This window comes from Oncorhynchus nerka, linkage group LG1 (genome assembly GCF_034236695.1).
Source record: "Oncorhynchus nerka isolate Pitt River linkage group LG1, Oner_Uvic_2.0, whole genome shotgun sequence".
NCBI classification, from domain to species: domain Eukaryota; kingdom Metazoa; phylum Chordata; class Actinopteri; order Salmoniformes; family Salmonidae; genus Oncorhynchus; species Oncorhynchus nerka.
This window is the reverse complement of record NC_088396.1, coordinates 56,995,749-57,284,106: the sequence shown is the minus strand read 5'-3', so window position 1 is coordinate 57,284,106 and position 288,358 is coordinate 56,995,749. Positions and strand designations below refer to the sequence as shown.

The window sequence follows — 288,358 nt, the reverse complement described above, 5'->3', positions numbered from 1 at the left end:
TCTGTGTCATGTTTCCCCTACATAGTGTTACTCTGTGTCATGTTTCCTCTACATAGTGTTATACTGTGTCATGTTTCCCCTACATAGTGTTACTGTGTCATGTTTCCCCTACATAGTGTTACTCTGTGTCATGTTTCCCTACATAGTGTTACTCTGTGTCATGTTTCCCCTACATAGTGTTACTCTGTGTCATGTTTCCTCTACATAGTGTTATACTGTGTCATGTTTCCCCTACATAGTGTTACTGTGTCATGTTTCCCCTACATAGTGTTACTCTGTGTCATGTTTCCCCTACATAGTGTTACTCTGTGTCATGTTTCCTCTACATAGTGTTACTCTGTGTCATGTTTCCTCTACATAGTGTTACTCTGTCATGTTTCCTCTACATAGTGTTACTCTGTGTCATGTTTCCCCTACATAGTGTTACTCTGTGTCATGTTTCCCCTACATAGTGTTACTCTGTGTCATGTTTCCTCTACATAGTGTTACTCTGTGTCATGTTTCCTCTACATAGTGTTACTGTGTCATGTTTCCCCTACATAGTGTTACTCTGTGTCATGTTTCCCCTACATAGTGTTACTCTGTGTCATGTTTCCTCTACATAGTGTTACTCTGTGTCATGTTTCCCCTACATAGTGTTACTCTGTGTCATGTTTCCTCTACATAGTGTTACTCTGTGTCATGTTTCCCCTACATAGTGTTACTCTGTGTCATGTTTCCTCTACATCGTGTTACTCTGTGTCATGTTTCCTCTACATAGTGTTACTCTATGTCATGTTTCCTCTACATAGTGTTACTCTATGTCATGTTTCCCCTACATAGTGTTACTCTGTGTCATGTTTCCCCTACATAGTGTTACTCTGTGTCATGTTTCCTCTACAGAGTGTTACTGTGTCATGTTTCCTCTACAGAGTGTTACTGTGTCATGTTTCCCCTACATAGTGTTACTCTGTGTCATGTTTCCTCTACATAGTGTTACTCTGTGTCATGTTTCCTCTACATAGTGTTACTCTGTGTCATGTTTCCCCTACATAGTGTTATACTGTGTCATGTTTCCCCTACATAGTGTTACTCTGTGTCATGTTTCCCCTACATAGTGTTACTCTGTGTCATGTTTCCCCTACATAGTGTTACTCTGTGTCATGTTTCCCCTACATAGTGTTACTCTGTGTCATGTTTCCTCTACAGAGGTCAGAAGTAGTGGGCTATGGGCCCTGGTCTAAAGTAGTGCACTACACAGGGAATAGGGCCCTGGTCTAAAGTAGTGCACTACACAGGGAATAGGGCCCTGGTCTAAAGTAGTGCACTACACAGGGAATAGGGCCCTGGTCTAAAGTAGTGCACTACACAGGGAATAGGGCCCTGGTCTAAAGTAGTGCACTACACAGGGAATAGGGCCCTGGTCTAAAGTAGTGCACTACACAGGGAATAGGGCCCTGGTCTAAAGTAGTGCACTACACAGGGAATAGGGCCCTGGTCTAAAGTAGTGCACTACACAGGGAATAGGGCCCTGGTCTAAAGTAGTGCACTACACAGGGAATAAGGTATCATTTGGGACACAACCACAGAATCAGACAATCTCATCATCAACACAACACAAAGTGGTTCTCTCTCACCCTGACTTAGGCTGAATATCCAGGTAGTCCCTCTGGTGTGTCCAGGGAACAAAACGCACACAGGTACCTCTCTCCATGTTCTCCATACCAGACTTTATTATCCTCTGATCCAAATCACCTGCGGAGGGAAACACATCCAAGAATAAGACTGAGAAGGAAAAGAAGTTCAATCAGTCAACTAAATATTACTGTGATTGTTTTCCACCAGCCCATATAGTAGATATACAGGTGAAGTCGGGAAGTTTACATACACCTTAGCCGAATACATTTATACTCAGTTTTTACATTTAATCCTAGTAACAATCCCCTGTCTTAGGTCAGTCAGGATCACCACTTTATTTTATTAATGTGAAATGTCAGAATAATAGTAGAGAGAATGATTTATTTCAGCTTTTATTTCTTTCATCACATTCCCAGTGGGTCAGAAGTTTACATACACTCAATTAGTATTTGGTAGCGTTGCCTTTAAATTTTTTAACTTGGGTCAAACGTTTCGGGTATTACATTTACATTACATTTAAGTCATTTAGCAGACGCTCTTATCCAGAGCAACTTACAAATTGGTGCGTTCACCTTATGACATCCAGTGGAACTGCCACTTTACAATAGTGCATCTAAATCTTTTAAGGGGGGGGGTGAGAAGGATTACTTTATCCTATCCTAGGTATTCCTTAAAGAGGTGGGGTTTCAGGTGTCTCCGGAAGGTGGTGATTGACTCCGCTGTCCTGGCGTCGTGAGGGAGTTTGTTCCACCATTGGGGGGCCAGAGCAGCGAACAGTTTTGACTGGGCTGAGCGGGAACTGTACTTCCTCAGTGGTAGGGAGGCGAGCAGGCCAGAGGTGGATGAACGCAGTGCCCTTGTTTGGGTGTAGGGCCTGATCAGAGCCTGGAGGTACTGAGGTGCCGTTCCCCTCACAGCTCCGTAGGCAAGCACCATGGTCTTGTAGCGGATGCGAGCTTCAACTGGAAGCCAGTGGAGAGAGCGGAGGAGCGGGGTGACGTGAGAGAACTTGGGAAGGTTGAACACCAGACGGGCTGCGGCGTTCTGGATGAGCTGTAGGGGTTTAATGGCACAGGCAGGGAGCCCAGCCAACAGCGAGTTGCAGTAATCCAGACGGGAGATGACAAGTGCCTGGATTAGGACCTGCGCCGCTTCCTGTGTGAGGCAGGGTCGTACTCTGCGGATGTTGTAGAGCATGAACCTACAGGAACGGGCCACCGCCTTGATGTTATTTGAGAACGACAGGGTGTTGTCCAGGATCACGCCAAGGTTCTTAGCGCTCTGGGAGGAGGACACAATGGAGTTGTCAACCGTGATGGCGAGATCATGGAACGGGCAGTCCTTCCCCGGGAGGAAGAGCAGCTCCGTCTTGGTTCAGCTTGAGGTGATGATCCGTCATCCACACTGATATGTCTGCCAGACATGCAGAGATGCGATTCGCCACCTGGTCGTCAGAAGGGGGAAAGGAGAAGATTAATTGTGTGTCGTCTGCATAGCAATGATAGGAGAGACCATGTGAGGTTATGACAGAGCCAAGTGACTTGGTGTATAGCGAGAATAGGAGAGGGCCTAGAACAGAGCCCTGGGGGACACCAGTGGTGAGAGGACGTGGTGAGGAGACAGATTCTCGCCACGCCACCTGGTAGGAGCGACCTGTCAGGTTGGACGCAATCCAAGCGTGGGCCGCGCCGGAGATGCCCAACTCGGAGAGGGTGGAGAGGAGGATCTGATGGCTCACAGTATCGAAGGCAGCCGATAGGTCTAGAAGGATGAGAGCAGAGGAGAGAGAGTTAGCTTTAGCAGTGCGGAGCGCCTCCGTGATACAGAGAAGAGCAGTCTCAGTTGAATGACTAGTCTTGAAACCTGACTGATTTGGATCAAGAAGGTCATTCTGAGAGAGATAGCGGGAGAGCTGGCCAAGGACGGCACGTTCAAGAGTTTTGGAGAGAAAAGAAAGAAGGATACTGGTCTGTAGTTGTTGACATCGGAGGGATCGAGTGTAGGTTTTTTCAGAAGGGGTGCAACTCTCGCTCTCTTGAAGACGGAAGGGACGTAGCCAGCGGTCAGGGATGAGTTGATGAGCGAGGTGAGGTAAGGGAGAAGGTCTCCGGAAATGGTCTGGAGAAGAGAGGAGGGGATAGGGTCAAGCGGGCAGGTTGTTGGGCGGCCGGCCGTCACAAGACGCGAGATTTCATCTGGAGAGAGAGGGAGAAAGAGGTCAGAGCACAGGGTAGGGCAGTGTGAGCAGAACCAGCGGTGTCGTTTGACTTAGCAAACGAGGATCGGATGTCGTCGACCTTCTTTTCAAAATGGTTGACGAAGTCATCTGCAGAGAGGGATGAGGGGGAGGAGGATTCAGGAGGGAGGAGAAGGTGGCAAAGAGCTTCCTAGGGTTAGAGGCAGATGCTTGGAATTTAGAGTGGTAGAAAGTGGCTTTAGCAGCAGAGACAGAAGAGGAAAATGTAGAGAGGAGGGAGTGAAAGGATGCCAGGTCCGCAGGGAGGCGAATTTTCCTCCATTTCCGCTCGGCTGCCCGGAGCCCTGTTCTGTGAGCTCGCAATGAGTCGTCGAGCCACGGAGCGGGAGGGGAGGACCGAGCCGGCCTGGAGGATAGGGGACATAGAGAGTCAAAGGATGCAGAAAGGGAGGAGAGGAGGGTTGAGGAGGCAGAATCAGGAGATAGGTTGGAGAAGGTTTGAGCAGAGGGAAGAGATGATAGGATGGAAGAGGAGAGAGTAGCGGGGGAGAGAGAGCGAAGGTTGGGACGGCGCGATACCATCCGAGTAGGGGGCAGTGTGGGAAGTGTTGGATGAGAGCGAGAGGGAAAAGGATACAAGGTAGTGGTTGGAGACTTGGAGGGGAGTTGCAATGAGGTTAGTGGAAGAACAGCATCTAGTAAAGATGAGGTCGAGCGTATTGCCTGCCTTGTGAGTAGGGGGGGGAGGTGAGAGGGTGAGGTCAAAAGAGGAGAGGAGTGGAAAGAAGGAGGCAGAGAGGAATGAGTCAAAGGTAGACGTGGGGAGGTTAAAGTCGCCCAGAACTGTGAGAGGTGAGCCGTCCTCAGGAAAGGAGCTTATCAAGGCATCAAGCTCATTGATGAACTCTCCGAGGGAACCTGGAGGGCGATAAATGATAAGGATGTTAAGCTTGAAAAGGCTGGTAACTGTGACAGCATGGAATTCAAAGGAGGCGATAGACAGATGGGTAAGGGAGAAAGAGAGAATGACCACTTGGGAGAGATGAGGATCCCGGTGCCACCACCCCGCTGACCAGAAGCTCTCGGGTGTGCGAGAACACGTGGGCGGACGAAGAGAGAGCAGTAGGAGTAGCAGTGTTATCTGTGGTGATCCATGTTTCCGTCAGTGCCAAGAAGTCGAGGGACTGGAGGGAGACATAGGCTGAGATGAACTCTGCCTTGTTGGCCGCAGATCGGCAGTTCCAGAGGCTACCGAAACCTGGAACTCCACGTGGGTCGTGCGCGCTGGGACCACCAGATTAGGTGGCGCGGCCACGCCGGTGTGGAGCGTTTGTATGGTCTGTGCAGAGAGGAGAGAACAGGGATAGACAGACACATAGTTGACAGGCTACAGAAGAGGCTACGCTAATTCAAAGGAGATTGGAATGACAAGTGGACTACACGTCTCGAATGTTCAGAAAGTTAAGCTTACGTAGCAAGAATCTTATTGACTAAAATGATTAAAATGATACAGTACTGCTGAAGTAGGCTAGCTGGCAGTGGCTGCGTTGTTGACTTTGTAGGCTAGCTGGCAGTGGCTGCGTTGTTGACACTACACTAATCAAGTCGTTCCGTTGGGTGTGATAGTTTCGACAGTGCTGCTATTCGGGGGCTAGCTGGCTAGCTAGCAGTGTTGATTACGTTACGTTGCGTTAAAAGAACGACAATAGCTGGCTAGCTAACCTAGAAAATCGCTCTAGCCTTCCACAAGCTTCCCACAATAAGTTGGGTGGGACAAATGAGACAAATTTCATCCAACTTATTGTGGGAAGCTTGTGGAAGGCTACCCGAAACGTTTGACCCAAGTTAAACTATTTAAAGGCAACGCTACCAAATACTAATTGAGTGTATGTAAACTTCCGATTTTAACCGTATATATACACAACATATTAGTGGAAAGGTACAGGACCAACGACCCATATCTGAAACCCTGCTGGTAACTTACTGTAGTCCAAGGACAGCCTGTATGAGATGTAGACCCATATCTGAAACCCTGCTGGTAACTTACTGTAGTCCAATGACAGCCTATATGAGATGTAGACCCATATCGGAAACCCTGATGGTAACTTACTGTAGTCCAATGACAGCCTGTATGCGATGTAGACATGTCCGTCCACCGACTTGGACCACAGACAACTGCGTGCGAAACAGACCTTGGAGCGCCTCCCGGTAGTCACAGCGATATCTCCATCCCTGAAACTAGTGCCGTCTGGAACCTGGGCAGCTGAGGATGGCAGAGACACAACAAGGGTACATAGGAGCATAAAGGTGTTTTATCCATAAAGGTGTTTTATCCAGAAATGTGTTTTATCCATTAAGGTGTTTTATCCATTAAGGTGTTTTATCCAGAAAGGTGTTTTATCCAGAAAGGTGTTTTATCCATTAAGGTGTTTTATCCAGAAAGGTGTTTTATCCAGAAAGGTGTTTTATCCAGAAAGGTGTTTTATCCATTAAGGTGTTTTATCCAAAAAGGTGTTTTATCCATTAAGGTGTTTTATCCAGAAAGGTGTTTTATCCAGAAAGGTGTTTTATCCAGAAAGGTGTTTTATCCATAAAGGTGTTTTATCCAGAAAGGTGTTTTATCCAGAAAGGTGTTTTATCCAGAAAGGTGTTTTATCCATATTTTAGAATCCATTTTAGAATAAGGCTGTAACGTAACAAAATGTGGAAAAAGTCAAGGGGTCTGAATACTTTCCGAAGGCACTTTAAGACAGGAGAATTACACCAGATAAGACGACATAATTACACCAGATGGGACAGACTGACCCCAGCCCCCCCGGCACACAGAGTATTATTGATACTGGAGGCTGAGATGGGGGGGGGTTAAGGGGACACTGTGGCCCCGGCCAACCAGGCAGGATATAACCCCACCCACTTTGCCAAAGCACAGTCCGCACACCACTAGCTGGATATCAACAGACCACCATCTGACTACCCTGAGACAAGCCTGAGTATAGCCCAGGAAGATCTCCTCCACCGCACAAGCCTGAGGGGGCGCAAAACTGGACAAGAAGGTAACGTGACTTAAATACAATATTGCGAAAATATACGTGTCGCACCCCTCCTAGGGACGACATGGAAGAGCACCAGTAAGTCAGTGACTCAGCCCCTGTAATAGGGTCAGAGGCAGAGAATCCCAGTGGAGAGAGGGGAACCAGCCAGGCAGAGACAGCAAGGGCGGTTCGTTACTCCAGTGCCTTGCCATTCACCTTCACACCCCTGGGCCAGACTACACTCAATCATAGGACTTACTGAAGAGATGAGTCTTCAGTAAAGACTTAAAGGTTGAGACAGAGTCTGCGTCTCTCACATGGATAGGCAGACCATTCCAAACAAATGGAGCGCTATAGGAGAAAGCCCTGCCTCCAGCTGTTTGCTTAGAAATTCTAGGGACAATTAGGAGGCCTGCGTCTTGTGACCGTAGCGTACGTGTAGGTATGTACGGCAGGACCAAATCGGAGAGACAGGTAGGAGCAAGCCCATGTAATGCTTTGTAGGTTAGCAGTAAAACCTTTAAATCAGCCCTAGCCTTAACAGGAAACCAGTGTAGGGAGGCTTAGCACTGGAGTAATATGATCAAATGTTTTGATTCTAGTCAGGATTCTAGCAGTCGTGTTTAGCACTAACTGAAGTTTATTTAGTGCTTTATCCGGGTAGCCAGAAAGTAGAGCATTGAAGTAGTCTAACGTAGAAGTAACAAAAGCATGGATTCAAGCTGTCCTTGAAACAGTCTTGATATGTTCGACAAAAGAGAGATCAGGGTCCAGAGTAACCCCGAGGTCCTTCACTTATTTGAGACGACTGTACAACCATCAAGATTAATTGTCAGATCCAACAGAAGATCTCTTTGTTTCTTGGGACCTAGAACATCTCTGTTTGTCCTTATGTATAAAACACAGGCTTCCAGGCCGTTTTTGGGCTTCAACATGTTTCATTGAAATGTACAGCTGTGTGTCGTCCGCATAGCAGTGACATTGTGTTTCCGAATGACATCCCCAAGAGCTAAAATATACAGTGAAAACAATAGTGGTCCTAAAACAGAACCTTGAGGAACACCGAAACCTAACATTGATTCGTCAGAGGACAAACCATCCCCCGAGACGAACTGATATCTTTCCCACAGATAAGATCTAAACCAGGCCAGAACTTGTCCGTGTAGACCAGTTAGGGTTTCCAATCTCTCCAGAAGAATGTGGTGATCGATGGTATCAAAAAGCAGCACTAAGGTCTAGGAGGACGAGGACAGATGTAGAGCCTCGGTCTGATGCCACTAAAAGATCATTTACCACCTTCACAAGTGCAGTCTCAGTGCTATGATGGGGTCTAAAACCAGACTGAAGCGTTTCGTATACATTTGTCTTCAGGAACAGCTTTTTCAAAACATTTTGAAAGAATTAGATAGAGGCCAATATTTTTTATTTTTTTTATTTTTTATTGGTCAAGTGTTGGCTTTTTCAAGAGAGGCTTTATTACTGTCACTTTCAGTGAGTTTGGTACACATCCAGAGGATAGGAAGCAGTTTAGTATGTTCAACATAGGAGGGCCAAGCACAGGAAGCAGCTCTTTCAGTAGTTGGAATAGGGTCCAGTGGGCCATTACTGTTTTTTGTGAATGTGTCAAGAGATACAGGATTAAAGACTGCAGTGTCTCCATTGATCCTGGGTCCTGGCAGTTCTGTGCAGACTCAGGACCACTGGACCACTGAGTTGTGGAGAAATACTCTGATTCAGGCAGGGTAACATCACTAGGGAGGATGCAAACAGGCCAAACAAAATCATCAAGAAGACTGGATCTACCATCGGCACCAACCAGGACAAACTAGAGCCCATGCTGGATAAATTGGTCCTCAGAAAGATTAGAACTATAGAGGCCAACATTAGCCACAGTACCTGGAGCATCACAGTGATATAGCCACCACTAGCCACAGTACCTGGAGCATCACAGTGATATAACCACCACTAGACACAGTACCTGGAGCATCACAGTGATATAACCAACACTAGTCACAGTACCTGGAGCATCACAGTGATATAACCACCACTAGCCACCTCCTCCACAGTACCTGGAGCATCACAGTGATATAACCACCACTAGCCAGCCCCTCCACAGTACCTGGAGCATCACAGAGATATAACCACCACTAGCCACAGTACCTGGAGCATCACAGTGATATAACCAACACTAGCCACAGTACCTGGAGCATCACAGTGATATAACCACCACTAGCCACCTCATCCACAGTACCTGGAGCATCACAGTGATATAACCACCACTAGCCACAGTACCTGGAGCATCACAGTGATATAACCACCACTAGTCACCTCCTCCACAGTACCTGGAGCATCACAGTGATATAACCAACACTAGCCAGCCCCTCCACAGTACCTGGAGCATCACAGTGATATAACCACCACTAGCCACCTCCTCCACAGTACCTGGAGAATCACAGTGATATAACCACCACTAGTTACAGTACCTGGAGCATCACAGTGATATAACCACCACTAGCCACCTCCTCCACAGTACCTGGAGCATCACAGTGATATAACCACCACTAGCCACCTCCTCCACAGTACCTGGAGCATCACAGTGATATAACCACCACTAGTTACAGTACCTGGAGCATCGCAGTGATATAACCACCACTAGCCACAGTACCTGGAGCATCACAGTGATATAACCACCACTAGCCACAGTACCTGGAGCATCACAGTGATATAACCACCACTAGTTACAGTACCTGGAGCATCGCAGTGATATAACCACCACTAGCCACAGTACCTGGAGCATCACAGTGATATAACCACCACTAGTCACAGTACCTGGAGCATCACAGTGATATAACCACCACTATAACCACAGTACCTGGACATCACAGTGATATAACCACCACTAGTACCTGGAGCATCACAGTGATATAACCAACACTAGCCACACAGTACCTGGAGCATCACAGTGATATAACCACCACTAGTCACAGTACCTGGAGCATCACAGTGATATAACCACCACTAGCCACCTCCTCCACAGTACCTGGAGCATCACAGTGATATAACCACCACTAGCCACAGTACCTGGAGCATCACAGTGATATAACCAACACTAGCCACCTCCTCCACAGTACCTGGAGCATCACAGTGATATAACCACCACTAGTCACAGTACCTGGAGCATCACAGTGATATAACCAACACTAGCCAGCCCCTCCACAGTACCTGGAGCATCACAGTGATATAACCACCACTAGCCACCTCCTCCACAGTACCTGGAGCATCACAGTGATATAACCACCACTAGCCACAGTACCTGGAGCATCACAGTGATATAACCAACACTAGCCACAGTACCTGGAGCATCACAGTGATATAACCAACACTAGTCACAGTACCTGGAGCATCACAGTGATATAACCACCACTCCACCTCCTCCACAGTACCTGGAGCATCACACCACCACTAGTCCACAGTACCTGGAGCATCACAGTGATATAACCACCACTAGCCACAGTACCTGGAGCTCCAGTGATATAACCAACACTACAGTACCTGGAGCATCACAGTGATATAACCACCACTAGCCACCTCCTCCACAGTACCTGGAGCATCACAGTGATATAACCACCACTAGCCACAGTACCTGGAGCAGCATATAACCACACTAGCCACAGTGAGCATCACAGTGATAAACCACCACTAGTCACCTCCTCCACAGTACCTGGAGCATCACAGTGATATAACCAACACTAGCCAGCCCCTCCACAGTACCTGGAGCATCACAGTGATATAACCACCACTAGCCACCTCCTCCACAGTACCTGGAGCATCACAGTGATATAACCACCACTAGTTACAGTACCTGGAGCATCACAGTGATATAACCACCACTAGCCACCTCCTCCACAGTACCTGGAGCATCACAGTGATATAACCACCACTAGCCACCTCCTCCACAGTACCTGGAGCATCACAGTGATATAACCACCACTAGTTACAGTACCTGGAGCATCGCAGTGATATAACCACCACTGACCTGGAGCATCACAGTGATATAACCACCACTAGTACCAGCATCACAGTGATATAACCACCACTAGTTACAGTACCTGGAGCATCGCAGTGATATAACCACCACTAGCCACAGTACCTGGAGCATCACAGTGATATAACCACCACTAGTCACAGTACCTGGAGCATCACAGTGATATAACCACCACTAGCCACCTCCTCCACAGTACCTGGAGCATCACAGTGATATAACCACCACTAGCCACAGTACCTGGAGCATCACAGTGATATAACCAACACTAGCCACCTCCTCCACAGTACCTGGAGCATCACAGTGATATAACCACCACTAGCTTCCTCCTCCACAGTACCTGGAGCATCACAGTGATATAACCAGCACTAGCCACCTCCTCCACAGTACCTGGAGCATCACAGTGATATAACCAACACTAGCCACAGTACCTGGAGCATCACAGTGATATAACCAACACTAGCCACCTCCTCCACAGTACCTGGAGCATCACAGTGATATAACCACCACTAGTCACAGTACCTGGAGCATCACAGTGATATAACCACCACTAGCCACAGTACCTGGAGCATCACAGTGATATAACCACCACACTAGGAGCATCACAGTGATATAACCACCACTCCACAGTACCTGGAGCATCACAGTGATATAACCACCACTGGAGCATCGCAGTATATAACCACCACTAGCCACAGTACCTGGAGCATCACAGTGATTTCACCACCATAACCACACAGTGATATAACCACAGTACCTGGAGCATCACAGTGATATAACCACCACTAGCCACCTGGAGCATCACAGTGATATAACCACAGCCACCTACCTGGAGCATCACAGTGATATACCTGGAGCATCACCACCAGCCACCTCCTCCACAGTACCTGGAGCATCACAGTGATATAACCACCACTAGCCACCACTAGCCAGCCCCTCCACAGTACCTGGAGCATCACAGTGATATAACCACCACTAGCCACAGTACCTGGAGCATCACAGTGATATAACCACCACTAGACACAGTACCTGGAGCATCACAGTGATATAACCACCACTAGCCACCTCCTCTACAGTACCTGGAGCATCACAGTGATATAACCACCACTAGCCACCTCCTCCACAGTACCTGGAGCATCACAGTGATATAACCACCACTAGCCAGCCCCTCCACAGTACCTGGAGCATCACAGTGATATAACCACCACTAGCCACCTCCTCTACAGTACCTGGAGCATCACAGTGATATAACCACCACTAGCCACCTCCTCCACAGTACCTGGAGCATCACAGTGATATAACCACCACTAGTCACAGTACCTGGAGCATCACAGTGATATAACCACCACTAGCCACAGTACCAGGAGCATCACAGTGATATAACCACCACTAGCCAGCCCCTCCACAGTACCTGGAGCATCACAGTGATATAACCACCACTAGCCACAGTACCTGGAGCATCACAGTGATATAACCACCACTAGACACAGTACCTGGAGCATCACAGTGATATAACCACCACTAGCCACCTCCTCTACAGTACCTGGAGCATCACAGTGATATAACCACCACTAGCCACCTCCTCCACAGTACCTGGAGCATCACAGTGATATAACCACCACTAGCCAGCCCCTCCACAGTACCTGGAGCATCACAGTGATATAACCACCACTAGCCACAGTACCAGGAGCATCACAGTGATATAACCAACACTAGCCGGCCCCTCCACAGTACCTGGAGCATCACAGTGATATAACCACCAGACACAGTACCTGACAGTGATATAACCACCACTAGTCACAGTACCTGGAATCACAGTGATATAACCACCACTAGTCACAGTACCTGGAGCATCACAGTGATAGTCACAGTACCTGGAACTAGACACCACTAGTGATATAACCACACTAGTACAGTACCTGGAGCATCACAGTGATATAACCACCACTAGTCACAGTACCTGGAGCATCACAGTGATATAACCACCACTAGTCACAGTACCTGGAGCATCACAGTGATATAACCAACACTAGCCAGCCCCTCCAGTACCTGGAGAATCACAGTGATATAACCACCACTAGTCACAGTACCTGGAGCATCACAGTGATATAACCACCACTAGTCACCTCCTCCACAGTACCTGGAGCATCACAGTGATATAACCACCACTAGCCAGCCCCTCCACAGTACCTGGAGAATCACAGTGATATAACCACCACTAGTCACAGTACCTGGAGCATCACAGTGATATAACCACCACTAGTCACAGTACCTGGAGCATCACAGTGATATAACCACCACTAGTCACAGTACCTGGAGCATCACAGTGATATAACCACCACTAGCCCTCCACAGTACCTGGAGCATCACAGTGATATAACCAACACTAGCCACAGTACCTGGAGCATCACAGTGATATAACCACCACTAGTCACAGTACCTGGAGCATCACAGTGATATAACCACCACTAGCCACCTCCTCCACAGTACCTGGAGCATCACAGTGATATAACCAACACTAGCCACAGTACCTGGAGCATCACAGTGATATAACCACCACTAGCCACAGTACCTGGAGCATCACAGTGATATAACCAACACTAGCCACAGTACCTGGAGCATCACAGTGATATAACCACCAATAGCCACCTCCTCCACAGTACCTGGAGCATCACAGTGATATAACCACCAATAGCCACCTCCTCCACAGTACCTGGAGCATCACAGTGATATAACCAACACTAGTTACAGTACCTGGAGCATCACAGTGATATAACCACCACTAGTTACAGTACCTGGAGCATCACAGTGATATAACCACCACTAGTCACAGTACCTGGAGCATCACAGTGATATAACCACCACTAGTCACAGTACCTGGAGCATCACAGTGATATAACCACCACTAGTCACAGTACCTGGAGCATCACAGTGATATAACCACCACTAGTCACAGTACCTGGAGCATCACAGTGATATAACCACCACTAGCCACCTCCTCCACAGTACCTGGAGCATCGCAGTGCGATGGCAGACTGATTTATTTTACCCAGGGCCAAAATAGAACGTTTGTGCATATCTGCAGATCCTTCTCACCATTTAAAAAAAACTCCATTGATGATATGCTGCTTGTAATGTCTGTGTGTCCTTGTTGTGTTTTATGGTATATTACTGATAATGTACATGACCAAAAGTATGTGGACACCTGCTTGTCGAACATCTCATTTCAAAATCATGGGTATTAATATGGAGTGGGTCCCCCCCTTTGCTGCTATAACAGCCCCCACTCTTCTGGGAAGGCTTTCCACTAGATGTTGGAACATTGCTGCTATAACAGCCTCCACTCTTCTGGGAAGGCTTTCCACCAGATGTAGGAACATTTCTGAGGGGACTTGCTTCCATTCAGCCACCAGAGCATTAGTGAAGTCAGACACAGTGACTACAATGTTACTATTTTATTTTCTTTCCACAGATTTTTGTCCAAATAAAATGTCCGGGGTGAAACTAAGATTATTGGCAGACCGCAACCAACTAACAGGTGCATACACCGCCCCCTACTGTACTGGAGTGTGAGGCCGGTCACGACCTATCTATATTCTCTTAATAACTGACCCCAAAATTTAAGAAACAATTATAATAAAAAATGTACTCTTCACTAAGGAACCTGGGAGGCGCTCCCTGAACATTTCTCTTAAAGTCCTGGAGATTCAATGCTCCACAAAGTCCACCTCCTTCACTGTAACCTTCTCCTTCATTTCTCCACTGCCATCTTATTTTCACTGCCTCCACATAGGAGACCTGCTGGATGGCCCTGATCCACTGTAACCTCCATCCGGACACGGCACTCTGGGATTCCCATCACAATTACAACAACATACTTCATCTGACTCTTCAACTAATACATATTTATTCCTTCAACAAACACTTGCCAGGTGTCCAAACCTTTTGTAACACTGCAGCGGCTTCTGTACATATCGTCGCTCTGCATATCTCACGTAATACAAGTTTTACATTGGGAGAACCATTTCATCAAACAGTAAAACTCCTTCTTTCCGTGGATCATTGAATTCAATCGACGCGCGTCTACCCGAATGTTATCCTTAAAACCACACAGCCTCTATGTCCTACGAGACACCAGAGATGACACCTTTAACCGGAGATGACACCTTTAACCGGAGATGACACCTTTAACCGGAGATGACACCTTTAACCGGAGATGACACCTTTAACCGGAGATGACACCTTTAACCGGTGCCCCAATCTGAAAACCACAGCGTTCCACATCATACGTCGCCGTCGAGCCACAGAGCGTTCTCTTGTTATGCTTTTGACAAAATCAGCATCATTCTGCTCCGGGTCACTCTAACCGATTCCACTTTCCCCAGTTCGTCCTTCACCATATTCGAGACCGCAAACAGGTCACCCCCAAAAAAACATCCTTGTTTGTGAATCACACTCCAACTACAAACTGCTGTTCATTTCCAACTTTCCAGTCCCCATCGTCCCCTCATTCTCACCAAATGTAAATCGCACAATGCTTCCCCCAATGCTTCCCCCAATGCTTCCCCCAATGCTTCCCCCAATGCCCAATGCCCAATGCTTCCCCAATGCCCAATGCTTCCCCCAATGCCCAATGCTTCCCCCAATGCTTCCCCCAATGCTTCCCCCAATGCTTCCCCCAATGCTTCCCCCAATGCTTCCCCCAATGCTTCTCCAAAATAGGAGCTCTAGAAAGATTCTAGATTTTTCCAACTTCCTCCTCATTTCTGGTTGTTAAATACAGAGTTCGATTGAAATAGTTATTAAGAGTGAAACGTTTGGCAGGAAGCAGCAACAAACAGCACAGTAGTACGGAGACCACGCGGAAGTGAAACGTTTGGCAGGAAGCCAAGTAGCAACAAACAGCACAGTAGTACGGAGACCACGCGGAAGTGAAACGTTTGGCAGGAAGCAGCAACAAACAGCACAGTAGTACGGAGACCACGCGGAAGTGAAACGTTTGGCAGGAAGCCAAGCAGCAACAAACAGCACAGTAGTACGGAGACCACGCGGAAGTGAAACGTTTGGCAGGAAGCCAAGCAGCAACAAACAGCACAGTAGTACGGAGACCACGCGGAAGTGAAACGTTTGGCAGGAAGCAGCAACAAACAGCACAGTAGCCGGAGACCACGCGGAAGTGAAACGTTTGGCAGGAAGCAAACAAACAGCACAGTAGTACGGAGACCACGCGAAGTGAAACGCTTGGCAGGAAGCCAAGTAGCAACAAACAGCACAGTAGTACTGAGACCACGCGAAAAACGTTTGGCAGGAAGCCAAGCAGCAACAAACAGCACAGTAGTACGGAGACCACGCGGAAGTGAAACGTTTGGCAGGAAGCCAAGCAGCAACAAACAGCACAGTAGTACGGAGACCACGCGGAAGTGAAACATTTGGCAGGAAGCAAGCAGCAACAAACAGCACAGTAGTACGGAGACCACGCGGAAGTGAAACGTTTGGCAGGAAGCAGCAACAAACAGCACACAGCCACAAGTGAAACGTTTGGCACGGAGACAACAAACAGCACAGTAGTAAGACCACGCGGAAGTGAAACGTTTGGCAGGAAGCAGGCACAGTAGAGAGCCGTTTGGCAGGAAGCCAAAGCAACAAACAGCACAGTAGTACGGAGACCACGCGAAGTGAAACGTTTGGCAGGAAGCCAAGCAGCAACAAACAGCACAGTAGTGAAACGCGGAAGTGAAACGTTTGGCAGGAAGCCAAGCAGCAAACAGCACAGTAGTACGGAGACCACGCGGAAGTGAAACGCTTTGGCAGGAAGCCAAGCAGCAACAAACAGCACAGTAGTACGGAGACCACGCGGAAGTGAAACGTTTGGCAGGAAGCAGCAACAAACAGCACAGTAGTACGGAGACCACGCGAAGTGAAACGCTTGGCAGGAAGCCAAGCAGCAACAAACAGCACAGTAGTACGGAGACCACGCTGAAGTGAAACGCTTGGCAGGAAGCAGCAACAAACAGCACAGTAGTACGGAGACCACGCTGAAGAAACGTTTGGCAGGAAGCCAAGCAGCAACAAACAGCACAGTAGTACGGAGACCACGCGGAAGTGAAACGCTTGGCAGGAAGCAGCAACAAACAGCACAGTAGTACGGAGACCACGCGGAAAAACGTTTGGCAGGAAGCCAAGCAGCAACAAACAGCACAGTAGTACGGAGACCACGCGAAGTGAAACGTTTGGCAGGAAGCCAAGTAGCAACAAACAGCACAGTAGTACGGAGACCACGCCGGAAGTGAAACGCTTGGCAGGAAGCAGCAACAAACAGCACAGTAGTACGGAGACCACGCGGAAGTGAAACGTTTGGCAGGAAGCAGCAACAAACAGCACAGTAGTACGGAGACCACGCGGAAGTGAAACGTTTGGCAGGAAGCCAAGTAGCAACAAACAGCACAGTAGTACGGAGACCACGCGGAAGTGAAACGTTTGGCAGGAAGCCAAGCAGCAACAAACAGCACAGTAGTACGGAGACCACGCGGAAGTGAAACGTTTGGCAGGAAGCCAAGTAGCAACAAACAGCACAGTAGTACGGAGACCACGCGGAAGTGAAACGTTTGGCAGGAAGCCAAGCAGCAACAAACAGCACAGTAGTACGGAGACCACGCGGAAGTGAAACGTTTGGCAGGAAGCAGCAACAAACAGCACAGTAGTACGGAGACCACGCGGAAGTGAAACGTTTGGCAGGAAGTAGCAACAAACAGCACAGTAGTACGGAGACCACGCGGAAGTGAAACGTTTGGCAGGAAGCCAAGTAGCAACAAACAGCACAGTAGTACGGAGACCACGCGGAAGTGAAACGTTTGGCAGGAAGCCAAGTAGCAACAAACAGCACAGTAGTACGGAGACCAAGCGGAAGTGAAACGTTTGGCAGGAAGCCAAGTAGCAACAAACAGCACAGTAGTACGGAGACCACGCGGAAGTGAAACGTTTGGCAGGAAGCAGCAACAAACAGCACAGTAGTACGGAGACCACGCGGAAGTGAAACGTTTGGCAGGAAGCCAAGCAGCAACAAACAGCACAGTAGTACGGAGACCACGCGAAGTGAAACGCTTGGCAGGAAGCAGCAACAAACAGCACAGTAGTACGGAGACCACGCGGAAGTGAAACGTTTGGCAGGAAGCAGCAACAAACAGCACAGTAGTACGGAGACCACGCGGAAGTGAAACGTTTGGCAGGAAGCAGCAACAAACAGCACAGTAGTACGGAGACCACGCGGAAGTGAAACGTTTGGCAGGAAGCCAAGTAGCAACAAACAGCACAGTAGTACGGAGACCACGCGGAAGTGAAACGTTTGGCAGGAAGCCAAGTAGCAACAAACAGCACAGTAGTACGGAGACCACGCGGAAGTGAAACGTTTGGCAGGAAGCCAAGCAGCAACAAACAGCACAGTAGTACGGAGACCACGCGGAAGTGAAACGTTTGGCAGGAAGCAGCAACAAACAGCACAGTAGTACGGAGACCACGCGGAAGTGAAACGTTTGGCAGGAAGCAGCAACAAACAGCACAGTAGTACGGAGACCACGCGGAAGTGAAACGTTTGGCAGGAAGCAGCAACAAACAGCACAGTAGTACGGAGACCACGCGGAAGTGAAACGTTTGGCAGGAAGCCAAGTAGCAACAAACAGCACAGTAGAAGACCACGCGGAAGTGAAACGTTTGGCAGGAAGCCAAGTAGCAACAAACAGCACAGTAGTACGGAGACCACGCGGAAGTGAAACGTTTGGCAGGAAGCCAAGTAGCAACAAACAGCACAGTAGTACGGAGACCACGCCGAAGTGAAACGTTTGGCAGGAAGCCAAGCAGCAACAAACAGCACAGTAGTACGGAGACCACGCTGGAAGTGAAACGTTTGGCAGGAAGCAGCAACAAACAGCACAGTAGTACGGAGACCACGCGGAAGTGAAACGTTTGGCAGGAAGCCAAGTAGCAACAAACAGCACAGTAGTACGGAGACCACGCGGAAGTGAAACGTTTGGCAGGAAGCCAAGTAGCAACAAACAGCACAGTAGTACGGAGACCACGCGGAAGTGAAACGTTTGGCAGGAAGCCAAGTAGCAACAAACAGCACAGTAGTACGGAGACCACGCGGAAGTGAAACGTTTGGCAGGAAGCCAAGTAGCAACAAACAGCACAGTAGTACGGAGACCACGCGGAAGTGAAACGTTTGGCAGGAAGCAGCAACAAACAGCACAGTAGTACGGAGACCACGCGGAAGTGCGTTGTGTCACCAGTCATGTGATTAGTCCACTGAGACAGGCGTGAATCAGAGAACTGCTCTGATTCACACTTGTTTTTGCCTAGTGTAGACCTATAGCAAAAGATGAAGGGTTTTCTTACCTTGGAACTCATTGGCCTCTATGATTTGATCCATCGCTGTCATCTCACTGCGTATAATGTGATCATCTGAAACATAAAATATGTTAATCCTGGTATTGTTGTACTATGAAATGTTGCGTAATATGTTTGTTGTTTACCTGAATAACTTTTAGGGAACCTTTTGGAGCTCACTGAGGTACTCTACAAAATAGAGAGAAATATAATTTTCCTTTTTATAAAAAAGTCTACATTTAACAGTTTGGGTACAACAGGTTTAACTTGCACTTGTGTTTACCTGAGCAGGTATGGCCCAGGTACAACAGGTGTAAACCACCATGGACAGCAGGGAAGACACAGTCAAGTCCATCATGGGAATCAGGAAATGTCGGAGTACTGCTGGCATCAGCCTTATATACAGCAGCTTCTTGGGATGACTCTAGAAAGTATCCATTATAGTGTTTAACAACCTAATTGTAGAGCCTTCAACCTGTTCTTTAACATAACTACAGGTATTCCTGTTCGGGGCATGGTGGGATACACCTCGCAAACATCAACATCATTCAGCACTGTAGCGTCATGTCTGTCGACATCATGATAATGACTCCAGCTTTGGAGTGTTCTATTTAACCAACAAGGCCAGAGGGGGTGTGGTATATGACCAATATACCACGGCTAAGGGCTGGAGTGGCTGGATACAGCCCTCAGCCGTGGTATATTGACCATATACCACAAATCCCAGAGAAATATTATTGCTATGCTAAACTGGTTACTATAGTAATTAGAGCTGTAAACAAGTCCTTTTGTGTCATACCCGTGGTATATTGTCTCATATACTGTACTACAGCTTTCGCCCAATCAACATCCAGGGCTCGAACGACCCGGTTTATAATATGCATTAGGTGATAATTAGCTGAAATTAGATGTTTGTATTGGTGCTGCAGTGGAAACATTCTTTGGTTTGTTCTTCACAACACAGAGGTGTGTTCTTTACAACACAGAGGTTTGTTCTTCACAACACAGAGGTTTGTTCTTCACAACACAGAGGTCTGTCCTTTACAATGTAAATGTAAATGTACAACACAGAGGTCTGTTCTTTACAACACAGAGGTCTGTTCTTTACAACACAGAGGTCTGTTCTTTACAACACAGAGGTCTGTTCTTCACAACACAGAGGTCTGTTCTTCACAACACAGAGGTCTGTTCTTCACAACACAGAGGTCTGTTCTTCACAACACAGAGGTCTGCTCTTCACAACACAGAGGTTTGTTCTTCACAACACAGAGGTTTGTCCTTTACAACACAGAGGTTTGTCCTTTACAACACAGAGGTTTGTCCTTTACAACACAGAGGTTTGTCCTTTACAACACAGAGGTCTGTTCTTCATAACACAGAGGTCTGTTCTTCACAACACAGAGGTCTGTTCTTCACAACACAGAGGTCTGTTCTTCACAACACAGAGGTCTGTTCTTCACAACACAGAGGTCTGTTCTTCACAACACAGAGGTCTGTTCTTCACAACACAGAGGTCTGTTCTTCACAACACAGAGGTCTGTTCTTCAAACACAGAGGTCTGTTCTTCACAACACAGAGGTCTGTTCTTCATAACACAGAGGTCTGTTCTTCACAACACAGAGGTCTGTTCTTCACAACACAGAGGTCTGTTCTTCACAACACAGAGGTCTGTTCTCTGTTCTTCACAACACAGAGGTCTGTCCTTTACAACACAGAGGTGTGTTCTTCACAACACAGAGGTTTGTCTTTACAACACAGAGGTCTGTTCTTCACAACACAGAGGTCTGTTCTTCACAACACAGAGGTCTGTTCTTCACAACACAGAGGTCTGTTCTCTGTTCTTCACAACACAGAGGTTTGTCCTTACAACACAGAGGTGTGTTCTTCACAACACAGAGGTTTGTCTTTACAACACAGAGGTCTGTTCTTCACAACACAGAGGTCTGTTCTTCACAACACAGAGGTCTGTTCTTCACAACACAGAGGTGTGTCCTTTACAACACAGAGGTCTGTTCTTTACAACACAGAGGTCTGTTCTTCACAACACAGAGGTCTGTTCTTCACAACACAGAGGTCTGTTCTTCACAACACAGAGGTCTGTTCTTCACAACACAGAGGTCTGTTCTTCAGAGGTGTGTCCTTTACAACACAGAGGTTTGTCCTTTACAACACAGAGGTTTGTCCTTTACAACACAGAGGTCTGTTCTTCATAACACAGAGGTCTGTTCTTCACAACACAGAGGTCTGTTCTTCACAACACAGAGGTCTGTTCTTCACAACACAGAGGTCTGTTCTCTGTTCTTCACAACACAGAGGTCTGTCCTTTACAACACAGAGGTGTGTTCTTCACAACACAGAGGTTTGTCCTTTACAACACAGAGGTCTGTTCTTCATAACACAGAGGTCTGTTCTTCACAACACAGAGGTCTGTTCTTCACAACACAGAGGTCTGTTCTTCACAACACAGAGGTCTGTTCTTCACAACACAGAGGTCTGTTCTTCACAACACAGAGGTCTGTTCTTCACAACACAGAGGTCTGTTCTTCACAACACAGAGGTGTGTCCTTTACAACACAGAGGTTTGTCCTTTACAACACAGAGGTTTGTCCTTTACAACACAGAGGTCTGTTCTTCATAACACAGAGGTCTGTTCTTCACAACACAGAGGTCTGTTCTTCACAACACAGAGGTCTGTTCTTCACAACACAGAGGTCTGTTCTTCACAACACAGAGGACTGTTCTTCACAACACAGAGGTCTGTTCTTCACAACACAGAGGTGTGTCCTTTACAACACAGAGGTTTGTCCTTTACAACACAGAGGTCTGTTCTTTACAACACAGAGGTCTGTTCTTCACAACACAGAGGTCTGTTCTTCACAACACAGAGGTTTGTCCTTTACAACACAGAGGTCTGTTCTTCACAACACAGAGATCTGTCCTTTACAACACAGAGGTCTGTTCTTCACAACACAGAGATCTGTTCTTCACAACACAGAGGTCTGTTCTTCACAACACAGAGGTCTGTTCTTCACAACACAGAGGTCTGTCCTTTACAACACAGAGGTCTGTTCTTTACAACACAGAGGTCTGTTCTTTAGGGAGGTCTGTTCTTCATAACACAGAGGTCTGTTCTTCACAACACAGAGGTCTGTTCTTTACAACACAGAGGTCTGTCCTTCACAACACAGAGGTCTGTTCTTCACAACACAGAGGTCTGTTCTTCACAACACAGAGGTCTGTCCTTTACAACACAGAGGTCTGTCCTTTACAACACAGAGGTTTGTTCTTCACAACACAGAGGTTTGTCCTTTACAACACAGAGGTTTGTCCTTTACAACACAGAGGTTTGTCCTTTACAACACAGAGGTCTGTTCTTCACAACACAGAGGTCTGTTCTTCACAACACAGAGGTCTGTCCTCATAAACACAGAGGTTTGTCCTTCACAACACAGAGGTCTGTTCTTCACAACACAGAGGTCTGTCCTGTGTTCTTCACAACACATAGGTCTGTTCTTCACAACACAGAGGTCTGTCCTTCACAACACATAGAGAGTCTGTTCTTCACAACACAGAGGTCTGTCCTTTACAACACAGAGGTCTGTTCTTTACAACACAGAGGTTTGTCCTTTACAACACAGAGGTCTGTTCTTCACAACACAGAGGTCTGTTCTTCACAACACAGAGGTTTGGGTTTTACAACACAGAGGTCTGTTCTTCACAACACAGAGGTCTGTCCTTCACAACACAGAGGTCTGTTCTTCACAACACAGAGGTTTGTCCTTTACAACACAGAGGTCTGTTCTTTACAACACAGAGGTCTGTTCTTCACAACACAGAGATCTGTCCTTCACAACACAGAGGTTTGTCCTTATAACACAGAGGTCTGTTCTTCACAACACAGAGGTCTGTTCTTCACAAACACAGAGGTCTGTTCTTCACAACACAGAGGTTTGTCTTTATAACACAGAGGTCTGTTCTTCACAACACAGAGGTCTGTTCTTCATAACAACACAGAGGTTTGTTCTTCACAACACAGAGGTTTGTTCTTCACAACACAGAGGTTTGTCCTTTACAACACAGAGGTCTGTTTTACAACACAGAGGTCTGTTCTTCACAACACAGAGATCTGTCCTTTACAACACAGAGGTTGTCCTTTAGAGGTCTGTTCTTCACAACACAGAGGTCTGTTCTCTGTATTCACAACACAGAGGTCTGTCCTCACAACACAGAGGTCTGTCTTTCACAACACAGAGGTTTGTTCTTCATAACACAGAGGTCTGTTCTTCACAACACAGATGTTTGTTCTTCACAACACAGAGGTTTGTCCTTTACAACACAGAGGTTTGTCCTTATACAGAGGTCTGTTCTTCACAACACAACACAGAGGTCTGTTCTTCACAACACAGAGGTTTGTCCTTTAGGAGGTCTGTTCTTCATAACACAGAGGTCTGTTCTTCACAACACAGAGGTCTGTTCTTCAGAGGTTTGTCCTTTACAACACAGAGGTCTGTTCTTCAGAGGTCTGTTCTTTCACAACACAGAGGTCTGTTCTTCAGAACACAGAGTTTGTTCTTCACAACACAGAGGTTTGTTCTTCACAACACAGAGGTCTGTTCTTCACAACACAGAGGTCTGTTCTTCAGAGGTCTGTTCTTCACAACACAGAGGTCTGTCCTTCACAACACATAGGTCTGTTCTTCACAACACAGAGGTCTGTTCTTCACAACACAGAGGTCTGTCCTTTACAACACAGAGGTCTGTTCTTTAGGAGGTTTGTCCTTTATTACACAGAGGTCTGTTCTTCACAACACAGAGGTCTGTTCTTCACAACACAGAGGTTTGGGTTTTACAACACAGAGGTCTGTTCTTCACAACACAGAGGTCTGTCCTTCACAACACAGAGGTCTGTTCTTCACAACACAGAGGTTTGTCCTTTACAACACAGAGGTCTGTTCTTTACAACACAGAGGTCTGTTCTTCACAACACAGAGATCTGTCCTTCACAACACAGAGGTTTGTCCTTTACAACACAGAGGTCTGTTCTTCACAACACAGAGGTCTGTTCTTCACAACACAGAGGTCTGTTCTTCACAACACAGAGGTTTGTCCTTTACAACACAGAGGTCTGTTCTTCACAACACAGAGGTCTGTTCTTCACAACACAGAGGTTTGTTCTTCACAACACAGAGGTTTGTTCTTCACAACACAGAGGTTTGTCCTTTACAACACAGAGGTCTGTTCTTTACAACACAGAGGTCTGTTCTTCACAACACAGAGATCTGTCCTTTACAACACAGAGGTTTGTCCTTTACAACACAGAGGTCTGTTCTTCACAACACAGAGGTCTGTTCTCTGTTCTTCACAACACAGAGGTCTGTCCTTTACAACACAGAGGTCTGTCTTTCACAACACAGAGGTTTGTTCTTCACAACACAGAGGTTTGTCCTTTACAACACAGAGGTCTGTCCTTTACAACACAGAGGTTTGTTCTTTACAACACAGAGGTCTGTTCTTCACAACACAGATGTTTGTTCTTCACAACACAGAGGTTTGTCCTTTACAACACAGAGGTTTGTCCTTTACAACACAGAGGTCTGTTCTTCACAACACAACACAGAGGTCTGTTCTTCACAACACAGAGGTTTGTCCTTTACAACACAGAGGTCTGTTCTTCAGGAGGTCTGTTCTTCATTACACAGAGGTCTGTTCTTCACAACACAGAGGTTTGTCCTTTACAACACAGAGGTCTGTTCTTCACAACACAGAGGTCTGTTCTTCACAACACAGAGGTCTGTTCTTCACAACACAGAGGTTTGTTCTTCACAACACAGAGGTTTGTTCTTCACAACACAGAGGTCTGTTCTTCACAACACAGAGGTCTGTTCTTCACAACACAGAGGTCTGTTCTTCACAACACAGAGGTCTGTCCTTCACAACACAGAGGTTTGTTCTTCACAACACAGAGGTCTGTTCTTCACAACACAGAGGTCTGTTCTTTACAACACAGAGGTTGCTACTATCGTGTTCGTTGTCACTTTGTCACTTTGTTCTTTCAGACTCAATTCCTCCTGACCTGTCAACAACAGGATGCAACAACCAATCATATCGCCAATATATTGTAGAGTTGTAGACTAGTCTAGGGAGGCTCATTATATTGTAGACTAGTCTAGGGAGGCTCATTATATTGTAGAGTTGTAGACTAGTCTAGGGAGGCTCATTATATTGTAGACTAGTCTAGGGAGGCTCATTATATTGTAGAGTTGTAGACTAGTCTAGGGAGGCTCATTATATTGTAGAGTTGTAGACTAGTCTAGGGAGGCTCATTATATTGTAGAGTTGTAGACTAGTCTAGGGAGGCTCATTATATTGTAGAGTTGTAGACTAGTCTAGGGAGGATCACTGTATTGCCCCTAAACAAGATCATTAGGTGAGCTATTTTAACCTTGTGTCTCATGGCTTCAATGTTCTTTCATGCGCAATGACGCACCATGGCCTCCACTTATATTGAAAGGTGGTGCAGCTGTGAATGATGTTATGTTTGGTAAGATCAGTAGTTAGCATATTGCAGATCTGGACAAACAATCCACCGACCTCTATGATTGGTGGATAGAGGACAGGATAGGCTAGACATGCAAACCTATATGTTATTAAGTCCTATATGTTATTAAGTCCTATATGTTATTCAGTTCACCACACCGTGCATTTGAGACAGCTAAGCTCTAAAATAGAACTTGGTTTCATTTGATGTAAATCCTGCCTCTAATGGTTATCTGAAAGATGAACGAGGAGAGATTAATCAGAGATAAGTAACTAGGAACTCAGAGAGCATCATTTTGGGGTCATATGAATTTTACATTTGAACTACTCAGCCATTTTGAAAGCCATGTGCCCTGACCTAGCTACCTGCTAGTGAATGCATTCTACATGGGAGCACTTGCGACAGCATAGCCATAGGTTATTGAGCAGACCAGAAACATAATACAATTTAAAATATGATATTCTGTTCTTTTGAAATACAATGAATTGTTTTTTTGTTTGTTTGATGCTAACAGAATAATACACATTCCTTGGTGATGGTGTAGAACACTTGAATTATGGTTGAATTTACAAAATATTTTAATATATTCACAGATTGTACTTTTATTTGTGAGTTAACGTTCAATATACGCACGGATCGTGGTAGAATAAATATACAGATCTACCTCAGTAAAGCACTCGGAAATGTGATCTGTCAACAAGTAGATACAGTGAGGGGTACAAATACACAGTAATAAATCATAGCAGCAGTGATAGTAGTGAGTGTGTGTGTGTGTGTAAACTGCAGGCTAAAGTTAAATCCTGTATCGTAATCGCTCCTCTTTCACCCCAGCTGACAAACTAACCCTGATTCAGATGACCATCCTACCCATGCTAGATTATGGAGACACAATTTATAGATCGGCAGGTGATGGTGCTCTCGAGCAGGTAGATGTTCTTTACCATTCGGCCATCAGATTTGCCACCAATGCTCCTTATAGGACACATCACTGCACTCTATACTCCTCAGTAAACTGGTCATCTCTGTATACCTGTCGCCTATTTATAAAACCCTCTTAGGCCTCACTCCCCCCTATCTGAGATACCTACTGCAGCCCTCATCCTCCACATACAACACCTGTTCACTCCCCCCTATCTGAGATATCTACTGCAGCCCTCATCCTCCACATACAACACCTGTTCACTCCCCCTATCTGAGATACCTTCTGCAGCCCTCATCCTCCACATACAACACCTGTTCTCTCCCCCCTATCTGAGATATCTACTGCAGCCCTCATCCTCGACATACAACACCTGTTCTCTCCCCCCTATCTGAGATACCTTCTGCAGCCCTCATCCTCCACATACAACACCTGTTCACTCCCCCTATCTGAGATACCTTCTGCAGCCCTCATCCTCCACATACAACACCTGTTCACTCCCCCTATCTGAGATACCTTCTGCAGCCCTCATCCTCCACATACAACACCTGTTCACTCCCCCCTATCTGAGATACCTTCTGCAGCCCTCATCCTCCACATACAACACCTGTTCACTCCCCCCTATCTGAGATACCTACTGCAGCCCTCATCCTCCACATACAACACCTGTTCACTCCCCCCTATCTGAGATACCTACTGCAGCCCTCATCCTCCACATACAACACCTGTTCTCTCCCCCCTATCTGAGATACCTACTGCAGCCCTCATCCTCCACATACAACACCTGTTCTGCCAGTCACATCCTGTTAAAGGTCCCCAAAGCACAGACATCCCTGGGTCGCTCCTCTTTTCAGTTCGCTGCAGCTAGCGACTGGAACCAGCTGCAACAAACACTCAAACTGGACAGTTTTATCTCCATCTCTTCCTTCTTCCGTCTTCATTCAAAGACTCAATCATGGACACTTACTGACAGTTGTGGCCTTGCCCTTTGTGCTGTTGTCTGTGACCAATAATGTTTGTACCATGTTTTGTACTGCTACCATGTTGTGCTGCTGCTAGGTTGCTAGGTTGTGTTGCTACCATGCTGTGTTGTCATGTTGTGTTGCTACCATGTTGTGTTGCTACCATGCTGTGTTGTCATGTTGTGTTGCTACCATGCTGTGTTGTCATGTTGTGTTGCTACCATGCTGTGTTGTCATGTTGTGTTGCTACCATGCTGTGTTGTCATGTTGTGTTGCTACCATGCTGTGTTGTCATGTTGTGTTGCTACCATGCTGTGTTGTCATGTTGTGTTGCTACCATGCTGTGTTGTCATGTTGTGTTGCTGCCATGCTGTGTTGTCATGTTGTGTTGCTGCCATGTTGTGTGTTGCTACCATGCTGTGTTGTCATGTTGTGTTGCTACCATGTTGTTGTCATGTTGTGTTGCTACCATGCTGTGTTGTCATGTTGTGTTGCTACCATGCTGTGTTGTCATGTTGTGTTGCTGCCATGTTATGGTCATGTTGTGTTGCTACCATGTGTTGCTACCGTGTTGTTGTCATGTTGTGTTGCTACCGTGTTGTTGTCATGTTGTGTTGCTACCATGTTGTTGTCATGCTGTGTTGCTGCCATGTTGTTGTCATGTTGTGGTGCTGCCATGTTGTTGTCATGTTGTGGTGCTGCCATGTTGTTGTCATGTTGTGTTGTGATGCTGCCATGCTGTGTTGCTGCCATGTTGTTGCCATGTTGTGTTGCTACCATGTTGTTGTCATGTTGTGTTGTTGTCATGTTGTGTTGCTGCCATGTTGTTGCCATGTTGTGTTGCTACCATGTTGTTGTCATGTTGTGTTGCTACCATGTTGTTGTCATGTTGTGTTGCTACCATGTTGTGTTGCTACCATGTTGTTGTCATGTTGTGTTGCTGCCATGTTGTGTTGCTACCATGCCATGTTGTCATGTTGTGTTACTGCCATGTTGTGTTGCTACCATGCCATGTTGTTGTCATGTTGTGTTGCTACTGCCATGTTGTGTTGCTACCATGCCATGTTGTTGTCATGTTGTGTTTCTACTGCCATGTTGTGTTGCTGCCATGCTATGTTGTTGTCTTGGGTCTCTATGTAGTGTTGTGTTGTCTCTCTTGTCCGTGATGTGTGTTTTGTCCTATATTTTTAATTATGTTTTAATCCCAGCCCCCGTCCCCGCAGGAGGCCTTTTGGTAGACCGTCATTGTAAATATAAAATGGTTCTTAACTTGCCTAGTTAAATGAATAAATCCAATCCAAATACAAGGATAGTCTTTTAGCGCCCCGTACAGGTCATGTTAAGGATGTGCAGAATGGGCAGAGTTCCAGGTGGATTTAATATTCAAGACAGTCGCCTGACTCCACACTGAAGACGGCTCGAAAACACAAACCATCACAAATATGAGTTTCTCTGACCTGACTTCACCCTTCGACGTTTCTTCCATGAGCGAAGAACATCTCGAGGTAAAGGAGTCGACGTTCTTCCAGTGGTGGCCGATGCTTCTGAGCAAACCTGACAAACGTCAACAGATATTAGACCAGAGTTAATTGAACCATTTATTTCCGAAATATTCTAGAGTTTGGTTGAACAACTTCAAGATGCCGTCGGTAATGTGAACGAGGAACTGAACATGACTAAAGAAGAGCGAGAGGCTGTGGACAAGGACGTGAAAAGACGGTAAGTAAGTCCGCAATGTTTGACCGGTAGCCCAGTTATCACCTGTGAAGTTAATGCTCCTACTCGCTTTCCAACCAAGGTGGTTCATTTCAAGACCCGAAGTCAAATAAAAACTGATTTAGGCCCTATTGTTCAAAGCAAAACAACGCCTTTCACATCTTCACTTTTATGAGTTGAGGGTAAGTTTTTATAGGTAGGACAAATAACGAGGATTTGAACATGGCCTCCTGTTATTTGGTCTGATTTCTGCAGCTGGTTTAACCCAAAACATCACGCCTGGTTTCTTTCGATGGAAACCTTCCCCTGATGAAGCTCTGAACGCACTGGTTCTAGTACTTTCTATAAGACATAACTGATACGCTGAAAGCACAACTATAGATGACTTACATACTCCTATTATTGGATTTATTTCGCCCGCTCTAGAGCTTAAACAATTAAACCTATTAACACGAAACCAATTTCCAAATGTCCAGCTGCCCCAACTTGGATTTGCTTGAGAAAATATTTTTGATACCATTTATACTTTTTGAACTAAAAACAATATTTAAATGAGCTCACGACGCATTTCAATGGCAAAAAAAAAGGCCCATAGACTTGAATGGTGAAGACATGTAGACCATCTCCTACACCGTTTAAGCTATCAACACCAAACCTACTACTATAACCAGTCTACTACTGTAGACACTACCACTACTATAACCAGTCACTACCACTACCCGATGTTGAGCTGTCCAGACTGGCCCATTACTACTGTAGACACTACCACTACTATAACCAGTCAACACCAAACCCGATGTTGAGCTGTCCAGACTGGCCCATTACTACTGTAGACACTACCACTACTATAACCAGTCACTACCAAACCTGTTGAGCTGGGGCGGCAGGGTAGCCTAGTGGTTAGAACGTTGGGCTAATAACCGGGAAGGTTGCAAGTTCAAATCCCCGAGCTGACTGTCGTTCTGCCCCTGAACAGGCAGTTAACCCACTGTTCCTAGGCCGTCATTGAAAATAAGAATTTGTTCTTAACTGACTTGCCTGGTTAAATAAAGGTACAAAAAAATTATATAAAATAAAAAAATTCTCAAAGCCGCTGTTCACTTTAGCACCTAAAAACCATCCCCTTTCAATCCAGTCGATATTCCTCACTGTCACATGAGGGGGTCACAGTCACCCCACGGGTGATTTGAGGCGGTCACAGTCACCCCACGGGTGATTTGAGGCGGTCACAGTCACCCCACGGGTGATTTGACTCACCCCACGGGTGATTTGACTGTCACATGAGGGGGTCACAGTCACCCCACGGGTGATTTGAGGTGGTCACAGTCACCCCACGGGTGATTTGAAGGGGTCACAGTCACCCCACGGGTGATTTGAGGGGGTCACAGTCACCCCACGGGTGATTTGAGGCGGTCACAGTCACCCCACGGGTGATTTGACTGACATGAGGGGGTCAGTCACCCCACGGGTGATTTGACTGTGACATGAGGGGGTCAGTCACCCCACGGGTGATTTGACTGTGACATGAGGGGGTCAGTCACCCCACTGGTGATTTGACTGTGACATGAGGGGGTCAGTCACCCCACGGGTGATTTGAGGCGGTCACAGTCACCCCACGGGTGATTTGACTGTGACATGAGGGGGTCAGTCACCCCACGGATGATTTGAGGGGGTCAGTCACCCCACGGGTGATTTGACTGTGACATGAGGGGGTCAGTCACCCCACGGGTGATTTGAAGGGGTCAGTCACCCCACGGGTGATTTGACTGTGACATGAGGGGGTCAGTCACCCCACGGGTGATTTGACTGTCACATGAGGGTACGCTCCTTTGAATTTCATCAAGTTGACATTCAGTGATCCGTGGGAACCTAGACTTCTTCCCTCCGTTTTCTGGTTCCACAGCAAATCAATGGGTGTTGATGGTACTACCAACATCAGATGTCGCCCTCCCTCCCCAGACAAGCTGAAGATACCTCTCCCCACTTTTAAATGTTTTAAATTTAATTTTTTACCTTTTATTTAACTATGCAAGTCAGTGAGCTAACTACCTGTTCAGGGGCAGAACGACAGTCAGCTCGGGGATTTGAACTTGCAACCTTCCGGCAGAACGACAGATTTGTACCTTGTCAGCTCGGGGGTTTGAACTCGCAACCTTAAAGTTACTAGTCCACTACGCTACCCTGCCGCCCCAGTAGGGCATGAGCCAGATTCATGCAATGCCCTATCACTGCGGGGCCAATGGGTTTAGTCTCTGCCTTAGGAGTAATGGTTAAAGAGCTTTGATGCGTTTAGTCTCCGCCTTAGGAGTAATGGTTAAAGAGCTTTGATGGGTTTAGTCTCCGCCTTAGGAGTAATGGTTAAAGAGCTTTGATGGGTTTAGTCTCCGCCTTAGGAGTAATGGTTAAAGAGCTTTGATGGGTTTAGTCTCCGCCTTAGGAGTAATGGTTAAAGAGCTTTGATGGGTTTAGTCTCCGCCTTAGGAGTAATGGTTAAAGAGCTTTGATGGGTTTAGTCTCCGCCTTAGGAGTAATGGTTAAAGAGCTTTGATGGGTTTAGTCTCCGCCTTAGGAGTAATGGTTAAAGAGCTTTGAATTGTCACTACAGTATGTTGACGGTCCCTAACGTGAGGAAAACAACAGGTGAATATCCGTCGACTATCCAACCTGAATCTGTCTTTACCTCGGTTAATTGTTTTCTGGAAATGTGAAGTGTTCCCAGGATCCCGCATGTTAGTTGGATACGTTTTTATCTGAATTTATTTCTGTAGGCAAACGGGAGGTTGTGTCACTTAGCACATGTGTTTGTAGGGAGTAGTCCGAATGCAACTGAGTAAATAGTACAAATGGGAAAACTAGAGTCAAAGCAGAAAAATACACTTACCAAGACAACAAATGTCTTGATTTAAATCAGCTTGAAAATCTATGACAAGAGTTGAAAATGGCTGTCTATCAATAATCGACAACCAACTTGAAAGAGCTTGAAGAATTTTTAAAACAAGACAATTAAAAAAAATATATATATATATATAATAATCTGGACAAAATTAGGCAGACACAAAGCACATTACGTCATAGTTTTACGTTTAAAGAAAATAATCTGTTAGAGTACTCAATTACTCACGCCCAGGACCATCCCTATTGTGGTTCCCAATGTGTAGCACTGAAGACCTGAACCGGAGGATGGTGATGGCGACGCAGACAGGAGGAGTGGGTGAGGCCCTGTTGGAGCTGGAGCAACTGAGGCTGAGGAGGGCTGAGCTGGTCCAGCAACTGGAGGGGATTAATAGGTCATCTTATGTTTATTGACATTTTAAAGGATGGATATAAGCGTAATAGATGTATTTATTATTTTTACCAAGAAAGACCCTTGAGGTAAGACACCTGTGATTGAGGTTGTTTTTAGAGAGTGTTCACTGTCTGATGAAGGTGTGTGACTGTCAGGGAAAATGGAGGGTTAGTTTCTTTAACAAGTAAATATTTTATTTTTTTTTAAAAGTCAATGAAAACCTATTTTGTCCTCAGGTCACAGGGTAAAGGATCAAAGAAGAAACTGAAGGATTTAGATCAAATGGATAAGGTGGCGGAGTCTCTAGCAGAGAAGGAGAAGAGTTTGAACCTCCAGTGTCTGGCGATAAGGAAGTCTCTAGCAGAGATCCAGTCTCGCTGCCTAGAAGGTACAGTAACAGTGGCTTGATGCACAACTATACTGTATGATGGAAATGTAATGAGTTAGTGAGAAAGAGATGGTCTGTGACTCACTGACACAGGAATAAGGCAACCTCAAGAGTTTTACACAATAGAGAAGTTTATTTCCAGAGGGAAGGGAAAGGGGGGATACCTAGTCAGTTGTACAACAGAAAGGGAAAGGGGGGATACCTAGTCAGTTGTACAACAGAAAGGGAAAGGGGGGATACCTAGTCAGTTGTACAACAGAAAGGGAAAGGGGGGATACCTAGTCAGTTGAAGGCCTTCAACTGAAATGTGTCTTTCCCATTTAACCAAACCCCTCTGAATCAGAGAGGTGTGTCTTCCCCATTTAACCAAACCCCTCTGAATCAGAGAGGTGTGTCTTCCCCATTTAACCCAACCCCTCTGAATCAGAGAGGTGTGTCTTCCCCATTTAACCCAACCCCTCTGAATCAGAGAGGTGTGTCTTCCCCATTTAACCCAACCCCTCTGAATCAGAGAGGTGTGTCTTCCCCATTTAACCCAACCCCTCTGAATCAGAGAGGTGTGTCTTCCCCATTTAACCCAACCCCTCTGAATCAGAGAGGTGTGTCTTCCCCATTTAACCCAACCCCTCTGAATCAGAGAGGTGTGTCTTCCCCATTTAACCCAACCCCTCTGAATCAGAGAGGTGTGTCTTCCCCATTCTTTAACCCAACCCCTCTGAATCAGAGAGGTGTGTCTTCCCCATTTAACCCAACCCCTCTGAATCAGAGAGGTGTGTCTTCCCCATTTAACCCAACCCCTCTGAATCAGAGAGGTGTGTCTTCCCCATTTAACCCAACCCCTCTGAATCAGAGAGGTGTCTTCCCTGTTAACCCAACCCTCTGAATCAGAGAGGTGTGTCTTCCCCATTTAACCCAACCCCTCTGAATCAGAGAGGTGTGTCTTCCCCATTTAACCCAACCCCTCTGAATCAGAGAGGTGTGTCTTCCCCATTTAACCCAACCCCTCTGAATCAGAGAGGTGTGTCTTCCCCATTTAACCCAACCCCTCTGAGTCAGAGAGGTGTGTCTTCCCCATTTAACCCAACCCCTCTGAGTCAGAGAGGTGCGGGGAGCTGCCTTAATCGACACCGAGGACATATGAGATGGATGTGGTTCTGTACAAAGAGATATGAGATATCATTTAAATATGTTATCACAATAATAGGGACTGTAAAAGGAGATGGTGACAAAACCACTACGATCAACTAATAGACACAGTGGCCTCCATCATTCTTAAATGGAAGAAGTTTGGAACCACCAAGACTCTTCCTTGAGCAATCGGGGAGGTGACCAAGAACCTGAGTCACTCTGACAGAGCTCCATAGTTCCTCTGTGGAGATGGGAGAAGCTTCCAGGACAACCATCTCTGCAGCACTCCACCAATCATGCCTTTATGGTAGAGTGGCCAGACGGACGCCACTCCTCAGTAAAAGGCACATGAAGACTTTCAGACCATGAGAAACAAGATTCTCTCGTCTGATGAAACCGACTCTATTGGCCTGAATGCCAAGTGTCACATCTGGAGGGAACCTGGCACCATCCCTACGATGAAACATGGTGGTGACCGAATAGTGTTGTGGGAATGTTTTTAGGAGACTAGTCAGGATCGAGGGAAAGATGAACGGAGCAAAGTACAAAGAGACACATCACTAAAATTGGCACACCGACAGTGTGGTAAAGAAGGTGCAGGAGTGCCTCTTCAACCTCAGGAGGTTAAAGAAATTTGTCTTTGCCTCTAAGACAATCACAATCTTCTACAGATGCACAATTGAGAGCATCCTGTCGTGCTGTATCACCGCCTGGTACGGCAACTGCTCCGCCCTCAACCGTAAGGCTCTCCAAAGGGTAGTGAGGTCTGCACAACGCATCACCGGGGGCAAACTACCTGCCCTCCAGGACACCTACACCACCCGATTGTTACAGGAAGGCCATAAAGATCATTAAGGACATCAACCACCCGAACCACTGCCTGTTCACCCCGCTATCATCCAGAAGGCGAGGTCAGTACAGGTGCATCAAAGCTGGGACCGAGAGACTGAAAAACAGCTTCTATCTCAAAGCCATCAGACTGTTAAATAGTCATCACTAGCCGGCTACCACCCGGTTCCTCAACCCTGCACATTAGAGGCTGCTGCCCTATGTACATAGACTTGGACTCACTGGCCACTTAATCATGGAACACTGGTCACTTTAATAATGGAACACTGGTCACTTTAATAATGGAACACTGGTCACTTTAATAATGGAACACTGGTCACTTTAATCATGGAACACTGGTCACTTTAATAACGGAACACTGGTCACTTTAATAATGGAACACTGGTCACTTTAATAATGGAACACTGGCCACTTTAATAATGGAACACTGGCCACTTTAATAATGGAACACTGGCCACTTTAATCATGGAACACTGGCCACTTTAATAATGGAACACTGGCCACTTTAATCATGGAACACTGGTCACTTTAATCATGGAACACTGGTCACTTTAATCATGGAACACTGGTCACTTTAATCATGGAACACTGGTCACTTTAATCATGGAACACTGGTCACTTTAATCATGGAACACTGGTCACTTTAATCATGGAACACTGGTCACTTTAATCATGGAACACTGGTCACTTTAATCATGGAACACTGGTCACTTTAATCATGGAACACTGGCCACTTTAATAATGGAACACTGGCCACTTTAATCATGGAACACTGGTCACTTTAATCATGGAACACTGGTCACTTTAATCATGGAACACTGGTCACTTTAATCATGGAACACTGGCCACTTTAATAATGGAACACTGGTCACTTTAATAATGGAACACTGGCCACTTTAATAATGGAACACTGGTCACTTTAATCATGGAACACTGGTCACTTTAATAACGGAACACTGGTCACTTTAATCACGGAACACTGGCCACTTTAATCACGGAACACTGGCCACTTTAATCACGGAACACTGGCCACTTTAATCACGGAACACTGGCCACTTTAATAACGGAACACTGGTCACTTTAATCATGGAACACTGGTCACTTTAATAATGGAACACTGGTCACTTTAATCATGGAACACTGGCCACTTTAATCATGGAACACTGGCCACTTTAATAATGGAACACTGGTCACTTTAATAATGGAACACTGGTCACTTTAATCATGGAACACTGGTCACTTTAATCATGGAACACTGGTCACTTTAATCATGGAACACTGGTCACTTTAATCATGGAACACTGGCCACTTTAATAATGGAACACTGGTCACTTTAATAATGGAACACTGGTCACTTTAATCATGGAACACTGGTCACTTTAATCATGGAACACTGGTCACTTTAATAATGGAACACTGGTCACTTTAATCATGGAACACTGGTCACTTTAATCATGGAACACTGGTCACTTTAATCATGGAACACTGGTCACTTTAATCATGGAACACTGGCCACTTTAATCATGGAACACTGGTCACTTTAATAATGGAACACTAGTCACTTTAATCATGGAACACTGGTCACTTTAATAATGGAACACTAGTCACTTTAATAATGGAACACTAGTCACTTTAATCATGGAACACTGGTCACTTTAATCATGGAACACTGGTCACTTTAATAATGGAACACTGGTCACTTTAATAACGGAACACTGGTCACTTTAATCATGGAACACTAGTCACTTTAATAATGGAACACTAGTCACTTTAATCATGGAACACTGGTCACTTTAATAATGGAACACTGGTCACTTTAATAACGGAACACTGGTCACTTTAATCATGGAACACTGGTCACTTTAATAACGGAACACTGGTCACTTTAATAACGGAACACTGGTCACTTTAATAATGGAACACTAGTCACTTTAATCATGGAACACTGGTCACTTTAATCATGGAACACTGGTCACTTTAATAATGGAACACTGGTCACTTTAATAATGGAACACTAGTCACTTTAATCATGGAACACTGGTCACTTTAATCATGGAACACTGGTCACTTTAATAATGGAACACTAGTCACTAATAATGGAACACTGGCCACTTTAATCATGGAACACTGGTCACTTTAATAATGGAACACTGGTCACTTTAATAACGGAACACTGGTCACTTTAATAACGGAACACTGGTCACTTTAATCATGGAACACTGGTCACTTTAATCATGGAACACTGGTCACTTTAATCATGGAACACTGGTCACTTTAATCATGGAACACTGGTCACTTTAATCATGGAACACTGGTCACTTTAATCATGGAACACTGGTCACTTTAATCATGGAACACTGGTCACTTTAATAACGGAACACTGGTCACTTTAATAACGGAACACTGGTCACTTTAATCATGGAACACTGGTCACTTTAATCATGGAACACTGGTCACTTTAATCATGGAACACTGGTCACTTTAATAACGGAACACTGGTCACTTTAATAACGGAACACTGGTCACTTTAATCATGGAACACTGGTCACTTTAATAATGGAACACTGGTCACTTTAATCATGGAACACTGGTCACTTTAATCATGGAACACTGGTCACTTTAATAATGGAACACTGGTCACTTTAATAATGGAACACTGGTCACTTTAATAACGGAACACTGGTCACTTTAATAATGGAACACTGGTCACTTTAATCATGGAACACTGGTCACTTTAATCATGGAACACTGGTCACTTTAATAATGGAACACTGGTCCCTTTAATCATGGAACACTGGTCACTTTAATAATGGAACACTTAATCACTTTAATCATGGAACACTGGTCACTTTAATAATGGAACACTGGTCCCTTTAATCATGGAACACTGGTCACTTTAATCATGGAACACTGGTCCCTTTAATAACGGAACACTGGTCACTTTAATAATGGAACACTGGCCACTTTAATCATATGTGTGTATATACTGTAGTCAGTGCCACTCTGACATTGCTCGTCCTAAAATTTAAATATTTCTTAATTCTATTTTTACTTTTCGATCTGTGTGTATTGTTGAGAATTGTTAGATATTACTGCACTGTTGGATCTAGAAACACAAACATTTAGTTAGATATTACTGCACTGTTGGATCTAGAAACACAAACATTTAGTTAGATATTACTGCACTGTTGGAGCTAGAAACACAAACATTTAGTTAGATATTACTGCACTGTTGGAGCTAGAAACACAATCATTTAGTTAGATATTACTGCACTGTTGGAGCTAGAAACACAATCATTTAGTTAGATATTACTGTTGGAGCTAGAAACACAATCATTTAGTTAGATACTACTGTTGGAGCTAGGAACACAATCATTTAGTTAGATATTACTGCACTGTTGGAGCTAGAAACACAAGCATTTAGTTAGATATTACTGCACTGTTGGAACTAGGAACACAAGCATTTAGTTAGATACTACTGTTGGAGCTAGGAACACAATCATTTAGTTAGATACTACTGCACTGTTGGAGTTAGGAACACAAGCATTTAGTTAGATACTACTGCACTGTTGGATCTAGGAACACAAGCATTTAGTTAGATACTACTGCACTGTTGGAGCTAGGCACACAAGCATTTAGTTAGATACTACTGCACTGTTGGAGCTAGGAACACAAGCATTTAGTTAGATACTACTGCACTGTTGGAGCTAGGCACACAAGCATTTAGTTAGATACTACTGCACTGTTGGAGCTAGGAACACAAGCATTTAGTTAGATATTACTGTTGGAGCTAGGAACACAAGCATTTAGTTAGATACTACTGCACTGTTGGATCTAGGAACACAAGCATTTAGTTAGATACTACTGCACTGTTGGAGCTAGGCACACAAGCATTTAGTTAGATACTACTGCACTGTTGGAGCTAGGAACACAAGCATTTAGTTAGATACTACTGCACTGTTGGAGCTAGGCACACAAGCATTTAGTTAGATACTACTGCACTGTTGGAGCTAGGAACACAAGCATTTAGTTAGATACTACTGCACTGTTGGAGCTAGAAACACAATCATTTAGTTAGATACTACTGTTGGAGCTAGGAACACAATCATTTAGTTAGATATTACTGCACTGTTGGAACTAGGAACACAAGCATTTAGTTAGATATTACTGTTGGATCTAGGAACACAAGCATTTAGTTAGATACTACTGTTGGAGCTAGGAACACAATCATTTAGTTAGATATTACTGCACTGTTGGAGCTAGAAACACAATAATTTAGTTAGATACTACTGCACTGTTGGAGTTAGGAACACAAGCATTTAGTTAGATACTACTGCACTGTTGGAGTTAGGAACACAAGCATTTAGTTAGATACTACTGCACTGTTGGAGCTAGGAACACAAGCATTTAGTTAGATATTACTGTTGGAGCTAGAAACACAAGCATTTAGTTAGATACTACTGCACTGTTGGAGCTAGGCACACAAGCATTTAGTTAGATACTACTGCACTGTTGGAGCTAGGAACACAAGCATTTAGTTAGATACTACTGCACTGTTGGAGCTGGGAACACAAGCATTTAGTTAGATACTACTGCACTGTTGGATCTAGGAACACAAACATTTAGTTAGATACTACTGCACTGTTGGAGCTGGGAACACAAGCATTTAGTTAGATACTACTACACTGTTGGAGCTAGGAACACAAGCATTTAGTTAGATACTACTGCACTGTTGGAGCTAGGAACACAAGCATTTAGTTAGATACTACTGCACTGTTGGAGCTAGGAACACAAGCATTTAGTTAGATATTACTGCACTGTTGGAGCTAGAAACACAAGCATTTAGTTAGATATTACTGTTGGAGCTAGGAACACAAGCATTTAGTTAGATACTACTGCACTGTTGGATCTAGGAACACAAGCATTTAGTTAGATACTACTGCACTGTTGGATCTAGGAACACAAGCATTTAGTTAGATACTACTGACCTGTTGGAGCTAGGAACACAAGCATTTAGTTAGATACTACTGACCTGTTGGAGCTAGGAACACAAGCATTTAGTTAGATACTACTGCACTGTTGGAGCTAGGAACACAAGCATTTATTTAGATATTACTGTTGGAGCTAGAAACACAAGCATTTAGTTAGATATTACTGCACTGTTGGAGCTAGAAACACAAGCATTTAGTTAGATATTACTGCACTGTTGGAGCTAGGAACACAAGCATTTAGTTAGATACTACTGCACTGTTGGAGCTAGGAACACAAGCATTTAGTTAGATATTACTGCACTGTTGGAGCTAGGAACACAAACATTTAGTTAGATACTACTGCACTGTTGGAGCTAGGCACACAAGCATTTAGTTAGATACTACTGCACTGTTGGAGCTAGGAACACAAGCATTTAGTTAGATATTACTGCACTGTTGGATCTAGGAACACAAGCATTTAGTTAGATACTACTGCACTGTTGGAGCTAGGAACACAAGCATTTAGTTAGATATTACTACACTGTTGGAGCTAGGAACACAAGCATTTAGTTAGATACTACTGCACTGTTGGAGCTAGGCACACAAGCATTTAGTTAGATACTACTGCACTGTTGGAGCTAGGAACACAAGCATTTAGTTAGATATTACTGTTGGAGCTAGGAACACAAGCATTTAGTTAGATACTACTGCACTGTTGGAGCTGGGAACACAAGCATTTAGTTAGATACTACTGCACTGTTGGAGCTGGGAACACAATCATTTAGTTAGATATTACTGTTGGAGCTAGGAACACAAGCATTTAGTTAGATACTACTGCACTGTTGGAGCTGGGAACACAAGCATTTAGTTAAATACTACTGCACTGTTGGAGCTGGGAACACAAGCATTTAGTTAGATATTACTGCAGTGTTGGATCTAGGAACACAAGCATTTAGTTAGATACTACTACACTGTTGGAGCTAGGAACACAAGCATTTAGTTAGATACTACTACACTGTTGGAGCTAGGAACACAAGCATTTAGTTAGATACTACTGCACTGTTGGAGCTAGGCACACAAGCATTTAGTTAGATACTACTGCACTGTTGGAGCTAGGAACACAAGCATTTAGTTAGATACTACTGCACTGTTGGAGCTGGGAACACAAGCATTTAGTTAGATATTACTGTTGGAGCTAGGAACACAAGCATTTAGTTAGATATTACTGTTGGAGCTAGGAACACAAGCATTTAGTTAGATACTACTGCACTGTTTGAGCTAGGAACACAAGCATTTAGTTAGATACTACTGCACTGTTGGATCTAGGAACACAAGCATTTAGTTAGATACTACTGCACTGTTGGAGCTAGGAACACAAGCATTTAGTTAGATATTACTGCACTGTTGGAGCTAGGAACACAAGCATTTAGTTAGATACTACTGCACTGTTGGAGCTAGGAACACAAGCATTTAGTTAGATACTACTGCACTGTTGGAGCTAGGAACACAAGCATTTAGTTAGATACTACTGCACTGTTGGAGCTAGGAACACAAGCATTTAGTTAGATACTACTACACTGTTGGAGCTAGGAACACAAGCATTTAGTTAGATACTACTGCACTGTTGGAGCTAGGAACACAAGCATTTAGTTAGATATTACTGTTGGAGCTAGGAACACAAGCATTTAGTTAGATATTACTGTTGGAGCTAGGAACACAAGCATTTAGTTAGATACTACTGCACTGTTGGAGCTGGGAACACAAGCATTTAGTTAGATACTACTGCACTGTTGGAGCTGGGAACACAAACATTTAGCTAGATACTACTGCACTGTTGGAGCTAGGAACACAAGCATTTAGTTAGATATTACTGTTGGAGCTAGGAACACAAGCATTTAGTTAGATACTACTGCACTGTTTGAGCTAGGAACACAAGCATTTAGTTAGATACTACTGCACTGTTGGATCTAGGAACACAAGCATTTAGTTAGATACTACTGCACTGTTGGAGCTAGGAACACAAGCATTTAGTTAGATATTACTGCACTGTTGGAGCTAGGAACACAAGCATTTAGTTAGATACTACTGCACTGTTGGAGCTAGGAACACAAGCATTTAGTTAGATACTACTGCACTGTTGGAGCTAGGAACACAAGCATTTAGTTAGATACTACTGCACTGTTGGAGCTAGGAACACAAGCATTTAGTTAGATACTACTACACTGTTGGAGCTAGGAACACAAGCATTTAGTTAGATACTACTGCACTGTTGGAGCTAGGAACACAAGCATTTAGTTAGATATTACTGTTGGAGCTAGGAACACAAGCATTTAGTTAGATATTACTGTTGGAGCTAGGAACACAAGCATTTAGTTAGATACTACTGCACTGTTGGAGCTGGGAACACAAGCATTTAGTTAGATACTACTGCACTGTTGGAGCTGGGAACACAAACATTTAGCTAGATACTACTGCACTGTTGGAGCTAGGAACACAAGCATTTAGTTAGATACTACTGCACTGTTGGATCTAGGAACACAAGCATTTATTTAGATATTACTGTTGGAGCTAGGAACACAAGCATTTAGTTAGATACTACTGCACTGTTGGATCTAGGAACACAAACATTTAGTTAGATATTACTGCACTGTTGGAGCTAGGAACACAAACATTTAGTTAGATACTGCTGCACTGTTGGAGCTGGGAACACACACATTTGGCTTCACTCTCAATAACATCTGCTAAGTATGTGACCAATCTATAATTACATTTGATGATTTGATGTCCTCTTGGAGAGCGACTGAGGAGGCTCTGTGAAGGTCTCATTTGCATACGCCTTGTGTCCTTCTCAAAACCCATTGGAAGAGGTCAAAGGGGAGTGACCTCTGGCTTTCTCATTCAATGGGTTTTGAGAAGGAGATGAGCGAGGACACAAGTATTCAATTGAGATCTTCCCTCTGTCCTGAGCAGGCAAAAAGACTGTCAGATGTCCGCCCCCTTAGCAACCACCTGACCCTAGCAACTAGTGGCCAGGTCAGAGGTCACTGGGGGTTTGGGTCGCCAGTATGACATCCTAGTCTCTGGCACTGTCAGTGGATGGGTGAGCTGAAAGTAATGTCAGTCGCAGGCAGGGGAATCTGTGTCAGTAGCAGGCAGGGGAATCTGTGTCAGTAGCAGGCAGGGGAATCTGTGTCAGTAGCAGGCAGGGGGAATCTGTGTCAGTAGCAGGCAGGGGGGAATCTGTCAGTAGCAGGCAGGGGGGAATCTGTGTCAGTAGCAGGCAGGGGAATCTGTGTCAGTAGCAGGCAGGGGAATCTGTGTCAGTAGCAGGCAGGGGAATCTGTGTCAGTAGCAGGCAGGGGGAATCTGTGTCAGTCAGAGGCAGGGAAATCTGTGTCAGTAGCAGGCAGGGGGAATCTGTCAGTAGCAGGCAGGGGGAATCTGTGTCAGTAGCAGGCAGGGGGAATCTGTGTCAGTAGCAGGCAGGGGGGAATCTGTGTCAGTAGCAGGCAGGGGGGAATCTGTGTCAGTAGCAGGCAGGGGGGAATCTGTGTCAGTAGCAGGCAGGGGGGAATCTCTGTCAGTCGCAGGCAGGGGGGAATCTCTGTCAGTCAGAGGCAGGAGAATCTGTGTCAGTCAGAGGCAGGGGAATCTGTGTCAGTCAGAGGCAGGGGAATCTGTGTCAGTCAGAGGCAGGGGAATCTGTGTCAGTCAGAGGCAGGGGAATCTGTGTCAGTCAGAGGCAGGGGAATCTGTGTCAGTCAGAGGCAGGGGAATCTGTGTCAGTCAGAGGCAGGGGAATCTGTGTCAGTCAGAGGCAGGGAATCTGTGTCAGTCAGAGGCAGGGGAATCTGTGTCAGTCAGAGGCAGGGGAATCTGTGTCAGTCAGAGGCAGGGGAATCTGTGTCAGTCAGAGGCAGGGGAATCTGTGTCAGTCAGAGGCAGGGGAATCTGTGTCAGTCAGAGGCAGGGGAATCTGTGTCTAACTAATCTGTGTCAGTAGCGGGCAGGGGGGAATCTGTGTCAGTCGCGGGCAGGGGAATCTGTGTCAGTCGCGGGCAGGGGAATCTGTCAGTCGCAGGCAGGGGGATCTGTGTCAGTAGCAGGCAGGGGGCAGGCAGGGGGAATCTGTGTCAGTAGCAGGCAGGGGGAATCTGTGTCAGTAGCAGGCAGGGGGAATCTGTGTCAGTAGCAGGCAGGGGGAATCTGTGTCAGTCGCAGGCAGGCAGGGGGAATCTGTGTCAGTAGCAGGCAGGGGGGGAATCTGTGTCAGTTGCAGGCAGGCAGGAGGGAATCTGTGTCAGTAGCAGGCAGGGGGGGAATCTGTGTCAGTCGCAGGCAGGGGGGGAATCTGTGTCAGTAGCAGGCAGGGGGGGAATCTGTGTCAGTCGCAGGCAGGCAGGGGAATCTGTGTCTGTAGCAGGCAGGGGGATCTGTGGCAGTGAGCGAGAGACTGACAACGTCTGTTTCTTTCAGCAGAAAATCGATCGCTACAAGTGAGTCAAGCCTCTGGTTGGGTGAAGTTGGAAAAGCTGGAGGAATCTACCAAGCCAGGCCCAAGGAGGGGTCTACAACCACAAGGCCAAACAGCAGACAACAAGCCAACAAGACACAGAAGACCGAAGTGACAAGCTGTTTAGATACTGTTAGTAGGTAGAACTGTTTACATTATTATTGGTGAAATCTAGACAATTTTACACCAGATTTTTGTGGTAGACATTTAGAAAGATTTGTATTAGTAGTTTTGATGGGTTGGGAATATAAATTGAGAAGCCGTGTTAATATTATCTCTGAGGAACTGAATATTTTTCAGTGAAATATGTAGTGTTCAATAAATTAAAGTAATGAATCAATGTATGTTGACTTTTAATGTATGGACTTTAAAACTGCCATGAAATGGTTTTCCCATTTATCGAGGGGAACATTTATCTAGGGGAAAAGGAAATACAAAAGTTTTCTGTTATGACTCATCTTCTCGGCTTCCGTCGTGCCATTTGTTGGGACAGTGTTGCCAGAGATACGTATTAACATTAGATTCATATTAACACCCACTGTTTACGTTGCCAATGGGACACGCGGTGCATTCTGGGTAAACTCAAGACAAATCTCCTTCAAGGAGTCAATGGTAGTCAATGCACGGAGGGACTGGAGCTGAGACACAAGCTGGAGAAGAAGATGGAGTTGGGGAATGCACAAGGAGAAGATTGAGTCGGAATGCACAAGGAGAAGATGGAGTCGGGGAATGCACAAGGAGAAGATTGAGTCGGAATGCACAAGGAGAAGATGGAGTCGGGGAATGCACAAGGAGAAGATTGAGTCGGAATGCACAAGGAGAAGATGGAGTCGGGGAATGCACAAGGAGAAGATGGAGTCGGGGAATGCACAGGGAGAAGATGGAGTCGGGGAATGCACAGGGAGAAGATGGAGTCGGGGAATGCACAGGGAGAAGATGGAGTCGGGGAATGCACAAGGAGAAGATTGAGTCGGAATGCACAAGGAGAAGATGGAGTCGGGGAATGCACAAGGAGAAGATGGAGTCGGGGAATGCACAGGGAGAAGATGGAGTCGGGGAATGCACAGGGAGAAGATGGAGTCGGGGAATGCACAGGGAGAAGATGGAGTCGGGGAATGCACAGGGAGAAGATGGAGTCGGGAATGCACAGGGAGAAGATGGAGTCGGGGAATGCACAGGGAGAAGATGGAGTCGGGGAATGCACAGGGAGAAGATGGAGTCGGGGAATGCACAGGGAGAAGATGGAGTCGGGGAATGCACAGGGAGAAGATGGAGTCGGGGAATGCACAGGGAGAAGATGGAGTCGGGGAATGCACAAGGAGAAGATGGAGTCGGGGAATGCACAAGGAGAAGATGGAGTCGGGGAATGCACAGGGAGAAGATGGAGTCGGGGAATGCACAAGGAGAAGATGGTGAGGAAGGTTGGCGGCCAAAGTGCAAAAAAAAAAGATGGATACGTTCTCTAGTAGTTCAGAGACCGAACCTGCTGAGAGGGAGGACGAAGTACCTGCGGTAAGGGTCGCTGAGTTCGGGCCTTGCCCCGAGGAAGATGGGATGATTCTGGCCCAGTGGGAGTGAGATTTCTAGAGGGACTGGATCCTTGAATCATTATGTGGTGTCAGGTTGGGGACTGTTGAGTTGAAGGTTTCTTAGTGGACTCCTGATATGTTTCCTCTGCCCAGAGGGTGCACCGGATTACGCAGTAAAAAGGAGCAGTAACGTGTGTTGACTTTACGTCCGTCCCCTCGCCCCGACCCGGGCGTTCGCGCCCATCAACAACAGTCACCCACGATGCTGTCATGTTTTCAGCTCAGGAATTTGATCATCACACCTAATGTCAGTAACTGCCTGTTCGGGGGCAGAACGACAGATTCGTACTTTGTCAACTCAGGGATTTGAACTTGCAACCTTCCGGTTACTAGTCCAACACTCTAACCACTAGGCTACCCTGCCACACCATTGATGTTGGACAGGGTTGGAAGGGATTTGGGGGATGGGGAGGGCCTTACTGCTGCTCTTATTTATGACGACGAGTGGTTTGGCTCTCTCATTTGTGGTTTAACCTGTAAAAATAAAAACAGTTAAATAAAAAGAGACCTAAGACAATAACATAGCATGGTAGCAGCACAACACAGGGTACAAACAACAGCACAAAGGACAAGAAGGTAGAGTCAACAATACATCACACCTACTGTCAGTAACTGCCTGTTCAGGGGCAGAACGACAGATTCGTACTTTGTCAGCTCAGGGATTTGAACTTGCAACCTTCCGATTACTAGTCCAACACTCTAACCACTAGGCTACCCTGCCACACCATTGATGTTGGACAGGGTTGGAAGGGATTTTGGGGATGGGGAGGGCCTATTATAATTTACTAAGGCTCTTTATTTTCTCAGAAGTACTGAGTTTGGTAGGAGGATTATGACATGTTGTTAACCGTGATTGACCACACACTCCAGCACGGTAGGTGGCGCAATGCACTTTTAACGTTTGTTTGCGGACCGCCAATATATCATAGAAGAAGAAGTTGCTCAATCTGTCAGCCAAATAGTGTAGGTAGAGCGCTATCAAACTGGTAACTAGAATTTGTCTTTATTCAACATCGACAAGACGTGGCATCATTTTGGTACGTTTTTAAAACAACACATCTGGAAATTAGCTAGCTACTATGGTCACACGTTGCCATTGATTGATATGGCTAATGTTAGCTAGCTAGCTAACTAGTAGCAACCACCATAGCTAGCTCAGGGGTAGATAGTTAACTGTTTTACACGTGGTACGTTTATTCACGTAACGTTAGATAAGATTAAATAAAGTGGGTGTTTCAACATCAAATGTAAATATGACATAGTTTATAGATTATAGCCAATCCCTGAATTAGAAAACGGACTAAACTCAACTCCATGGTGGAGGAAGTCCCACAACAACTACTGTTTCCTTGTTGAGATTCAATTGGCACATGCGCATTTGTGCCGAGTTGCCGTCTTAGCGCTACAGCTATGAACAAACTGTTGGGAGAATGTATTAACGTCTACTGACAAAGTATGGATTTCAGCAAACAAAGAAAGGCACGCAACTACAGACAACAAACATAGGTACACGGTATGTGTTTCATCATTTAAAGCATGTACGTGTTGGCCCTGTATTCGGAGCTAGATTCCACTACGCCTGGTCTCTGCTCCACTCTGGTGGAGTCACCAGACACTTCATTCACCATGGAGTTTAGTCCGCTATGATCTAGCTACTGTAGTAGTTACACGTTGGTCTAGCTACTGTAGTAGTTACACGTTGGTCTAGCTACTGTAGTAGTTACACGTTGGTCTAGCTACTGTAGTAGTTACACGTTGATCTAGCTACTGTAGAAGTTACAAACGTTGATCTAGCTACTGTAGTAGTTACACGTTGGTCTAGCTACTGTAGTAGTTACACGTTGGTATAGCTACTGTAGTAGTTACACGTTGGTATAGCTACTGTAGAAGTTACAAACGTTGATCTAGCTACTGTAGTAGTTACAAACGTTGATCTAGCTACTGTAGTAGTTACACGTTGATCTAGCTACTGTACTAGTAACAAACGTTGATCTAGCTACTGTAGTAGTTAAACGTTGATCTAGCTACTGTAGTAGTTAAACGTTGATCTAGCTACTGTAGTAGTTACAAACGTTGATCTAGCTACTGTAGTAGTTACACGTTGATCTTGCTACTGTAGTAGTTACACGTTGGTCTAGCTACTGTAGTAGTTACACGTTGGTCTAGCTACTGTGGTAGTTACAAACGTTGATCTAGCTACTGTAGAAGTAACAAACGTTGATCTAGCTACTGTAGTAGTTACACGTTGATCTAGCTACTGTAGAAGTAACAAATGTTGATCTAGCTACTGTAGTAGTAACAAACGTTGATCTAGCTACTGTAGTAGTTACACGTTGATCTAGCTACTGTAGTAGTTACAAACGTTGATATAGCTACTGTAGTAGTTACACGTTGGTCTAGCTACTGTAGTAGTTACACGTTGATCTAGCTACTGTACTAGTAACAAACGTTGATCTAGCTACTGTAGTAGTTACACGTTGATCTAGCTACTGTAGTAGTTACAAACGTTGATATAGCTACTGTAGTAGTTACACGTTGATCTAGCTACTGTAGTAGTTACACGTTGATCTAGCTACTGTAGAAGTTACAAACGTTGATCTAGCTACTGTAGTAGTTACACGTTGATCTAGCTACTGTAGTAGTTACAAACGTTGATATAGCTACTGTAGTAGTTACACGTTGATCTAGCTACTGTAGAAGTTACAAACGTTGATCTAGCTACTGTAGTCGTTACACGTTGATCTAGCTACTGTAGAAGTTACAAACGTTGATCTAGCTACTGTAGTAGTTACACGTTGATCTAGCTACTGTAGTAGTTACACGTTGATCTAGCTACTGTAGTAGTTACAAACGTTGATATAGCTACTGTAGTAGTTACACGTTGATCTAGCTACTGTAGAAGTTACAAACGTTGATCTAGCTACTGTAGTCGTTACACGTTGATCTAGCTACTGTAGAAGTTACAAACGTTGATCTAGCTACTGTAGTCGTTACACGTTGATCTAGCTACTGTAGTAGTTACACGTTGATCTAGCTACTGTAGTAGTTACACGTTTTCTAGCTACTGTAGTAGTTACAAACGTTGATCTAGCTACTGTAGTAGTTACACGTTGATCTAGCTACTGTAGAAGTTACAAACGTTGATCTAGCTACTGTAGAAGTTACAAACGTTGATCTAGCTACTGTAGTAGTTACACGTTGATCTAGCTACTGTAGTAGTTACAAACGTTGATCTAGCTACTGTAGTAGTTACAAACGTTGATCTAGCTACTGTAGTAGTTACAAATGTTGATCTAGCTACTGTAGTAGTTACAAACGTTGATCTAGCTACTGTGGTAGTTACACGTTGATCTAGCTACTGTAGTAGTTACACGTTGATCTAGTTACTGTAGTAGTTACACGTTGGTCTAGCTACTGTAGTAGTTACAAACGTTGGTCTAGCTACTGTAGAAGTTACAAACGTTGATCTAGCTACTGTAGTAGTTACAAACGTTGATCTAGCTACTGTAGTAGTTACACGTTGGTCTAGCTACTGTAGTAGTTACACGTTGGTCTAGCTACTGTACTAGTAACAAACGTTGGTCTAGCTACTGTAGTAGTTACACGTTGGTCTAGCTACTGTAGAAGTTACAAACGTTGATCTAGCTACTGTAGTAGTTACACGTTGATCTAGCTACTGTAGTAGTTACAAACATTGGTCTAGCTACTGTAGTAGTTACAAACGTTGATCTAGCTACTGTAGTAGTTACACGTTGGTCTAGCTACTGTAGTAGTTACACGTTGATCTAGCTACTGTAGTAGTTACACGTTGGTCTAGCTACTGTAGTAGTAACAAACGTTGATCTAGCTACTGTAGTAGTTACACGTTGGTCTAGCTACTGTAGTAGTTAGAAACGTTGATCTAGCTACTGTAGTAGTTACAAACGTTGATCTAGCTACTGTAGTAGTTACAAACGTTGATCTAGCTACTGTAGTAGTTACAAACGTTGATCTAGCTACTGTAGTAGTTACAAACGTTGATCTAGCTACTGTAGTAGTTACACGTTGATCTAGCTACTGTAGAAGTTACAAACGTTGATCTAGCTACTGTAGTAGTTACAGATTCTCACTCTCATATTGATGTTCTTCAGATGCTCCGGAGTCCACAATGACCGCAGGTCCAGAACACCGCTCCGTGTTTGAGTACTGTCTTCAAGACTCTGCTCTACAGGAGGTCCGAGAAGTTACCAGTGTTCATGAGCCTCCTGTAGAGCCTCCTGTAGAGCCTCCTGAACACACCAAGAATCCACCACACAGTCATGGTGGGTAGCCAGCTGTAAGCTATGTCTATGGCTGTTGTACATCCTGAAAGCAGTTAATTGTGCCCCGGTTGTTTGTTTGTCATGTAAATAGTCATTAATATAAAGTCAACATGTAAAGTGTTGGTCCCATGTTTCATGAGCTGAAATAAAAGATCCCAGAAATGTTCCATACGCACAAAAAGCTTATTTCTCTCAAATTTTGTGCACAAATTAGTTTAGTGAGCATTTCTTTCTTGCCAAGATAATCCATCCACCTGACAGGTTTATCATATCATGAAGCTGATTCGAACAGCATGATCATTACACAGATGCACCTTGTGCTGGGGGACAATGAAAAGCCATTCTAAAATGTGCAGTTTTGTCACACAACACAATGCCACAGATGTCTCAAGTTTTTAGGGAGTGTGTAATTGGCATGCTGACTGCAAGAATGTCCAACAGAGCTGTTGCCAGAGAATTTAATGTTAATTTCTCTACCATAAGCCACCTCCAATGTAGTTTTAGAGAATTTGTCAGTACGTCCGACTGGCCTCACAACCACAGACCAGGTGTAACCACGCCAGCCTCACAGACCAGGTGTAACCACGCCAGCCCAACCACAGACCAGGTGTAACCACGCCAGCCTCACAGACCAGGTGTAACCACGCCAGCCCCACAGACCAGGTGTAACCACGCCAGCCCAGGACCTCCTCAACCACAGACCAGGTGTCACCACGCCAGCCCCACAGACCAGGTGTAACCACGCCAGCCCCACAGACCAGGTGTAACCACGCCAGCCCCACAGACCAGGTGTAACCACGCCAGCCCCACAGACCAGGTGTAACCACGCCAGCCCCACAGACCAGGTGTAACCACGACCCAGCCCCACAGACCAGGTGTCACCACGCACGACCAGCCCCACAGACCAGGTGTCACCCCACGACCAGGTGTAACCCCACAGACCAGGTGTAACCACGCCAGCCCCACAGACCAGGTGTAACCACGCCAGCCCCACAGACCAGGTGTCAACCACCCCACAGACCAGCCCGCCACCCCACAGACCAGGTGTAACCACGCCAGCCCCACAGACCAGGTGTAACCACGCCAGCCCCACAGACCAGGTGTAACCACGCCAGCCCCACAGACCAGGTGTAACCACGCCAGCCCCACAGACCAGGTGTAACCACGCCAGCCCACGCCAGCCCCACAGACCAGGTGTAACCACGCCAGCCCCACAGACCAGGTGTAACCACGCCAACCCCACAGACCAGGTGTCACCACGCCAGCCCCACAGACCAGGTGTCACAGACCAGGTGTAACGCCAGCCCCACAGACCAGGTGTAACCACGCCAGCCCCACAGACCAGGTGTAACCACGCCAGCCCCACAGACCAGGTGTAACCACGCCAGCCCCACAGACCAGGTGTAACGCCAGCCCCACAGACCAGGTGTAACCACGCCAGCCCCACAGACCAGGTGTAACCACGCCAGCCCCACAGACCAGGTGTAACCACGCCAGCCCCACAGACCATGTGTAACCACGCCAACCCTGAACCTTGGACCTTCAGACACCTGGACAGTGTCTGGGTCTGTAATAAATCTCTGGGTCTGTAAATAAATTATGTCTGTAATAAATCCCTTTTGTTGAGAGAAACTCATTCTGATTGTCTGGGCCTGGCTCTCCAGTGGGTGGGCCTGGCTCTCCAGTGGGTGGGCCTGGCTCTCCAGTGGGTGGGCCTGGCTCTCCAGTGGCTGGGCCTGGCTCCCCAGTGGCTGGGCCTGGCTCCCCAGTGGCTGGGCCTGGCTCTCCAGTGGCTGGGCCTGGCTCCCCAGTGGCTGGGCCTGGCTCCCCAGTGGCTGGGCCTGGCTCCCCAATGGATGGGCCTGGCTCCCCAGTGGCTGGGTCTGGCTCCCCAGTGGCTTGGTCTGGCTCTCCAGTGGCTGGGCCTGGCTCTCCAGTGGATGGGCCTGGCTCCCCAGTGGCTGGGTCTGGCTCCCCAATGGATGGGCCTGGCTCCCCAGTGGATGGGCCTGGCTCCCCAGTGGATGGGCCTGGCTCCCCAGTGGATGGGCCTGGCTCCCCAGTGGCTGGGCCTGGCTCCCCAGTGGCTGGGCCTGGCTCCCCAATGGATGGGCCTGGCTCCCCAGTGGATGGGCCTGGCTCCCCAATGGATGGGTCTGGCTCCGGACTGGATGGGCCTGGCTCCGGAGTGGATGGGCCTGGCTCCCCAGTGGGTGGGCCTGGCTCCCCAGTGGGTGGGCCTGGCTCCCCAGTGGCTGGGTCTGGCTCCGGACTGGATGGGCCTGGCTCCGGAGTGGATGGGCCTGGCTCCCCAGTGGATGGGCCTGGCTCCCCAGTGGGTGGGCCTGGCTCCCCAGTGGATGGGCCTGGCTCCCCAGTGGGTGGTGGGCCTGGCTCCCCAGTGGATGGGCCTGGCTCCCCAATGGATGGGCCTGGCTCCCCAATGGATGGGCCTGGCTCCCCAGTGGATGGGCCTGGCTCCCCCAATGGATGGGCCTGGCTCCCCAGTGGATGGGCCTGGCTCCTCAGTGGATGGGCCTGGCTCCTCAGTGGCTGGGTCTGGCTCCGGACTGGATGGGCCTGGCTCCCCAATGGATGGGCCTGGCTCCGGAGTGGATGGGCCTGGCTCCGGAGTGGATGGGCCTGGCTCCCCAATGGATGGGTCTGGCTCCCCAGTGGATGGGCCTGGCTCCGGAGTGGATGGGCCTGGCTCCCCAGTGGGTGGGCCTGGCTCTCCAGTGGCTGGGTCTGGCTCCGGACTGGATGGGCCTGGCTCCCCAGTGGATGGGTCTGGCTCCCCAGTGGCTGGGCCTGGCTCCGGAGTGGATGGGCCTGGCTCCCCAGTGTCTGGGCCTGGCTCCCCAGTGTCTGGGCCTGGCTCCCCAGTGGATGGGTCTGGCTCTGGACTGGATGGGCCTGGCTCCCCAGTGGATGGGCCTGGCTCCCCAGTAGATGGGCCTGGCTCCCCAGTGGATGGGTCTGGCTCCGGACTGGATGGGCCTGGCTCCCCAGTGGATGGGTCTGGCTCCCCAGTGGCTGGGCCTGGCTCCCCAGTGTCTGGGCCTGGCTCCCCAGTGTCTGGGCCTGGCTCCCCAGTGGCTGGGCCTGGCTACGGAGTGGATGGGTCTGGCTCCCCAATGGATGGGCCTGGCTCCCCAGTGGATGGGTCTGGCTCCCCAATGGATGGGCCTGGCTCCCCAGTGGATGGGCCGGCTCCCCAGTGTCTGGGCCTGGCTCCCCAGTGTCTGGGCCTGGCTCCCCAGTGGCTGGGCCTGGCTCCGGAGTGGATGGGTCTGGCTCCCCAGTGGCTGGGCCTGGCTACGGAGTGGATGGGTCTGGCTCCCCAATGGATGGGCCTGGCTCCCCAGTGGATGGGCCTGGCTCCCCAGTGGATGGGCCTGGCTCCCCAGTGGATGGGCCTGGCTCCCCAGTGGGTGGGCCTGGCTCCCCAGTGGGTGGGCCTGGCTCCCCAGTGGGTGGGCCTGGCTCCCCAGTGGGTGGGCCTGGCTCCCCAGTGGATGGGCCTGGCTCCCCAGTGGATGGGTCTGGCTCCCCAGTGGATGGGCCTGGCTCCCCAGTGGGTGGGCCTGGCTCCCCAGTGGATGGGCCTGGCTCCCCAATGGATGGGCCTGGCTCCCCAATGGATGGGCCTTGCTCCCCAGTGGATGGGCCTGGCTCTGGAATGAATGGGCCTGGCTCCGGAGTGGATGGGCCTGGCTCCCCAATGGATGGGTCTGGCTCCCCAGTGGCTGGGTCTGGCTCCGGAGTGGATGGGCCTGGCTCCCCAATGGATGGGCCTGGCTCCCCAGTGGATGGGCCTGGCTCCCCAGTGTCTGGGCCTGGCTCCCCAGTGTCTGGGCCTGGCTCCCCAGTGGATGGGCCTGGCTCCCCAGTGGATGGGCCTGGCTCCCCAATGGATGGGTCTGGCTCCCCAGTGGCTGGGTCTGGCTCCGGAGTGGATGGGCCTGGCTCCCCAGTGGATGGGCCTGGCTCCCCAGTGGATGGGCCTGGCTCCCCAGTGGATGGGCCTGGCTCCCCAGTGGATGGGCCTGGCTCCCCAGTGGGTGGGCCTGGCTCCGGAGTGGATGGGTCTGGCTCCCCAGTGGCTGGGCCTGGCTCCGGAGTGGATGGGCCTGGCTCCCCAGTGTCTGGGCCTGGCTCCCCAGTGGCTGGGCCTGGCTCCCCAGTGGCTGGGCCTGGCTCCGGAGTGGATGGGTCTGGCTCCCCAATGGATGGGCCTGGCTCCCCAGTGGCTGGGCCTGGCTCCCTAATGGATGGGCCTGGCTCCCCAATGGATGGGCCTGGCTCCCCAGTGGATGGGTCTGGCTCCCCAATGGATGGGCCTGGCTCTGGAATGAATGGGCCTGGCTCCGGAGTGGCTGGGCCTGGCTCCGGAGGGGATGGGCCTGGCTCCCCAGTGTCTGGGCCTGGCTCCCCAGTGTCTGGGCCTGGCTCCCCAGTGGCTGGGCCTGGCTACGGAGTGGATGGGTCTGGCTCCCCAATGGATGGGCCTGGCTCCCCAGTGGATGGGTCTGGCTCCCCAATGGATGGGCCTGGCTCCCCAGTGGATGGGCCTGGCTCCCCAGTGGATGGGTCTGGCTCCGGACTGGATGGGCCTGGCTCCCCAGTGTCTGCGCCTGGCTCCCCAGTGTCTGGGCCTGGCTCCGGAGTGGATGGGTCTGGCTCCCCAGTGGCTGGGCCTGGCTACGGAGTGGATGGGTCTGGCTCCCCAATGGATGGGCCTGGCTCCCCAGTGGATGGGCCTGGCTCCCCAGTGGATGGGCCTGGCTCCCCAGTGGATGGGCCTGGCTCCCCAATGGATGGGCCTGGCTCCCCAGTGGATGGGTCTGGCTCCCCAATGGATGGGCCTGGCTCTGGAATGAATGGGCCTGGCTCCGGAGTGGATGGGCCTGGCTCCCCAATGGATGGGCCTGGCTCCCCAGTGGCTGGGCCTGGCTCCCCAGTGGCTGGGCCTGGCTCCCCAGTGGCTGGGCCTGGCTACGGAGTGGATGGGTCTGGCTCCCCAATGGATGGGCCTGGCTCCCCAGTGGATGGGTCTGGCTCCCCAATGGATGGGCCTGGCTCCCCAGTGGATGGGCCTGGCTCCCCAATGGATGGGCCTGGCTCCCCAATGGATGGGCCTGGCTCCCCAATGGATGGGCCTGGCTCCCCAGTGGATGGGTCTGGCTCTGGAATGAATGGGCCTGGCTCCGGAGTGGATGGGCCTGGCTCCCCAGTGGGCCTGGGAGGGCAAAGGCCCACCCACTGGGGAGCCAGGCCCATCCACTGGGGAGCCAGGCCCATCCACTGGGGAGCCAGGCCCACCCATGGCTGCGCCCCTGCCCAGTCATATGAAATCCATAGATTTATTTCAATTGACTGATTTCCTTATATGTATATTAAGTCTGTAAATTCGTTGAAATTGTTGCATATTTTTTAGTTCGGTATAGTTTATCTCCCATGTTACTCAAGTCCTGTATGTCTGTCATCCTAACAGGAGTGACTGGGTGCCCCAAGGAGGATCTCCAGGATGATCTCCAGCCAGAGAGCAGCCTGGGTAGAGATGTGTCTGACAGGATGGTGTGCTCGGCCTGCCAGTGCCCCTTCGACACCCGGGAGGAGCAGGTGAATAACTGACTGAGGGATGGACTGACCAGAGACCATAAAGGAGAGATTCACCCATTTAGAATATTGGTTTTTTTTCTGCATCTTTGAGTTCTATAGATTCTATATATATATATATCTATTCTATAGATTCCCAGGTTAGTGTTACGATACCAACATTTAACTAACGATACCAACATTTAACTAACGATACCAACATTTAACTAACGATACCAGGCCAAGTATCACCATACCAACGATACAATACCAGGCCAGGTATCACGATACCAACATTTTACTAACGATACCAGGCCAGGTATCACCATACCAACATTTTACTAACGATACCAGGCCAGGTATCACCATACCAACATTTTACTAACGATACCAGACAGTCTCCTTTATCTACTGACCCAGAGTCAGACGGTCTCCGTTATCTACTGACCCAGAGTCAGACGGTCTCCGTTATCTACTGACCCAGAGTCAGACGGTCTCCTTTATCTACTGACCCAGAGTCAGACGGTCTCCTTTATCTACTGACCCAGAGTCAGACGGTCTCCCAATATCTACTGACCCAGAGTCAGACGGTCTCCTTTATCTACTGACCCAGAGTCAGACGGTCTCCTTTATCTACTGACCCAGAGTCAGACGGTCTCCTTTATCTACTGACCCAGAGTCAGACGGTCTCCTTTATCTACTGACCCAGAGTCAGACGGTCTCCTTTATCTACTGGGCCTGGCTCCGGGTGGATGGGCCTGGCTCCCCAGTGGGCCTGGGAGGGCCAGAGTCAGACGGTCTCCTTTATCTACTGACCCAGAGTCAGACGGTCTCCTTTATCTACTGACCCAGAGTCAGACGGTCTCCTTTATCTACTGACCCAGAGTCAGACGGTCTCCTTTATCTACTGACCCAGAGTCAGACGGTCTCCTTTATCTACTGACCCAGAGTCAGACGGTCTCCTTTATCTACTGACCCAGAGTCAGACGGTCTCCTTTATCTACTGACGACCAGAGAGTCAGACGGTCTCCTTTATCTACTGACGAGAGTCAGACGGTCTCCTTTATCTACTGACCCAGAGTCAGACGGTCTCCCTTTATCTACTGACCCAGAATCAGACGGTCTCCTTTATCTACTGACCCAGAGTCAGACGGTCTCCTTTATCTACTGACGCAGAGTCAGACGGTCTCCTTTATCTACTGACGCAGAGTCAGACGGTCTCCTTTATCTACTGACCCAGAGTCAGACGGTCTCCTTTATCTACTGACCCAGAGTCAGACGGTCTATATATATATATATCCTTTATCTACTGACCCAGAGTCAGACGGTCTCCTTTATCTACTGACCCAGAGTCAGACGGTCTCCTTTATCTACTGACCCAGAGTCAGACGGTCTCCTTTATCTACTGACCCAGAGTCAGACGGTCTCCTTTATCTACTGACCCAGAGTCAGACGGTCTCCTTTATCTACTGACCCAGAGTCAGACGGTCTCCTTTATCTACTGACCCAGAGTCAGACGGTCTCCTTTATCTACTGACCCAGAGTCAGACGGTCTCCTTTATCTACTGACCCAGAGTCAGACGGTCTCCTTTATCTACTGACCCAGAGTCAGACGGTCTCCTTTATCTACTGACCCAGAGTCAGACGGTCTCCTTTATCTACTGACCCAGAGTCAGACGGTCTCCTTTATCTACTGACCCAGAGTCAGACGGTCTCCTTTATCTACTGACCCAGAGTCAGACGGTCTCCTTTATCTACTGACCCAGAGTCAGACGGTCTCCTTTATCTACTGACCCAGAGTCAGACGGTCTCCTTTATCTACTGACCCAGAATCAGACGGTCTCCTTTATCTACTGACCCAGAGTCAGACGGTCTCCTTTATCTACTGACGCAGAGTCAGACGGTCTCCTTTATCTACTGACCCAGAGTCAGACGGTCTCCTTTATCTACTGACCCAGAGTCAGACGGTCTCCTTTATCTACTGACCCAGAGTCAGACGGTCTCCTTTATCTACTGACCCAGAGTCAGACGGTCTCCTTTATCTACTGACCCAGAGTCAGACGGTCTCCTTTATCTACTGACCCAGAGTCAGACGGTCTCCTTTATCTACTGACCCAGAGTCAGACGGTCTCCTTTATCTACTGACCCAGAGTCAGACGGTCTCCTTTATCTACTGACCCAGAGTCAGACGGTCTCCTTTATCTACTGACCCAGAGTCAGACGGTCTCCTTTATCTACTGACCCAGAGTCAGACGGTCTCCTTTATCTACTGACCCAGAGTCAGACGGTCTCCTTTATCTACTGACCCAGAGTCAGACGGTCTCCTTTATCTACTGACCCAGAGTCAGACGGTCTCCTTTATCTACTGACCCAGAGTCAGACGGTCTCCTTTATCTACTGACCCAGAGTCAGACGGTCTCCTTTATCTACTGACCCAGAGTCAGACGGTCTCCTTTATCTACTGACCCAGAGTCAGACGAGGTCCTTTATCTACTGACCCAGAGTCAGATGGGCTCCTTTATCTACTGACCCAGAGTCAGATGGTCTCCTTTATCTACTGACCCAGAGTCAGATGGTCTCCTTTATCTACTGACCCAGAGTCAGATGGTCTCCTTTATCTACTGACCCAGAGTCAGATGGTCTCCTTTATCTACTGACCCAGAGTCAGATGGTCTCCTTTATCTACTGACCCAGAGTCAGATGGTCTCCTTTATCTACTGACCCAGAGTCAGATGGTCTCCTTTATCTACTGACCCAGAGTCAGATGAGGTCCTTTATCTACTGACCCAGAGTCAGATGGTCTCCTTTATCTACTGACCCAGAGTCAGATGGTCTCCTTTATCTACTGACGCAGAGTCAGATGGTCTCCTTTATCTACTGACCCAGAGTCAGACTGTCTCCGTTATCTACTGACCCAGAGTCAGACGGTCTCCTTTATCTAAAGTGGCTGTTCCACTGGATGTCATAAGGTGAAAGCACCAATTTGTAAGTCGCTCTGGATAAGAGCGTCTGCTAAATGACTTAAATGTAAATGTAAATGTAAATCTACTGACCCAGAGTCAGACGGTCTCCTTTATCTACTGACCCAGAGTCAGGCGGTCTCCTTTATCTACTGACCCAGAGTCAGACGGTCTCCTTTATCTACTGACCCAGAGTCAGGCGGTCTCCTTTATCTACTGACCCAGAGTCAGGCGGTCTCCTTAATCTACTGACCCAGAGTCAGACGGTCTCCTTTATCTACTGACGCAGAGTCAGACGGTCTCCTTTATCTACTGACCCAGAGTCAGACGGTCAGACGGTCCTTTATCTACTGACCCAGAGTCAGACGGTCTCCTTTATCTACTGACCCAGAGTCAGACGGTCTCCTTTATCTACTGACCCAGAGTCAGACGGTCTCCTTTATCTACTGACCCAGAGTCAGACGGTCTCCTTTATCTACTGACCCAGAGTCAGACGGTCTCCTTTATCTACTGACCCAGAGTCAGACGGTCTCCTTTATCTACTGACCCAGAGTCAGACGGTCTCCTTTATCTACTGACCCAGAGTCAGACGGTCTCCTTTATCTACTGACCCAGAGTCAGACGGTCTCCTTTATCTACTGACCCAGAGTCAGACGGTCTCCTTTATCTACTGACCCAGAGTCAGACGGTCTCCTTTATCTACTGACCCAGAGTCAGATGGTCTCCTTTATCTACTGACCCAGAGTCAGACGGTCTCCTTTATCTACTGACCCAGAGTCAGACGGTCTCCTTTATCTACTGACCCAGAGTCAGACGGTCTCCTTTATCTACTGACCCAGAGTCAGATGGGCTCCTTTATCTACTGACCCAGAGTCAGATGGTCTCCTTTATCTACTGACCCAGAGTCAGATGGTCTCCTTTATCTACTGACCCAGAGTCAGATGGTCTCCTTTATCTACTGACCCAGAGTCAGATGGTCTCCTTTATCTACTGACCCAGAGTCAGATGGTCTCCTTTATCTACTGACCCAGAGTCAGATGGTCTCCTTTATCTACTGACCCAGAGTCAGATGGTCTTGTATCTACTCAGATTATCTACTGACCCAGAGTCAGATGAGGTCCTTTATCTACTGACCCAGAGTCAGATGGTCTCCTTTATCTACTGACCCAGAGTCAGATGGTCTCCTTTATCTACTGACGCAGAGTCAGATGGTCTCCTTTATCTACTGACCCAGAGTCAGACTGTCTCCGTTATCTACTGACCCAGAGTCAGACGGTCTCCTTTATCTAAAGTGGCTGTTCCACTGGATGTCATAAGGTGAAAGCACCAATTTGTAAGTCGCTCTGGATAAGAGCGTCTGCTAAATGACTTAAATGTAAATGTAAATGTAAATCTACTGACCCAGAGTCAGACGGTCTCCTTTATCTACTGACCCAGAGTCAGGCGGTCTCCTTTATCTACTGACCCAGAGTCAGACGGTCTCCTTTATCTACTGACCCAGAGTCAGGCGGTCTCCTTTATCTACTGACCCAGAGTCAGGCGGTCTCCTTAATCTACTGACCCAGAGTCAGGCGGTCTCCTTAATCTACTGACCCAGAGTCAGACGGTCTCCTTAATCTACTGACCCAGAGTCAGACGGTCTCCTTAATCTACTGACCCAGAGTCAGATGGTCTCCGTTATCTACTGACCCAGAGTCAGATGAGGCCCTTTATCTACTGACCCAGAGTCAGATGGACTCCTTTATCTACTGACCCAGAGTCAGATGAGGCCCTTTATCTACTGACCCAGAGTCAGATGGGCTCCTTTATCTACTGACCCAGAGTCAGATGGTCTCCTTTATCTACTGACCCAGAGTCAGATGGACTCCTTTATCTACTGACCCAGAGTCAGACGGTCTCCTTTATCTACTGACCCAGAGTCAGACGGTCTCCGTTATCTACTGACCCAGAGTCAGACGGTCTCCTTTATCTACTGACCCAGAGTCAGACGGTCTCCTTTATCTACTGACCCAGAGTCAGACGGTCTCCTTTATCTACTGACCCAGAGTCAGACGGTCTCCTTTATCTACTGACCCAGAGTCAGACGGTCTCCGTTATCTACTGACCCAGAGTCAGACGGTCTCCGTTATCTACTGAGCCAGACGGTCTCCTTAATCTACTGACCCAGAGTCAGATGGTCTCCGTTATCTACTGACCCAGAGTCAGGCGGTCTCCTGGATACCATTTTTATGTCTCTGCGTCCAGTTAACAGGAAGTTGCTATGTAGCGCAATGACTTGAGGTATATTATATCGTGAATACCGTAGACTTCAAGTCATTGCGCTAACGCTAGTAAGCATTGGCTTGCGAAACTACCTCCAACTTCCTCCATACTGGACACAGAGACCTAAAAACCCGTGAATTCATCTGACTCTGGGGAAGAAAATAAAAAGCCTCATGACAAAATCCTGAAGTATCATTTAAGTCAGTGTGGTACTAGTCAGTCAGTGTGGTACTAGTCAGTCAGTGTGGTACTAGTCAGTCAGTGTGGGACTAGTCAGTCAGTGTGGTACTAGTCAGTCAGTGTGGGACTAGTCAGTCAGTGTGGGACTAGTCAGTCAGTGTGGGACTAGTCGGTCAGTGTGGGACTAGTCGGTCAGTGTGGGACTAGTCGGTCAGTGTGGTACTAGTCAGTCAGTGTGGTACTAGTCAGTCAGTGTGGGACTAGTCAGTCAGTGTGGTACTAGTCAGTCAGTGTGGGACTAGTCAGTCAGTGTGGGACTAGTCAGTCAGTGTGGTACTAGTCAGTCAGTGTGGGACTAGTCAGTCAGTGTGGGACTAGTCAGTCAGTGTGGGACTAGTCAGTCAGTGTGGTACTAGTCAGTCAGTGTGGGACTAGTCAGTCAGTGTGGGACTAGTCAGTCAGTGTGGGACTAGTCAGTGTGGTACTAGTCAGTCAGTGTGGTACTAGTCAGTCAGTGTGGTACTAATCAGTCAGTGTGGGACTAGTCAGTCAGTGTGGTACTAGTCAGTCAGTGTGGTACTAGTCAGTCAGTGTGGGACTAGTCTCAGTGTGGGACTAGTCAGTCAGTGTGGTACTAGTCAGTCAGTGTGGTACTAGTCAGTCAGTGTGGTACTAGTCAGTGTGGGACTAGTCAGTGTGGGACTAGTCAGTGTGGGACTAGTCAGTGTGGGACTAGTCAGTGTGGGACTAGTCAGTGGTTTAGATGTGGAGTGTAATTTTTACTTTCAGATGGAGCACTACAAGCTTGACTGGCACCGTTTCAACCTGAGGCAGAGACCATCTGGTAAAACACCAGCCACAGTGGAGGAGTTTGAGAGGAAGACCGGTGGAGGTGAGTCACCACACATCTAATCTGGGCACTCAGAACCAAATCAGCAACTCTATGTTAAGGTTCAGGTTGTCATGGGAGACGGCCAGACGTAACTACCTCATCAAGGCAAAGAGTGGCTACTTTGAAGAATATAAAATATATGTTGATTTGTTTAACACTTTTTTGGTTACTACATGATTCCATATGTGTTATTTCATTAGTTTTGATGTCTTCACTATTATTATTTTTATAATTATTATTACTATTAATAGGTTGGCCACCGTAGGGCACTGATAGGTTGGCCACCGTAGGGCCCTGATAGGTTGGCCACCGTAGGGCCCTGATAGGTTGGCCACGGTAGGCCCCGATAGGTTGGCCACCGTAGGGCACTGATAGGTTGGCCACCGTAGGGCCCTGATAGGTTGGCCACCGTAGGGCCCTGATAGGTTGGCCACCGTAGGCCCCGATAGGTTGGCCACGGTAGGCCCCGATAGGTTGGCCACCGTAGGCCCTGATAGGTTGGCCACCGTAGGGCCCCGATAGGTTGGCCACCGTAGGGCCCCGATAGGTTGGCCACCGTAGGCCCCGATAGGTTGGCCACCGTAGGCCCCTGATAGGTTGGCCACCGTAGGCCCCGATAGGTTGACCACCGTAGGCCCCCGATAGGTTGGCCACCGTAGGGCCCTGATAGGTTGGCCACCGTAGGGCCCTGATAGGTTGGCCACCGTAGGCCCCGATAGGTTGGCCACGGTAGGCCCCGATAGGTTGGCCACCGTAGGCCCTGATAGGTTGGCCACCGTAGGGCCCCGATAGGTTGACCACCGTAGGGCCCCGATAGGTTGGCCACCGTAGGGCCCCGATAGGTTGGCCACCGTAGGCCCCGATAGGTTGGCCACCGTAGGCCCCTGATAGGTTGGCCACCGTAGGCCCCGATAGGTTGACCACCGTAGGCCCCCGATAGGTTGGCCACCGTAGGGCCCTGATAGGTTGGCCACCGTAGGCCCCTGATAGGTTGGCCACCGTAGGGCCCTGATAGGTTGGCCACCGTAGGCCCCCGATAGGTTGGCCACCGTAGGCCCCGATAGGTTGGCCACGGTAGGCCCCGATAGGTTGGCCACCGTAGGCCCTGATAGGTTGGCCACCGTAGGGCCCCGATAGGTTGACCACCGTAGGGCCCCGATAGGTTGGCCACCGTAGGGCCCCGATAGGTTGGCCACCGTAGGCCCCCGATAGGTTGGCCACCGTAGGCCCCTGATAGGTTGGCCACCGTAGGCCCCGATAGGTTGACCACCGTAGGCCCCCGATAGGTTGGCCACCGTAGGCCCCCGATAGGTTGGCCACCGTAGGCCCCGATAGGTTGGCCACCGTAGGCCCCGATAGGTTGGCCACCGTAGGGCCCCGATAGGTTGGCCACCGTAGGCCCCGATAGGTTGGCCACCGTAGGGCCCCGATAGGTTGGCCACCGTAGGCCCCCGATAGGTTGGCCACCGTAGGCCCCGATAGGTTGGCCACCGTAGGCCCCGATAGGTTGGCCACCGTAGGCCCCTGATAGGTTGGCCACCGTAGGCCCCGATAGGTTGGCCACCGTAGGCCCCGATAGATAGGTTGGCCACCGTAGGCCCCGATAGGTTGGCCACCGTAGGCCCCGATAGGTTGGCCACCGTAGGCCCCGATAGGTTGGCAACCGTAGGCCCCGATAGGTTGGCCACCGTAGGCCCCGATAGGTGGGCCACCGTAGGCCCCTGATAGGTTGGCCACCGTAGGGCCCCGATAGATAGGTTGGCCACCGTAGGGCCCCGATAGATAGGTTGGCCACCGTAGGCCCCCGATAGATAGGTTGGCCACCGTAGGACCCCGATAGGTTGGCCACCGTAGGCCCCGATAGGTTGGCCACCGTAGGCCCCGATAGGTTGGCCACCGTAGGCCCCGATAGGTTGGCAACCGTAGGCCCCGATAGATAGGTTGGCCACCGTAGGCCCCAGATAGATGGGGCCACCGTAGGCCCCTAGATAGGTTGGCCACCGTAGGGCCCCGATAGATAGGTTGGCCACCGTAGGGCCCCGATAGATAGGTTGGCCACCGTAGGCCCCCGATAGATAGGTTGGCCACCGTAGGACCCCGATAGGTTGGCCACCGTAGGCCCCGATAGGTTGGCCACCGTAGGCCCCCGATAGATAGGTTGGCCACCGTAGGCCCCAGATAGATAGGTTGGCCACCGTAGGGCCCCGATAGATAGGTTGGCCACCGTAGGGCCCCGATAGATAGGTTGGCCACCGTAGGGCCCCGATAGATAGGTTGGCCACCGTAGGGCCCCGATAGATAGGTTGGCCACCGTAGGGCCCCGATAGATAGGTTGGCCACCGTAGGGCCCCGATAGATAGGTTGGCCACCGTAGGGCCCCAGATAGATAGGTTGGCCACCGACCGTAGGCCCCAGATAGATAGGTTGGCCACCGACCGTAGGCCCCAGATAGATAGGTTGGCCACCGACCGTAGGCCCCAGATAGATAGGTTGGCCACCGACCGTAGGCCCCAGATAGATAGGTTGGCCACCGACCGTAGGCCCCAGATAGATAGGTTGGCCACCGACCGTAGGCCCCAGATAGATAGGTTGGCCACCGACCGTAGGCCCCCGATAGATAGGTTGGCCACCGACCGTAGGCCCCCGATAGATAGGTTGGCCACCGACCGTAGGCCCCAGATAGATAGGTTGGCCACCGACCGTAGGCCCCAGATAGATAGGTTGGCCACCGACCGTAGGCCCCCGATAGATAGGTTGGCCACCGACCGTAGGCCCCCGATAGATAGGTTGGCCACCGTAGGACCCCGATAGATAGGTTGGCCACCGTAGGCCCCAGATAGATAGGTTGGCCACCGTAGGCCCCAGATAGATAGGTTGGCCACCGTAGGCCCCCGATAGATAGGTTGGCCACCGTAGGACCCCGATAGGTTGGCCACCGTAGGACCCCGATAGATAGGTTGGCCACCGTAGGCCCCAGATAGATAGGTTGGCCACCGTAGGGCCCCAGATAGATAGGTTGGCCACCGTAGGGCCCCAGATAGATAGGTTGGCCACCGTAGGCCCCCGATAGATAGGTTGGCCACCGTAGGCCCCCGATAGATAGGTTGGCCACCGTAGGACCCAGATAGATAGGTTGGCCACCGTAGGCCCCAGATAGATAGGTTGGCCACCGACCGTAGGCCCCAGATAGATAGGTTGGCCACCGACCGTAGGCCCCAGATAGATTGGTTGGCCACCGTAGGCCCCAGATAGATAGGTTGGCCACCGTAGGCCCCAGATAGATAGGTTGGCCACCGACCGTAGGCCCCCGATAGATAGGTTGGCCACCGTAGGCCCCAGATAGATAGGTTGGCCACCGTAGGACCCCGATAGATAGGTTGGCCACCGTAGGGCCCCGATAGATAGGTTGGCCACCGTAGGGCCCCGATAGATAGGTTGGCCATCGTAGGGCCCCGATAGATAGGTTGGCCACCGTAGGGCCCCGATAGGTTGGCCACCGTAGGCCCCCGATAGATAGGTTGGCCACCGTAGGGCCCCGATAGATAGGTTGGCCACCGACCGTAGGCCCCAGATAGATAGGTTGGCCACCGTAGGGCCCCAGATAGATAGGTTGGCCACCGTAGGGCCCCAGATAGATAGGTTGGCCACCGTAGGGCCCCAGATAGATAGGTTGGCCACCGTAGGGCCCCAGATAGATAGGTTGGCCACCGTAGGGCCCCAGATAGATAGGTTGGCCACCGTAGGCCCCAGATAGATAGGTTGGCCACCGTAGGACCCCGATAGGTTGGCCACCGTAGGCCCCGATAGGTTGGCCACCGTAGGCCCCGATAGGTTGGCCACCGTAGGCCCCCGATAGATAGGTTGGCCACCGTAGGCCCCAGATAGATAGGTTGGCCACCGTAGGGCCCCGATAGATAGGTTGGCCACCGTAGGACCCCGATAGATAGGTTGGCCACCGTAGGACCCCGATAGGTTGGCCACCGTAGGCCCCGATAGGTTGGCCACCGTAGGCCCCGATAGGTTGGCCACCGTAGGCCCCCGATAGATAGGTTGGCCACCGTAGGCCCCAGATAGATAGGTTGGCCACCGTAGGGCCCCGATAGATAGGTTGGCCACCGTAGGGCCCCGATAGATAGGTTGGCCACCGTAGGGCCCCGATAGATAGGTTGGCCACCGTAGGGCCCCGATAGATAGGTTGGCCACCGTAGGGCCCCAGATAGATAGGTTGGCCACCGACCGTAGGCCCCAGATAGATAGGTTGGCCACCGTAGGCCCCAGATAGATAGGTTGGCCACCGACCGTAGGCCCCCGATAGATAGGTTGGCCACCGACCGTAGGCCCCCGATAGATAGGTTGGCCACCGTAGGACCCCGATAGATAGATTGGCCACCGTAGGCCCCAGATAGATAGGTTGGCCACCGTAGGCCCCAGATAGATAGGTTGGCCACCGTAGGACCCCGATAGGTTGGCCACCGTAGGACCCCGATAGATAGGTTGGCCACCGTAGGACCCAGATAGATAGGTTGGCCACCGTAGGCCCCAGATAGATAGGTTGGCCACCGACCGTAGGCCCCAGATAGATTGGTTGGCCACCGTAGGCCCCAGATAGATAGGTTGGCCACCGTAGGCCCCAGATAGATAGGTTGGCCACCGACCGTAGGCCCCCGATAGATAGGTTGGCCACCGTAGGCCCCCGATAGATAGGTTGGCCACCGACCGTAGGCCGAACAGATATAAAGGCTGCTGGTACTAATGCTTCATGAAAGGAGTGTATATATTCGGCCAGGCGATGTGAGTTTATACACTTACTGAATGGAGGTTTTACTCCGCTGGTCTGGGGAAGAAATGACGAGTCAAGAACAAGTAGAAATGTATCTGACGCGTGACACCAAGGCAACACCGAGACAGTCAATATGTGGTCTGGAGACCGGACTCCCTACAACACTGGTGCTAGCTACGGGAATTGACCCACTACGAATTGGTGCGTCTATGTCATCTCGCCGAGTCTACCTTTAAACCTAACGTGACCTGACCCATCACCTTATGCATTATTACTGAAACTAAATTGAATTTCAAATTAAAAAATCTTAACTTAGTTTGTGCTAGACATGTCTCCTGTGGACAGAGCAAATCAGTATCAACAATGGAAAAGACGAGGGTTGTGTCTAATGGTACCCTATTCCCTCTATAGTGCACTACTTTCAACCATAAGTGCTGATCAAAAGCAGTGCACTATATAGGGTGCAACCCTTGTCCGTTCTTCTTCATTCTACTCTTATTTGTACAAATGAATCGGTTCTGTCCACAGGAGACATGTCAAGCATCTCAGGTTCTGACTCGGAGGACGAGGAACCAGACAGTGACTGGGTTGTGGAGAACACCGAGGCTGCTCCTCTACAGAAGGACCGCGGTGTTCTAGAAGCGGAATCCTTCCGTCGCCTCTCCAACCGGGTCGTGTTCCAGAACTCTCAGGGGCAGTACCTGGCTGTCTACCGTTGTGTTCTGCAGAGCAAGGTGAGACTCGGGACGGACAAGTGGACTCTTTTTAACACAAAATAATCAGCCTCCCTTGAGAAATGAATGAAGAATGGGTTGTATGTTCACAGTGCTGTGAAATCAAACCTTCATCCAAAACCTAATAATAGATCAAGTGAACCTTAGTGGACAAATAACACAACAATTATGTACTTATTTCATAAACAAAGGTATGCAACACCCAATGCCCTTGTGTGAAAAGTAATGGCCCCCTTTCACTCATTAACCGGTTGTGCCACCTTTAGCTGCAACGACTCCAACCCACCACTTCCTGTGGAGCTGTTGATCAGTCCACCTTTAGCTGCAATGACTCCAACCACTTCCTGTAGTCGTTGATCAGTCCCCCTTTAGCTGCAACGACTCCAACCCACCACTTCCTGTGGAGCTGTTGATCAGTCCCCCTTTAGCTGCAATGACTCCAACCAACCACTTCCTGTGGAGCTGTTGATCAGTCCCCCTTTAGCTGCAACGACTCCAACCAACCACTTCCTGTGGAGCTGTTGATCAGTCCCCCTTTAGCTGCAACGACTCCAACCAACCACTTCCTGTGGAGCTGTTGATCAGTCCCCCTTTAGCTGCAACGACTCCAACCCACCACTTCCTGTGGAGCTGTTGATCAGTCCACCTTTAGCTGCAACGACTCCAACCAACCACTTCCTGTGGAGCTGTTGATCAGTCCCCCTTTAGCTGCAATGACTCCAACCACTTCCTGTAGTTGTTGATCAGTCCACCTTTAGCTGCAACGACTCCAACCAACCACTTCCTGTGGAGCTGTTGATCAGTCCCCCTTTAGCTGCAACGACTCCAACCAACCACTTCCTGTGGAGCTGTTGATCAGTCCCCTTTAGCTGCAACGACTCCAACCACCACTTCCTGTGGAGTTCCTGTGGAGTGATCAGTCCACCTTTAGCTGCAACGACTCCAACCAACCACTTCCTGTGGAGTCGTTTCCTGAGTCAGTCCCCTTAGCTGCAACGACTCCAACCCACCACTTCCTGTGGAGTCGTTGATCAGTCCCCCTTTAGCTGCAACGACTCCAACCCACCACTTCCTGTGGAGTCGTTGATCAGTCCCCTTTAGCTGCAACGACTCCAACCAACCACTTCCTGTGGAGTCGTTGATCAGTCCCCTTTAGCTGCAACGACTCCAACCAACCACTTCCTGTGGAGTCGTTGATCAGTCCACCTTTAGCTGCAACGACTCCAACCAACCACTTCCTGTGGAGTCGTTGATCAGTCTCTCACGTCGCTGTGGAGGAATTTACTGTAGCTGCAACGACTCCAACCTACATTTACATTAACATTTAAGTCATTTAGCAGACGCTCTTATCCAGAGCGACTTACAAATTGGTGCTTTCACCTTATGACATCCAGTGGAACAGTAGTGCATCTAAATCTTTTAAGGGGGGGGGGGGTTGAGAGGGATTACTTTATCCTATCCTAGGTATTCCTTAAAGAGGTGGGGTTTCAGGTGTCTCCGGAAGGTGGTGATTGACTCCGCTGTCCTGGCGTCGCTGCCAACCACTTCCTGTGGAGTTATTGATCAGTCTCTCACGTCGCTGTGGAGGAAGTCTGGCCCAATTCCATTCCATGCAGAACTGCTTTAACTCAACAACATTTGTGGGTTTTCAAGGATGAACTGCTCGTTTCAGGTCCTGCCACAACATCTCAGTTGGGATTAGATCTGGACTTTGACAAGGCCATTCCAAAACTTCACATGTGTTGCTTTTTAACCATTTTCATGTAGACTTGATTTTGGGTTTGGGGTCATTGTCTTGCTGATTGACCCAGCTGTGCTTCAGCTCACTGTGGAATGCAGTGGTTGCTTTTCTCCAGACATAATGGGACCCATGCCTTCCAAAAAGTTGACTCCAGTTTGCCGAAAAGCACCTGGATGATCTTCAAAACTCTTGGCGTTATGGATGATGAGTCAAAAGGAACTTTTTGACACATGATTTAATCCACTCTGTATTTCAGTCTGCCATAGAGGAAGACCGTAAGATGGCACCGACAGACATGACAGCTCTGCTTGTAGCTCCTGAGACATGACAGACATGACAGCTCTGCTTGTAGCTCCTGAGACATGACAGACATGACAGCTCTGCTTGTAGCTCCTAAGACATGACAGACATGACAGCTCTGCTTGTAGCTCCTAAGACATGACAGACATGACAGCTCTGCTTGTAGCTCCTAAGACATGACAGACATGACAGCTCTGCTTGTAGCTCCTAAGACATGACAGACATGACAGCTCTGCTTGTAGCTCCTAAGACATGACAGCTCTGCTTGTAGCTCCTAAGACATGACAGCTCTGCTTGTAGCTCCTAAGACATGACAGCTCTGCTTGTAGCTCCTAAGACATGACAGCTCTGCTTGTAGCTCCTAAGACATGACAGCTCTGACTCTGTTGTAGCTCCTAAGACATGACAGCTCTGCTTGTAGCTCCTAAGACATGACAGCTCTGCTTGTAGCTCCTAAGACATGACAGCTCTGCTTGTAGCTCCTAAGACATGACAGCTCTGCTTGTAGCTCCTAAGACATGACAGCTCTGCTTGTAGCTCCTAAGACATGACAGACATGACAGCTCTGCTTGTAGCTCCTAAGACATGACAGACATGACAGCTCTGCTTGTAGCTCCTAAGACATGACAGCTCTGCTTGTAGCTCCTAAGACATGACAGCTCTGCTTGTAGCTCCTAAGACATGACAGCTCTGCTTGTAGCTCCTAAGACATGACAGCTCTGCTTGTAGCTCCTAAGACATGACAGACATGACAGCTCTGCTTGTAGCTCCTAAGACATGACAGACATGACAGCTCTGCTTGTAGCTCCTAAGACATGACAGCTCTGCTTGTAGCTCCTAAGACATGACAGCTCTGCTTGTAGCTCCTAAGACATGACAGCTCTGCTTGTAGCTCCTAAGACATGACAGCTCTGCTTGTAGCTCCTAAGACATGACAGCTCTGCTTGTAGCTCCTAAGACATGACAGCTCTGCTTGTAGCTCCTAAGACATGACAGCTCTGCTTGTAGCTCCTAAGACATGACAGCTCTGCTTGTAGCTCCTAAGACATGACAGCTCTGCTTGTAGCTCCTAAGACATGACAGCTCTGCTTGTAGCTCCTAAGACATGACAGCTCTGCTTGTAGCTCCTAAGACATGACAGCTCTGCTTGTAGCTCCTAAGACATGACAGCTCTGCTTGTAGCTCCTAAACAACTTTGCAGTATTACGTATTTTAGTGTTATTTCTTTGTTAGATACTACTACACTGATGGAGCTTGGAACACAAGCATTTCACTATAACATCTGCTAAATGTTGTGCATGTAACCAATATGATTAGTCTGCCATAGAGGAAGACCTGGTGGCCTCTCTACAGTCTCAGTAACAAGACTATATATGCATTTCAGTCTGCCATAGAGGAAGACCTGGTGGCATCTCTACAGTCTCAGTAACAAGACTATATATGCATTTCAGTCTGCCATAGAGGAAGACCTGGTGGCCTCTCTACAGTCTCAGTAACAAGACTATATATGCATTTCAGTCTGCCATAGAGGAAGACCTGGTGGCCTCTCTACAAAGTCTCAGTAACAAGACTATGTGGGTCATTCTGATGGCAGGTGGTGGACACTTCGCAGGAGCCGTGTTTCAAGGGTCAGTGATGAGAAGCCTGGCTTCATATTCTCTATTGCTATAGTGGTCTCAAATGGTACTATATTCTCTAAATGGTGCTCTGTGGGGCTCTGGTCAAATTGTGCAGAGGGTCCCTGGGTTCAGGTATAAAGTAGTGTCCTGTGTAGGGAATAGTGCCCTGGGTTCAGGTATAAAGTAGTGTCCTGTGTAGGGGATAGTGTCCTGGGTTCAGGTATAAAGTAGTGTCCTGTGTAGGGGATAGTGTCCTGGGTTCAGGTATAAAGTAGTGTCCTGTGTAGGGAATAGTGCCCTGGGTTCAGGTATAAAGTAGTGTCCTGTGTAGGGGATAGTGTCCTGGGTTCAGGTATAAAGTAGTGTCCTGTGTAGGGAATAGTGTCCTGGGTTCAGGTATAAAGTAGTGTCCTTTTGTAGGGGGTAGTGCCCTGGGTAGTTGGGGGGGTAGTGCCCCGGGTAGGTGGGGGGTAGTGCCCCGGGTAGGTGGGGGTAGTGCCCCGGGTAGGTGGGGGTAGTGCCCCGGGTAGGTGGGGGTAGTGCCCCGGGTAGGTGGGGGGGTAGTGCCCCGGTTGGTGGGGGGGTAGTGCAAAGGTATATAAAAAAAATACCAAAATTAATCACATTTGCATAAGTATTCAGACCCCCAAATGAATTTACCACAGGTGGACTCCAGTCAAGTTGGAGAAACATCTCAAGGATGATCAATGGGACTCGAAATTGAGTTCAGGTGCATCCGGTTTCCATTGATCATCCTTGAGATGTTTCTACAACTTGATCGGTGTCCACCTGTGGTAAATTCAATTGATTGGACATGATTTGGAAAGACACCTGTCTATATAAGGTCCCACAGTTGACAGTGCATGTCAGAGCAAAAACCAAGCCATGAGGTCGAAGGAATTGTCAGTACAGCTCTGAGACAGGATTGTGTCGAGGCACAGATCTGGGGAAGGGGACCAAAACATTTCTGCAGCATATTGTGTGTAGATTGGTCAGGGGGGGAAAAAACATTTAATCAAATTTAGAATAAGGTTGTAACAAAATGTGGAAAAAGGTCAAGGGGTCAAAAGGTCAAGGGGTCTTTCTGAATGCACTGTAGGTCTTCCTCTCAGCACTAAAAGATGATTAATCTCCCCCATCTCTGCTGTTCCAGGAGAGAGGTGTTGCAGCACAAGACGTTCCATCGGTACACTGTGAGAGCCAAGCGGGGGACAGCCCAGGGTCTGAGAGATGCTAAGAACAGCAGTCATGCTCCTAAATCAGCCGGAGCTGCCCTGAGGCGATACAACGAGTCTGCGCTCGTCAAGGCAACACAACTACTCTTATTTCCTCTCAACTACTCTTACTTTGACACATTTTGGTTTTCCTCTGATTAGCCAGAACTACTATAAGTTAAAGTAGGATCTTCTCTTGCACGCACATGAATGAACGTAATGTTCTGTTTGACCACACAGTGGCGCTATTTCACAGGCCACACAGTGGCGCTATTTCACAGGCCACACAGTGGCGCTATTTCACAGGCCACACAGTGGCGCTATTTCACAGGCCACACAGTGGCGCTATTTCACAGGCCACACAGTGGCGCTATTTCACAGCCACACAGTGGCGCCATTTGGCGCTATTTCACAGGCCACACAGTGGCGCTATTTCACAGGCCACACAGTGGCGCTATTTCAAAGGCCACACAGTGGCGCTATTTCACAGGCCATTTCATGGCTCCCCTTTAAAGGACCAGAGGAAGTTGCAGCCACTATTTCCTCATATTGTCCAACAGAGGACGTTTAGGTTCTACCTCCGAACAATGACGAAGGTTTCCATGGTAATATCTGGTTCGGCAAGGTAGCCTAGTGGTTAGAGCGTTGGACTAGTAACCGAAAGGTTGCTGGATCGAATCCCCGAGCCGAACAAGATGAAAATCTGTCGTTCTGCCCCTGAACAGGCAGTTAACCCACTGTTCCTAGACCAGTTAACCCACTGTTCCTAGGCCAGTTAACCCACTGTTCCTAGACCAGTTAACCCACTGTTCCTAGACCAGTTAACCCACTGTTCCTAGACCAGTTAACCCTCTGTTCCTAGACCAGTTAACCCACTGTTCCTAGACCAGTTAACCCACTGTTCCTAGACCAGTTAACCCACTGTTCCTAGACCAGTTAACCCACTGTTCCTAGACCAGTTAACCCACTGTCCCTAGACCAGTTAACCCACTGTTCCTAGACCAGTTAACCCACTGTCCCTAGACCAGTTAACCCACTGTTCCTAGACCAGTTAACCCACTGTTCCTAGACCAGTTAACCCACTGTTCCTAGACCAGTTAACCCACTGTTCCTAGACCAGTTAACCCACTGTTCCTAGACCAGTTAACCCACTGTTCATAGACCAGTTAACCCACTGTTCCTAGACCAGTTAACCCACTGTTCCTAGACCAGTTAACCCACTGTTCCTAGGCCAGTTAACCCACTGTTCCTAGACCAGTTAACCCACTGTTCATAGACCAGTTAACCCACTGTTCCTAGACCAGTTAACCCACTGTTCCTAGACCAGTTAACCCACTGTTCCTAGACCAGTTAACCCACTGTTCCTAGACCAGTTAACCCACTGTTCCTAGACCAGTTAACCCACTGTTCCTAGGCCAGTTAACCCACTGATCCTAGGCCAGTTAACCCACTGTTCCTAGACCAGTTAACCCACTGTTCCTAGACCAGTTAACCCACTGTTCCTAGACCAGTTAACCCACTGTTCCTAGACCAGTTAACCCACTGTTCCTAGGCCAGTTAACCCACTGTTCCTAGGCCAGTTAACCCACTGTTCCTAGGCCAGTTAACCCACTGTTCCTAGACCAGTTAACCCACTGTTCCTAGACCAGTTAACCCACTGTTCCTAGACCAGTTAACCCACTGTTCCTAGACCAGTTAACCCACTGTTCCTAGGCCAGTTAACCCACTGTTCCTAGGCCAGTTAACCCACTGTTCCTAGGCCAGTTAACCCACTGTTCCTAGGCCAGTTAACCCACTGTTCCTAGGCCAGTTAGTTCCTAGGCCAGTTAACCCACTGTTCCTAGGCCAGTTAACCCACTGTTCCTAGACCAGTTAACCCACTGTTCCTAGACCAGTTAACCCACTGTTCCTAGGCCAGTTAACCCACTGTTCCTAGACCAGTTAACCCACTGTTCCTAGACCAGTTAACCCACTGTTCCTAGACCAGTTAACCCACTGTTCCTAGACCAGTTAACCCACTGTTCCTAGACCAGTTAACCCACTGTTCCTAGACCAGTTAACCCACTGTTCCTAGACCAGTTAACCCACTGTTCCTAGACCAGTTAACCCACTGTTCCTAGACCAGTTAACCCACTGTTCCTAGACCAGTTAACCCACTGTTCCTAGACCAGTTAACCCACTGTTCCTAGACCAGTTAACCCCTGTTCCTAGACCAGTTAACCCACTGTTCCTAGACCAGTTAACCCACTGTTCCTAGACCAGTTAACCCACTGTTCCTAGACCAGTTAACCCACTGTTCCTAGGCCAGTTAACCCACTGTTCCTAGGCCAGTTAACCCACTGTTCCTAGGCCAGTTAACCCACTGTTCCTAGGCCAGTTAACCCACTGTTCCTAGGCCAGTTAACCCACTGTTCCTAGACCAGTTAACCCACTGTTCCTAGACCAGTTAACCCACTGTTCCTAGACCAGTTAACCCACTGTTCCTAGACCAGTTAACCCACTGTTCCTAGACCAGTTAACCCACTGTTCCTAGACCAGTTAACCCACTGTTCCTAGGCCAGTTAACCCACTGTTCCTAGGCCAGTTAACCCACTGTTCCTAGGCCAGTTAACCCACTGTTCCTAGACCAGTTAACCCACTGTTCCTAGACCAGTTAACCCACTGTTCCTAGACCAGTTAACCCACTGTTCCTAGACCAGTTAACCCACTGTTCCTAGACCAGTTAACCCACTGTTCCTAGACCAGTTAACCCACTGTTCCTAGACCAGTTAACCCACTGTTCCTAGACCAGTTAACCCACTGTTCCTAGACCAGTTAACCCACTGTTCCTAGACCAGTTAACCCACTGTTCCTAGACCAGTTAACCCACTGTTCCTAGACCAGTTAACCCACTGTTCCTAGACCAGTTAACCCACTGTTCCTAGACCAGTTAACCCACTGTTCCTAGACCAGTTAACCCACTGTTCCTAGACCAGTTAACCCACTGTTCCTAGACCAGTTAACCCACTGTTCCTAGGCAGTTAACCCACTGTTCCTAGGCCAGTTAACCCACTGTTCCTAGACCAGTTAACCCACTGTTCCTAGACCAGTTAACCCACTGTTCCTAGACCAGTTAACCCACTGTTCCTAGGCCAGTTAACCCACTGTTCCTAGACCAGTTAACCCACTGTTCCTAGACCAGTTAACCCACTGTTCCTAGACCAGTTAACCCACTGTTCCTAGACCAGTTAACCCACTGTTCCTAGACCAGTTAACCCACTGTTCCTAGACCAGTTAACCCACTGTTCCTAGACCAGTTAACCCACTGTTCCTAGACCAGTTAACCCACTGTTCCTAGACCAGTTAACCCACTGTTCCTAGACCAGTTAACCCACTGTTCCTAGACCAGTTAACCCACTGTTCCTAGACCAGTTAACCCACTGTTCCTAGACCAGTTAACCCACTGTTCCTAGACCAGTTAACCCCTGTTCCTAGACCAGTTAACCCACTGTTCCTAGACCAGTTAACCCACTGTTCCTAGACCAGTTAACCCACTGTTCCTAGACCAGTTAACCCACTGTTCCTAGACCAGTTAACCCACTGTTCCTAGACCAGTTAACCCACTGTTCCTAGGCCAGTTAACCCACTGTTCCTAGACCAGTTAACCCACTGTTCCTAGACCAGTTAACCCACTGTTCCTAGACCAGTTAACCCACTGTTCCTAGACCAGTTAACCCACTGTTCCTAGACCAGTTAACCCACTGTTCCTAGACCAGTTAACCCACTGTTCCTAGACCAGTTAACCCACTGTTCCTAGACCAGTTAACCCACTGTTCCTAGACCAGTTAACCCACTGTTCCTAGACCAGTTAACCCACTGTTCCTAGACCAGTTAACCCACTGTTCCTAGACCAGTTAACCCACTGTTCCTAGACCAGTTAACCCACTGTTCCTAGGCCAGTTAACCCACTGTTCCTAGACCAGTTAACCCACTGTTCCTAGACCAGTTAACCCACTGTTCCTAGGCCAGTTAACCCACTGTTCCTAGGCCGTCATTAAAAATAAGAATTTGTTCTTAACTGACTTGCTAAATAAAAGTGACATTTTTTTATATTTTTATATATCGCAGTACAAAAACCGTTATGATGCCGACCGTTCAGATAGACGATCTAAAGAACCTGGTGTTATAAAATGTTTTATCAAGTCAGCTTTGTTTATGAATTCAATTTAAGCAACAGCAACTAGTCTCTTGTCCATTTCATTTTCTAATCAAATACATTTTTGTCACGTGCCAAATACAACAGGTGTAGTATTATAGGGAAATACTTGGCCTGGTATCATATCGTTGGTATGGTGATACTTGGCCTGGTATCGTTAGTTAAATGTTGGCATCGTGGTACTTGGCCTGGTATTATATCGTTGGTATGGTGATACTTGGCCTGGTATCGTTAGTTAAATGTTGGCATGGTGATACTTGGCCTGGTATCGTTAGTTAAATGTTGGCATGGTGGTACTTGGCCTGGTATCATATCGTTGGTATGGTGATACTTGGCCTGGTATCGTTAGTTAAATGTTGGCATGGTGATACTTGGCCTGGTATCGTTAGTTAAATGTTGGCATGGTGATACTTGGCCTGGTATCGTTAGTTAAATGTTGGCATGGTGGTACTTGGCCTGGTATCATATCGTTGGTATGGTGATACTTGGCCTGGTATCGTATCGTTGGCATGGTGATACTTGGCCTGGTATCGTATCATTGGCATGGTGATACTTGGCCTGGTATCGTATCGTTGGCATGGTGATACTTGGCCTGGTATCGTTAGTTAAATGTTGGCATGGTGATACTTGGCCTGGTATCGTTAGTTAAATGTTGGCATGGTGGTACTTGGCCTGGTATCATATCGTTGGTATGGTGATACTTGGCCTGGTATCGTTAGTTAAATGTTGGCATGGTGATACTTGGCCTGGTATCGTTAGTTAAATGTTGGCATGGTGATACTTGGCCTGGTATCGTTAGTTAAATGTTGGCATGGTGGTACTTGGCCTGGTATCATATCGTTGGTATGGTGATACTTGGCCTGGTATCGTTAGTTAAATGTTGGCATGGTGATACTTGGCCTGGTATCGTTAGTTAAATGTTGGCATGGTGATACTTGGCCTGGTATCGTATCGTTGGCATGGTGATACTTGGCCTGGTATCGTATCGTTGGCATGGTGATACTTGGCCTGGTATCGTTAGTTAAATGTTGGCATGGTGATACTTGGCCTGGTATCGTTAGTTAAATGTTGGCATGGTGGTACTTGGCCTGGTATCGTATCGTTGGAATGGTGATACTTGGCCTGGTATCGTTAGTTAAATGTTGGCATGGTGATACTTGGCCTGGTATCGTTAGTTAAATGTTGGCATGGTGGTACTTGGCCTGGTATCGTATCGTTGGAATGGTGATACTTGGCCTGGTATCGTTAGTTAAATGTTGGCATGGTGATACTTGGCCTGGTATTGTATCGTTGGAATGGTGTTACTTGGCCTGGTATCGTATCGTTGGTATGGTGATACTTGGCCTGGTATCGAATCGTTGGCATGGTGATACCTGGCCTGGTATCGTATCGTTGGCATGGTGATACTTGGCCTGGTATCGTATCGTTGGCATGGTGATACTTGGCCTGGTATCGTATCGTTGGCATGGTGATACTTGGCCTGGTATCGTATCGTTGGCATGGTGATACTTGGCCTGGTATCCTGGCCTGGTATCGTATCGTTGGCATGGTGATACCTGGCCTGGTATCGTATCGTTGGCATGGTGATACTTGGCCTGGTATCGTATCGTTGGCATGGTGATACCTGGCCTGGTATCGTATCGTTGGCATGGTGATACCTGGCCTGGTATCGTATCGTTGGCATGGTGATACCTGGCCTGGTATCGTATCGTTGGCATGGTGATACCTGGCCTGGTATCGTATCGTTGGCATGGTGATACTTGGCCTGGTATCGTATCGTTGGCATGGTGATACTTGGCCTGGTATCGTTAGTGAAACATGTTTGTTAATAAGAAACCTCTGCATATGTATTCCTCTTCATGACCGAGAAGAACAGTCTTGTCCACCTGGGCCACGGAGCAGGAGGTGCAAACTTGTCCACTTGCCACAAATAAACCCATGTCACACCCTGGCCTAACCAAAATAATAAAGACAACACAGAATACTAAGACCAGGGCGTGACACAGTCCACCTGAGTACTAAGACCAGGGCGTGACACAGTCCACCTGAGTACTAAGACCAGGGCGTGACACAGTCCACCTGAGTACTAAGACCAGGGCGTGACACAGTCCACCTGAGTACTAAGACCAGGGCGTGACACAGTCCACCTGAGTACTAAGACCAGGGCGTGACACAGTCCACCTGAGTACTAAGACCAGGGCGTGACACAGTCCACCTGAGTACTAAGACCAGGGCGTGACACAGTCCACCTGAGTACTAAGACCAGGGCGTGACACAGTCCACCTGAGTACTAAGACCAGGGCGTGACACAGTCCACCTGAGTACTAAGACCAGGGCGTGACACAGTCCACCTGAGTACTAAGACCAGGGCGTGACACAGTCCACCTGAGTACTAAGACCAGGGCGTGACACAGTCCACCTGAGTACTAAGACCAGGGTCCACCTGAGTACTAAGACACAGTCCACCTGAGTACTAAGACCAGGGCGTGACACAGTCCACCTGAGTACTAAGACCAGGGCGTGACACAGTCCACCTGAGTACTAAGACCAGGGCGTGACACAGTCCACCTGAGTACTAAGACCAGGGACGTGACACAGTCCACCTGAGTACTAAGACCAGGGCGTGACACAGTCCACCTGAGTACTAAGACCAGGGCGTGACACAGTCACCTGAGTACTAAGACCAGGGCGTGACACAGTCCACCTGAGTACTAAGACCAGGGCGTGACACAGTCCACCTGAGTACTAAGACCAGGGCGTGACACAGTCCACCTGAGTACTAAGACCAGGGCGTGACACAGTCCACCTGAGTACTAAGACCAGGGCGTGACACAGTCCACCTGACCTGACACAGTACTAAGACCAGGGCGTGACACAGTCCACCTGAGTACTAAGACCAGGGCGTGACACAGTCCACCTGAGTACTAAGACCAGGGCGTGACACAGTCCACCTGAGTACTAAGACCAGGGCGTGACACAGTCCACCTGAGTACTAAGACCAGGGCGTGACACAGTCCACCTGAGTACTAAGACCAGGGGCGGCGTCCACCTGAGTACTACAGGGCGTGACCAGTCCACCTGAGTACTAAGACCAGGGCGTGACACAGTCCACCTGAGTACTAAGACCAGGGCGTGACACAGTCCACCTGAGTACTAAGACCAGGGCGTGACACAGTCCACCTGAGTACTAAGACCAGGGCGTGACACAGTCCACCTGAGTACTAAGACCAGGGCGTGACACATATATTTCTGATTTTAAAGCGATGACTTATTGACTTAAATCATTGTGCAACATCGTGGGTAAGCTCTCGCCATCGTCTTTCAGCTCGAAAAAGTGGTGTGTGTTTAATGGCTGCTTGCAGCTTCATTGTTGCTGGTTGTAATTGATCTAATCAGTAGTTCCTCTGCTTGCAGGAGATCCAGGACTTACTGGAGAGCTGGTCTGACCACCTGATGGACGCCAGCGCCATCTTCCTGCGGGCGCCCAGTCATAACAAAACCCTGTTCTTGGGGGGTAAAGCGGCTCCGCTGGGGAAGAAGGACCCTCGGATCAGAACACTGCCCTTCCCCACACGCAGAGCCACCTTCAGAGAGATAAAGAGAGTGCACGATGTCCTCTCCACTCTAAATGTATATGGTACGAGTTTAATCTCCACGATGTCCTCTCCACTCTAAATGTATATGGTACGAGTTTAATCTCCACGATGTCCTCTCCACTCTAAATGTATATGGTACGAGTTTAATCTCCACGATGTCCTCTCCACTCTAAATGTATATGGTACGAGTTTAATCTCCACGATGTCCTCTCCACTCTAAATGTATATGGTACGAGTTTAATCTACGGGACGGTTTCCTACCATCACTTTAAACCTAGTATTAAAATCTAGATTCTCCATTGAAAAGCAGTTTTCAGTCTTGGGCAATGCTTAATCTGACCTACATACGTTGCTTTCGGGAAGTATTCAGACCCCTTTTGACCACATTTTGTTACATTACAACCTTACGCTAAAACCTATTTTTGTTCCTCAATCTACACCCAATAACCCATAATGACAAAGTGAAAACAACAGGTTTTTACATAAGTATTCCATCCTGACACATCCTGTTTCCATTGATCATCCTTGAGATGTTTCTACAACTGAATTCAGTTGATTGGACATGATTTGGAAAGGTACACACCTGTCTATATAAAGAGCTCCACAGTTCCTCTGTGGGGATGGTTGTCCTTCTGGAAGGTTCTCCCATCTCTTCAGCGCGCCACCAATGAGGTTTTTATGGTAGAGTGGCCAGACGGAAGCTGCTTCTCAGTAAAAGGCCCATGACAGCCCGCTTGGAGTTTGCCAAAAGGCAACTGAGACCTCTTTCAGACCATGAGACCTCTTTGGCCTGAATGCCAAGCGTCACGTCTGGAGGAAACCTGGCACCATCCCTACGGTGAAGCATGGTGGTGGCAGCATCATGCTGTGGAGATGTTTTTTAGCGGCAGGGACTGGGAGACTAGTCTGGATTGAGCCAAAGATGAACGGAGCAAAGTACAGTGAGATCCTTAATGAAAACCTGCTCCAGAGAGCTCAGGACCTCAGAATGGGGCGAAGGTTCACCTTCCAACAGGACAACAACCCTAAGCACACAGCCAAGACAATGCAGGAGAGGCTTCGGGACAAGTCTCTGAATGTCATTGAGTCATTGAGTGAGTCTCTGTAGAGACCTGAAAATAGCTGTGCAGCAACACTCCCCATCCAACCTGACAGAGCTTGAGAGGATCTGCAGAGAAGAATGGGAGAAACTCCCCAAATACAGGTGTGCCAAGCTTGTAACATCAAACCCAAGAAGACACAAGGCTGTAATCGCTGCCAAAGGTGCTTCAACAAAGTACTGAGTAAATGGTCTGAACTTTATCCCTGTAAATGTCATATTTCAGTTTTTATTTTTAACACATTTGCAACAAATTCTAAAAACCTGTTTTTTGCTTTATCATTATGGGGTTTTGTGTGTAGATCGATGAGGAAAAAAACGATTTCATCCATTTTAGAATAAGGCCGTAAGGAAATGTGGGCAAAGTGAATCTGGGTCTGAATACTGTCCGAATGGACTTATGGACATTCCTGAGCTTCCATTCTGAGAGAGGCTGACAAAGTGTTAATTTACTAATCTATCCCAAACCGCAGGTAAAGACACTGACATCTCCGACATCCTGAGTCCCTCTAACAAAGTGTGGAAGAAGGCACGTACACCTGTGGCTCAGCCAGAACCTTCCCAGGAGACAACAGCACCCCTAGTGGAGGAGGAGGAGAGTTCAGGAGAGGAGCTGGAGACGGTGGAGGTGACTCTGGGAACTCTGGACCTCCGGGAACATGAGATCTACCCTGCCAGGAGGAAGAAGAGGAGGCGCAGGACAGAGGACAGAGGTGAGGGAGACGGGTCTGTAGAGTTAGTTACTGTATGCTGTAATGTGCCCTACTTCTGACCAGGGCCTATAGGGAATAGGGTGATGTTTAGGATGCCTGTTTAGGGCCTATAGGGAATAGGGTGATGTTTAGGATGCCTGTTTAGGGCTTATAGGGAATAGGGTGATGTTTAGGATGCCTGTTTAGGGCCTATAGGGAATAGGGTGATGTTTAGGATGCCTGTTTAGGGCCTATAGGGAATAGGGTGATGTTTAGGATGCCTGTTTAGGGCCTATAGGGAATAGGGTGATGTTTAGGATGCCTGTTTAGGGCCTATAGGGAATAGGGTGATGTTTAGGATGCCTGTTTAGGGCCTATAGGGAATAGGGTGATGTTTAGGATGCCTGTTTAGGGCCTATAGGGAATAGGGTGATGTTTAGGATGCCTGTTTAGGGCCTATAGGGAATAGGGTGATGTTTTAGGATGCCTGTTTAGGGCCTATAGGGAATAGGGTGATGTTTAGGATGCCTGTTTAGGGCCTATAGGGAATAGGGTGATGTTTAGGATGCCTGTTTAGGGCCTATAGGGAATAGGGTGATGTTTAGGATGCCTGTTTAGGGCCTATAGGGAATAGGGTGATGTTTAGGATGCCTGTTTAGGGCCTATAGGGAATAGGGTGATGTTTAGGATGCCTGTTTAGGGCCTATAGGGAATAGGGTGATGTTTAGGATGCCTGTTTAATTCTGACCAGGGCCTATAGGGAGATGTTTAGGATGCCTGTTTAATTCTGACCAGGGCCTATAGGGAATAGGGTGATGTTTAGGATGCCTGTTTAGGGCCTATAGGGAATAGGGTGATGTTTAGGATGCCTGTTTAGGGCCTATAGGGAATAGGGTGATGTTTAGGATGCCTGTTTAGGGCCTATAGGGAATAGGGTGATGTTTAGGATGCCTGTTTAATTCCTATAGGGAATAGGGTGAAATTTATCACCTGATAATGTTTAAAAGCTACAAAAGGGTGATTTTTTTCTGTGTTCAGGTCTGACCAGGGCCTACAGGGAAGGGTGATGTTTGCTGCCCTGTTTAGACAGGGCCTATAGGGAATAGGAGGAGATGTTTAGGGGATGCCTGTTTAGGAAACCCAAGGGAAGAGGGTGAACATGAAGAGCCTGTTTAGGGTCATAATAGGGTGCCTGTCTGTTTAGCCAGCCTGCCGGGTCGTGGTCTGCCTGTTTAGGGCCTATGGGAATAGGGTGATGTTTAGTCTGCCTGTTTAGGGCCTATAGGTCTGTCTGATGTTTAGGTCTGCCTGTTTAGGGCCTATAGGGAATAGGGTGATGTTTAGGATGCCTGTTTAGGGCCTATAGGGGTCTGGCCTGTAGGGTGATGTTTAGTCTGCCTGTTTAGGGCCTATAGGGAATAGGTCTGATGTTTAGGATGCCTGTTTAGCCTGCCTGTAGGGAATAGGGTGATGCCTTAGGATGCCTGTTTGCCTGTAGGGAATAGGGTGATGCCTTAGGATGCCTGTTTAGGGCCTGTAGGGAATAGGGTGCCTGTTTAGGATGCCTGTTTAGGGCCTGTAGGGAATAGGGTGATGCCTTAGGTCTGCCTGCCTGGGCCTGTAGGTCTGCCTGCCTGTTTAGGCCGCCTGTCTGGGCCTGTAGGGAATAGGGTGATGTTTAGCCTGTTTAGGGCCTCTGGCCTGTAGGGTGATGTTTGCCTGATGCCTGTTTGCCTGCCTGTAGGCCGGTCTGTTTAGTCTGCCTGTTTAGGGCCTATAGGGAATAGGGTGATGTTTAGGATGCCTGTTTAGGGCCTATAGGGAATAGGGTGATGTTTAGGATGCCTGTTTGGGCCTGTAGGGAATAGGGGTGATGTTTAGGATGCCTGTTTAGGGCCTATAGGGAATAGGGTGATGTGCCTGTTTAGGGCCTATAGGTTTAGGATGCCTGTAGGTCTGTTTAGGATGCCTGTTTAGGGCCTATGGGAATAGGGTGCCTGTTTAGGATGCCTGTTTAGGGCCTATAGGGAATAGGGTGATGTTTAGGATGCCTGTTTAGGGCCTATAGGGAATAGGGTGATGTTTAGCCTGATGCCTGTTTAATTCTGCCTGCCTGTAGGCCGGTGATGTTTAGTCTGCCTGTTTAGGGCCTGTAGGTCTGTCTGCCTGTTTAGGTCTGCCTGTTTAGGCCGGGAATAGGGTGATGTGTAGGCCGCCTGTTTGCCTGTAGGGAATAGGTCTGATGTTTGTCTGCCTGTTTAGGGCCTATAGGGAATAGGTGATCTTTAGGCCGGTCTGTGCCTGTTTAGGGTCTGTCTGCCTGTAGGGTCTGTTTATGTAGGCCTGTCTGGGCCTGTAGGTCTGCCTGATGTTTTGTCTGCCTGTTTAGGGTTTAGGGAATAGGGTGATGTTCTGCTGTTTAGGGGCCTGATGTTTGGGACTGCCTGCCTGTTTAGGGCCTGTAGGGAATAGGGTGATGTTTAGGATGCCTGTTTAGGGCCTTAGGCCTGTTTAGACTGGCCTAGGGTGATGTTTAGGATGCCTGTTTAGGGCCTGGAGAGGGAATAGGGTGATGTTTAGGATGCCTGTTTAGAGGGACCAGGATGGAATAGGGTGATGTTTAGGATGCCTGTTTAGGGCCTAAGGATGGATAGAGGTAAATGACCAGGATGGAAAGAGGATGATGTTTAGGAGCCTGTTTAGGGCCTAGAGGGAATAGGGTGATGTTTAGGATGCCTGTTTAGGGCCTATAGGGAACCAGGGTGATGTTTAGGATGCCTGGATAGGGCCTAGAGGGAATAGGGTGATGTTTAGGATGCCTGTTTAGGGCCTATAGGGAATAGGGTGATGTTTAGGATGCCTGTTTAGGGCCAAGGGAATAGGGTGATGTTTAGGATGCCTGTTTAGGGCCTAAGGGAATAGGGTGATGTTTAGGATGCCTGTTTAGGGCCTATAGGGAAGGATGTTTAGGATGCCTGTTTAGGGCCTGATAGTTTATGATGCCTGTTTAGGGCCTATAGGGAATAGGGTGATGTTTAGGATGCCTGTTTAGGGCCTATAGGGAATAGGGTGATGTTTAGGATGCCTGTTTAGGGCCTACTGGGAATAAAATGATGTTTTTGTGCCTGTTTAGGGCCTATAGGGAATGTGCCTGTTTATGTTTAGGATGCCTGTGCCTGTAGGGCCTATAGGGAATAGGGTGATGTTTAGGATGCCTGTTTAGGGCCATAGGGAATACATGTCTTAATGCCTGTTTAGGGCCATAGGGAATAGGGTGATGTTTAGGATGCCTGTTTAGGGCCTATAGGGAATACGGTGATGTTTAGGATGCCTGTTTAGGGCCTATAGGGAATAGGGTGATGTTTAGGATGCCTGTTTAGGGCCTATAGGGAATAGGGTGATGTTTAGGATATCTCAGTTTAATTCATAGAAGGTCCTGTTGTAGAAATTCTATCACCTGATAATCTTCGAAAAGCTACAAAACCATTTTTTTCTGTGTTCAGGTCTAAGTAACAGGGAAGCTGTGGGGTCTCCTGCTGCTCCTGAAGACAGTAACCAGGAGAGAGGAGGAGAGAAAAACCAGGGGAGGAGGAAACCCAAGGGGAAGACGAGGATACAACATGAAGAGGGTGAGGTCATAACCTAACTCTGCCTGTCGGTCTGCCAGCCTGCCGGTCGGTTGGTCTGTCTGTCTGCCTGTAGGCCGGTCTGTCTGTCTGCCTGTAGGCCGGTCTGTCTGTCTGCCGGTCTGCCTGAAACATGTCTGTCTGCCTGTAGGCCGGTGCCTGCCTGTACATTGAAACATGTCTGTCTGCCTGTAGGTGCCTGCTGTCTGCCTGTAGGCATCTGAAACATGCCTGTAGGCCGCCAGGTCTGTCTGCCTGCCTGTAGGTCTGCCTGCCTGTAGGCCGGTCTGTCTGCCTGTAGGCCGGTCTGTCTGCCTGTAGGCCGGTCTGTCTGCCTGTAGGCCGGTCTGTCTGCCTGTAGGCCGGTCTGCCTGCCTGTAGGCCGGTCTGCCCTTTTTGTCTGCCTCTGTAGGTCTGCCTGCCTGTCTGTAGGTCTGCCTGCCTGTCTGCCTGTAGGTCTGCCTGCCTGTAGGCCGGTCTGCCTGTCTGTAGGCCGGTCTGTCTGCCTGTAGGCCGGTCTGCCTGTAGGTCTGCCTGCCTGTAGGCCGGTCTGCCTGTAGGCTGTAGGCTGCCTTGCCTGTCTGTAAAAACATGTCTATGCCTGTGTAGGTGCCTGCCCGGCCATTGAAACATGTCTGCCTGTAGGTCTGCCTGCCTGTCTGCCTGTAGGCCGGTTGTCATGTCTGTAGGCCAGGTGCCTGTCTGCCTTGAAACATGTCTGCCTGGTGCCTCTGCCTGCCTGTTGGCCGGTCTGCCTGCCTGTAGGCAGGTCTGTCTGCCTGTAGGCCGGTCTGCCTGCCTGTAGGCTGTCATTGAAACATGTCTATAAGCCTGTAGGCCTGTCTGCCTGTAGGCCGTCATTGTCATGCCTGTAAGCCAGGTGCCTGCCTGTAGGCATCTGAAACCTGTATGTCTATAAGCCTGCCTCAGGTGCCTCTGTAGGCCGGTCTTGTCTGCCTGTAGGCCGGTCTGCCTGCCTGTAGGTCTGCCTGCCTGTCTGCCTGTAGGTGCTGCCTGTAGGCATTGTCTGCCTGTAGGCCTGCCTGCCTCTGTCTGTCTGCCATCTGCCTGTCTGTAAGCCAGGTGCTGTCTGCCTGTAGGCCGGTCTGTCTGCCTGTAGGTGCCTCTGTCTGCCTGTGAGGCATGTCTGTAAGCCAGGTGCCTAGGCCATCTGTCTGCCTGTAAGCCAGGTGCCTGCCTGTAGGCCATCTGAAACTGCCTATAAGCTGGTGCCTGCCTGTAGGTTGAAACATGCCTGTAGGCTGCAGGTGCCTGTAGGTCTGCCTGCCTGTAGGCATGTCTGTCTGCCTGTAGGCAGAGGTTGTCATGTCTATAGGCCAGGTCTGCCTGCCTGTAGGCCATTGAAACATGTCTATAAGCCAGGTGCCTGCCTGTAGGCATTGCCCATGTCTGCCTGTCTGCCTAGGTCTGCCTGCCTGTCTATAGGTCTGCCTGCCTGTCATTGCCTGTCTCTGCCTGCCTGTAGGCCGGTCATTGCCATGTCTGTAGGCCAGGTCTGTCTGCCTGTTGAAACATGTCTATAAGCCAGGTCTGCCTGCCTTGAAACATGTCTATAAGCTGTCTGCCTGTAGGCCGGTCTGTCTGCCTGTAGGCCGGTGCCTGCCTGTCTAGGCCAGGTGCCTACCTGTAGGCATTGAAACATGTCTGTAAGCCGGTGCTGCCTGCCTTGAAACATGTCTATAAGCCTGTGGCCTACGGTCATTGAAACATGCCTGTAGGCCGGTCTGCCCTTTTTGTCTGCCTGTCTGTAGGTCTGCCTGCCTGTCTGCCTGTAGGTCTGCCTGCCTGTACATTGAAACATGTCTGTAAGCCAGGTGCCTCTGCCATTGAAACATGTCTATAGGCCGCCAGTAGGCCGGTCTGCCTGCCTGTAGGCATTGAAACCTGTCTGCTGTAGGCCGGTGCCTGTCTGTAGGCCGGTCTGTCTGCCTGTAAGCCAGTCTGCCTGTAGGCATTGGTCTGTCTGCCTGGTGCCTACCGGTCATGAAACATGCCTGTAAGTCTGCCTGCCCTTTTTGTCTGCCTGTCTGTGTTTGTTGTATACGACAGCATCTTTGAAACATGTCTAGAAGCCTGGTGAGTCCTGGGACATTGAAACATGCTCTATAACCGCCTGTAAGACTGGAGATTGAAACATGTCTCATCAGACTGTTACCAGTGAGGAAACATGGTCTATAAGCCAGGTGCCTACCAGGATGGACATGTCTATAGGACCAGGATGGACAGAGAGAGGTGCCCCTGCCGGTAGGAAAGGATGGACAGAGAGAAGACCAGGATGGACAGAGAGAGGACCAGGGAGACCAGGATGGACAGAGAGAGGACCAGGGAGACCAGGATGGACAGAGAGAGGACCAGGGAGACCAGGATGGACAGAGGGAGGACCAGGATGCAAAGCAAGAGGGAGAGAAGAATCAGGGAGAGGTGGAGGAGAGCTGCTCTTCCCAGGCCCCTGCAGGCCAGAGTCCACTAGTCCAACTCAACCAGCCCATTGAAACATGTCTATAAGCCCAGAGTCCACTAGTCCATTGAAACATGTCTATAACTCCAGGTGCCTACTCTGCTTCACGTTGAAACATGTCTAAAGCCAGGTCCAGCTGCTGATGGATGCAGGCAGCGACCCGGCATGCAGGTATGAACCAAACATATGTTGATATTACCGTAATTGCTGTACTATTAAGCGCACCTGAATATAAACCGCACCCACTGAATTATTCAAAAATATGTATTTTGTACATAAATAAGCCGCACATGTCTATAAGCCAGGTGCCTACCGGTACATTGAAACATGTCTATAAACCAGGTGCCTACCGGTACATTGAAACATGTCTATAAACCAGGTGCCTACCGGTACATTGAAACATGTCTATAAGCCAGGTGCCTACCGGTACATTGAAACATGTCTATAAGCCAGGTGCCTACCGGTACATTGAAACATGTCTATAAGCCAGGTGCCTACAGGTACATTGAAACATGTCTATAAGCCAGGTGCCTACCGGTACATTGAAACATGTCTATAAGCCAGGTGCCTACCGGTACATTGAAACATGTCTATAAGCCAGGTGCTACCGGTACATTGAAACATGTCTATAAGCCAGGTGCCTACCGGTACATTGAAACATGTCTATAAGCCAGGTGCCTACCAGGTGCCTACATTGAAACATGTCTATAAGCCAGGTGCCTACCGGTACATTGAAACATGTCTATAAACCAGGTGCCTACCGGTACATTGAAACATGTCTATAAACCAGGTGCCTACCGGTACATTGAAACATGTCTATAAGCCAGGTGCCTACCGGTACATTGAAACATGTCTATAAGCCAGGTGCCTACCGGTACATTGAAACATGTCTATAAGCCAGGTGCCTACCGGTACATTGAAACATGTCTATAAGCCAGGTGCCTACAGGTACATTGAAACATGTCTATAAGCCAGGTGCCTACAGGTACATTGAAACATGTCTATAAGCCAGGTGCCTACCGGTACATTGAAACATGTCTATAAGCCAGGTGCCTACCGGTACATTGAAACATGTCTATAAGCCAGGTGCCTACAGGTACATTGAAACATGTCTATAAGCCAGGTGCCTACCGGTACATTGAAACATGTCTATAAGCCAGGTGCCTACCGGTACATTGAAACATGTCTATAAGCCAGGTGCCTACCGGTACATTGAAACATGTCTATAAGCCAGGTGCCTACCGGTACATTGAAACATGTCTATAAGCCAGGTGCCTACCGGTACATTGAAACATGTCTATAAGCCAGGTGCCTACCGGTACATTTGAAACATGTCTATAAACCAGGTGCCTACCGGTACATTGAAACATGTCTATAAACCAGGTGCCTACCGGTACATTGAAACATGTCTATAAGCCAGGTGCCTACCGGTACATTGAAACATGTCTATAAGCCAGGTGCCTACCGGTACATTGAAACATGTCTATAAACCAGGTGCCTACCGGTACATTGAAACATGTCTATAAGCCAGGTGCCTACCGGTACATTGAAACATGTCTATAAGCCAGGTGCCTACCGGTACATTGAAACATGTCTATAAGCCAGGTGCCTACCGGTACATTGAAACATGTCTATAAGCCAGGTGCCTACCGGTACATTGAAACATGTCTATAAGCCAGGTGCCTACCGGTACATTGAAACATGTCTATAAGCCAGGTGCCTACCGGTACATTGAAACATGTCTATAAGCCAGGTGCCTACCGGTACATTGAAACATGTCTATAAGCCAGGTGCCTACCGGTACATTGAAACATGTCTATAAGCCAGGTGCCTACCATTGTACATTGAAACATGTCTATAAGCCAGGTGCCTACCGGTACATTGAAACATGTCTATAAGCCAGGTGCCTACCGGTACATTGAAACATGTCTATAAGCCAGGTGCCTACCGGTACATTGAAACATGTCTATAAGCCAGGTGCCTACCGGTACATTGAAACATGTCTATAAGCCAGGTGCCTACCGGTACATTGAAACATGTCTATAAGCCAGGTGCCTACCGGCACATTGAAACATGTCTATAAGCCAGGTGCCTACCGGTACATTGAAACATGTCTATAAGCCAGGTGCCTACCGGTACATTGAAACATGTCTATAAGCCAGGTGCCTACCGGTACATTGAAACATGTCTATAAGCCAGGTGCCTACCGGTACATTGAAACATGTCTATAAGCCAGGTGCCTACCGGTACATTGAAACATGTCTATAAGCCAGGTGCCTACCGGTACATTGAAACATGTCTATAAGCCAGGTGCCTACCGGTACATTGAAACATGTCTATAAGCCAGGTGCCTACCGGTACATTGAAACATGTCTATAAGCCAGGTGCCTACCGTACATTGAAACATGTCTATAAACCAGGTGCCTACCGGTACATTGAAACATGTCTATAAGCCAGGTGCCTACCGGTACATTGAAACATGTCTATAAGCCAGGTGCCTACCGGTACATTGAAACATGTCTATAAGCCAGGTGCCTACCGGTACATTGAAACATGTCTATAAGCCAGGTGCCTACCGGTACATTGAAACATGTCTATAAGCCAGGTGCCTACCGCTACATTGAAACATGTCTATAAGCCAGGTGCCTACCGGTACATTGAAACATGTCTATAAGCCAGGTGCCTACCGGTACATTGAAACATGTCTATAAGCCAGGTGCCTACCGGTACATTGAAACATGTCTATAAGCCAGGTGCCTACCGGTACATTGAAACATGTCTATAAGCCAGGTGCCTACCGGTACATTGAAACATGTCTATAAGCCAGGTGCCTACCGGTACATTGAAACATGTCTATAAGCCAGGTGCCTACCGGTACATTGAAACATGTCTATAAGCCAGGTGCCTACCGGTACATTGAAACATGTCTATAAGCCAGGTGCCTACCGGTACATTGAAACATGTCTATAAGCCAGGTGCCTACCGGTACATTGAAACATGTCTATAAGCCAGGTGCCTACCGGTACATTGAAACATGTCTATAAGCCAGGTGCCTACCGGTACATTGAAACATGTCTATAAGCCAGGTGCCTACCGGTACATTGAAACATGTCTATAAGCCAGGTGCCTACCGGTACATTGAAACATGTCTATAAGCCAGGTGCCTACCGGTACATTGAAACATGTCTATAAGCCAGGTGCCTACCGGTACATTGAAACATGTCTATAAGCCAGGTGCCTACCGGTACATTGAAACATGTCTATAAGCCAGGTGCCTACCGGTACATTGAAACATGTCTATAAACCAGGTGCCTACCGGTACATTGAAACAAATTAACTTTACACAGCCTTGTAACAAAATAAACATGTCTATAAGCCAGGTGCCTACCGGCTTGTAACATTGAAACATGTCTATAAATGCCTACAGGCTTTAACGCCTACCGGTAAAAACATGTCTATAAGCCAAAATGCCTAGGCTTTACATTGAAACATGTCTTGTAACAAAAATAAATAGGCTTTACATTGAAACATGTCTATAAGCCAAAATTGAAACATGTCTATAAACCAAACCTACGGCATTGAAACATGTCTATAAATAGGCTTTGTACATTGAAACATGTCTTGTAACAAAAATAAATGCCTAGGCTTTGAAACATGTCTAAACAGGTGCCTTGGTAACAAAAATGAAACAGGCTCTATAAGCCAGGTGCCAAAATAAATAGGCTTTAATTGAAACATGTTGTAACAAAAATAAATAGGCTTTAAACATGTCTATAAGCCAGGTGCCTGTAACAAAAAAATAGGCTATAAGCCAGGTGCCTACCGGTAACATTGAAAATAAATGGCTTTAAAACATGCCAGGTGCCTACCGTAACAAAACATAAATAGGCTTTAAATACAAAACACGTCTATAAGCCAGGTGCCTAACAAAACATGTCTATAAGGCTTTAACGTGCCTACACACGGCATTGAAACAAAAACTAAATAGCCTTTAAACGAAACACGGCTTGTAACAAAAATAAATAGGCTTTAAAGAAACACGGCTTGTAACAAAAATTAAAACAGTAGCCTACCAAGAAAGTCATTGGTAGAGCTCATGCTGCCCCTTCAACATGCAGCAGTCCAGCCTTTCAAAACCCGTTGATGATAGTGGATTTTTTGACAATGCTCCATGCTGTCAGGACCCACTGGCAGACTTGACCATAAGATGCTCTTCGCCTGCGGCCCGTTTTAGTGAAGGATTTCTCCCCACTTGTCATCCAAGCCTCCCACTGAACAAGGAGCGCCACCTTAAATGCACGATTTACACTGATGTCGAGTGGCTGCAAATACTTTGGGCCATCTGCTTTTCTTCCCTCTGAAAGGTTTGTTGTCTTTCTGCACTGAGTCAGTTCCTCACGCTGCTGTTTCCAACGTCTTATCATCGACTCATTAAGGCCAAGCTCCCGTGCAGCAGCTCTATTTCTTTTTCCAACAGCCAAATCTTATTTCTATAAAATGTTGTTTACCTCCCTGTTAGGGAGCATTTCTTCCATCCACCTGACAGGTGTGGCATATCAAGAAGCTGATTAAACAGCATGATCATTACACAGGTGCACCTTGTGTTGGGGGCAATAAAAGGCCACTCTCTAAAATGTGCAGTTTTGTCACACAACACAATGCCACAGATGTCTCAAGTTTTGAGGGAGTGTGCAATTGGCATGCTGACTGCAGGAATGTCCACCAGAGCTGTTGCCAGAGAATTTAATGTTAATTTCTCTACCATAAGCCGCCTCCAAAGTCGTTTTCGATCATTTGGCAGTACGACCAACCGGCCTCACAACCGCAGACCAGGTGTGGGTGAGTGGTTTACTGATGTCAACGTTGTGAACAGACCCCATGGTGGGGTTATGGTATGGGCAGGCACAAGCTACAGACAACAAACACAATTGCATTTTATCGATGGCAATTTGAATACACAGAGATACCGTGACGAGATCCTGAGGCCCTTTGTTGTGCCATTCATCCACCGCCATCACCTCATGTTTCAGCATGATAATGCACAGCCCCATGTGTATGTATGTGTATATATATATATATATATATATCACACAGTACCAGTCAAAACTTTTAGAACACCTGCTCATTCTAGGTTTATTTTTACTATTTTCTACATTGTAGAATATGAGTGAAGACATCAAAACTATGAATAACACACATAGAATCATTTAGTAACCAAACAAGTGTTTAACAAATCAATATATTTTAGATTCTTGAAAGTAGCCACCCTTTTCCTTGATGACAGCTTTGCACACTCTTGGCATTCTCTCAACCAGCTTCACCTGGAATTATTTTCCAACAGTCTTGAAGGAGTTCCCACATATGCTGAGCACTTGTTGGCAGCTTTTCCTTCACTCTGCGGTCCAACTCATCCCAAACCATCTCAATTGGATGAGATGATAGTCTCACTAAGCGCAAATCAGATGGGATGGCGTATCGCCACAGAATCCTGTGGTAGCCATGCTGGTTCAGCGTGCCTTGAATTCTAAATGAATGTCACCAGCAAAGCACCACCACCTCCATGCTTCACGGTGGGAACCACATATGCAGAGATCATCCGTTCACCTACTCTGCGTCTCACAAAGACACGGCGGTTGGAACCAAAAATCACAAATTTGGACTCATCAGACCATTGCTCTTGTTTGTTGGCCCAAGCAAGTCTCTTCTTATTAGTGTGCTTTAGTAGTGGTTTCTTTTCAGCAATTTGATTGACCATGAAGGTCTGATTCACACAGTCTCATCTGAATAGTTGTTGAGATGTGTCTGTTACTTGAACTCTGTGAACTTATCTCATGCAGAAGAGGTGACTCTGGGTTTTCCTTTCCTGTGGCGGTCCTCATGAGAGCCAGTTTCATCATAGCCCTTGATGATTTTTGCGACTGCACTTGAAGAAACTAGTATAGTATTGAAACAAAGTATTGACTGACCTTCATGTCTTAAAGTAATGATGGACTGTCGTTTCTCTTTGCTTATTTTAGCTGTTCTTGCCATAATATGGACTTGGTCTTTTACCAAATAGGGCTATCTTCTGTATACCACCCCTACCTTGACACAACACAACTGATTGGCTCAAACGCATTAACTTTTAACAAGGCACAAATGTTAATTGAAATGCATTCCAGGTGACTACCTCATGAAGCTGGTTGAGAGAATGCTAAGAGTGTGCAAAGCTGTCATCAAGGCAAAGGGTGTCTACTTTGAAGAATCTCAAATAAAAAATATATTTTGATTTGTTTAACAGTTTTTTGGTTACTACATGATTCCATATTGTGTTATTTCATAGTTTTGATGTCTTCACTATTATTCTACAATGTAGAAAATAGTAAAAATAAAGAAAAACCCTTGAATGAGTAGGTGTGTCCAAACTTTTGACTGGGACTGTGTGTTGTAAAACATTTTATTTTTAAATGAAAAGCACATACATTTGATGTGTTATTATAACGTTTATATGTTATGACAGAGAGAAAATGTGGCGTTGTTGATTTGTGCCCACAGAGATCTGACCGGCCAGACTCCCTACATCGTTGCTCCTGACAAGGACACCAGGAACGTGTTCAGGAAGTACATGGCTGAATACCCTGACAAATACAACTACAGCAAGGCTCTGGTGAGCTGTTTGGTTATGTACCGTAGGCTCTGGTGAGCTGTTTGGTTATGTACCGTAGGCTCTGGTGAGCTGTTTGGTTATGTACCGTAGGCTCTGGTGAGCTGTTTGGTTATGTACCGTAGGCTCTGGTGAGCTGTTTGGTTATGTACCGTAGGCTCTGGTGAGCTGTTTGGTTATGTACCGTAGGCTCTGGTGAGCTGTTTGTCTAGGTATGTACCGTGGGCTCTGGTGAGCTGTTTGTCTAGGTATGTACCGTGGGCTCTGGTGAGCTGTTTGTCTAGGTATGTACCGTAGGCTCAACAAACGACCAGTCAATTGTCCAAAGACGTACAGTACTTAGACATTTTAAGGAGAGAGGACTTTGTGATAAAACTGTGAAGTGTAATCTTGTCCACTTGTATGTTTGGGCCTAAACAGACAGAGTCCACTTTCTGTCAATCAAACGGAATAAATCAATGGCTGATTCTGTTGTCTAGGAGTTAGCAGAGAAGTAACGTGGGCCATTTCGCATGATGAGCAAGGACACATTTCAAGGACGCGAAAAAAACGTTAATATAACTATGAGCGTTTCATTTTTCCCAAAGATGTACGTAGACATTTTTTTGAGCCCTTTGTGATACTGCAGGGATGTCTTAACGCTCTCTATCCCCTCTCTATCCCCTCTCTATCCCCTCTCTATCACCTCTCTATCACCTCTCTATCACCTCTCTATCACCTCTCTATCCCCTCTCTATCACCTCTCTATCCCCTCTATCCCCTCTCTATCCCCTCTACACCTCTCTATCCCTCTCTATCACCTCTGTCCCCTCTATCCCCTCTCTATCCCCTCACCTCTCTATCCCCTCTCTATCACCTCTCTATCCCCTCTCTATCCCCTCTCTATCCCCTCTCTATCACCTCTCTATCCCTCTCTATCACCTCTCTATCCCCTCTCTATCCCCTCTCTATCCCTCTCTATCACCTCTCTATCCCCTCTCTATCACCTCTCTATCACCTCTATCACCTCTCTATCCCCTCTCTATCCCCTCTATCACCTCTCTGTCCCCTCTCTATCACCTCAAGGTTCCTGGTCCGCTGACGGCCGAGTTGGAGTCCAAGAAGACGGAGAAGAAAAGGGCTCAGAAAGCGGCCAAGAAAACGAGGGAGAAAGAACAGAAAGAACAGAGGAAGAGACTAGAGACGGAGGCCGAGGAGAAGAAAAGATTTGCCTCCTTAAGCGATCGAGAGAAGGTCTGAAAACAGATTTTTTTTTTTTTTTTTTATGCAGTAGATGAATTGTTCAATTTGTTTCAAAACGAGCGACTTGACTGTCAAATCTCCACCCGCAGAGAGCACAGGCTGCAGAGAAGAGGTTGGCAGAGCATCAGGCCTCAACAGGGGGAGACATTTTAGACACCAGGTAACAGTACGAAGGCCTCAGTCAAAACCACCTCTCCTTTTGACTCACTGAACACAATGGGAGACAAATGAATAAGACACAGTACTCAATGAATAGCAGAACAGTCTGTTCCTGTACTGTAGGCAAATGGTGTTCTGTATTGAGGAAACACATTTATTCAGTCTAGTGTCCTGTCATATACAGTATCCTCTAGGAGTCTAGTGTCCTGTCATATACAGTATCCTCTAGGAGTCTAGTGTCCTGTCATATACAGTATCCTCTAGGAGTCTAGTGTCCTGTCATACAGTATCATCTAGTATACAGTATCATCTAGGAGTCTAGTGTCCTGTCATATACAGTATCATCTAGGAGTCTAGTGTCCTGTCATATACAGTATCATCTAGGAGTCTAGTGTCCTGTCATATACAGTATCATCTAGGAGTCTAGTGTCCTGTCATATACAGTATCATCTAGGAGTCTAGTGTCCTGTCATATACAGTATCCTCTAGGAGTCTAGTGTCCTGTCATATACAGTATCATCTAGGAGTCTAGTGTCCTGTCATATACAGTATCATCTAGGAGTCTAGTGTCCTGTCATATACAGTATCATCTAGGAGTCTAGTGTCCTGTCATATACAGTATCCTCTAGGAGTCTAGTGTCCTGTCATATACAGTATCATCTAGGAGTCTAGTGTCCTGTCGTATACAGTATCATCTAGGAGTCTAGTGTCCTGTCGTATACAGTATCATCTAGGAGTCTAGTGTCCTGTCATATACAGTATCATCTAGGAGTCTAGTGTCCTGTCATATACAGTATCATCTAGGAGTCTAGTGTCCTGTCATATACAGTATCATCTAGGAGTCTAGTGTCCTGTCGAATACAGTATCATCTAGGAGTCTAGTGTCCTGTCAGTGTGTCTAGGAGTCCTGTCCTGTCATATACAGTATCATCTAGGAGTCTAGTGTCCTGTCATATACAGTATCCTCTAGGAGTCTAGTGTCCTGTCATATACAGTATCATCTAGGAGTCTAGTGTCTAGTGTTTTTCTAGCTAACTCCATGTTCTCTCCTCTCTACCAGGCGGTGTTGGCAGTGTGGGGAGTCCCTGGTGGGAAAGGTCCCGTTTCAGTACCTAGACTTCAGCTTCTGCACCCCTCGCTGTGTCCAGGAGCACCGCAAGGCTAATGTGGCTAACAGGAGCAGGGCAGGAAACTGACTTTCATGTTGCTACCGCCACAACCCTACCATACTGTCGCCACTTCCCTATAGAAGCCTCAGGCCTACTAATCTATTGGTTGATGGGGACAGAGCACGCAGACCCAGAGACCTAACTGAACCAAGCCCCAGACCTCAGTCAATCTGCAGGGCCCAGTGATCTTGATGTTGCCCATCTGATAGGATTAAAATGCACAGAAATATAATTAATAGAACATACGAATGGGGACTCCTGTTCTATTCATTATATTTCTGTGCATTTAATCCCATCAAATAGGCCAAAATCCAGATGGATAACTTTAGATGAAAACTGGACCTGGTGCCTCCGAGACGAGCAGGCTTTGTTTACGATTCAGTTTAACTCAGAAGATCTGCCTTGTAGCACCGTTGGAAATCTGAAAGGTCATTTTCCCATTTGAGCCTTGAACATGCAGCGTTTAACGTGAAAGGTGGTTGCCTTTTAAATGGAGCTGATCGTTTCAGGAAAGGAGGCTGAACCGGTCTGAACCGGGTGTCAAATGAAATCACTGTTGGTGTGGAATGGAATAATAAACCATATTAATTCAGCTGTACGTGTGATGATGAAACTCTTTATTCATGTACACAGTGTTTTTATGAAATAGTAACGTGCCAAAACACCGACAGTATCTGACAGAAGCACAGCAACTCATGTATTTAAATCATGTCAAAACAATGATTACCATAATACTGTCATCTATTTACTCATACCTGCGTGAGCTCAACACAGAAAACCAAACCTGAAGTTGCCTTTAAACAGATGTAGCAGAGACCGAGGAACAGAAACTGAAAGTCTGGCTCAGAGGATTCATTTGTTATAGACGGAAGTCCGTAGAAACGAGTGCTGAAGTGAATTGATACAGGAAATGCTACTCCTACATTGATTGAAGTGAATTGATACAGGAAATGCTACTCATACATTGAAGTGAATTGATACAGGAAATGCTACTCCTACATTGAAGTGAATTGATACAGGAAATGCTACTCATACATTGATTGAAGTGAATTGATACAGGAAATGCTACTCCTACATTGATTGATAGACAATGGGAGTGTATTAGCTCATGCTGCAGATGGTTGGACAGAGACTTATTCGGAGGGATTGATTGGCTGTCTGTCGTCTCTGTGTGTCAACTATGAAGAAACTGATTCTCTGAGGTCTGTCTGTCTGTAGCTGTGATGTCTGTCTGTCTGTCTGTAGCTGTGATGTCTGTCTGTCTGTAGCTGTGATGTCATGTCTGTCTGTAGCTGTGATGTCTGTCTGTCTGTAGCTGTGATGTCATGTCTGTCTGCCTGTAGCTGTGATGTCATGTCTGTCTGTCTGTGGCCTGTAGCTGTGATGTCTGTCTGTCTGTCTGTAGCTGTGATGTCATGTCTGTCTGTCTGTGGCCTGTAGCTGTGATGTCTGTCTGTCTGTGGCCTGAAGCTGTGATGTCTGTCTGTCTGTCTGTAGCTGTGATGTCTGTCTGTCTGTCTGTGGCCTGTAGCTGTGATGTCATGTCTGTCTGTCTGTGGCCTGTAGCTGTGATGTCATGTCTGTCTGTCTGTAGTCTGTAGCTGTGATGTCATGCCAGCAGTGCTGTTGAGCTGGGGCCGGTCCATGAAGAGGACCCTGGTGTGAGAAGGGGCCCTCTCTAGCTCCAGGACTGTGATGTTGTTGGGCTGGGTGGGGCTGAGCTGTAGGGGCCCTGTCTGGTGGCCTGTAGCTGTGAGGGTCTGCTGGGGACCTCTCTGTAGCTGTGATGTCCATGTCTGTGATGTCTGTCTGTCTGTCTGTACCTGTCCAGTTCAGCCCGTGATCCACACCTGTCCCTGGGTGCAGTGGAGTCTGTCTGGCAGAGGGGCCTGTAGCTGTGATGTCTCAGTGGAGGATTTGACCCTGTCTGTAGAAGTGACTCATAGTGAACTGTGATGTCGTCTGTTTGACTCTTGTTCTTCTGTCTGTAGCTGTGAGCCATTGTCTGTCTCCTGTAGCTGTGATCTCCATATTGATGTCTGTACTGTCACTAGTATTTCTAAACTTAGTGAGCCAGATGGTAAAAAGACTCAGTATTGATTATGTCCTCACCTTGGTCCATTCATTGAGCCGGAGAAAGGTGTCCTGTCTGTGGCCAGCTGTGATGTCCTGTCTGGGAGGCAGGGTGCCCTGTAGCTGTGAGAATGACGGGCCCATCTGAGGGCCCTCTGACTGGGTTGGGATGTCTGTCTGTCTGGTAGCTGTGATGTCTGTCTGTCTGGCCTGACTGGGGCCATCCGGAGGCGATGGCTCCATCAATGTCCAGACGGTAGATCTGCCAATCTGTCAGCACATCTTTACCAAGGATCAGGTTACTCAACAGGCCCTGCAAAACACAGACATGACCGACAAAATCAACTGTAAGTCCATTCCTTAGCCTGAGTGCCAGACTGTTGGTGCTCAACTGTAAGTCAATTCCTTAGCCTGAGTGCCAGACTTTTGGTGTTCAACTGTAAATCAATTCCTTAACCTGAGTGCCAGACTGTTGGTGCTCAACTGTAAGTCAATTCCTTAGCCTGAGTGCCAGACTATTGGTGTTCAACTGTAAATCAATTCCTTAGCCTGAGTGCCAGACTGTTGGTACTCAACTGTAAATCAATTCCTTAGCCTGAGTGCCAGACTTTTGGTGTTCAACTGTAAATCAATTCCTTAGCCTGAGTGCCAGACTGTTGGTACTCAACTGTAAATCAATTCCTTAGCCTGAGTGCCAGACTGTTGGTACTCAACTGTAAATCAAGTTCCTTAGCCATGAAGAGGACCCTGCCAGAGGACTGTTGGTACTCAACTGTAAATCAATTCCTTAGCCTGAGGTTCACCCGCCCAGACCTGTCCCTGGGTGCAGTACTCAGACTGTAAACCCCAAGAAGGAACTCAATTCCTTAGCCTGAGTGCCAGACTGTTGGTGCTCAACTGTAAATCAATTCCTTAGCCTGAGTGCCAGACTGTTGGTGCTCAACTGTAAGTCAATTCCTTAGCCTGAGTGCCAGACTGTTGGTGTTCAACTGTAAGTCCATTCCTTAGCCTGAGTGCCAGACTGTTGGTGTTCAACTGTAAGTCCATTCCTTAGCCTGAGTGCCAGACTGTTGGTGCTATCATGCCAACTCCTTTTTACTCATTATCACGAGAAGTTTGGCTTGGCAAGAACACAAACCGATCTGGGATTTGGCTATCCATTCCTAGCGAAAGTTGACGAATACTTCCGTGAACATTCCTGTTGTAAACTCATAACTGAATTGTTTCTCTTTTGATATTGGAGTGTGGATCCTTTATGGGACCAACGCACCTCGCTTGCATAAATCTTGAACTACTAAAACCTCTATTTTATTCAGATCAAGATATGAAACACGTGTCTGTCTACTACTGAAGTTGAAGTAGACTTGCCTTGAAGTCGTTGATCTTGCTGCCAAAGTTGACTCGTCCCATGTTCTCTACTAGAACATCAATCTGGTCCCCCTGTTTCCCTGTTACGTTCATCACCAGAGTCGTGTCTCTCTCCAGCAGCCCCTGGTACACCTGTATAGGAGCAGGACACAACCTCTGTACAACATGCTGACCATCACACAACCTCTCTACAACATGCTGACCATCACACAACCTCTGTACAACATCCTGACCATCACACAACCTCTCTACAACATGCTGACCATCACACAACCTCTACAACATGCTGACCATCACACAACCTCTACAACATGCTGACCATCACACAACCTCTGTACAACATGTTGACCATCACACAACCTCTGTACAACATGTTGACCATCACACAACCTCTGTACAACATGCTGACCATCACACAACCTCTACAACACCATCACACAACCTCTGTACAACATGCTGACCATCACACAACCTCTCTACAACATGCTGACCATCACACAACCTCTGTACAACATGCTGACCATCACACAACCTCTACAACACCATCACACAACCTCTACAACATGCTGACCATCACACAACCTCTGTACAACATGCTGACCATCACACAACCTCTACAACACCATCACACAACCTCTACAACATGCAGACAGGACAAAACCATCACACAACCTCTACAACATGCAGACAGGACAAAACCATCACACAACCTCTGTACAACATGTTGACCATCACACAACCTCTCTACAACATGCTGACCATCACACAACCTCTCTACAACATGTTGACCATCACACAACCTCTGTACAACATGCTGACCATCACACAACCTCTACAACACCATCACACAACCTCTACAACATGTTGACCATCACACAACCTCTCTACAACATGCTGACCATCACACAACCTCTACAACATGCTGACCATCACACAACCTCTCTACAACATGCTGACCATCACACAACCTCTGTACAACATGCTGACCATCACACAACCTCTCTACAACATGTTGACCATCACACAACCTCTACAACATGCTGACCATCACACAACCTCTCTACAACATGCTGACCATCACACAACCTCTCTACAACATGCTGACCATCACACAACCTCTCTACAACATGCTGACCATCACACAACCTCTCTACAACATGCTGACCATCACACAACCTCTGTACAACATGCTGACCATCACACAACCTCTACAACATGCTGACCATCACACAACCTCTACAACATGCTGACCATCACACAACCTCTGTACAACATGCTGACCATCACACAACCTCTGTACAACATGTTGACCATCACACAACCTCTACAACATGCTGACCATCACACAACCTCTACAACATGCTGACCATCACACAACCTCTACAACATGCTGACCATCACACAACCTCTCTACAACATGCTGACCATCACACAACCTCTCTACAACATGCTGACCATCACACAACCTCTACAACATGCTGACCATCACACAACCTCTCTACAACATGCTGACCATCACACAACCTCTCTACAACATGCTGACCATCACACAACCTCTACAACATTGAATACTTATGTAAGATTCTGGAACGGCGCCTGACATTCTGACCAGGCGCTCACGTTGCAAAATCAAATGTACACAGACATGTTAATAATTTCATCCAAACTGCTCCCGAGCGTCTGCACAGCCAGGCACTGAAATAGAACATGGTTCTCTTAGACGCGCTGCAAGTCCCGCCTCTCCAATCTCATTGGTTGTTAGGAGCATATACCCACGTGGGTGTTTTGAAAGATGAACTGAAGTCCACACTCCAGTCCAGTTGGTGGTGGTAATGCACCTTAAAGTTGGTTGCCAACCGCCAGATAAAATCCACAGAAGACGACGACTACTGAAGAAGAGATGTTTTAGGAATTTACTAGGCTTCCCCTTGTTATCTGAGGATTAAATTCTACAAAGATCCTGTCCCCAAATTAATATAGTTTGTTCAGAGTTCGTTTTGATATTTCAACCTGCGTGTCTTGATCCCATCTGGTGTGGATGGACAAAATCAACATGCTCGCGCACACACGCATGTGCTCAGTATAGTCAGCAGCGTTTTCCACCACCAGTAGAGGCACCGTCTGAATGACCAGACGAGGACAGCACTAGTGGTGTGACAGACAGACACCTACCCCCATTAAGACAGACAGAGACACCTACCCCACAGACAGACAGACAGACACCTACCCCATTAAGACAGACAGACAGACAGACACCTACCCCATTAAGACAGACAGACAGACACCTACCCCATTAAGACAGACAGACAGACAGACACCTACCCCATTAAGACAGACAGACAGACAGACACCTACCCCATTAAGACAGACAGACAGACACCTACCCCATTAAGACAGACAGACAGACACCTACCCCATTAAGACAGACAGACAGACAGACACCTACCCCATTAAGACAGACAGACAGACACCTACCCCATTAAGACAGACAGAGACACCTACCCCATTAAGACAGACAGACACCTACCCCATTAAGACAGACAGACACCTACCCCATTAAGACAGACAGACAGACAGACAGACACCTACCCCATTAAGACAGACAGACAGACACCTACCCCATTAAGACAGACAGACACCTACCCCATTAAGACAGACAGACAGACAGACACCTACCCCATTAAGACAGACAGACACCTACCCCATTAAGACAGACAGACAGACAGACACCTACCCCACAGACAGAGAGACAGACAGACGACACTACCCCACAGACAGAGAGACACCTACCCCACAGACAGAGAGACACCTACCCCACGGACAGAGAGACACCTACCCCACGGACAGAGAGACACCTACCCCATTAAGACGGACAGAGACAGACACCTACCCCACGGACAGAGAGACACCCTACCCCACAGACAGAGAGACACCTACCCCACAGACAGACAGACAGACACCTACCCCACAGACAGAGAGACACCTACCCCACAGACAGAGAGACACCTACCCCCATTAAGACAGACAGACACCTACCCCCATTAAGACAGACAGACACCTACCCCACGGACAGAGAGACACCTACCCCACAGACAGAGAGACACCTACCCCACAGACAGAGAGACACCTACCCCACGGACAGAGAGACACCTACCCCACAGACAGAGTTACCTACCCCACAGACAGAGAGACACCTACCCCACAGACAGAGAGACACCTACCCCACAGACAGAGACACCTACCCCACAGACAGAGAGACACCTACCCCACAGACAGAGAGACACCTACCCCACAGACAGACAGACACCTACCCCACGGACAGAGAGACACCTACCCCACGGACAGAGAGACACCTACCCCACGGACAGAGAGACACCTACCCCACGGACACCTAGAGAGACACCTACCCCACGGACAGAGAGACACCTACCCCACGGACAGAGAGACACCTACCCCACGGACAGAGAGACACCTACCCCACGGACAGAGAGACACCTACCCCACGGACAGAGAGACACCTACCCCACGGACAGAGAGACACCTACCCCACGGACAGAGAGACACCTACCCCACGGACAGAGAGACACCTACCCCACGAGACACCTACCCCACGAGACACCCTACCCCACGGACAGAGAGACACCTACCCCACGGACAGAGAGACACCTACCCCACGGACAGAGAGACACCTACCCCACGGACAGAGAGACACCTACCCCACGGACAGAGAGACACCTACCCCACGGACAGAGAGACACCTACCCCACGGACAGACAGACACCTACCCCACGGACAGAGAGACACCTACCCCACAGACAGAGAGACACCTACCCCACGGACAGAGAGACACCTACCCCACGGACAGAGAGACACCTACCCCACGGACAGAGAGACACCTACCCCACGGACAGAGAGACACCTACCCCAGAGAGACACCTACCCCACGGACAGAGAGACACCTACACCTACCCCACGGACAGAGAGACACCTACCCCACGGACAGAGAGACACCTACCCCACGGACAGAGAGACACCTACCCCACGGACAGAGAGAGACACCTACCCCACGGACAGAGAGACACCACCCCCACGGACAGACAGACACCTACCCCACGGACAGAGAGACACCTACCCCACAGACAGAGAGACGCCTACCCCACAGACAGAGAGACGCCTACCCCACAGACAGAGAGACGCCTACCCCACGGACAGAGAGACACCTACCCCACGGACAGAGAGACACCTACCCCACGGACAGAGAGACACCTACCCCACGGACAGAGAGACACCTACCCCACAGACAGAGACATATGCCCGGTCATGAACCCCATTCAGAGGAGAGATTAGGGGTGTGTCTTCTGGCAGGTCCCTGGGCAGCTTGGTCCGGTACAGCATGAAGCCATAGTACTAGCCAACAGAACAGGTACAACATTAAACACATCAAGTCAAGTTAAAACAATGTGAATGGTTTCTTAGACCTACCTTCCATAACTATACCAGGTGGTGTCCCAGGATAGAGACATACCTTCCATAACTATACCAGGTGGTGTCCCAGGATAGAGACCTACCTTCCATAACTATACCAGGTGGTGTCCCAGGATAGAGACATACCTTCCATAACTATACCAGGTGGTGTCCCAGGATAGAGACCTACCTTCCATAACTATACCAGATGGTGTCCCAGGATAGAGACCTACCTTCCATAACTATACCAGGTGGTGTCCCAGGATAGAGACCTACCTTCCATAACTATACCAGGTGGTGTCCCAGGATAGAGACCTACCTTCCATAACTATACCAGATGGTGTCCCAGGATAGAGACCTACCTTCCATAACTATACCAGATGGTGTCCCAGGATAGAGACCTACCTTCCATAACTATACCAGGTGGTGTCCCAGGATAGAGATCTACCTTCCATAACTATACCAGGTGGTGTCCCAGGATAGAGACCTACCTTCCATAACTATACCAGGTGGTGTCCCAGGATAGAGACCTACCTTCCATAACTATACCAGGTGGTGTCCCAGGATAGAGACCTACCTTCCATAACTATACCAGGTGGTGTCCCAGGATAGAGACCTACCTTCCATAACTATACCAGGTGGTGTCCCAGGATAGAGACCTACCTTCCATAACTATACCAGGTGGTGTCCCAGGATAGAGACATACCTTCCATAACTATACCAGGTGGTGTCCCAGGATAGAGACCTACCTTCCATAACTATACCAGGTGGTGTCCCAGGATAGAGACATACCTTCCATAACTATACCAGGTGGTGTCCCAGGATAGAGACCTACCTTCCATAACTATACCAGGTGGTGTCCCAGGATAGAGACATACCTTCCATAACTATACCAGGTGGTGTCCCAGGATAGAGACCTACCTTCCATAACTATACCAGGTGGTGTCCCAGGATAGAGACCTACCTTCCATAACTATACCAGGTGGTGTCCCAGGATAGAGACCTACCTTCCATAACTATACCAGGTGGTGTCCCAGGATAGAGACATACCTTCCATAACTATACCAGGTGGTGTCCCAGGATAGAGACCTACCTTCCATAACTATACCAGGTGGTGTCCCAGGATAGAGACATACCCTGTATAACTATACCAGGTGGTGTCCCAGGATAGAGACCTACCTTCCATAACTATACCAGGTGGTGTCCCAGGATAGAGACCTACCTTCCATAACTATACCAGGTGGTGTCCCAGGATAGAGACCTACCTTCCATAACTATACCAGGTGGTGTCCCAGGATAGAGACCTACCTTCCATAACTATACCAGGTGGTGTCCCAGGATAGAGACCTACCTTCCATAACTATACCAGGTGGTGTCCCAGGATAGAGACCTACCTTCCATAACTATACCAGGTGGTGTCCCAGGATAGAGACCTACCTTCCATAACTATACCAGGTGGTGTCCCAGGATAGAGACCTACCTTCCATAACTATACCAGGTGGTGTCCCAGGATAGAGACCTACCTTCCATAACTATACCAGGTGGTGTCCCAGGATAGAGACCTACCTTCCATAACTATACCAGGTGGTGTCCCAGGATAGAGACCTACCTTCCATAACTATACCATACAGGTGGTGTCCCAGGATAGAGACCTACCTTCCATAACTATACCAGGTGGTGTCCCAGGATAGAGACCTACCTTCCATAACTATACCAGGTGGTGTCCCAGGATAGAGATCTACCTTCCATAACTATACCAGGTGGTGTCCCAGGATAGAGACCTACCTTCCATAACTATACCAGGTGGTGTCCCAGGATAGAGACCTACCTTCCATAACTATACCAGGTGGTGTCCCAGGATAGAGATCTACCTTCCATAACTATACCAGGTGGTGTCCCAGGATAGAGACCTACCTTCCATAACTATACCAGGTGGTGTCCCAGGATAGAGACCTACCTTCCATAACTATACCAGGTGGTGTCCCAGGATAGAGACCTACCTTCCATAACTATACCAGGTGGTGTCCCAGGATAGAGACCTACCTTCCATAACTATACCAGGTGGTGTCCCAGGATAGAGACCTACCTTCCATAACTATACCAGGTGGTGTCCCAGGATAGAGACCTACCTTCCATAACTATACCAGGTGGTGTCCCAGGATAGAGATCTACCTTCCATAACTATACCAGGTGGTGTCCCAGGATAGAGACCTACCTTCCATAACTATACCAGGTGGTGTCCCAGGATAGAGATCTACCTTCCATAACTATACCAGGTGGTGTCCCAGGATAGAGACCTACCTTCCATAACTATACCAGGTGGTGTCCCAGGATAGAGATCTACCTTCCATAACTATACCAGGTGGTGTCCCAGGATAGAGACCTACCTTCCATAACTATACCAGGTGGTGTCCCAGGATAGAGATCTACCTTCCATAACTATACCAGGTGGTGTCCCAGGATAGAGACCTACCTTCCATAACTATACCAGGTGGTGTCCCAGGATAGAGACCTACCTTCCATAACTATACCAGGTGGTGTCCCAGGATAGAGACCTACCTTCCATAACTATACCAGGTGGTGTCCCAGGATAGAGACCTACCTTCCATAACTATACCAGGTGGTGTCCCAGGATAGAGACCTACCTTCCATAACTATACCAGATGGTGTCCCAGGATAGAGACCTACCTTCCATAACTATACCAGATGGTGTCCCAGGATAGAGACCTACCTTCCATAACTATACCAGGTGGTGTCCCAGGATAGAGATCTACCTTCCATAACTATACCAGGTGGTGTCCCAGGATAGAGACCTACCTTCCATAACTATACCAGGTGGTGTCCCAGGATAGAGATCTACCTTCCATAACTATACCAGATGGTGTCCCAGGATAGAGATCTACCTTCCATAACTATACCAGGTGGTGTCCCAGGATAGAGACCTACCTTCCATAACTATACCAGGTGGTGTCCCAGGATAGAGACCTACCTTCCATAACTATACCAGGTGGTGTCCCAGGATAGAGACCTACCTTCCATAACTATACCAGATGGTGTCCCAGGATAGAGACCTACCTTCCATAACTATACCAGGTGGTGTCCCAGGATAGAGACCTACCTTCCATAACTATACCAGATGGTGTCCCAGGATAGAGACCTACCTTCCATAACTATACCAGGTGGTGTCCCAGGATAGAGATCTACCTTCCATAACTATACCAGGTGGTGTCCCAGGATAGAGACCTACCTTCCATAACTATACCAGGTGGTGTCCCAGGATAGAGATCTACCTTCCATAACTATACCAGGTGGTGTCCCAGGATAGAGATCTACCTTCCATAACTATACCAGGTGGTGTCCCAGGATAGAGACATACCCTGTATAACTATACCAGATGGTGTCCCAGGATAGAGACCTACCTTCCATAACTATACCAGATGGTGTCCCAGGATAGAGACCTACCTTCCATAACTATACCAGGTGGTGTCCCAGGATAGAGATCTACCTTCCATAACTATACCAGGTGGTGTCCCAGGATAGAGACCTACCTTCCATAACTATACCAGGTGGTGTCCCAGGATAGAGACCTACCTTCCATAACTATACCAGGTGGTGTCCCAGGATAGAGACCTACCTTCCATAACTATACCAGGTGGTGTCCCAGGATAGAGACCTACCTTCCATAACTATACCAGGTGGTGTCCCAGGATAGAGACCTACCTTCCATAACTATACCAGGTGGTGTCCCAGGATAGAGACCTACCTTCCATAACTATACCAGGTGGTGTCCCAGGATAGAGACCTACCTTCCATAACTATACCAGGTGGTGTCCCAGGATAGAGATCTACCTTCCATAACTATACCAGATGGTGTCCCAGGATAGAGACATACCCTGTATAACTATACCAGATGGTGTCCCAGGATAGAGATCTACCTTCCATAACTATACCAGGTGGTGTCCCAGGATAGAGACCTACCTTCCATAACTATACCAGATGGTGTCCCAGGATAGAGACATACCCTGTATAACTATACCAGATGGTGTCCCAGGATAGAGACCTACCTTCCATAACTATACCAGGTGGTGTCCCAGGATAGAGACCTACCTTCCATAACTATACCAGATGGTGTCCCAGGATAGAGATCTACCTTCCATAACTATACCAGATGGTGTCCCAGGATAGAGACCTACCTTCCATAACTATACCAGATGGTGTCCCAGGATAGAGATCTACCTTCCATAACTATACCAGGTGGTGTCCCAGGATAGAGACCTACCTTCCATAACTATACCAGGTGGTGTCCCAGGATAGAGACCTACCTTCCATAACTATACCAGGTGGTGTCCCAGGATAGAGATCTACCTTCCATAACTATACCAGATGGTGTCCCAGGATAGAGACCTACCTTCCATAACTATACCAGGTGGTGTCCCAGGATAGAGACCTACCTTCCATAACTATACCAGACGGTGTCCCAGGATAGAGACCTACCTTCCATAACTATACCAGATGGTGTCCCAGGATAGAGACCTACCTTCCATAACTATACCTGATGGTGTCCCAGGATAGAGACCTACCTTCCATAACTATACCAGATGGTGTCCCAGGATAGAGACATACCCTGTATAACTATACCAGATGGTGTCCCAGGATAGAGACCTACCTTCCATAACTATACCAGATGGTGTCCCAGGATAGAGACCTACCTTCCATAACTATACCAGGTGGTGTCCCAGGATAGAGATCTACCTTCCATAACTATACCAGATGGTGTCCCAGGATAGAGACCTACCTTCCATAACTATACCAGATGGTGTCCCAGGATAGAGACCTACCTTCCATAACTATACCAGATGGTGTCCCAGGATAGAGACCTACCTTCCATAACTATACCAGATGGTGTCCCAGGATAGAGACCTACCTTCCATAACTATACCAGGTGGTGTCCCAGGATAGAGACCTACCTTCCATAACTATACCAGGTGGTGTCCCAGGATAGAGACATACCCTGTATAACTATACCAGATGGTGTCCCAGGATAGAGACCTACCTTCCATAACTATACCAGGTGGTGTCCCAGGATAGAGACCTACCTTCCATAACTATACCAGACGGTGTCCCAGGATAGAGACCTACCTTCCATAACTATACCAGACGGTGTCCCAGGATAGAGACCTACCTTCCATAACTATACCAGGTGGTGTCCCAGGATAGAGACCTACCTTCCATAACTATACCAGATGGTGTCCCAGGATAGAGACCTACCTTCCATAACTATACCAGGTGGTGTCCCAGGATAGAGACCTACCTTCCATAACTATACCAGATGGTGTCCCAGGATAGAGACCTACCTTCCATAACTATACCAGGTGGTGTCCCAGGATAGAGACCTACCTTCCATAACTATACCAGGTGGTGTCCCAGGATAGAGACCTACCTTCCATAACTATACCAGGTGGTGTCCCAGGATAGAGACCTACCTTCCATAACTATACCAGGTGGTGTCCCAGGATAGAGACCTACCTTCCATAACTATACCAGATGGTGTCCCAGGATAGAGACATACCCTGTATAACTATACCAGATGGTGTCCCAGGATAGAGACCTACCTTCCATAACTATACCAGATGGTGTCCCAGGATAGAGACATACCCTGTATAACTATACCAGATGGTGTCCCAGGATAGAGACCTACCTTCCATAACTATACCAGGTGGTGTCCCAGGATAGAGACCTACCTTCCATAACTATACCAGACGGTGTCCCAGGATAGAGACCTACCTTCCATAACTATACCAGGTGGTGTCCCAGGATAGAGACCTACCTTCCATAACTATACCAGGTGGTGTCCCAGGATAGAGACCTACCTTCCATAACTATACCAGATGGTGTCCCAGGATAGAGACATACCCTGTATAACTATACCAGATGGTGTCCCAGGATAGAGACCTACCTTCCATAACTATACCTGATGGTGTCCCAGGATAGAGACCTACCTTCCATAACTATACCAGGTGGTGTCCCAGGATAGAGACCAACTTCCATAACTATACCAGGTGGTGTCCCAGGATAGAGACCTACCTTCCATAACTATACCAGGTGGTGTCCCAGGATAGAGACATACCCTGTATAACTATACCAGATGGTGTCCCAGGATAGAGACCTACCTTCCATAACTATACCAGATGGTGTCCCAGGATAGAGACCTACCTTCCATAACTATACCAGATGCTTTCCAAGGATGGAGACCTACCTTCCATAACTATACCAGATGGTGTCCCAGGATAGAGACCTACCTTCCATAACTATACCAGATGCTTTCCAAGGATGGAGACCTACCTGCTTCATCTCTTCAAAAGACAGAGGGTACAGTGAGCGGACAGGACCCTGAGGTGACAGCGTGTCCAACAGGCTGCTGAGGTTCCCTACCTACCAAATAGAGCAGACGTTGAAGTCATACATCATGTTGTACTGTGATTTATTTCTCTTAGGGCATTGGTTAACAACCTGCAGGTCGTCCACATATTTCTTTGGTCAATAAAGCAAACATATATATATATATATATATACAGTGGGGCAAAAAAGTATTTAATCAGCCACCAATTGTGCAAGTTCTCCCACTTAAAAATATGAGAGAGGCCTGTAATGTTCATCATAGGTACACTTCAACTATGACAGACAAAATGAGAAAAAAAATCCAGAAAATCACATTGTAGGATTTTTAATGAATTTATTTGCAAATTATGGTGGAAAATAAGTACTCTAAATTTAACATTCACTCTCTAAATTTAACATTTACTCTCTAAATTTTAAATTTAACATTCACTAAATTTAACATTCACTCTAAATTTAACATTCACTCTCTAAATTTAACATTCACTCTCTAAATTTAACATTCACTCTCTAAATTTAACATTCACTCTAAATCCAAGATGTTCTGTGATTCCTCCGATGGCGTTGAGGAGTACAGCACATCAGTCACTGGCTTTATCAATAAGTCAGGAGGATAGAATTATGGTCAGATTTGCCAAATGGAGGGCGAGGGAGAGCTTTGTACGCGTCTCTGTGTGTGGAGTAAAGGTGGTCCAGAGTTTCTCCCCCCCTGGTTGCACATTTAACAAGTTGATAGAAATTTGGAAAAACAGATTTAAGTTTCCCTGCATTAAAGTCCCCCAGTTTCTCGTTCGCTTTTGGCAGAATACACTGATTACACTATAAGGTGAGGAATCCAAACAAGACTTGCATCCACGCATCACACTGTTGATTTTATGTGCATTTTACATATACTGTACTTTGTCACATTTGTTGATAATAACATCTGAAAATATGCATTCAGTAACATGACCAGAGTATGTGGGGTCGGTACAACATAAGAAAACACTATGACAAGGGGTTGAATGAGAGGACTTACTAGTGTCTCCAAGTGGCCACACACCTCTCCAGACTGGGGGTTAGTGAGAGGACTTACTGCTGTCTCCAAGTGGCCACACACCTCTCCAGACTGGGGGTTAGTGAGAGGACTTACTGCTGTCTCCAAGTGGCCACACACCTCTCCAGACTGGGGGTTAGTGAGAGGACTTACTGCTGTCTCCAAGTGGCCACACACCTCTCCAGACTGGGGGTTAGTGAGAGGACTAACTGGTGTCTCCAAGTGGCCACACACCTCTCCAGACTGGGGGTTAGTGAGAGGACTTACTGCTGTCTCCAAGTGGCCACACACCTCTCCAGACTGGGGGTTAGTGATAGGACTAACTGCTGTCTCCAAGTGGCCACACACCTCTCCAGACTGGGGGTTAGTGAGAGGACTTACTGGTGTCTCCAAGTGGCCACACACCTCTCCAGACTGGGGGTTAGTGAGAGGACTTACTGCTGTCTCCAAGTGGCCACACACCTCTCCAGACTGGGTGTTAGTGAGAGGACTAACTGGTGTCTCCAAGTGGCCACACACCTCTCCAGACTGGGGTTAGTGAGAGGACTTACTGGTGTCTCCAAGTGGCCACACACCTCTCCAGACTGGGGGTTAGTGAGAGGACCAAGTGGCCACACTCTAGTGCTGTAATAAGGCAATGTGGTGGTTGATGGTAGTAAAGTATGCTATAATAAGGCTGGGTCCTGGTTGTAAAGTATGCTGTCATAAGGCTGGGTCCTGGTTGTAAAGTATGCTCCTGGTTGTAAAGTATGCTGTAATAAGGCTGGGTCCTGGTTGTAAAGTATGCTCCTGGTTGTAAAGTATGCTGTCATAAGGCTGGGTCCTGGTTGTAAAGTATGCTCCTGGTTGTAAAGTATGCTGTCATAAGGCTGGGTCCTGGTTGTAAAGTATGCTCCTGGTAGTAAAGTATGCTGTCATAAGGCTGGGTCCTGGTTGTAAAGTATGCTCCTGGTAGTAAAGTATGCTGTCATAAGGCTGGGTCCTGGTTGTAAAGTATGCTCCTGGTTGTAAAGTATGCTGTCATAAGGCTGGGTCCTGGTTGTAAAGTATGCTCCTGGTTGTAAAGTATGCTGTCATAAGGCTGGGTCCTGGTAGTAAAGTATGCTTTCATAAGGCGGGGTCCTGGTAGTAAAGTATGCTTTCATAAGGCTGGGTCCTGGTAGTAAAGTATGCTGTCATAAGGCTGGGTCCTGGTAGTAAAGTATGCTTTCATAAGGCTGGGTCCTGGTAGTAAAGTATGCTTTCATAAGGCTGGGTCCTGGTAGTAAAGTATGCTGTAATAAGGCTGGGTCCTGGTAGTAAAGTATGCTTTCATAAGGCTGGGTCCTGGTAGTAAAGTATGCTGTAATAAGGCTGGGTCCTGGTAGTAAAGTATGCTGTAATAAGGCGGGGTCCTGGTAGTAAAGTATGATGTAAATAAGCCCATACCATTGTCAGAGTCACAAAGCCATAGGCCATCTTGGGAGAGGCTGGGGGCATGGGACCCACAGGGATGTCTCTGAACTAGAAAGGGGAAAATATAGCCAGTATTAACATACAACATACATGTCATCAATACCACATATGTCATCAAATGCCTCTCTATATAGTGTGAAACTTTTGACCAGAGCCCGTGCATCCTAGTATGCCCTATATAATACACTAGAGCACTATGGGTCAAGTAGTGCACTATATAGGGCATAGAGTGCCATTTGGGACATAACCTAAGATGAACTGAGTCCTGTGGGTTTGTCCCAGTCTTGTTACCATGGTGATGGTGTTCCGTATGGCCAGTATATTCTCTACTGGGTTAGGACAGGTTAAGGGTTAGGCTTGTTACCATGGTGATGGTGTTCCATATGGCCAGTATATTCTCTACTGGGTTAGGACAGGTTAAGGGTTGTTACCTTGCTGATGGTTTTCCGTATGGCCAGTATATTCTCTACTGGGTTAGGACAGGTTGAGGGTTAGGCTTGTTACCATGGTGATGGTGTCCCGTATGGCCAGTATATTCTCTACTGGGTTAGGACAGGTTAAGGGTTGTTACCTTGCTGATGGTGTCCCGTATGGCCAGTATATTCTCTACTGGGTTAGGACAGGTTAAGGGTTGTTACCTTGCTGATGGTGTCCCGTATGGCCAGTATATTCTCTACTGGGTTAGGACAGGTTAAGGGTTGTTACCTTGCTGATGGTGTCCCGTATGGCCAGTATATTCTACTGGGTTAGGACAGGTTAAGGGTTGTTACCTTGCTGATGGTGTCCCGTATGGCCAGTATATTCTCTACTGGGTTAGGACAGGTTAAGGGTTCTTACCTTGCTGATGGTGTCCCGTATGGCCAGTATTTTCTCTACTGGGTTAGGACAGGTTAAGGGTTGTTACCTTGCTGATGGTGTCCCGTATGGCCAGTATTTTCTCTACTGGGTTAGGACAGGTTAAGGGTTGTTACCTTGCTGATGGTGTCCCGTATGGCCAGTATATTCTCTACTGGGTTAGGACAGGTTAAGGGTTGTTACCTTGCTGATGGTGTCCCGTATGGCCAGTATATTCTCTACTGGGTTAGGACAGGTTAAGGGTTGTTACCTTGCTGATGGTGTCCCGTATGGCCAGTATATTCTCTACTGGGTTAGGACAGGTTAAGGGTTGTTACCTTGCTGATGGTGTCCCGTATGGCCAGTATATTCTCTATTGGGTTAGGACAGGTTAGGGTTGTTACCTTGCTGATGGTGTCCCGTATGGCCAGTAGTTTCTCTGTAGGGTCTCCTGCCTCAGACAGAGGGGCGTTGTAGTCATAACTGGTCACTACCGACCTAAACCTGTTACCATGGTCCGCTCCTACAGGGTTAACAAGACTACAGTTATACAGCTGCTCCTACAGGGTTAACAAGACTACAGTTATACAGCTGCTCCTACAGGGTTAACAAGACTACAGTTATACAGCTGCTCCTACAGGGTTAACAAGACTACAGTTATACAGCTGCTCCTACAGGGTTAACAAGACAACAGTTATACAGCTGCTCCTACAGGGTTAACAAGACTACAGTTATACAGCTGCTCCTACAGGGTTAACAAGACAACAGTTATACAGCTGCTCCTACAGGGTTAACAAGACAACAGTTATACAGCTGCTCCTACAGGGTTAACAAGACTACAGTTATACAGCTGCTCCTACAGGGTTAACAAGACTACAGTTATACAGCTGCTCATACAGGGTTAACAAGACTACAGTTATACAGCTGCTCCTACAGGGTTAACAAGACAACAGTTATACAGCTGCTCCTACAGGGTTAACAAGACTACAGTTATACAGCTGCTCCTACAGGGTTAACAAGACTACAGTTATACAGCTGCTCCTACAGGGTTAACAAGACTACAGTTATACAGCTGCTCCTACAGGGTTAACAAGACTACAGTTATACAGCTGCTCCTACAGGGTTAACAAGACTACAGGGTTAACAAGACTACAGTTATACAGCTGCTCCTACAGGGTTAACAAGACTACAGTTATACAGCTGCTCCTACAGGGTTAACAAGACTACAGTTATACAGCTGCTCCTACAGGGTTAACAAGACTACAGTTATACAGCTGCTCCTACAGGGTTAACAAGACTACAGTTATACAGCTGCTCCTACAGGGTTAACAAGACAACAGTTATACAGCTGCTCCTACAGGGTTAACAAGACTACAGGGTTAACAAGACTACAGGGTTAACAAGACTACAGGGTTAACAAGACAACAGGGTTAACAAGACAACAGGGTTAACACGACAACAGGGTTAACAAGACAACAGGGTTAACAAGACAACAGTTATACAGCTGCTCCTACAGGGTTAACAAGACAACAGGGTTAACAAGACTACAGTTATACAGATGCTCCTACAGGGTTAACAAGACAACAGGGTTAACAAGACAACAGGGTTAACAAGACAACAGGGTTAACAAGACTACAGGGTTAACAAGACAACAGGGTTAACAAGACAACAGGGTTAACACGACAACAGGGTTAACAAGACAACAGGGTTAACAAGACAACAGGGTTAACAAGACTACAGGGTTAACAAGACAACAGGGTTAACAAGACAACAGTTATACATCTGCTCCTACAGGGTTAACAAGACAACAGGGTTAACAAGACTACAGGGTTAACAAGACAACAGGGTTAACAAGACAACAGTTATACATCTGCTCCTACAGGGTTAACAAGACAACAGGGTTAACAAGACAACAGGGTTAACAAGACAACAGGGTTAACAAGACAACAGGGTTAACAAGACTACAGGGTTAACAAGACTACAGGGTTAACAAGACTACAGGGTTAACAAGACTACAGGGTTAACAAGACAACAGGGTTAACAAGACTACATGGTTAACAAGACTACAGTTATACATCTGCTCCTACAGGGTTAACAAGACAACAGGGTTAACAAGACAACAGGGTTAACACAACTACAGCTGCTCCTACAGGGTTAACAAGACAACAGGGTTAACAAGACAACAGGGTTAACAAGACAACAGGGTTAACAAGACAACAGGGTTAACACGACAACAGGGTTAACAAGACAACAGGGTTAACAAGACTACAGGGTTAACAAGACAACAGGGTTAACACGACAACAGGGTTAACAAGACAACAGGGTTAACAAGACTACAGGGTTAACAAGACAACAGGGTTAACACGACAACAGGGTTAACACGACAACAGGGTTAACACGACAACAGGGTTAACAAGACTACAGGGTTAACAAGACTACAGGGTTAACAAGACTACAGGGTTAACAAGACAACAGGGTTAACAAGACTACATGGTTAACAAGACTACAGTTATACATCTGCTCCTACAGGGTTAACAAGACAACAGGGTTAACAAGACTACAGTTATACAGATGCTCCTACAGGGTTAACAAGACAACAGGGTTAACAAGACAACAGGGTTAACACGACAACAGGGTTAACAAGACAACAGGGTTAACAAGACAACAGGGTTAACACGACAACAGGGTTAACAAGAAAACAGGGTTAACAAGACTACAGGGTTAACAAGACAACAGGGTTAACAAGACAACAGGGTTAACACGACAACAGAGTTAACATGAGGGAACAACAAGTTATACTCCGACAGTATTAAATGATTGGTATACGAGACTTAATGAAGGAAATATTGATACAGGATATTAAACCAACCATTCCAGTAGCCGAAGTTGGTCCCTCCTTCAAACATATACCTGTAGTGAGAGAATAGAACAACTGCTGTTGTTATGTTGTGTGGAATGATTAAAATAAAAAAAAGCTTATTCATTTAGCTTGTTCCTTACTACAACACCTTACCAATCACATTGTTCCTTACTACAACACCTTACCAATCACATTGTTCCTTACCAATCACATTGTTCCTTACTACAACACCTTACCAATCACATTGTTCCTTACTACAACACCTTACCAATCACATTGTTCCTTACCAATCACATTGTTCCTTACTACAACACCTTACCAATCACATTGTTCCTTACTACAACACCTTACCAATCACATTGTTCCTTACCAATCACATTGTTCCTTACTACAACACCTTACCAATCACATTGTTCCTTACTACAACACCTTACCAATCACATTGTTCCTTACCAATCACATTGTTCCTTACTACAACACCTTACCAATCACATTGTTCCTTACTACAACACCTTACCAATCACATTGTTCCTTACCAATCACATTGTTCCTTACTACAACACCTTACCAATCACATTGTTCCTTACTACAACACCTTACCAATCACATTGTTCCTTACCAATCACATTGTTCCTTACCAATCACATTGTTCCTTATTACAACACCTTACCAATCACATTGTTCCTTATTACAACACCTTACCAATCACATTGTTCCTTATTACAACAATCACATTGTTCCTTACCAATCACATTGTTCCTTACTACAACACCTTACCAATCACATTGTTCCTTATTACAACACCTTACCAATCACATTGTTCCTTACCAATCACATTGTTCCTTATTACAACACCTTACCAATCACATTGTTCCTTATTACAACACCTTACCAATCACATTGTTCCTTATTACAACACCTTACCAATCACATTGTTCCTTACTACAACACCTTACCAATCACATTGTTCCTTACCAATCACATTGTTCCTTACTACGGCACCTTACCAATCACATTGTTCCTTACTACAACACCTTACCAATCACATTGTTCCTTACTACGGCACCTTACCAATCACATTGCACTTCTATCATACACAGAGGGTTCGAGGACCTACATGTTGACGCTGGCCCCCATGCTGAGCATCTCCCCCAGCATCCTGCTGACCTTCTGGGTGTCCACCTGAGCATGCTGGTCCCCCCAGTGGTCCAGCCACCCTGTGTAGAACTCAGAGTTCACCTGGAACACACAGGAGATTAGTCTGGTCATGGTACTACATCATCATCTACTAGTTTAGTCTGGTCATGGTACTACATCATCATCATCTAATAGTTTAGTCTGGTCATGGTACTACATCATCATCTACTAGTTTAGTCTGGTCATGGTACTACATCATCATCATCTACTAGTTTAGTCTGGTCATGGTACTACATCATCATCATCTACTAGTTTAGTCTGGTCATGGTACTACATCATCATCTACTAGTTTAGTCTGGTCATGGTACTACATCATCATCTACTAGTTTAGTCTGGTCATGGTACTACATCATCATCTAATAGTTTAGTCTGGTCATGGTACTACATCATCATCATCTACTAGTTTAGTCTGGTCATGGTACTACATCATCATCTACTAGTTTAGTCTGGTCATGGTACTACATCATCATCTAATAGTTTAGTCTGGTCATGGTACTACATCATCATCTAATAGTTTAGTCTGGTCATGGTACTACATCATCATCTACTAGTTTAGTCTGGTCATGGTACTACATCATCATCATCTACTAGTTTAGTCTGGTCATGGTACTACATCATCATCTACTAGTTTAGTCTGGTCATGGTACTACATTATCATCATCTAATAGTTTAGTCTGGTCATGGTACTACATCATCATCTACTAGTTTAGTCTGGTCATGGTACTACATCATCATCTACTAGTTTAGTCTGGTCATGGTACTACATCATCATCTACTAGTTTAGTCTGGTCATGGTACTACATCATCATCATCTACTAGTTTAGTCTGGTCATGGTACTACATCATCATCTAATAGTTTAGTCTGGTCGTGGTACTACATCATCATCATCTAATAGTTTAGTCTGGTCATGGTACTACATCATCATCATCTACTAGTTTAGTCTGGTCATGGTACTACATCATCATCATCTAATAGTTTAGTCTGGTCATGGTACTACATCATCATCTACTAGTTTAGTCTGGTCATGGTACTACATCATCATCTAATAGTTTAGTCTGGTCATGGTACTACATTATCATCATATAATAGTTTAGTCTGGTCATGGTACTACATCATCATCTAATAGTTTAGTCTGGTCATGGTACTACATCATCATCATCTAATAGTTTAGTCTGGTCATGGTACTACATCATCATCATCTACTAGTTTAGTCTGGTCATGGTACTACATCATCATCTAATAGTTTAGTCTGGTCACGGTACTACATCATCATCATCTACTAGTTTAGTCTGGTCATGGTACTACATCATCATCATCTAATAGTTTAGTCTGGTCATGGTACTACATCATCATCTAATAGTTTAGTCTGGTCATGGTACTACATCATCAATACTACATCATCATCATCTAATAGTTTAGTCTGGTCATGGTACTACATCATCATCATCTAATAGTTTAGTCTGGTCATGGTACTACATCATCATCTACTAGTTTAGTCTGGTCATGGTACTACATCATCATCTACTAGTTTAGTCTGGTCATGGTACTACATCATCATCTAATAGTTTAGTCTGGTCATGGTACTACATCATCATCTACTAGTTTAGTCTGGTCATGGTACTACATCATCATCATCTAATAGTTTAGTCTGGTCATGGAACTACATCATCATCATCTAATAGTTTAGTCTGGTCATGGTACTACATCATCATCTAATAGTTTAGTCTGGTCATGGTACTACATCATCAGTACTACATCATCATCATCTACTAGTTTAGTCTGGTCATGGTACTACATCATCATCTAATAGTTTAGTCTGGTCATGGTACTACATCATCATCTACTAGTTTAGTCTGGTCATGGTACTACATCATCATCATCTACTAGTTTAGTCTGGTCATGGTACTACATCATCATCTAATAGTTTAGTCTGGTCATGGTACTACATCATCATCATCTACTAGTTTAGTCTGGTCATGGTACTACATCATCATCATCTAATAGTTTAGTCTGGTCATGGTACTACATCATCATCATCTACTAGTTTAGTCTGGTCATGGTACTACATCATCATCATCTACTAGTTTAGTCTGGTCATGGTACTACATCATCATCATCTAATAGTTTAGTCTGGTCATGGTACTACATCATCATCATCTAATAGTTTAGTCTGGTCATGGTACTACATCATCATCATCTACTAGTTTAGTCTGGTCATGGTACTACATCATCATCATCTAATAGTTTAGTCTGGTCATGGTACTACATCATCATCATCTAATAGTTTAGTCTGGTCATGGTACTACATCATCATCTACTAGTTTAGTCTGGTCATGGTACTACATCATCATCTAATAGTTTAGTCTGGTCATGGTACTACATCATCATCTACTAGTTTAGTCTGGTCATGGTACTACATCATCATCATCTACTAGTTTAGTCTGGTCATGGTACTACATCATCATCATCTACTAGTTTAGTCTGGTCATGGTACTACATCATCATCTACTAGTTTAGTCTGGTCATGGTACTACATCATCATCTACTAGTTTAGTCTGGTCATGGTACTACATCATCATCTACTAGTTTAGTCTGGTCATGGTACTACATCATCATCTACTAGTTTAGTCTGGTCATGGTACTACATCATCATCTACTAGTTTAGTCTGGTCATGGTACTACATCATCATCATCTACTAGTTTAGTCTGGTCATGGTACTACATTATCATCATCTAATAGTTTAGTCTGGTCATGGTACTACATCATCATCTACTAGTTTAGTCTGGTCATGGTACTACATCATCATCTACTAGTTTAGTCTGGTCATGGTACTACATCATCATCATCTACTAGTTTAGTCTGGTCATGGTACTACATCATCATCTAATAGTTTAGTCTGGTCATGGTACTACATCATCATCATCTAATAGTTTAGTCTGGTCATGGTACTACATCATCATCATCTACTAGTTTAGTCTGGTCATGGTACTACATCATCATCTAATAGTTTAGTCTGGTCATGGTACTACATCATCATCTACTAGTTTAGTCTGGTCATGGTACTATCATCATCTAATAGTTTAGTCTGGTCATGGTACTACATTATCATCATCTAATAGTTTAGTCTGGTCATGGTACTACATCATCATCATCTAATAGTTTAGTCTGGTCATGGTACTACATCATCATCATAATAGTTTAGTCTGGTCATGGTACTACATCATCATCATCTACTAGTTTAGTCTGGTCATGGTACTACATCATCATCTAATAGTTTAGTCTGGTCACGGTACTACATCATCATCATCTACTAGTTTAGTCTGGTCATGGTACTACATCATCATCATCTAATAGTTTAGTCTGGTCATGGTACTACATCATCATCTAATAGTTTAGTCTGGTCATGGTACTACATCATCAGTACTACATCATCATCTAATAGTTTAGTCTGGTCATGGTACTACATCATCATCATCTAATAGTTTAGTCTGGTCATGGTACTACATCATCATCATCTACTAGTTTAGTCTGGTCATGGTACTACATCATCATCTACTAGTTTAGTCTGGTCATGGTACTACATCATCATCTACTAGTTTAGTCTGGTCATGGTACTACATCATCATCTAATAGTTTAGTCTGGTCATGGTACTACATCATCATCTACTAGTTTAGTCTGGTCATGGTACTACATCATCATCATCTAATAGTTTAGTCTGGTCATGGAACTACATCATCATCATCTAATAGTTTAGTCTGGTCATGGTACTACATCATCATCTAATAGTTTAGTCTGGTCATGGTACTACATCATCAGTACTAGTTTAGTCATCATCATCTACTAGTTTAGTCTGGTCATGGTACTACATCATCATCTAATAGTTTAGTCTGGTCAGTTTAGTCTGGTCATGGTACTACATCATCATCTACTAGTTTAGTCTGGTCATGGTACTACATCATCATCATCTACTAGTTTAGTCTGGTCATGGTACTACATCATCATCTAATAGTTTAGTCTGGTCATGGTACTACATCATCATCATCTACTAGTTTAGTCTGGTCATGGTACTACATCATCATCATCTAATAGTTTAGTCTGGTCATGGTACTACATCATCATCATCTACTAGTTTAGTCTGGTCATGGTACTACATCATCATCTACTAGTTTAGTCTGGTCATGGTACTACATCATCATCTACTAGTTTAGTCTGGTCATGGTACTACATCATCATCTAATAGTTTAGTCTGGTCATGGTACTACATCATCATCTACTAGTTTAGTCTGGTCATGGTACTACATCATCATCATCTAATAGTTTAGTCTGGTCATGGTACTACATCATCATCATCTAATAGTTTAGTCTGGTCATGGTACTACATCATCATCTACTAGTTTAGTCTGGTCATGGTACTACATCATCATCTACTAGTTTAGTCTGGTCATGGTACTACATCATCATCTAATAGTTTAGTCTGGTCATGGTACTACATCATCATCTACTAGTTTAGTCTGGTCATGGTACTACATCATCATCATCTAATAGTTTAGTCTGGTCATGGAACTACATCATCATCATCTAATAGTTTAGTCTGGTCATGGTACTACATCATCATCTAATAGTTTAGTCTGGTCATGGTACTACATCATCAGTACTACATCATCATCATCTACTAGTTTAGTCTGGTCATGGTACTACATCATCATCTAATAGTTTAGTCTGGTCATGGTACTACATCATCATCTACTAGTTTAGTCTGGTCATGGTACTACATCATCATCATCTACTAGTTTAGTCTGGTCATGGTACTACATCATCATCTAATAGTTTAGTCTGGTCATGGTACTACATCATCATCATCTAATAGTTTAGTCTGGTCATGGTACTACATCATCATCATCTACTAGTTTAGTCTGGTCATGGTACTACATCATCATCATCTACTAGTTTAGTCTGGTCATGGTACTACATCATCATCATCTAATAGTTTAGTCTGGTCATGGTACTACATCATCATCATCTAATAGTTTAGTCTGGTCATGGTACTACATCATCATCATCTAATAGTTTAGTCTGGTCATGGTACATCATCATCATCATCTACTAGTTTAGTCTGGTCATGGTACTACATCATCATCATCTACTAGTTTAGTCTGGTCATGGTACTACATCATCATCTATCTAATAGTTTAGTCTGGTCATGGTACTACATCATCATCTACTAGTTTAGTCTGGTCATGGTACTACATCATCATCATCTACTAGTTTAGTCTGGTCATGGTACTACATCATCATCATCTAATAGTTTAGTCTGGTCATGGTACTACATCATCATCTACTAGTTTAGTCTGGTCATGGTACTACATCATCATCATCTAATAGTTTAGTCTGGTCATGGTACTACATCATCATCATCTAATAGTTTAGTCTGGTCATGGTACTACATCATCATCTACTAGTTTAGTCTGGTCATGGTACTACATCATCATCTACTAGTTTAGTCTGGTCATGGTACTACATCATCATCATCTACATCAGTTTAGTCTGGTCATGGTACTACATCATCATCTATCTACTAGTTTAGTCTGGTCATGGTACTACATCATCATCTACTAGTTTAGTCTGGTCATGGTACTACATCATCATCATCTAATAGTTTAGTCTGGTCATGGTACTACATCATCATCATCTAATAGTTTAGTCTGGTCATGGTACTACATCATCATCTAATAGTTTAGTCTGGTCATGGTACTACATCATCATCTACTAGTTTAGTCTGGTCATGGTACTACATCATCATCTCATCATCAATAGTTTAGTCTGGTCATGGTACTACATCATCATCATCTAATAGTTTAGTCTGGTCATGGTACTACATCATCATCTACTAGTTTAGTCTGGTCATGGTACTACATCATCATCATCTACTAGTTTAGTCTGGTCATGGTACTACATCATCATCATCTAATAGTTTAGTCTGGTCATGGTACTACATCATCATCATCTCATCTAGTTTAGTCTGGTCATGGTACTACATCATCATCATCTAATAGTTTAGTCTGGTCATGGTACTACATCATCATCTACTAGTTTAGTCTGGTCATGGTACTACATCATCATCATCTACTAGTTTAGTCTGGTCATGGTACTACATCATCATCTAATAGTTTAGTCTGGTCATGGTACTACATCTATCATCATCTACTAGTTTAGTCTGGTCATGGTACTACATCATCATCATCTACTAGTTTAGTCTGGTCATGGTACTACATCATCATCATCTAATAGTTTAGTCTGGTCATGGTACTACATCATCATCATCTAATAGTTTAGTCTGGTCATGGTACTACATCATCATCATCTAATAGTTTAGTCTGGTCATGGTACTACATCATCATCATCTAATAGTTTAGTCTGGTCATGGTACTACATCATCATCTACTAGTTTAGTTTAGTCTGGTCATGGTACTACATCATCATCATCTACTAGTTTAGTCTGGTCATGGTACTATCATCATCATCTAATAGTTTAGTCTGGTCATGGTACTACATCATCATCATCTACTAGTTTAGTCTGGTCATGGTACTACATCATCATCTAATAGTTTAGTCTGGTCATGGTACTACATCATCATCTACTAGTTTAGTCTGGTCATGGTACTACATCATCATCATCTAATAGTTTAGTCTGGTCATGGTACTACATCATCATCATCTAATAGTTTAGTCTGGTCATGGTACTACATCATCATCTACTAGTTTAGTCTGGTCATGGTACTACTATCATCATCATCTACTAGTTTAGTCTGGTCATGGTACTACATCATCATCATCTACTAGTTTAGTCTGGTCATGGTACTACATCATCATCATCTACTAGTTTAGTCTGGTCATGGTACTACATCATCATCTACTAGTTTAGTCTGGTCATGGTACTACATCATCATCATCTAATAGTTTAGTCTGGTCATGGTACTACATCATCATCATCTACATAGTTTAGTCTGGTCATGGTACTACATCATCATCTAATAGTTTAGTCTGGTCATGGTACTACATCATCATCTACTAGTTTAGTCTGGTCATGGTACTACATCATCATCTAATAGTTTAGTCTGGTCATGGTACTACATCATCATCTAATAGTTTAGTCTGGTCATGGTACTACATCATCATCTACTAGTTTAGTCTGGTCATGGTACTACATCATCATCTACTAGTTTAGTCTGGTCATGGTACTACATCATCATCATCTAATAGTTTAGTCTGGTCATGGTACTACATCATCATCATCTGCTAGTTTAGTCTGGTCATGGTACTACATCATCATCATCTAATAGTTTAGTCTGGTCATGGTACTACATCATCATCATCTATCTGCTAGTTTAGTCTAGTTTAGTCTGGTCATGGTACTACATCATCATCATCTACTAGTTTAGTCTGGTCATGGTACTACATCATCATCTAATAGTTTAGTCTGGTCATGGTACTACATCATCATCATCTACTAGTTTAGTCTGGTCATGGTACTACATCATCTAATAGTTTAGTCTGGTCATGGTACTACATCATCATCATCTAATAGTTTAGTCTGGTCATGGTACTACATCATCATCATCTACTAGTTTAGTCTGGTCATGGTACTACATCATCATCTAATAGTTTAGTCTGGTCATGGTACTACATCATCATCTACTAGTTTAGTCTGGTCATGGTACTACATCATCATCATCTACTAGTTTAGTCTGGTCATGGTACTACATCATCATCTAATAGTTTAGTCTGGTCATGGTACTACATCATCATCATCTACTAGTTTAGTCTGGTCATGGTACTACATCATCATCATCTAATAGTTTAGTCTGGTCATGGTACTACATCATCATCATCTACTAGTTTAGTCTGGTCATGGTACTACATCATCATCATCTACTAGTTTAGTCTGGTCATGGTACTACATCATCATCATCTAATAGTTTAGTCTGGTCATGGTACTACATCATCATCATCTAATAGTTTAGTCTGGTCATGGTACTACATCATCATCATCTACTAGTTTAGTCTGGTCATGGTACTACATCATCATCATCTAATAGTTTAGTCTGGTCATGGTACTACATCATCATCATCTAATAGTTTAGTCTGGTCATGGTACTACATCATCATCTACTAGTTTAGTCTGGTCATGGTACTACATCATCATCATCTACTAGTTTAGTCTGGTCATGGTACTACATCATCATCATCTAATAGTTTAGTCTGGTCATGGTACTACATCATCATCTACTAGTTTAGTCTGGTCATGGTACTACATCATCATCATCTACTAGTTTAGTCTGGTCATGGTACTACATCATCATCATCTAATAGTTTAGTCTGGTCATGGTACTACATCATCTACTAGTTTAGTCTGGTCATGGTACTACATCATCATCATCTAATAGTTTAGTCTGGTCATGGTACTACATCATCATCATCTAATAGTTTAGTCTGGTCATGGTACTACATCATCATCTACTAGTTTAGTCTGGTCATGGTACTACATCATCATCTACTAGTTTAGTCTGGTCATGGTACTACATCATCATCATCTACTAGTTTAGTCTGGTCATGGTACTACATCATCATCATCTACTAGTTTAGTCTGGTCATGGTACTACATCATCATCTACTAGTTTAGTCTGGTCATGGTACTACATCATCATCATCTAATAGTTTAGTCTGGTCATGGTACTACATCATCATCATCTAATAGTTTAGTCTGGTCATGGTACTACATCATCATCTAATAGTTTAGTCTGGTCATGGTACTACATCATCATCTACTAGTTTAGTCTGGTCATGGTACTACATCATCATCTAATAGTTTAGTCTGGTCATGGTACTACATCATCATCTAATAGTTTAGTCTGGTCATGGTACTACATCATCATCTACTAGTTTAGTCTGGTCATGGTACTACATCATCATCTACTAGTTTAGTCTGGTCATGGTACTACATCATCATCATCTAATAGTTTAGTCTGGTCATGGTACTACATCATCATCATCTGCTAGTTTAGTCTGGTCATGGTACTACATCATCATCATCTAATAGTTTAGTCTGGTCATGGTACTACATCATCATCTACTAGTTTAGTCTGGTCATGGTACTACATCATCATCATCTACTAGTTTAGTCTGGTCATGGTACTACATCATCATCTAATAGTTTAGTCTGGTCATGGTACTACATCATCATCATCTACTAGTTTAGTCTGGTCATGGTACTACATCATCTAATAGTTTAGTCTGGTCATGGTACTACATCATCTAATAGTTTAGTCTGGTCATGGTACTACATCATCATCTACTAGTTTAGTCTGGTCATGGTACTACATCATCATCATCTACTAGTTTAGTCTGGTCATGGAACTACATCATCATCATCTACTAGTTTAGTCTGGTCATGGTACTACATCATCATCTAATAGTTTAGTCTGGTCATGGTACTACATCATCATCATCTAATAGTTTAGTCTGGTCATGGTACTACATCATCATCATCTACTAGTTTAGTCTGGTCATGGTACTACATCATCATCATCTACTAGTTTAGTCTGGTCATGGTACTACATCATCATCTACTAGTTTAGTCTGGTCATGGTACTACATCATCATCATCTAATAGTTTAGTCTGGTCATGGTACTACATCATCATCTAATAGTTTAGTCTGGTCATGGTACTACATCATCATCTACTAGTTTAGTCTGGTCATGGTACTACATCATCATCATCTAATAGTTTAGTCTGGTCATGATACTACATCATCATCTAATAGTTTAGTCTGGTCATGGTACTACATCATCATCTAATAGTTTAGTCTGGTCATGGTACTACATCATCATCATCTAATAGTTTAGTCTGGTCATGGTACTACATCATCATCATCTAATAGTTTAGTCTGGTCATGGTACTACATCATCATCATCTACTAGTTTAGTCTGGTCATGGTACTACATCATCATCTAATAGTTTAGTCTGGTCATGGTACTACATCATCATCTAATAGTTTAGTCTGGTCATGGTACTACATCATCATCATCTGCTAGTTTAGTCTGGTCATGGTACTACATCATCATCATCTGCTAGTTTAGTCTGGTCATGGTACTACATCATCATCTAATAGTTTAGTCTGGTCATGGTACTACATCATCATCTAATAGTTTAGTCTGGTCATGGTACTACATCATCATCATCTAATAGTTTAGTCTGGTCATGGTACTACATAATCATCATCTACTAGTTTAGTCTGGTCATGGTACTACATCATCATCTACTAGTTTAGTCTGGTCATGGTACTACATCATCATCTAATAGTTTAGTCTGGTCATGGAACTACATCATCATCATCTAATAGTTTAGTCTGGTCATGGTACTACATCATCATCATCTACTAGTTTAGTCTGGTCATGGTACTACATCATCATCATCTACTAGTTTAGTCTGGTCATGGTACTACATCATCATCTAATAGTTTAGTCTGGTCATGGTACTACATCATCATCATCTACTAGTTTAGTCTGGTCATGGTACTACATCATCATCATCTACTAGTTTAGTCTGGTCATGGTACTACATCATCATCATCTGCTAGTTTAGTCTGGTCATGGTACTACATCATCATCTAATATATGAAGTTGTTGTAAAAAGTGATTTCTCACCAGAGGGCCTCTTGGTTCAAATCTCCTCTGCCGACTAAAAGCTTGAGATATGTTGACGTCTGAGTGGAGAACAAAAGAAGGGGGCTTTTAAAAACGATGTGCTGGCAACTCTGTTACAACACCTCTCTGTTCCTCAACTCTGTTACAACACCTCTCTGTTCCTCAACTCTTTTACAACACCTCTCTGTTCCTGTTCCTCAACTCTGTTATAACACCTCTCTGTTCCTGTTCCTCAACTCTGTTCCTCAACTCTGTTACAACACCTCTCTGTTCCTCAACTCTGTTACAACACCTCTCTGCTCCTCAACTCTGTTACAACACCTCTCTGTTCCTCAACTCTGTTACAACACCTCTCTGCTCCTCAACTCTGTTACAACACCTCTCTGCTCCTCAACTCTGTTACAACACCTCTCTGTTCCTCAACTCTGTTACAACACCTCTCTGTTCCTGTTCCTCAACTCTGTTACAACACCTCTCTGTTCCTCAACTCTGTTACAACACCTCTCTGTTCCTCAACTCTGTTACAACACCTCTCTGTTCCTCAACTCTGTTACAACACCTCTCTGTTCCTGTTCCTCAACTCTGTTACAACACCGCTCTGTTCCTGTTCCTCAACTCTGTTACAACACCTCTCTGTTCCTGTTCCTCAACTCTGTTACAACACCTCTCTGTTCCTCAACTCTGTTACAACACCTCTCTGTTCCTCAACTCTGTTACAACACCTCTCTGTTCCTCAACTCTGTTACAACACCTCTCTGTTCCTGTTCCTCAACTCTGTTACAACACCTCTCTGTTCCTCAACTCTGTTACAACACCTCTCTGTTCTTGTTCCTCAACTCTGTTACAACACCTCTCTGTTCCTCAACTCTGTTACAACACCTCTCTGCTCCTCAACTCTGTTACAACACCTCTCTGTTCCTCAACTCTGTTACAACACCTCTCTGTTCCTCAACTCTGTTACAACACCTCTCTGTTCCTCAACTCTGTTACAACACCTCTGTTCCTCAACTCTGTTACAACACCTCTCTGCTCCTCAACTCTGTTACAACACCTCTCTGTTCCTCAACTCTGTTACAACACCTCTCTGTTCCTGTTCCTCAACTCTGTTACAACACCTCTCTGTTCCTCAACTCTGTTACAACACCTCTCTGCTCCTCAACTCTGTTACAACACCTCTCTGTTCCTGTTCCTCAACTCTGTTACAACACCTCTCTGCTCCTCAACTCTGTTACAACACCTCTCTGTTCCTGTTCCTCAACTCTGTTACAACACCTCTCTGTTCCTCAACTCTGTTACAACACCTCTCTGTTCCTGTTCCTCAACTCTGTTACAACACTCTCTCTCTTCTGTTCCTCAACTCTGTTACAACACCTCTCTGCTCCTCAACTCTGTTACAACACCTCTCTGTTCCTGTTCCTCAACTCTGTTACAACACCTCTCTGTTCCTCAACTCTGTTACAACACCTCTCTGTTCCTGTTCCTCAACTCTGTTACAACACCTCTCTGTTCCTGTTCCTCAACTCTGTTACAACACCTCTCTGCTCCTCAACTCTGTTACAACACCTCTCTGTTCCTCAACTCTGTTACAACACCTCTCTGTTCCTCAACTCTGTTACAACACCTCTCTGTTCCTGTTCCTCAACTCTGTTACAACACCTCTCTGTTCCTCAACTCTGTTACAACACCTCTCTGTTCCTGTTCCTCAACTCTGTTACAACACCTCTCTGTTCCTCAACTCTGTTACAACACCTCTCTGTTCCTCAACTCTGTTACAACACCTCTCTGTTCCTCAACTCTGTTACAACACCTCTCTGTTCCTGTTCCTCAACTCTGTTACAACACCTCTCTGTTCCTCAACTCTGTTACAACACCTCTCTGTTCCTCAACTCTGTTACAACACCTCTCTGTTACAACACCGCTCTGTTCCTCAACTCTGTTACAACACCTCTCTGTTCCTGTTCCTCAACTCTGTTACAACACCTCTCTATTCCTGTTCCTCAACTCTGTTACAACACCTCTCTGCTCCTCAACTCTGTTACAACACCTCTCTGTTCCTCAACTCTGTTACAACACCTCCCTGCTCCTCAACTCTGTTACAACACCTCTCTGTTCCTGTTCCTCAACTCTGTTACAACACCTCTCTGTTCCTCAACTCTGTTACAACACCTCTCTGCTCCTCAACTCTGTTACAACACCTCTCTGCTCCTCAACTCTGTTACAACACCTCTCTGTTCCTCAACTCTGTTACAACACCTGTCTGTTCCTCAACTCTGTTACAACACCTCTCTGTTCCTGTTCCTCAACTCTGTTACAACACCTCTCTGCTCCTCAACTCTGTTACAACACCTCTCTGTTCCTCAACTCTGTTACAACACCTCTCTGTTCCTCAACTCTGTTACAACACCTCTCTGTTCCTGTTCCTCAACTCTGTTACAACACCTCTCTGTTCCTGTTCCTCAACTCTGTTACAACACCTCTCTGTTCCTGTTCCTCAACTCTGTTACAACACCTCTCTGTTCCACCTCTCTGTTCCTCAACTCTGTTACAACACCTCTCTGTTCCTCAACTCTGTTACAACACCTCTCTGCTCCTCAACTCTGTTACAACACCTCTCTGTTCCTCAACTCTGTTACAACACCTCTCTGTTCCTCAACTCTGTTACAACACCTCTCTGTTCCTGTTCCTCAACTCTGTTACAACACCTCTCTGTTCCTCAACTCTGTTACAGCACCTCTCTGTTCCTCAACTCTGTTACAACACCTCTCTGCTCCTCAACTCTGTTACAACACCTATCTGTTCCTCAACTCTGTTACAACACCTCCCTGCTCCTCAACTCTGTTACAACACCTCTCTGTTCCTGTTCCTCAACTCTGTTACAACACCTCTCTGTTCCTCAACTCTGTTACAACACCTCTCTGCTCCTCAACTCTGTTACAACACCTCTCTGCTCCTCAACTCTGTTACAACACCTCTCTGTTCCTCAACTCTGTTACAACACCTGTCTGTTCCTCAACTCTGTTACAACACCTCTCTGTTCCTGTTCCTCAACTCTGTTACAACACCTCTCTGTTCCTCAACTCTGTTACAACACCTCTCTGTTCCTCAACTCTGTTACAACACCTCTCTGTTCCTCAACTCTGTTACAACACCTCTGTTCCTGTTCCTCAACTCTGTTACAACACCTCTCTGTTCCTCAACTCTGTTACAACACCTCTCTGTTCCTCAACTCTGTTCAACACCGCAACTCTGTTACAACACCTCTCTGTTCCTGTTCCTCAACTCTGTTACAACACCTCTCTGTTCCTGTTCCTCAACTCTGTTACAACACCTCTCTGCTCCTCAACTCTGTTACAACACCTCTCTGTTCCTCAACTCTGTTACAACACCTCTCTGTTCCTCAACTCTGTTACAACACCTCTCTGCTCCTCAACTCTGTTACAACACCTCTCTGTTCCTCAACTCTGTTACAACACCTCTGTTCCTGTTACTCCTCAACTCTGTTACAACACCTCTCTGTTCCTGTTCCTCAACTCTGTTACAACACCTCTCTGTTCCTCAACTCTGTTACAACACCTCTCTGCTCCTCAACTCTGTTACAACACCTCTCTGCTCCTCAACTCTGTTACAACACCTCTCTGTTCCTCAACTCTGTTACAACACCTGTCTGTTCCTCAACTCTGTTACAACACCTCTCTGTTCCTCAACTCTGTTACAACACCTCTCTGTTCCTGTTCCTCAACTCTGTTACAACACCTCTCTGTTCCTCAACTCTGTTACAACACCTCTCTGTTCCTGTTCCTCAACTCTGTTACAACACCTCTCTGTTCCTGTTCCTCAACTCTGTTACAACACCTCTCTGTTCCTCAACTCTGTTACAACACCTCTCTGCTCCTCAACTCTGTTACAACACCTCTCTGTTCCTCAACTCTGTTACAACACCTCTCTGTTCCTCAACTCTGTTACAACACCTCTCTGTTCCTGTTCCTCAACTCTGTTACAACACCTCTCTGTTCCTCAACTCTGTTACAGCACCTCTCTGTTCCTCAACTCTGTTACAACACCTCTCTGCTCCTCAACTCTGTTACAACACCTATCTGTTCCTCAACTCTGTTACAACACCTCCCTGCTCCTCAACTCTGTTACAACACCTCTCTGTTCCTGTTCCTCAACTCTGTTACAACACCTCTCTGTTCCTCAACTCTGTTACAACACCTCTCTGCTCCTCAACTCTGTTACAACACCTCTCTGCTCCTCAACTCTGTTACAACACCTCTCTGTTCCTCAACTCTGTTACAACACCTGTCTGTTCCTCAACTCTGTTACAACACCTCTCTGTTCCTGTTCCTCAACTCTGTTACAACACCTCTCTGTTCCTCAACTCTGTTACAACACCTCTCTGTTCCTCAACTCTGTTACAACACCTCTCTGTTCCTCAACTCTGTTACAACACCTCTCTGTTCCTGTTCCTCAACTCTGTTACAACACCTCTCTGTTCCTCAACTCTGTTACAACACCTCTCTGTTCCTCAACTCTGTTACAACACCGCTCTGTTCCTCAACTCTGTTACAACACCTCTCTGTTCCTGTTCCTCAACTCTGTTACAACACCTCTCTGTTCCTGTTCCTCAACTCTGTTACAACACCTCTCTGCTCCTCAACTCTGTTACAACACCTCTCTGTTCCTCAACTCTGTTACAACACCTCCCTGCTCCTCAACTCTGTTACAACACCTCTCTGTTCCTGTTCCTCAACTCTGTTACAACACCTCTCTGTTCCTCAACTCTGTTACAACACCTCTCTGCTCCTCAACTCTGTTACAACACCTCTCTGCTCCTCAACTCTGTTACAACACCTATCTGTTCCTCAACTCTGTTACAACACCTCTCTGTTCCTCAACTCTGTTACAACACCTGTCTGTTCCTCAACTCTGTTACAACACCTCTCTGTTCCTGTTCCTCAACTCTGTTACAACACCTCTCTGCTCCTCAACTCTGTTACAACACCTCTCTGTTCCTGTTCCTCAACTCTGTTACAACACCTCTCTGTTCCTCAACTCTGTTACAACACCTCTCTGTTCCTCAACTCTGTTACAACACCTCTCTGTTCCTCAACTCTGTTACAACACCTCTCTGTTCCTGTTCCTCAACTCTGTTACAACACCTCTCTGTTCCTCAACTCTGTTACAACACCTCTCTGTTCCTCAACTCTGTTACAACACCTCTCTGTTCCTGTTCCTCAACTCTGTTACAACACCTCTCTGTTCCTCAACTCTGTTACAACACCTCTCTGTTCCTGTTCCTCAACTCTGTTACAACACCTCTCTGTTCCTGTTCCTCAACTCTGTTACAACACCTCTCTGTTCCTCAACTCTGTTACAACACCTCTCTGCTCCTCAACTCTGTTACAACACCTCTCTGTTCCTCAACTCTGTTACAACACCTCTCTGTTCCTCAACTCTGTTACAACACCTCTCTGTTCCTGTTCCTGCCTGTTCTGTTCCTACCTGTCCTGTTCCTACCTGTCCTGTTCCTACCCGTCCTGTTCCTACCTGTCCTGTTCCTACCTGTCCTGTTCCTACCTGTCCTGTTCCTACCTGTCCTGTTACTACCTGTCCTGTTCCTACCTGTCCTGTTCCTGCCTGTCCTGTTCCTGCCTGTCCTGTTCCTACCTGTCCTGTTCCTACCTGTCCTGTTACTACCTGTCCTGTTCCTGCCTGTCCTGTTCCTACCTGTCCTGTTCCTACCTGTCCTGTTACTACCTGTCCTGTTCCTACCTGTCCTGTTACCTACCTGTCCTGTTACTACCTGTCCTGTTCCTACCTGTCCTGTTCCTGCCTGTCCTGTTCCTGCCTGTCCTGTTCCTACCTGTCCTGTTCCTACCTGTCCTGTTACTACCTGTCCTGTTCCTGCCTGTCCTGTTCCTACCTGTCCTGTTCCTGCCTGTCCTGTTCCTGCCTGTCCTGTTCCTACCTGTCCTGTTCCTACCTGTCCTGTTCCTGCCTGTCCTGTTCCTACCTGTCCTGTTCCTACCTGTCCTGTTACTACCTGTCCTGTTCCTACCTGTCCTGTTCCTACCTGTCCTGTTCCTACCTGTCCTGTTACTACCTGTCCTGTTCCTGCCTGTCCTGTTCCTACCTGTCCTGTTCCTACCTGTCCTGTTTCTACCTGTCCTGTTCCTACCTGTCCTGTTCCTACCTGTCCTGTTCCTACCTGTCCTGTTCCTGCCTGTCCTGTTCCTGCCTGTCCTGTTCCTACCTGTCCTGTTCCTACCTGTCCCAAAGTCTATAGTGGCGTACATTCCCTCCAGGGTCCCGCAGGTCATTTCCCGGTCCGTGTTCCCGTCGGTCGTGAAGAGAACAGTTTTGTCCCCCAGGAAGAACTGGAACAGGGTCCTCAGGTGCCGCATGTAGTTGTAGTCACACGTATAGTAGCTCCCATACTCATTTTCTACCTGGTCACAGGTAGAGTCACAGGAAGGAAGGAAAATAACTATCTGGATCAAGGATTCATCACTGAGCATAATGACTCTACAGTTGAAGTCTGAAGTTTACATACACTTAGGTTTGAGATTAAAACTCGTTTTTCAACCATTCCACAAATGTCTTGTTAACAAACTATAGTTTTGGCAAGTCTGTTAGGACATCTACTTTGTGCATGACACAAGTCATTTTTCCAACAATTGTTTACAGACAGATTATTTCACTTGTAATTCACTGTATCACAATTCCAGTGGGTCAGAAGTTTACATACACTAAGTTGACTGTGCCTTCAAACAGCTTGGACAATTCCAGAAAATGATGTCATGGCTTTAGAAGTTTCTGATAGGCTAATTGACATAATTTGAGTCAATTGGAGGTGTACCTGTGGATGTATTTCAAGGCCAACCTTCAAACTCAGTGCCTCTTTGCTTGACATCATGGGAAAATCAAAAGAAATCAGCCAAGACCTCAGAAAAAAATTGTAGACCTCCCCAAGTCTGGTTCATCCTTGGGAGCAATTTCCAAACGTCTGAAGGTACCATGTTCATCTGTACAAACAATAGTACGCAAGTATAAACACCATGGGACCAGGCAGCCGTCATACCGCTCAGGAAGGAGATGTGTTCTGTCTCCTAGAGATTAACGTTCTTTGGTGCGAAAAGTGCAAATCAATCCCAGAACAACAGCAAAGGACCTTGTGAAGATGCTGGAGGAAAAAGGTACCTATATCCACAGAAAAACGAGTCCTATATCGACATAACTTGAAAGGCTGCTCAGCAAGGATGAAGCCACTGCTCCACAACCACCATAAAAAAGCCAGACTACAGTTTCTAACTGCACACGGGGACAAAGATCGTACTTTTTGGAGAAATGTCCTCTGGTCTGATGAAACAAAAATAGAACTATTTGGCCATAATGACCATCGTTATGTTTGGGGGAAAAAGGGGGAGGCTTGCAAGCCGAAGAACAACATCCCAACCGTGAAGCACGGGTGGCAGTATCATGTTGTGGGGGTGGCAGCATCATGTTGTGGGGGTGGCAGTATCATGTTGTGGGGGTGGCAGCATCATGTTGTGGGGGTGGCAGCATCATGTTGTGGGGGTGGCAGCATCATGTTGTGGGGGTGGCAGCATCATGTTGTGGGGGTGGCAGCATCATGTTGTGGGGGTGGCAGCATCATGTTGTGGGGGTGGCAGCATCATGTTGTGGGGGTGGCAGCATCATGTTGTGGGGGGTGCTTTGCTGCAGGAGGGACTGGTGCACTTCACAAAATAGATGGCATCATGAGGTAGGAAAATTATGTGGATATATTGAAAGACATCTCAAGACATCAGTCAGGAAGTTAAAGCTTGGTCGCAAATGGGTCTTCCAAATGGACAATGACCCCAAGCATACTTCCAAAGTTGTGGCAAAATGGCTTAAGGACAACAAAGTCGAGTTATTGGAGTGGCCATCACAAAGCCCTGACCTCAATCCTATAGAACATTTGTGGGCAGAACTGAAAAAGCCTGTGCGAGCAAGGAGGTCTACAAACCTGACTCAGTTGCACAAGCTCTGTCAGGAGGAATGGGCCAAAATTCACCCAACTTATTGTGGGAAGCTTGTGGAAGGCTACCCAAAACGTTTGACCCAAGTTAAACAATTTAAAGGCAATGCTACCAAATACTAATTGAGTGTATGTAAACTTCTGACCCACTGGGAATGTGATGAAAGAAATAAAAGCTGAAATAAATCATTCTCTCTACTATTATTCTGACATTTCACATTCTTAAAATAAAGTGGTGATCCTAACTGACCTAAGACAGGGAATTTTTACTAGGATTAAATGTCAGGAATTGTGAAAAACTGAGTTTGAAATGTATTTGGCTGAGGTGTATGTAAACTTGAGACTTCAACTGTACCTGCACAGTGATAATGTTCCCTCCGTTTGTATACAACCATCTCCTCATCTTTGGGAGCAGCACTGCCATCCAGGAGCTCACTGCCTCCAAGTAGTCTGGATCAAAAGACACTGATTAAACACAAGCAGCCGACCAGAACACTGGATTACTCATATGTGTAAAAGGGATTGTACTGGCAGTATGGTTTTATGATACCTGTATCTGCTGAGCGAAGTACAATGTTTGGTTTCTGGAGCAACCAAGCTGGTAAACCACCCTGAAAGAGACAGAAACTTAATGAACTTCTGTCTACAAGCTGACTACTACTACTGACTCAGATATTTCTGTCAGCTGACACACTGTGAGAGAAAGGGGAAGAGGAGAGTCAAAACAACATCTGTTACTCAGTGGTGCATCAACACATCCCTCTACGGTCCCCCAGCATGACACCAACACATCCCTCTACGGTCCCCCAGCATGACACCAACACATCCCTCTACGGTCCCCCAGCATGACACCAACACATCCCTCTACGGTCCCCCAGCATGACACCAACACATCCCTCTACGGTCCCCCAGCATGACACCAACACATCCCTACGGTCCCCAGCATGACACCAACACATCCCTACGGTCCCCCAGCATGACACCAACACATCCCTCTACGGTCCCCCAGCATGACACCAACACATCCCTCTACGGTCCCCCAGCATGACACCAACACATCCCTCTACGGTCCCCCAGCATGACACCAACACATCCCTCTACGGTCCCCCAGCATGACACCAACACATCCCTCTACGGTCCCCCAGCATGACACCAACACATCTCTCTACGGTCCCCCAGCATGACACCAACACATCCCTCTACGGTCCCCCAGCATGACACCAACACATCTCTCTACGGTCCCCCAGCATGACACCAACACATCTCTCTCACGGTCCCCCAGCATGACACCAACACATCCCTCTACGGTCCCCCAGCATGACACCAACACATCCCTCTACGGTCCCCAGCATGACACCAACACATCCCTCCCTACGGTCCCCCAGCATGACACCAACACATCTCTCTACGGTCCCCCAGCATGACACCAACACATCCCTCTACGGTCCCCCAGCATGACACCAACACATCCCTCTCTCGGTCCCCCAGCATGACACCAACACATCCCTCCCTCTCTATGGTCCCCCAGCATGACACCAACACATCATCCCCCAGCATGACACCAACACATCCCTCTACGGTCCCCCAGCATGACACCAACACATCTCTCTACGGTCCCCCAGCATGACACCAACACATCCCTCTACGGTCCCCCAGCATGACACCAACACATCCCTCTACGGTCCCCAGCATGACACCAACACATCTCTCTACGGTCCCCCAGCATGACACCAACACATCCCTCTACGGTCCCCCAGCATGACACCAACACATCCCTCTACGGTCCCCCAGCATGACACCAACACATCCCTCCCTCTCTATGGTCCCCCAGCATGACACCAACACATCCCTCCCTCTCTACGGTCCCCCAGCATGACACCAACACATCCCTCCCTCTCTCTCACGGTCCCCAGCATGACACCAACACATCCCTCTACATGACACCAACACACCCTCTACGGTCCCCCAGCATGATACCCCCCCTCTACGGTCCCCCAGCATGACACCAACACATCCTCTACGGTCCCCAGCATGACACCAACACATCCCTCCCTCTCTATGGTCCCCAGCATGACACCAACACATCCCTACCTCTCTATGGTCCCCCAGCATGACACCAACACATCCCTCCCTCTCTATGGTCCCCCAGCATGACACCAACACATCCCTCCCTCTCTCTATGGTCCCCAGCATGACACCAACACATCCCTCCCTCTATGGTCCCCAGCATGACACCAACACATCCCATCCCACATCCCTCTACGGTCCCCCAGCATGACACCAACACATCCCTCCTCCCAGCATGACACCAACCCCCAGCATGACACCAACACATCTCTCTACGGTCCCCCAGCATGACACCAACACATCCCTCTACGGTCCCCCAGCATGACACCAACACATCCCTCTACGGTCCCCCAGCATGACACCAACACATCCCTCTACGGTCCCCCAGCATGACACCAACACATCTCTCTACGGTCCCCCAGCATGACACCAACACATCCCTCTACGGTCCCCCAGCATGACACCAACACATCCCTCTACGGTCCCCCAGCATGACACCAACACATCCCTCTATGGTCCCCCAGCATGACACCAACACATCCCTCTACGGTCCCCCAGCATGACACCAACACATCCCTCCCTCTCTACGGTCCCCCAGCATGACACCAACACATCCCTCTACGGTCCCCCAGCATGACACCAACACATCCCTCCCTCTCTACGGTCCCCCAGCATGACACCAACACATCCCTCCCTCTACGGTCCCCCAGCATGACACCAACACATCCTCCCTCTTACGGTCCCCCAGCATGACACCAACACATCTCTACTACGGTCCCCCAGCATGACACCAACACATCTCTACGGTCCCCCAGCATGACACCAACACATCTCTCTACGGTCCCCCAGCATGACACCAACACATCTCCTCTACGGTCCCCCAGCATGACACCAACACATCTCTCTACGGTCCCCAGCATGACACCAACACATCCCTCTACGGTCCCCCAGCATGACACCAACACATCTCTCTGGTCCCCAGCATGACACCAACACATCCCTCTACGGTCCCCCAGCATGACACCAACACATCCCTCTACGGTCCCCCAGCATGACACCAACACATCCCTCTACGGTCCCCCAGCATGACACCAACACATCTCTCTACGGTCCCCCAGCATGACACCAACACATCCCTCTACGGTCCCCAGCATCCAACACATCCCTCTACGGTCCCCCAGCATGACACCAACACATCCCTCCCTCTCTATGGTCCCCCAGCATGACACCAACACATCCCTCCCTCTACGGTCCCCCAGCATGACACCAACACATCCCTCCCCTCTCTACAGTCCCCCAGCATGACACCAACACATCCCTCTACGGTCCCCCAGCATGACACCAACACACCCTCTACGGTCCCCCAGCATGATACCAACACATCCTCTACGGTCCCCCAGCATGACACCAACACATCTCTCTACGGTCCCCAGCATGACACCAACACATCCCTCCTCTCTATGGTCCCCCAGCATGACACCAACACATCCCTACTCTCTATGGTCCCCCAGCATGACACCAACACATCCCTCCCCCCTCTGGTCCCCCAGCATGACACCAACACATCCCTCCCTCTCTCTATGGTCCCCCAGCATGACACCAACACATCCCTCCCTCTCTATGGTCCCCCAGCATGACACCAACACATCCCTCCCTCTCTACGGTCCCCCAGCATGACACCAACACATCCCTCCCTCTCTACGGTCCCCCAGCATGACACCAACACATCTCTCTACGGTCCCCCAGCATGACACCAACACATCCCTCTACGGTCCCCCAGCATGACACCAACACATCCCTCTACGGTCCCCCAGCATGACACCAACACATCCCTCTACGGTCCCCCAGCATGACACCAACACATCTCTCTACGGTCCCCCAGCATGACACCAACACATCCCTCTACGGTCCCCCAGCATGACACCAACACATCCCTCTACGGTCCCCCAGCATGACACCAACACATCCCTCTATGGTCCCCCAGCATGACACCAACACATCCCTCTACGGTCCCCCAGCATGACACCAACACATCCTCTACGGTCCCCCAGCATGACACCAACACATCCCTCTATGGTCCCCCAGCATGACACCAACACATCCCTCTACGGTCCCCCAGCATGACACCAACACATCCCTCCCTCTCTACGGTCCCCCAGCATGACACCAACACATCCCTCTACGGTCCCCCAGCATGACACCAACACATCCCTCCCTCTCTACGGTCCCCCAGCATGACACCAACACATCTCTCTACGGTCCCCCAGCATGACACCAACACATCTCTCTACGGTCCCCCAGCATGACACCAACACATCTCTCCCTCTCTCTACGGTCCCCCAGCATGACACCAACACATCTCTCTACGGTCCCCCAGCATGACACCAACACATCCCTACGGTCCCCAGCATGACACCAACACATCCCTACGGTCCCCCAGCATGACACCAACACATCTCTCTACGGTCCCCAGCATGACACCAACACATCCCTCTACGGTCCCCCAGCATGACACCAACACATCCCTCCCTCTCTACGGTCCCCCAGCATGACACCAACACATCCCTCTACGGTCCCCCAGCATGACACCAACACATCTCTCCCTCTCTCTACGGTCCCCCAGCATGACACCAACACATCCCTCTACGGTCCCCCAGCATGACACCAACACATCTCTCTACGGTCCCCCAGCATGACACCAACACATCTCTCTACGGTCCCCCAGCATGACACCAACACATCCCTCTACGGTCCCCCAGCATGACACCAACACATCTCTCTACGGTCCCCCAGCATGACACCAACACATCCCTCTACGGTCCCCCAGCTTGACACCAACACATCTCTCTACGGTCCCCCAGCATGACACCAACACATCCTCTACGGTCCCCCAGCATGACACCAACACATCTCTCCCCCAGCATGACACCAACACATCCCTCTACGGTCCCCAGCATGACACCAACACATCCCTCTACGGTCCCCAGCATGACACCAACACATCCCTCTACGGTCCCCCAGCATGACACCAACACATCCCTCCCTCTACGGTCCCCCAGCATGACACCAACACATCCCTCTACGGTCCCCAGCATGACACCAACACATCCCTCTACGGTCCCCCAGCATGACACCAACACATCCCTCTACGGTCCCCCAGCATGACACCAACACATCCCCTACGGTCCCCAGCATGACACCAACACATCCCTCTACGGTCCCCCAGCATGACACCAACACATCCCTCTACGGTCCCCCAGCATGACACCAACACATCCCTCTACGGTCCCCCAGCATGACACCAACACATCCCTCTACGGTCCCCCAGCATGACACCAACACATCCCTCTACGGTCCCCCAGCATGACACCAACACATCTCTCTACGGTCCCCACCATGACACCAACACATCCCTCTACGGTCCCCCAGCATGACACCAACACATCCCTCTACGGTCCCCAGCATGACACCAACACATCCCTCTACGGTCCCCCAGCATGACACCAACACATCCCTCTACGGTCCCCAGCATGACACCAACACATCTCTCTACGGTCCCCCAGCATGACACCAACACATCCCTCTACGGTCCCCCAGCATGACACCAACACATCCCTCTCTACGGTCCCCAGCATGACACCAACACATCCCTCCTCTCTACGGTCCCCCAGCATGACACCAACACATCCCTCCTCTCTACGGTCCCCCAGCATGACACCAACACATCCCTCCCTCTCTACGGTCCCCCAGCATGACACCAACACATCCCTCTACGGTCCCCCAGCATGACACCAAACACACCCTCTACGGTCCCCCAGCATGATACCAACACATCCCTCTACGGTCCCCCAGCATGACACCAACACATCTCTCTACGGTCCCCCAGCATGACACCAACACATCCCTCCCTCTCTATGGTCCCCCAGCATGACACCAACACATCCCTACCTCTCTATGGTCCCCCAGCATGACACCAACACATCCCTCCCTCTCTATGGTCCCCCAGCATGACACCAACACATCCCTCCCTCTCTCTATGGTCCCCCAGCATGACACCAACACATCCCTCCCTCTCTATGGTCCCCCAGCATGACACCAACACATCCCTCCCTCTCTACGGTCCCCCAGCATGACACCAACACATCCCTCCCTCTCTACGGTCCCCCAGCATGACACCAACACATCTCTCTACGGTCCCCCAGCATGACACCAACACATCCCTCTATCCCTCCCCCCCAGCATGACACCAACACATCCCTCTACGGTCCCCAGCATGACACCAACACATCCCTCTACGGTCCCCCAGCATGACACCAACACATCCCTCTACGGTCCCCAGCATGACACCAACACATCCCTCTACGGTCCCCAGCATGACACCAACACATCCCTCTACGGTCCCCCAGCATGACACCAACACATCCCTCTACGGTCCCCCAGCATGACACCAACACATCCCTCCCTCTCGGTCCCCCAGCATGACACCAACACATCCCTCTACGGTCCCCCAGCATGACACCAACACATCCCTCCCTACGGTCCCCAGCATGACACCATCCTCTACGGTCCCCCACACATCCCTCTCTCTCACGGTCCCCCAGCATGACACCAACACATCCCTCTCTCTCTACGGTCCCCCAGCATGACACCAACACATCCCTCCGGTCCCCCAGCATCTCTACGGTCCCCAGCATGACACCAACACATCCCTCTCCCCACGGTCCCCACATGACACCCCCAATGACACATCCCCTCCGGTCCCCCAGCATGACACCAACACATCCCTCCCTCTACGGTCCCCCAGCATGACACCAACACATCCCTCTACGGTCCCCCAGCATGACACCAACACATCTCTCTACGGTCCCCAGCATGACACCAACACATCCCTCTACGGTCCCCAGCATGACACCAACACATCTCTACGGTCCCCCAGCATGACACCAACACATCTCTCTCTACGGTCCCCAGCATGACACCAACACATCCCTCTACGGTCCCCCAGCATGACACCAACACATCCTCTCGGTCCCCAGCATGACACCAACACATCCCTCTACGGTCCCCCAGCATGACACCAACACATCCCTCCCCCAGCATCTACGGTCCCCCAGCATGACACCAACACATCCCTCCGGTCCCCCAGCATGACACCAACACATCCCTCTACGGTCCCCCAGCATGACACCAACACATCCCTCTACGGTCCCCAGCATGACACCAACACATCTCTCTCGGTCCCCCACCATGACACCAACACATCCCTCTACGGTCCCCCAGCATGACACCAACACATCTCTCTACGGTCCCCCAGCATGACACCAACACATCCCTCTACGGTCCCCCAGCATGACACCAACACATCTCTCTACGGTCCCCAGCATGACACCAACACATCCCTCTACGGTCCCCCAGCATGACACCAACACATCCCTCTACGGTCCCCCAGCATGACACCAACACATCCCTCCCTCTCTACGGTCCCCCAGCATGACACCAACACATCCCTCCCTCTCTACGGTCCCCCAGCATGACACCAACACATCCCTCCCTCTCTACGGTCCCCCAGCATGACACCAACACATCCCTCTACGGTCCCCCATGACACCAACACACCCTGAGCATGACACCAACACATCCCTCTACGGTCCCCCAGCATGACACCAACACATCCCTCTACGGTCCCCCAGCATGACACCAACACATCCCTCCCTCTCTACGGTCCCCCAGCATGACACCAACACATCCCCTCTCTACGGTCCCCCAGCATGACACCAACACATCCCCCTCTACGGTCCCCAGCATGACACCAACACATCCCCCCCCCAGCATGACACCAACACATCCCTCCCTCTCTACGGTCCCCCAGCATGACACCAACACATCCCTCCTACGGTCCCCCAGCATGACACCAACACATCCCTCCTCCTCTACGGTCCCCCAGCATGACACCAACACATCCCTCTACGGTCCCCCAGCATGACTCCCTCTACGGTCCCCCAGCATGACACCAACACATCCCTCTACGGTCCCCCAGCATGTCCCCCAGCATGACACCAACACATCCCTCTACGGTCCCCCAGCATGACACCAACACATCCCTCTACGGTCCCCAGCATGACACCAACACATCCCTCTACGGTCCCCCAGCATGACACCAACACATCCCTCGGTCCCCAGCATGACACCAACACATCCCTCTACGGTCCCCCAGCATGACACCAACACATCCCTCTACGGTCCCCCAGCATGACACCAACACATCCCTCTACGGTCCCCCAGCATGACACCAACACATCCCTCTACGGTCCCCAGCATGACACCAACACATCCCTCTCCGGTCCCCAGCATGACACCAACATCCCTCCCTCTCTACGGTCCCCAGCATGACACCAACACATCCTCTACGGTCCCCCAGCATGACACCAACAATCACATCCCCCAGCATGACACCAACACATCTCTCCCTCTACGGTCCCCCAGCATGACACCAACACATCCCTCCCCCCAGCATGACACCAACACATCTCTACGGTCCCCCAGCATGACACCAACACATCCCTCTCTCTACGGTCCCCCAGCATGACACCAACACATCCCTCCTCTCTACGGTCCCCCAGCATGACACCAACACATCCCTCTACGGTCCCCAGCATGACACCAACACATCCCCCTCTACGGTCCCCCAGCATGACACCAACACATCCCTCTACGGTCCCCAGCATGACACCAACACATCCCTCTCTCGGTCCCCCAGCATGACACCAACACATCCTCTACGGTCCCCAGCATGACACCAACACATCCCTCGGTCCCCCAGCATGGTCCCCCTCTAGGTCCCCCAGCATGACACCAACACATCCCTCTACGGTCCCCCAGCATGACACCAACACATCCCTCTACGGTCCCCCAGCATGACACCAACACATCCCTCTACGGTCCCCCAGCATGACACCAACACATCCCTCTACGGTCCCCCAGCATGACACCAACACATCCCTCCTACGGTCCCCCAGCATGACACCAACACATCCCTCTACGGTCCCCAGCATGACACCAACACATCCCTCTACGGTCCCCCAGCATGACACATCCATCCCTCTCTACGGTCCCCCAGCATGACACCAACACATCCCTCCCTCTACGGTCCCCCAGCATGACACCAACACATCCCTCTACGGTCCCCAGCATGACACCAACACATCCCTCTACGGTCCCCAGCATGACACCAACACATCCCTCTACGGTCCCCCAGCATGACACCAACACATCCCTCTACGGTCCCCCAGCATGACACCAACACATCCCTCTACGGTCCCCCAGCATGACACCAACACATCCCTCTACGGTCCCCAGCATGACACCAACACATCCCTCTACGGTCCCCCAGCATGACACCAACACATCCCTCTACGGTCCCCAGCATGACACCAACACATCCCTCTACGGTCCCCCAGCATGACACCAACACATCCCTCTACGGTCCCCAGCATGACACCAACACATCCCTCTACGGTCCCCCAGCATGACACCAACACATCCCTCTACGGTCCCCCAGCATGACACCAACACATCCCTCTCGGTCCCCCAGCATGACACCAACACATCCCTCTACGGTCCCCAGCATGACACCAACACATCAACACATCCATCCTCTCTACGGTCCCCCAGCATGACACCAACACATCTCCCTCTCTATGGTCCCCCAGCATGACACCAACACATCCCTCTACGGTCCCCCAGCATGACACCAACACATCCCTCCCTCTCTACGGTCCCCCAGCATGACACCAACACATCCCTCCTCTTCTCGGTCCCCCAGCATGACACCAACACATCCCTCCCTCTCTCTATGGTCCCCCAGCATGACACCAACACATCCCTCCCTCTCTACGGTCCCCCAGCATGACACCAACACATCCCTCCCTCTCTACGGTCCCCCAGCATGACACCAACACATCCCTCCCTCTCTACGGTCCCCCAGCATGACACCAACACATCCCTCCCTCTCTACGGTCCCCCAGCATGACACCAACACATCCCTCTACGGTCCCCCAGCATGACACCAACACATCCCTCTACGGTCCCCCAGCATGACACCAACACATCCCTCTACGGTCCCCCAGCATGACACCAACACATCCCTCTACGGTCCCCCAGCATGACACCAACACATCCCTCTACGGTCCCCCAGCATGACACCAACACATCCCTCTACGGTCCCCCAGCATGACACCAACACATCCCTCCCCCAGCATGACACCAACACATCCCTACGGTCCCCCAGCATGACACCAACACATCCCTCTACGGTCCCCCCCAGCATGACACCAACACATCCCTCCCTCTCTACGGTCCCCCAGCATGACACCAACACATCCCTCCCTCTCTACGGTCCCCCAGCATGACACCAACACATCTCTCTCGGTCCCCAGCATGACACCAACACATCCTCCTACGGTCCCCCAGCATGACACCAACACATCTCTCTACGGTCCCCCAGCATGACACCAACACATCTCTCTACGGTCCCCCAGCATGACACCAACACATCTCTCCCTCTCTCTACGGTCCCCCAGCATGACACCAACACATCTCTCTACGGTCCCCCAGCATGACACCAACACATCTCTCTACGGTCCCCCAGCATGACACCAACACATCCCTCTACGGTCCCCCAGCATGACACCAACACATCCCTCCCTCTCTACGGTCCCCCAGCATGACACCAACACATCCCTCTACGGTCCCCCAGCATGACACCAACACATCCCTCCCTCTCTCTCGGTCCCCCAGCATGACACCAACACATCCCTCTACGGTCCCCAGCATGACACCAACACATCTCTCCCTCTCTACGGTCCCCAGCATGACACCAACACATCCCTCTACGGTCCCCAGCATGACACCAACACATCCCTCTCTACGGTCCCCCAGCATGACACCAACACATCTCTCTACGGTCCCCCAGCATGACACCAACACATCCCTCTACGGTCCCCAGCATGACACCAACACATCTCTCTACGGTCCCCCAGCATGACACCAACACATCCCTCTACGGTCCCCAGCATGACACCAACACATCTCTCTCTACGGTCCCCCAGCATGACACCAACACATCCCTCTACGGTCCCCCAGCATGACACCAACACATCCCCCCTCTCTACGGTCCCCCAGCATGACACCAACACATCCCTCTACGGTCCCCCAGCATGACACCAACACATCCTCTCTCGGTCCCCCAGCATGACACCAACACATCCCAACACATCTCTACGGTCCCCCAGCATGACACCAACACATCTCTCTACGGTCCCCAGCATGACACCAACACATCCCTCTACGGTCCCCCAGCATGACACCAACACATCCCTCACGGTCCCCAGCATGACACCAACACATCCCTCTATGGTCCCCCAGCATGACACCAACACATCCCTCTCTCCCCCAGCATGACACCAACACATCCCTCCCTCTACGGTCCCCCAGCATGACACCAACACATCCCTCTACGGTCCCCAGCATGACACCAACACATCCCTCTACGGTCCCCCAGCATGACACCAACACATCCCTCTATGGTCCCCAGCATGACACCAACACATCCCTCTATGGTCCCCAGCATGACACCAACACATCTCTCTACGGTCCCCCAGCATGACACCAACACATCCCTCCTCTACGGTCCCCCAGCATGACACCAACACATCCCTCTCCGGTCCCCCCAGCATGACACCAACACATCCCTCTACGGTCCCCCAGCATGACACCAACACATCCCTCCCTCTATGGTCCCCCAGCATGACACCAACACATCCCTCAGGTCCCCCAGCATGACACCAACACATCCCTCCCTCTCTACGGTCCCCCAACATGACACCAACACATCCTCTCTCTACGGTCCCCAGCATGAGAAACACATCCCTCCTCTCATCCCCCAGCATGACACCAACACATCCCTCTACGGTCCCCCAGCATGACACCAACACATCCCTCTACGGTCCCCCAGCATGACACTAACACATCCCTCTACGGTCCCCCAGCATGACACCAACACATCCCTCCTCTTTCTACAGTCCCCCAGGTGAGAATAGGACTTCCATCCCTCCCTCTCTACAGTCCCCCAGGTGAGAATAGGACTTCCATCCCTCTCTCTCTCTCTACAGTCCCCCAGGTGAGAATAGGACTTCCATCCCTCCCTCTCTCTACGGTCCCCCAGGTGAGAATACGACTTCCATCCCTCTCTCTCTCTCTCTCTCTCTCTCTACGGTCCCCCAGGTGAGAATAGGACTTCCATCCCTCTCTCTCTCTCTACAGTCCCCCAGGTGAGAATAGGACTTCCATCCCTCTCTCTCTCTTACAGTCCCCCAGGTGAGAATAGGACTTCCATCCCTCTCTCTCTCTCTACAGTCCCCCAGGTGAGAATAGGACTTCCATCCCTGTCTCTCTACGGTCCCCCAGGTGAGAATAGGACTTCCATCCCTCTCTCTCTACAGTCCCCCAGGTGAGAATAGGACTTCCATCCCTCTCTCTCTCTCTACAGTCCCCCAGGTGAGAATAGGACTTCCATCCCTCTCTCTCTCTACAGTCCCCCAGGTGAGAATAGGACTTCCATCCCTCTCTCTCTACGGTCCCCCAGGTGAGAATAGGACTTCCATCCCTCTCTCTCTCTCTCTACAGTCCCCCAGGTGAGAATATGACTTCCATCCCTCTCTCTCTACGGTCCCCCAGGTGAGAATAGGACTTCCATCCCTCTCTCTCTACGGTCCCCCAGGTGAGAATAGGACTTCCATCCCTCTCTCTCTCTCTCTACAGTCCCCCAGGTGAGAATAGGACTTCCATCCCTCTCTCTCTCTCTCTCTCTCTCTACAGTCCCCCAGGTGAGAATATGACTTCCATCCCTCTCTCTCTCTACAGTCCCCCAGGTGAGAATAGGACTTCCATCCCTCTCTCTCTCGCTACGGTCCCCCAGGTGAGAATAGGACTTCCATCCCTCTCTCTCTCTACGGTCCCCCAGGTGAGAATAGGACTTCCATCCCTCTCTCTCTACAGTCCCCCAGGTGAGAATAGGACTTCCATCCCTCTCTCTCTCTCTACAGTCCCCCAGGTGAGAATATGACTTCCATCTCTCTCTCTCTACAGTCCCCCAGGTGAGAATAGGACTTCCATCCCTCTCTCTCTCTACGGTCCCCCAGGTGAGAATAGGACTTCCATCCCTCTCTCTCTACAGTCCCCCAGGTGAGAATAGGACTTCCATCCCTCCCTCTCTACAGTCCCCCAGGTGAGAATAGGACTTCCATCCCTCTCTCTCTCTACAGTCCCCCAGGTGAGAATAGGACTTCCATCCCTCTCTCTCTACGGTCCCCCAGGTGAGAATAGGACTTCCATCCCTCTCTCTCTACAGTCCCCCAGTTGAGAATAGGACTTCCATCCCTCCCTCTCTCTCTACAGTCCCCCAGGTGAGAATAGGACTTCCATCCCTCTCTCTCTCTACGGTCCCCCAGGTGATAATAGGACTTCCATCCCTCCCTCTCTACAGTCCCCCAGGTGAGAATAGGACTTACATCCCTCCCTCTCTACAGTCCCCCAGGTGAGAATAGGACTTCCAGTAGACTACAGCCTCACACCATGTGATGTAGTGAGTTTCCAATGTGTTGCTGAAAGGCCTGACTTTGACCAGAGTCTTATAACAAAGTGCAGGTCAAGGAAACCAAGCTCAATAGTGAAGGAAGCAGTGAGGGTCTGACTGTCTCTGGAGAGGAGCGTCTCCTTTTATGACCAAATGTCAAATGTAATGGTGGCCCTTTAAAATCGGAGGACGGGCTCATAGTAATGACTGGAACGGATTGAATTCAGCCCTTAGGCTCATAGTAATGACTGGAAGGGATTGAATTCAGCCCTTAGGCTCATAGTAATGACTGGAAAGGATTGAATTCAGCCCTTAGGCTCATAGTAATGACTGGAACGGATTGAATTCAGCACTTAGGCTCATAGTAATGACTGGAACGGATTGAATTCAGCACTTAGGCTCATAGTAATGACTGGAACGGAATGAATTCAGCCCTTAGGCTCATAGTAATGACTGGAACGGATTGAATTCAGCACTTAGGCTCATAGTAATGACTGGAACGGATTGAATTCAGCACTTAGGCTCATAGTAATGACTGGAACGGATTGAATTCAGCACTTAGGCTCATAGTAATGACTGGAACGGATTGAATTCAGCACTTAGGCTCATAGTAATGACTGGAACGGATTGAATTCAGCACTTAGGCTCATAGTAATGACTGGAACGGATTGAATTCAGCACTTAGGCTCATAGTAATGACTGGAACTGATTGAATTCAGCACTTAGGCTCATAGTAATGACTGGAACGGATTGAATTCAGCACTTAGGCTCATAGTGATGACTGGAACGGATTGAATTCAGCACCATTCCTTACTATGAACCTGTCTTCCACTCATCAGTCTCCCCTGACAGGAAGATACCTCTATGTCCTGTAGTGCTTACCATCTCCCACTCTGCACAGATGTAGGGTCCGGGGCGGAGGATCACCAGGAGGCCCGTCTGATTGGCCAGATCCAGGAAGTTCTCCAGGTCTCGATCCCCAGTGAAGTTGTAAACACCCCGCTTTTCCTCATGGAAGTTCCAGGGAACATAACTGACAAGAGGGAGAAGAGTACTGGTGACATACTGACAAGAAGGAGAAGAGTACTGGTGACATAACTGACAGGAAGGAGAAGAGTACTGGTGACATAACTGACAGGAAGGAGAAGAGTACTGGTGACATCACTGACAGGAAGGAGAAGAGTACTGGTGACATCACTGACAGGAAGGAGAAGAGTACTGGTGACATAACTGACAGGAAGGAGAAGAGTACTGGTGACATAACTGACAGGAAGGAGAAGAGTACTGGTGACATCACTGACAGGAAGGAGAAGAGTACTGGTGACATAACTGACAGGAAGGAGAAGAGTACTGGTGACATAACTGACAGGAAGGAGAAGAGTACTGGTGAAGACAGGAAGGAGAAGAGTACTGGTGGAAGGAGAAGAGTACTCACTGACAGGAAGGAGAAGAGTACTGGTGACATCACTGACAGGAAGGAGAAGAGTACTGGTGACATAACTGACAGGAAGGAGAAGAGTACTGGTGACATCACTGACAGGAAGGAGAAGAGTACTGACAGGAAGGAGAAGAGTACTGGTGACATCACTGACAGGAAGGAGACATCACTGACAGGAAGTACTGGTGCATCACTGACAGGAAGGAGAAGAGTACATCATTGACAGGAAGAGAAGAGTACTGGTGACATGACAGGAAGGAGAAGAGTACTGGTGACATAACTGAGGAAAGAGAAAGAGTACTGGTGACATAACTGACAGGAAGGAGAAGAGTACTGGTGACAACTGACAGGAACTGACAGGAAGGAGAAGAGTACTGGTGACATAACTGACAGGAAGGAGAAGAGTACTGGTGACATCACTGACAAGAGGGAGAAGAGTACTGGTGACATAACTGACAGGAAAGAGAAGAGTACTGGTGACATAACTGACAGGAAGGAGAAGAGTACTGGTGACATCACTGACAAGAGGGAGAAGAGTACTGGTGACATAACTGACAGGAAGGAGAAGAGTACTGGTGACATAACTGACAGGAAGCAGAAGAGTACTGGTGACATAACTGACAGGAAGCAGAAGAGTACTGGTGACATAACTGACAGGAAGGAGAAGAGTACTTACGTTACAGCTTTTTTTCCTCGTCAAGCTAATTAATAAACAGAAATACCTTATTTACATAAGTATTCAGACCCTTTGCTATAAGACTCGAAATTGAGCTTACGTGTGTCCTGTGGTGAATTTAATTGATTGGACATGATTTGGAAAAGGTACACACCTGTCTATAGAAAGTTGACAGTGCATAACAGAGCAACAGCCAAGCCATGAGGTTGAAGGAATTGTCAGTAGAGCTCAGAGACAGGATTGTGTCGAGGTACAGATCTGGGGAAGGCTACCAAAACATTTCTGCAGCATTGAAGGTCCCCAAGAACACAGTGGCCTCCATCATTCTCCAATGGAAGAGGTTTGGAACCACCAAGACTCTTCCTAGAGCTGGCCGCCCGGGAGAAGGGTCTTGGTCAGGGAGGTGAAACAAGAACCTGATGGTCACTCTGACAGAACTCCAGAGTTCCTCTGTGGAGATGGAGAACCTTCCAGAAGGACAATCATCTCTGCAGCACTCCATCAATCAGGTCTTTATGATAGAGTGACCAGATGGAAGCCACCCCTCAGTAAAAGGCACATGACAGCCCGCTTGGAGTTTGCCAAAAAGGCACCTAAAGGACTCTCAAACCATGAGAATCATGGCTACAGGTACAACCCTACTGCTGTTGTATTGGGGAATCTTCAGGAGATACATTTAATTATATTATAATAATCTCGCTCTCCCCATTATGTCTCCTGTTGAACTTACATCTGTACAGCGTTGAGTCCAGCCATGTACATCTTGAGCAGTCTGTCTTTCCAGTAGTAGTGAGGGATGCGGGAGTAGTGGATACTGCCGGAGACGTACTGGAAAGGCTTCCCATCTTTCTGGAAGCAGTTGTTCTTGTAGTCTATGGAGAAGGAAGGAGCCCCGGAAACCTGAAAACAGACAGGAGTCATACCGTGATATACAGTAAGCTTATAGTGTATGAACAATATGCTCTTATCAAGGTCTAGAACTGGCTCTGGCGTAGATCATTTCAAGGTATATTTGATATCAGTAATAATATATGGATATCTGTGAGAAAGCCAGGACCTCTGTCAGACAGCTGTTCGGCCTGCATGCCTACTGTTGTTATGGATTTGTCATGACAGTAATATGTTCCTATCAAAGCCTGGGTAGCCAGGTAGTTCCTCATGACAGTAATATGTTCCTATCAAAGCCTGGGTAGCCAGGTAGTTCCTCATGACAGTAATATGTCCCTATCAAAGCCTGGGTAGCCAGGTAGTTCCTCATGACAGTAATATGTTCCTATCAAAGCCTGGGTAGCCAGGTAGTTCCTATTGGACCTCGTAACCTTTTTTTCCTTCTTTTTTCCAAAGGTTTGACATTCTTAAAGGCATATTGGTCAAACTCAGCTCCATTTTCCACCAACATGTTAGAGTTGCTAATGCCTAGGAATGCTAGTCCGGGATGTTGCGTATTGGGTTCAGCCAATCAGCTTGCAGCAGTCTGTTGTGTACCCCTGGGCACAACATCAGGAAGTAACATTCTTAGTCATGAGCCACTCTAACATGGTGGTTGAAAATGGTGTCGCATATTCTCCCTGTTCTTTTCCCCCTCCTTTTCCATCATTAAATCGAGTTAAGGAGGAAATTGAAGCCTTTGCAGCCTGAATGGAGAATGTTTTATGCAGGGGGACATCAAGGCCAGACGATAGTGGAGATCCATAGCGCCCACTGAGAACTGCATGTATCACAAAACCACAGTAAAAGATGGAATGGTACCTGGAGGAAAACGGGGGTGTCTGGCTTTTCAATTTCAGTCAAAGGGAGGGTTTAGTATTGTGTATCTAGGGGAGGGTTTAGTATTGTGTATCTAGGGGAGGGTTTAGTATTGTGTATCTAGGGGAGGGTTTAGTATTGTGTGTATCTAGGGGAAGGTTTAGTATTGTGTATCTAGGGGAGGGTTTAGTATTGTGTATCCAGGGGAGGGTTTAGTATTGTGTATCTAGGGGAGGGTTTAGTATTGTGTATCTAGTCTAGGGAGGGTTTAGTATTGTGTATCTAGTCTAGGGAGGGTTTAGTATTGTGTATCTAGCCCAGGGGAGGGTTTAGTATTGTGTATCTAGGGAGGGTTTAGTATTGTGTATCTAGTCTAGGGGAGGGTTTAGTATTGTGTATCTAGGGAGGGTTTAGTATTGTGTATCTAGTCCAGGGAGGGTTTAGTATTGTGTATCTAGTCCAGGGGAGGGTTTAGTATTGTGTATCTAGGGGAGGGTTTAGTATTGTGTATCTAGTCTAGGGGAGGGTTTAGTATTGTGTATCTAGTCCAGGGGAGGGTTTAGTATTGTGTATCTAGGGGAGGGTTTAGTATTGTGTATCTAGTCCAGGGGAGGGTTTAGTATTGTGTATCTAGGGGAGGGTTTAGTATTGTGTATCTAGGGAGGGTTTAGTATTGTGTATCTAGCCCAGGGGAGGGTTTAGTATTGTGTATCTAGGGGAGGGTTTAGTATTGTGTATCTAGCCCAGGGGAGGGTTTAGTATTGTGTATCTAGCCCAGGGGAGGGTTTAGTATTGTGTATCCAGGGGAGGGTTTAGTATTGTGTAGCTAGGGGAGGGTTTAGTATTGTGTATCTAGTCTAGGGGAGGGTTTAGTATTGTGTATCTAGTCTAGGGGAGGGTTTAGTATTGTGTATCTAGGGGAGGGTTTAGTATTGTGTATCCAGGGGAGGGTTTAGTATTGTGTATCCAGGGGAGGGTTTAGTATTGTGTATCTAGGGGAGGGTTTAGTATTGTGTATCGAGGGGAGGGTTTAGTATTGTGTATCCAGGGGAGGGTTTAGTATTGTGTATCCAGGGGAGGGTTTAGTATTGTGTATCCAGGGGAGGGTTTAGTATTGTGTATCTAGGGAGGGTTTAGTATTGTGTATCTAGGGAGGGTTTAGTATTGTGTATCTAGGGAGGGTTTAGTATTGTGTATCTAGGGGAGGGTTTAGTATTGTGTATCTAGGGGAGGGTTTAGTATTGTGTATCTAGTCTAGGGAGGGTTTAGTATTGTGTATCTAGTCTAGGGAGGGTTTAGTATTGTGTATCTAGTCCAGGGAGGGTTTAGTATTGTGTATCTAGGGGAGGGTTTAGTATTGTGTATCCAGGGGAGGGTTTAGTATTGTGTATCCAGGGAGGGTTTAGTATTGTGTATCTAGGGGAGGGTTTAGTATTGTGTATCTAGGGGAGGGTTTAGTATTGTGTATCTAGGGGAGGGTTTAGTATTGTGTATCTAGGGGAGGGTTTAGTATTGTGTATCTAGGGGAGGGTTTAGTATTGTGTATCTAGGGGAGGGTTTAGTATTGTGTATCCAGGGGAGGGTTTAGTATTGTGTATCCAGGGGAGGGTTTAGTATTGTGTATCTAGGGAGGGTTTAGTTTAGTAGTATTGTGTATCCAGGGGAGGGTTTAGTATTGTGTATCTAGGGGAGGGTTTAGTATTGTGTATCTAGGGGAGGGTTTAGTATTGTGTATCTAGTCTAGGGGAGGGTTTAGTATGGTGTATCCAGGGGAGGGTTTAGTATTGTGTATCTAGGGGAGGGTTTAGTATTGTGTATCTAGTCTAGGGAGGGTTTAGTATTGTGTATCTAGTCTAGGGGAGGGTTTAGTATGGTGTATCCAGTCTAGGGGAGGGTTTAGTATGGTGTATCCAGGGGAGGGTTTAGTATTGTGTATCTAGGGGAGGGTTTAGTATTGTGTATCTAGTCTAGGGGAGGGTTTAGTATTGTGTATCTAGCCCAGGGGAGGGTTTAGTATTGTGTATCTAGGGGAGGGTTTAGTATTGTGTATCTAGTCTAGGGAGGGTTTAGTATTGTGTATCTAGGGGAGGGTTTAGTATTGTGTATCTAGGGGAGGGTTTAGTATTGTGTATCTAGTCCAGGGGAGGTTTAGTATTGTGTATCTAGGGGAGGGTTTAGTATTGTGTATCTAGGGGAGGGTTTAGTATTGTGTATCTAGTCTAGGGAGGGTTTAGTATTGTGTATCTAGTCCAGGGGAGGGTTTAGTATTGTGTATCTAGGGGAGGGTTTAGTATTGTGTATCTAGTCCAGGGGAGGGTTTAGTATTGTGTATCTAGGGGAGGGTTTAGTATTGTGTATCTAGCCCAGGGGAGGGTTTAGTATTGTGTATCTAGCCCAGGGGAGGGTTTAGTATTGTGTATCTAGGGGAGGGTTTAGTATTGTGTATCTAGGGGAGGGTTTAGTATTGTGTATCTAGCCCAGGGGAGGGTTTAGTATTGTGTATCTAGCCCAGGGAGGGTTTAGTATTGTGTATCCAGGGGAGGGTTTAGTATTGTGTAGCTAGGGGAGGGTTTAGTATTGTGTATCTAGTCTAGGGGAGGGTTTAGTATTGTGTATCTAGTCTAGGGGAGGGTTTAGTATTGTGTATCTAGTCTAGGGGAGGGTTTAGTATTGTGTATCTAGGGGAGGGTTTAGTATTGTGTATCCAGGGGAGGGTTTAGTATTGTGTATCCAGGGGAGGGTTTAGTATTGTGTATCTAGGGGAGGGTTTAGTATTGTGTATCTAGGGGAGGGTTTAGTATTGTGTATCCAGGGGAGGGTTTAGTATTGTGTATCTAGGGGAGGGTTTAGTATTGTGTATCTAGGGGAGGGTTTAGTATTGTGTATCTAGGGGAGGGTTTAGTATTGTGTATCTAGTCTAGGGAGGGTTTAGTATTGTGTATCTAGTCTAGGGAGGGTTTAGTATTGTGTATCTAGTCTAGGGAGGGTTTAGTATTGTGTATCTAGGGGAGGGTTTAGTATTGTGTATCTAGTCCAGGGAGGGTTTAGTATTGTGTATCTAGTCCAGGGAGGGTTTAGTATTGTGTATCTAGGGGAGGGTTTAGTATTGTGTATCCAGGGAGGGTTTAGTATTGTGTATCTTGGGGAGGGTTTAGTATTGTGTATCTAGTCTAGGGAGGGTTTAGTATTGTGTATCTAGTCTAGGGAGGGTTTAGTATTGTGTATCTAGTCTAGGGAGGGTTTAGTATTGTGTATCTAGGGAGGGTTTAGTATTGTGTATCTAGTCTAGGGAGGGTTTAGTATTGTGTATCTAGTCTAGGGAGGGTTTAGTATTGTGTATCTAGTCTAGGGAGGGTTTAGTATTGTGTATCTAGGGAGGGTTTAGTATTGTGTATCTAGTCCAGGGAGGGTTTAGTATTGTGTATCTAGTCCAGGGAGGGTTTAGTATTGTGTATCTAGGGGAGGGTTTAGTATTGTGTATCCAGGGGAGGGTTTAGTATTGTGTATCTATTCTAGGGAGGGTTTAGTATTGTGTATCTATTCTAGGGGAGGGTTTAGTATTGTGTATCTATTCTAGGGGAGGGTTTAGTATTGTGTATCTAGTCTAGGGAGGGTTTAGTATTGTGTATCTAGGGAGGGTTTAGTATTGTGTATCTAGTCCAGGGAGGGTTTAGTATTGTGTATCTAGGGGAGGGTTTAGTATTGTGTATCTAGGGAGGGTTTAGTATTGTGTATCTAGTCCAGGGAGGGTTTAGTATTGTGTATCTAGTCCAGGGAGGGTTTAGTATTGTGTATCCAGGGAGGGTTTAGTATTGTGTATCCAGGGGAGGGTTTAGTATTGTGTATCTAGTCTAGGGGAGGGTTTAGTATTGTGTATCTAGTCTAGGGGAGGGTTTAGTATTGTGTATCTAGTCTAGGGAGGGTTTAGTATTGTGTATCTAGTCTAGGGGAGGGTTTAGTATTGTGTATCTAGGGGAGGGTTTAGTATTGTGTATCTAGTCCAGGGGAGGGTTTAGTATTGTGTATCTAGTCCAGGGAGGGTTTAGTATTGTGTATCTAGTCTAGGGAGGGTTTAGTATTGTGTATCTAGGGGAGGGTTTAGTATTGTGTATCTAGTCCAGGGAGGGTTTAGTATTGTGTATCTAGTCCAGGAAAGGGTTTAGTATTGTGTATCTAGTCCAGGGGAGGGTTTAGTATTGTGTATCTAGTCCAGGGAGGGTTTAATATTGTGTATCTAGTCTAGGGGAGGGTTTAGTATTGTGTATCTAGTCTAGGGAGGGTTTAGTATTGTGTATCTAGGGAGGGTTTAGTATTGTGTATCTAGTCCAGGGGAGGGTTTAGTATTGTGTATCTAGTCCAGGAAAGGGTTTAGTATTGTGTATCTAGTCCAGGGGAGGGTTTAGTATTGTGTATCTAGTCTAGGGAAGGGTTTAGTATTTTGTATCTAGTCCAGGGGAGGGTTTAGTATGGTGTATCCAGGGGAGGGTTTAGTATTGTGTATCAAGTCTAGGGGAGGGTTTAGTATTGTGTATACAGGGAGGGTTTAGTATTGTGTATCTAGGGGAGGGTTTAGTATTGTGTATCTAGTCTAGGGAGGGTTTAGTATTGTGTATCTAGGGGAGGGTTTAGTATTGTGTATCCAGGGAGGGTTTAGTATTGTGTATCCAGGGGAGGGTTTAGTATTGTGTATCTAGGGAGGGTTTAGTATTGTGTATCGAGGGAGGGTTTAGTATTGTGTATCCAGGGGAGGGTTTAGTATTGTGTATCCAGGGGAGGGTTTAGTATTGTGTATCTAGGGAGGGTTTAGTATTGTGTATCTAGGGGAGGGTTTAGTATTGTGTATCTAGGGGAGGGTTTAGTATTGTGTATCTAGGGGAGGGTTTAGTATTGTGTATCTAGTCTAGGGGAGGGTTTAGTATTGTGTATCTAGTCTAGGGGAGGGTTTAGTATTGTGTATCTAGTCCAGGGAGGGTTTAGTATTGTGTATCTAGGGGAGGGTTTAGTATTGTGTATCTAGGGGAGGGTTTAGTATTGTGTATCCAGGGGAGGGTTTAGTATTGTGTATCTAGGGGAGGGTTTAGTATTGTGTATCTAGGGGAGGGTTTAGTATTGTGTATCTAGGGGAGGGTTTAGTATTGTGTATCTAGGGGAGGGTTTAGTATTGTGTATCTAGGGAGGGTTTAGTATTGTGTATCTAGGGGAGGGTTTAGTATTGTGTATCCAGGGAGGGTTTAGTATTGTGTATCCAGGGGAGGGTTTAGTATTGTGTATCTAGGGAGGGTTTAGTATTGTGTATCCTAGGGGAGGGTTTAGTATTGTGTATCTAGGGGAGGGTTTAGTATTGTGTATCTAGTCTAGGGAGGGTTTAGTATTGTGTATCCTAGGGGAGGGTTTAGTATTGTGTATCTAGGGGAGGGTTTAGTATTGTGTATCTAGGGAGGGTTTAGGGAGGGTTTAGTATTGTGTATCTAGTCTAGGGAGGGTTTAGTATTGTGTATCTAGTCTAGGGGAGGGTTTAGTATTGTGTATCCAGGGAGGGTTTAGTATTGTGTATCTAGTCTAGGGAGGGTTTAGTATTGTGTATCTAGTCAGGGGAGGGTTTAGTATTGTGTATCTAGGGAGGGTTTAGTAGGGGAGGGTTTAGTATTGTGTATCTAGGGGAGGGTTTAGTATTGTGTATCTAGGGGAGGGTTTAGTATTGTGTATCTAGGGAGGGTTTAGTATTGTGTATCTAGTCTAGGGAGGGTTTAGTATTGTGTATCTAGGGAGGGTTTAGTATTGTGTATCTAGGGAGGGTTTAGTATTGTGTATCTAGTCTAGGGAGGGTTTAGTATTGTGTATCTAGTCTAGGGGAGGGTTTAGTATTGTGTATCTAGGGGAGGGTTTAGTATTGTGTATCTAGGGGAGGGTTTAGTATTGTGTATCTAGGGAGGGTTTAGTATTGTGTATCTAGTCCAGGGGAGGGTTTAGTATTGTGTATCTAGCCAGGGAGGGTTTAGTATTGTGTATCTAGGGGAGGGTTTAGTATTGTGTATCTAGGGGAGGGTTTAGTATTGTGTATCTAGGGGAGGGTTTAGTATTGTGTATCTAGGGGAGGGTTTAGTATTGTGTCTATCTAGGGGAGGGTTTAGTATTGTGTATCTAGGGGAGGGTTTAGTATTGTGTATCTAGTCTAGGGAGGGTTTAGTATTGTGTATCTTGGGGGGAGGGTTTAGTATTGTGTATCTAGTCTAGGGAGGGTTTAGTATTGTGTATCTAGGGGAGGGTTTAGTATTGTGTATCCAGGGAGAGTATTGTGTATCCAGGTTTAGTATTGTGTATCTAGGGGAGGGTTTAGTATTGTGTATCGAGGGGAGGGTTTAGTATTGTGTATCTAGGGGAGGGTTTAGTATTGTGTATCCAGGGGAGGGTTTAGTATTGTGTATCTAGGGGAGGGTTTAGTATTGTGTATCTAGGGAGGGTTTAGTATTGTGTATCTAGGGGAGGGTTTAGTATTGTGTATCTAGGGGAGGGTTTAGTATTGTGTATCTAGGGGAGGGTTTAGTATTGTGTATCCAGGGAGGGTTTAGTATTGTGTATCTAGGGAGGGTTTAGTATTGTGTATCTAGTCTAGGGAGGGTTTAGTATTGTGTATCTAGTCTAGGGGAGGGTTTAGTATTGTGTATCTAGGGGAGGGTTTAGTATTGTGTATCTAGTCTAGGGGAGGGTTTAGTATTGTGTATCTAGTCTAGGGAGGGTTTAGTATTGTGTATCTAGGGGGTTTAGTATTGTGTATCTAGGGGAGGGTTTAGTATTGTGTATCTAGGGGAGGGTTTAGTATTGTGTATCTAGGGGAGGGTTTAGTATTGTGTATCTAGGGGAGGGTTTAGTATTGTGTATCTAGTCTAGGGAGGGTTTAGTATTGTGTATCTAGTCAGGGGGGGTTTAGGGGGGAGGGTTAGTATTGTGTATCTTTAGTAGGGGAGGGTTTAGTATTGTGTATCTAGGGGAGGGTTTAGTATTGTGTATCTAGGGGAGGGTTTAGTATTGTGTATCTAGGGGAGGGTTTAGTATTGTGTATCTAGGGGAGGGTTTAGTATTGTGTATCTGGAGGGTTTAGTATTGTGTATCTAGGGGAGGGTTTAGTATTGTGTATCTAGTCCAGGGAGGGTTTAGTATTGTGTATCTAGTCCCAGGGAGGGTTTAGTATTGTGTATCCAGGGAGGGTTTAGTATTGTGTATCTAGGGGAGGGTTTAGTATTGTGTATCTAGTCTAGGGGAGGGTTTAGTATTGTGTATCTAGTCTAGGGAGGGTTTAGTATTGTGTATCTAGTCTAGGGGAGGGTTTAGTATTGTGTATCTAGGGAGGGTTTAGTATTGTGTATCTAGGGGAGGGTTTAGTATTGTGTATCTAGTCAGGGAGGGTTTAGTATTGTGTATCTAGGGGAGGGTTTAGTATTGTGTATCTAGGGGAGGGTTTAGTATTGTGTATCCAGGGAGGGTTTAGTATTGTGTATCTAGGGGAGGGTTTAGTATTGTGTATCTAGGGGAGGGTTTAGTATTGTGTATCTAGGGAGGGTTTAGTATTGTGTATCTAGGGGAGGGTTTAGTATTGTGTATCTAGGGAGGGTTTAGTATTGTGTATCTAGTCTAGGGAGGGTTTAGTATTGTGTATCTAGTCTAGGGGAGGGTTTAGTATTGTGTATCTAGTCTAGGGAGGGTTTAGTATTGTGTATCTAGGGAGGGTTTAGTATTGTGTATCTAGGGAGGGTTTAGTATTGTGTATCCAGGGGGAGGGTTTAGTATTGTGTATCTAGGGGAGGGTTTAGTATTGTGTATCTAGGGAGGGTTTAGTATTGTGTATCTAGTTTAGTATTGTGTATCTAGGGAGGGTTTAGTATTGTGTATCTAGGGGAGGGTTTAGTATTGTGTATCCAGGGGAGGGTTTAGTATTGTGTATCTAGGGGAGGGTTTAGTATTGTGTATCCAGGGGAGGGTTTAGTATTGTGTATCTAGGGAGGGTTTAGTATTGTGTATCTAGGGGAGGGTTTAGTATTGTGTATCTAGGGAGGGTTTAGTATTGTGTATCTAGGGGAGGGTTTAGTATTGTGTATCTAGTCTAGGGGAGGGTTTAGTATTGTGTATCTAGTCTAGGGGAGGGTTTAGTATTGTGTATCTAGGGGAGGGTTTAGTATTGTGTATCTAGGGGAGGGTTTAGTATTGTGTATCTAGTCTAGGGAGGGTTTAGTATTGTGTATCTAGGGGAGGGTTTAGTATTGTGTATCTAGGGGAGGGTTTAGTATTGTTTAGTATCTAGTCTAGGGGAGGGTTTAGTATTGTGTATCTAGTCTAGGGGAGGGTTTAGTATTGTGTATCTAGGGAGGGTTTAGTATTGTGTATCTAGGGAGGGTTTAGTATTGTGTATCTAGTTTAGGGGAGGGTTTAGTATTGTGTATCTAGTCTAGGGAGGGTTTAGTATTGTGTATCTAGGGGAGGGTTTAGTATTGTGTATCTAGGGGAGGGTTTAGTATTGTGTATCTAGGGAGGGTTTAGTATTGTGTATCTAGGGGGAGGGTTTAGTATTGTGTATCTAGGGAGGGTTTAGTATTGTGTATCTAGGGGAGGGTTTAGTATTGTGTATCTAGTCTAGGGGAGGGTTTAGTATTGTGTATCTAGTCTAGGGAGGGTTTAGTATTGTGTATCTAGGGAGGGTTTAGTATTGTGTATCTAGGGGGGAAGGGTTTAGTATTGTGTATCTAGGGGAGGGTTTAGTATTGTGTATCTAGGGGAGGGTTTAGTATTGTGTATCTAGGGGAGGGTTTAGTATTGTGTATCTAGGGGAGGGTTTAGTATTGTGTATCTAGTCTAGGGAGGGTTTAGTATTGTGTATCTAGTCTAGGGAGGGTTTAGTATTGTGTATCTAGTCTAGGGGAGGGTTTAGTATTGTGTATCTAGGGGAGGGTTTAGTATTGTGTATCTAGGGAGGGTTTAGTATTGTGTATCTAGGGGAGGGTTTAGTATTGTGTATCTAGGGAGGGTTTAGTATTGTGTATCTAGGGGAGGGTTTAGTATTGTGTATCTAGGGGAGGGTTTAGTATTGTGTATCTAGGGAGGGTTTAGTATTGTGTATCTAGGGGAGGGTTTAGTATTGTGTATCTAGGGGAGGGTTTAGTATTGTGTATCTAGGGGAGGGTTTAGTATTGTGTATCTAGTCTAGGGGAGGGTTTAGTATTGTGTATCTAGGGGAGGGTTTAGTATTGTGTATCTAGGGGAGGGTTTAGTATTGTGTATCTAGTCTAGGGGAGGGTTTAGTATTGTGTATCTAGTCTAGGGGAGGGTTTAGTATGGTGTATCCAGTCTAGGGGAGGGTTTAGTATTGTGTATCTAGGGGAGGGTTTAGTATTGTGTATCTAGGGGAGGGTTTAGTATTGTGTATCTAGTCTAGGGAGGGTTTAGTATTGTGTATCTAGGGGAGGGTTTAGTATTGTGTATCTAGGGAGGGTTTAGTATTGTGTATCTAGGGGAGGGTTTAGTATTGTGTATCTAGGGGAGGGTTTAGTATTGTGTATCTAGTATCTAGGGAGGGTTTAGTATTGTGTATCTAGGGGAGGGTTTAGTATTGTGTATCTAGGGAGGGTTTAGTATTGTGTATCTAGGGGAGGGTTTAGTATTGTGTATCTAGTCTAGGGAGGGTTTAGTATTGTGTATCTAGGGGGAGGGTTTAGTATTGTGTATCTAGGGGAGGGTTTAGTATTGTGTATCTAGGGGAGGGTTTAGTATTGTGTATCTAGGGGAGGGTTTAGTATTGTGTATCTAGGGGAGGGTTTAGTATTGTGTATCTAGGGGAGGGTTTAGTATTGTGTATCTCTAGGGGAGGGTTTAGTATTGTGTATCTAGGGGAGGGTTTAGTATTGTGTATATCTAGGGGAGGGTTTAGTATTGTGTATCTAGGGAGGGTTTAGTATTGTGTATCTAGGGGAGGGTTTAGTATTGTGTATCTAGGGGAGGGTTTAGTATTGTGTATCTAGGGGAGGGTTTAGTATTGTGTATCCAGGGGAGGGTTTAGTATGGTGTATCTAGGGAGGGTTTAGTATTGTGTATCTAGGGAGGGTTTAGTATTGTGTATCTAGGGGGAGGGTTTAGTATTGTGTATCTAGGGGAGGGTTTAGTATTGTGTATCTAGGGGAGGGTTTAGTATTGTGTATCTAGGGGAGGGTTTAGTATTGTGTATCTAGGGGAGGGTTTAGTATTGTCTATCTAGGGGAGGGTTTAGTATTGTGTATCTAGGGGAGGGTTTAGTATTGTGTATCTAGGGGAGGGTTTAGTATTGTGTATCTAGGGGGAGGGTTTAGTATTGTGTATCTAGGGGAGGTTTAGTATTGTGTATCTAGGGGAGGGTTTAGTATTGTGTATCCAGGGAGGGTTTAGTATTGTGTATCCAGGGGAGGGTTTAGTATTGTGTATCCAGGGGAGGGTTTAGTATTGTGTATCCAGGGGAGGGTTTAGTATTGTGTATCTATCTAGGGAGGGTTTAGTATTGTGTATCTAGGGGAGGGTTTAGTATTGTGTATCTAGTCTAGGGAGGGTTTAGTATTGTGTATCTAGGGGAGGGTTTAGTATTGTGTATCTAGGGGAGGGTTTAGTATTGTGTATCAAGTCTAGGGGAGGGTTTAGTATTGTGTATACAGGGGAGGGTTTAGTATTGTGTATCTAGTCTAGGGAAGGGTTTAGTATTTTGTATCTAGTCCAGGGGAGGGTTTAGTATGGTGTATCCAGGGGAGGGTTTAGTATTGTGTATCTAGGGGAGGGTTTAGTATTGTGTATCTAGTCTAGTGGAGGGTTTAGTATTGTGTATCTAGTCTAGGGAGGGTTTAGTATTGTGTATCTAGTCTAGGGAGGGTTTAGTATTGTGTATCTAGTCTAGGGGAGGGTTTAGTATTGTGTATCTAGTCTAGGGGAGGGTTTAGTATTGTGTATCTAGGGAGGGTTTAGTATTGGTATCTAGGGGAGGGTTTAGTATTGTGTATCTAGGGAGGGTTTAGTATTGTGTATCTAGGGGAGGGTTTAGTATTGTGTATCTAGGGGGAGGGTTTAGTATTGTGTATCTAGGGGAGGGTTTAGTATTGTGTATCTAGGGAGGGTTTAGTATTGTGTATCTAGGGAGGGTTTAGTATTGTGTATCTAGGGAGGGTTTAGTATTGTGTATCTAGGGAGGGTTTAGTATTGTGTATCTAGGGGAGGGTTTAGTATTGTGTATCTAGGGAGGGTTTAGTATTGTGTATCTAGGGAGGGTTTAGTATTGTGTATCTAGGGAGGGTTTAGTATTGTGTATCCAGGGAGGGTTTAGTATTGTGTATCTAGGGGAGGTTTAGTATTGTGTATCTAGGGGAGGGTTTAGTATTGTGTATCCAGGGGAGGGTTTAGTATTGTGTATCTAGGGGAGGGTTTAGTATTGTGTATCTAGGGAGGGTTTAGTATTGTGTATCTAGGGAGGGTTTAGTATTGTGTATCTAGTCTAGGGAGGGTTTAGTATTGTGTATCTAGTCTAGGGGAGGGTTTAGTATTGTGTATCTAGTCAGGGAGGGTTTAGTATTGTGTATCTAGGGAGGGTTTAGTATTGTCTAGGGAGGGTTTAGTATTGTGTATCTAGGGGAGGGTTTAGTATTGTGTATCTAGTCTAGGGAGGGTTTAGTATTGTGTATCTAGTCTAGGGAGGGTTTAGTATTGTGTATCTAGTAGGGTTTAGTATTGTGTATCTAGGGGAGGGTTTAGTATTGTGTATCTAGTCTAGGGAGGGTTTAGTATTGTGTATCTAGGGTTTAGTATTGTGTATCTAGGGAGGGTTTAGTATTGTGTATCTAGGGGAGGGTTTAGTATTGTGTATCTAGTCCAGGGAGGGTTTAGTATTGTGTATCTAGGGAGAGGTTTAGTATTGTGTATCTAGGGAGGGTTTAGTATTGTGTATCTAGGGGAGGGTTTAGTATTGTGTATCTAGGGAGGGTTTAGTATTGTGTATCTAGGGGAGGGTTTAGTATTGTGTATCTAGGGAGGGTTTAGTATTGTGTATCTAGTCCAGGGAGGTTTAGTATTGTGTATCTAGGGAGGGTTTAGTATTGTGTATCTAGGGAGGGTTTAGTATTGTGTATCTAGGGAGGGTTTAGTATTAACCCACTGTATCTAGGGAGGGTTTAGTATTGTGTATCTAGGGGAGGGTTTAGTATTGTGTATCTAGGGGGGGTTTAGTATTGGGTTTAGTATTGTGTATCTAGGGAGGGAGGGTTTAGTATTGTGTATCTAGGGGAGGGTTTAGTATTGTGTATCTAGGGGGAGGGTTTAGTATTGTGTATCTAGTCCAGGGAGGGTTTAGTATTGTGTATCCAGGGGAGGGGGAGGGTTTAGTATTGTGTATCTAGGGGGAGGGTTTAGTATTGTGTATCTAGGGAGGGTTTAGTATTGTGTATCTAGGGGAGGGTTTAGTATTGTGTATCTAGGGAGGGTTTAGTATTGTGTATCTAGTCTAGGGAGGGTTTAGTATTGTGTATCTAGTCTAGGGAGGGTTTAGTATTGTGTATCTAGGGGAGGGTTTAGTATTGTGTATCTAGTCTAGGGGAGGGTTTAGTATTGTGTATCCAGGGGAGGGTTTAGTATTGTGTATCCAGGGGAGGGTTTAGTATTGTGTATCCAGGGGAGGGTTTAGTATTGTGTATCCAGGGGAGGGTTTAGTATTGTGTATCCAGGGAGGGTTTAGTATTGTGTATCTAGGGAGGGTTTAGTATTGTGTATCTAGTCTAGGGGAGGGTTTAGTATTGTGTATCCAGGGAGGGTTTAGTATTGTGTATCTAGGGAGGGTTTAGTATTGTGTATCTAGGGGAGGGTTTAGTATTGTGTATCTAGGGGAGGGTTTAGTATTGTGTCTATCTAGGGAGGGTTTAGTATTGTGTATCTAGGGGAGGGTTTAGTATTGTGTATCCAGGGGAGGGTTTAGTATTGTGTATCCAGGGGAGGGTTTAGTATTGTGTATCCAGGGGAGGGTTTAGTATTGTGTATCTAGGGGAGGGTTTAGTATTGTGTATCCAGGGGAGGGTTTAGTATTGTGTATCTAGGGGAGGGTTTAGTATTGTGTATCTAGGGGAGGGTTTAGTATTGTGTATCTAGTCTAGGGGAGGGTTTAGTATTGTGTATCTAGGGGAGGGTTTAGTATTGTGTATCTAGGGGAGGGTTTAGTATTGTGTATCAAGTCTAGGGGAGGGTTTAGTATTGTGTATCCAGGGGAGGGTTTAGTATTGTGTATCTAGTCTAGGGAAGGGTTTAGTATTGTGTATCTAGTCAGGGAGGGTTTAGTATTGTGTATCCAGGGAGGGTTTAGTATTGTGTATCTAGGGAGGGTTTAGTATTGTGTATCTAGTCTAGGGAGGGTTTAGTATTGTGTATCTAGTCAGGGGAGGGTTTAGTATTGTGTATCTAGGGAGGGTTTAGTATTGTGTATCTAGTCTAGGGAGGGTTTAGTATTGTGTATCTAGTCCAGGGAGGGTTTAGTATTGTGTATCTAGGGGAGGGTTTAGTATGGTGTATCCAGGGAGGGTTTAGTATTGTGTATCTAGGGGGGGTTTAGTATTGTGTATCTAGTCTAGGGAGGGTTTAGTATTGTGTATCTAGTCTAGGGGAGGGTTTAGTATTGTGTATCCAGGGAGGGTTTAGTATTGTGTATCTAGGGGAGGGTTTAGTATTGTGTATCTAGTCTAGGGAGGGTTTAGTATTGTGTATCCAGGGGAGGGTTTAGTATTGTGTATCTAGGGGAGGGTTTAGTATTGTGTATCTAGGGGAGGGTTTAGTATTGTGTATCTAGGGGAGGGTTTAGTATTGTGTATCCAGGGGAGGGTTTAGTATTGTGTATCTAGGGAGGGTTTAGTATTGTGTATCTAGGGGAGGGTTTAGTATTGTGTATCTAGGGAGGGTTTAGTATTGTGTATCTAGTCTAGGGAGGTTTAGTATTGTGTATCTAGTCTAGGGAGGGTTTAGTATTGTGTATCTAGTCTAGGGGAGGGTTTAGTATTGTGTATCTAGTCTAGGGGAGGGTTTAGTATTGTGTATCTAGTCCAGGGGAGGGTTTAGTATTGTGTATCTAGGGGAGGGTTTAGTATGGTGTATCCAGGGGAGGGTTTAGTATTGTGTATCTAGGGGAGGGTTTAGTATTGTGTATCTAGTCTAGGGGAGGGTTTAGTATTGTGTATCTAGTCTAGGGGAGGGTTTAGTATGGTGTATCCAGGGGAAGTTTTAGTATTGTGTATCTAGGGGAGGGTTTAGTATTGTGTATCTAGTCTAGGGGAGGGTTTAGTATTGTGTATCCAGGGGAGGGTTTAGTATTGTGTATCTAGGGGAGGGTTTAATATTGTGTATCTAGGGGAGGGTTTAGTATTGTGTATCTAGGGGAGGGTTTAGTATTGTGTATCCAGGGAGGGTTTAGTATTGTGTATCCAGGGAGGGTTTAGTATTGTGTATCCAGGGGAGGGTTTAGTATTGTGTAGCTAGGGAGGGTTTAGTATTGTGTATCTAGGGGAGGGTTTAGTATTGTGTATCTAGGGAGGGTTTAGTATTGTGTATCTAGTCCAGGGGAGGTTTAGTATTGTGTATCTAGGGGAGGGTTTAGTATTGTGGGGAGGGTTTAGTATGGTGTATCCAGGGGAGGTTTAGTATTGTTGTATCAAGGGAGGGCCCCTGAACAGGCAGTTAACCCACTGTATCTAGGGAGGGTTTAGTATTGTGTATCTAGGGGAGGGTTTAGTATTGTGTATCTAGTCTAGGGAGGGTTTAGTATTGGTATCTAGGGAGGGTTTAGTATTGTGTATCTAGTCTAGGGGAGGGTTTAGTATTGTGTATCTAGTCCAGGGAGGGTTTAGTATTGTGTATCTAGCCCAGGGAGGGTTTAGTATTGTGTATCTAGGTATTGTGTATCTAGTCCAGGGGAGGGTTTAGTATTGTGTATCTAGCCCAGGGAGGGTTTAGTATTGTGTATCTAGCCCAGGGAGGGTTTAGTATTGTGTATCTAGGGGGGAGGGTTTAGTATTGTGTATCCAGGGAGGGTTTAGTATTGTGTATCCAGGGGAGGGTTTAGTATTGTGTATCTAGGGGAGGGTTTAGTATTGTGTATCTAGTCCAGGGGAGGGTTTAGTATTGTGTATCCAGGGGAGGGTTTAGTATTGTGTATCTAGGGGAGGGTTTAGTATTGTGTATCTAGGGAGGGTTTAGTATTGTGTATCTAGTCTAGGGGAGGGTTTAGTATTGTGTATCTAGTCTAGGGAGGGTTTAGTATTGTGTATCTAGGGGAGGTTTAGTATTGTGTATCAGTCTAGGGGAGGGTTTAGTATTGTGTATCTAGGGAGGGTTTAGTATTGTGTATCTAGGGGAGGGTTTAGTATTGTGTATCCAGGGAGGGTTTAGTATTGTGTATCCAGGGGAGGGTTTAGTATTGTGTATCCAGGGAGGGTTTAGTATTGTGTATCTAGGGGAGGGTTTAGTATTGTGTATCTATCTAGGGGAGGGTTTAGTATTGTGTATCTAGGGGAGGGTTTAGTATTGTGTATCTAGTCTAGGGAGGGTTTAGTATTGTGTATCTAGTCTAGGGAGGGTTTAGTATTGTGTATCCAGGGGAGGGTTTAGTATTGTGTATCTAGGGAGGGTTTAGTATTGTGTATCTAGGGGAGGGTTTAGTATTGTGTATCTAGCCAGGGAGGGTTTAGTATTGTGTATCCAGGGGAGGGTTTAGTATTGTGTATCCAGGGAGGGTTTAGTATTGTGTATCTAGGGGAGGGTTTAGTATTGTGTATCTAGTCTAGGGAGGGTTTAGTATTGTGTATCTAGTCTAGGGAGGGTTTAGTATTGTGTATCTAGGGAGGGTTTAGTATTGTGTATCTAGTCTAGGGAGGGTTTAGTATTGTGTATCTAGGGGAGGGTTTAGTATTGTGTATCTAGGGGAGGGTTTAGTATTGTGTATCCAGGGGAGGGTTTAGTATTGTGTATCCAGGGGAGGGTTTAGTATTGTGTATCCAGGGAGGGTTTAGTATTGTGTATCTAGGGAGGGTTTAGTATTGTGTATCTATCTAGGGGAGGGTTTAGTATTGTGTATCTAGGGGAGGGTTTAGTATTGTGTATCTAGTCTAGGGAGGGTTTAGTATTGTTTATCTAGTCTAGGGAGGGTTTAGTATTGTGTATCTAGGGGAGGGTTTAGTATTGTGTATCTAGGGGAGGGTTTAGTATTGTGTATCTAGGGGAGGGTTTAGTATTGTGTATCTAGTCCAGGGAGGGTTTAGTATTGTGTATCCAGGGAGGGTTTAGTATTGTGTATCCAGGGGAGGGTTTAGTATTGTGTATCTAGGGGAGGGTTTAGTATTGTGTATCTAGTCTAGGGAGGGTTTAGTATTGTGTATCTAGTCTAGGGAGGGTTTAGTATTGTGTATCTAGGGGAGGGTTTAGTATTGTGTATCTAGTCTAGGGAGGGTTTAGTATTGTGTATCTAGGGAGGGTTTAGTATTGTGTATCTAGTCTAGGAGGGTTTAGTATTGTGTATCTAGGGAGGGTTTAGTATTGTGTATCCAGGGGAGGGTTTAGTATTGTGTATCTAGGGGAGGGTTTAGTATTGTGTATCTAGGGAGGGTTTAGTATTGTGTATCTATCTAGGGGAGGGTTTAGTATTGTGTATCTAGTCTAGGGGAGGGTTTAGTATTGTTTATCTAGTCTAGGGGAGGGTTTAGTATTGTGTATCTAGTCTAGGGAGGGTTTAGTATTGTGTATCTAGGGGAGGGTTTAGTATTGTGTATCTAGTCCAGGGGAGGGTTTAGTATTGTGTATCTAGTCTAGGGAGGGTTTAGTATTGTGTATCTAGGGGAGGGTTTAGTATTGTGTATCTAGGGGGAGGGTTTAGTATTGTGTATCTAGGGAGGGTTTAGTATTGTGTATCTAGTCCAGGGAGGGTTTAGTATTGTGTATCTAGGGAGGGTTTAGTATTGTGTATCTAGTCCAGGGGAGGGTTTAGTATTGTGTATCTAGTCCAGGGGAGGGTTTAGTATTGTGTATCTAGGGGAGGGTTTAGTATTGTGTATCCAGGGGAGGGTTTAGTATTGTGTATCTTGGGGAAGGTTTAGTATTGTGTATCTAGTCTAGGGGAGGGTTTAGTATTGTGTATCTATTCTAGGGAGGGTTTAGTATTGTGTATCTAGTCCAGGGAGGGTTTAGTATTGTGTATCTAGGGAGGGTTTAGTATTGTGTATCTATTCTAGGGGAGGGTTTAGTATTGTGTATCTATTCTAGGGGAGGGTTTAGTATTGTGTATCTAGGGGAGGGTTTAGTATTGTGTATCTAGTCCAGGGGAGGGTTTAGTATTGTGTATCTAGGGGAGGGTTTAGTATTGTGTATCTAGTCCAGGGGAGGGTTTAGTATTGTGTATCTAGGGGAGGGTTTAGTATTGTGTATCCAGGGGAGGGTTTAGTATTGTGTATCTTGGGGAAGGTTTAGTATTGTGTATCTAGTCTAGGGGAGGGTTTAGTATTGTGTATCTAGTCTAGGGGAGGGTTTAGTATTGTGTATCTAGTCTAGGGGAGGGTTTAGTATTGTGTATCTAGTCCAGGGGAGGGTTTAGTATTGTGTATCTAGTCCAGGGGAGGGTTTAGTATTGTGTATCTAGTCCAGGGGAGGGTTTAGTATTGTGTATCTAGGGGAGGGTTTAGTATTGTGTATCTATTCTAGGGGAGGGTTTAGTATTGTGTATCTATTCTAGGGGAGGGTTTAGTATTGTGTACCTAGGGGGGTTTAGTATTGTGTATCTAGGGGAGGGTTTAGTATTGTGTATCTAGTCCAGGGAGGGTTTAGTATTGTGTATCTAGGGAGGGTTTAGTATTGTGTATCTAGGGAGGGTTTAGTATTGTGTATCTAGTCCAGGGGAGGGTTTAGTATTGTGTATCTAGTCCAGGGGAGGGTTTAGTATTGTGTATCCAGGGGAGGGTTTAGTATTGTGTATCTAGGGGAGGGTTTAGTATTGTGTATCTAGTCTAGGGGAGGGTTTAGTATTGTGTATCTAGTCTAGGGGAGGGTTTAGTATTGTGTATCTAGGGGAGGGTTTAGTATTGTGTATCTAGTCCAGGGGAGGGTTTAGTATTGTGTATCTAGTCCAGGAGAGGGTTTAGTATTGTGTATCTAGTCCAGGAAAGGGTTTAGTATTGTGTATCTAGTCCAGGGGAGGGTTTAGTATTGTGTATCTAGTCCAGGGGAGGGTTTAATATTGTGTATCTAGTCTAGGGGAGGGTTTAGTATTGTGTATCTAGTCCGGGGGAGGGTTTAGTATTGTGTATCTAGTCTAGGGGAGGGTTTAGTATTGTGTATCTAGTCTAGGGGAGGGTTTAGTATTGTGTATCTAGTCCAGGAAAGGGTTTAGTATTGTGTATCTAGTCCAGGGGAGGGTTTAGTATTGTGTATCTAGTCCAGGAAAGGGTTTAGTATTGTGTATCTAGTCCAGGGGAGGGTTTAGTATTCAGTATCCATATCTGTGAAAGACGTGACTGAACCATATAGGGATATCATTGGTTCATTTTTTTTTTTACACCCAAGGAGACAAAACATTAACTTTGCTTGATTAAGAGATTCACTTGATGTACAATAGAATGCTCATTCAGCTTTTAGGGAAACACTTGTGACTTTCTCTCATTGGGTTACACCACAGAAGAAGAATAGCCAGTAGTTAGAGCTGCAATATGTCACTTTTGGGGGACCTGGCCAACTTCACATAGAAATGCACTTTCTAGATTTGTCATTCTCCTTGAAAGCAAGTCTGAGGTAGATCTGTGCTATGTGTTATAGATCTGTCATTCTCCTTGAAAGCAAGCCTGAGGTAGATCTGTTCTATGTGTTATAGGTCTGTCATTCTCCTTGAAAGCAAGCCTTAGGTAGATCTGTTCTATGTGTTATAGATCTGTCATTCTCCTTGAAAGCAAGCCTGAGGTAGATCTGTTCTATGTGTTATAGATCTATCATTCTCCTTGAAAGCAAGCCTGAGGTAGATCTGTTCTATGTGCTCCATTTCTATGCTTCCTGTTAAGTTGAGTTTGTGCTGTATTTTACTTTAGTACACTAAACACCTGAACATACAATATGCTGGGTTCCTGAAAATATATTTCACCGTTATTCTTTACTCTGTCTGGGGTGGAAAGGTAGGGGGGGTGGAAAGGTAGGTCCTACTCTGTCTGGGGTGGAAAGGTAGGACTACTCTGTCTGGGGTGGAAAGGTAGGGGGGGTGGAAAGGTAGGTCCTACTCTGTCTGGGGTGGAAAGGTAGGTCCTACTCTGTCTGGGGTGGAAAGGTAGGTCCTACTCTGTCTGGGGTGGAAAGGTAGGTCCTACTCTGTCTGGGGTGGAAAGGTAGGGGGGTGGAAAGGTAGGCCTACTCTGTCTGGGGTGGAAAGGTAGGTCCTACTCTGTCTGGGGTGGAAAGGTAGGGCGGGTGGAAAGGTAGGCCTACTCTGTCTGGGGTGGAAAGGTAGGCCCTACTCTGTCTGGGGTGGAAAGGTAGGCCTACTCTGTCTGGGGTGGAAAGGTAGGTCCTACTCTGTCTGGGGTGGAAAGGTAGGTCTACTCTGTCTGGGGTGGAAAGGTAGGGCCTACTCTGTCTGGGGTGGAAAGGTAGGCCTACTCTGTCTGGGGTGGAAAGGTAGGCCTACTCTGTGTGGGGTGGAAAGGTGACCCTACTCTGTCTGGGGTGGAAAGGTAGGCCTACCTTTTGAAAGTACCATCAGATTCCAAATGAAGTCTCATATTGAATCATTTGCAAACAGGAACAGTTTAGTTGCAAAGAAGACACGGATTTGGTATTGGAGAAATATGATGAACACCTTTCCCCCAGACGAGCCTCAATGCCATACAACACTCCTTCCGTGGCCTCCAACTGCTCTTAAACGCAAGTAAAACTAAATGCACGCTCTTCAACCAATCGCAGCCCCACCTGCTCGCCCGTCCAGCATCACTACTCTGGACGGTTCTGACTTATGACTTAGAATATGTGGACAACTACAAATACATGGGTGTCTGGTTAGACTGTAAACTCTCCTTTCAGACTCACATTAAGCATCTCCAATCCAAAATTAAATCTAGAATCGGCTTCCTACCTCGCAACAAAGACTCCTTCACTCATGCTGCTAAACATACCCTCGTAAAACTGACGATCCTACCGATCCTCAATTTCGGCGATGTCATTTACAAAATAGCCCCCAACACTCTACTCAGCAAATTGCATGCAGTCTATCACAGTGCCATCCGTTTTGTCACCAAAGCCCCATATACTACCCACCATTGCGACCTGTATGCTCTCGTTGGCTGGCCCTCGCTACATATTCGTCGCCAGACCCACTGGCTCCAGGTCATCGATAAGTCCAGGCTAGGTAAAGCCCCGCCTTATCTCAGTTCACTGGTCACGATGGCAACACCCACCCGTAGCACGCGCTCCAGCAGGTGTATCTCACTGATCATCCCCAAAGCCAACACCCCCTTTAGCCACCTTTCCTTCCAGTTCTCTGCTGCCAATGACTGGAACGAATTGCAAAAATCAACTTAAGTTGGACACTTATCTCCCTCACTAACTTTAAGCATCAGAGAGCAGCTGTCAGAGCAGCTCACTGATCGCTGCACCTGTACATAGCCCATCTGTAAATAGCCCATCCAACTACCTCATCCCCTTATTGTTTTGATTTACTCTTTTGCACACCAGTATCACTACTTGCACATCATCTGCCCATCTATCACTCCAGTGTTAATTTGCTAAATTGTAATTAATTCACTACTACTGCCTATTATTGCCTTACCTCCTCATGCCATTTACACACACTGTATATAGATTTTTCTATTGTGTTATTGATTCTGTTTGTTTGTTTATGTGTAACTCTGTGTTGTTGTATGTGTCTAACTGCTTTTCTTTATCTTGGCCAGGTCACAATTGTAAATGAGAACTTGTTCTCAACTGGCCTACCTGGTTAAATCAAAATGTATAAAAATGAATTCACAATAATGTGAATATATAGTTTCTGGTTTGTGTGAAATGGTTATGAATAATATAAAACCAGCACCAAGGTGAATTGGTTTAGTCTTGACTCTTGGTTGACAGTGTTGGGGGATGGGTAATGTAGTCTTGACTCTTGGTTGACAGTGTTGGGGGATGGGTAATGTAGTCTTGACTCTTGGTGGACAGTGTTGGGGGATGGGTAATGTAGTCTTGACTCTTGGGGGATGGACAGTGTTGGGGGATGGGTAATGTAGTCTTGACTCTTGGTGGACAGTGTTGGGGGATGGGTAATGTAGTCTTGACTCAGTGTTGGTTGACAGTGTTGGGGGATGGGTAATGTAGTCTTGACTCTTGGTTGACAGTGTTGGGGGATGGGTAATGACAGTGTTGGGGGGGATGGGTAATGTAGTCTTGACTCTTGGTTGACAGTGTTGGGGGATGGGTAATGTAGTCTTGACTCTTGGTTGACAGTGTTGGGGGATGGGTAATGTAGTCTTGACTCTTGGTTGTGGTTGGGGGATGGGTAATGTAGTCAGTGTTGTTGGGGGATGGGTAATGTAGTCTTGACTTGGTGGACAGTGTTGGGGGATGGGTAATGTAGTCTTGAGTGTGTTGGGGGATGGGTAATGTAGTCTTGACTCTTGGTTGACAGTAGTCTTGACTCTTGGTGGACAGTGTTGGGGGATGGGTAATGACTCTAGTCAGTGTTGATGGGTAATGTAGTCTTGACTTGGTTGACAGTGTTGGGGGATGGGTAATGTAGTCTTGACTCTTGGTTGACAGTGTTGGGGGATGGGTAATGTAGTCTTGACTCTTGGTTGACAGTGTTGGGGGATGGGTAATGTAGTCTTGACTCAGTTGGTGGGTGACAGTGTTGGGGGATGGGTAATGTAGTCTTGACAGTGTTGGGGGATTGGTGGGGGACAGTGTTGACTCTTGGGTGTTGGGGGATGGGTAATGTAGTCTTGACTCTTGGTTGACAGTGTTGGGGGATGGGTAATGTAGTCTTGACTCTTGGTTGACAGTGTTGGGGGATGGGTAATGTAGTCTTGACTCTTGGTTGACAGTGTTGGGGGATGGGTAATGTAGTCTTGACTCTTGGTTGACAGTGTTGGGGGATGGGTAATGTAGTCTTGACTCTTGGTTGACAGTGTTGGGGGATGGGTAATGTAGTCTTGACTCTTGGTTGACAGTGTTGGGGGATGGGTAATGTAGTCTTGACTCTTGGTTGACAGTGTTGGGGGATGGGTAATGTAGTCTTGACTCTTGGTTGACAGTGTTGGGGGATGGGTAATGTAGTCTTGACTCTTGGTTGACAGTGTTGGGGGATGGGTAATGTAGTCTTGACTCTTGGTTGACAGTGTTGGGGGATGGGTAATGTTGGGGGAGTCTTGACTCTTGGTTGACAGTGTTGGGGGATGGGTAATGTAGTCTTGACTCTTGGTTGACAGTGTTGGGGGATGGGTTGGGGAATGTAGTCTTGACTCTTGGTGGACAGTGTTGGGGGATGGGTAATGTAGTCTTGACTCTTGGTTGACAGTGTTGGGGGATGGGTAATGTAGTCTTGACTCTTGGTGGACAGTGTTGGGGGATGGGTAATGTAGTCTTGACTCTTGGTTGACAGTGTTGGGGGATGGGTAATGTAGTCTTGACTCTTGGTTGACAGTGTTGGGGGATGGGTAATGTAGTCTTGACTCTTGGTGGACAGTGTTGACTCTTGGGGGGATGGGTAATGTATGGGTAATGTAGTCTTGACTCTTGGTTGACAGTGTTGGGGGATGGGTAATGTAGTCTTGACTCTTGGTTGACAGTGTTGGGGGATGGGTAATGTAGTCTTGACTCTTGGTTGACAGTGTTGGGGGATGGGTAATGTAGTCTTGACTCTTGGTTGACAGTGTTGGGGGATGGGTAATGTAGTCTTGACTCTTGGTGGACAGTGTTGGGGGATGGGTAATGTAGTCTTGACTCTTGGTTGACAGTGTTGGGGGATGGGTAATGTAGTCTTGACTCTTGGTTGACAGTGTTGGGGGATGGGTAATGTAGTCTTGACTCTTGGTTGACAGTGTTGGGGGATGGGTAATGTATCTGATGGTCAGTGTTGGGGATGGGTGCCAAATCAACACATTTGTTGACAGTGTTGGGGAATATGTAAAATACTCTTGGTGGACGTGTTGGGGGATGGGTAATGTATTGATGCTCGAGAAATTTTGCATGAAATGTTTATAAAATGCTATTTTTCTTCCTCGGACCTGCAGATAAGATGATCGATTCATACCATGTTTTTACTATAAGTGAGATCTTTCCAGCCCTACTCCTGTCCACGGTGGTCTGTGAACCCACAACCATCTGGCCCAGAGCGCTGTCAACAACCCTCCATTGCCATGTAATGCTGACAGGCCGAAGAACAGCGTCTAAAAGTGCATATTTAAGGCTCGACGTAGGTGTGACTTTCTTTTTACAACAAAATTGGTCCACTACAATGCTTAAACCACATCGTGAGACCACTTTTGAGGTCTGAGAAAAATACAACACGTTTAGAGTATTGGGTGTAGTTACACTTTAATTCCAAACCAGCAAGAGACCGTTATTTGACTAGCTATGCGCTTCTGTAGCGCTCGTGTGAGTTTCCAAAACAAATGGCCACTAGATTGATGCAAATAATCCTGATCTCATTCGGCCAGGTAGGCTACTTTGTATAGTAGTGCACTATATAGGGAATAGGGCTCTGGTCTACAGTAGGAAGTTTCTCTGTTATTCACTTTGTTTAAATTATTATTATGGGTTTAGTGGAGCGTCACTTTTTTTTTTTCAAACGTTCGAGTGTTTAGTTCAAATATAATTTTCTGAATGGAGGGCTATGCATTTTCAAGGTCCGATTTCATCCATGTAACTTTATACTTGATTATAACAATATCATGTCAATATAATGAATGTATTTACTATATTATACGCTAAAAGAAAATAGACAAGTTACAAATATGAGTGGCGATAGAGCTGATCCAGTCAGCTGGTATAATCACCTGGTAGACAGAGGAAGTAGTATTTAATATGAAATAATAGATACAGAATCAAACTTACCACAGTTCTATTTGCGGCTAAAAAGGCAAAGTAGAGTAGAGAGAAAACAGTCTTCGTATCCATGGTTTCCTGTGTGGATTTAAATACAATATAAACTTGCCATTTGCCTGGTTTAGCCGACTTTCTATATCACTTGAAACGTTACACCAGAGAAACAAGCATCATGAGTCGTCCCCGCTCCCAAAATCAACTATCATGTGATGTTCACGTTGCTTTGCCTCTCTGCTGGGTCCTAAACACCGCCTTTGCTCCTGCTCCGGTGGCATACTTTACCACGTTATAAATCCAGCATGCCTACTCACCTGACGATGAAAATGTTCATTGAAATTCCGATGGATTAGGATTACATTTTTATTGTATATAATTAATTACATTTCACAGATATTTTTCATACATTGATTTAACAGTAACCTAAATAATGCCCTACATTGTTCTACACTATTTTTAGGCTCTATAGCAGACCTATAGCATGCCTCTATAGCAGACCTATAGCATGCCTCTATAGCAGGCCTATAGCATGCCTCTATAGCAGGCCTATAGCATGCCTCTATAGCAGGCCTATAGCATGCCTCTATAGCAGGCCTATAGCATGCCTCTATAGCAGGCCTATAGCATGCCTCTATAGCAGACCTATAGCATGCCTCTATAGCAGGCCTATAGCATGCCTCTATAGCAGACCTATAGCATGCCTCTATAGCAGGCCTATAGCATGCCTCTATAGCAGACCTATAGCATGCCTCTATAGCAGGCCTATAGCAGACCTCTATAGCATGCCACTATAGCATGCCTCTATAGCAGACCTATAGCATGCCTCTATAGCAGACCTATAGCATGCCTCTATAGCAGACCTATAGCATGCCTCTATAGCAGACCTCTATAGCAGGCCTATTCCATGCCTCTATAGCAGGCCTATAGCATGCCTCTATAGCAGACCTATAGCATGCCTCTATAGCAGGCCTATAGCATGCCTCTATAGCAGACCTATAGCATGCCTCTATAGCAGACCTATAGCATGCCTCTATAGCAGACCTATAGCATGCCTCTATAGCAGGCCTATAGCATGCCTCTATAGCAGGCCTATAGCATGCCTCTATAGCAGGCCTATAGCATGCCTCTATAGCAGGCCTATAGCATGCCTCTATAGCAGACCTATAGCATGCCTCTATAGCAGACCTATAGCATGCCTCTATAGCATGCCTATAGCATGCCTCTATAGCATGCCTCTATAGCAGACCTATAGCATGCCTCTATAGCAGGCCTATAGCATGCCTCTATAGCAGGCCTATAGCATGCCTCTATAGCAGACCTATAGCATGCCTCTATAGCAGACCTATAGCATGCCTCTATAGCAGACCTATAGCATGCCTCTATAGCAGACCTATAGCATGCCTCTATAGCAGGCCTATAGCATGCCTCTATAGCATGCCTCTATAGCAGACCTATAGCATGCCTCTATAGCAGGCCTATAGCATGCCTCTATAGCAGACCTATAGCATGCCTCTATAGCAGACCTATAGCATGCCTCTATAGCAGGCCTATAGCATGCCTCTATAGCAGACCTATAGCATGCCTATAGCATGCCTATAGCAGACCTATAGCATGCCTCTATAGCAGGCCTATAGCATGCCTCTATAGCAGACCTATAGCATGCCTCTAGCAGCCTCTAGCAGACCTATAGCATGCCTCTATAGCAGACCTATAGCATGCCTCTATAGCAGACCTATAGCATGCCTCTATAGCAGGCCTATAGCATGCCTCTATAGCAGGCCTATAGCATGCCTCTATAGCAGGCCTATAGCATGCCTCTATAGCAGACCTATAGCATGCCTCTATAGCAGACCTATAGCATGCCTCTATAGCAGGCCTATAGCATGCCTCTATAGCAGGCCTATAGCATGCCTCTATAGCAGGCCTATAGCATGCCTCTATAGCAGACCTATAGCATGCCTCTATAGCAGGCCTATAGCATGCCTCTATAGCAGGCCTATAGCATGCCTCTATAGCAGGCCTATAGCATGCCTCTATAGCAGGCCTATAGCATGCCTCTATAGCAGGCCTATAGCATGCCTCTATAGCAGGCCTATAGCATGCCTCTATAGCAGGCCTATAGCATGCCTCTATAGCCTATAGCATGCCTATAGCATGCATGCCTATAGCAGGCCTATAGCATGCCTCTATAGCAGGCCTATAGCATGCCTCTATAGCAGACCTATAGCATGCCTCTATAGCAGGCCTATAGCATGCCTCTATAGCAGGCCTATAGCATGCCTCTATAGCAGACCTATAGCATGCCTCTATAGCAGACCTATAGCATGCCTCTATAGCAGACCTATAGCATGCCTCTATAGCAGGCCTATAGCATGCCTCTATAGCAGGCCTATAGCATGCCTCTAGCAGGCCTATAGCATGCCTCTATAGCCCTATAGCATGCCTCTATAGCAGACCTATAGCATGCCTCTATAGCAGGCCTATAGCATGCCTCTATAGCAGGCCTATAGCATGCCTCTATAGCAGGCCTATAGCATGCCTCTATAGCAGGCCTATAGCATGCCTCTATAGCAGGCCTATAGCATGCCTCTATAGCAGGCCTATAGCAGACCTATAGCATGCCTCTATAGCAGGCCTATAGCATGCCTCTATAGCAGGCCTATAGCATGCCTCTATAGCAGGCCTATAGCATGCCTCTATAGCATGCCTCTATAGCAGGCCTATAGCATGCCTCTATAGCAGACCTATAGCATGCCTCTATAGCAGGCCTATAGCATGCCTCTATAGCAGACCTATAGCATGCCTCTATAGCAGGCCTATAGCATGCCTCTATAGCAGACCTATAGCATGCCTCTATAGCAGGCCTATAGCATGCCTCTATAGCAGGCCTATAGCATGCCTCTATAGCAGGCCTATAGCATGCCTCTATAGCATGCCTCTATAGCAGGCCTATAGCATGCCTCTATAGCAGGCCTATAGCATGCCTCTATAGCAGGCCTATAGCATGCCTCTATAGCAGACCTATAGCATGCCTCTATAGCAGGCCTATGCCCTCTATAGCAGACCCTATAGCAGACCTCTATAGCATGCCTCTATAGCATGCCTATAGCAGACCTATAGCATGCCTCTATAGCAGGCCTATAGCCTATAGCATGCCTCTATAGCAGGCCTATAGCATGCCTATAGCATGCCTATAGCAGGCCTATAGCATGCCTCTATAGCATGCCTATAGCATGCCTCTATAGCAGGCCTATAGCATGCCTCTATAGCAGGCCTATAGCATGCCTCTATAGCATGCCTCTATAGCAGGCCTATAGCATGCCTCTATAGCAGACCTATAGCATGCCTCTATAGCAGGCCTATAGCAGACCTATAGCATGCCTCTATAGCAGGCCTATAGCATGCCTCTATAGCAGGCCTATAGCAGACCTATAGCAGACCTATAGCATGCCTCTATAGCAGGCCTATAGCATGCCTCTATAGCAGGCCTATAGCATGCCTATAGCAGACCTATAGCATGCCTCTATAGCAGACCTATAGCATGCCTATAGCAGGCCTATAGCATGCCTCTATAGCAGACCTATAGCATGCCTCTATAGCAGGCCTATAGCAGACCTATAGCATGCCTCTATAGCAGGCCTATAGCAGACCTATAGCATGCCTCTATAGCAGACCTATAGCATGCCTCTATAGCAGGCCTATAGCAGACCTATAGCATGCCTCTATAGCAGACCTATAGCATGCCTCTATAGCAGGCCTATAGCATGCCTCTATAGCAGGCCTATAGCAGACCTATAGCATGCCTCTATAGCAGACCTATAGCATGCCTCTATAGCAGACCTATAGCATGCCTCTATAGCAGACCTATAGCATGCCTCTATAGCCTATAGCATGCCTCTATAGCAGACCTATAGCATGCCTCTATAGCATGCCTCTAGCATGCCTCTATAGCAGGCCTATAGCATGCCTCTATAGCAGACCTATAGCATGCCTCTATAGCAGACCTATAGCATGCCTCTATAGCAGGCCTACATGCCTATAGCATGCCCTCTATAGCAGGCCTATAGCATGCCTCTATAGCAGACCTATAGCATGCCTCTATAGCAGGCCTCTAGCATGCATGCCTCTATAGCAGGCCTATAGCATGCCTCTATAGCAGGCCTATAGCATGCCTCTATAGCAGACCTATAGCATGCATGCCTCTATAGCAGACCTATAGCAGGCCTCTAGCAGCCTCTAGCAGACCTCTATAGCAGGCCTATAGCAGACCTATAGCATGCCTCTATAGCATGCCTCTATAGCCTAGCATGCCTCTATAGCATGCCTCTATAGCATGCCTCTATAGCAGACCTATAGCATGCCTCTATAGCATGCCTCTATAGCATGCCTCTATAGCAGACCTATAGCATGCCTCTATAGCAGGCCTATAGCATGCCTCTATAGCAGACCTATAGCATGCCTCTATAGCAGACCTATAGCATGCCTCTATAGCCTATAGCATGCCTCTATAGCAGGCCTATAGCATGCCTCTATAGCAGACCTATAGCATGCCTCTATAGCAGACCTATAGCATGCCTCTATAGCAGGCCTATAGCATGCCTCTATAGCAGGCCTATAGCATGCCTCTATAGCAGGCCTATAGCATGCCTCTATAGCAGACCTATAGCATGCCTCTATAGCAGACCTATAGCATGCCTCTATAGCAGGCCTATAGCATGCCTCTATAGCAGACCTATAGCATGCCTCTATAGCAGGCCTATAGCAGACCTATAGCATGCCTCTATAGCAGACCTATAGCATGCCTCTATAGCAGACCTATAGCATGCCTCTATAGCAGGCCTATAGCATGCCTCTATAGCAGACCTATAGCATGCCTCTATAGCAGGCCTATAGCATGCCTCTATAGCAGGCCTATAGCATGCCTCTATAGCAGACCTATAGCATGCCTCTATAGCATGCCTCTATAGCAGACCTATAGCATGCCTCTATAGCAGGCCTATAGCATGCCTCTATAGCAGGCCTATAGCATGCCTCTATAGCAGGCCTATAGCATGCCTCTATAGCAGGCCTATAGCATGCCTCTATAGCAGACCTATAGCATGCCTCTATAGCAGACCTATAGCATGCCTCTATAGCAGGCCTATAGCATGCCTCTATAGCAGACCTATAGCATGCCTCTATAGCAGACCTATAGCATGCCTCTATAGCAGACCTATAGCATGCCTCTATAGCAGACCTATAGCATGCCTCTATAGCCTATAGCATGCCTCTATAGCAGACCTATAGCATGCCTCTATAGCAGACCTATAGCATGCCTCTATAGCAGGCCTATAGCATGCCTCTATAGCAGGCCTATAGCATGCCTCTATAGCAGACCTATAGCATGCCTCTATAGCAGACCTATAGCATGCCTCTATAGCAGACCTATAGCATGCCTCTATAGCAGGCCTATAGCATGCCTCTATAGCAGACCTATAGCATGCCTCTATAGCAGACCTGCCTCTATAGCATGCCTCTATAGCAGACCTATAGCATGCCTCTATAGCAGACCTATAGCATGCCTCTATAGCAGGCCTATAGCATGCCTCTATAGCAGGCCTATAGCAGACCTAGCATGCCTCTATAGCAGGCCTATAGCATGCCTCTATAGCAGGCCTATAGCATGCCTCTATAGCAGACCTATAGCATGCCTAGCTATAGCATGCCTCTATAGCAGGCCTATAGCATGCCTCTATAGCCTATAGCATGCCTCTATAGCATATAGCATGCCTCTATAGCAGGCCTATAGCATGCCTCTATAGCAGGCCTATAGCATGCCTCTATAGCAGGCCTATAGCATGCCTCTATAGCAGACCTATAGCATGCCTCTATAGCAGGCCTATAGCATGCCTGCCTATAGCAGGCCTATAGCATGCCTCTATAGCAGGCCTATAGCATGCCTCTATAGCAGACCTATAGCATGCATGCCCTATAGCATGCTATAGCAGGCCTATAGCATGCCTCTCTATAGCAGGCCTATAGCAGACCTATAGCATGCCTCTATAGCATAGCACCTCTATAGCAGGCCTATAGCATGCCTCTATAGCAGACCTATAGCATGCCTCTATAGCAGACCTATAGCATGCCTCTATAGCAGGCCTATAGCATGCCTCTATAGCAGGCCTATAGCATGCCTCTATAGCAGGCCTATAGCATGCCTCTATAGCAGGCCTATAGCATGCCTCTATAGCAGGCCTATAGCATGCCTCTATAGCAGGCCTATAGCATGCCTCTATAGCAGGCCTATAGCAGGCCTATAGCAGGCCTATAGCAGACCTATAGCATGCCTATAGCAGGCCTATAGCAGACCTATAGCATGCCTCTATAGCAGGCCTATAGCATGCCTCTATAGCAGACCTATAGCATGCCTCTATAGCAGGCCTATAGCATGCCTCTATAGCAGACCTATAGCATGCCTCTATAGCAGACCTATAGCATGCCTCTATAGCAGGCCTATAGCATGCCTCTATAGCAGGCCTATAGCATGCCTCTATAGCAGGCCTATAGCATGCCTCTAGCAGGCCTAGCAGGCCTATAGCATGCCTCTATAGCAGGCCTATAGCATGCCTCTATAGCAGACCTAACTTTACTACGTTTGAGAGATTGTAGCTGTTCCTATTCTCCCTAACTCTAACACAGTGACTCGAACTCACATCTGACGCAGTCACGGCTAACAGGACAGACTCTTGTGTAAAATGAGAATCAGGGTAAAAGGTAACCATCACTATTGTGGTTAACATGGCCTGTGAACAAAGCAGGCTGTTCAGGAACAGTATTATGGCCCGGAGAGACTATGGCACCAGGTCAACATGCTTTTTTTGTTCTGGGTTTGTATGCTTTTGGAATGAGGCTTGTATGAAAGGACTTTTCTTAGGCTTGAGGAAACACATGCACAAAAGGCCTGACTTTTTTTTTTTGCAGATACGAGGCCTCATCCTGATTGTATTTACATGTCTGTTTTAAAGATGTGAATTAGTTAAAGATGCACCATGTTGAAAACCACTATTTCCTGGTTGCTAAATTTGTAATCGTTCGACCTAATTGTCAGTTTGTGACAAAACAAGCAAGTATAGTGTAGAGAATCATAGTATAGGTAGTATAGGTAGTATAGTATAGTATAGGTAGTATAGGTAGTATAGGTAGTATAGGTAGTATAGGTAGTATAGGTAGTATAGGTAGTATAGTGTAGTATAGGTAGTATAGGTAGTATAGGTAGTATAGGTAGTATAGTGTAGTATAGTGTAGTATAGGTAGTATAAGGTAGTATAGGTAGTATAAGGTAGTATAGGTAGTATAAGGTAGTATAGTAGTATATAAGGTAGTATAGGTAGTATAGTAGTATAGGTAGTATAGGTAGTATAGTAGTATAAGGTAGTAGGTAGTATAGGTAGTATAGGTAGTATAGTGTAGTATAGGTAGTATAAGGTAGTATAGGTAGTATAGGTAGTATAGGTAGTATAGTGTAGTATAGGTAGTATAGGTGTAGTATAAGGTAGTAGTATAAGGTATAAAGGTGGGTAATAGTGTAGTAGAGTGTAGTATAAGGTAGTATAAGGTAGTATAGTGTAGAGAATCAAAGTATAGGTAGTATAGGTAGTATAGGTAGTATAAGGTAGTATAAGGTAGTATAGTGTAGTATAGGTAGTATAGGTAGTATAAGGTAGGTAGTATAGGTAGTATAGGTAGTATAATGTAGTATAGGTAGTATAGTGTAGTATAGGTAGTATAGGTAGTATAGTGTAGTATAAGTATAGGTAGTATAGTGTAGTATAGGTAGTATGTAGTATAAGGTAGTATAGTAGTATAGGTAGTATAGGTAGTATAGGTAGTATAGGTAGTATAGTGTAGTATAGGTAGTATAAGGTAGTATAAGGTAGTATAGGTAGTATAGTGTAGTATAAGGTAGTATAGGTAGTATAAGGTGTAGTATAAGGTAGTATAGGTAGTATAGTGTAGTATAGTGTAGTATAGGTAGTATAGTGTAGTATAGGTAGTATAGGTAGTATAGTGTATAGTGTAGTATAGTGTAGAGAATCATCGTACCATCTAAACCACTGTGAAATATCTTTTCCAAAACCAAACATTTTGTATTTTCAACAGTTTGAAGCTGGTGTACAAAAGACCCAAAAATGAAGAACGGGGAGCAATAGAAATAGCAAACATAGAACATATCTACCGCTTCTTAGACTTGCTTTCAATGAGAAGGACAGATCTACAACACACATTTCTATGTGAATTTGGGCGGGGTCGCCCCAAAAAGTGACATATTGCAGCTTTTAGATAGAGGTCTCTAGTTTTCATGAAATAACAAGTCAATTGATAGATTTGGTGCCACAGGCAGACCGGTGCCTGGACTGTAATTGCATGAATCTCAGAACCACATTGTATCATGGCTAAAGTAAAGGGAGATTTAATATAGGTTCTTATATGGTCCTCAGGCTGGAAATAGCTAAGAAATCATAGAACGGGTGGCAATAAGGAGGACTCCTCCCAGAAACCCAGGAGACCTGAAGCTCCACCCCTCGGTTACAGGTACAGCTCCTCCCAGAAACCCAGGAGACCTGAAGCTCCACCCCTCAGTTACAGGTACAGCTCCTCCCAGAAACCCAGGAGACCTGAAGCTCCACCCCTCAGTTACAGGTACAGCTCATCACCTGTGAAACCCAGGAGACCTGAAGCTCCACCCCTCAGTTACAGGTACAGCTCCTCCCAGAAACCCAGAAGAACTGAAGCTCCACCCCTCAGTTACAGGTACAGTTCATCACCTGTGAAACCCAGGAGACCTGAAGCTCCACCCCTCAGTTACAGGTACAGCTCCTCCCAGAAACCCAGGAGACCTGAAGCTCCACCCCTCAGTTACAGGTACAGCTCATCACCTGTGAAACCCAGAAGACCTGAAGCTCCACCCCTCAGTTACAGGTACAGTTCATCACCTGTGAAACCCAGGAGACCTGAAGCTCCACCCCTCAGTTACAGGTACAGTTCATCACCTGTGAAACCCAGAAGACCTGAAGCTCCACCCCTCAGTTACAGGTACAGCTCCTCCCAGAAACCCAGGAGACCTGAAGCTCCACCCCTCAGTTACAGGTACAGCTCATCACCTGTTTAACCCAGAAGACCTGAAGCTCCACCCCTCAGTTACAGGTACAGTTCATCACCTGTGAAACCCAGGAGACCTGAAGCTCCACCCCTCGGTTACAGGTACAGCTCCTCCCAGAAACCCAGAAGACCTGAAGCTCCACCCCTCAGTTACAGGTACAGTTCATCACCTGTGAAACCCAGAAGACCTGAAGCTCCACCCCTCAGTTACAGGTACAGCTCCTCCCAGAAACCCAGGAGACCTGAAGCTCCACCCCTCAGTTACAGGTACAGCTCATCACCTGTGAAACCCAGAAGACCTGAAGCTCCACCCCTCAGTTACAGGTACAGCTCATCACCTGTTTAACCCAGAAGACCTGAAGCTCCACCCCTCAGTTACAGGTACAGTTCATCACCTGTGAAACCCAGGAGACCTGAAGCTCCACCCCTCGGTTACAGGTACAGCTCCTCCCAGAAACCCAGAAGACCTGAAGCTCCACCCCTCAGTTATAGGTACAGTTCATCACCTGTGAAACCCAGGAGACCTGAAGCTCCACCCCTCAGTTACAGGTACAGCTCATCACCTGTGAAACCCAGGAGACCTGAAGCTCCACCCCTCAGTTACAGGTACAGCTCATCACCTGAAACCCAGAAGACCTGAAGCTCCACCCCTCAGTTACAGGTACAGTTCATCACCTGTGATCAGAGATTGAGGGAACAAAATGATAATACAACAAAATGATATCAATTACTCTCATTCAATCAACTACTGAAGAATACCGGGTCAGGGCGTAGTGATGAAAGCATATAACTGTAAATTGATGAAGTATGATTAATGACACTTTCCAGTATAATAAAAGATCAACAGAAACATTCATACATCCGCTCCCTCATACTCCTCCCATCTGAACGGAGATGGCAGGCACACCACGAAGGTCTCCCTTCACAATTAGGCCTACTACTATCTGTATAATAAACCCATGAGTGTTGTAGACTTAGGGTCGTACAATTCTGGGTTTCTTCCATAAATTCCCAGTTTTTTTTTCTGAAATCCTGGTTGGAGGTTTTCTGGAATAAGGAGAGAATAAGGATTTCTGGAAAACCAGGAAATTTATTGAACGTTCCCAGAATTTTGCAACCCGGTGGAGACCACAGAACAGGGCTGTTCAATGTCGGTCCTGAGGTGCCAAAACACTTTCGATTTCCATCCTCTCCTTCTAATCAGGGACTTTAACCTGGAGACCAGGTGGGACACTAGGTAGAAACAAAAAAACAGATGTGTTTCTACCCTCCAGGACAGGACGTGATCTTCCCCAGAAGAATTACAACTGTAGTTTGTCCTATTGAACACTAGATGGCGATGTATCACTGAAGTATAAAGAACTCTCAAGCAGTCAGAGAGCCATCAGTCAAAGACTTTCATGCTGCCACCATACTACGGGTGTCTGTTATATCTGGAGTATTTCCCCTGTCTTATCTGGTGTCCTGATTAAATTTAAGTATGCTCTCTCTCATTCTCTCTCTCCTCCTGGAGGACCCTGGGACCATGCCTCAGGACTACCTGGCCTGATGACTCCTTGCTGTCCCCAGTCCACCTAGCCGTAGTGCTGCTCCAATTTCAGCTGTTTTCAACTCTCTAGAGACAGCAGGAGCGGCAGAGATACTTTGAATGATCGGCTATGAAAAGCCAGCTGACATTTACTCCTGAGGTGCTGACCTGTTGCACCCTCTACAACCACTGTGATTATTATTATTTGACCCTGCTGGTAATCTATGAACATTTGAACATCTTGGCCATGTTCTGTTATAAATCTCCACCCGGCACAGCCAGAAGAGGACTGGCCACCCCACATAGCCTGGTTCCTCTCTAGGTTTCTTCCTAGGTTCTGGCCTTTCTAGGGAGTTTTTCCTAGCCACCGTGCTTCTACACCTGCATTGCTTGCTGTTTGGGGTTTTAGGCTGGGTTTCTGTACAGCACCTTGTGACATCAGCTGATGTAAGAAGGGCTTTATAAATACATTTGATTTGAATTTGATCACCAGCCACACCCCAACCAGCTAAGACCACCCCAAGAAAACCCTTACCCTATATAGGCCCCCCATATCAGACGTATGCCCCTTCTGCCCACCCCATGCCCCCAGCCCCTGCATCAAGGCCCTCAACATGACAGCAGGACATATGCCCAGGCTGTGACCAGAGCAACCGGGCCAACCCCCACTATTACACCTGCCCAAGCCTCATCCTGCGACCTAAGAGGTACAAGAGCAGTCAAAAGTTTGGACACACCTACTCATTCAAGGGTTTTTCTTTATTTTTACTATTTTCTACATTGTAGAATAATAGTGAAGACATCAAAGCTATGAAACAACACATGGAATCATTTAGTAACCAAAAAAGTGTTAAACAAATCAAAATATATTTGAGATTTGAGATTCTTCCAAGTAGCCACCCTTTGCCTTGTTGACAGCTTTGCACACTCTTGACATTCTCTCAACCAGCTTCACCTGGAATGTTTTTCACACCATCGTGAAGGAGTTCCCACATATGCTGAGCACTTGTTGGCTGCATTTCCTTCACTCTACGGTCCAACTCATCCCAAACCATCTCAATTGGGGTCAGATGATTGTGGAGGCCATGTCATCTGATGCACCACTCCATCACTCTCCTTCTTGGTCAAATAGCCCTGACACAGACTGGAGGCGTGTTGGGTCATTGCCCTGTTGAAAAACAAAATGATAGTGTCACGCCCTGACTATAGAGAGCCGTGACTAGGGGGGTGTTCTAGTCATTGATTTTCTATGTGGCTGGGTAGTATGATTCCCAATTAGAGGCAGCTGGTAATCGTTGCCTCTAGTTGGGGATCATATTTAGGAAGCCCTTTCTCCCAGCTGCTTTGTGGGATATTGTTCTGAGTGAGTGCATGTTGCACTACGTTTGTTCACGGTCGGTGTTTGTTTATTGTTTTGTTTAGAAGTTTCACCTTAAATAAATATGTGTAACTCCAATCACGCTGCGCCTTGGTCCGTCTTTCCACGCGACCGTGACAGATAGTCCCACTAAGCGCAAACCAGATGGGATGGGATATTACTGCAGAATGCTGTGGTAGCCATGCTGGTTAAGTGTGCCTTGAATTCTAAATAAATCACAGACAGTGTCACCAGCAAAGCACCCCCACACCATAACACCTCCTCCTCCATGCTTCACGGTGGGAACCACACACCATAACACCGCCTCCTCCATGCTTCACAGTGGGAACCCCACACCATCACACCACCACCTCCATGCTTCACAGTGGGAACCACACACCATAACACCACCACCTCCATGCTTCACAGTGGGAACCACACACCATAACACCACCACCTCCATGCTTCACAGTGGGAACCACACACCATAACACCTCCTCCTCCATGCTTCACGGTGGGAACCACACACCATAACACCTCCTCCTCCATGCTTCACAGTGCTATGCTAACATCATGAACCCAGTGGTACTACAGAGGAGTGCTATGCTAACATCATGAACCCAGTGATACTACAGAGGAGTGCTATGCTAACATCATGAACCCAGTGGTTCCACAGAGGAGTGCTATGCTAACATCATGAACCCAGTGGTACTACAGAGGAGTGCTATGCTAACATCATGAACCCAGTGGTTCTACAGAGGAGTGCTATGCTAACATCATGAACCCAGTGATACTACAGAGGAGTGCTATGCTAACATCATGAACCCAGTGATACTACAGAGGAGTGCTATGCTAACATCATGAACCCAGTGGAGTACTACAGAGGTGATACTACAGAGTGCTATGCTAACATCATGAACCCAGTGGTACTACAGAGGAGTGCTATGCTAACATCATGAACCCAGTGATACTACAGAGGAGTGCTATGCTAACATCATGAACCCAGTGATACTACAGAGGAGTGCTATGCTAACATCATGAACCCAGTGATACTACAGAGGAGTGCTATGCTAACATCATGAACCCAGTGGTACTACAGAGGAGTGCTATGCTAACATCATGAACCCAGTGGTACTACAGAGGAGTGCTATGCTAACATCATTAACCCAGTGGTACTACAGAGGAGTACTATGCTAACATCATGAACCCAGTGGTACTACAGAGGAGTGCTATGCTAACATCATGAACCCAGTGGTACTACAGAGGAGTACTACAGAGGACTACAGAGGAGCTATGCTAACATCATGAACCCAGTGAGGAGTGCTATGCTAACATCATGAACCCAGTGGTACTACAGAGGAGTGCTATGCTAACATCATGAACCCAGTGGTTCTACAGAGGAGTGCTATGCTAACATCATTAACCCAGTGGTACTACAGAGGAGTGCTATGCTAACATCATGAACCCAGTGGTACTACAGAGGAGTGCTATGCTAACATCATGAACCCAGTGGTACTACAGAGGAGTGCTATGCTAACATCATGAACCCAGTGGTACTACAGAGGAGTGCTATGCTAACATCATGAACCCAGTGGTACTACAAAGGAGTGCTATGCTAACATCATGAACCCAGTGATACTACAGAGGAGTGCTATGCTAACATCATGAATCCAGTGATATTACAGAGGAGTGCTATGCTAACATCATGAACCCAGTGGTTCTACAGAGGAGTGCTATGCTAACATCATGAACCCAGTGGTACTCCAGAGGAGTGCTATGCTAACATCATGAACCCAGTGGTACTACAAAGGAGTGCTATGCTAACATCATGAACACAGTGGTTCTACAGAGGAGTGCTATGCTAACATCATGAACCCAGTGGTACTACAGAGGAGTGCTATGCTTACATCATGAACCCAGTGGTACTACAGAGGAGTGCTATGCTAACATCATGAACCCAGGTGCAGTCACCTATCCGGACCCGTTTTACTGCCTACGCGGAGCCCCACCGGGCCTTCACAACTGGACTGCCGACGTTATCTACCCGAAGGAGATCCGGCTGGCTCCTCCGTCGCGACGTTACCTGAATGCCCATCTGCGGCCTGCTAACCGTTAGCTGTCTTACCGGCTGCTCTCAGAATAGACAATCGGACAATTTATTTATTTTTATTATTATTATGTTTCTTCTTGGGCCTCTATAACTATATCTATTGTTTTTATTTTGTTGTTGTTGTGTGATTTGGACTAATCCCCTCTACAACACGGAACTCCACTAATCTACTGACAGAATGCAAGAGGTGGCTAACAACAGACCTCCATCCTATGCTAGCTTGCTACCGATGTCCTGGCTAGCTGTCTAAATCGCCGTGACCCCCAAACCAACCTCACCACTCCCTGGACCCTTTTGATCACTCGACTAAGGATGCCTCTCCTTAATGTCAATATGTCTTGTCCATTGCTGTTCTGGTTAGTGTTTATTGGCTTATTTCACTGTAGAGCCTCTAGTCCTGCTCACTATACCTTATCCAACTTATTAGTTCCACCACCCACACATCCAATGACATCTCCTGGTTTCAATGATGTTTCTAGAGACAATATATCTCTCTTCATCACTCAATACCTAGGTTTACCTCCACTGTATTCACATCCTACCATACCTTTGTCTGTACATTATACCTTGATGCTATTTTATCGCCCCCAGAAACCTCCTTTTACTCTCTGTTCCAGACGTTCTAGACGACCAATTCTTATTGCTTTTAGCCGTACCCTTATTCTTCTCCTCCTATGTTCCTCTGGCGATGTAGAGGTGAATCCAGGCCCTGCAGTGCCTAGCTCCACTCCTATTCCCCAGGCGCTCTCTTTTGATGACTTCTGTAACCGTAATAGCCTTGGTTTTCATGCATGTTAACATTAGAAGCCTCCTCCCTAAGTTTGTTCTTTTCACTGCTTTAGCACACTCTGCCAACCCGGATGTTCTAGCTGTGTCTGAATCCTGGCTTAGGAAGACCACCAAAAATTCAGACATTTTAATTCCAAACTACAACATTTTCAGACAAGATAGAACTGCCAAAGCGGGCGGTGTTGCAATCTACTGCAAAGATAGCCTGCAGAGTTCTGTCCTACTATCCAGGTCTGTACCCAAACAATTTGAACTTCTACTTTTAAAAATCCACCTCTCTAAAAACAAGTCTCTCACCATTGCCGCCTGCTATAGACCACCCTCTGCCCCCAGCTGTGCTCTGGACACCATATGTGAACTGATTGCCCCCCATCTATCTTCAGAGCTCGTGCTGCTAGGCGACCTAAACTGGAACATGCTTAACACCCCAGCCATCCTACAATCTAAACTTGATGCCCTCAATCTCACACAAATTATCAATGAACCTACCAGGTACCCCCCCAAAGCCTTAAACATGGGCACCCTCATAGATATCATCCTAACCAACTTCCCCTCTAAATACACCTCTGCTGTCTTCAACCAAGATCTCAGCGATCACTGCCTCATTGCCTGCATCCGTAATGGGTCAGCGGTCAAACGACCTCCACTCATCACTGTAAAACGCTCCCTGAAACACTTCAGCGAGCAGGCCTTTCTAATCGACCTGGCCGGGGTGTCCTGGAAGGATATTGATCTCATCCCGTCAGTAGAGGTTATTTTTTAAAAATGCCTTCCTAACAGTCTTAAATAAACATGCCCCATTCAAGAAAATTAGAACCAGGAACAGATATAGCCCTTGGTTCTCCCCAGACCTGACTGCCCTTAACCAACACAAAAACATCCTATGGCGTTCTGCATTAGCATCGAACAGCCCCCGTGATATGCAGCTGTTCAGGGAAGCTAGAAACCGTTATACACAGGCAGTTAGAAAAGCCAAGGCTAGCTTTTTCAAGCAGAAATTTGCTTCCTGCAACACTAAAAAACATTCCCAAACCAGAAACCGTGGATTGATGGCAGCATTCGCGTGAAACTGAAAGCGCGAACCACTGCTTTTAATCAGGGCAAGGTGTCTGGTAATATGTCCGAATATAAACAATGCAGCTATTCCCTCCGCAAGGCTATTAAACAAGCTAAGCGTCAGTACAGAGACAAAGTGGAATCTCAATTCAATGGCTCAGACACAAGAGGCATGTGGCAGGGTCTACAGTCAATAACGGACTACAAGAAGAAACCCAGCCCAGTCACGGACCAGGATGTTTTGCTCCCAGGCAGACTAAATCACTTTTTTGCCCGCTTTGAGGACAATACAGTGCCACTGACACGGCCTGCAACGAAAACATGCGGTCTCTCCTTCACTGCAGCCGAGGTGAGTAAGACATTTAAACGTGTTAACCCTCGCAAGGCTGCAGGCCCAGACGGCATCCCCAGCCGCGCCCTCAGAGCATGCGCAGACCAGCTGGCCGGTGTGTTTACGGACATATTCAATCAATCCCTATACCAGTCTGCTGTTCCCACATGCTTCAAGAGGGCCACCATTGTTCCTGTTCCCAAGAAAGCTAAGGTAACTGAGCTAAACGACTACCGCCCCGTAGCACTCACTTCCGTCATCATGAAGTGCTTTGAAAGACTAGTCAAGGACCATATCACCTCCACCCTACCTGACACCCTAGACCCACTCCAATTTGCTTACCGCCCAAATAGGTCCACAGACGATGCAATCTCAACCACACTGCACACTTCCCTAACCCACCTGGACAAGAGGAATACCTATGTGAGAATGCTGTTCATCGACTACAGCTCGGCATTCAATACCATAGTACCCTCCAAGCTCGTCATCAAGCTCGAGACCCTGGGTCTCGACCCCGCCCTGTGCAACTGGGTACTGGACTTCCTGACGGGCCGCCCACAGGTGGTGAGGGTAGGCAACAACATCTCCTCCCCGCTGATCCTCAACACGGGGGCCCCACAAGGGTGCGTTCTGAGCCCTCTCCTGTACTCCCTGTTCACCCACGACTGCGTGGCCATGCACGCCTCCAACTCAATCATCAAGTTTGCGGACGACACAACAGTGGTAGGCTTGATTACCAACAACGACGAGACGGCCTACAGGGAGGAGGTGAGGGCCCTCGGAGTGTGGTGTCAGGAAAATAACCTCACACTCAACGTCAACAAAACTAAGGAGATGATTGTGGACTTCAGGAAACAGCAGAGGGAACACCCCCTATCCACATCGATGGATCAGTAGTGGAGAGGGTAGCAAGTTTTAAGTTCCTCGGCATACACATCACAGACAAACTGAATTGGTCCACTCACACTGACAGCGTCGTGAAGAAGGCGCAGCAGCGCCTCTTCAACCTCAGGAGGCTGAAGAAATTCGGCTTGTCACCAAAAGCACTCACAAACTTCTACAGATGCACAATCGAGAGCATCCTGGCGGGCTGTATCACCGCCTGGTACGGCAACTGCTCCGCCCTCAACCGTAAGGCTCTCCAGAGGGTAGTGAGGTCTGCACAACGCATCACCGGGGGCAAACTACCTGCCCTCCAGGACACCTACACCACCCGATGTTACAGGAAGGCCATAAAGATCATCAAGGACATCAACCACCCGAACCACTGCCTGTTCACCCCGCTATCATCCAGAAGGCGAGGTCAGTACAGGTGCATCAAAGCTGGGACCGAGAGACTGAAAAACAGCTTCTATCTCAAGGCCATCAGACTGTTAAACAGCAATCACTAACATTGAGTGGCTGCTGCCAACACACTGTCATTGACACTGACCCAACTCCAGCCACTTTAATAATGGGAATTGATGGGAAATGATGTAAATATATCACTAGCCACTTTAAACAATGCTACCTTATATAATGTTACTTACCCTACATTATTCATCTCATATGCATATGTATATACTGTACTCTAGATCATCGACTGCATTCTTATGTCACTAGCCACTTTAACTATGCCACTTTGTTTACTTTGTCTACATACTCATCTCATATGTATATACTGTACTCGATACCATCTACTGTATGCTGCTCTGTACCATCACTCATTCATATATCCTTATGTACATATTCCTTATCCCCTTACACTGTGTATAAGACAGTAGTTTTGGAATTGTTAGTTAGATTACTTGTTGGTTATCACTGCATTGTCGGAACTAGAAGCACAAGCATTTCGCTACACTCGCATTAACATCTGCTAACCATGTGTATGTGACAAATAACATTTGATTTGATTTAACTCTAAAAAGTTCTGGGACACTGTAAAGTCCATGGAGAATAAGAACACCTCCTCCCAGCTGCCCACTGCACTGAAGATAGGAAACACTGTCACCACTGATAAATCCACCATAATTGAGAATTTCAATAAGCATTTTTCTACGGCTGGCCATGCTTTCCACCTGGAAACTCCTACCCCGGTCAACAGCACTGCACCCCCAACAGCAACTCGCCCAAGCCTTCCTCATTTCTCCTTCTCCCAAATCCATTCAGCTGAAGTTCTGAAAGAGCTGAAAAATCTGGACCCCTACAAATCAGCCGGGCTAGACAATCTGGACCCTTTCTTTCTAAAATTATCTGCCGAAATTGTTGCCACCCCTATTACTAGCCTGTTCAACCTCTCTTTCGTGTCATCTGAGATTCCCAAAGATTGGAAAGCAGCTGCGGTCATCCCCCTCTTCAAAGGGGGGGACACTCTTGACCCAAACTGCTACAGACCTATATCTATCCTACCATGCCTTTCTAAGGTCTTCAAAAGCCAAGTCAACAAACAGATTACCGACCATTTCGAATCTCACCATACCTTCTCTGCTATGCAATCTGGTTTCAGAGCTGGTCATGGGTGCACCTCAGCCACGCTCAAGGTCCTAAACGATATCTTAACCGCCATCGATAAGAAACATTACTGTGCAGCCGTATTCATTGATCTGGCCAAGGCTTTCGACTCTGTCAACCACCACATCCTCATCGGCAGACTCGACAGCCTTGGTTTCTCAAATGATTGCCTCGCCTGGTTCACCAACTACTTCTCTGATAGAGTTCAGTGTGTCAAATCGGAGGGTCTGCTGTCCGGACCTCTGGCAGTCTCTATGGGGGTGCCACAGGGTTCAATTCTTGGACCGACTCTCTTCTCTGTATACATCAATGAGGTCGCTCTTGCTGCTGGTGAGTCTCTGATCCACCTCTCACGCAGACGACACCATTCTGTATACTTCCGGCCCTTCTTTGGACACTGTGTTAACAACCCTCCAGGCAAGCTTCAATGCCATACAACTCTCCTTCCGTGGCCTCCAATTGCTCTTAAATACAAGTAAAACTAAATGCATGCTCTTCAACCGATCGCTACCTGCACCTACCCGCCTGTCCAACATCACTACTCTGGACGGCTCTGACTTAGAATACGTGGACAACTACAAATACTTAGGTGTCTGGTTAGACTGTAAACTCTCCTTCCAGACCCATATCAAACATCTCCAATCCAAAGTTAAATCTAGAATTGGCTTCCTATTTCGCAACAAAGCATCCTTCACTCATGCTGCCAAACATACCCTTGTAAAATTGACCATCCTACCAATCCTCGACTTTGGCGATGTCATTTACAAAATAGCCTCCAATACCCTACTCAACAAATTGGATGCAGTCTATCACTGTGCTATCCGTTTTGTCACCAAAGCCCCATATACTACCCACCATTGCGACCTGTACGCTCTCGTTGGCTGGCCCTCGCTTCATACTCGTCGCCAAACCCACTGGCTCCATGTCATCTACAAGACCCTGCTAGGTAAAGTCCCCCCTTATCTCAGCTCGCTGGTCACCATAGCATCTCCCACCTGTAGCACACGCTCCAGCAGGTATATCTCTCTAGTCACCCCCAAAACCAATTCTTTCTTTGGCCGCCTCTCCTTCCAGTTCTCTGCTGCCAATGACTGGAACGAACTACAAAAATCTCTTAAATTGGAAACACTTATCTCCCTCACTAGCTTTAAGCACCAACTGTCAGAGCATCTTACAGATTACTGCACCTGTACATAGCCCACCTATAATTTAGCCCAAACAACTACCTCTTTCCCAACTGTATTTAATTTATTTATTTATTTTGCTCCTTTGCACCCCATTATTTTTATTTCTACTTTGCACATTCTTCCATTGCAAAACTACCATTCCAGTGTTTTACTTGCTATATTGTATTTACTTTGCCACCATGGCCTTTTTTGCCTTTACCTCCCTTCTCACCTAATTTGCTCCTGTAAGTCGCTCTGGAAAAGAGCGTCTGCTAAATGACTAACATGGTGGCTGCTGAGAGGAGGACGGCTCAGATAACTAACATGTCACCTACTAATATATAGGTCAAATTAAATAAAATGTTATTGGTCACATGGTCAGCAGATGTTATTGGTCACACGGTTAGCAGATGTTATTGGTCACATGGTCAGCAGATGTTATTGGTCACATGGTCAGCAGATGTTATTGGTCACATGGTTAGCAGATGTTATTGGTCACATGGTTAGAAGATGTTATTGGTCACATGGTCAGCAGATGTTATTGGTCACATGGTCAGCAGATGTTATTGGTCACATGGCTAGCAGATGTTATTGGTCACATGGTTAGAAGATGTTATTGGTCACATGGTCAGCAGATGTTATTGGTCACATGGTCAGCAGATGTTATTGGTCACATGGTCAGCAGATGTTATTGGTCACATGGCTAGCAGGTGTTATTGGTCGCATGGTTAGTAGATGTTATTGGTCAAGTGGTTAGTTGATGTTATTGGTCACATGGTCAGCAGATGTTATTGGTCACATGGTTAGCAGATGTTATTGGTCACATGGTCAGCAGATGTTATTGGTCACATGGTCAGCAGATGTTATTGTTCACATGTTTAGCAGATGTTATTGGTCACATGGTCAGCAGATGTTATTGGTCACATGGTCAGCAGATGTTATTGGTCACATGTTTAGCAGATGTTATTGCAAGTGTAGCAATATGCGTGTGTTTCTAGCTCCGACAGTGCAGTAATATCTAACAAGTAATGTCTAACAATTTCAACAACATACACACAAATCACACAAAAGGAATGGAATTAGGAATATTTTACATATGGATGAGTAATTTCAGAGTGGCATAGACTAAGATACAGTAGGATAGTATAGAATACAGTATATACATATGAGATGAGTAATGCATAGACTAAGATACAGTAGGATAGTATAGAATACAGTATATACATATGAGATGAGTATTGCATAGACTAAGATACAGTAGAATAGTATAGAATACACTATATACATATGAGATGAGTAATGCATAGACTAAGATACAGTAGGATAGTATAGAATACAGTATATACATATGAGATGAGTAATGCATAGACTAAGATACAGTAGGATAGTATAGAATACAGTATATACATATGAGATGAGTAATGCATAGACTAAGATACAGTAGGATAGTATAGAATACAGTATATACATATGAGATGAGTAATGCAAGATATGTAAACATGATTAAAGTGGCTAGTGATCCATTTATTAAAGTGGCCAATGATTTCAAGTCCTATGTAGGCAGCAGCCACTCTGTTAGTGATGGCCTTGAGATAGAAGCTGTTTTTCAGTCTCTCGGTCCCTGCTTTGATGCACCTGTACTGACCCCGCCTTCTGGATGATAGCAGGGTGAACAGGCAGTGGCTCGGGTGGTTGTTGTCCTTGATGATCTTTTTGGCCTTCCTGTAGGTGTCCTGGAGGGCAGGTAGTTTGTCCCCGGTGATGCATTGGGCAGACCTCACTACCCTCTGGAGAGCCCTGCGGTTGTGGGCGGTGCAGTACAGGGCAGGTTAGGACAGTACAGGGCAGGTTAGGACAGTACAGGGCAGGTTAGGACAGTACAGGGCAGGTTAGGACAGTACAGGGCAGGTTAGGACAGTACAGGTCAGGTTAGGGCAGTACAGGTCAGGTTAGGACGGTACAGGTCAGGTTAGGGCAGTACAGGGCAGGTTAGGGCAGTACAGGGCAGGTTAGGGCAGTACAGGGCAGGTTAGGGCAGTACAGGTCAGGTTAGAGTAGTACAGGGCAGGGCAGGTTGGGGTAGTACAGGGCAGGTTAGGGCAGTACAGGGCAGGTTAGGGCAGTACAGGGCAGGTTAGGGCAGTACAGGGCAGGTTAGGGCAGTACAGGGTAGGTTGGGGTAGTACAGTACAGGGCAGGTTAGGGCAGTACAGGGTAGGTTGGGGTAGTACAGGGCAGGGCAGGTTGGGGTAGTACAGTACAGGGCAGGTTAGGGCAGTACAGGGTAGGTTGGGGTAGTACAGTACAGGGCAGGTTAGGGCAGTACAGGGCAGGTTAGGGCAGTACAGGGCAGGTTAGGGCAGTACAGGGCAGGTTAGGGCAGTACAGGGCAGGTTAGGACAGTACAGGTCAGGTTAGGGCAGTACAGGTCAGGTTAGGGCAGTACAGGTTAGGGCAGTACAGGTCAGGTTAGGGCAGTACAGGTAAGGTTAGAGCAGGGCAGTACAGGTCAGGTTAGGGCACTACAGGGCAGGTTAGGGCAGTACAGGGTAGGTTGGGGTAGTACAGGGCAGGTTAGGGCAGTACAGGGTAGGTTGGGGTAGTACAGTACAGGGCAGGTTAGGGCAGTACAGTACAGGGCAGGTTAGGGCAGTACAGGGTAGGTTGGGGTAGTACAGTACAGGGCAGGTTAGGGTAGTACAGTACAGGGCAGGTTAGGGCAGTACAGGTCAGGTTAGGGCAGTACAGGTCAGGTTAGGGCAGTACAGGTAAGGTTAGAGCAGGGCAGTACAGGTCAGGTTAGGGCACTACAGAGCAGGGCAGTACAGGTCAGGTTAGGGCAGTACAGGGCAGGTTAGGGCAGTACAGGTCAGGTTAGGGTAGTACAGGGCAGGTTAGGGCAGTACAGGGCAGGTTAGGGTAGTACAGTACAGGTCAGGTCAGGGCAGGTCAGGGCAGGGCAGGTCAGGGCAGTACATGGCAGGTCAGGTCAGGGCAGTACAGGGTAGGTCAGGTCAGGGCAGTACATGGCAGTACAGGGCAGGTCAGGGCAGGTCAGGGCAGTACAGGGCAGGTTAGGGTAGTACAGGGCAGGTTAGGGCAGTACAGGTCAGGTTAGGGCAGTACAGAGCAGGTTAGGGCAGTACAGGGCAGGTTAGGGTAGTACAGGGCAGGTTAGGGCAGTACAGGGCAGTACAGGTCAGGTTAGGGCAGTACAGGTCAGGTTAGGGCAGTACAGGGCAGGTTAGGGCAGTACAGGGCAGGTTAGGGTAGTACAGGTCAGGTTAGGGCAGTACAGTACAGGTCAGGTTAGGGCAGTACAGGGCAGGTTAGGGCAGTACAGGGCAGGTTAGGGTAGTACAGGTCAGGTTAGGGCAGTACAGGTCAGGTTAGGGCAGTACAGGTAAGGTTAGAGCAGGGCAGTACAGGTCAGGTTAGGGCACTACAGAGCAGGGCAGTACAGGTCAGGTTAGGGCAGTACAGGTCAGGTTAGGGCAGTACAGGTCAGGTTAGGGCAGTACAGGTCAGGTTAGGGCAGTACAGGGCAGTACAGGTCAAGTTAGGGTAGTACAGGTCAGGTTAGTGCAGGGCAGGTTAGGGCAGTACAGGGCAGGTTAGGGTAGTACAGGTCAGGTTAGGGCAGTACAGGGCAGGTTAGGGCAGTACAGGGCAGGTTAGGGTAGTACAGGTCAGGTTAGGGCAGTACAGTACAGGTCAGGTTAGGGCAGTACAGTACAGGTCAGGTTAGGGCAGTACAGGGCAGGTTAGGGTAGTACAGTACAGGTCAGGGCAGGTCAGGGCAGTGCAGGGCAGTACAGGGCAGTACAGTACATGTCAGGGCAGGTCAGGGCAGGTCAGGGCAGTACAGGGCAGGTCAGGTCAGGGCCGTACAGGGCAGGTCAGGGCAGGTCAGGGCAGGGCAGTACAGGGCAGTACAGGGCAGGTCAGGGCAGTACAGGGCAGGTCAGGTCATGGCAGGGCAGTACAGGGCAGGTCAGGGCAGTACAGGGCAGGGCAGTACAGGGCATGTCAGATCAGGGCAGTACAGGTCAGGGCAGTACAGGGCAGGGCAGTACAGGGCAAGTTAGGGCAGTGCAGGACAGGTCGGGGCAGTACAGGGCAGGGCAGGGCAGGTCAAGGCAGTACAGGGCAGGTCAGGGCAGTACAGGGCAGTACAGGGCAGGGCAGGACAGGGCAGGTCAGGGCAGTACAGGGCAGGGCAGGTCAAGGCAGTACAGGGCAGGTCAGGGCAGTACAGGGCAGGGCAGTACAGGGCAGGTCAGGTCAGGGCAGTACAGGACAGGTCAGGGCAGGGCAGGGCAGTACAGGGCAGGTCTGGTCATGGCAGTACAGGGCAGGTCAGGGCAGTACAGGGCAGGTTAGGGTAGTACATGGCAGGTTAGGGCAGTACAGGGCAGGTCAGAGTAGTACAGGGCAGGTTAGGGCAGTACAGGTCAGGTTAGGGCAGTACAGGGCAGGTTAGGGCATGGCAGGGCAGGTTAGGGCAGTACAGGGCAGGTTAGGGTAGTACATGGCAGGTTAGGGTAGTACATGGCAGGTTAGGGTAGTACAGGGCAGGTTAGGGCATGGCAGGGCAGGTTAGGGTAGTACAGGGCAGGTTAGGGCATGGCAGGGCAGGTTAGGGCAGTACAGGGCAGGTTAGGGTAGTACATGGCAGGTTAGGGTAGTACATGGCAGGTCAGAGCAGTACAGGTCAGGTCAGGGCAGTACAGTACAGGGCAGGTTAGGGCAGGGCAGGTCAGGTCAGGTCTAGGCAGTACAGGGCAGGTTAGGGTAGTACATGGCAGGTTAGGGCAGTACAGGTCAGGGCAGGGCAGGTCAGGGCAGTACAGGGCAGGTTAGGGAAGGTCAGGTCAGGGCAGTACAGGGCAGGGCAGTACAGGGCAGGTCAGGTCAGGGCAGTACAGGGCAGGTCAGGGCAGTACAGGGCAGGTCAGGTCAGGGAAGTACAGGGCAGGTTAGGGCAGGTCAGGGCAGTACAGTGCAGGTCAGGTCAGGGCAGTACAGGGCAGGTCAGGTCAGGTCAGGGCAGTACAGGGCAGGTCAGGTCAGGGAAGTACAGGGCAAGTCAGGGCAGTACAGGGCAGGGCAGTACAAGGCAGGTTAGGTGGACGTGGTCTTCTCAGTCACTGAGTGTTCACCGGCCAGTGACTCAGAGATGATCCCAGCTTATTGGCTGAGCTATAAACTACCAGTCAGACAGGCGACTCTCGGGACCTCAGGGTAGTCACAGTGTTGTGTTCATGATCCTCAGTTAGCTCTCTGGGAGACAAAACAATGCCTATAACACAGCCTGGTGGCTCATGATTCAGACCTACTTGAATGGATATCCTGTCGGTTATAAAGTCGGTCTTAACGTGTTTAAAGGTGTTTATATTTCCTGTACATGACTGTTTCCTCTCATTCCTGGTTACCATGGTACCCTGAAAACAATGCTACAAAGGCTATGATTAGACTGGGGGGGGCTGTGCTGTCTGTGTGGGAGAGAATATGTGGTCTAAGTAAACAGGATGTTGCCTTGATGAGGGACAGACCATGGGAAGAGAATAAGAGGATGACTGGTCCTAATGGTTCCTGGTGGCTCCGTCCCAAATGGAACCCTATATAGTGTTACCATGGTTCCTGGTGGCTCCGTCCCAAATGGAACCCTATGTAGTGTTACCATGGCTCTTGGTGACTCCGTCCCAAATGGAACCCTATGTAGTGTTACCATGGTTCCTGGTGGCTCCGTCCCTAATGGAACCCTATGTAGTGTTACCATGGTTCCTGGTCTAAAGTAGTGCACTACACAGGGATGACATTTGGGATGCAAACCCAATGCCTCAGCACGGAGGAAGGTACGGTATGTGCTGTGTGAAAGTATGCAATAGGCCTAAATGTGGTGAGATAGTGTGACAGTCAACCTCTTAGAGGCCTGTTCACCATGCTGATGGACTGCTGGGTGTCTGTTTACCATGCTGATGGACTGCTGGGTGTCTGTTCACCATGCTGATGGACTGCTGGGTGTCTGTTCACCATGCTGATGGACTGCTGGGTGTCTGTTCACCATGCTGATGGACTGCTGGGTGTCTGTTTACCATGCTGATGGACTGCTGGGTGTCTGTTCACCATGTCGATGGACTGCTGGGTGTCTGTTCACCATGCTGATGGACTGACTGCTGGGTGTCTGTTCACCATGCTGATGGACTGACTGCTGGGTGTCTGTTCACCCTGCTTATGGACTGCTGGGTGTCTGTTCACCATGCTGATGGACTGCTGGGTGTCTGTTCACCATGCTGATGGACTGCTGGGTGTCTGTTTACCATGCTGATGGACTGCTGGGTGTCTGTTTACCATGCTGATGGACTGCTGGGTGTCTGTTCACCATGCTGATGGACTGCTGGGTGTCTGTTCACCATGCTGATGGACTGACTGCTGATGGACTGCTGGGTGTCTGTTCACCATGCTGATGGACTGACTGCTGGGTGTCTGTTCACCATGCTGATGGACTGCTGGGTGTCTGTTCACCATGCTGATGGACTGCTGGGTGTCTGTTTACCATGCTGATGGACTGCTGGGTGTCTGTTCACCATGCTGATGGACTGCTGGGTGTCTGTTCACCATGCTGATGGACTGACTGCTGGGTGTCTGTTCACCATGCTGATGGACTGCTGGGTGTCTGTTCACCCTGCTTATGGACTGCTGGGTGTCTGTTTACCATGCTGATGGACTGCTGGGTGTCTGTTCACCATGCTGATGGACTGCTGGGTGTCTGTTCACCATGCTGATGGACTGCTGGGTGTCTGTTCACCCTGCTGATGGACTGCTGGGTGTTTGTTTACCATGCTGATGGACTGCTGGGTGTCTGTTCACCATTCTGATGGACTGCTGGGTGTCTGTTCACCATGCTGATGGACTGCTGGGTGTCTGTTCACCATGCTGATGGACTGCTGGGTGTCTGTTCACCATGCTGATGGACTGCTGGGTGTCTGTTCACCATGCTGATGGACTGCTGGGTGTCTGTTCACCATGCTGATGGACTGCTGGGTGTCTGTTCACCATGCTGATGGACTGCTGGGTGTCTGTTCACCATGCTGATGGACTGCTGGGTGTCTGTTCACCATGCTGATGGACTGCTGGGTGTCTGTTCACCATGCTGATGGACTGCTGGGTGTCTGTTCACCATGCTGATGGACTGCTGGGTGTCTGTTCACCATGCTGATGGACTGCTGGGTGTCTGTTCACCATGCTGATGGACTGCTGGGTGTCTGTTCACCATGCTGATGGACTGCTGGGTGTCTGTTCACCATGCTGATGGACTGCTGGGTGTCTGTTCACCATGCTGATGGACTGCTGGGTGTCTGTTCACCCTGCTGATGGACTGCTGGGTGTCTGTTTACCATGCTGATGGACTGACTGCTGGGTGTCTGTTCACCATGCTGATGGACTGACTGCTGGGTGTCTGTTTACCATGCTGATGGACTGCTGGGTGTCTGTTTACCATGCTGATGGACTGCTGGGTGTCTGTTCACCATGCTGATGGACTGCTGGGTGTCTGTTTACCATGCTGATGGACTGACTGCTGGGTGTCTGTTTACCATGCTGATGGAATGCTGGGTGTCTGTTTACCATGCTGATGGACTGACTGCTGGGTGTTTGTTTACCATGCTGATGGACTGCTGGGTGTCTGTTTACCATGCTGATGGACTGCTGGGTGTCTGTTTACCATGCTGATGGACTGACTGCTGGGTGTCTGTTCACCATGCTGATGGACTGACTGCTGGGTGTCTGTTTACCATGCTGATGGACTGACTGCTGGGTGTCTGGTTACCATGCTGATGGACTGCTGGGTGTCTGTTTACCATGCTGATGGACTGCTGGGTGTCTGTTCACCATGCTGATGGACTGCTGGGTGTCTGTTCACCATGCTGATGGACTGCTGGGTGTCTGTTCACCATGCTGATGGACTGACTGCTGGGTGTCTGTTTACCATGCTGATGGACTGCTGGGTGTCTGTTCACCATGCTGATGGACTGCTGGGTGTCTGTTCACCATGCTGATGGACTGCTGGGTGTCTGTTCACCCTGCTGATGGACTGCTGGGTGTCTGTTTACCATGCTGATGGACTGCTGGGTGTCTGTTTACCATGCTGATGGACTGCTGGGTGTCTGTTCACCATGCTGATGGACTGACTGCTGGGTGTCTGTTTACCATGCTGATGGACTGCTGGGTGTCTGTTTACCATGCTGATGGACTGCTGGGTGTCTGTTTACCATGCTGATGGACTGCTGGGTGTCTGTTTACCATGCTGATGGACTGACTGCTGGGTGTCTGTTTACCATGCTGATGGACTGACTGCTGGGTGTTTGTTTACCATGCTAATGGACTGCTGGGTGTCTGTTCACCATGCTGATGGACTGCTGGGTGTCTGTTTACCATGCTGATGGACTGACTGCTGGGTGTCTGTTCACCATGCTGATGGACTGCTGGGTGTCTGTTCACCCTGCTTATGGACTGCTGGGTGTCTGTTTACCATGCTGATGGACTGCTGGGTGTCTGTTCACCATGCTGATGGACTGCTGGGTGTCTGTTCACCATGCTGATGGACTGCTGGGTGTCTGTTCACCCTGCTGATGGACTGCTGGGTGTTTGTTTACCATGCTGATGGACTGCTGGGTGTCTGTTCACCATTCTGATGGACTGCTGGGTGTCTGTTCACCATGCTGATGGACTGCTGGGTGTCTGTTCACCATGCTGATGGACTGCTGGGTGTCTGTTCACCATGCTGATGGACTGCTGGGTGTCTGTTTACCATGCTGATGGACTGACTGCTGGGTGTTTGTTTACCATGCTGATGGACTGCTGGGTGTCTGTTTACCATGCTGATGGACTGCTGGGTGTCTGTTTACCATGCTGATGGACTGACTGCTGGGTGTCTGTTCACCATGCTGATGGACTGACTGCTGGGTGTCTGTTTACCATGCTGATGGACTGACTGCTGGGTGTCTGGTTACCATGCTGATGGACTGCTGGGTGTCTGTTTACCATGCTGATGGACTGCTGGGTGTCTGTTCACCATGCTGATGGACTGCTGGGTGTCTGTTCACCATGCTGATGGACTGCTGGGTGTCTGTTCACCATGCTGATGGACTGACTGCTGGGTGTCTGTTTACCATGCTGATGGACTGCTGGGTGTCTGTTCACCATGCTGATGGACTGCTGGGTGTCTGTTCACCATGCTGATGGACTGCTGGGTGTCTGTTCACCCTGCTGATGGACTGCTGGGTGTCTGTTTACCATGCTGATGGACTGCTGGGTGTCTGTTTACCATGCTGATGGACTGCTGGGTGTCTGTTCACCATGCTGATGGACTGACTGCTGGGTGTCTGTTTACCATGCTGATGGACTGCTGGGTGTCTGTTTACCATGCTGATGGACTGCTGGGTGTCTGTTTACCATGCTGATGGACTGCTGGGTGTCTGTTTACCATGCTGATGGACTGACTGCTGGGTGTCTGTTTACCATGCTGATGGACTGACTGCTGGGTGTTTGTTTACCATGCTAATGGACTGCTGGGTGTCTGTTCACCATGCTGATGGACTGCTGGGTGTCTGTTTACCATGCTGATGGACTGACTGCTGGGTGTCTGTTCACCATGCTGATGGACTGCTGGGTGTCTGTTCACCCTGCTTATGGACTGCTGGGTGTCTGTTTACCATGCTGATGGACTGCTGGGTGTCTGTTCACCATGCTGATGGACTGCTGGGTGTCTGTTCACCATGCTGATGGACTGCTGGGTGTCTGTTCACCCTGCTGATGGACTGCTGGGTGTTTGTTTACCATGCTGATGGACTGCTGGGTGTCTGTTCACCATTCTGATGGACTGCTGGGTGTCTGTTCACCATGCTGATGGACTGCTGGGTGTCTGTTCACCATGCTGATGGACTGCTGGGTGTCTGTTCACCATGCTGATGGACTGCTGGGTGTCTGTTCACCATGCTGATGGACTGCTGGGTGTCTGTTCACCATGCTGATGGACTGCTGGGTGTCTGTTCACCCTGCTGATGGACTGCTGGGTGTCTGTTTACCATGCTGATGGACTGACTGCTGGGTGTCTGTTCACCATGCTGATGGACTGACTGCTGGGTGTCTGTTTACCATGCTGATGGACTGCTGGGTGTCTGTTTACCATGCTGATGGACTGCTGGGTGTCTGTTCACCATGCTGATGGACTGCTGGGTGTCTGTTTACCATGCTGATGGACTGACTGCTGGGTGTCTGTTTACCATGCTGATGGACTGCTGGGTGTCTGTTTACCATGCTGATGGACTGACTGCTGGGTGTCTGTTTACCATGCTGATGGACTGACTGCTGGGTGTCTGTTCACCATGCTGATGGACTGACTGCTGGGTGTCTGTTTACCATGCTGATGGACTGCTGGGTGTCTGTTTACCATGCTGATGGACTGCTGGGTGTCTGTTCACCATGCTGATGGACTGCTGGGTGTCTGTTTACCATGCTGATGGACTGACTGCTGGGTGTTTGTTTACCATGCTGATGGACTGCTGGGTGTCTGTTTACCATGCTGATGGACTGCTGGGTGTCTGTTTACCATGCTGATGGACTGACTGCTGGGTGTCTGTTCACCATGCTGATGGACTGACTGCTGGGTGTCTGTTTACCATGCTGATGGACTGACTGCTGGGTGTCTGGTTACCATGCTGATGGACTGCTGGGTGTCTGTTTACCATGCTGATGGACTGCTGGGTGTCTGTTCACCATGCTGATGGACTGCTGGGTGTCTGTTCACCATGCTGATGGACTGCTGGGTGTCTGTTCACCATGCTGATGGACTGACTGCTGGGTGTCTGTTTACCATGCTGATGGACTGCTGGGTGTCTGTTCACCATGCTGATGGACTGCTGGGTGTCTGTTCACCATGCTGATGGACTGCTGGGTGTCTGTTCACCCTGCTGATGGACTGCTGGGTGTCTGTTTACCATGCTGATGGACTGCTGGGTGTCTGTTTACCATGCTGATGGACTGCTGGGTGTCTGTTCACCATGCTGATGGACTGACTGCTGGGTGTCTGTTTACCATGCTGATGGACTGCTGGGTGTCTGTTTACCATGCTGATGGACTGCTGGGTGTCTGTTTACCATGCTGATGGACTGCTGGGTGTCTGTTTACCATGCTGATGGACTGACTGCTGGGTGTCTGTTTACCATGCTGATGGACTGACTGCTGGGTGTTTGTTTACCATGCTAATGGACTGCTGGGTGTCTGTTCACCATGCTGATGGACTGCTGGGTGTCTGTTTACCATGCTGATGGACTGACTGCTGGGTGTCTGTTCACCATGCTGATGGACTGCTGGGTGTCTGTTCACCCTGCTTATGGACTGCTGGGTGTCTGTTTACCATGCTGATGGACTGCTGGGTGTCTGTTCACCATGCTGATGGACTGCTGGGTGTCTGTTCACCATGCTGATGGACTGCTGGGTGTCTGTTCACCCTGCTGATGGACTGCTGGGTGTTTGTTTACCATGCTGATGGACTGCTGGGTGTCTGTTCACCATTCTGATGGACTGCTGGGTGTCTGTTCACCATGCTGATGGACTGCTGGGTGTCTGTTCACCATGCTGATGGACTGCTGGGTGTCTGTTCACCATGCTGATGGACTGCTGGGTGTCTGTTCACCATGCTGATGGACTGCTGGGTGTCTGTTCACCATGCTGATGGACTGCTGGGTGTCTGTTCACCCTGCTGATGGACTGCTGGGTGTCTGTTTACCATGCTGATGGACTGACTGCTGGGTGTCTGTTCACCATGCTGATGGACTGACTGCTGGGTGTCTGTTTACCATGCTGATGGACTGCTGGGTGTCTGTTTACCATGCTGATGGACTGCTGGGTGTCTGTTCACCATGCTGATGGACTGCTGGGTGTCTGTTTACCATGCTGATGGACTGACTGCTGGGTGTCTGTTTACCATGCTGATGGAATGCTGGGTGTCTGTTTACCATGCTGATGGACTGACTGCTGGGTGTTTGTTTACCATGCTGATGGACTGACTGCTGGGTGTCTGTTCACCATGCTGATGGACTGACTGCTGGGTGTCTGTTTACCATGCTGATGGACTGACTGCTGGGTGTCTGGTTACCATGCTGATGGACTGACTGCTGGGTGTCTGGTTACCATGCTGATGGACTGCTGGGTGTCTGTTTACCATGCTGATGGACTGCTGGGTGTCTGTTCACCATGCTGATGGACTGCTGGGTGTCTGTTCACCATGCTGATGGACTGCTGGGTGTCTGTTCACCATGCTGATGGACTGACTGCTGGGTGTCTGTTTACCATGCTGATGGACTGCTGGGTGTCTGTTCACCATGCTGATGGACTGCTGGGTGTCAGTTCACCATGCTGATGGACTGCTGGGTGTCTGTTCACCCTGCTGATGGACTGCTGGGTGTCTGTTTACCATGCTGATGGACTGCTGGGTGTCTGTTTACCATGCTGATGGACTGCTGGGTGTCTGTTCACCATGCTGATGGACTGACTGCTGGGTGTCTGTTTACCATGCTGATGGACTGCTGGGTGTCTGTTTACCATGCTGATGGACTGCTGGGTGTCTGTTTACCATGCTGATGGAATGCTGGGTGTCTGTTTACCATGCTGATGGACTGACTGCTGGGTGTCTGTTTACCATGCTGATGGACTGACTGCTGGGTGTTTGTTTACCATGCTAATGGACTGCTGGGTGTCTGTTCACCATGCTGATGGACTGCTGGGTGTCTGTTTACCATGCTGATGGACTGACTGCTGGGTGTCTGTTTACCATGCTGATGGACTGCTGGGTGTCTGTTTACCATGCTGATGGACTGCTGGGTGTCTGTTTACCATGCTGATGGACTGACTGCTGGGTGTCTGGTTACCATGCTGATGGACTGACTGCTGGGTGTCTGTTCACCATGCTGATGGACTGACTGCTGGGTGTCTGTTTACCATGCTGATGGACTGCTGGGTGTCTGTTTACCATGCTGATGGACTGCTGGGTGTCTGTTCACCATGCTGATGGACTGCTGGGTGTCTGTTTACCATGCTGATGGACTGACTGCTGGGTGTCTGTTTACCATGCTGATGGAATGCTGGGTGTCTGTTTACCATGCTGATGGACTGCTGGGTGTCTGTTTACCATGCTGATGGACTGACTGCTGGGTGTTTGTTTACCATGCTGATGGACTGCTGGGTGTCTGTTTACCATGCTGATGGACTGCTGGGTGTCTGTTTACCATGCTGATGGACTGACTGCTGGGTGTCTGTTCACCATGCTGATGGACTGCTGGGTGTCTGTTCATCCTGCTTATGGACTGCTGGGTGTCTGTTTACCATGCTGATGGACTGCTGGGTGTCTGTTCACCATGCTGATGGACTGCTGGGTGTCTGTTCACCATGCTGATGGACTGCTGGGTGTCTGTTCACCCTGCTTATGGACTGCTGGGTGTCTGTTCACCATGCTGATGGACTGCTGGGTGTCTGTTCACCATGCTGATGGACTGCTGGGTGTCTGTTCACCATGCTGATGGACTGCTGGGTGTCTGTTTACCATGCTGATGGACTGCTGGATGTCTGTTCACCATGCTGATGGACTGCTGGGTGTCTGTTCACCATGCTGATGGACTGACTGCTGGGTGTCTGTTCACCATGCTGATGGACTGCTGGGTGTCTGTTCACCATGCTGATGGACTGCTGGGTGTCTGTTCACCATGCTGATGGACTGCTGGGTGTCTGTTTACCATGCTGATGGACTGCTGGGTGTCTGTTCACCATGCTGATGGACTGCTGGGTGTCTGTTCACCATGCTGATGGACTGCTGGGTGTCTGTTTACCATGCTGATGGACTGCTGGGTGTCTGTTTACCATGCTGATGGACTGCTGGGTGTCTGTTCACCATGCTGATGGACTGCTGGGTGTCTGTTCACCATGCTGATGGACTGACTGCTGGGTGTCTGTTCACCATGCTGATGGACTGCTGGGTGTCTGTTCACCCTGCTTATGGACTGCTGGGTGTCTGTTTACCATGCTGATGGACTGCTGGGTGTCTGTTCACCATGCTGATGGACTGCTGGGTGTCTGTTCACCATGCTGATGGACTGCTGGGTGTCTGTTCACCCTGCTGATGGACTGCTGGGTGTTTGTTTACCATGCTGATGGACTGCTGGGTGTCTGTTTACCATGCTGATGGACTGCTGGGTGTCTGTTTACCATGCTGATGGACTGACTGCTGGGTGTTTGTTTACCATGCTGATGGACTGCTGGGTGTCTGTTTACCATGCTGATGGACTGCTGGGTGTCTGTTTACCATGCTGATGGACTGACTGCTGGGTGTCTGTTCACCATGCTGATGGACTGACTGCTGGGTGTCTGTTTACCATGCTGATGGACTGACTGCTGGGTGTCTGGTTACCATGCTGATGGACTGCTGGGTGTCTGTTTACCATGCTGATGGACTGCTGGGTGTCTGTTCACCATGCTGATGGACTGCTGGGTGTCTGTTCACCATGCTGATGGACTGCTGGGTGTCTGTTCACCATGCTGATGGACTGACTGCTGGGTGTCTGTTTACCATGCTGATGGACTGCTGGGTGTCTGTTCACCATGCTGATGGACTGCTGGGTGTCTGTTCACCATGCTGATGGACTGCTGGGTGTCTGTTCACCCTGCTGATGGACTGCTGGGTGTCTGTTTACCATGCTGATGGACTGCTGGGTGTCTGTTTACCATGCTGATGGACTGCTGGGTGTCTGTTCACCATGCTGATGGACTGACTGCTGGGTGTCTGTTTACCATGCTGATGGACTGCTGGGTGTCTGTTTACCATGCTGATGGACTGCTGGGTGTCTGTTTACCATGCTGATGGACTGCTGGGTGTCTGTTTACCATGCTGATGGACTGACTGCTGGGTGTCTGTTTACCATGCTGATGGACTGACTGCTGGGTGTTTGTTTACCATGCTAATGGACTGCTGGGTGTCTGTTCACCATGCTGATGGACTGCTGGGTGTCTGTTTACCATGCTGATGGACTGACTGCTGGGTGTCTGTTTACCATGCTGATGGACTGCTGGGTGTCTGTTTACCATGCTGATGGACTGCTGGGTGTCTGTTTACCATGCTGATGGACTGACTGCTGGGTGTCTGGTTACCATGCTGATGGACTGACTGCTGGGTGTCTGTTCACCATGCTGATGGACTGACTGCTGGGTGTCTGTTTACCATGCTGATGGACTGCTGGGTGTCTGTTTACCATGCTGATGGACTGCTGGGTGTCTGTTCACCATGCTGATGGACTGCTGGGTGTCTGTTTACCATGCTGATGGACTGACTGCTGGGTGTCTGTTTACCATGCTGATGGAATGCTGGGTGTCTGTTTACCATGCTGATGGACTGCTGGGTGTCTGTTTACCATGCTGATGGACTGACTGCTGGGTGTCTGTTCACCATGCTGATGGACTGCTGGGTGTCTGTTCACCATGCTGATGGACTGACTGCTGGGTGTCTGTTTACCATGCTGATGGACTGCTGGGTGTCTGTTCACCATGCTGATGGACTGCTGGGTGTCTGTTTACCATGCTGATGGACTGCTGGGTGTCTGTTTACCATGCTGATGGACTGACTGCTGGGTGTTTGTTTACCATGCTGATGGACTGCTGGGTGTCTGTTTACCATGCTGATGGACTGCTGGGTGTCTGTTTACCATGCTGATGGACTGACTGCTGGGTGTCTGTTCACCATGCTGATGGACTGACTGCTGGGTGTCTGTTTACCATGCTGATGGACTGACTGTTGGGTGTCTGGTTACCATGCTGATGGACTGCTGGGTGTCTGTTTACCATGCTGATGGACTGCTGGGTGTCTGTTCACCATGCTGATGGACTGCTGGCTGGGTGTCTGTTTACCATGCTGATGGACTGCTGGGTATCTGTTCATCATGCTGATGGACTGCTGGGTGTCTGTTCACCATGCTGATGGACTGACTGCTGGGTGTCTGTTCACCATGCTGATGGACTGCTGGGTGTCTGTTCACCCTGCTTATGGACTGCTGGGTGTCTGTTCACCCTGCTGATGGACTGCTGGGTGTCTGTTCACCATGCTGATGGACTGCTGAGTGTCTGTTTACCATGCTGATGGACTGCTGGGTGTCTGTTCACCATGCTGATGGACTGCTGGGTGTCTGTTCATCCTGCTTATGGACTGCTGGGTGTCTGTTTACCATGCTGATGGACTGCTGGGTGTCTGTTCACCATGCTGATGGACTGCTGGGTGTCTGTTCACCATGCTGATGGACTGCTGGGTGTCTGTTCACCCTGCTTATGGACTGCTGGGTGTCTGTTCACCATGCTGATGGACTGCTGGGTGTCTGTTCACCATGCTGATGGACTGCTGGGTGTCTGTTTACCATGCTGATGGACTGCTGGGTGTCTGTTTACCATGCTGATGGACTGCTGGGTGTCTGTTCACCATGCTGATGGACTGCTGGGTGTCTGTTCACCATGCTGATGGACTGACTGCTGGGTGTCTGTTCACCATGCTGATGGACTGCTGGGTGTCTGTTCACCATGCTGATGGACTGCTGGGTGTCTGTTCACCATGCTGATGGACTGCTGGGTGTCTGTTTACCATGCTGATGGACTGCTGGGTGTCTGTTCACCATGCTGATGGACTGCTGGGTGTCTGTTCACCATGCTGATGGACTGACTGCTGGGTGTCTGTTCACCATGCTGATGGACTGACTGCTGGGTGTCTGTTCACCCTGCTTATGGACTGCTGGGTGTCTGTTTACCATGCTGATGGACTGCTGGGTGTCTGTTCACCATGCTGATGGACTGCTGGGTGTCTGTTCACCATGCTGATGGACTGCTGGGTGTCTGTTCACCATGCTGATGGACTGCTGGGTGTCTGTTTACCATGCTGATGGACTGCTGGGTGTCTGTTCACCATGCTGATGGACTGCTGGGTGTCTGTTCACCATGCTGATGGACTGCTGGGTGTCTGTTCACCATGCTGATGGACTGCTGGGTGTCTGTTCACCATGCTGATGGACTGCTGGGTGTCTGTTCACCATGCTGATGGACTGACTGGGGTGTCTGTTCACCATGCTGATGGACTGCTGGGTGTCTGTTTACCATGCTGATGGACTGACTGCTGGGTGTCTGTTCACCATGCTGATGGACTGACTGCTGGGTGTCTGTTTACCATGCTGATGGACTGCTGGGTGTCTGTTTACCATGCTGATGGACTGCTGGGTGTCTGTTCACCATGCTGATGGACTGCTGGGTGTCTGTTTACCATGCTGATGGACTGACTGCTGGGTGTCTGTTTACCATGCTGATGGACTGCTGGGTGTCTGTTTACCATGCTGATGGACTGCTGGGTGTCTGTTTACCATGCTGATGGACTGACTGCTGGGTGTTTGTTTACCATGCTGATGGACTGCTGCTGGTGTCTGTTTACCATGCTGATGGACTGCTGCTGGTGTCTGTTTACCATGCTGATGGACTGCTGGGTGTCTGTTTACCATGCTGATGGACTGTCTGTTCACCATGCTGATGGACTGACTGCTGGGTGTCTGTTTACCATGCTGATGGACTGACTGCTGGGTGTCTGGTTACCATGCTGATGGACTGCTGGGTGTCTGTTTACCATGCTGATGGACTGCTGGGTGTCTGTTCACCATGCTGATGGACTGCTGGGTGTCTGTTCACCATGCTGATGGACTGCTGGGTGCTGCTGATGTCTGTTTACCATGCTGATGGACTGCTGGGTGTCTGTTCACCATGCTGATGGACTGCTGGGTGTCTGTTCACCATGCTGATGGACTGCTGGGTGTCTGTTCACCCTGCTGATGGACTGCTGGGTGTCTGTTTACCATGCTGATGGACTGCTGGGTGTCTGTTTACCATGCTGATGGACTGCTGGGTGTCTGTTCACCATGCTGATGGACTGACTGCTGGGTGTCTGTTTACCATGCTGATGGACTGCTGGGTGTCTGTTTACCATGCTGATGGACTGCTGGGTGTCTGTTTACCATGCTGATGGACTGCTGGGTGTCTGTTTACCATGCTGATGGACTGACTGATGGACTGCTGGGTGTTTGTTTACCATGCTGATGGACTGCTGGGTGTCTGTTCACCATGCTGATGGACTGCTGGGTGTCTGTTTACCATGCTGATGGACTGACTGCTGGGTGTCTGTTTACCATGCTGATGGACTGCTGGGTGTCTGTTTACCATGCTGATGGACTGCTGGGTGTCTGTTTACCATGCTGATGGACTGACTGCTGGGTGTCTGTTTACCATGCTGATGGACTGCTGGGTGTCTGTTCACCATGCTGATGGACTGCTGGGTGTCTGTTTACCATGCTGATGGACTGACTGCTGATGGACTGTCTGTCTTTTACCATGCTGATGGAATGCTGGGTGTCTGTTTACCATGCTGATGGACTGCTGGGTGTCTGTTTACCATGCTGATGGACTGACTGCTGGGTGTTTGTTTACCATGCTGATGGACTGCTGGGTGTTTGTTTACCATGCTGATGGACTGCTGGGTGTCTGTTTACCATGCTGATGGACTGACTGCTGGGTGTCTGTTCACCATGCTGATGGACTGACTGCTGGGTGTCTGGTTACCATGCTGATGGACTGCTGGGTGTCTGTTCTGTTGATGGACTGCTGGGTGTCTGTTTACCATGCTGATGGACTGCTGGGTGTCTGTTCACCATGCTGATGGACTGCTGGGTGTCTGTTTACCATGCTGATGGACTGACTGCTGGGTGTCTGTTTACCATGCTGATGGACTGACTGCTGGGTGTCTGTTTACCATGCTGATGGACTGACTGCTGGGTGTCTGTTCACCATGCTGATGGACTGACTGCTGGGTGTCTGTTTACCATGCTGATGGACTGACTGCTGGGTGTCTGTTTACCATGCTGATGGACTGCTGGGTGTCTGTTTACCATGCTGATGGACTGACTGCTGGGTGTCTGTTTACCATGCTGATGGACTGCTGGGTGTCTGTTCACCATGCTGATGGACTGCTGGGTGTCTGTTTACCATGCTGATGGACTGACTGCTGGGTGTCTGTTTACCATGCTGATGGAATGCTGGGTGTCTGTTTACCATGCTGATGGACTGACTGCTGGGTGTCTGTTTACCATGCTGATGGACTGACTGCTGGGTGTCTGGTTACCATGCTGATGGACTGCTGGGTGTCTGTTTACCATGCTGATGGACTGCTGGGTGTCTGTTGACCATGCTGATGGACTGCTGGGTGTCTGTTCACCATGCTGATGGACTGCTGGGTGTCTGTTCACCATGCTGATGGACTGCTGGGTGTCTGTTTACCATGCTGATGGACTGACTGCTGGGTGTCTGTTCACCATGCTGATGGACTGCTGGGTGTCTGTTTACCATGCTGATGGACTGACTGCTGGGTGTCTGTTCACCATGCTGATGGACTGACTGCTGGGTGTCTGTTTACCATGCTGATGGACTGCTGGGTGTCTGTTCACCATGCTGATGGACTGCTGGGTGTCTGTTTACCATGCTGATGGACTGACTGCTGGGTGTCTGTTTACCATGCTGATGGAATGCTGGGTGTCTGTTTACCATGCTGATGGACTGCTGGGTGTCTGTTTACCATGCTGATGGACTGACTGCTGGGTGTTTGTTTACCATGATGATGGACTGCTGGGTGTCTGTTTACCATGCTGATGGACTGACTGCTGGGTGTCTGTTTACCATGCTGATGGACTGACTGCTGGGTGTCTGTTCACCATGCTGATGGACTGACTGCTGGGTGTCTGTTTACCATGCTGATGGACTGACTGCTGGGTGTCTGGTTACCATGCTGATGGACTGCTGGGTGTCTGTTTACCATGCTGATGGACTGCTGGGTGTCTGTTCACCATGCTGATGGACTGCTGGGTGTCTGTTCACCATGCTGATGGACTGACTGCTGGGTGTCTGTTCACCATGCTGATGGACTGCTGGGTGTCTGTTCACCATGCTGATGGACTGACTGCTGGGTGTCTGTTTACCATGCTGATGGACTGCTGGGTGTCTGTTCACCATGCTGATGGACTGCTGGGTGTCTGTTTACCATGCTGATGGACTGCTGGGTGTCTGTTTACCATGCTGATGGACTGACTGCTGGGTGTTTGTTTACCATGCTGATGGACTGCTGGGTGTCTGTTTACCATGCTGATGGACTGCTGGGTGTCTGTTTACCATGCTGATGGACTGACTGCTGGGTGTCTGTTCACCATGCTGATGGACTGACTGCTGGGTGTCTGTTTACCATGCTGATGGACTGACTGTTGGGTGTCTGGTTACCATGCTGATGGACTGCTGGGTGTCTGTTTACCATGCTGATGGACTGCTGGGTGTCTGTTCACCATGCTGATGGACTGCTGGCTGGGTGTCTGTTTACCATGCTGATGGACTGCTGGGTATCTGTTCATCATGCTGATGGACTGCTGGGTGTCTGTTCACCATGCTGATGGACTGACTGCTGGGTGTCTGTTCACCATGCTGATGGACTGCTGGGTGTCTGTTCACCCTGCTTATGGACTGCTGGGTGTCTGTTCACCCTGCTGATGGACTGATGGGTGTCTGTTTACCATGCTGATGGACTGCTGGGTGTCTGTTTACCATGCTGATGGACTGCTGGGTGTCTGTTCACCATGCTGATGGACTGCTGGCTGGGTGTCTGTTTACCATGCTGATGGACTGATGGGTATCTGTTCATCATGCTGATGGACTGCTGGGTGTCTGTTCACCATGCTGATGGACTGACTGCTGGGTGTCTGTTCACCATGCTGATGGACTGCTGGGTGTCTGTTCACCCTGCTTATGGACTGCTGGGTGTCTGTTTACCATGCTGATGGACTGCTGGGTGTCTGTTCACCATTCTGATGGACTGCTGGGTGTCTGTTCACCATGCTGATGGACTGCTGGGTGTCTGTTCACCATGCTGATGGACTGCTGGGTGTCTGTTCACCATGCTGATGGACTGCTGGGTGTCTGTTCACCATGCTGATGGACTGACTGCTGGGTGTCTGTTCACCATGCTGATGGACTGACTGCTGGGTGTCTGTTTACCATGCGGATGGACTGACTGCTGGGTGTCTGTTTACCATGCTGATGGACTGCTGGGTGTCTGTTTACCATGCTGATGGACTGCTGGGTATCTGTTCATCATGCTGATGGACTGCTGGGTGTCTGTTTACCATGCTGATGGACTGCTGGGTGTCTGTTCATCATGCTGATGGACTGCTGGGTGTCTGTTTACCATGCTGATGGACTGCTGGGTGTCTGTTTACCATGCTGATGGACTGCTGGGTATCTGTTCATCATGCTGATGGACTGCTGGGTGTCTGTTTACCATGCTGATGGACTGCTGGGTGTCTGTTCATCATGCTGATGGACTGCTGGGTGTCTGTTCACCATGCTGATGGACTGCTGGGTGTCTGTTTACCATGCTGATGGACTGCTGGGTGTCTGTTTACCATGCTGATGGACTGACTGCTGGGTGTCTGTTTACCATGCTGATGGACTGCTGGGTGTCTGTTTACCATGCTGATGGACTGCTGGGTGTCTGTTCACCATGCTGATGGACTGCTGGGTGTCTGTTTACCATGCTGATGGACTGACTGCTGGGTGTCTGTTTACCATGCTGATGGACTGCTGGGTGTCTGTTTACCATGCTGATGGACTGACTGCTGGGTGTCTGTTCACCATGCTGATGGACTGACTGCTGGGTGTCTGTTCACCATGCTGATGGACTGCTGGGTGTCTGTTTACCATGCTGATGGACTGACTGTTGGGTGTCTGTTTACCATGCTGATGGACTGCTGGGTGTCTGTTTACCATGCTGATGGACTGCTGGGTGTCTGTTTACCATGCTGATGGACTGACTGCTGGGTGTCTGTTCACCATGCTGATGGACTGACTGCTGGGTGTCTGTTTACCATGCTGATGGACTGAATGCTGGGTGTCTGGTTACCATGCTGATGGACTGCTGGGTGTCTGTTCACCATGCTGATGGACTGCTGGGTGTCTGTTCACCATGCTGATGGACTGCTGGGTGTCTGTTCACCATGCTGATGGACTGCTGGGTGTCTGTTCACCATGCTGATGGACTGCTGGGTGTCTGTTCACCATGCTGATGGACTGCTGGGTGTCTGTTCACCCTGCTGATGGACTGCTGGGTGTCTGTTTACCATGCTGATGGACTGACTGCTGGGTGTCTGTTCACCATGCTGATGGACTCACTGCTGGGTGTCTGTTTACCATGCTGATGGACTGCTGAGTGTCTGTTTACCATGCTGATGGACTGCTGGGTGTCTGTTCACCATGCTGATGGACTGCTGGGTGTCTGTTTACCATGCTGATGGACTGACTGCTGGGTGTCTGTTTACCATGCTGATGGACTGCTGGGTGTCTGTTTACCATGCTGATGGACTGACTGCTGGGTGTCTGTTTACCATGCTGATGGACTGCTGGGTGTCTGTTTACCATGCTGATGGACTGACTGCTGGGTGTCTGTTCACCATGCTGATGGACTGACTGCTGGGTGTCTGTTCACCATGCTGATGGACTGCTGGGTGTCTGTTTACCATGCTGATGGACTGACTGCTGGGTGTCTGTTTACCATGCTGATGGACTGCTGGGTGTCTGTTTACCATGCTGATGGACTGCTGGGTGTCTGTTTACCATGCTGATGGACTGACTGCTGGGTGTCTGTTCACCATGCTGATGGACTGACTGCTGGGTGTCTGTTTACCATGCTGATGGACTGAATGCTGGGTGTCTGGTTACCATGCTGATGGACTGCTGGGTGTCTGTTCACCATGCTGATGGACTGCTGGGTGTCTGTTAATCATGCTGATGGACTGCTGGGTGTCTGTTCACCATTCTGATGGACTGCTGGGTGTCTGTTCACCATGCTGATGGACTGCTGGGTGTCTGTTCACCATGCTGATGGACTGCTGGGTGTCTGTTCACCATGCTGATGGACTGCTGGGTGTCTGTTCACCCTGCTGATGGACTGACTGCTGGGTGTCTGTTCACCATGCTGATGGACTGACTGCTGGGTGTCTGTTCACCATGCTGATGGACTGCTGAGTGTCTGTTTACCATGCTGATGGACTGCTGGGTGTCTGTTCACCATGCTGATGGACTGCTGGGTGTCTGTTTACCATGCTGATGGACTGCCTGCTGGGTGTCTGTTTACCATGCTGATGGACTGCTGGGTGTCTGTTTACCATGCTGATGGACTGCTGGGTGTCTGTTTACCATGCTGATGGACTGACTGCTGGGTGTCTGTTTACCATGCTGATGGACTGCTGGGTGTCTGTTTACCATGCTGATGGACTGACTGCTGGGTGTCTGTTCACCATGCTGATGGACTGACTGCTGGGTGTCTGTTTACCATGCTGATGGACTGACTGCTGGGTGTATGGTTACCATGCTGATGGACTGCTGGGTGTCTGTTTACCATGCTGATGTACTGCTGGGTGTCTGTTCACCATGCTGATGGACTGCTGGGTGTCTGTTTACCATGCTGATGGACTGCTGGGTATCTGTTCATCATGCTGATGGACTGCTGGGTGTCTGTTTACCATGCTGATGGACTGCTGGGTGTCTGTTCATCATGCTGATGGACTGCTGGGTGTCTGTTCACCATGCTGATGGACTGCTGGGTGTCTGTTTACCATGCTGATGGACTGCTGGGTGTCTGTTTACCATGCTGATGGACTGACTGCTGGGTGTCTGTTTACCATGCTGATGGACTGCTGGGTGTCTGTTTACCATGCTGATGGACTGCTGGGTGTCTGTTTACCATGCTGATGGACTGATTGCTGGGTGTCTGTTCACCATGCTGATGGACTGACTGCTGGGTGTCTGTTTACCATGCTGTTGGACTGACTGCTGGGTGTATGGTTACCATGCTGATGGACTGCTGGGTGTCTGTTTACCATGCTGATGTACTGCTGGGTGTCTGTTCACCATGCTGATGGACTGCTGGGTGTCTGTTTACCATGCTGATGGACTGCTGGGTATCTGTTCATCATGCTGATGGACTGCTGGGTGTCTGTTTACCATGCTGATGGACTGCTGGGTGTCTGTTCATCATGCTGATGGACTGCTGGGTGTCTGTTCACCATGCTGATGGACTGCTGGGTGTCTGTTTACCATGCTGATGGACTGCTGGGTGTCTGTTTACCATGCTGATGGACTGACTGCTGGGTGTCTGTTTACCATGCTGATGGACTGCTGGGTGTCTGTTTACCATGCTGATGGACTGCTGGGTGTCTGTTTACCATGCTGATGGACTGATTGCTGGGTGTCTGTTCACCATGCTGATGGACTGACTGCTGGGTGTCTGTTTACCATGCTGTTGGACTGACTGCTGGGTGTCTGGTTACCATGCTGATGGACTGCTGGGTGTCTGTTTACCATGCTGATGGACTGCTGGGTGATGGACTCTGTTCATCATGCTGATGGACTGCTGGGTGTCTGTTTACCATGCTGATGGACTGCTGGCTGTCTGTTCATCATGCTGATGGACTGCTGGGTGTCTGTTCACCATGCTGATGGACTGCTGGGTGTCTGTTTACCATGCTGATGGACTGCTGGGTGTCTGTTCATCATGCTGATGGACTGCTGGGTGTCTGTTCACCATGCTGATGGACTGCTGGGTGTCTGTTTACCATGCTGATGGACTGCTGGGTGTCTGTTTACCATGCTGATGGACTGACTGCTGGGTGTCTGTTTACCATGCTGATGGACTGCTGGGTGTCTGTTTACCATGCTGATGGACTGCTGGGTGTCTGTTTACCATGCTGATGGACTGACTGCTGGGTGTCTGTTCACCATGCTGATGGACTGACTGCTGGGTGTCTGTTTACCATGCTGTTGGACTGACTGCTGGGTGTCTGGTTACCATGCTGATGGACTGCTGGGTGTCTGTTTACCATGCTGATGGACTGCTGGGTATCTGTTCATCATGCTGATGGACTGCTGGGTGTCTGTTTACCATGCTGATGGACTGCTGGCTGTCTGTTCATCATGCTGATGGACTGCTGGGTGTCTGTTCACCATGCTGATGGACTGCTGGGTGTCTGTTTACCATGCTGATGGACTGCTGGGTGTCTGTTCATCATGCTGATGGACTGCTGGGTGTCTGTTCATCATGCTGATGGACTGCTGGGTGTCTGTGTCACAAATGCCACTGTATTCTTTATATAGTGCTATATTTTTTACCAGGTCCCTGAGGGAACAGGAAGCCCTGAGGGAACAGGAAGCCCTGAGGGAACAGGAAGCCCTGAGGGAACAGGAAGCCCTTAGGGAACAGGAAGCCCTTAGGGAACAGGAAGCCCTCAGGGAACAGGAAGCCCTTAGGGAACAGGAAGCCCTTAGGGAACAGGAAGCCCTTAGGGAACAGGAAGCCCTTAGGGAACAGGAAGCCCTGAGGGAACAGGAAGCCCTGAGGGAACAGGAAGCCCTGAGGGAACAGGAAGCCCTGAGGGAACAGGAATCCCTGAGGGAACAGGAATCCCTCAGGGAACAGGAAGCCCTGAGGGAACAGGAAGCCCTTAGGGAACAGGAAGCCCTTAGGGAACAGGAAGCCCTGAGGGAACAGGAAGCCCTGAGGGAACAGGAAGCCCTCAGGGAACAGGAAGCCCTTAGGGAACAGGAAGCCCTTAGGGAACAGGAAGCCCTTAGGGAACAGGAAGCCCTTAGGGAACAGGAAGCCCTGGGGGAACAGGAAGCCCTTGGGGAACAGGAAGCCCCGAGGGAACAGGAAGCCCCGAGGGAACAGGAAGCCCCGAGGGAACAGGAAGCCCTTAGGGGACAGGAAGCCCTGAGGGAACAGGAAGCCCTTAGGGAACAGGAAGCCCTTAGGGAACAGGAAGCCCTTGGGGAACAGGAAGCCCCGAGGGAACAGGAATCCCTGAGGGAACAGGAAGCCCTGAGGGAACAGGAAGCCCTTAGGGGACAGGAAGCCCTGAGGGAACAGGAAGCCATTTGGGACACATCCTGTATGGATGCATCAATCAATCCCATGTATATTTATAAAGCCCTGTCTACATCTACTAAGTATCAAATCAAATGTATTTATAAATGGATTTGCCAGTAGATTGTCGACTTGATTCATGATGATGACTGCTAGCTGAGATTTTGAATGTAAGATATTGACCTGATCAGTCCAATCAAAGCTACTCTAGATATAACGTGATTTGAGGTCATTTTATCTGTGGCCAATGACCTTGAGCCTTCTTGAAAGGCCACTTGTAGCATAACTCAATGGCAGGACCCAAAGGGCTGACATTTTGGATGTTTACCTTTACTAAGCACTTAAACTTGGCGATGACGTACTGTCCTCACGAGTGACAGAACACTGAGCCAATCACGGTGCAATGCTCCTACTTTCTGCTGGTTCGCCCCACCACCACCACAGAAACCACTGAGTCAGGCTGAATCACCTGCATTTTGGAGCTGCTTTACTCAAGAAAACAAAGAATGTTTGTATGCGGCTTTATTAACTCAATGATATATATATATTTTTTTACATTGTTTGCAAACTGATATGTGACACGTATTAATTCCAAAATAACATGCAAAACAGGCAAGCCCCCCCCCCCAAAAAAATATTTGTATTTTTATTTAATTTTACTTAACATGTGGCTACGCCCCCAGTCAAATTCCACGTGGCCGTTTAGTCACGGTAATTCGTCTTCTCCCAGCTCTGATGCTGCTGATGGTCATTAGCAGCCTGCTAAACTGGCTACCTGCCTGGTACTCAGCACTCTATTGTCTCACTAATCCCTCTGACGTCAATACAAATGGATTAGACCACCTAATCAAGCACTACATGAGAGCCCATGAGCTCATGTTGCGCAACATTTCCATAGGCTATGCAATGGTGTGGGAAAAACAGAGTGATGGCCTCTACTAAAACGAGGAGGATCCCATCAGCTTTCTATAGGCTATGGAACAGTGTGCAACATTTCCATAGGCTATGCAATGGTGTGGGAAAAACAGAGTGATGGCCTCTACTAAAACGAGGAGGATCCCATCAGCTTTCTATAGGCTATGGAACAGTGTGCAACATTTCCATAGGCTATGCAATGGTGTGGGAAAACAGAGTGATGGCCTCTACTAAAACGAGGAGGATCCCATCAGCTTTCTATAGGCTATGGAACAGTGTGCAACATTTCCATAGGCTATGCAATGGTGTGGGAAAAACAGAGTGATGGCCTCTACTAAAACGAGGAGGATCCCATCAGCTTTCTATAGGCTATGGAACAGTGTGCAACATTTCCATAGGCTATGCAATGGTGTGGGAAAAACAGAGTGATGGCCTCTACTAAAACAAGGAGGATCCCATCAGCTTTCTATAGGCTATGGAACAGTGTGCAACATTTCCATAGGCTATGCAATGGTGTGGGAAAAACAGAGTGATGGCCTCTACTAAAACGAGGAGGATCCCATCAGCTTTCTATAGGCTATGGAACAGTGTGCAACATTTCCATAGGCTATGCAATGGTGTGGGAAAAACAGAGTGATGGCCTCTACTAAAACGAGGAGGATCCCATCAGCTTTCTATAGGCTATGGAACAGTGTGCAACATTTCCATAGGCTATGCAATGGTGTGGGAAAACAGAGTGATGGCCTCTACTAAAACGAGGAGGATCCCATCAGCTTTCTATAGGCTATGGAACAGTGTGCAACATTTCCATAGGCTATGCAATGGTGTGGGAAAACAGAGTGATGGCCTCTACTAAAACGAGGAGGATCCCATCAGCTTTCTATAGGCTATGGAACAGTGTGCAACATTTCCATAGGCTATGCAATGGTGTGGGAAAAACAGAGTGATGGCCTCTACTAAAACGAGGAGGATCCCATCAGCTTTCTATAGGCTATGGAACAGTGTGCAACATTTCCATAGGCTATGCAATGGTGTGGGAAAAACAGAGTGATGGCCTCTACTAAAACGAGGAGGATCCCATCAGCTTTCTATAGGCTATGAAACAGTGTGCAACATTTCCATAGGCTATGCAATTGCGTGAGAAAACAGAGTGATGGCCTCTACTAAAACGAGGAGGATCCCATCAGCTTTCTATAGGCTATGAAACAGTGTGCAACATTTCCATAGGCTATGCAATGGTGTGGGAAAAACAGATTGATGGCCTCTACTAAAACGAGGAGGATCCCATCAGCTTTCTATAGGCTATGGAACAGTGTGCAACATTTCCATAGGCTATGCAATGGTGTGGGAAAAACAGATTGATGGCCTCTACTAAAACGAGGAGCCCATCAGCTTTCTATAGGCTATGGAACAGTGTGCAACATTTCCATAGGCTATGCAATGGTGTGGGAAAAACAGAGTGATGGCCTCTACTAAAACGAGGAGGATCCCATCAGCTTTCTATAGGCTATGGAACAGTGTGCAACATTTCCATAGGCTATGCAATGGTGTGGGAAAAACAGAGTGATGGCCTCTACTAAAACGAGGAGGATCCCATCAGCTTTCTATAGGCTATGCAATGGTGTGGGAAAAACAGAGTGATGGCCTCTACTAAAACGAGGAGGATCCCATCAGCTTTCTATAGGCTATGGAACAGTGTGCAACATTTCCATAGGCTATGCAATGGTGTGGGAAAACAGAGTGATGGCCTCTACTAAAACGAGGAGGATCCCATCAGCTTTCTATAGGCTATGGAACAGTGTGCAACATTTCCATAGGCTATGCAATGGTGTGGGAAAAACAGAGTGATGGCCTCTACTAAAACGAGGAGGATCCCATCAGCTTTCTATAGGCTATGGAACAGTGTGTTGATGGACTCTATTAATATTAAGAAGGTGTTCTTAATGTTTTTATACACTCAGTGCTTATGATGGAATGTATAAACATTAGGGACAGTATACGAATAGAAAAGGTGTGGACAGCAGTAGTTATATAGGATGAACTAGAATACAGTATATACATATGAAGTGGACAACAGTAGTTATATAGGATGAACTAGAATACAGTATATACATATGAAGTGGACAACAGTAGTTATATAGGATGAACTAGAATACAGTATATACATATGAAGTGGACAGCAGTAGTTACAGTGCCTTGCGAAAGTATTCGGCCCCCTTGAACTTTGCGACCTTTTGCCACATTTCAGGCTTCAAACATAAAGATATAAAACTGTATTTTTTTGTGAAGAATCAACAACAAGTGGGACACAATCATGAAGTGGAACGACATTTATTGGATATTTCAAACTTTTTTAACAAATCAAAAACTGAAAAATTGGCCGTGCAAAATTATTCAGCCCCATTAAGTTAATATTTTGTAGCGCCACCTTTTGCTGCGATTAAAGCTGTAAGTCGCTTGGGGTATGTCTCTATCAGTTTTGCACATCGAGAGACTGAATTTTTTTCACATTCCTCCTTGCAAAACAGCTCGAGCTCAGTGAGGTTGGATGGAGAGCATTTGTGAACAGCAGTTTTCAGTTCTTTCCACAGATTCTCGATTGGATTCAGGTCTGGACTTTGACTTGGCCATTCTAACACCTGGATATGTTTATTTTTGAACCATTCCATTGTAGATTTTGCTTTATGTTTTGGATCATTGTCTTGTTGGAAGACAAATCTCCGTCCCAGTCGCAGGTCTTTTGCAGACTCCATCAGGTTTTCTTCCAGAATGGTCCTGTATTTGGCTCCATCCATCTTCCCATCAATTTTAACCATCTTCCCTGTCCCTGCTGAAGAAAAGCAGGCCCAAACCATGATGCTGCCACCACCATGTTTGACAGTGGGGATGGTGTGTTCAGAGCTGTGTTGCTTTTACGCCAAACATAACGTTTTGCATTGTTGCCAAAAAGTTCAATTTTGGTTTCATCTGACCAGAGCACCTTCTTCCACATGTTTGGTGTGTCTCCCAGGTGGCTTGTGGCAAACTTTAAACGACACTTTTTATGGATATCTTTAAGAAGTGGCTTTCTTCTTGCCACTCTTCCATAAAGGCCAGATTTGTGCAATATACGACTGATTGTTGTCGGACAGAGTCTCCCACCTCAGCTAGTTGTAACATTAGACTACAGTACATTTTTGGTATAGCAAACACAACTAGCTATCTAGCTATAATGTTAGACGACAGTACATTTTTGGTATAGCAAACACAACTAGCTATCTAGCTATAATGTTAGACTACAGTACATTGTTGGTATAGCAAACACAACTAGCTATCTAGCTATAATGTTCGACTACAGTACATTTTTGGTATAGCAAACACAACTAGCTATCCAGCTGTAATGTTAGACTACAGTACATTGTTGGTATAGCAAACACAACTAGCTATCTAGCTATAATGTTCGACTACAGTACATTTTTGGTATAGCAAACACAACTAGCTATCCAGCTATAATGTTAGACTACAGTACATTTTTGGTAGGGCAAACACAACTAGCTAGCTAGCTATAATGTTAGACTACATTACATGTTTGGTATAGCAAACACAATTAGCTATCTAGCTATAATGTTAGACTACAGTACATTGTTGGTATAGCAAACACAACTAGCTATCTAGCTATAATGTTAGACTACAGTACATTTTTAGTAGGGCAAACACAACTATCTATCTAGCTATAATGTTAGACTACAGTACATTGTTGGTATAGCAAACACAACTAGCTATCTAGCTATAATGTTAGACTACAGTACATTGTTGGTATAGCAAACACAACTAGCTATCTAGCTATAATGTTAGACTACAGTACATTGTTGGTATAGCAAACACAACTAGCTATCTAGCTATAATGTTAGACTACAGTACATTTTTGGTAGGGCAAACACAACTAGCTAGCTAGCTATAATGTTAGACTACATTACATTTTTGGTATAGCAAACACAACTAGCTATCTAGCTATAATGTTAGACTACAGTACATTGTTGGTATAGCAAACACAACTAGCTATCTAGCTATAATGTTAGACTACAGTACATTTTTAGTAGGGCAAACACAACTATCTATCTAGCTATAATGTTAGACTACAGTACATTGTTGGTATAGCAAACACAACTAGCTATCTAGCTATAATGTTAGACTACATTACATTTTTCGTATAGCAAACACAACTAGCTATCTAGTTATAATGTTAGACTACAGTACATTGTTGGTATAGCAAACACAACTAGCTATCTAGCTATAATGTTAGACTACATTACATTTTTGGTATAGCAAACACAACTAGCTATCTAGCTGTAATGTTAGACTACATTACATTTTTCGTATAGCAAACACAACTAGCTATCTAGCTATAATGTTAGACTACAGTACATTGTTGGTATAGCAAACACAACTAGCTATCTAGCTATAATGTTAGACTACATTACATTTTTGGTATAGCAAACACAACTAGCTAGCTAGCTATAATGTTAGACTACATTACATTTTTGGTATAGCAAACACAACTAGCTAGCTTTTTAGTAATGTAGCAGACACTCTTATCAAATCAAATAATTTAGCAGGCGCTCTTATCCGGTGCGACTTATGTGAGTGCATATTTTCTTACTGAAACACCTCTCATCACTCCTCATTATGTCTGAAACACCTCTCTTCACTCCTCATTATGTCTGAAACACCTCTCATCACTAATCATTATGTCTGAAACACCTCTCATCACTCATCATTATGTCTGAAACACCTCTCATCACTAATCATTATGTCTGAAAAACCTCATCACTAATCATTGTCTGAAACACCTCATCACTCATCATTATGTCTGAAACACCTCTCATCACTAATCATTATGTCTGAAACACCTCATCACTAATCATTATGTCTGAAACACCTCATCACTAATCATTGTCTGAAACACCTCTCATCACTAATCATTATGTCTGAAACCCCTCATCACTCATCATTATGTCTGAAACACCTCTCATCACTCATCATTATGTCTGAAACACCTCATCACTAATCATTATGTCTGAAACACCTCTCATCACTCCTCATTATGTCTGAAACACCTCTCATCACTCCTCATTATGTCTGAAACACCTCTCATCACTAATCATTATGTCTGAAACACCTCATCACTCATCATTATGTCTGAAACACCTCATCACTCATCATTATGTCTGAAACACCTCATCACTCATCATTTTGTCTGAAACACCTCATCACTCATCATTATGTCTGAAACACCTCATCACTCATCATTATGTCTGAAAAACCTCAACACTAATCATTATGTCTGAAACACCTCATCACTAATCATTATGTCTGAAACACCTCATCACTAATCATTATGTCTGAAACACCTCATCACTAATCATTATGTCTGAAACACCTCATCACTAATCATTATGTCTGAAACACCTCATCACTCATCATTATGTCTGAAACACCTCATCACTCATCATTATGTCTGAAACACCTCTCATCACTAATCATTATGTCTGAAACACCTCATCACTAATCATTATGTCTGAAACACCTCATCACTCATCATTATGTCTGAAACACCTCTCATCACTAATCATTATGTCTGAAACACCTCATCACTCATCATTATGTCTGAAACACCTTATCACCAATCATTATGTCTGAAACACCTCATCACTAATCATTATGTCTGAAACACCTCATCACTCATCATTATGTCTGAAACACCTCATCACTCCTCATTATGTCTGAAACACCTCATCACTCCTCATTATGTCTGAAACACCTCATCACTAATCATTATGTCTGAAACACCTCATCACTAATCATTATGTCTGAAACACCTCATCACTCATCATTATGTCTGAAAAACCTCATCACTAATCATTATGTCTGAAAAACCTCATCACTAATCATTATGTCTGAAACACCTCATCACTAATCATTATGTCTGAAACACCTCTCATCAGTAATCATTATGTCTGAAACACCTCATCACCAATCATTATGTCTGAAACACCTCATCACTAATCATTATGTCTGAAACACCTCTCATCACTAATCATTATGTCTGAAACACCTCATCACTCATCATTATGTCTGAAACACCTTATCACCAATCATTATGTCTGAAACACCTCATCACTAATCATTATGTCTGAAACACCTCATCACTCATCATTATGTCTGAAACACCTCTCATCACTCATCATTATGTCTGAAACACCTCTCATCACTAATCATTATGTCTGAAACACCTCTCATCACTCCTCATTATGTCTGAAACACCTCTCATCACTAATCATTATGTCTGAAACACCTCTCATCACTAATCATTATGTCTGAAACACCCCCTCATCACTCATCATTATGTCTGAAACACCTCTCATCACTAATCATTATGTCTGAAACACCTCTCATCACTCCTCATTATGTCTGAAACACCTCTCATCACTAATCATTATGTCTGAAACACCTCTCATCACTAATCATTATGTCTGAAACACCTCATCACTCATCATTATGTCTGAAACACCTCATCACTAATCATTATGTCTGAAACACCTCTCATCACTAATCATTATGTCTGAAACACCTCATCACTCATCATTATGTCTGAAACACCCCTCATCACTAATCATTATGTCTGAAACACCTCATCACTCATCATTATGTCTGAAACACCTCATCACTAATCATTATGTCTGAAACACCTCATCACTAATCATTATGTCTGAAACACCTCATCACTAATCATTATGTCTGAAACACCTCTCATCACTAATCATTATGTCTGAAACACCTCATCACTCATCATTATGCCTGAAACACCTCATCACTAATCATTATGTCTGAAACACCTCTCATCACTAATCATTATGTCTGAAACACCTCATCACTCATCATTATGTCTGAAACACCCCTCATCACTAATCATTATGTCTGAAACACCCCTCATCACTAATCATTATGTCTGAAACACCCCCTCATCACTAATCATTATGTCTGAAACACCTCATCACTCATCATTATGTTTGACACACCTCATCACTAATCATTATGTCTGAAACACCTCATCACTAATCATTATGTCTGAAACACCTCTCATCACTAATCATTATGTCTGAAACACCTCATCACTAATCATTATGTCTGAAACACCCCTCATCACTCATCATTATGTCTGAAACACCTCTCATCACTCCTCATTATGTCTGAAACACCTCTCATCACTAATCATTATGTCTGAAACACCTCATCACTCATCATTATGTCTGAAACACCTCTCATCACTAATCATTATGTCTGAAACACCTCATCACTCATCATTATGTCTGAAACACCTCATCACTCATCATTATGTCTGAAACACCTCATCACTCATCATTATGTCTGAAACACCCCTCATCACTAATCATTATGTCTGAAACACCCCCTCATCACTAATCATTATGTCTGAAACACCTCATCACTCATCATTATGTCTGAAACACCTCATCACTAATCATTATGTCTGAAACACCTCATCACTAATCATTATGTCTGAAACACCTCTCATCACTAATCATTATGTCTGAAACACCCCTCATCACTCATCATTATGTCTGAAACACCTCATCACTCATCATTATGTCTGAAACACCCCTCATCACTAATCATTATGTCTGAAACACCCCTCATCACTAATAATTATGTCTGAAACACCTCTCATCACTAATCATTATGTCTGAAACACCCCTCATCACTCATCATTATGTCTGAAACACCTCATCACTCATCATTATGTCTGAAACACCCCTCATCACTAATCATTATGTCTGAAACACCCCTCATCACTCATCATTATGTCTGAAACACCTCATCACTCATCATTATGTCTGACACACCTCATCACTAATCATTATGTCTGAAACACCTCATCACTAATCATTATGTCTGAAACACCTCTCATCACTAATCATTATGTCTGAAACACCTCTCATCACTAATCATTATGTCTGAAACACCTCATCACTAATCATTATGTCTGAAACACCTCATCACTAATCATTATGTCTGAAACACCTCATCACTCATCATTATGTCTGAAACACCTCATCACTAATCATTATGTCTGAAACACCTCTCATCACTAATCATTATGTCTGAAACACCTCATCACTCATCATTATGTCTGAAACACCCCTCATCACTAATCATTATGTCTGAAACACCCCTCATCACTAATCATTATGTCTGAAACACCCCCTCATCACTCATCATTATGTCTGAAACACCTCATCACTCATCATTATGTCTGACACACCTCATCACTAATCATTATGTCTGAAACACCTCTCATCACTAATCATTATGTCTGAAACACCTCATCACTAATCATTATGTCTGAAACACCCCTCATCACTCATCATTATGTCTGAAACACCTCTCATCACTCCTCATTATGTCTGAAACACCTCTCATCACTCATCATTATGTCTGAAACACCTCATCACTCCTCATTATGTCTGAAACACCTCATCACTCCTCATTATGTCTAAAAAACCTCATCACTCATCATTATGTCTGAAACACCTCATCACTCATCATTATGTCTGAAACACCTCATCACTCATCATTATGTCTGAAAAACCTCATCACTAATCATTATGTCTGAAAAACCTCATCACTAATCATTATGTCTGAAACACCTCATCACTAATCATTATGTCTGAAACACCTCATCACTCATTATGTCTGAAACACCTCTCATCACTAATCATTATGTCTGAAACACCTCATCACTAATCATTATGTCTGAAACACCTCATCACTCATCATTATGTCTGAAACACCTCTCATCACTAATCATTATGTCTGAAACACCTCATCACTCATCATTATGTCTGAAACACCTCATCACCAATCATTATGTCTGAAACACCTCATCACTAATCATTATGTCTGAAACACCTCTCATCACTAATCATTATGTCTGAAACCCCTCATCACTCATCATTATGTCTGAAACACCTCTCATCACTCATCATTATGTCTGAAACACCTCTCATCACTAATCATTATGTCTGAAACACCTCTCATCACTCCTCATTATGTCTGAAACACCTCTCATCACTAATCATTATGTCTGAAACACCTCATCACTCATCATTATGTCTGAAACACCCCTCATCACTAATCATTATGTCTGAAACACCCCTCATCACTAATCATTATGTCTGAAACACCCCCTCATCACTAATCATTATGTCTGAAACACCTCATCACTCATCATTATGTCTGACACACCTCATCACTAATCATTATGTCTGAAACACCTCATCACTAATCATTATGTCTGAAACACCTCTCATCACTAATCATTATGTCTGAAACACCTCATCACTAATCATTATGTCTGAAACACCCCTCATCACTCATCATTATGTCTGAAACACCTCTCATCACTCCTCATTATGTCTGAAACACCTCTCATCACTCATCATTATGTCTGAAACACCTCATCACTCCTCATTATGTCTGAAAAACCTCATCACTAATCATTATGTCTGAAACACCTCATCACTCATCATTATGTCTGAAAAACCTCATCACTAATCATTATGTCTGAAAAACCTCATCACTAATCATTATGTCTGAAACACCTCATCACTAATCATTATGTCTGAAACACCTCTCATCACTAATCATTATGTCTGAAACACCTCATCACTAATCATTATGTCTGAAACACCTCATCACTCATCATTATGTCTGAAACACCTCTCATCACTAATCATTATGTCTGAAACACCTCATCACTCATCATTATGTCTGAAACACCTCATCACCAATCATTATGTCTGAAACACCTCATCACTAATCATTATGTCTGAAACACCTCTCATCACTAATCATTATGTCTGAAACCCCTCATCACTCATCATTATGTCTGAAACACCTCTCATCACTCATCATTATGTCTGAAACACCTCTCATCACTAATCATTATGTCTGAAACACCTCTCATCACTCCTCATTATGTCTGAAACACCTCTCATCACTAATCATTATGTCTGAAACACCTCATCACTCATCATTATGTCTGAAACACCCCTCATCACTAATCATTATGTCTGAAACACCTCATCACTCATCATTATGTCTGAAACACCCCTCATCACTAATCATTATGTCTGAAACACCCCTCATCACTAATCATTATGTCTGAAACACCCCCTCATCACTAATCATTATGTCTGAAACACCTCATCACTCATCATTATGTCTGACACACCTCATCACTAATCATTATGTCTGAAACACCTCATCACTAATCATTATGTCTGAAACACCTCATCACTAATCATTATGTCTGAAACACCCCTCATCACTCATCATTATGTCTGAAACACCTCTCATCACTCCTCATTATGTCTGAAACACCTCTCATCACTCATCATTATGTCTGAAACACCTCATCACTCCTCATTATGTCTGAAAAACCTCATCACTAATCATTATGTCTGAAAAACCTCATCACTAATCATTATGTCTGAAAAACCTCATCACTAATCATTATGTCTGAAACACCTCATCACTAATCATTATGTCTGAAACACCTCATCACTCATTATGTCTGAAACACCTCTCATCACTAATCATTATGTCTGAAACACCTCATCACTAATCATTATGTCTGAAACACCTCATCACTCATCATTATGTCTGAAACACCTCTCATCACTAATCATTATGTCTGAAACACCTCATCACTCATCATTATGTCTGAAACACCTCATCACCAATCATTATGTCTGAAACACCTCATCACTAATCATTATGTCTGAAACACCTCTCATCACTAATCATTATGTCTGAAACCCCTCATCACTCATCATTATGTCTGAAACACCTCTCATCACTCATCATTATGTCTGAAACACCTCTCATCACTAATCATTATGTCTGAAACACCTCTCATCACTCCTCATTATGTCTGAAACACCTCTCATCACTAATCATTATGTCTGAAACACCTCATCACTCATCATTATGTCTGAAACACCCCTCATCACTAATCATTATGTCTGAAACACCTCATCACTCATCATTATGTCTGAAACACCCCTCATCACTAATCATTATGTCTGAAACACCCCTCATCACTAATCATTATGTCTGAAACACCCCCTCATCACTAATCATTATGTCTGAAACACCTCATCACTCATCATTATGTCTGACACACCTCATCACTAATCATTATGTCTGAAACACCTCATCACTAATCATTATGTCTGAAACACCTCTCATCACTAATCATTATGTCTGAAACACCTCATCACTAATCATTATGTCTGAAACACCCCTCATCACTCATCATTATGTCTGAAACACCTCTCATCACTCCTCATTATGTCTGAAACACCTCTCATCACTCATCATTATGTCTGAAACACCTCATCACTCCTCATTATGTCTGAAAAACCTCATCACTAATCATTATGTCTGAAACACCTCTCATCACTAATCATTGTCTGAAACACCTCATCACTCATCATTATGTCTGAAACACCTCATCACTCATCATTATGTCTGAAACACCTCATCACTCCTCATTATGTCTGAAACACCTCATCACTCATCATTATGTCTGAAAAACCTCATCACTAATCATTATGTCTGAAAAACCTCATCAGTAATCATTATGTCTGAAACACCTCATCACTAATCATTATGTCTGAAACACCTCATCACTCATTATGTCTGAAACACCTCTCATCACTAATCATTATGTCTGAAACACCTCATCACTAATCATTATGTCTGAAACACCTCATCACTCATCATTATGTCTGAAACACCTCTCATCACTAATCATTATGTCTGAAACACCTCATCACTCACACCTCATCACCAATCATTATGTCTGAAACACCTCATCACTAATCATTATGTCTGAAACACCTCTCATCACTAATCATTATGTCTGAAACCCCTCATCACTCATCATTATGTCTGAAACACCTCTCATCACTCATCATTATGTCTGAAACACCTCTCATCACTAATCATTATGTCTGAAACACCTCTCATCACTCCTCATTATGTCTGAAACACCTCTCATCACTAATCATTATGTCTGAAACACCTCTCATCACTAATCATTATGTCTGAAACACCTCATCACTCATCATTATGTCTGAAACACCCCTCATCACTAATCATTATGTCTGAAACACCCCCTCATCACTCATCATTATGTCTGAAACACCTCTCATCACTAATCATTATGTCTGAAACACCTCATCACTCATCATTATGTCTGAAACACCTCTCATCACTAATCATTATGTCTGAAACACCCCCTCATCACTCCTCATTATGTCTGAAACACCTCTCATCACTAATCATTATGTCTGAAACACCTCATCACTAATCATTATGTCTGAAACACCTCTCATCACTAATCATTATGTCTGAAACACCCCTCATCACTAATCATTATGTCTGAAACACCCCTCATCACTAATCATTATGTCTGAAACACCCCCTCATCACTAATCATTATGTCTGAAACACCTCATCACTCATCATTATGTCTGAAACACCTCATCACTAATCATTATGTCTGAAACACCTCATCACTAATCATTATGTCTGAAACACCTCATCACTAATCATTATGTCTGAAACACCTCATCACTAATCATTATGTCTGAAACACCCCTCATCACTAATCATTATGTCTGAAACACCTCATCACTCCTCATTATGTCTGAAACACCTCTCATCACTAATCATTATGTCTGAAACACCTCTCATCACTAATCATTATGTCTGAAACACCTCATCACTCATCATTATGTCTGAAACACCTCATCACTAATCATTATGTCTGAAACACCTCTCATCACTAATCATTATGTCTGAAACACCTCATCACTCATCATTATGTCTGAAACACCCCTCATCACTAATCATTATGTCTGAAACACCCCTCATCACTAATCATTATGTCTGAAACACCCCTCATCACTAATCATTATGTCTGAAACACCTCATCACTCATCATTATGTCTGAAACACCTCATCACTAATCATTATGTCTGAAACACCTCATCACTAATCATTATGTCTGAAACACCTCATCACTAATCATTATGTCTGAAACACCTCTCATCACTAATCATTATGTCTGAAACACCTCATCACTCATCATTATGTCTGAAACACCTCATCACTAATCATTATGTCTGAAACACCTCTCATCACTAATCATTATGTCTGAAACACCTCATCACTCATCATTATGTCTGAAACACCCCTCATCACTAATCATTATGTCTGAAACACCCCTCATCACTAATCATTATGTCTGAAACACCCCCTCATCACTAATCATTATGTCTGAAACACCTCATCACTCATCATTATGTCTGACACACCTCATCACTAATCATTATGTCTGAAACACCTCTCATCACTAATCATTATGTCTGAAACACCTCATCACTAATCATTATGTCTGAAACACCCCTCATCACTCATCATTATGTCTGAAACACCACTCATCACTCCTCATTATGTCTGAAACACCTCTCATCACTCATCATTATGTCTGAAACACCTCATCACTCCTCATTATGTCTGAAAAACCTCATCACTAATCATTATGTCTGAAACACCTCTCATCACTAATCATTATGTCTGAAACACCTCATCACTCATTATGTCTGAAACACCTCTCATCACTAATCATTATGTCTGAAACACCTCATCACTAATCATTATGTCTGAAACACCTCATCACTCATCATTATGTCTGAAACACCTCTCATCACTAATCATTATGTCTGAAACACCTCATCACTCATCATTATGTCTGAAACACCTCATCACCAATCATTATGTCTGAAACACCTCATCACTAATCATTATGTCTGAAACACCTCTCATCACTAATCATTACTCTGAATCACTCATCATTATGTCTGAAACACCTCTCATCACTCATCATTATGTCTGAAACACCTCTCATCACTAATCATTATGTCTGAAACACCTCTCATCACTCCTCATTATGTCTGAAACACCTCTCATCACTAATCATTATGTCTGAAACACCTCATCACTCATCATTATGTCTGAAACACCTCATCACTCATCATTATGTCTGAAACACCTCTCATCACTAATCATTGTCTGAAACACCTCATCACTCATCATTATGTCTGAAACACCTCATCACTCATCATTATGTCTGAAACACCTCATCACTCCTCATTATGTCTGAAACACCTCATCACTCATCATTATGTCTGAAAAACCTCATCACTAATCATTATGTCTGAAAAACCTCATCAGTAATCATTATGTCTGAAACACCTCATCACTAATCATTATGTCTGAAACACCTCATCACTCATTATGTCTGAAACACCTCTCATCACTAATCATTATGTCTGAAACACCTCATCACTAATCATTATGTCTGAAACACCTCTCATCACTAATCATTATGTCTGAAACACCTCATCACTCACACCTCATCACCAATCATTATGTCTGAAACACCTCATCACTAATCATTATGTCTGAAACACCTCTCATCACTAATCATTATGTCTGAAACCCCTCATCACTCATCATTATGTCTGAAACACCTCTCATCACTCATCATTATGTCTGAAACACCTCTCATCACTAATCATTATGTCTGAAACACCTCTCATCACTCCTCATTATGTCTGAAACACCTCTCATCACTAATCATTATGTCTGAAACACCTCTCATCACTAATCATTATGTCTGAAACACCTCATCACTCATCATTATGTCTGAAACACCCCTCATCACTAATCATTATGTCTGAAACACCCCCTCATCACTCATCATTATGTCTGAAACACCTCTCATCACTAATCATTATGTCTGAAACACCTCATCACTCATCATTATGTCTGAAACACCTCTCATCACTAATCATTATGTCTGAAACACCCCCTCATCACTCCTCATTATGTCTGAAACACCTCTCATCACTAATCATTATGTCTGAAACACCTCATCACTAATCATTATGTCTGAAACACCTCTCATCACTAATCATTATGTCTGAAACACCTCATCACTCATCATTATGTCTGAAACACCCCTCATCACTAATCATTATGTCTGAAACACCCCTCATCACTAATCATTATGTCTGAAACACCCCTCATCACTAATCATTATGTCTGAAACACCTCATCACTAATCATTATGTCTGAAAAACCTCATCAGTAATCATTATGTCTGAAACACCTCATCACTAATCATTATGTCTGAAACACCTCATCACTCATTATGTCTGAAACACCTCTCATCACTAATCATTATGTCTGAAACACCTCATCACTAATCATTATGTCTGAAACACCTCATCACTCATCATTATGTCTGAAACACCTCTCATCACTAATCATTATGTCTGAAACACCTCATCACTCAATCATCACCAATCATTATGTCTGAAACACCTCATCACTAATCATTATGTCTGAAACACCTCTCATCACTAATCATTATGTCTGAAACCCCTCATCACTCATCATTATGTCTGAAACACCTCTCATCACTCATCATTATGTCTGAAACACCTCTCATCACTAATCATTATGTCTGAAACACCTCTCATCACTCCTCATTATGTCTGAAACACCTCTCATCACTAATCATTATGTCTGAAACACCTCTCATCACTAATCATTATGTCTGAAACACCTCATCACTCATCATTATGTCTGAAACACCCCTCATCACTAATCATTATGTCTGAAACACCCCCTCATCACTCATCATTATGTCTGAAACACCTCTCATCACTAATCATTATGTCTGAAACACCTCATCACTCATCATTATGTCTGAAACACCTCTCATCACTAATCATTATGTCTGAAACACCCCCTCATCACTCCTCATTATGTCTGAAACACCTCTCATCACTAATCATTATGTCTGAAACACCTCATCACTAATCATTATGTCTGAAACACCTCTCATCACTAATCATTATGTCTGAAACACCTCATCACTCATCATTATGTCTGAAACACCCCTCATCACTAATCATTATGTCTGAAACACCCCTCATCACTAATCATTATGTCTGAAACACCCCTCATCACTAATCATTATGTCTGAAACACCCCCTCATCACTAATCATTATGTCTGAAACACCTCATCACTCATCATTATGTCTGAAACACCTCATCACTAATCATTATGTCTGAAACACCTCATCACTAATCATTATGTCTGAAACACCTCATCACTAATCATTATGTCTGAAACACCTCATCACTAATCATTATGTCTGAAACACCCCTCATCACTAATCATTATGTCTGAAACACCTCATCACTCCTCATTATGTCTGAAACACCTCTCATCACTAATCATTATGTCTGAAACACCTCTCATCACTAATCATTATGTCTGAAACACCTCATCACTCATCATTATGTCTGAAACACCTCATCACTAATCATTATGTCTGAAACACCTCTCATCACTAATCATTATGTCTGAAACACCTCATCACTCATCATTATGTCTGAAACACCCCTCATCACTAATCATTATGTCTGAAACACCCCTCATCACTAATCATTATGTCTGAAACACCCCCTCATCACTAATCATTATGTCTGAAACACCTCATCACTCATCATTATGTCTGAAACACCTCATCACTAATCATTATGTCTGAAACACCTCATCACTAATCATTATGTCTGAAACACCTCATCACTAATCATTATGTCTGAAACACCTCTCATCACTAATCATTATGTCTGAAACACCTCATCACTCATCATTATGTCTGAAACACCTCATCACTAATCATTATGTCTGAAACACCTCTCATCACTAATCATTATGTCTGAAACACCTCATCACTCATCATTATGTCTGAAACACCCCTCATCACTAATCATTATGTCTGAAACACCCTCATCACTAATCATTATGTCTGAAACACCCCTCATCACTAATCATTATGTCTGAAACACCTCATCACTCATCATTATGTCTGAAACACCTCATCACTAATCATTATGTCTGAAACACCTCTCATCACTAATCATTATGTCTGAAACACCTCATCACTAATCATTATGTCTGAAACACCCCTCATCACTCATCATTATGTCTGAAACACCACTCATCACTCCTCATTATGTCTGAAACACCTCTCATCACTCATCATTATGTCTGAAACACCTCATCACTCCTCATTATGTCTGAAAAACCTCATCACTAATCATTATGTCTGAAACACCTCTCATCACTAATCATTATGTCTGAAACACCTCATCACTCATTATGTCTGAAACACCTCTCATCACTAATCATTATGTCTGAAACACCTCATCACTAATCATTATGTCTGAAACACCTCATCACTCATCATTATGTCTGAAACACCTCTCATCACTCATCATTATGTCTGAAACACCTCATCACCAATCATTATGTCTGAAACACCTCATCACTAATCATTATGTCTGAAACACCTCTCATCACTAATCATTACGTCTGAAACCCCTCATCACTCATCATTATGTCTGAAACACCTCTCATCACTCATCATTATGTCTGAAACACCTCTCATCACTAATCATTATGTCTGAAACACCTCTCATCACTCCTCATTATGTCTGAAACACCTCTCATCACTAATCATTATGTCTGAAACACCTCATCACTCATCATTATGTCTGAAACACCTCATCACTCATCATTATGTCTGAAACACCTCTCATCACTAATCATTGTCTGAAACACCTCATCACTCATCATTATGTCTGAAACACCTCATCACTCATCATTATGTCTGAAACACCTCATCACTCCTCATTATGTCTGAAACACCTCATCACTCATCATTATGTCTGAAAAACCTCATCACTAATCATTATGTCTGAAAAACCTCATCAGTAATCATTATGTCTGAAACACCTCATCACTAATCATTATGTCTGAAACACCTCATCACTCATTATGTCTGAAACACCTCTCATCACTAATCATTATGTCTGAAACACCTCATCACTAATCATTATGTCTGAAACACCTCATCACTCATCATTATGTCTGAAACACCTCTCATCACTAATCATTATGTCTGAAACACCTCATCACTCATACACCTCATCACCAATCATTATGTCTGAAACACCTCATCACTAATCATTATGTCTGAAACACCTCTCATCACTAATCATTATGTCTGAAACCCCTCATCACTCATCATTATGTCTGAAACACCTCTCATCACTCATCATTATGTCTGAAACACCTCTCATCACTAATCATTATGTCTGAAACACCTCTCATCACTCCTCATTATGTCTGAAACACCTCTCATCACTAATCATTATGTCTGAAACACCTCTCATCACTAATCATTATGTCTGAAACACCTCATCACTCATCATTATGTCTGAAACACCCCTCATCACTAATCATTATGTCTGAAACACCCCCTCATCACTCATCATTATGTCTGAAACACCTCTCATCACTAATCATTATGTCTGAAACACCTCATCACTCATCATTATGTCTGAAACACCTCTCATCACTAATCATTATGTCTGAAACACCCCCTCATCACTCCTCATTATGTCTGAAACACCTCTCATCACTAATCATTATGTCTGAAACACCTCATCACTAATCATTATGTCTGAAACACCTCTCATCACTAATCATTATGTCTGAAACACCCCTCATCACTAATCATTATGTCTGAAACACCCCTCATCACTAATCATTATGTCTGAAACACCCCTCATCACTAATCATTATGTCTGAAACACCCCCTCATCACTAATCATTATGTCTGAAACACCTCATCACTCATCATTATGTCTGAAACACCTCATCACTAATCATTATGTCTGAAACACCTCATCACTAATCATTATGTCTGAAACACCTCATCACTAATCATTATGTCTGAAACACCTCATCACTAATCATTATGTCTGAAACACCCCTCATCACTAATCATTATGTCTGAAACACCTCATCACTCCTCATTATGTCTGAAACACCTCTCATCACTAATCATTATGTCTGAAACACCTCTCATCACTAATCATTATGTCTGAAACACCTCATCACTCATCATTATGTCTGAAACACCTCATCACTAATCATTATGTCTGAAACACCTCTCATCACTAATCATTATGTCTGAAACACCTCATCACTCATCATTATGTCTGAAACACCCCTCATCACTAATCATTATGTCTGAAACACCCCTCATCACTAATCATTATGTCTGAAACACCCCCTCATCACTCATCATTATGTCTGAAACACCTCTCATCACTCATCATTATGTCTGAAACACCTCATCACTCATCATTATGTCTGAAACACCTCATCACTCATCATTATGTCTGAAACACCTCACTAATCATTATGTCTGAAACACCTCCTCATCACTAATCATTATGTCTGAAACACCTCATCACTCATCATTATGTCTGAAACACCTCATCACTAATCATTATGTCTGAAACACCTCATCACTAATCATTATGTCTGAAACACCTCATCACTCATCATTATGTCTGAAACACCCCTCATCACTAATCATTATGTCTGAAACACCCCTCATCACTAATCATTATGTCTGAAACACCCCTCATCACTAATCATTATGTCTGAAACACCTCATCACTCATCATTATGTCTGACACACCTCATCACTAATCATTATGTCTGAAACACCTCTCATCACTAATCATTATGTCTGAAACACCTCATCACTAATCATTATGTCTGAAACACCCTCATCACTCATCATTATGTCTGAAACACCACTCATCACTCCTCATTATGTCTGAAACACCTCTCATCACTCATCATTATGTCTGAAACACCTCATCACTCCTCATTATGTCTGAAAACCTCATCACTAATCATTATGTCTGAAACACCTCTCATCACTAATCATTATGTCTGAAACACCTCATCACTCATTATGTCTGAAACACCTCTCATCACTAATCATTATGTCTGAAACACCTCATCACTAATCATTATGTCTGAAACACCTCATCACTCATCATTATGTCTGAAACACCTCTCATCACTAATCATTATGTCTGAAACACCTCATCACTCATCATTATGTCTGAAACACCTCATCACCAATCATTATGTCTGAAACACCTCATCACTAATCATTATGTCTGAAACACCTCTCATCACTAATCATTACGTCTGAAACCCTCATCACTCATCATTATGTCTGAAACACCTCTCATCACTCATCATTATGTCTGAAACACCTCATCATCACTAATCATTATGTCTGAAACACCTCTCATCACTCCTCATTATGTCTGAAACACCTCTCATCACTAATCATTATGTCTGAAACACCTCTCATCACTAATCATTATGTCTGAAACACCTCATCACTCATCATTATGTCTGAAACACCCTCATCACTAATCATTATGTCTGAAACACCCCTCATCACTCATCATTATGTCTGAAACACCTCATCACTAATCATTATGTCTGAAACACCTCATCACTCCTCATTATGTCTGAAACACCTCTCATCACTAATCATTCTGTCTGAAACACCTCTCATCACTAATCATTATGTCTGAAACACCTCATCACTCATCATTATGTCTGAAACACCTCATCACTATTCATTATGTCTGAAACACCCCTCATCACTAATCATTATGTCTGAAACACCCCCTCATCACTAATCATTATGTCTGAAACACCTCATCACTCATCATTATGTCTGAAACACCTCATCACTAATCATTATGTCTGAAACACCTCATCACTAATCATTATGTCTGAAACACCTCATCACTAATCATTATGTCTGAAACACCTCTCATCACTAATCATTGTCTGAAACACCTCATCACTAATCATTATGTCTGAAACACCCCTCATCACTCATCATTATGTCTGAAACACCTCTCATCACTCCTCATTATGTCTGAAACACCTCTCATCACTCATCATTATGTCTGAAACACCTCTCATCACTAATCATTATGTCTGAAACACCTCTCATCACTCCTCATTATGTCTGAAACACCTCTCATCACTAATCATTATGTCTGAAACACCTCATCACTAATCATTATGTCTGAAACACCTCATCACTCATCATTATGTCTGAAACACCCTCATCACTAATCATTATGTCTGAAACACCCCTCATCACTAATCATTATGTCTGAAACACCCCCTCATCACTAATCATTATGTCTGAAACACCTCATCACTCATCATTATGTCTGAAACACCTCATCACTAATCATTATGTCTGAAACACCTCATCACTAATCATTATGTCTGAAACACCTCATCACTAATCATTATGTCTCATCACTAATCATTATGTCTGAAACACCTCATCACTAATCATTATGTCTGAAACACCTCATCACTCATCATTATGTCTGAAACACCTCATCACTCATCATTATGTCTGAAACACCTCATCACTCCTCATTATGTCTGAAACACCTCATCACTCATCATTATGTCTGAAAAACCTCATCACTCATCATTATGTCTGAAACACCTCATCACTCCTCATTATGTCTGAAACACCTCATCACTAATCATTATGTCTGAAAAACCTCATCACTAATCATTATGTCTGAAAACCTCACTCATCATTATGTCTGAAACACCTCTCATCACTAATCATTATGTCTGAAACACCTCATCACTAATCATTATGTCTGAAACACCTCATCACTCATCATTATGTCTGAAACACCTCTCATCACTAATCATTATGTCTGAAACACCTCATCACTCATCATTATGTCTGAAACACCTCATCACCAATCATTATGTCTGAAACATCTCATCACTAATCATTATGTCTGAAACACCTCATCACTCATCATTATGTCTGAAACACCTCTCATCACTAATCATTATGTCTGAAACACCTCATCACTCATCATTATGTCTGAAACACCCCCTCATCACTAATCATTATGTCTGAAACACCTCTCATCACTAATCATTATGTCTGAAACACCTCATCACTCATCATTATGTCTGAAACACCTCTCATCACTAATCATTATGTCTGAAACACCTCATCACTCCTCATTATGTCTGAAACACCTCATCACTAATCATTATGTCTGAAACACCTCTCATCACTAATCATTATGTCTGAAACACCTCATCACTCATCATTATGTCTGAAACACCTCATCACTAATCATTATGTCTGAAACACCTCTCATCACTAATCATTATATCTGAAACACCTCATCACTCATCATTATGTCTGAAACACCTCATCACTAATCATTATGTCTGAAACACCCCCTCATCACTAATCATTATGTCTGAAACACCTCTCATCACTAATCATTATGTCTGAAACACCTCATCACTAATCATTATGTCTGAAACACCCCTCATCACTCATCATTATGTCTGAAACACCTCTCATCACTCCTCATTATGTCTGAAACACCTCTCATCACTCATCATTATGTCTGAAACACCTCTCATCACTAAACATTATGTCTGAAACACCTCTCATCACTCCTCATTATGTCTGAAACACCTCTCATCACTAATCATTATGTCTGAAACACCTCATCACTAATCATTATGTCTGAAACACCTCATCACTAATCATTATGTCTGAAACACCTCTCATCACTAATCATTATGTCTGAAACACCTTATCACTCATCATTATGTCTGAAACACCTCATCACTAATCATTATGTCTGAAACACCTCTCATCACTAATCATTATGTCTGAAACACCTCATCACTCATCATTATGTCTGAAACACCCCTCATCACTAATCATTATGTCTGAAACACCCCCTCATCACTAATCATTATGTCTGAAACACCTCATCACTCATCATTATGTCTGACACACCTCATCACTAATCATTATGTCTGAAACACCTCTCATCACTAATCATTATGTCTGAAACACCTCATCACTAATCATTATGTCTGAAACACCCCTCATCACTCATCATTATGTCTGAAACACCTCTCATCACTCCTCATTATGTCTGAAACACCTCTCATCACTCATCATTATGTCTGAAACACCTCATCACTCCTCATTATGTCTGAAAAACCTCATCACTAATCATTATGTCTGAAACACCTCTCATCACTAATCATTATGTCTGAAACACCTCATCACTCATCATTATGTCTGAAACACCTCATCACTCATCATTATGTCTGAAACACCTCATCACTCCTCATTATGTCTGAAAACCTCATCACTCATCATTATGTCTGAAACACCTCATCACTCATTATGTCTGAAACACCTCATTCATTATGTCTGAAAAACCTCATCACTAATCATTATGTCTGAAAAACCTCATCACTAATCATTATGTCTGAAACACCTCATCACTAATCATTATGTCTGAAACACCTCATCACTCATTATGTCTGAAACACCTCTCATCACTAATCATTATGTCTGAAACACCTCATCACTAATCATTATGTCTGAAACACCTCATCACTCATCATTATGTCTGAAACACCTCTCATCACTAATCATTATGTCTGAAACACCTCATCACTCATCATTATGTCTGAAACACCTCATCACCAATCATTATGTCTGAAACACCTCATCACTAATCATTATGTCTGAAACACCTCTCATCACTAATCATTATGTCTGAAACACCTCTCATCACTCCTCATTATGTCTGAAACACCTCTCATCACTAATCATTATGTCTGAAACACCTCTCATCACTAATCATTATGTCTGAAACACCCCTCATCACTAATCATTATGTCTGAAACACCCCCTCATCACTCATCATTATGTCTGAAACACCTCATCACTCATCATTATGTCTGAAACACCTCTCATCACTAATCATTATGTCTGAAACACCTCTCATCCCTCCTCAGTATGTCTGAAACACCTCTCATCACTAATCATTATGTCTGAAACACCTCTCATCACTAATCATTATGTCTGAAACACCTCATCACTAATCATTATGTCTGAAACACCTCTCATCCCTCCTCAGTATGTCTGAAACACCTCTCATCACTAATCATTATGTCTGAAACACCTCTCATCACTAATCATTATGTCTGAAACACCTCATCACTAATCATTATGTCTGAAACACCTCTCATCACTAATCATTATGTCTGAAACACCTCATCACTCATCATTATGTCTGAAACACCCCTCATCACTAATCATTATGTCTGAAACACCCCTCATCACTAATCATTATGTCTGAAACACCTCATCACTCATCATTATGTCTGAAACACCTCATCACTCCTAATTATGTCTGAAAAACCTCATCACTCATCATTATGTCTGAAACACCTCATCACTCCTCATTATGTCTGAAACACCTCATCACTCATCATTATGTCTAAAAAACCTCATCACTAATCATTATGTCTGAAAAACCTCATCACTAATCATTATGTCTGAAACACCTCATCACTCATTATGTCTGAAACACCTCTCATCACTAATCATTATGTCTGAAACACCTCATCACTAATCATTATGTCTGAAACACCTCATCACTCATCATTATGTCTGAAACACCTCATCACTCATCATTATGTCTGAAACACCTCATCACCAATCATTATGTCTGAAACACCTCATCACTAATCATTATGTCTGAAACACCTCTCATCACTAATCATTATGTCTGAAACCCCTCATCACTCATCATTATGTCTGAAACACCTCTCATCACTCATCATTATGTCTGAAACACCTCTCATCACTAATCATTATGTCTGAAACACCTCTCATCACTCCTCATTATGTCTGAAACACCTCATCACTCATCATTATGTCTGAAACACCTCATCACTAATCATTATGTCTGAAACACCTCTCATCACTAATCATTATGTCTGAAACACCTCATCACTCATCATTATGTCTGAAACACCTCATCACTCATCATTATGTCTGAAACAACTCTCATCACTAATCATTATGTCTGAAACACCTCTCATCACTCCTCAGTATGTCTGAAACACCTCTCATCACTAATCATTATGTCTGAAACACCTCTCATCACTAATCATTATGTCTGAAACACCTCATCACTCATCATTATGTCTGAAACACCTCATCACTAATCATTATGTCTGAAACACCTCTCATCACTAATCATTATGTCTGAAACACCTCATCACTCATCATTATGTCTGAAACACCCCTCATCACTAATCATTATGTCTGAAACACCCCTCATCACTAATCATTATGTCTGAAACACCCCTCATCACTAATCATTATGTCTGAAACACCTCATCACTCATCATTATGTCTGAAACACCTCATCACTAATCATTATGTCTGAAACACCTCATCACTAATCATTATGTCTGAAACACCTCATCACTAATCATTATGTCTGAAACACCTCTCATCACTAATCATTGTCTGAAACACCTCATCACTAATCATTATGTCTGAAACACCCCTCATCACTCATCATTATGTCTGAAACACCTCTCATCACTCCTCATTATGTCTGAAACACCTCTCATCACTCATCATTATGTCTGAAACACCTCATCACTCCTCATTATGTCTGAAAAACCTCATCACTAATCATTATGTCTGAAACACCTCTCATCACTAATCATTATGTCTGAAACACCTCATCACTCCTCATTATGTCTGAAACACCTCATCACTCCTCATTATGTCTGAAACACCTCTCATCACTCCTCATTATGTCTGAAACACCCTCATCACTAATCATTATGTCTGAAACACCCCCTCATCACTAATCATTATGTCTGAAACACCTCATCACTCATCATTATGTCTGAAACACCTCATCACTAATCATTATGTCTGAAACACCTCATCACTAATCATTATGTCTGAAACACCTCATCACTAATCATTATGTCTGAAACACCTCATCACTAATCATTATGTCTGAAACACCTCATCACTAATCATTATGTCTGAAACACCCCTCATCACTCATCATTATGTCTGAAACACCTCTCATCACTCCTCATTATGTCTGAAACACCTCTCATCACTCCTCATTATGTCTGAAACACCTCATCACTCCTCATTATGTCTGAAACACCTCTCATCACTAATCATTATGTCTGAAACACCTCTCATCACTAATCATTATGTCTGAAACACCTCATCACTCATCATTATGTCTGAAACACCTCATCACTCCTCATTATGTCTGAAACACCTCATCACTCCTCATTATGTCTGAAAAACCTCATCACTCATCATTATGTCTGAAACACCTCATCACTCATCATTATGTCTGAAACACCTCATCACTCATCATTATGTCTGAAACACCTCATCACTCATCATTATGTCTGAAACACCTCATCACTCCTCATTATGTCTGAAACACCTCATCACTCATCATTATGTCTGAAAAACCTCATCACTAATCATTATGTCTGAAAAACCTCATCACTCATCATTATGTCTGAAACACCCCTCATCACTAATCATTATGTCTGAAACACCCCTCATCACTAATCATTATGTCTGAAACACCCCCTCATCACTAATCATTATGTCTGAAACACCTCATCACTCATCATTATGTCTGAAACACCTCATCACTAATCATTATGTCTGAAACACCTCATCACTAATCATTATGTCTGAAACACCTCATCACTAATCATTATGTCTGAAACACCTCTCATCACTAATCATTGTCTGAAACACCTCATCACTAATCATTATGTCTGAAACACCCCTCATCACTCATCATTATGTCTGAAACACCTCTCATCACTCCTCATTATGTCTGAAACACCTCTCATCACTCATCATTATGTCTGAAACACCTCATCACTCCTCATTATGTCTGAAAAACCTCATCACTAATCATTATGTCTGAAACACCTCTCATCACTAATCATTATGTCTGAAACACCTCATCACTCCTCATTATGTCTGAAACACCTCATCACTCCTCATTATGTCTGAAACACCTCATCACTCATCATTATGTCTGAAACACCTCTCATCACTAATCATTATGTCTGAAACACCTCATCACTAATCATTATGTCTGAAACACCCCTCATCACTAATCATTATGTCTGAAACACCCCCTCATCACTCATCATTATGTCTGAAACACCTCATCACTCATCATTATGTCTGAAACACCTCATCACTAATCATTATGTCTGAAACACCTCATCACTAATCATTATGTCTGAAACACCTCATCACTAATCATTATGTCTGAAACACCTCTCATCACTAATCATTATGTCTGAAACACCTCATCACTCATCATTATGTCTGAAACACCTCATCACTAATCATTATGTCTGAAACACCTCTCATCACTAATCATTATGTCTGAAACACCTCATCACTCATCATTATGTCTGAAACACCCCTCATCACTAATCATTATGTCTGAAACACCCCTCATCACTAATCATTATGTCTGAAACACCCCCTCATCACTAATCATTATGTCTGAAACACCTCATCACTCATCATTATGTCTGACACACCTCATCACTAATCATTATGTCTGAAACACCTCTCATCACTAATCATTATGTCTGAAACACCTCATCACTAATCATTATGTCTGAAACACCCCTCATCACTCATCATTATGTCTGAAACACCACTCATCACTCCTCATTATGTCTGAAACACCTCTCATCACTCATCATTATGTCTGAAACACCTCATCACTCCTCATTATGTCTGAAAAACCTCATCACTAATCATTATGTCTGAAACACCTCTCATCACTAATCATTATGTCTGAAACACCTCATCACTCATTATGTCTGAAACACCTCTCATCACTAATCATTATGTCTGAAACACCTCATCACTAATCATTATGTCTGAAACACCTCATCACTCATCATTATGTCTGAAACACCTCTCATCACTAATCATTATGTCTGAAACACCTCATCACTCATCATTATGTCTGAAACACCTCATCACCAATCATTATGTCTGAAACACCTCATCACTAATCATTATGTCTGAAACACCTCTCATCACTAATCATTACGTCTGAAACCCCTCATCACTCATCATTATGTCTGAAACACCTCTCATCACTCATCATTATGTCTGAAACACCTCTCATCACTAATCATTATGTCTGAAACACCTCTCATCACTCCTCATTATGTCTGAAACACCTCTCATCACTAATCATTATGTCTGAAACACCTCTCATCACTAATCATTATGTCTGAAACACCTCATCACTCATCATTATGTCTGAAACACCCCTCATCACTAATCATTATGTCTGAAACACCCCCTCATCACTCATCATTATGTCTGAAACACCTCTCATCACTAATCATTATGTCTGAAACACCTCATCACTCCTCATTATGTCTGAAACACCTCTCATCACTAATCATTCTGTCTGAAACACCTCTCATCACTAATCATTATGTCTGAAACACCTCATCACTCATCATTATGTCTGAAACACCTCATCACTATTCATTATGTCTGAAACACCCCTCATCACTAATCATTATGTCTGAAACACCCCTCATCACTAATCATTATGTCTGAAACACCCCCTCATCACTAATCATTATGTCTGAAACACCTCATCACTCATCATTATGTCTGAAACACCTCATCACTAATCATTATGTCTGAAACACCTCATCACTAATCATTATGTCTGAAACACCTCATCACTAATCATTATGTCTGAAACACCTCTCATCACTAATCATTGTCTGAAACACCTCATCACTAATCATTATGTCTGAAACACCCCTCATCACTCATCATTATGTCTGAAACACCTCTCATCACTCCTCATTATGTCTGAAACACCTCTCATCACTCATCATTATGTCTGAAACACCTCTCATCACTAATCATTATGTCTGAAACACCTCTCATCACTCCTCATTATGTCTGAAACACCTCTCATCACTAATCATTATGTCTGAAACACCTCTCATCACTAATCATTATGTCTGAAACACCTCATCACTCATCATTATGTCTGAAACACCCCTCATCACTAATCATTATGTCTGAAACACCCCTCATCACTAATCATTATGTCTGAAACACCCCCTCATCACTAATCATTATGTCTGAAACACCTCATCACTCATCATTATGTCTGAAACACCTCATCACTAATCATTATGTCTGAAACACCTCATCACTAATCATTATGTCTGAAACACCTCATCACTAATCATTATGTCTGAAACACCTCTCATCACTAATCATTATGTCTGAAACACCTCATCACTAATCATTATGTCTGAAACACCTCATCACTCATCATTATGTCTGAAACACCTCATCACTCATCATTATGTCTGAAACACCTCATCACTCCTCATTATGTCTGAAAAACCTCATCACTCATCATTATGTCTGAAAAACCTCATCACTCATCATTATGTCTGAAACACCTCATCACTCCTCATTATGTCTGAAACACCTCATCACTCATCATTATGTCTGAAAAACCTCATCACTAATCATTATGTCTGAAAAACCTCATCACTCATTATGTCTGAAACACCTCTCATCACTAATCATTATGTCTGAAACACCTCATCACTAATCATTATGTCTGAAACACCTCATCACTCATCATTATGTCTGAAACACCTCTCATCACTAATCATTATGTCTGAAACACCTCATCACTCATCATTATGTCTGAAACACCTCATCACCAATCATTATGTCTGAAACACCTCATCACTAATCATTATGTCTGAAACACCTCATCACTCATCATTATGTCTGAAACACCTCTCATCACTAATCATTATGTCTGAAACACCTCATCACTCATCATTATGTCTGAAACACCCCCTCATCACTCATCATTATGTCTGAAACACCTCTCATCACTAATCATTATGTCTGAAACACCTCATCACTCATCATTATGTCTGAAACACCTCTCATCACTAATCATTATGTCTGAAACACCTCTCATCACTCCTCATTATGTCTGAAACACCTCTCATCACTAATCATTATGTCTGAAACACCTCTCATCACTAATCATTATGTCTGAAACACCTCATCACTCATCATTATGTCTGAAACACCTCATCACTAATCATTATGTCTGAAACACCTCTCATCACTAATCATTATATCTGAAACACCTCATCACTCATCATTATGTCTGAAACACCCCTCATCACTAATCATTATGTCTGAAACACCCCTCATCACTAATCATTATGTCTGAAACACCCCCTCATCACTAATCATTATGTCTGAAACACCTCATCACTAATCATTATGTCTGAAACACCTCATCACTAATCATTATGTCTGAAACACCTCTCATCACTAATCATTGTCTGAAACACCTCATCACTAATCATTATGTCTGAAACACCCCTCATCACTCATCATTATGTCTGAAACACCTCTCATCACTCCTCATTATGTCTGAAACACCTCTCATCACTCATCATTATGTCTGAAACACCTCTCATCACTAATCATTATGTCTGAAACACCTCTCATCACTAATCATTATGTCTGAAACACCTCATCACTAATCATTATGTCTGAAACACCATCACTAATCATTATGTCTGAAACTCATCACTAATCATTATGTCTGAAACACCTTATCACTCATCATTATGTCTGAAACACCTCATCACTAATCATTATGTCTGAAACACCTCTCATCACTAATCATTATGTCTGAAACACCTCATCACTCATCATTATGTCTGAAACACCCCTCATCACTAATCATTATGTCTGAAACACCCCCTCATCACTAATCATTATGTCTGAAACACCTCATCACTCATCATTATGTCTGACACACCTCATCACTAATCATTATGTCTGAAACACCTCTCATCACTAATCATTATGTCTGAAACACCTCATCACTAATCATTATGTCTGAAACACCCCTCATCACTCATCATTATGTCTGAAACACCTCTCATCACTCCTCATTATGTCTGAAACACCTCTCATCACTCATCATTATGTCTGAAACACCTCATCACTCCTCATTATGTCTGAAAAACCTCATCACTAATCATTATGTCTGAAACACCTCTCATCACTAATCATTATGTCTGAAACACCTCATCACTCATCATTATGTCTGAAACACCTCATCACTCATCATTATGTCTGAAACACCTCATCACTCCTCATTATGTCTGAAAAACCTCATCACTCATCATTATGTCTGAAACACCTCATCACTCCTCATTATGTCTGAAACACCTCATCACTCATCATTATGTCTGAAAAACCTCATCACTAATCATTATGTCTGAAAAACCTCATCACTAATCATTATGTCTGAAACACCTCATCACTAATCATTATGTCTGAAACACCTCATCACTCATTATGTCTGAAACACCTCTCATCACTAATCATTATGTCTGAAACACCTCATCACTAATCATTATGTCTGAAACACCTCATCACTCATCATTATGTCTGAAACACCTCTCATCACTAATCATTATGTCTGAAACACCTCATCACTCATCATTATGTCTGAAACACCTCATCACCAATCATTATGTCTGAAACACCTCATCACTAATCATTATGTCTGAAACACCTCTCATCACTAATCATTATGTCTGAAACACCTCTCATCACTCCTCATTATGTCTGAAACACCTCTCATCACTAATCATTATGTCTGAAACACCTCTCATCACTAATCATTATGTCTGAAACACCCCTCATCACTAATCATTATGTCTGAAACACCCCCTCATCACTCATCATTATGTCTGAAACACCTCATCACTCATCATTATGTCTGAAACACCTCTCATCACTAATCATTATGTCTGAAACACCTCTCATCCCTCCTCAGTATGTCTGAAACACCTCTCATCACTAATCATTATGTCTGAAACACCTCTCATCACTAATCATTATGTCTGAAACACCTCATCACTAATCATTATGTCTGAAACACCTCTCATCCCTCCTCAGTATGTCTGAAACACCTCTCATCACTAATCATTATGTCTGAAACACCTCTCATCACTAATCATTATGTCTGAAACACCTCATCACTAATCATTATGTCTGAAACACCTCTCATCACTAATCATTATGTCTGAAACACCTCATCACTCATCATTATGTCTGAAACACCCCTCATCACTAATCATTATGTCTGAAACACCCCTCATCACTAATCATTATGTCTGAAACACCTCATCACTAATCATTATGTCTGAAACACCTCTCATCACTAATCATTATGTCTGAAACACCTCATCACTAATCATTATGTCTGAAACACCCCTCATCACTCATCATTATGTCTGAAACACCTCTCATCACTCCTCATTATGTCTGAAACACCTCTCATCACTCATCATTATGTCTGAAACACCTCATCACTCCTCATTATGTCTGAAAAACCTCATCACTAATCATTATGTCTGAAACACCTCTCATCACTAATCATTATGTCTGAAACACCTCATCACTCATCATTATGTCTGAAACACCTCATCACTCATCATTATGTCTGAAACACCTCATCACTCCTAATTATGTCTGAAAAACCTCATCACTCATCATTATGTCTGAAACACCTCATCACTCCTCATTATGTCTGAAACACCTCATCACTCATCATTATGTCTAAAAAACCTCATCACTAATCATTATGTCTGAAAAACCTCATCACTAATCATTATGTCTGAAACACCTCATCACTCATTATGTCTGAAACACCTCTCATCACTAATCATTATGTCTGAAACACCTCATCACTAATCATTATGTCTGAAACACCTCATCACTCATCATTATGTCTGAAACACCTCATCACTCATCATTATGTCTGAAACACCTCATCACCAATCATTATGTCTGAAACACCTCATCACTAATCATTATGTCTGAAACACCTCTCATCACTAATCATTATGTCTGAAACCCTCATCACTCATCATTATGTCTGAAACACCTCTCATCACTCATCATTATGTCTGAAACACCTCTCATCACTAATCATTATGTCTGAAACACCTCTCATCACTCCTCATTATGTCTGAAACACCTCATCACTCATCATTATGTCTGAAACACCTCATCACTAATCATTATGTCTGAAACACCTCTCATCACTAATCATTATGTCTGAAACACCTCATCACTCATCATTATGTCTGAAACACCTCATCACTCATCATTATGTCTGAAACAACTCTCATCACTAATCATTATGTCTGAAACACCTCTCATCACTCCTCAGTATGTCTGAAACACCTCTCATCACTAATCATTATGTCTGAAACACCTCTCATCACTAATCATTATGTCTGAAACACCTCATCACTCATCATTATGTCTGAAACACCTCATCACTAATCATTATGTCTGAAACACCTCTCATCACTAATCATTATGTCTGAAACACCTCATCACTCATCATTATGTCTGAAACACCCCTCATCACTAATCATTATGTCTGAAACACCCCTCATCACTAATCATTATGTCTGAAACACCCCCTCATCACTAATCATTATGTCTGAAACACCTCATCACTCATCATTATGTCTGAAACACCTCATCACTAATCATTATGTCTGAAACACCTCATCACTAATCATTATGTCTGAAACACCTCATCACTAATCATTATGTCTGAAACACCTCTCATCACTAATCATTGTCTGAAACACCTCATCACTAATCATTATGTCTGAAACACCCCTCATCACTCATCATTATGTCTGAAACACCTCTCATCACTCCTCATTATGTCTGAAACACCTCTCATCACTCATCATTATGTCTGAAACACCTCATCACTCCTCATTATGTCTGAAAAACCTCATCACTAATCATTATGTCTGAAACACCTCTCATCACTAATCATTATGTCTGAAACACCTCATCACTCCTCATTATGTCTGAAACACCTCATCACTCCTCATTATGTCTGAAACACCTCTCATCACTCCTCATTATGTCTGAAACACCCCTCATCACTAATCATTATGTCTGAAACACCCCCTCATCACTAATCATTATGTCTGAAACACCTCATCACTCATCATTATGTCTGAAACACCTCATCACTAATCATTATGTCTGAAACACCTCATCACTAATCATTATGTCTGAAACACCTCATCACTAATCATTATGTCTGAAACACCTCATCACTAATCATTATGTCTGAAACACCTCATCACTAATCATTATGTCTGAAACACCCCTCATCACTCATCATTATGTCTGAAACACCTCTCATCACTCCTCATTATGTCTGAAACACCTCTCATCACTCCTCATTATGTCTGAAACACCTCATCACTCCTCATTATGTCTGAAACACCTCTCATCACTAATCATTATGTCTGAAACACCTCTCATCACTAATCATTATGTCTGAAACACCTCATCACTCATCATTATGTCTGAAACACCTCATCACTCCTCATTATGTCTGAAACACCTCATCACTCCTCATTATGTCTGAAAAACCTCATCACTCATCATTATGTCTGAAACACCTCATCACTCATCATTATGTCTGAAACACCTCATCACTCATCATTATGTCTGAAACACCTCATCACTCATCATTATGTCTGAAACACCTCATCACTCCTCATTATGTCTGAAACACCTCATCACTCATCATTATGTCTGAAAAACCTCATCACTAATCATTATGTCTGAAAAACCTCATCACTCATCATTATGTCTGAAACACCCCTCATCACTAATCATTATGTCTGAAACACCCTCATCACTAATCATTATGTCTGAAACACCCCTCATCACTAATCATTATGTCTGAAACACCTCATCACTCATCATTATGTCTGAAACACCTCATCACTAATCATTATGTCTGAAACACCTCATCACTAATCATTATGTCTGAAACACCTCATCACTAATCATTATGTCTGAAACATCATCACTAATCATTGTCTGAAACACCTCATCACTAATCATTATGTCTGAAACACCCCTCATCACTCATCATTATGTCTGAAACACCTCTCATCACTCCTCATTATGTCTGAAACACCTCTCATCACTCATCATTATGTCTGAAACACCTCATCACTCCTCATTATGTCTGAAAAACCTCATCACTAATCATTATGTCTGAAACACCTCTCATCACTAATCATTATGTCTGAAACACCTCATCACTCCTCATTATGTCTGAAACACCTCATCACTCCTCATTATGTCTGAAACACCTCATCACTCATCATTATGTCTGAAACACCTCTCATCACTAATCATTATGTCTGAAACACCTCATCACTAATCATTATGTCTGAAACACCTCATCACTCATCATTATGTCTGAAACACCTCTCATCACTAATCATTATGTCTGAAACACCTCATCACTAATCATTATGTCTGAAACACCTCATCACTCATCATTATGTCTGAAACACCTCTCATCACCAATCATTATGTCTGAAACACCTCTCATCACTCATCATTATGTCTGAAACACCTCATCACTAATCATTATGTCTGAAACACCTCTCATCACTAATCATTATGTCTGAAACACCTCTCATCACTCATCATTATGTCTGAAACACCTCTCATCACTCCTCATTATGTCTGAAACACCTCTCATCACTCCTCATTATGTCTGAAACACCTCTCATCACTAATCATTATGTCTGAAACACCTCATCACTCATCATTATGTCTGAAACACCTCATCACTCATCATTATGTCTGAAACACCTCATCACTCATCATTATGTCTGAAACACCTCTCATCACTCATCATTATGTCTGAAACACCTCATCACTCATCATTATGTCTGAAACACCTCATCACTCATCATTATGTCTGAAACACCTCTCATCACTAATCATTATGTCTGAAACACCTCTCATCACTCCTCATTATGTCTGAAACACCTCTCATCACTAATCATTATGTCTGAAACACCTCTCATCACTAATCATTATGGCTGAAACACCTCATCACTCATCATTATGTCTGAAACACCCCTCATCACTAATCATTATGTCTGAAACACCCCTCATCACTAATCATTATGTCTGAAACACCTCTCATCACTAATCATTATGTCTGAAACACCTCATCACTAATCATTATGTCTGAAACACCCCTCATCACTCATCATTATGTCTGAAACACCTCTCATCACTCCTCATTATGTCTGAAACACCTCTCATCACTCATCATTATGTCTGAAACACCTCATCACTCCTCATTATGTCTGAAAAACCTCATCACTAATCATTATGTCTGAAACACCTCTCATCACTAATCATTATGTCTGAAACACCTCTCATCACTCCTCATTATGTCTGAAACACCTCTCATCACTAATCATTATGTCTGAAACACCTCTCATCACTAATCATTATGTCTGAAACACCTCATCACTCATCATTATGTCTGAAACACCCCTCATCACTCATCATTATGTCTGAAACACCCCCTCATCACTATCATTATGTCTGAAACACCTCTCATCACTAATCATTATGTCTGAAACACCTCATCACTCCTCATTATGTCTGAAACACCTCTCATCACTAATCATTCTGTCTGAAACACCTCTCATCACTAATCATTATGTCTGAAACACCTCATCACTCATCATTATGTCTGAAACACCTCATCACTATTCATTATGTCTGAAACACCTCATCACTCATCATTATGTCTGAAACACCCCTCATCACTAATCATTATGTCTGAAACACCCCTCATCACTAATCATTATGTCTGAAACACCCCCTCATCACTAATCATTATGTCTGAAACACCTCATCACTCATCATTATGTCTGAAACACCTCATCACTAATCATTATGTCTGAAACACCTCATCACTAATCATTATGTCTGAAACACCTCTCATCACTAATCATTGTCTGAAACACCTCATCACTAATCATTATGTCTGAAACACCCCTCATCACTCATCATTATGTCTGAAACACCTCTCATCACTCCTCATTATGTCTGAAACACCTCTCATCACTCATCATTATGTCTGAAACACCTCTCATCACTAATCATTATGTCTGAAACACCTCTCATCACTCCTCATTATGTCTGAAACACCTCTCATCACTAATCATTATGTCTGAAACACCTCTCATCACTAATCATTATGTCTGAAACACCTCATCACTCCTCATTATGTCTGAAAAACCTCATCACTAATCATTATGTCTGAAACACCTCTCATCACTAATCATTATGTCTGAAACACCTCATCACTCCTCATTATGTCTGAAACACCTCATCACTCCTCATTATGTCTGAAACACCTCTCATCACTCCTCATTATGTCTGAAACACCCCTCATCACTAATCATTATGTCTGAAACACCCCCTCATCACTAATCATTATGTCTGAAACACCTCATCACTAATCATTATGTCTGAAACACCTCATCACTAATCATTATGTCTGAAACACCTCATCACTAATCATTATGTCTGAAACACCTCTCATCACTAATCATTATGTCTGAAACACCTCATCACTAATCATTATGTCTGAAACACCCCTCATCACTCATCATTATGTCTGAAACACCTCATCACTAATCATTATGTCTGAAACACCTCTCATCACTCCTCATTATGTCTGAAACACCTCATCACTCCTCATTATGTCTGAAACACCTCTCATCACTAATCATTATGTCTGAAACACCTCTCATCACTAATCATTATGTCTGAAACACCTCATCACTCATCATTATGTCTGAAACACCTCATCACTCCTCATTATGTCTGAAACACCTCATCACTCCTCATTATGTCTGAAAAACCTCATCACTCATCATTATGTCTGAAACACCTCATCACTCATCATTATGTCTGAAACACCTCATCACTCATCATTATGTCTGAAACACCTCATCACTCATCATTATGTCTGAAACACCTCATCACTCCTCATTATGTCTGAAACACCTCATCACTCATCATTATGTCTGAAAAACCTCATCACTAATCATTATGTCTGAAAAACCTCATCACTAATCATTATGTCTGAAACACCTCATCACTAATCATTATGTCTGAAACACCTCATCACTAATCATTATGTCTGAAACACCTCATCACTCATCATTATGTCTGAAACACCTCATCACTCATCATTATGTCTGAAACACCTCTCATCACTAATCATTATGTCTGAAACACCTCATCACTAATCATTATGTCTGAAACACCTCATCACTCATCATTATGTCTGAAACACCTCTCATCACTAATCATTATGTCTGAAACACCTCATCACTAATCATTATGTCTGAAACACCTCATCACTCATCATTATGTCTGAAACACCTCTCATCACCAATCATTATGTCTGAAACACCTCTCATCACTCATCATTATGTCTGAAACACCTCATCACTAATCATTATGTCTGAAACACCTCTCATCACTAATCATTATGTCTGAAACACCTCTCATCACTCATCATTATGTCTGAAACACCTCTCATCACTCCTCATTATGTCTGAAACACCTCTCATCACTCCTCATTATGTCTGAAACACCTCTCATCACTAATCATTATGTCTGAAACACCTCATCACTCATCATTATGTCTGAAACACCTCATCACTCATCATTATGTCTGAAACACCTCATCACTCATCATTATGTCTGAAACACCTCTCATCACTCATCATTATGTCTGAAACACCTCATCACTCATCATTATGTCTGAAACACCTCATCACTCATCATTATGTCTGAAACACCTCTCATCACTAATCATTATGTCTGAAACACCTCTCATCACTCCTCATTATGTCTGAAACACCTCTCATCACTAATCATTATGTCTGAAACACCTCTCATCACTAATCATTATGGCTGAAACACCTCATCACTCATCATTATGTCTGAAACACCTCATCACTAATCATTATGTCTGAAACACCCCCTCATCACTAATCATTATGTCTGAAACACCTCTCATCACTAATCATTATGTCTGAAACACCTCATCACTAATCATTATGTCTGAAACACCCCTCATCACTCATCATTATGTCTGAAACACCTCTCATCACTCCTCATTATGTCTGAAACACCTCTCATCACTCATCATTATGTCTGAAACACCTCATCACTCCTCATTATGTCTGAAAAACCTCATCACTAATCATTATGTCTGAAACACCTCTCATCACTAATCATTATGTCTGAAACACCTCTCATCACTCCTCATTATGTCTGAAACACCTCTCATCACTAATCATTATGTCTGAAACACCTCTCATCACTAATCATTATGTCTGAAACACCTCATCACTCATCATTATGTCTGAAACACCCCTCATCACTAATCATTATGTCTGAAACACCCCCTCATCACTCATCATTATGTCTGAAACACCTCTCATCACTAATCATTATGTCTGAAACACCTCATCACTCCTCATTATGTCTGAAACACCTCTCATCACTAATCATTCTGTCTGAAACACCTCTCATCACTAATCATTATGTCTGAAACACCTCATCACTCATCATTATGTCTGAAACACCTCATCACTATTCATTATGTCTGAAACACCTCATCACTCATCATTATGTCTGAAACACCCCTCATCACTAATCATTATGTCTGAAACACCCCTCATCACTAATCATTATGTCTGAAACACCCCCTCATCACTAATCATTATGTCTGAAACACCTCATCACTCATCATTATGTCTGAAACACCTCATCACTAATCATTATGTCTGAAACACCTCATCACTAATCATTATGTCTGAAACACCTCTCATCACTAATCATTGTCTGAAACACCTCATCACTAATCATTATGTCTGAAACACCCCTCATCACTCATCATTATGTCTGAAACACCTCTCATCACTCCTCATTATGTCTGAAACACCTCTCATCACTCATCATTATGTCTGAAACACCTCTCATCACTAATCATTATGTCTGAAACACCTCTCATCACTCCTCATTATGTCTGAAACACCTCTCATCACTAATCATTATGTCTGAAACACCTCTCATCACTAATCATTATGTCTGAAACACCTCATCACTCATCATTATGTCTGAAACACCCCTCATCACTAATCATTATGTCTGAAACACCCCTCATCACTAATCATTATGTCTGAAACACCCCCTCATCACTAATCATTATGTCTGAAACACCTCATCACTCATCATTATGTCTGAAACACCTCATCACTAATCATTATGTCTGAAACACCTCATCACTAATCATTATGTCTGAAACACCTCTCATCACTAATCATTATGTCTGAAACACCTCATCACTAATCATTATGTCTGAAACACCTCATCACTCATCATTATGTCTGAAACACCTCATCACTCCTCATTATGTCTGAAACACCTCATCACTAATCATTATGTCTGAAACACCTCATCACTAATCATTATGTCTGAAACACCTCTCATCACTAATCATTATGTCTGAAACACCTTATCACTCATCATTATGTCTGAAACACCTCATCACTAATCATTATGTCTGAAACACCTCATCACTCATCATTATGTCTGAAACACCCCTCATCACTAATCATTATGTCTGAAACACCTCATCACTCATCATTATGTCTGAAACACCTCATCACTCATCATTATGTCTGAAACACCTCTCATCACTAATCATTATGTCTGAAACACCTCATCACTCATCATTATGTCTGAAACACCTCATCACCAATCATTATGTCTGAAACATCTCATCACTAATCATTATGTCTGAAACACCTCATCACTCATCATTATGTCTGAAACACCTCTCATCACTAATCATTATGTCTGAAACACCTCATCACTCATCATTATGTCTGAAACACCCCTCATCACTAATCATTATGTCTGAAACACCCCCTCATCACTCATCATTATGTCTGAAACACCTCTCATCACTAATCATTATGTCTGAAACACCTCATCACTCATCATTATGTCTGAAACACCTCTCATCACTAATCATTATGTCTGAAACACCTCTCATCACTCCTCATTATGTCTGAAACACCTCTCATCACTAATCATTATGTCTGAAACACCTCTCATCACTAATCATTATGTCTGAAACACCTCATCACTCATCATTATGTCTGAAACACCTCATCACTAATCATTATGTCTGAAACACCTCTCATCACTAATCATTATGTCTGAAACACCTCATCACTCATCATTATGTCTGAAACACCCCTCATCACTAATCATTATGTCTGAAACACCCCTCATCACTAATCATTATGTCTGAAACACCCCCTCATCACTAATCATTATGTCTGAAACACCTCATCACTAATCATTATGTCTGAAACACCTCATCACTAATCATTATGTCTGAAACACCTCTCATCACTAATCATTGTCTGAAACACCTCATCACTAATCATTATGTCTGAAACACCCCTCATCACTCATCATTATGTCTGAAACACCTCTCATCACTCCTCATTATGTCTGAAACACCTCTCATCACTCATCATTATGTCTGAAACACCTCTCATCACTAAACATTATGTCTGAAACACCTCTCATCACTCCTCATTATGTCTGAAACACCTCTCATCACTAATCATTATGTCTGAAACACCTCATCACTCATCATTATGTCTGAAACACCCCTCATCACTAATCATTATGTCTGAAACACCCCTCATCACTAATCATTATGTCTGAAACACCCCCTCATCACTAATCATTATGTCTGAAACACCTCATCACTCATCATTATGTCTGAAACACCTCATCACTAATCATTATGTCTGAAACACCTCATCACTAATCATTATGTCTGAAACACCTCATCACTAATCATTATGTCTGAAACACCTCTCATCACTAATCATTATGTCTGAAACACCTTATCACTCATCATTATGTCTGAAACACCTCATCACTAATCATTATGTCTGAAACACCTCATCACTCATCATTATGTCTGAAACACCCCTCATCACTAATCATTATGTCTGAAACACCCCCTCATCACTAATCATTATGTCTGAAACACCTCATCACTCATCATTATGTCTGACACACCTCATCACTAATCATTATGTCTGAAACACCTCTCATCACTAATCATTATGTCTGAAACACCTCATCACTAATCATTATGTCTGAAACACCCCTCATCACTCATCATTATGTCTGAAACACCTCTCATCACTCCTCATTATGTCTGAAACACCTCTCATCACTCATCATTATGTCTGAAACACCTCATCACTCCTCATTATGTCTGAAAAACCTCATCACTAATCATTATGTCTGAAACACCTCTCATCACTAATCATTATGTCTGAAACACCTCATCACTCATCATTATGTCTGAAACACCTCATCACTCATCATTATGTCTGAAACACCTCATCACTCCTCATTATGTCTGAAAAACCTCATCACTCATCATTATGTCTGAAACACCTCATCACTCCTCATTATGTCTGAAACACCTCATCACTCATCATTATGTCTGAAAAACCTCATCACTAATCATTGTCTGAAAAACCTCATCACTAATCATTATGTCTGAAACACCTCATCACTAATCATTATGTCTGAAACACCTCATCACTCATTATGTCTGAAACACCTCTCATCACTAATCATTATGTCTGAAACACCTCATCACTAATCATTATGTCTGAAACACCTCATCACTCATCATTATGTCTGAAACACCTCTCATCACTAATCATTATGTCTGAAACACCTCATCACTCATCATTATGTCTGAAACACCTCATCACCAATCATTATGTCTGAAACACCTCATCACTAATCATTATGTCTGAAACACCTCTCATCACTAATCATTATGTCTGAAACACCTCTCATCACTCCTCATTATGTCTGAAACACCTCTCATCACTAATCATTATGTCTGAAACACCTCTCATCACTAATCATTATGTCTGAAACACCCCTCATCACTAATCATTATGTCTGAAACACCCCCTCATCACTCATCATTATGTCTGAAACACCTCTCATCACTAATCATTATGTCTGAAACACCTCATCACTCATCATTATGTCTGAAACACCTCTCATCACTAATCATTATGTCTGAAACACCTCTCATCACTCCTCAGTATGTCTGAAACACCTCTCATCACTAATCATTATGTCTGAAACACCTCTCATCACTAATCATTATGTCTGAAACACCTCTCATCACTAATCATTATGTCTGAAACACCTCATCACTCATCATTATGTCTGAAACACCTCATCACTAATCATTATGTCTGAAACACCTCTCATCACTAATCATTATGTCTGAAACACCTCATCACTCATCATTATGTCTGAAACACCCCTCATCACTAATCATTATGTCTGAAACACCCCTCATCACTAATCATTATGTCTGAAACACCTCATCACTAATCATTATGTCTGAAACACCTCTCATCACTAATCATTATGTCTGAAACACCTCATCACTAATCATTATGTCTGAAACACCCCTCATCACTCATCATTATGTCTGAAACACCTCTCATCACTCCTCATTATGTCTGAAACACCTCTCATCACTCATCATTATGTCTGAAACACCTCATCACTCCTCATTATGTCTGAAAAACCTCATCACTAATCATTATGTCTGAAACACCTCTCATCACTAATCATTATGTCTGAAACACCTCATCACTCATCATTATGTCTGAAACACCTCATCACTCATCATTATGTCTGAAACACCTCATCACTCCTAATTATGTCTGAAAAACCTCATCACTCATCATTATGTCTGAAACACCTCATCACTCCTCATTATGTCTGAAACACCTCATCACTCATCATTATGTCTAAAAAACCTCATCACTAATCATTATGTCTGAAAAACACTCATCACTAATCATTATGTCTGAAACACCTCATCACTCATTATGTCTGAAACACCTCTCATCACTAATCATTATGTCTGAAACACCTCATCACTAATCATTATGTCTGAAACACCTCATCACTCATCATTATGTCTGAAACACCTCATCACTAATCATTATGTCTGAAACACCTCATCACTCATCATTATGTCTGAAACACCTCATCACTAATCATTATGTCTGAAACACCTCATCACTAATCATTATGTCTGAAACACCTCTCATCACTAATCATTATGTCTGAAACCCCTCATCACTCATCATTATGTCTGAAACACCTCTCATCACTCATCATTATGTCTGAAACACCTCTCATCACTAATCATTATGTCTGAAACACCTCTCATCACTCTGAAACACCTCATCACTCATTATGTCTGAAACACCTCATCACTCATCATTATGTCTGAAACACCTCATCACTAATCATTATGTCTGAAACACCTCTCATCACTCATCATTATGTCTGAAACAACCTCATCACTCATTATGTCAAACACCTTCATCACTAATCATGAAACACCTCATCACTCATCATTATGTCTGAAACACCTCTCATCACTAATCATCACTAATCATTATGTCTGAAACACCTCTCATCACTCATCATTATGTCTGAAACACCCTCATCACTAATCATTATGTCTGAAACACCTCTCATCACTAATCATTATGTCTGAAACACCTCATCACTCATCATTATGTCTGAAACACCTCATCACTAATCATTATGTCTGAAACACACCTCATCACTCATCATCACTAATCATTATGTCTGAAACACCCCTCATCACTAATCATTATGTCTGAAACACCCCATCACTCATCACTAATCATTATGTCTGAAACACCTCATCACTCATCATTATGTCTGAAACACCTCATCACTAATCATTATGTCTGAAACACCTCTCATCACTAATCATTATGTCTGAAACACCTCATCACTAATCATTATCATTCACTAATCATTATGTCTGAAACACTCTCATCACTAATCATTATGTCTGAAACACCTCATCACTAATCATTATGTCTGAAACACCCCTCATCACTCATCATTATGTCTGAAACACCTCTCATCAAACTCATCATTTATGTCTGAAACACCTCTCATCACTCATCATTATGTCTGAAACACCTCATCACTCATCATTATGTCTGAAACACCTCATCACTAATCATTATGTCTGAAACACCTCTCATCACTAATCATTATGTCTGAAACACCTCATCACTCATTATGTCTCATCACTCCTCATTATGTCTGAAACACCTCATCACTCATCATTATGTCTGAAACACCTCTCATCACTCATCATTATGTCTGAAACACCTCATCACTAATCATTATGTCTGAAACACCCCTCATCACTAATCATTATGTCTGAAACACCTCATCACTCATCATTATGTCTGAAACACTCATCACTAATCATTATGTCTGAAACACCTCATCACTAATCATTATGTCTGAAACACCTCATCACTAATCATTATGTCTGAAACACCTCATCACTCATCATTATGTCTGAAACACCTCATCACTCATCATTATGTCTGAAACACCTCATCACTAATCATTATGTCTGAAACACCTCATCATCACTCATCATTATGTCTGAAACACCTCATCATCACTGAATCATTATCACCTCATCACTAATCATTATGTCAAACACCTTATCACTCATCATTATGTCTGAAACACCTCATCACTCATCATTATGTCTGAAACACCTCTCATCACTCATCATTATGTCTGAAACACCTCTCATCACTCATCATTATGTCTGAAACACCTCATCACTCATCATTATGTCTGAAACACCTCATCACTATGTCTGAAACACCTCATCACTATCATTATGTCTGAAACACCTCATCACTCACTAATCATTATCATTATGTCTGAAACACCTCTCATCACTCATCATTATGTCTGAAACACCTCATCACTCATCATTATGTCTGAAACACCTCATCACTCATCATTATGTCTGAAACACCTCATCACTCCTCATTATGTCTGAAACACCTCATCACTAATCATTATGTCTGAAACACCTCATCACTAATCATTATGTCTGAAACACCCCTCATCAAACACCTCTCATCACTCATCATTATGTCTGAAACACCTCATCACTCATCATTATGTCTGAAACACCTCTCATCACTCATCATTATGTCTGAAACACCTCATCACTCATTATGTCTGAAACACCTCTCATCACTAATCATTATGTCTGAAACACCTCATCACTAATCATTATGTCAAACTACCTCATCATTCATTATGTCTGAAACACCCTCATCACTAATCATTATGTCTGAAACACCCCTCATCACTAATCATTATGTCTGAAACACCCCTCATCACTAATCATTATGTCTGAAACACCCCCTCATCACTCATCATTATGTCTGAAACACCTCTCATCACTCATCATTATGTCTGAAACACTCTCACACTCATCATCAAACACCTCATCATTCATGTCTGAAACACCTCATCACTAATCATTATGTCTGAAACACCTCATCACTCATCATTATGTCTGAAACACCTCTCATCACTAATCATTATGTCTGAAACACGTCATCACTCATCATTATGTCTGAAACACCTCATCACCAATCATTATGTCTGAAACACCTCTCATCACTCATCATTATGTCTGAAACACCTCATCACTAATCATTATGTCTGAAACACCCCTCATCACTCATCATTATGTCTGAAACACCTCTCATCACTCCTCATTATGTCTGAAACACCTCATCACTCCTCATTATGTCTGAAACACCTCATCACTCCTCATTATGTCTGAAAAACCTCATCACTCATCATTATGTCTGAAACACCTCATCACTCATCATTATGTCTGAAACACCTCATCACTCATCATTATGTCTGAAACACCTCATCACTCATCATTATGTCTGAAACACCTCATCACTAATCATTATGTCTGAAACACCTCATCACTCATCATTATGTAGGGAGACTGTAAAAACACTCCACATAGTGTTCAGCGGTGAAATGTCCCTTTAAGAGTTCTCGGTCTTGGACAGAGGAATGTCATTTGTGGTAAACACATGTTGGGCCACAACAGAGATGGACTATAAATGTTGCAACAGGCTTTGACCACTGACTGCAGTAGGCTCCATCAGCAGACCCACAGCCGTTACAGGGAATCAGTCAACAACAGGCTTTGACCACTGACTGCAGTAGGCTCCATCAGCAGACCCACAGCCGTTACAGGGAATCAGTCAACAACAGGCTTTGACCACTGACTGCAGTAGGCTCCATCAGCAGACCCACAGCCGTTACAGGGAATCAGTCTGACTGGTCTAGTCTGGACAGAGAATGAGGTGAATTAGGAGATCAGGGCCCATATTCAAGCAGCGTCTCATACTGCTGATCTAGGATCAGATTCTTCTCTGTCCTTATAATCCCATTCATTATCATCTAAATGACAATACTGGTTCTAGATCAGCACTCCCTTTAGGAGGAACACTGGCTAGACACAGTACCAGTTTATGAATGCACAGCTCTGACAGCTCCTATACCTACCTGACAGCTCCTATACCTACCTGACAGCTCCTATACCTACCTGACAGCTCCTATACCTACCTGACAGCTCCTTTACCTACATGATAGCTTCTATACCTACCTGACAGCTCCTATACCTACCTGACAGTTCCTATACCTACCTGACAGCTCCTATACCTACCTGACAGCTCCTATACCTACCTGACAGCTCCTATACCTACCTGACAGCTCCTATACCTACCTGATAGCTCCTTTACCTACATGATAGCTCCTATACCTACATGACAGCTCCTATACCTACCTGACAGCTCCTATACCTACCTGACAGCTCCTATACCTACCTGATAGTTCCTAAATACCTACCTGATAGTTCCTATATACCTACCTGAAACTCCTATACCTACCTGAAACTCCTATACCTACCTGATAGTTCCTATACACCTACCTGATCATTCCTATACCTACCTGATCATTCCTATACCTACCTGATCATTCCTATACCTACCTGACAGCTCCTATACCTACCTGATAGCTCCTATATACCTACCTGATAGCTCCTTTACCTACCTGATAGTTCCTATATACCTACCTGATAGCTCCTATATACCTACCTGATAGCTCCTATATACCTACCTGGCACTGACACATGTACTGTTGCCTATATTCAGACTGCTTCTCAGAGTGCCAGTGCTGATCTAGGAACAGTTTTGCCTTTTAGATCATAATGAATATGATTATAAGGTGTTACGAATCCCTTTTGGCCCGACAGTCTAGGGGGGATGGTAATGAGACCCGTAACATAACTCATGCAAATTATTATGGTGACAAAGTAAAAGTGTGCACGAAATAACCACGACAACAGAAATCTACCGTCAAACTCTAGGTTTATTTATAAACACACGGTAATGGGGGGGGGAGCAGGAAAAGGGGCTGAGCTGGACCCAAGGAAAGAAACAATAAGTATTCAAAAACACCCCTAAGCTAGACTAGCCTACTTTAACAACAGCTAACTAACTACCCAAAAATACAGTGGGTGGTCCGCCCAGTTCTAACTAGTGTATTTAACAAAGTTTACCTACGGGTAGTGTATGCCCATGGGCGACTTGTCTTGGTTTCCCCTTTTCCCACCAGCAAACAAACAAACACCATAACCCAAAAACAATACTCACAGGTGATGACAAAGTGCTATGGAGGTGCTTTAAACAAAAGAGAGGTTAAGACACAAAGCGAGAGTGAAACACAGAGACCTACAGACATGGCATTTACAGAGACATTGAGCTAGAGATTGCTAGAGATTGAGCTAGAGATTGCTCCAGAGCAAACAAATGATGGGGTTTTTAAACCATGGGGAAGGAACTGTGATAGGGTAGGAAATAGGAGGAGGTGTGTCTTCTGATTGATGATTGATTGTTGACTGATTGGGGAGTGATGGTTTTCACCTGTGAGGGGAGAAGGAGAGAAAAGACACACACACAGGATACACACACACAGGATAATTGTATCCGTAACATAAGGAAAGGGGGTACCTGATCCTAGATCATAATGAATATGATTGTAAGGAAAGGGGGTACCTGATCCTAGATCATAATGAATATGATTATACGGAAAGGGGGTACCTGATCCTAGATCATAATGAATATGATTGTAAGGAAAGGGGGTACCTGATCCTAGATCATAATGAATATGATTATACGGAAAGGGGGTACCTGATCCTAGATCATAATGAATATGATTGTAAGGAAAGGGGGTACCTGATCCTAGATCTGAGACGCTTTATGAATGTGGGCCCTGATACCTACCTGGCATGGGAATATATGTGGGATTCCTTCATATTTACCTCTGATGGCATCTGGCCATGTTGATAATTGTATTCTGCTAAATTCAAGACAACAGTTTAGTGAACGAGAACACACACAGCGAAAGAAGGAGAAACACATTAATGGAGCACAGGTCAACTCAGGTATGCAAAGTAAAACAGGAAATTCTCTCTGAGTCTCTGCCTCCATTTATTACGATAGAAAAGCAGTTTATCTGGCGACTTGGTGTTTAGATACAGCCAACAACATCCCCACCGCAGACAGCACACAGGTCAGCACAGGTTATTTCAGCCAATGAGCATGACAACTTCAACAAGCAGACTACTCCATTATCAGTACAGACTACTCCATTATCCGTACAGACTACTCCATTATCAGTACAGACTACTCCATTATCCGTACAGACTACTCCATTATCAGTACAGACTACTCCATTATCCGTACAGACTACTCCATTATCAGTACAGACTACTCCATTATCCGTACAGACTACTCCATTATCCGTACAGACTACTCCATTATCCGTACAGACTACTCCATTATCCGTACAGACTACTCCATTATGGTGTTGGAGCATCCAGAGTCTGATAGTGGATCCGTACAGACTACTCCATTATGGTGTTGGAGCATCCAGAGTCTGATAGTGGATCCGTACAGACTACTCCATTATGGTGTTGGAGCATCCGGAGTCTGATAGTGGATCCGTACAGACTACTCCATTATGGTGTTGGAGCATCCGGAGTCTGATAGTGGATCCGTACAGACTACTCCATTATGGTGTTGGAGCATCCAGAGTCTGATAGTGGATCCGTACAGGCTACTCCATTATCCGTACAGACTACTCCATTATGGTGTTGGAGCATCCGGAGTCTGATAGTGGATCCGTACAGACTACTCCATTATCCGTACAGACTACTCCATTATCAGTACAGACTACTCCATTATCCGTACAGACGACTCCATTATCAGTACAGACTACTCCATTATCTGTACAGACTACTCAATTATCCGTACAGACTACTCCATTATCCGTACAGACTACTCCATTATCAGTACAGACTACTCCATTATCCATACAGACTACTCCATTATCCGTACAGACTACTCCATTATCCGTACAGACTACTCCATTATGGTGTTGGAGCATCCAGAGTCTGATAGTGGATCCGTACAGACTACTCCATTATGGTGTTGGAGCATCCAGAGTCTGATAGTGGATCCATACAGACTACTCCATTATGGTGTTGGAGCATCCGGAGTCTGATAGTGGATCCGTACAGACTACTCCATTATGGTGTTGGAGCATCCGGAGTCTGATAGTGGATCCGTACAGACTACTCCATTATGGTGTTGGAGCATCCGGAGTCTGATAGTGGATCCGTACAGACTACTCCATTATCCGTACAGACTACACCATTATGGTGTTGGAGCATCTAGAGTCTGATAGTGGATCAGTACAGACTACTCCATTATGGTGTTGGAGCATCCAGAGTCTGATAGTGGATCCGTACAGACTACTCCATTATGGTGTTGGAGCATCTAGAGTCTGATAGTGGATCCGTACAGACTACTCCATTATGGTGTTGGAGCATCCGGAGTCTGATAGTGGATCCGTACAGGCTACTCCATTATCCGTACAGACTACTCCATTATGGTGTTGGAGCATCTAGAGTCTGATAGTGGATCCGTACAGGCTACTCCATTATCCGTACAGACTACTCCATTATGGTGTTGGAACATCTAGAGTCTGATAGAGGATCCGTACAGGCTACTCCATGATGGTGTTGGAGAATCCAGAGTCTGATAGAGGATCCGTACAGACTACTCCATTATGGTGTTGGAGCATCTAGAGTCTGATAGTGGATCCGTACAGACTACTCCATTATGGTGTTGGAGCATCTAGAGTCTGATAGTGGATCCGTACAGACTACTCCATTATGGTGTTGGAGCATCCAGAGTCTGATAGAGGATCCGTACAGACTACTCCATTATGGTGTTGGAGCATCTAGAGTCTGATAGTGGATCCGTACAGGCTACTCCATTATCCGTACAGACTACTCCATTATGGTGTTGGAGCATCCAGAGTCTGATAGTGGATCCGTACAGACTACTCCATTATGGTGTTGGAGCATCTAGAGTCTGATAGTGGATCCGTACAGGCTACTCCATTATGGTGTTGGAGAATCCAGAGTCTGATAGAGGATCCGTACAGACTACTCCATTATGGTGTTGGAGCATCTAGAGTCTGATAGTGGATCCGTACAGGCTACTCCATTATGGTGTTGGAGAATCCAGAGTCTGATAGAGGATCCGTACAGACTACTCCATTATGGTGTTGGAGCATCTAGAGTCTGATAGTGGATCCGTACAGGCTACTCCATTATGGTGTTGGAACATCTAGAGTCTGATAGTGGATCCGTACAGACTACTCCATTATGGTGTTGGAACATCTAGAGTCTGATAGTGGATCCGTACAGACTACTCCATTATGGTGTTGGAGCATCCAGAGTCTGATAGTGGATCCGTACAGACTACTCCATTATGGTGTTGGAGCATCCAGAGTCTGATAGTGGATCCGTACAGACTACTCCATTATGGTGTTGGAGCATCTAGAGTCTGATAGTGGATCCGTACAGACTACTCCATTATGGTGTTGGAACATCTAGAGTCTGATAGTGGATCCGTACAGGCTACTCCATTATCCGTACAGACTACTCCATTATGGTGTTGGAGCATCCAAAGTCTGATAGTGGATCCGTACAGACTACTCCATTATGGTGTTGGAGCATCTAGAGTACGATCTAAGTGTAGATTTTGGGAAGAACTGTTGTTGTGTATTAAGGGCCGAGGTGACTAAGGCACTGTTTAGTAATACAGCAATATTACCACTTTTTTTCTCTCTCTCTCTGTCTCTCTCTATTTCAATTCAATTCAATTCAATTCAAGGGGCTTAATTTCTCTCTGTCTCTCCACCCTATTCTCTCTCTCCCTCTCTCTCTCCCTCTCCTATGCTCTCTCTCCTATGCTCTCTCTCCCTCTCCTATGCTCTCTCTCCCTCTCCTATGCTCTCTCTCCCTCTCCTATGCTCTCTCTCCTATGCTCTCTCACCTATGCTCTCTCTCCCTCTCCTATGCTCTCTCTTCCTCTCCTATGGACTCTCTCTCCCTCTCCTATGCTCTCTCTTCCTCTCCTATGGACTCTCTCTCCCTCTCCTATGCTCTCTCTCCCTCTCCTATGCTCTCTCTCCTATGCTCTCTCTCCTATGCTCTCTCTCCCTCTCCTATGCGCTCTCTCCCTCTCCTATGCTCTCTCTCCCTCTCCTATGCTCTCTCTCCTATGCTCTCTCTCCCTCTCCTATGCTCTCTCTCCTATGCTCTCTCTTCCTCTCCTATGGACTCTCTCTCCCTCTCCTATGCTCTCTCTCCCTCTCCTATGCTCTCTCTTCCTCTCCTATGCTCTCTCTCCCTCTCCTATGCTCTCTCTTCCTCTCCTATGGACTCTCTCCCTCTCCTATGCTCTCTCTCCCTCTCCTATGCTCTCTCTTCCTCTCCTATGGACTCTCTCCCTCTCCTATGCTCTCTCTCCCTCTCCTATGCTCTCTCTCCCTCTCCTATGCTCTCTCTCCTATGCTCTCTCTCTCTCCTATGCTCTCTCTCCTATGCTCTCTCTCCCTCTCCTATGCTCTCTCTCCCTCTCCTATGCTCTCTCTCCTATGCTCTCTCTCTCTCTCCTATGCTCTCTCTCCTATGCTCCCTCTCCTATGCTCTCTCTCCTATGCTCTCTCTCCCTCTCCTATGCTCTCTCTCAGGACCGTGCTGAAAAGTACCACCGACACTGGATAGGGAGTGAGGGCCCCCCCTGCTAATCGAACATCTCATTCCAAAATCATGGACATTAATATGGAGTTGGTCACCCCTTTGCTGATATAACAGCCCCCACTCTTCTGGGAAGGCTTTCCACTAGATGTTGGAACATTGCTGCTATAACAGCCTCCACTCTTCTGGGAAGGCTTTCACCTAGATGTTGGAACATTGCTGCTATAACAGCCTCCACTCTTCTGGGAAGGCTTTCCACTAGATGTTGGAACATTGCTGCTATAACAGCCTCCACTCTTCTGGGAAGGCTTTCCACTAGATGTTGGAACATTGCTGCTATAACAGCCTCCACTCTTCTGGGAAGGCTTTCCACTAGATGTTGGAACATTGCTGCTATAACAGCCTCCACTCTTCTGGGAAGGCTTTCCAATAGATGTTGTAACATTGCTGCTATAACAGCCTCCACTCTTCTGGGAAGGCTTTCCACTAGATGTTGGAACATTGCTGCTATAACAGCCTCCACTCTTCTGGGAAGGCTTTCCACTAGATGTGGGAACATTGCTGCTATAACAGCCTCCACTCTTCTGGGAAGGCTTTCCACTAGATGTTGGAACATTGCTGCGGGGACTTGCTTCCATTCAGCCACAAGAGCATTAGTGAGTTCGGCACTGACGTTGGGCGATTAGACCTGGCTCAATCCTCAAAGGTGTTCGATGGGGCAGAGGTCAGGGCTCTGTGTAGGCCAGTCAAGTTCTTCCACACCGATCTCAACAAACCATTTCTGTATGGACCTTGCTTTGTGCATAGGGGTATTGTCATGCTGAAACAGGAAAGGGCCTTCCCCATACTGCTGCCACTCCAGCCAACGCTTGGCATTGCGCATTTTTTATTTTACCTTTATTTAACTAGGCAAGTCAATTAAGAACAAATTCTTATTTTCAATGACAGCCGAGGAACAGTGGGTTAACTGGTCTAGGAACAGTGGGTTAACTGGTCTAGGAACAGTGGGTTAACTGGTCTAGGAACAGTGGGTTAACTGGCCTAGGAACAGTGGGTTAACTGGTCTAGGAACAGTGGGTTAACTGGCCTAGGAACAGTGGGTTGACTGGTCTAGGAACAGTGGGTTAACTGGTCTAGGAACAGTGGGTTAACTGGTCTAGGAACAGTGGGTTAACTGGTCTAGGAACAGTGGGTTAACTGGTCTAGGAACAGTGGGTTAACTGCCTGTTCAGGGGCAGAACGACAGATTTGTACCTTGTCAGCTCGGAGATTAGAACTTGCAACCTTTCGGTTACTAGTCCAACGCTCTAACCACTAGGCTACCCTGCCACCCCATGGTGATCTTAGGCTTCTGTGCGGCTGCTCTGCCAAGGAAACCCATTTCATGAAGCTCCCGATCAACAGTTCTTGTGCTGATGTTGCTTCCAGAGGCAGTTTGGAACTCTGTAGTGAGTGTTGCTTCCAGAGGCAGTTTGGAACTCAGTAGTGAGTGTTGCTTCCAGAGGCAGTTTGGAACTCAGTAGTGAGTGTTGCTTCCAGAGGCAGTTTGGAACTCAGTAGTGAGTGTTGCTTCCAGAGGCAGTTTGGAACTCAGTAGTGAGTGTTGCTTCCAGAGGCAGTTTGGAACTCGGTAGTGAGTGTTGCTTCCAGAGGCAGTTTGGAACTCAGTAGTGAGTGTTGCTTCCAGAGGCAGTTTGGAACTCGGTAGTGAGTGTTGCTTCCAGAGGCAGTTTGGAACTCAGTAGTGAGTGTTGCTTCCAGAGGCAGTTTGGAACTCAGTAGTGAGTGTTGCTTCCAGAGGCAGTTTGGAACTCAGTAGTGAGTGTTGCTTCCAGAGGCAGTTTGGAACTCAGTAGTGAGTGTTGCTTCCAGAGGCAGTTTGGAACTCACTAGTGAGTGTTGCTTCCAGAGGCAGTTTGGAACTCGGTAGTGAGTGTTGCTTCCAGAGGCAGTTTGGAACTCGATAGTGAGTGTTGCTTCCTGAGGCAGTTTGGAACTCAGTAGTGAGTGTTGCTTCCAGAGGCAGTTTGGAACTCGGTAGTGAGTGTTGCTTCCAGAGGCAGTTTGGAACTCGGTAGTGAGTGTTGCTTCCTGAGGCAGTTTGGAACTCAGTAGTGAGTGTTGCTTCCAGAGGCAGTTTGGAACTCAGTAGTGAGTGTTGCTTCCAGAGGCAGTTTGGAACTCGGTAGTGAGTGTTGCTTCCTGAGGCAGTTTGGAACTCAGTAGTGAGTGTTGCTTCCAGAGGCAGTTTGGAACTCGATAGTGAGTGTTGCAACTGAGGACAGATACTTTTTGTTTGTATTTTTACGTGCTTTAGCACTCAGCAGTCCCGTTCTGTGAGCTTGTGTGGCCTACCACTTGACGGCTGAGCCGTTGTTGCTCCTAGACATTTCCACTTCACAATAACAGCACTTACAGCACTTACAGCTCTAGCAGGGCAGCAATCTTACAAACTGACTTGTTGGAAAGGTGGCATCCTATGACAGTGCCACGTTAAAAGTCACTGAGCTCTTCAGTACAGGCCATTCTACTGCTAATGTTTGTCTATGGAGATTGCATGGTTGTGTGCTCGATTTTATACACCTGTCAGCAAGGGATGTAGCTGAAATGGATGAATCCACTAATTTGAAGGCGTGTCCACATACTTTTGTATATATAGTGTACTAAACTACTAATAATTTAAATGAAAATGACAACAAACGCATCATCATCAGTTCATTAGATTTACGCTGCTGTTACATTGTTCCAATAAGGGCGTGGTTCATGGGCGAGTCTACCGTTTCAAGCTCCGCCTTCAGTGATATACCGGGCTCATTCATACCGGACTCATTCATACCGGACACACTACACGAGTGAAACAGACGGACGCTGTGTCTATTTGTGTTGAGGTGTTTTAAATCCCGTTTACAACTGATTTCTGACTGGGACGCTAATAGGAATTTCTTGGTTTACTCGGTGTGTATTCCGGTTAGGAGAAGAAAGAGAGCGAAGGAAACGTCTCTCATCTTGACCTCTGTTCGCGAATGGAAAGCGTCAGGAAATACATGTTCGTCCTCCGCTCCACGGTGGGACCTGGAATCTAAGATCAGAAGAGTTTCTTGCAGGATCATTCATTGTAAATGGATTCCTTCTTTGTAGAGGTAAGTCAAAGTCTCTACGTGTTATATTTTTGGGAAGTTGTTGCGGCTCCAAAACATTGTTTCATTCCAAAGTGATTGTAGGAGACGGGACCGTCTTTTGTTACATCTTTACGAGCAGTGAACACTTTTGTCCAGCAGTTTTTTGGGTGGTATAATTAATTACTTTTTTTTGCGGTCCCTTTCGCCTGCGAAGTGAAATGATCACTGGTTATTTCTCAATGAGTAGATGCAGTTGAGCAACACATGTTTCCAGTAGTTTGTGTATAACAGGCTGCTGCTGTCTTCAGTCAGTCACCAGCATGCTGCTCTGGGACCAGTAACGAGTCAATGTGCAGGGGTACAAGGTAGATGAGGTACACAGGACAGCTCGACCACTAATCAGACCTGATTTCTTATATGCGCAGAATCAGACCGGTGTAGACTTTTACCGAGAAATGACTTACTTACGAGCCCTTTTCCAACAACGCAGAGTTAAAAAGTATGGAAATGTAACGAACAAAAATGTAAAATAGTAACACAATAAATAACAACAGCGAGGCTATATATAATATGAGTACCCGCAACGAGTCAATGTGCAGGGGTACAAGGTAGATGAGGTACACAGGACGCAGCTGGACTGTGTCGATCGGGATGACAAGTTTACAGACACACAGTACACTCTTCTGACTCGTCACACCGCTGCTGTCCCTGTTTAATATCTATCCTGCTGCCTAGTCACTATCTCGACCATATGTACACATCTACCTCAATTACCCGGTATCCCTGCACATCGACTCAGTACTGGTGCCCTGTGTATATAGCCTGGTACCCTGTGTATATAGCATGGTACCCTGTGTATATAGCCTGGTATCCCTGCACATCGACTCAGTACTGGTGCCCTGTGTATATAGCCTGGTACCCTGTGTATATAGCATGGTACCCTGTGTATATAGCCTGGTATCCCTGCACATCGACTCAGTACTGGTGCCCTGTGTATATAGCCTGGTACCCTGTGTATATAGCCTGGTACCCTGTGTATATAGCCTGGTACCCTGTGTATATAGCATGGTACCCTGTGTATATAGCCTGGTATCCCTGCACATCGACTCAGAACTGGTACCCTGTGTATATAGCCTGGTACCCTGTGTATATAGCATGGTACCCTGTGTATATAGCCTGGTATCCCTGCACATCGACTCAGTACTGGTGCCCTGTGTATATAGCATGGTACCCTGTGTATATAGCATGGTACCCTGTGTATATAGCCTGGTACCAGTGTATATAGCCTGGTACCCTGTGTATATAGCCTGGTACCCCGTGTATATAGCCCGGCGCCCCGTGCCCGGTGCCCCGTGCATATAGCCCGGCGCCCCGTGCATATAGCCCGGCGCCCCGTGCATATAGCCCGGCGCCCCGTGTATATAGCCCGGCGCCCCGTGTATATAGCCCGGCGCCCCGTGTATATAGCCTGGTACATTTACATTTAAGTCATTTAGCAGACGCTCTTATCCAGAGCGACTTACAAATTGGTGCTTTCACCTTATGACATCATTTAAGTCATTTAGCAGACGCTCTTATCCAGAGCGACTTACAAATTGGTGCATTCACCTTATGACATCCAGTGGAGCAGCTACTTTACAATAGTGCATCTAAATCTTTTAAGGGGGGGGGGGGGATTACTTTATCCAAAACATTGTTACCCTGTGTATACAGCCAATATATTGTTACTGAACATCGATCCATAAGGGCATTCTATTTTAGGGACCTAGTTACCTGTGACTCAAAGGACTACAGGCATGTCGATAGACGTGTGATAACCCTAGTCCTATAAAACAACCAGATTTAATTCATCTGGAATCCAACAAGTCAAGGGAGTTAAAGAATAGCATTGCACGTAACCTCCCTCACTGTGACTCCATGGAATGCAGAGATGACTAAAAGATCAGGCCTCATTGGCCACTGTCCCATTTTGGTATTACATGTCCTCCTAAAGGAACGTAGATGTAACAGAGACAAATTCGTTTCGTTATGCTCTTTTGGACCCTGATATGCAGCTGTGTGGCCTGGGGAACATACTGCTGTAAGGATGGGTTATCCTCTAAGCTGTGTGACCTAAAGAACATACTGCTGGAAGGCTGGGTTATCCTCTAAGCTGTGTGGCCTGGGGAACATACTGCTGTAAGGATGGGTTATCCTCTAAGCTGTGTGGCCTGGGGAACATACTGCTGGAAGGCTGGGTTATCCTCTAAGCTGTGTGAAGGCCCTAAAGAACATACTGCTGAAAGGCTGGGTTATCCTCTAAGCTGTGTGGCCTGGGGAACATACTGCTGTAAGGCTGGGTTATCCTCTAAGCTGTGTGACCTGGGGAACATACTGCTGTAAGGCTGGGTTATCCTCTAAGCTGTGTGGCCTGGGGAACATACTGCTGGAAGGCTGGGTTATCCTCTAAGCTGTGTGACCTGGGGAACATACTGCTGGAAGCCTGTGTGGCCTGGGAACATACTGGCTGGGTTATCCTCTAAGCTGTGTGGCCTGGGGAACATACTGCTGGAAGGCTGGGTTATCCTCTAAGCTGTGTGACCTGGGGAACATACTGCTGGAAGGCTGGGTTATCCTCTAAGCTGTGTGACCTGGGGAACATACTGCTGGAAGGCTGGGTTATCCTCTAAGCTGTGTGGCCTGGGGAACATACTGCTGGAAGGCTGGGTTATCCTCTAAGCTGTGTGACCTGGGAACATCTGCTGGGATGGCTGTGTGGCCTGGGGAACATCCTGGAAGGCTGGGTTATCCTCTAGCTGTGTGACCTGGGAACATACTGCTGTAAGGAACATACTCTAAGCTGTGTGACCTGGGAACATACTGCTGGAAGGCTGGGTTATCCTCTAAGCTGTGTGACCTGGGGAACATACTGCTGTAAGGCTGGGTTATCCTCTAAGCTGTGTGACCTGGGTACTGCTGTATCCTCTAAGCTGTGTGACCTGGGAACATACTGCTGGAAGGCTGGGTTATCCTCTAAGCTGTGTGGCCTGGGAACATACTGCTGGGCTGGGTTAAGGTGGCCTGGGAACATACTGCTGTAAGGATGGGTTATCCTCTATGTGTGGCTGGGGAACTGGGATGGGTTATCCTCTAAGCTGTGTGACCTGGGAACATACTGCTGTAAGGATAAGGCTGGGTTATCCTCTAAGCTGTGTGACCTGGGGAACATGCTGCTGTAAGGCTGGGTTATCCTCTAAGCTGTGTGGCCTGGGGAACTGCTGGAAGGCTGGGTTATCTGCTGGGAAGGCTGGGTTATCCTCTAAGCTGTGTGGCCTGGGGAACATACTGCTGGAAGGCTGGGTTATCCTGGGTTATCTCAAGCTGTGTGGCCTGGGGAACATAGCTGTGTGAACCTGGGAAGGCTGGGTTATCCTCTACTGTGTGACCTAAAGAACATACTGCTGTAAGGCTGGGTTATCCTCTAAGCTGTGTGGCCTGGGGAACATACTGCTGGAAGGCTGGGTTATCCTCTAAGCTGTGTGACCTGGGGAACATACTGCTGTAAGGCTGGGTTATCCTCTAAGCTGTGTGGCCTGGGGAACATACTGCTGTAAGGATGGGTTATCCTCTAAGCTGTGTGGCCTGGGGAACATACTGCTGGAAGGCTGGGTTATCCTCTAAGCTGTGTGGCCTGGGGAACATAGGCTAGGCTACCTTCCACCCTACTGTCTGCTCTAACAGCTAGGCTGCCTGCCGACCTACTGCCTGCTGTGCTGGAGCATGCTGTGAGTGTGTGTAGGCTACTTAAGGTGAACAGGGGACTCTCACTCTGGGCTGTGTTCACTGTGTTTTTCATCTGATCTGATTGTTCTGTTGTGGGGCTGAGACCGTGTCTTTGTGCCTCTCAGACAACTCTGTTGTCTCTCGCACAGCCAGCAGGAGAAATCAACCATTTTACACCTCGGTTATTGAGCTGAGGGTGAATCCCAGAAATATATTTCTAAATGTAATTTATTCTCTCTATGGGACGGCTGGTATTCACGGGTAAAAGCACACTGGCTCACACTCTTCTCCGGAAGAGGGTTCCTTCTGTCGCTCTCAACATTTTTCCCCTTCAGACGTTCCCATCTTGGGATTCCCAGATTCCCAACCCTGAACCTTAGATTCCAGGTCATAGCCATCGCTCTCCTCTCTCCCCTCTGCTCACCCCCATCCCACAGGCCTGAGGTGGCAAGGCATTAGGTTTCACACCCTCAACCCCTCTACATTCTCTCCTCTCATCATAAAACAACTCCTGCAGACATAGTCCTGCCAGTCCTCTGACTCTGTCTTAGAAGTAGGAACCATGTGCTGGTATGTTGGGTCAGACTCCGCATTCTCTGGTTACTGAGTCACTGAGTGGTAACATTTCTTCTCCCTCGATTGTAACTCTGTCACTTCCTCCCGCATAGCTGAGATGTATTGGCTATAGAGGACATCCTGAAGTCATCGCCTGTTCCTCTGCAGCCAGACTGCTCTGTTCAGAGAGAAAGGCAAAACAATAAAATGAGGTTGCAGGTTCCTGCTTTAGACATGTCATTGGTTCCTGCTTTAGACATGTCATTGGTTCCTGCCCTGACAGTCGGTGCCATTGGCCACACCTACTCTGTTGTTGTCAAGGGTGACCTTATGGCACTTTAAATGTATTCTTGTCTATTTATGTGAGACATTTAGTAAATCAAATCAAAGTTTATTGGTCCTGTGAACAGGATACCGGGTGTAAACGGTGAAATTCTTACTTGAAGGCTGTCCTCCACAGTGCTAGACACATTTATTTATAATAAAAGTAGTACCAAAAAAATGGTCATGTTTGAAAATGTAGCATTGGCTGTACTACACCGGCGTTGGCTCTACTACACCGGCGTTGGCTCTACTACACCGGCGTTGGCTCTACTACACCGGCGTTGGCTCTTCTACACCGGCGTTGGCTCTACTACACCGGCGTTGGCTCTACTACACCGGCGTTGGCTCTACTACACCGGCGTTTGCTCTTCTACACCGGCGTTGGCTCTACTACACCGGCGTTGGCTCTACTACACCGGCGTTGGCTCTTCTACACCGGCGTTGGCTCTACTACACCGGCGTTGGCTCCACTACACCGGCGTTGGCTCTACTACACCGGCGTTGGCTCCTCTACACCGGCGTTGGCTCCTCTACACCGGCGTTGGCTCTTCTACACCGTCGTTGGCTCTACTACACCGGCGTTGGCTCCTCTACACCGGCGTTGGCTCCTCTACACCGGCGTTGGGGCGTTGGCTCTACTACACCGGCGTTGGCTCTACTACACCGGCGTTGGCTCTACTACACCGGCGTTGGCTCCTCTACACCGGCGTTGGCTCCACTACACC

The 288,358-nt window shown here is 45.9% G+C and overlaps 4 protein-coding genes across 4 annotated transcripts in view; 2 read left to right on the top strand and 2 right to left on the bottom strand.

The window, feature by feature from the left end:
* The window catches only part of hce2l2 (high choriolytic enzyme 2-like 2), a 21,980-nt gene extending 2,342 nt beyond the window's left edge, over nucleotides 1-19,638 (bottom strand). The window contains exons 1-5 of the mRNA XM_065019720.1: nucleotides 19,551-19,638; nucleotides 19,414-19,456; nucleotides 19,277-19,342; nucleotides 5,925-6,077; nucleotides 1,617-1,734 (exon numbers count right to left, since the gene is read on the bottom strand). Of these exons, the coding sequence (XP_064875792.1) occupies nucleotides 1,617-1,734; nucleotides 5,925-6,077; nucleotides 19,277-19,342; nucleotides 19,414-19,456; nucleotides 19,551-19,625 (455 nt within the window). The 5' untranslated portion in view covers nucleotides 19,626-19,638. The remainder of the gene's footprint in view (nucleotides 1-1,616; nucleotides 1,735-5,924; nucleotides 6,078-19,276; nucleotides 19,343-19,413; nucleotides 19,457-19,550) is intronic.
* Nucleotides 19,639-47,044: 27,406 nt separating this feature from the next.
* Nucleotides 47,045-98,332, top strand: ankzf1 (ankyrin repeat and zinc finger peptidyl tRNA hydrolase 1). The gene is made up of 15 exons (XM_065018601.1): nucleotides 47,045-47,638; nucleotides 50,256-50,426; nucleotides 55,924-56,051; nucleotides 62,219-62,321; nucleotides 67,630-67,835; nucleotides 71,395-71,504; nucleotides 72,649-72,802; nucleotides 80,319-80,541; nucleotides 82,073-82,312; nucleotides 85,795-85,925; nucleotides 88,527-88,567; nucleotides 94,931-95,042; nucleotides 96,105-96,272; nucleotides 96,371-96,441; nucleotides 97,501-98,332. Exons 2-15 carry the CDS (start codon nucleotides 50,273-50,275, stop codon nucleotides 97,634-97,636), a joined length of 1,977 nt encoding a protein of 658 aa, XP_064874673.1. The 5' UTR covers nucleotides 47,045-47,638; nucleotides 50,256-50,272; the 3' UTR covers nucleotides 97,637-98,332.
* On the bottom strand, nucleotides 98,206-179,854 carry glb1l (galactosidase, beta 1-like). The gene is given in 17 exon segments (XM_065019729.1): nucleotides 98,206-99,465; nucleotides 99,722-99,811; nucleotides 99,813-99,995; nucleotides 101,051-101,182; nucleotides 105,344-105,457; nucleotides 111,857-111,946; nucleotides 114,375-114,449; nucleotides 115,640-115,758; nucleotides 118,105-118,145; nucleotides 119,213-119,334; nucleotides 130,000-130,058; nucleotides 136,268-136,448; nucleotides 138,378-138,472; nucleotides 138,573-138,633; nucleotides 152,604-152,754; nucleotides 154,566-154,735; nucleotides 179,675-179,854. Coding segments are annotated over 17 exon segments (2,028 nt in total). The 5' UTR covers nucleotides 179,738-179,854; the 3' UTR covers nucleotides 98,206-99,183.
* Nucleotides 179,855-282,723: 102,869 nt separating this feature from the next.
* Nucleotides 282,724-288,358, top strand: part of myo10l3 (myosin X, like 3) — a 250,853-nt gene continuing 245,218 nt past the window's right edge. Inside the window, exon 1 of the mRNA XM_065019717.1 lies at nucleotides 282,724-283,013. Coding sequence (XP_064875789.1) covers nucleotides 282,993-283,013 — 21 coding nt within the window. The 5' untranslated portion in view covers nucleotides 282,724-282,992. The remainder of the gene's footprint in view (nucleotides 283,014-288,358) is intronic.

What these genes read in the sequence shown, in the direction of transcription:
- ankzf1 (XM_065018601.1), top strand. Translation starts at nt 50,273, where the DNA reads ATGACCGCAGGTCCAGAACACCGCTCCGTGTTTGAGTACTGTCTTCAA. An exon ending in GAATCCACCACACAGTCATG is followed by an intron (nt 50,427 to 55,923) that starts GTGGGTAGCCAG and finishes TCATCCTAACAG; the next exon opens with GAGTGACTGGGTGCCCCAAG. An exon ending in GCAGGAGCCGTGTTTCAAGG is followed by an intron (nt 71,505 to 72,648) that starts GTCAGTGATGAG and finishes CTGCTGTTCCAG; the next exon opens with GAGAGAGGTGTTGCAGCACA.